Genomic DNA, 244,473 nt, shown 5'->3' with positions numbered 1-244,473 from the left:
TGAAAACGTTTGTTTTCAATTAACTAACTGTCAATACTTTTATTAACAATACTTTTAATTTCATACTTTGCCTAAAATGTTATTGGGCAAACCTTGAGTCAAGTTCAAAGTATGTATTTGCTTCATATTTTATCCTATTTAGTGTGATAATTTATCTGAAATTAATTAATCTAAGGTTAAAAAATTACCTTATTTGAAATTTAGTGTGAAAGAAAAATCTGTGTAATGAAAGTTACATAAAAAATTATTATAACAAGACAAAAAAGACAAATTTGTATCCTTTATATAAAAATATAAAAACTGAAAACAGTGACTAAAAAGTATTATTTGCAGTTGACTTGAAAAGTATTATTTTGAGTTACATTAACTTTGCTCATTTTGCAACTGCTTTTTTCCAGTTATATTTTAGGAATCCTTGGCCTCAAAAGAGAGAATTCTGTCTAATTTGTTTCAATGGTTGTCTTTGGAAAGTCATTATTTTTGAAATTCCTCTTTACAGTAATGAACCAGTAATATAATAAGCTTACAATAACTTTCTTCATTCCAATTTTATAAAAATTGTCATCTGTTATCTCCATCATTTCTAACATCTTTTTTTTGCTTCTACCAAAGCTCTAGCATCAATATATAGTTTCTTTCCTTTCTCTGCACATAGACAGCAGTTATCTTAGTAATGTAAAATGTTCTAGACATATTGTTTATCATATATCATTTGTCCTTATATGTATTTTGTAATATTTCAAAAACATTCTTTTAATGATTATTTTCTATTATTATTGTTTATTATATTTTGATTGATCCAGACAGTGATTGGTACACTTGACCTATCATAATTTTTTTTCATTCTCATATAATATAATTTTATGATGTACAAGAATGACCACTTAATCATATTATTTTCAGATTATAACTATTTGTTTAGTTACTTTCATTGACAAAATAATTATGCACCCAGATATAATTGTGGAATCATTGCAAAACTTGTCAACAAAGCTATTTCTCAGACAGGTAAAGTGAAACCTGTTTTTCAATAAATTGGGAAATTAATTCTGGGTATGTTTCTCACCCTCCAATTTTTGATTGCTGTCTTTCATAAGGAGCTTTCCATAAACGACATTCACACTGGAGGGCAGGAGGGGGTTTTAGTGGGCGTCCATTTATTTTATTATATTTACTTCAAAATTTCTTTTTATGTTTTGTTTCTACTTGTATCTTCATTCATAAACTGATAAAGGTTTATGAGGTTAAAGGCGGATTGAGTTTGTTGGACATCCGAAGAGGGGAAGGCGTTATGGAAACTTGGACAAACTGGAGCCACAGGGGGATTAAAAATTTCAAGAAAAATGTGAGTGTAATTTATGGATAACCCCTAAAGCGGCTCTTTTTCAGCTGTGAAAATATACAGATGATCATAAGAAAGGTTTCATTTTTTACTACAGGATGGACAATAAAAATTAGAAGCAGACAATTTTTAAGTGTATGAAGTTAAAAAGAATTATATGAATACGAAGTTAACTAGCTAGGACATCGCCTGACTAGGTCCGGTCAGTCACTATCATGTGGAGGCCATGGTTTTCTTATCCTTTGCGGTTAAAGTGTACCTAGGTAACCCCTATGGCAGCACTTCCGGAATCTCGATAGCATTTGCGATTATAAATGCAAATTTTTAATTTTCGTGGGTCCGAGGACGCACGTTCTAACCTAAACTATTCTAATAAATTACTAAATTATTGGCAATTTATTAGGGAATAGAATAGGTTAGAACGTGTGATGCTATGGTATTTAGTAAAATAGTAAGGATGATGATGGTTCTTTTCTCGAGAAAGTTCATACCATACGGCCTTTATATTCTTAAGTGATGAATCCTCTTTTTTACTTCTGTAGCGCTTTTCAATAATTTGGTATAGCCTAACTGTAAAAGTAACTCGTTTCCTTCCGCTGATGAGTCGGCCTTAATTGTTTTAACCACCAATATGATGGCACTAAAGTTACCAGACTTGAAGATGCAATTTATCTTATATGCCAGGCACGTGACTCTTTTTGAGTTACATGCGGCTCTTGCTGAAAGTGCTATCCTTCCCAGCCTTACCATACTATCCGCCATGACAGTACAGAACTGCGGCTCCCATGCATTTTGCAAAACCTACATTTCGGTTCCCACTGAACTCTTGCTTGCCCACCTCTGTTATATGCCATTTAAAATTATCACATTTGAGCTAAAATTCTCATACATGTATAAAAATATTAATATTGGTTCTTTTCCAATTGAGGGAATCTGAGAAACGTCGTTCTGGTTCGCTTCAGTCATTCGTAATAAAATACATACAATGTCTTCGGCGTATATATTGATATTAGACTCGTTAAATAAAGTGATTGTAATACATTAATATCAAATTTTTTAAAAACGCTGACAAAATGGAAAAGCGGTCTATCCACTGATGGAGCATATAGAACGTTGATGGTTGGCAACTACGTATCCAATCGGGCACTGGGTTCTTCAGGGTAGGGCTACCCTGAAGTATCATCGTTAGGATAGTACGTAGACCAGGGGTCAACTTAACAATTATGCCTTGGGCTCACTTGACCATCCCTGTATCAGCCCTTGGCGTCGACTTTTGTCTCTAGACTATGTGGTATATGACAACGAGCATCAGGGTCACACAGATTGCGTGTGAATAGATCGCCTGGTGTCCCGTGTACTCTAATCGATTTCCAACCAGCGCAAAACTTTTCGTAGTACCACAATATCGAAGTTCGGTTGGCCGGATGATCAGGCAGTTAAGGAGTCAGCCTACCTCTGTGGAGGGACTCAGAATCAATGTCGGATCCAGTAGTACGAAAAGGACATTAACCTTTTAGTAACATGAGCACGACAATTATATTGGGATCAGTTCAATAAACTGCTTTTGCCATCATACATGTTTTTAAAAATATTTTTTGAAGTTCGAATAAATAAACTCTAATTTTTTTTATGTCAACGGGGAGGTGCTTAAGCTCCTGTAGCCTTCCCTATGTATCTCTGCCCGTGAGATTGAATCAGGGCGGCCTAAAACACCAGGAATTTTTCTTGGGCTGTTTGTCCCGATATGTCCGGACCAGTACCTCACCTCCCGACCGTCCCGTTATGAGTCTGGTCAAAACAGGATGGACTTGATAAAAGTTTTTGAGCTAACGGCGGAAATATTGAAATAAAAAAGGGCAAAAAGGGTAAAAAAAAACTACACAAGGAGTTATGGTCGTTAGTATATGTTAATCTATATAAATTAGTGTTATCTATGTCTATATAGACCTACGTTAATCTATATATTAACTTGTATAGACTGTAAGGTAAAAAATAACTTAGATCAATGTTTCTCAACCTTTTTCTCATCGTGGACACAGGGCCGGATTTACCAATCCAGGGGCCCTGGGCACAAATTCGGTGGGGGTCCCCCTTTAAGAGTAGGCAAATTTGATGATTTAGAAAATTTACACAAAATACTGTACTTTCAATTAGATTTGAACTAGGAAGTTGTAAATTTCATTTAAAAATAAGGTTATTGTAAACATACATATATTTTATTGTGTAAAACTAATTATTTTAATTTAACTGAAAAATACCCATGTGAAATTTTTTCCCGAAATTTTCCGATGTTTCATAGGTTTTTTCCCGGGTTTGGTTTTCTCTGCCTGTTGCCCTCAAGATTAGGCCACACTAGGCTGTCGCGGTAATAGAAAAAAAATTATGTTTAAACATAATTTTTTTTTTTAGTTTTGTGGGGGCCCTGGGCACAGGCCCCAAATGCCCTTATGTAAATCCGGCCCTGCGTGGACATATACAGCGGGCCCCCGATATAACGCGCATGTCGGGCGGGAAACAACACCCGCGTTATAAGGTGAACCGCGTTATACCAAGCGGCGCGGTGTAACGCGGTTCACCTCTTTACTTTAGCAATAATGTCAAGCTTTTCTTTCACACTGTAAGCTTTTCTTTTACTCATCATGCATACAATAATTAAACACTATTCAAAATACATTCAGGAACTCAATACATATACAATTACTCAATACGCAATAACAATAAAATGCACTACTCACTAAGGCCGCACGAACCTGTATAAACGTGTTTGAGCTTATCGCCCGCGCTATAACCGAGTGCGCGGTATAGTGAGCAGCGCTATAACGAAGGTCCACTGTAATTAGTCTATACATACATACATACATACATTCTTTATTTAGGTACAAAAGTACATTTCTCGGCCCCGCGTATGCATTACCGAGAGGTTTGTAAAATATTAAATAGAGTAACATTGAGTAAATATATATATACATTAGTACAATTAAAGTAAGTAAAGAATAAATATGTACTTATTCTAAGTATATGTAAGAACAATATAGTATTTGTAATAATAATTCATAGTGTTTAAATGAATAAATTAAACGAACAAAAAACAAAACAAAACAAAAAAAAAATTATAGTTATTATAGGTAATTATAGTTGCTGAAAACTGTAGGCACATCCGTGGTAGTCATAGTTTTATTCAGCAATTAAAATGTCAAAATGTTTGCCTGTAGGAAAAGCAGAGATCCAAAATGGAGAATGCCTGATGAGTGGTCTACAGGTGATCCAGTATGTCTATAGTTTAAGACACTTTGCCTTTGACAAGGCGCAACTCTCAGACGATGTAGAGTTCACGCACTAAGGGACGACCTAAAAGCAGCACCTCTCAATGCACAACTGAAGCATACATAAACACATTGGTTTCCACAAAAAACTGAAATTTCGTACTACAGTTAAAAACACGTCGAATACATCAGGGCACGTTGATTACTTGAAACACGCTGAACACTAAGATATCGAGGCACACAGAGAAAACCCATTGCACAGATTTAGGAGCTTGCCGAAACTTATTCGAAGCACACTTGACCCATTGAAAACACCACAATGATATGTTGAGACACACTCAAGCACATTGAACTGATTTAAACATTGAAACACACTAAGCACTAAGCCTATTAGACACACTAATGCACACGAAGCACATTAAAACACTTATGAACATACTGAAGACACATTGGAGGACGTTGAGGCACTTAAGTGGTAAATTAAGAAAACTAAACTAAAACTCTAGAATTCGTTGAAAGATATTATAGACATGTTGATCGCACTAAACACGCCAAGCGCGTTGAAGGACATTGATGAACACCACTGTAAAGAAAAAAAAAGGTCGGTTTGCTCCCGACGAGACCGTCGAAGATTACAGTAGTTCACCACACCTATAAGTTCAATATCAAAGGAGCACTTCTCCATCGAAACGTTTTATTAATAACGTAGGTTGTTCGTTAAGCATCTCACCCGTAAGGGTTGACACTGACATAGTAATTTCTCTGTTCCGTCATAAGCTGTTAAAAGTACATTTCTAGCTGGTGAGTATTACACTTCTTAGAGTGTGCTTTATCAGTACACAGATTGCCGTTCTTAGTGTGTGCTCTGTTAGTACTCAAATTAATAAAACAGGCTGCGGTACAAGCTGGTAGTTAGAACTCGCCAGTACAAATGTATTCTGTCAGTACATATAATTAATACAGTACTTCTTTTCGTAGGGCAATCACTAAGTTAATGTTCAGTTGATTGGGAGAAAGCACCTGGTCATCGCTTCACTCAAAGTGTAGACACTTTTATTAGAGAGAAATTGAGCATAGAATATCAATAATGAATGTAGTATGTAAATGGAATTGAATATAAGCAATGATACACCAAGTTATTTTATACTAAGGATATACTAATTATATATGAGTTGATTTGCAATTTTAACAGTTTGTTTGGCAAGTTTTATAAAAGAATTGTAAACATTTTTGTTTATCCAAATATCTGATAAGTTACATGGCCATCTCACACCAAGCTCCTCCATCAGTACCCTTAGTTCTTGTCTTTCTCTCTCAGTCATTACACAATTATAGAAGTAGTGTTTCGAGCCATCTATGATATGGCAAGTAGGGCATTCATTCGATGTCCTATTAGTGAATCTGGCCAGATAGCTGGCGAACTTCCCATGGCCAGTAAAGAATTGAGTGGTATAATAATCCGGGGTAAACCATTTTAATTTATAAAATTGTTGTATATCCGGTATGTAATCATAAGTTATATGACTTCTGTTTTCGTTCCATCTATCTTGCCAATTGTACATTGTGTCTTCCCATAACATTCGTCGTAAGGTACGCTGACTGAGTTTATTATAGTTTATTATCAAAGAGGTATTCTCTGCAGCCTGCTTGGCCAAGGTGTCAGCTCTTTCATTTCCAGTTGTTCCCTGGTGGGCTCTAACCCAGGTAACAGTATAATTACAGTTAGATAAGCGTATTAATTGTCTAATCTCCTCAGCAATTGGGTGCAATTTAGTACTGTTTATAATATTAAGTGCTGACTAATTAGCAGTGGCGTGCCGTGACATTTGATGATAGGGAAGCTGTGTTTTTGTAAGAAACCGACTTTCAGGGGCAATCAATTAATTGCGCGTCAGGGCCCGTTCGTATTCGTTTGTTCGATAAGCCAGTAAAAACCGTATACTTCTGTAAATGTATTTTTAATATATTATCTGACGTACTTAATAAATAAAAAAGTTCAATATAATTACCTCCGTTATTAGATTCAATAAATTCCCTACGCCCTCTAAATGCCAATTCTCGCTTTGAGAAAAAACATAGCCTATAACATCTATTAATTTAGATATATCTATTAATCGTAATTATCTTGTTATAATTTTCAATATTTATTTTATATTGTCTACCAATGTTAAATTCTATTCCTCTTTGATTTCCAAATTGCTTCAATTTTACGAAAGAATCGTCATTCGTCATAAATTTTATCGTCAAAATGTCGAAATTTTTTGTTGACGTATTTATATTTAATTTAGGCATTGGTCTTTCTCTTTTAATAATGTTTTCTTTTTCGTTATATGGTCTTGAGCCAAAACTTTTTTAAAATAAATTTTTGAATCACTAGCCACGATATAAGGGCTAAAATTAAAATTATAAAAAAAACTTACTTGGTAAAACAAAATGTGTGACGAATATACATACCTAGTACAAAAAATTCTTCAATTGTATGAATATACTTTTAATGAAACTTATAATTAAATATAACTTTGTGAAGAAACGTACATAAAAATAACAAAATATTCTTTACTTTTTAAATCTTAAAACAATCCACTTAGTGAAATACTGTAGCTCCCTACGAGTGGCTAATGAATGGAATCAGAGACGGTCCAGGTAGGTGTGTCCGTGCCAAATCCCGAGGGTGCCGATACCGGTCAATGTCAAATGCCTCTTTTGTCGCGTCACTAGTATATATCAAAGGACGCGACGGAGTTGTTGTAGATTTTAAACGTTTCTCACCATAGCTGTAAAAATCTAAATATGTTAAACTTAACAGATTGTCCGTCGTTCGTTTTCTAACTAATTCGTTTTAGGACCAAGTGTTCACGGAAATTTCCAAAATTTACAACTTTTCGGTCACTCTCATTGAACTGGAGAAATTTCTGTCTTTATTACATCTAATATTACGAAGAGATCAGACCCCACTGTACTCGGCAAGAGATTGGTTCGGTTAAGCTTCTGTTTAAGTAAAATTTCGGCTCTTTCATCGGGGTTTTATTTATGTTTCTAATTCCCTAATCGCTTAATTATTTAACTACTTCTTAAATAGAAATAAGTCGAAACCGGTTACTTTGTACTCGAATATCTGTAGTCTTGGGAAAGAAGTGGAAAGAAATTTTTATGACAACGATACATAAATCGTAAATTTAAGGAAAATAAATTCTAGAGCTTTTTTTGTACCATTGTACGTCTCATTCATTAAATTTGGTTGTAAATGATGCAACCAAAGTAACAGTTAATTTTTTATCACTGTACTAGAATTGTACACGTTTTTTCTGCATCCCCTTACAGATGGGACATACTAAATCGTAATATCACCGGTTTAACATTGAAATCCGTAAGTAATATAAGATGGGAGAGCAGAATAAACGCGGAATAAATGTATCAAATATTTTAATGGATTTTTTTAAAACTCCTGTCAACTATACAGAACTATCATAAAAACATGCCAGTAAATTCCTATCGGTTGGGTTAAGTTATAAATCTAGTCTAGGGTGGGCAACCTTTTTTATAACGTGGGCCAGAATAAATTTTACGTTTTTTTTCCGCGGCCGTAGTAGTTAATTGACGCTTTCTTGTGACTCGTAATTTTTTTAGTCTGCAAATATGAAATAAATAAATAAAAAGTTAATTACTACATTTATTTCTCTTATCGTTTTCGAAAATTACAAAGAATTGGAAAAATAACTATTAATTAGTTATTTTTCCAATTTAATAATCTATTAAAGATCTCGCGGGCCAGATAGAAACTTTTCGCCAGCCGTAGCTGGCCCGCGGGCCGGGGGTTGTCCGCCGTTGATCTAGTCTGCTCATGATTCACATAATCGGGCGAGGGTGGCCGAATATCTAGCAGGCGGCTAACAGCCCACAACCGCTCCGGGATATAAAGTCGGACTCTTTACGCGTGTGTCGCTTCTACCAGCTAAACCGTGACGTTGGTGCTCTGTAAAGCGCATGCGCCAATGCCTATAATCTGGCTGCTTGGAAGTTGACAGGCAGGTGGCTAACAGCCCACAACCGCTCCGGGATATGAAGTAGGACTCTTTATGCGTGTGTCGCTTCTACCAGCTAAACCGGGTGAGGTTGGTGCTCTGTAAACCGCATGTGATAATGCCTATATAATCTGGCTGATTGGAAACTGACCCGGTTTCGACACTCCTTCCGCTACCGAATTATTCGAATATACAATAGCAATCTTATCGTTTTTTTCACATGTAGTATAGAAATTTGTAAAAGATACATAATGCAGTTATAATAAAATATTAATTTTAATTAATGCAAAGTACGTTAAATTATGAAAATTTATATTTTATAAAATACAAGGGAAGGTCATTGGAAGGTGGAATCGGCGCTTCTATCGCTTCCAATGACGGCACGCCACTGCTAATTAGTCTATATGAGACTATGAATTACGCTTACGTACTTTGTTACTGTAATTCATAGTCTCATTACTATTTAAATGTCACCCGTAATCAATTACGCCATCATCAGTACGATCAAATATTTTTCCGCGGACTGGTGAAATAATTTCGCAGACCGGCAGTTGAGAAATACTTATCTAAATTTCTGTGACATCGCGTGTATACAGCTTAGACACCTTTTTTTTTTTTAACTCTTTCCGCCCTGTGGGCACTAAGAGGGCCTCTTTTAGTAGGCCCATTATGGGTTCGGCCAGGCCCACAATGGGGCGACCGGGTGGTGAGGGACGGGGCCCGACATATCCGAACGGACCACCCCCCGAAAAATTCCTGGGGATTATTCGACCCGTTCGGATTCGATCCCGGGTCCCCCAGAGCGGTAGGCTGCCACCTTGACCGCTCGGCCATCCGGCCAGCTTAGACACCCTAGCGACACTCAGAATATCTTAGTATACGACATTAGCATAAACTTTAAAATGAAGTACGGCACGTGTGGACAGCATAAACACTACTCTGCTACAGGTGTTGGCAACTTGTACACACTGAATAGAAATATAGAAAAATTAAATTTTAATTATTAATTTTTGAAGTCCATTACAACCGGACTATACTATTTGATAGTTGATACTATATAACAAAATTGGTAAAATCATATCGGCACCCGGAATGACAGTAACTTAGGTTCGGCACAAGAGGGCTGAAAGGTTGCCCTACCCTGCTCTAAGACGTATTGTAGGTCCTACAAGTCGACACTGAATGTCTTTTTCTAGAACGGCCTTACCCAGGTGGTGTGAAGAAGACAAACTGGTAATTTTAAATCGTTTAGAAAGGAAGTTATGAAAAAGAATGTCAGTCCTTTTACAGTAAATGTGAAACAGGATTGAGAGTTGATGAATATTCTTTAAGTGGCATTCTTTCACTTTCTATAAGCTTGAAAAAACAATTGATTTTGATGGTGTGTGTTTTATAAGAATATATATTTGCCCACAGAAAAGTTTCTCTAAGTATCCATAATCCATATCTACACTTGGTACTCCGTGCGTACACACTATTTTCCATTACAGTGGTGCCTCATATAACGTACTTAATCCGTTCCAGGTGCACGTCCGTTAAGTGAAACGTCCGTTATACGAAACGCATTTTCCCATAGAAATACATGTTAAAACATCTAATTCGTTCCGCAGCATAAAATAACCGTACTGTATCATAAAAAATGAACATGGGGTGCATTCTTTTATTTTTCCGCGTAACTCTGCGCGAGCGACATCCGTTTCAAAATTCCTGCGGAACGCGTTCCTAAATTCCGGTGGGAGTGCGCGCCGTCGAACGGCAAAAACGGCTGCTTGTAGCAGTAGTTTACAGTGGAAAGCAACATGGCGTCCTCCATGACTCAGATAGTTTCGTTTCCGGGTCCATTACGTGGTTTTATGAATGAGAATTTAGAAATTGTGAAAGCGCGAGTTAGCGCACGCGGTGATGTAAGTGTCTTTATGAATTTTCTTTCGAGGCTATTTTGAATGCTCTTTCTACAAATAATCCATTTTATGGTTAAATTGGGACCCTTCTTTTGCCGTTTATAGCTCATAGTTTAGAATTATAGATTCCTCCATCACGATACTATCGATATTGCGGGCGCCGCCATCTTTCTTTCTTTCACCGTCGTTTCTAAATGCCTACAAACAGCAGCGCACTCCCGTAGTAGCGGAGACGCGATTAAAGAACGCACCCATGGAGCAGTCACCAATTATGCCGGAAAGTCCGTTGTTCGCAGCCAGTCCGTTGCTCGAGTCACGTAACGGCCAAACAGAAAGTCCGTTGTTCGCAGCGTCTGTTATTCGAGGCGTACGTTATACGAGGCACCACTGTATACTCCTACTTCTCACTTTTTACTGAACACTATACTGGTATAACATGGAGCGATAATCAATACCAACAGAAGAAAAAAAAAATAACGAGTAAATATTTATTTTAAAAAAAAAGTTTTAAAATATCCAATTCTCGATTTTTGTTGTAATGTTCAATAAAACAAAGGACTGAAATACATTTACTTGAAAATGAGTGAAAAGATTTTGACAATACTATGTATAGTTATCTCAATAAAAATCATATATGTCAACAAACAAAATTCAGGATAATGTGTTCAAGTTTATACTATAATAATCAGTAGTTCACGATGACATCGATAGATGGTAGCACTAAGCTATCGCAGATGGCCATGTGGTAAGATATTTGCTATAACACGGAGTTCAAATTTTATTCAGTATCTTATAAGTCTTTTTATGTTAACAGTTGGGCGTAATGGGTGATTAAAGCATTGGGTCCTCTTCACTGGGAGTCTTTTATATAAAAAAAAAAAACAATAGAAAACTTGGAACCATATTTCTTTTCTAAAAATAAACTTTTGTAAACTGATTTTCTTCATTAGAATCAACTTACTTCCTTAATTTACTTCTAGGTATAGAATAAAATGAAATTGGAAATAAATGAATCTTGTTTATTCTTTTTAGGCCTAACTACCAAATCATTCCTTAAAACGAAAGAAAAACTGTTTTTTTAGACCTTCGAAATTGAAGATCCTCTCTCACTTGCGAATTGTACAAACCGATCAATCTGCAACTGCGTCAATATAATGGATAATATGTTGATGTAGGGTCAGCAAATTTAACATTACATTATGTCATAACAGAGATCGATGGAGAGAATTCAAAACTGCATTTTTTTGTTTTTTTTCTGAAGTTTTAACTGTTTTCAAATGTTTTACTTACTTTATTACTTTAAAATTCATACTTACTTTAATTGTGATATCGTTACCTATTACTTAAAAGTATACCTAAGATATCACAATTAAAACTAAAACATATTGAAAACAGTTAAAACTTCAGAAAAAAACGATATCACAATTAAATTTTTCTCTTTTCTTCTTATTCCTAAAAAATTCTATTAAAAGTTACCTTAATATATTATTCTTGATATCAAATTTTATCATCAAATGATTCGATAAAAATAGCTGAAAATTTGTTTAATTTTGCCACTAATTTAATGTATTTAATAAAATTATCGATAATTGGAAAAATTGCCGATAAGTTTTCTAATGTCGACAAAAGAAGAATGAATGATTTGGATGAAAAATGAAATCGCAAACTTTAAAAGTTTTATCTAAAACTTTTCGAATATTCGATAAAGTCAATTAACGGATGTCTAAGATTTATGTTATGTTATCGCGTCACGCATTGTCATACCAGTGATTTTATTCTGATTCAATGAATAAAAAAAATGAATTCCTGATAAATAAAACACCAAATTTTCAAAACAAACATTTTTACTCTAGCTTTGTTTTTTCGTGTTTTTTTAAATAAATAATACGAAACAAAGCAATAGTACAACTTTATGAAAGATCATGTTTGGTAAGAGTATTGACATTTTTTACTTTGGAGTACCTGGCTAAAATTTGGAGTAGGCCTATACTGTAGTTAGCACAACTGATTCCCAGTGGATCATGGAAACGGACAACTATAAATCGAGATCTAAGTTTATTCTTTATGAAGTTCATCTTCGAGAATGCTGTTTCACATAAACGTATTGAGCTAAACGTTATAGTTTCATGGCTAATGCTTTTAGTTTTGAGTATTTACTATCATATACATATTTAATCCAGAATTATTCACATTGAAGATTTAAAACTCCGGTATTATTTGTCCTTTAAAATGAAGTCTTCCTTAAACCCAATCATTTCCATCTTTAGGGCAGCTCTATTACATTCGCTTCGTTATTCCATTCACTGTAAGGTTGAAGAAAACCTTGTTCTTCAAAATTTTCAAAAAATTCCCTCAATGTTTTTTTTAATCCTCAAATATTGTTTTAAATTTAGATTTAAGTTTCATCACGAAATCGGTGAACTGAGGCTTCACTACCCCTACTGCTAATGATCCCTTTATTACTTCGAGGTCTGGAGAAAATATAGCCTATTTGTGGTCTGGATGCAGACTGCGGTCCGCATTTGGTGATCCCAACCCTAGACGATCAAAAACTACTAAAAATGTCAATTCTTTTAAAAGCATATGGAAGCTAATTGCCAGGAAAGTTACTGAAAACCATGGGTTAACAATTATAAGAGATATGTGAAAAATCTTTTGTAAGATTAGGAAGGAAGGAGTTTGTGCGCTATTAAGAGTATAAAATTAAAGGCGAATAAAAGGCCAACAAAACATTATTATTATTATTATTAAATTCAAGTACTAATAATATATATAGGGTATCATGTTTGTTCTAAGCCTTACTGGGTTTTAGAGACCCATTATTAGCATTTTCTCAATGAACAAACTGGTCTCGAAGAACTGACTATTATAGCATATTCTGTTGCAATAAAATCGGGTAATACTATTAAAAAACTCCATATCAGAAAATAAAATGTAATAACTGGGGTCTAAAGATATCTGAATGAATACATCGATAATAATTATCGCTTTAGTTGTTGGATCACATCTCCATTTGTATCCAATTAATTGTCATTTCTACAAAAATATAGAAACAAGAATTATTTTTAGATTTCGAGCCATTAAGGAGTAGGTCTAATCATTAAAATTATATTAATTTTAATGATTAGATAATATGTCTATATAACGATATTTAAAAGGACTTTTCGTAAGCTGAATCCATTGAGTATTTAAGGCAAGATTTTCATAGACGAAGGATGATCTTACTATTAATGTATAAAAAAATATCATGTCAAGTTAAGATTGCTCATACAAGTAGAAAAATATATTTTTAAAATTAAATATTTTTTTTCTTCAGAAAAATACAATAATTTTGGATTTAAAAAAACCGTAATCACAAATATTACGAAAATAAAATACATAAATAAACAAAAATAATAAATAAAAAGCTTTTTCATAAGTAAAAATATATCATTATTAAGTTACTATCGTTTTATATATATTTCATCACAAGCTGAACATTATTTATAATTAATTATTGTTATTTATTTCTGTTTATTTTAAATTCCATGTGTTTCCGAATTGTCACAGTACATTCTGTGTAATTATTTACTGAAAATAAAAAAACAAGAAATTTTGGATTTTTATTGTTTCTTGACAACTAAATTATAAAAACGTATTAATTCATCGCATATATTTTTATAAGTAGTTATTAATAAAAGAAGAAAATTCTAAAATTTCTTGCTTTATTTTCAGTAAATAATAGTAAACGGATTTCATTTATTAGAAACTAGCAAGTAGGCCCGGTGTTTCTCGGGCAAAAGTAACGATAGCGAAGATTAAGATTATTACATTATAGTCACAAAAAAAGAGAGTAATTTCATCAACGAACAAAGTTTTTCTAAAGAAAGGTCGAATTTGAAAATCGAATGTTCTAATATTGTTCGATTTTCACGACGTGTTCTGATTATATCCTTCGATTTTCATCGAACGTTCTAAAGAAGAAAGGTCGAGAAAAACCGAACTAATCTGTTTAAATTTGAAAATCGAATATGTTCTAACATATTACTCTTTTTCTTTTTTCTTTTTTTTTTCCAGCGCCCGTAAATCTTGCACGTCGCTTTCTCTTGTTCTCCATTGTTACTTAACACTTCCATTGTTACTAAACACTTTGGAACTTATATCTGGTACCCTAACTGTGCACCAAATTTCAACTTTCAACCCCTAACCGCTTTAGCGAAAATTAAGATTATTACGTTATAGTCAACCTTACCCGTTTTCACAGAATGCAAGAATTGGGTCCTCCCTGTTTCCAGACTAATTACAGAATTTTTAGATAATTCTAAAAGTATGTTCGATTTCGAAAAAAAACTGCATCTGCGTCTTGCACTTCGCTTTCTCTTAACACTTCCATTGTTACGTAACACTTCCATCAACGATGGAAGTGTTAAGACTTAATCCTGTCCCTCTCCCCCGTGGGGAGGAATTTCGAAAAATCCCTTCTTAGTGTGCGTTTTCGTGACGTACCCTAACTGTGTACCAAATTTCAACTTTCAACTCCTAACCGTTTGGGCTCTGCGCTGATTATTATTATTATTATTATTAACTCGTCTCGATTATATATATAGATGATATTTTTAGCTGTAGGCCTATAACATATTCAAAATATCAGAACCTAATTTGTGCGTCATTAATCTTTTGAATGTATTAAGGGTAATGATCATGCACAGCACAATGGAATAGTGAAATAATATGAAAAACATTTAATAAATAAATATCCATATTTATAAAATGCAATAAAAGTAAATAATTTTTCTAAATGAAATATTTTGAACATGAATTTGAAACAAGATCTCTTAGTCTCTAACCAGGGCCGGATTATCGAATAGGCAAAGTAGACAAATGTCTAGGGCCCGTAATTCGGAGGGGCCCGGCTTCAGTGCAGAAGATTTCTCTGTTTCAAAACGAGTTAAAAATTATTTAAGAAATTAGATAAGACAGAAAAGGCTGTATTTAACAATTCCTACTAAGCTCCGCTCGACTCGCCATTACCTAAAAAAAAAAACAGGTCAACATCCACCCGTGTGTCAGAAGTAATGTATAGTGCGCCACGAGATCTATCGCACCATCTAGAAATATTCCTAGGGCCGCCTCTCGTGGTAGTACTGATGTATGGTTATGATTTATTTTCTAAATCTAAACTTATACGTCGCGACATCGCATATTCGATGTAGCGTTCAAGTTGCTCGAGTGCGAAGATATTACAATTCAATAGTGTTTTATAAAAGAGTTAAAAAGGGTGACACTACGGTGTGACTTGGGGTGACACCACGATATCCGCACCGGGTGTCACCCATGCTAGCTACGCTAATGTCACATTATATAAGATTTGTTTAGAAGCAACTTATTTAAATGGGACCCCAATTTAAATTTTGTCTAGGGCTCGCTAGAGGCTTAATCCGGCGCTGTCTCTAACGGATCTAATACAGTAACTGAGACATTAACTTTAAACCTTAAAATATAAAAATATTAATAATTTTCACAACACTGTTTATTTTTAAAACATAATATCAAAAAAAATGTACTCTATAATCTTGTATAAAATATTTTTTTAAATTTATCTAGATTCTAAAATATGAGTTAAAATTTTTAATTTAACAAATATTTCATTGACAATATTAGCAAGCTTTTATATTAATTTAATTTTTCTAACAAATATAAAAGTAAAAAAAAAAAGTAAACGTATACATGTGTTTAGCGCCTTGAAGTTAAAGCTGTTTGCTTTTAGATAGCCACTAACTTTGAGAAGTACTGTACTCTGAAACTGGACTTTTTTCCGAATACTTTCAAACTGTGATTTAGGATCCTTTTTTACGGTGTTAAACTTTCTATACAATTTAAATTTAACTTTAGTCATAAATAAATACTTTGAGTCTGTTAAATATTTAGGATTGACAACGATCTATCTATCTAAAGAGTTTCGAATGAAGTTAATTCAATGAAAATAAAAAATCGGTTTGTCGTGTGCAGTGGTCTACAGATAACTAACTAATGATGAAAACTTAATTAGTACTAGACCTGAAAGAGCTGGAATGAATTTCGGATCAAATGAACTTTTTTCAATCACTTTTTTATCATTTATCTGTCTCTTAGTTATAACATAAAAACAAACTAAATTTTGGGAAAGAAAAAGCCTCTTTCTTTCTAGATTTGATTAGATAATATTATTTAATGATGAACAATAATGAAAGAGATAATAATGATGAATTAAATGATTATAATAAATGATATAAAATACTATTACATTATTATAATCATCATTTAATAGTATACTTTTACAGTAGCATATGATTTTATTATAATATACGTATTATAATTACTTACATTACATGTATTTATCATATGTTACTTATTAGAAAAATCATTAGAAACGATTTCTAAAATTCTTTTTAGCTATATAATATTCCTTTTTAAAAATTTCGTAAATTAAAATCTTAAAAATCATGAAAGTAATGCATTCTATACTTATATTTTCTTTAATTTTCCTTTAAAATGTGAGAATTTCAAATTTGAATATAGGCCTAAATTAATGACTAGAAAAACATTATTATTAAAACTTTCAGTAATTGGACTTTTTTTAGAGGTTCTTCAGTATCCTGTTTAAAGAAGTTTAAATTTAATAATATTTTATGAAGAAATTTTAATCTTATGAGAAATTAACATAATCATAATCTTTCGTATTTAATTTCTGTGTATTTTCTAACAAGAATCAGATAAAAAGAGATTTTACCCCATCGTGTTATTTTTCGAATTTCAATAATTTAATCTTTACTAAATTTCTAATTTTAACTCATTTCTTACATAAACTTTCGAGAGCTATTGTTCAACATTATCTTGTGAAAATTTCTTTATAAAAAACATTTAACAACCTTTACATCATAAAACTAAAATTTAAACTATAAAATGTTTCTACAAGTTACATGAATTAAAATAAATATTTAATTTTGATTGATTTAAGTGCATTTTTTAAATAAAAATGCTTAAAATTTTTCTATTAAATATTTTGAAAATCATCTTTGGCAGTTTTATTAGATTTAGTTCTCTTACACTGTTTAAGCTTACTACACCTGTAATTTAATAAGCTTATTATTACCAGAATTTGTCTGTATTTCAGTTAAATTAATATTTAAAAATATTTTTGAAATTACTTTTCTATAATTTAAATTTTTTACTTTCAAACCGTCAAATTTTGTAATTTATAACATAAAATAAAGTCCAGTTTTACTTCAAATCGATGCATTTTCTTTTTGTGTATATGTTATTTATAAGGGGAAAAAACTAAATTATTTTATTAAAGATGAAATTCGTTCTTCAAATAACTCCGCCTAAGTCTTACACGAATCGTAATTAACATGTATTCCGCGGAACCCTCAAAGTACCAATCCCCCAATGACAAATTCTGAGAGTAAAGCTGGAAACGGTCAATTAGAAAAAAACACAAGCTGGGCGATGATTACCTTCTAAATCTTATTTGGGTTTGTCTCGAGTTTGTGGATCTGATCGTCCAATAGGAGCCGAGTACGGATGGACTCCGCCCAATAAGCACTAAGGTTGGTAGCACGTGCGTCGGTGACATCAGAGGTCCCTAGGCGGGCGTGGATGATTCGCTTGACAGACAGTTGAGTATTGGACGGACAATGCTGATCATTTGAAGGATCTTCCTCTTTATCTGTCTCGCCTGCGTTTTCAGGGTGAGTGTGGCTTCTTCGGATTTTCTGATTGCTGAAATTCTGTTAAAGTCATAATTTTTATGTTTCTTATCTAGTTCCATAATAACGGCTTGCTAAGTAATATAGCGGAAAAAAGGAAAAAAATAACGGAACGATTGCATCTGTTACGTATAAACAATTAAATATCATGTTAAATTATTTAATATATTTTCTTTTCTGTTCTTGTTTTTTACTTTCTTCACATTTTTAAATTGTAAAATTATTTTCCTAAGCTAGAATTATTCTTCATATTTCATTTTAAAGAATATGGTTTAAGTTCGAAGAAACTGGGTTTAAATTCAGTTTATTTATTAGTTTTTAAGCACCATTTTGTTACTCGCATCTTTATTCTCTTTTTATGTGCCTTGCCCATTCAGTAATGAACAATAGAGAGCACTTTATACATTATTTGTCATAATTTCCTCACCTTGCCGTGCGACACATACATTCTCTATTTCCAGTTTGAGTTTGAAAACAGAAAAAGATATCTAAATCAGACCTACAGAAGGTAGGCCTAGTCTAGTCCATAGTAAACTGCACTACCAACCTATGTGTTAACCAGATTAACACTATTGCCGGCACCATCTGTCACTCTAAGATGATGTCATCCAAGTCCAATGCGGGTCTCTTTTTCTACTGTATCCCGTGGAGTGTTAACAGATTTTTAAATTAATTATCCTTTTATTGTTTACAATGCACTTTAGTCATTCTACTTCGAGCTTATGCCCCGCTATTTTCTAAAATTTAAATGTATTATATTAACGACTACTTTTATAGGCGTATTAACAACCCATTCGAGGGTCTTTTTTTTCTCAATTCTTGTTAGGGTTGCATAACAAGTAGAATGTAATTAAATTCTGTCTCTATAGTTTAAGCAGAAGAAAAAACGGGAGTTATAGTTTCTACAGAAATAAAGCGGTTGGTTTCTTTGATTTATCCGCCGAAAAGTCATACCTTTGATGTGGAAGTGATGTCCGGCAGCAATAGCGTGATCAATTGAATTATCCGGCAGCTGCTCTCATGTATATTTCATAGAGTGGCAAAGTGTGATTCACTTCTACAACATTGCTTCCAGTTACTCATCCGCACTTGCCGGAACGGCCCATCCATGTTCGACAACGTGTCTTTCCCGAAAGTAACCTGTTGTTCCCACATTCCGGTGATTAATTCACTCCCGTCTTCGCTAAATAAACTCTAGAAAATACAATGCTGTTTACGCTATTTTGGTGATACTGTTTGAAGATTTAATTCAGAAAATATTTTTTTATTATTAAATTTATAATTCGTTATGAATTATTTCACTCGAGTGACTTAAGGTCTACATTTAAGGCTAACATTTAATTTTGAAGTCGGTATATGAAAGTTATAGACAACTTTCGCATATATTCGATTACTAATATTTAATGATATTATTCCTAATTGAATTCTTAATATCGATTGATTAATAGTTTAATAAATCAGTCACTTCAAGTTAAATGATGGTTAAAATTAATGTGTTAAACTTTATAGATTGGTTCATGCAATCATGATTATAGGACTCAATTTTTAACAGAATTGTAAAAATCCTATACAGACAATCATTCAGATACCATATAAATAAATTAAACTAATCACAAAATACATGAATAATTAAGAAAGGCCTATGTAAAAATAAAGATTTTAAAAATACGAGTTGATAGCAACGATATTTTATAAGCTATCTGACTGTACAATAACAGATATTAGCGTGTTAAAAGACAGTATTATTTTTAAAAAGTGTTTCTGTTTATATGAAGTAAACATTAAAAGTAATGGATATTGATATTTTTTGAATGTATTCATAATTTGTTTTTATAAATTATAAACATTAGTTATTAAAATTCAGTTTGATATGTTTGATCATTTTAGCGCGATAAAAGTTGATAATAAGAATACAGTAATAATATATTATTTGAAATATCAACCACTCTACTCAAAAATGTATAGATATTTTCTAAAATTTAAAATTTCAATTTTACATATTATTTGTCAGTCATTGTAGAGAAATTTACGCTGCATTACGCTTAAAATTGCGATACGATGAACACTATAACCATTGATAAGTTATAAACAAGAACGATGTTTCTCATTCCTTAATTTTTTCAATACAACCAAATATACCACGTATTTTAAGTTTTCACAAATCATATTATACTTTCCAAAAGCAAGAGTAAAAAAATCCTCAACACTAGTTCTAAATAAAAAAAAAAGTTTTGCTTCTATTTTCCAGTATATTCTAATTATAGTTGAATTTCCGTACTTTATTGTTTGAGTGTAAAACTTTCGAAAAGGAATAAACTATTCTTCACTTAACATAACAAATAAACATCAACCTCGCATTAAAAATAAAATTTTCTCTATATATCTTGCTATTTCACTTAATAATATGTAGATTAGTCAATATAGAATTGACTATATTGATCAATCTGCATATTACCTATGAAACATAGGTTTAAAATATTAAAATAAATATAAAATAAGACAAAAGTAAACATATTTTTAAAGTTATTTTTTAATTAAACTTATAAAATTTAACTAAAAATAATCGAGACTTCTCTGACAAATAATTTGAAAGTTATATTATAAATTTAAAATGTAGTTTTAATATTACTGATTTAAGCACTAAATTTGCCGTCAATTAGGCAATAAGAGCCGCTGCTAAATTAATATTATTCAGCAAACAATATAAATTAAACTTATATAGCGATATCCTATAAGTTGTCAAGATTAGATCATTAATTTACTCTTACGTACCATCATTTATTCAGCTTTGTTATATTAATGACTTGAGTTGTATTATTATTAAAAACGCTGTAGAATTATTTCATATCAAAATATTGTTTACGTCTGTACTGAAATATCAAAAATTGGTAAATTGTCAAATTATTAAAAGATGACTTGTGTAATCAATTGTATTTTCTACTTTTACATAAACAAAAATTAGGAAATTAAATATTTGTATGTAGTCTGTTTTTCTATTTCATATATGCAATTCCACTAAATGATTATCGGTTCTTCTCACTCGCTAAAATGGATATACATTTTTAATATGACAGGGTCCAATTACTATTATATTTCTTATTACATTTTAGTGTTCTGAGAGAGAAATATTACAAGAAATTTTATATGTGAATAACAATGCATACTTTAATGCACATCTTAATTTACAAACTTAAAAGTGAAATTATTTACATTTAGAAGTGCAAAATCACTTCTAAATGTAAATAATTAAATTAACTAAAAGGTATAGGAATAATTTAGAACATATTTATCATGCATAAACTATTGAAAAGGGTTATATATATATATTATTTTATTCCTCTTTGTGTTGCTATTAAATGAACATATCATAATTTTTAGTAATGAATAAACAAAGATTATTGAGTATTAAATTAATCTAAATTCTTATCATAATAAATTTAAACACCGATATATGATAGCTTCTTTAATATCATAACAAAAATTTTGTTGCAAAAAACTTCAGTTAGTATTACAGTGTTCGATTCCAATTTCATTTATGTAATATCATTATACGAATTTACATCAAAGTGTAATAATTGATAATTTTAATAGCTTAACATATAATTACTGAGTAATATTGATGTACTGCATTGAATCCTCTTAAATATTAAATACTGTATTACTATTTCGTAACAAACGAAAGTGAACCTATATGTATTCTTTGTCAACATTTTGGAGTAGGCCTACTACAAATAGTTACACAGATATATAAAAACATTTATATATGATTTTATATATCTATGTAACTGTTTGTAATAGAATAGATAATAAAATCTCTGAGTTAAATGAAGCAAATATAATATTTTTAAATAAAATTTAATCCTAAGAAAAGAGTCTTGTTTAATTTTAATCAATTATTGTAAAAACGATAAATTTGTACCGATAAACGGTAAATTTACAAGTTAGATCTAAATATGTATTATAAAATTAAATGTTTTCTAGTTATTGATCCTTATCTGAAAATTAGGACCATTTCCAAATAAAGGTAACAAGAAGTTCGAGCATAACATAATTATTCTCCCCTTGCAAATTTACTCACCAATTATAGTTCTATTTACCTATTCCAAATTTAATACTAACCAAACATGATTTAGAAACGATATAAATTAGGTGATATGAATAGCCATAAGTACTGTACAACTGTAGAAGATAGGTCGACTGAAAAGTTTTCTAAATTTCTGAAAGGTTCAAGTGCTTTGTAATAAATTTCTATTGGGTTTCTCGGATTGCTTCGCTGTCACTAAAACTGCTATAAAACTAGAATTTATAGGTGCTCTACTAGGATAAAGATTTCTACACGATAGTTTTGTTCGTTTCCTCAATTGATTGTTTTAGGCACGTCCCAAAGACGGATTATATCATTTGTTTTCTCACTTTAAAGAGATAAAATTTAAGTAATTTATTCATTCTAATTAGACAAATCCCATTAAATAAGAGAAAGCAAAATTTGACCTATTCAATTTTTCACTTTTAGTATGTAAAAAATTTTTAGTTTTTTTTTTCTTTTTTCATTTAAATTCACAATTATTCCGATTCTGAGAGTTGCAAAATAACTTGCAATTAAAATAAACAAAATTTAAAGGAAAGTTTTTATTTGGCAAAATGAAATTGATTATTATACAAACAAATTATCTATAAAAAAATTTAGTAGAAGGTTATTAATATTTATTCGTTATTGCTTTAATTTACTATTTTTGTGATTTTTTGTTTGGTTCTAAATTTATACTTTATTATATAAAACGAACACACTATTTTGTACTATATTTTTCTGTTTATTTTAAAAAGCAAAATAATTCTTAAAATTTGTTCTTCTTTAGCTTACAATACAGTCTTTAAAACTTAACATTTCTCTAAATCAAATTAATCTTTTAATAATGGCAGCAAATAATTTATAAGGGAGCAGTTCAAAACCAAAAATTAGGAGGTTAACCACGAATGGGATATAATCTCTATTGGCTTTAGGATAACAATACAAAAGGAGAGAACGTGGTATTATTTCGCAGTAAATGTAGATGTTGGACTTTCATAAGCTATACAAATATATCTACATAAAATTTAATTTGCTAAATGCAATTGTTTAAGGCTATATATCTATTATTAAATGCCAAAAAATTAATTTTAAAGAATTTTGTATTTATAAAGAAAGAGAATCAAACAAGCTAAATGGTAACATATATTTAAATAATTATAAAGACATTTAAATGGTTGTCATATTCATTTAATAATAAATTAAGGCATATAATATTGTCTATAATAAAAACGTACAGTAGTATTTTTTCTATCATGCAACTCTTATGATTTCATAAACTTGATAAACTAGATTAAACAGGAAAAAAAGTCATTTGAAATATGCAATATTTATAGCCAAATTTAAAATTTGCATCATTTCTTTGATTATAATTAACTATCAATATTTCGGATCCTCTTTTATCTTTCTTCAAATGTATGAATATATTTAAACGTCATAGGACCTTTTAAATATACAGAAAACATGAAAATTTGATTAAACACAATAGATATTTAATAAAAGTAAAATTTTAGTAACCAATCGTTTGTTATTATTAACTCCTCTTTACTTAATTTATCTTTCAATAATGTAATATCCATGTCTGCGTATTTGTAGCTCTTTGCGAAATGCTTTATATTGGTGGAAAATGCATTTCTGTGGCAAGCCCATTCTAATTCAAACTCAACCATTAAAATTTAACGAATTGTTCTGAGTAAAATCGTTGAATTCGTAATAATTTTTATATTTCAATTTACTACATTTAAAAAATGAAATGTCTTTCGATGCTATGACAACTTAAAATTTTCGGGTTTCGTTTCTTCTCCAGACACATTGACGGGATACAGCTAGGTAGAAATATTTTTGTTGTGAAAACATGATTGTACAATGGCAATTATTGTATCTTCTATTTATTTATTTAGCTGAATTAAACTTACAGTTTACAAAACTAATTTTAATTCGAATGGATCGACAAAACAATTAAAAGGAAGACTTGCTATTGGAATTTCATAAATTGTTGCTTAATTTTAATTAAATTACTCTGAAAAGTATCTTCATACAGTGTCTTACTACAGCTTATTTCAGATTATTTTTCCGTTTTAGAAATGAATAAGATAAAATTGAATTAAATTATTTATAAGTATAAATAGTTTATATACAGTATTTTATTTTATAGATTTTTAAATTTTCATCTATTCTTTCAAGTCTCATGTTTTCTTTGAATAGTATAGTCTAATAGTTACTTTTATTATTTAGACTATATTTCTGTGAGTATTAACTTAATAGAAATTTAAAGTTGCGTATATTATTATCTAGGTTTCGTATCGAGAAGTTTTATAAGTAGTCTGTATGATAAGATACAATGATTTGGATTTCTTAATTTCTTTTCCACCGGATTGAATAGATAAAAAATTTAAATGATATGTAAGAAATAATTTCGAAAAATATCTAAGACATAATTTAAAAGGACTAAATATGATAACATAAACGAAAATAAAGAGATAAACTTTATTTTGTATGAGAAGACAAATAAAAAATAAATTTTTGTTCAAAATTGAAACAAATTGTAGCCTATATACAGTATAATAATTTTCGTAAGTAGTTTATATAATAAGTCAAATTATTCCATTTCTTATCAAAACTTATTAATTTCAATCGAACATAAATGATAGAAAATTCTCAGTGGTAATCTAATACTTAGCAGTTACATGGACCGACCTACATAATAGATAATTATATTAATACAGAAATTTTGTACAAGAAGAAAATAGAATGATATAAAGTGATAAAATTCGATTATTTGTGTCACAATAGATCATCTACAAAATATTCTATTAATTCTTCAAGAATAATTCTAACCATTAATGCGTTTGATCCAAAATCAGGATTGATGATAATTTAATATAAACTTAAGATCATGCTTATTTCATCTATAATAAAAAGAAGAAATAAATAAATATGTTTATTCTAATTTTTGAAATGAAAAAGAAAGTCGAAACATTTCATTAAATCTCAAGAACTTTACTAAAATAAAAGAAAGCTTCAAGTTTTTAATCTTAGCGTATTACAAATGTAGGATTAGTTATATTTTACCACTGACTTTCAATTTAATATTAAGAAATCACCACTATTGTATTGTTGAATTAAAATTCATTTATCGTGTATCTAATTATAATTATCTGTTTAGTACGTGTAATTATAATTATCTGTTTTAATTTCCCGCTACTTGTTTATTTTCTTTTTTAAAGGAATCACTTATTAAAATGTATAGAATTAAATGAGTTATTTGATAAGTTTTATTGTTCAGTCATTAAAATAAATTATGATTATAGAATTCAAATATACTATTTAATTTATTTCCAAAATTTTTCTTATTGCCATTCCTTTTTTTATGTAAATTCTTATTTGCATGTTAACAGAGGTCAAATATATAAAATTTTATATGTGCAATATGTTTTATACTCCAGAAAAAGGAACATGTAAACAAATTTCCTATTACTCTATCGTATCTATTCTTTAGTGATAGAATCATCATACAGTAGTTATTTTATTTAGGCCTATGATGATATGTAAAACTTCACGTTTTATGTTTTATGTAAATATAAAATGTTACTTTCATTATTATTTAAAATAAAATAAATTTGTATTTGTAATTTCAATTCAAAATTATTTTCAAGCATTTGAAATTTTAAAGGAAAAATTTAAAGTGATAGAATACAGTTTCAAAAATTGTACTATTCTATGTTTTTTCCCAGTTACTTATTAATTGATCATTTGAATAATGATCTAATAATTAAGTAGTTCACGTCATAAAACAATCAAATAATTAAATATTTATATATATTAAATTATAGAACGAATAATAAATAAAATTTTATAAAAATACATAGGACTTAACAGATATAGGCCTATTTATAATTTTATAAAAGTAAATGTATTCAATTTATTTCGTTATTTCCTAATATATTAATGCCTAATATATTAGGCATTCAATTGAAGAAAATAAAATATATAAATTGAAAAAAAAGCTTATGTTAAACATAAGAAGTTATAATTATAGATAAATGAAATCAAATATATAATTATTTTATTTTGAATAATTTTAAAATATATTTAATAAATTAACATACAAGTCTCTTTTAATAAATTAATGATTTTTCAATTTTCTTATAAATTTTAATAATAGATTTTTATTGCGATAGTTAAAAATATAAACGGAATTGTAATGAAATTCTAAACTTAAATCTAATAATACTGATTTTACAGATTATTACAAAACTTTCAAGTAATAATCCGTTTGAACGATTTGTAGGCCTAATTATTTATATTGTACAGTACTTATATATTAAAATATTTTAAACTTTCTTAAAAATTATTGAATTGAATCATGAGAATCAAATTAATAGTAGCTTAGTTTATTCTATATAACTCAATTTAAAATTATTACTGGAAACATACTGGAAATCATTATTGTAAATTAGTATTGAAAAAAGGTAAGAAACAAGTTTCCAAATAAAAAGACAAAATTTTAGCGATTATAACTTTGTATATTTCAGATAGCTAGTACTAACGCGTATTTAGGCCTAATAAAAATAAAGAAAAAAGTGAATTTTAATAGAAGTGAAGAAATGATTCCTTTATTATAGTTAGGGCTGGATTTAGACTTGTTATGGCCTTAAACTATAACAAATAACAAACCTTTTCCCTTTGACCAAATAATAATATATGTAAAAATGCTAGATCCTAAGCTAAAGACCCATAACGTGAGGCCGTAAGCCGTAGCTTGTTTATCACGCGCCCTTACGTGCACAAGTAAATCAGGTCTCGATTACATTAGGTTATTCAAATAAGATGTTGCACTTAATCTAGTTTAATTTTTATTTATTTAATTATACTTTTTAGAAAAACTTAACTTTATATTAATAAATATTTTTGTTTAATTTATTAAAGATTTTAATTTTTAATATATAATTGTCAATATTTTTATTGTCAATGTGTGATATTAAAGTCTAAAAACCTAAACTATTGTTATAGGCCTTTATAAAATCCGTTTAGTAAATTCGTAACTGAATCGAAATTATAGGTGTTTGATCTATCTTAACGCACATAAGTTATTAGTTCGGTATACAACGAATGATTTACCATTCGTTTTGTTTTCGAATTCAAACCATAATTGTTGAATTTCCTAATTTAATCTGCGTTTTCTATCAAAATATTTATATTTATATTCTGTTTTTTTTAATGATTATGAGATTTAATAAACGTAACATATGTAAACTATATAAGAGTAATGTTCGCATCACAAGAGTCACATAAAATCTAGCTATAACCTTTGTAGAACTACAGAATAAAAAAGGAGAGATCAATTAGTTGGAGATATTTGCGTTGAGTAATAAAATAGTTTTGTAATAATAAATAATTAGTTGAGTAATAAGTAGTTTTTGTAAATGTTTTTGGCTTCACAACAAACAAATTAGGAAAAATGACAGACAAAATCAGAAAGAAAAGGCAAGCAATGTAGACTACAAATAAATAGCATTTATAACATTTCAGAAAACAAAAAACTACTAAAAATTACATTCAAAATAAACTGTTTAATATAATAGTAGAAATCAAGTTATTCTTAATTTTTAATTATAAAATTCAATAGTCTAAAACATTTTGCATATTTAATTTTAAAAAATCGATATAATCTAATGAACTTAGTAATAGCTTATGGACTAAGCATCAGGATTGCCGGAAATTGACCACATTGGTTAGTCCCTAAAATTAGGTCTATTAGACTAACAAGCAAGATCAATAGATAAGCGTATCGTGTAAAATTTACAGAAATTTTACATATTCTTGATACATTTAACTTTAACTTACAAATTTCCATAAAAGTTAATAGTTTGAAGAATGCTTTGCTTTCTTCAAACTATTATTATTCAACTAATTTGAGAAAATTATCATCATTGTTTTTGCGATCAGAGAATAAAATCTATCTAAATCTTCAGAACAAAAGGAGTAGATTATGCCTTCGAAAATAGAATTTCTAATATATGTATTATATCTTTAAAAAAAGTAGTTTAAAAATATATAAATATTGTTATTCATAATATGATTACAATATTTTATTTTTGAAACATTTTTATATATATTGTAGATATAAACAATACTGAAGTTTTGTTGTAATAGTGTGAATTTTTCCTTAAAACTTTCAAACTAATCAAATTATGTAGGCCTATATAAGTTTTAAAATTTTAACTTTGTAAGTTGGGGAAAACTACTCGTCATTAACCTTCGAAAATTTTACAGGATAATTATAAGACATTTAACTGTGTTTCATTGGAAAACGTCAGATCTTTACTAGTAAGGTAATAAGCAACTGAAATTTCCTGTCTTTTGAATGGAATATCAAGTAGTCAACAATAAAGGATATTTTCGAAATGTTACACGATATTCTGTACATTAATTAATACCGAGCTTGCCGACGTCATGACAATTATTATAAGCAAATTTTACAGCGTTTTATTAAACTTTCTGTCATTGTATTTACGTGCACTTTTTGCAGTAATTATTGCTAGATCCAGAAACTTCATAAACCATATTTTACATACAATGCATTCAATCTAATAGCATTTACGCCGAATATAATGTGGAATCTTACTCCAAACGTCAGAAAAAAGATATCACTGCAGCTTACTCCTGAAATTGACTCTTTAGAAACAGGTCTCATCAACCCTTTGTTAGCCAAGCCATGTAATTCCCAATAAAAATATATAAAAATTTCGGCTTACATTAAACACAGGATCAACAATGTTTACTACTAGGAAGAAAAATATTATAACATGTTTATTCACCAGCAACGACGAGCATAAATCGGAAGATTTCGCGGATAAATGACGATAAACTAAAATAAGTTTATATATCTTACAAGGCACACTTACGAGTTACGGTCACCTTTGTTAACTGATGAACAAGTTATGAGTATAGTGGCATCTTCACCAAATTACCTTATATAAACCATATGAAAGTTTATTTTGTAATAGCTTTTATTTTATATTTTTAATTGTCTAACATTGATTAATTATTTTTTGAATATATTATTTACAGTGAATTTAAATTATAATTATATGAAATCATTCAATTTAGAATAAATTTATAATTAAAATGTAAATTGTAATAAAAAATCAAAATTTGTTACGATTCATAATTTAGACTTAAATAGGCTCAGTGTACAATTTTTTACACCGATACACATGAATTAGATTGAAAAGATAAATTCAATAATCTTATGAATATTCGAATTGCAGGATATTAATCATTTATTTCACAGGTAGCATTAAGCCTATGCGAATTTTATTCTTTTAAATTTGTAAAATAAACTTTAACCTTCCCATATCAAATGAAAAATACTTTGTATTTTCTTTTGTCTGTTATTAGTTTTACCAAATAAGTATTATCTACATTCAAATTTGGGAGATATTGTGTTATTATCTGATAATTGTTTATCTTTTAATATCTCTTACCAGATTTAATCTATACCAACGAATAATATTTTTTTTTTAATATGGATTCATGAATATACCAATTTTGAGGAAGAGACAGTAAATATAGAGTTGTATTAACATATATGGCCTGTATTTTTAATAATGAGATTACATTTAAACGTATAGAATGTATCTACAGGAATGTATATACACTATCAGACAGTTTTGGTTTTTTCCTCCTCTAAATTTTAAAATGTAAAAATTCATCTTTTGTATGTTAAAAATTAAAATTTTATGATTTATATTAACTTGAATACATATATACACAGTTAATAAGTTAATTTTGAAACCATTGAATGAATGTTTACAAAAGCATTACAGGCTATGGAGAATTATAAAGCGATAAGTTGCTTCGTAATAGCGACTTTAAAAAAATTAAAAATTGTGGCTTATGATACGAAGCACATCGCAAATTATAGTTTTTAATTATCTATAAGAAATTCTTATATATTTGAGCATTTTCCCATGATCTAATTTAAATTCATTCATGTAAAATTTGGCCTAGTTAAAAAGCAATTGTTTCTGTTTCAAACATTTCATTGAGATCGAATTTGAGTCCACTTTTTGTTTTCACAAACAACATAGCATTTTATTTTAGATTATTTATTCTATTTTTCTATTGTACATCGAAACATTTTTCATTCAGTTTAATTAATTATTATTTAGTCACATCTTTTTCACTTGTTTAAAACTGATTTTCATTAGATTTTAACACAGTATTACAAGGGGTAATAAACCTTTTATGATTTCTAATGATTTTCCTAGGTATTTCGTCAGAGAATAGGCTTAAGAACGTCATCTATATTGATCGATCCTATTGTGATCAAATTCGTCTAAAATTGAAGCGATAATTTTATATTGTTTGATAGAATCTCGCGTGAAAAATTCAACTCAATTATAAAAATCAACAAATAAATTGTACGGAATTTTATATAATACGAACCTTTTTCTAATTCATAAATTTACGTCATTTTATTCTAAATTTCAGTGTTAATGACCTAATTCAGTGATAATATAGAGATTTTGATCTTTTAATAATTTAACTATTAGAAGATTAAAATCATTACACAGCAACCATTGTACGACCAGAGAAAAAACTTTCTCAACCTGTCTTTCCAAAAAGCCATTACCCATACCCTTTTTTATTCTTTATGTATATATATATAAAATTATCTATTTTTATCATTAAAAGAATAAACAGAAACAGAATTCCAAAGAAGATCTTAGATTACCATCCAGTAAAAAGAAGTTAGAAAGGACGTCAAAGAAATAGTAGTAAGAGAGCGGAACAGGCCAATTGGCCTAAGAACCTACAAAGAATGATGATTAATCCGATAAATTTAGCAATATTAGCCGGCTTAATCAGTTATTTATCTAACCACCTAAAAGGGGGTTTTTGGACTAATAAACAAATTTTTATGTCCTTCTAATCCGACTGTTTACTGAAGTTCAAGAATTTAGTAAATTTTTAGATGGTTAAGAATACTTGACGTGGTCTTATTCATAGACGGTATCTATTGTAAAATATTTGCATCATTATTATTGAGGAGGGATCGGCGATAACGTTAGATCCGAAATGCATATAAATAAAACATCTAGAAATTAAAATTTCTTCTGAGTAATTCTTGAACTCCGGTAAACAGTCGGATTAGAAGAAAGAACACAACAATTTGTTTATTAATCCAAAAACCACCCTTTAAGTGGTTAGATAAATAAATAAATAATGATGATGATAATGTTTACATATTTATTCTTTATTAATTTTGTATTTTTAAATTCGCATCAGTAAATATTTTGGTCCAAGTGTTCCATTTTATAGGGTACTATTATGCAGACGCGGGCGAGCGAGAATATGTGGCGAGAAGAGACGAGACGCGATAAATATCAAACCAGAGAACCAGAAATTCGCTCATGCCAGCGAGATTTCTCGCTTCTCGCTTGTGCATGTTTTTCTTTGGGAGAACTATATCGCTCGCAACCTCTCGCTCGCTACTAAATTCGCGTCTGCCTAGTCGCACCCTTAGGCCTATTCGACATTTTACTTTTACATATTTCTCAAATAAAATGAATGAATTCTGCACTTTTTACAGTTGGACAGTTTAATTCTTAATAACATTAAACATAAAAATATATTATAATATTAGATATAATTTGAAAAATTAACTTACTGCGTGAAATATGAGTTTACTAGCAGACGACTTCATGACTTAAGTAATTTCTTACGATGTAGCTCGTGCAGATTACCTAGTTCGTCTGTTATTATATTTCTGTATACATAAATTAATAATTAAAAAGCAACTTTCATTAAATTATTAATAATATTCTCATAAAATAATCATTGCTAATTTTTAAATAGAAAAACTTTTAACATTATCTTTGTATAAATTACATTAAATTTTAGATCACGTGATTGAATGAAATTGTTAAAATCTTCTCTCAAACTAATAAATAACTGATTATAATTATTATATATCGTTACGTAAACGATAATAAGAATTTTAGCGTAACGTTTTTCGATCATTGTGCAAAAACCGACTGCAAAAAGAAACAGTTTGATTGATACGTAGGCCTAGATCTTAAACATCGCGGAGGATCTTTGTTTTCGTTAGCGATTACTAAATCATCTGTTATCATTTTTATAGAGATCCATGTATTCTTATCCGGTAGAACATCTTCCAGCAGACAACAGCATGGACGGCCAGACAAACGGAATCCATATCCTTCAAGAAGTGGTTCCGGGACAAACGGGAGATTCAGGAGATTCGGGAAACGGCCGACGATCCAGAGAATCTCTAGGGCATCTCAGTAGAGAAGAGAGGAGGAGGAGGAGAAGAGCGACGCAAAAATATCGCCTAGCACACGCAACTAGGGAAAGGATACGAGTAGAAGCCTTTAATATAGCTTTTGCCGAACTTCGTAGGCTACTGCCTACTCTACCACCCGATAAGAAACTCTCCAAAATCGAGATTCTACGTTTAGCCATCTGTTACATCGCTTATTTGAACGATGTTCTGGACGTTTGACGCCGTAAGCTAATTATAGAAAGTATGTACTGTACATATACATGTATATATATTTATATATATACAGTATATACATACACGCACGTATATATACATATATACACAGCTCAAAAATTTACGTTTCGGGGAGGAAAAGGACTTTATTTTCTATTGTATACACGTATACATAACGCAATGCATCAAAGTGTTCTATGGCCATACGAATCACGTATAATTGTTATCTGTAAAAAACAAATTAAGGCCATAAGGTTTCTTTCTTTGAAGTTACTCCATCTTTTAAGTTAAGAAGATATAAAAAAACCAGCATCGAACGGACAGAATCCAATTTGTAAATGTAAGTACTGTATACAATTAATTAAACAGGTATTATAATGACGAGTCGGTATTTGTTTGTTATATTAATAACTATAAATCAGATTTATTCTGAAAGAATTCTGGCAAAAATGCAATTCTTAGCCGCTGTACTGCTGTTATATGTATTTTTTTTTTTTTTAAGTTTGGTGAGTCGCAGCTGGCGTTTCAACCTCTCATTGCTTAGCTTCAACAATGTTGTTATATGAACACATGCTCCTCGGTCGGAACGCCTACACTTCATTTTTTTTTTCGTTGGACTAAAGATCTGCTTCAAGTTTCTGTTAAGAATAAGTTACGTGCCGGATACTATTTTTAATACTTACGCTGTTCCTTTATTCCGGAAAGAAAATATATGTTGGAAATTAGTTTAGTACTTCTCGATTCTTTGTTTTCCGTCAGTGATGTAGTTATGAAAATAGCCAGGATTGTTTTGCTTATGATAAAGATTTTTAGGGATGTTGTAACAGCTCTTCTTTACGAGATATACATGATTGGGATGTTTATGCCATTGATATTTTATAAGTATTATAATAAAATGTGGTTTCGATTCGTTAATTGGTAACTTTCATAAATAAAAAGAGAGAGATCTAGTGTGAAGAATTGTTTAGGAAAAGCGTTTCTAGAAAAAATATTTGTTTGGAAGCTAGAATATTGATGGCCATTCAGAATAGGTTTTAAAAGAAAAACACTATTTTCAAGTCTAAAAAAGATTACCAATTATATTATTATTTCAAGAATTTTTTGAATAAAGACAAAAGAAATAATAATAATAATAAAAGGATTTTTAGCAAAATTTCTAAAAATTCAATGTTTAAAAGATAAACTTTTTAGAAATAAAACTGTTTAAAGTTTTAGGAAAGTCACTTAAGAAATAAAAATTATATCTTTATAACCCTTTTTTTAAATAACGTATTTAATTAAAATTTTACATAATTCATTTAAGTATGAATATTTAAAAATAACATTTTTAGAGAAGTTTGTAGAGAAGTTTCGAAATTGTTTAAAAGAGAATTGCGAGCAAATTATTAAACTATTAAAGGTTTATTGCAAATATTTTCATTAAATCTGAGAATGTTGGCAATTTTTAATTGACAAAATTCCAAATCTCTAAAATTCGAAATGTAATTATATCGAAACACTTTTCAAGAAACCTTTGCATAAAATCTCCAAAAATTATGCTGCTTTCAAATTAATTAGTCGTCTTACTCCATGTAACTTTTTAGTTCAAATTCTTTACAAGTTATATTGTTCAGTTGCTACAATTCGCAGCATTACGGACTATTTTTCTACACTAATATTCAAATAAATGTATATTAATTAACCCGCTAAACGTGTGGCAGAACTTATCATTAAGGAAATTTTTAGACCTAGGCAGTTTAAGTTCTCTAGGCATTATTCTCAATAAATGTATTAGTTTTGTCCTAAGCAACTTCAATAATTACCACAGCCTACTTATATATGCGTAGATTCTATCTTGTGTATTTGAACCAGGATTTTTCAAAAGATAAACCCAGTCCATCAATTTACGCGGAAGTATTCTAAAATTAAGCTTCAATTACAAGATGAATCCTGAAATTCTACTCTCAGTCGGTGAGAACATTTTTTTTTATATTTTTATTTTTCGAATCGTCAACTTAAGTGGACATTAAAGGCAAGAGCTGACATTGATCAATGGTCCGGAGGGGTATCGACCATTCTCGAGGGAGGTCCCATCTGGCCAGGCACTGCACCGGGGATCAACAGAAGATCGCCACAAATTGAATTACAGCAATATATCTCTAGAAACGAAAGGCTATCGATACGAATGGATCGACGTCTCCGAACAAGGGATTTCTACTCCAGCCACCACCTGCATACCAATGCGTTACGGCCTATTTGCTTTGACTCATTTAGCTAAATTATGTCATCGCTCATGTTGACCCGCTCCTTTCTTTATCGCTAAATTAAAACTGGATTTACAAACACTTTAGTACGAACGTCTTCAGAGGTTAGTCTGGCTGCGCTGTGTTCTATTGCTATGACATTGTATTAATATGCAAGTCCACATTATATTTCAAAATTTAATCAAAATTTGTTAATTCTTAATAATTTTAGAAAAGAGATCACTTTTAATGACTTTAAAACATGTAGAAGTAATTGGTGATGCCTTTTAATGGTACAATACAAGGCGCGGACTACTGAACAACTAATTAAATCGTTAATCAGTATATCGTAGTTTTACACTATAACAGTTCTTAAAGAGTTAAATACTGTTATAGTTTATTTCTACGTTGCTCTCGTGTTGCAAAGCATCATCAGAACAACAAATTCTTATTATTAATTAAATATACATTGAACTTATTTCGATAAAAATGAAAGGCTCGTCAATATTTATCCTTAGATGCGTACACCGAATAAGATTGGGAATTTTATTTGATATTTTTTAAAACAAATAATTTTGAGGGATACAGATATTTTTCTTCCAAATAAAAGCGCTAGCTCATTCGAATTAAATTACAAGCTAATATGAAGTGAAATAATTAAAGTATTAAATCTGTCGAAAGACAACTCATAAAATCGTATTCTACAACTCAAGTGCCTTATATTTTGCTTTAGAATCAATTATAAACGATAAGGACTATAATAGAACTCATTCATTCAAAGACTGCCCCTAACTAAATCCACTCTCACGTGATTCTGCACAATATAAAAATTTCTTAATACATTTAGGTGTTTTTTTTTTTTTGAATTTTTAATTTACTCTCCAAATTTTATGTATCATCAAAAGAATAGAATCTCTTAGAAGGATATTTTTCGTACTCATTACCACCTACGCTTAGGACTAATTTATGCACGATATGAATTTTTAGTGTAATTTCAGAATTTTTATCTTGTTTCAGTTTTAATCGATATTATATAGAAGCGTTCATTGTGTTCGGGAGTATTTCCATAGACATTTGAAAATTTAACAAGTTACTTTATTAGTTATTTTAACATATTCGAGAAGTCCGATTTTGTTTTGTACGGTACAATCCAACCGTGATGCGTGAAAGCAGTTTCGATCTAATTTTTCTCGAAAGTAGATAAAAGACGAGATCAATCTTTTGACTTGCGCGTATACAACTCAGATTTTCCCATCCGCATTACATTAGGCAACAGTTCTTTAAATTACCGAACAAATAAAATATTGCTATTATTTGATCTAACGATTTTACCTTCTAGATTTCTATTCTGAAAGAGGATTAGTGTAATAGTTATCAAATTAGATCAAATTAAATCAAATTAGTGTGTTGTATACAACAAAGTGAGAAAATTTAATTTTTAAAGTATTATTCTTGTAACATTTTACTAATAGCTTAATATCAGATGCATTAGAAAATATTCCAAATAAGATTAAGGTAAAATTTTCTAACATTCGTACCTTTCTGCATACTCGTGTTTACTCGATTTGTATAGCTTCTTGTTAATTGCGATCAATTAGACAATTACCGGTATTTAATAAAGTACTTCATTAAATTTTGTTACTTTTTACTATAAATTTTACAAAGTTTTTCTTCGTTATTTAAGACTATCAGAATGTAAATTATTAAAAGTTTCAAAATTCTCAAAGTTTTGACAGTTTAGAACCTGTTTGTTAATCTATTTTACCTTAATTTATATAACGCCCATTATAATATAGCTTTATTTTTCATTCAAAAATAATTTGATAATTTTGCTAATATTTTTGTCAAATTATCCTATATACATACAGTAGAGCATCGATTATCCGACCGCATTCTAGTCGGCAAATTCAAATGTCCGCTAGTAATGTGGCGCTACAGTATTTTGTTATGTCTTGCTACTTTAATATTATTTTTGTTAAATTTTTGCATGTTTTAGCTGGCAGCACTGGCTCGACCATGAAAGAGAGGCTAGTATTTAAACCAGGCCTAATACACTATACTAATAATGTATTTTATCATACTTTTCGGTTATCCGACCAACCCCGTCCCCAATTAAGTCGGATAATCGATGCTCTACTGTATATACATATAATTTGACAAAAATAATAAAACCAAAGCGAGATTTAACATTAAAAAAAATATATATATATATATATATATATATATATATATATATATATATATATAGTTGGTCATTTGAGCCTCTTATTCAAATAATACTGAAAGCTCACTTCTTTAATGGCACATAGGATAATTGTAAAATTCTTTAAATATAACTATTAACACCAAAGATCTATTTAACAAGGAGAAACAAACTATGCTATAATTTGTTAATGTTACAGGCCTAATGATATTCCAATAGAAATTTTTAATTTCTAAGACAAAAGCACTTTTAGGCTCGAGCCAAACATTAACATCAATAATTCAAACCTACACAAACAATATTATGGGCAAAGTGTAACGGAGATATAGAATGGTGGATATGCAGGCAATTATGATGGGCGGGAGTTTTAAGAAACATTACGCATGTTCTTGGGCAACGGAATGAACGGTTTCTGAAGTAGCAAACCACACTGTTTATGTCGTCACCTGCTTTATACATTACACATGTATAAAGCAGTACCCTGCTTTGTACATTTAGCTTTGCACTAAGGAATACTAGAGGTTGAACGGATATGCGTTACGTAATTTTGAGGAAGCGACAGCGTTACGGGGGTATAACGGTAGTTAAAAAGTAAAACAGCGTTACGTAATTTATGGACGATTCCTGCGGCTGAATGAGAGCCACCCCGCAATTTCATACGGAAGACAAGTCGAAAAAATATATATATAACTCTTAATATAGTAGTTGTTCGTTATTACAAACTTAAGTTCTGTTTCAGAAATTGAAACAATTGACTAAAAATATTTTTCTACTTCAATATCTAAAGATCAATCTTAGGTTATTTCTCATATTTCCTAACGAAATAATATATAGATTAATGATGTATTTATATTAATTTTAGTTTTAATTGAACTGTTTAAAAAGTTCATTTTTTAATTTGTAAACTATTTTTAAAAGAATATGAAAATATAGGTTGGAAAAGCCATAACTCTGAAGCAACACTGAAGTAAAGATGGCTCAAATGAAAAACGTATATTTTAATGCTAAGTTATCTTGCTTTGTGACTTATTGAATTCAGGTATATGCATATTCATAAAATCTTCAGTAAACAGAACTTCAAAATTATATAGGTAGAGAAATTCTTTACCTATATAATTTTGTTCTACATCGATAGAAACCATCGAAGCAGAACAAAATTTCTAAACTGATAGGACAAGTTATTTTTCATATATTTTGAAAAATTAATATAACGTATTAAATAATTTGTTAGGTATTTTCAATATAAATTAATTGAAAATGATATATAATTTATAGAACATGTTCAATTCTTACTTGCACCCTTAAATCGCTATCATTTGACACAGTTTAAAAAATTACATGATCTAAGTAGCCTATAGTGAAAACTAAAGTTAAGATGTTATGTTTACAAATAAAAGAAAAATGAAACTGAAATAGGTAATTATTCAGATTTATTTCATCCCATAAATTTAGTGACATCAAATCATCTGATATTTACATACAATTGAGATCTGATTTTTATTAACAAATCATTTTGCCAAAAATATTTTTATAACCAAACTTTTTTCCAAACTAAAACCATTAAAGCAAATTCACATACAAATAACTGAAATGGAAAACTTGATTGTGTCAAAATTATTGAATGGTAAAATATTAAAATATTTAATTATTTGTTAATTTATACAATATTTTTCTATTTGTTCATTTCTTTTTAGAAACAGATAAGAAAACCTACGAGATTGTCTGCTGATGAACAATGCTGTTTAACCTTGATTACTATGGTTGAAGGAGAGAGAAGAAAATCTGCAAATGAACATGTTGGTTGTCATTTTTATTAAAAACTGAAATATGTTGTTAATAATGCTGTATGTGTAACATTCAATAAATTGTTCTTAGTGATGCAAGAGTTCTTTCTGAAATTTTGCCTGCTCAAATAGAAGTAATGAGAATATAACATCACTTTTTTAAAATTTCAAAGTGCATCTTGTAAAATGCTTTAACAAGAGATCAGAAAGTGTTTTTAGGCATCACAATTTTTGAAGTTCAGAAAGACTTTGTATTTTATTTCTAAAATTTAAACAATTTTCCAAAATATGATCAGTAGTGGAGCATTTCGCGTTCTCTAAATTTCTAACATTTGAACAGTTGGCAGACAGTAATTCGGGAACTCCCACCAATTTTGTTTAAAAAGTGGCTGGTTTGTACTCAGAAAATCTGTGATATAGATAGATTTGTATATTGCTAAGAGAAAAATTGCCTGAAATATATCTTGGAATGTATTTTTTTTTTTCTTTTTTTGATTTTTCTTTTAATATATATTAATTTTCAAAAATCAAAACAGTAAAGGTTAGAAAGGGCCATAAAGTAGTAAAATCTTGTGTTAAAGTTTGGAAATTTGAAAAAAACAACAATTTCGAAAATAAAAACTCTGATTACAATGATCTTTATAATATATATATATATATATAATATGTTTATGTATGTATAATATATATATATAAATCTTACAATGCTAGAAACCAGTGATGTACTAACAAAGCAAATGATTGACAGGAACATGAAAACAATATGGAGACAACACCAGTTACAGTAAAAAAAAATTGTGTACCAGTTATTTTTAAGAATATTGTTCTGTATTGCATTCTGCACTGACTTTGAAGGGCCACAATGCATATCAAATAAGTTGTAGGCACAATATATCCCAAATTCCCATTATTTCAATAACAATACATTTAGCATTTTTTTGTTTTTTTTTTAGCAGCCTCCAGCTTACTTCAACATTCCTTTCTAAATCACACTATGGGCAGAAGTGAACATTGTAGAATTAATATTTTCGGCAATTTTGGAACACACTGCTATGAGAAACTTCCAAGATAGAGTCAAGACAAATGCAAATGTTATATAAAAACAAGAGGGAAAAAATATGGAAAGTTCATCTTAATGATATCGGATGTAAAAAATGTGAGCAGTTTAATAATATGTTTCCCTCTCAATCCATCCACCGGGATTACGACGCAAGATGAATCTTCTAACTTCATCATACACCCAGATTAGTAAGGAGAAAGGTATTGCAGGAAGCCACCAAACAAATCTGAAAAATAATTTTTAAACAATTGTTAATCTTATGTAAGAATTCAGTTACAATCAATTTTCCAAGAAGAAAATATCAGTTTAATAAATAATTTTTGTTTTATAACAGCATGATTTAAAATTAATAACAATATATATATATGAAATACTGTGAAGAAAATATAATTAAATATACAGAATAGTAAGTGCTCAAGTCAACTTTGATACAAAGCTTTTGGTCAAAGCTTTATTACTACTACTACACATCAACTAAAAAACTATTCATATAACCGTTTTTGAAATCAATCAATTTTTTATTCTGTTTTTCAGCTTTATCTTAAAATTATAATAGTTTAAAACACATATTTGAATTACAGTAGAGCGTCGTTTATCCAAATCAATTGGGGACTGGGGTTGTTCAGATAACCGATTATGTACGATACAATATATTAACCTATCTGATGTTGAAATTTTTCTCCGTTGCGTGTCACTTCGTGTTGAATTTTTGTCGATTTTAAGCCTAACAAAAATTTATAATAATAATAATAATAATCGAGGCTATTGTATCATTAAAAATTATTTCTTTATTTTGTACAAACAAAATAAATATATTGAAGAATATAAAAACATGAAAATTATACTTTAGAAGTAAATTTAGTATTATAAACGTTCAATTCAGCACGACAGTCCGACTGGAAAGCTTTCGGTTAACTGGCTTTTGGATAAATGACATTCTACTGTAATATATTTTGTAATAACATCTAATAATACTCCTTACATTTTGACCAAAAAGGGCATTTCATCACAATTTACAACCTGTACAGAGGGATATTGCAGAACATTCTAAAAGAATGTTAATATGGGCTATCTCTTAAATTTTATTTATGTTTTTTAAAGTTTGGTATTAAATACATGAATAAAATAGTGTGTGGGAAAAGTCTAAAATTTCATTCAAAATACAATTAATAAAATAGCAATCATGTATAGATATTTCAAAAAAAAAGTGTCCAAATGTCAACAAAGGTAATATACTACTCACTGGAAGCACCATCACATTTCCATACAAAAACTACCTACCTATGACAAAGCCTTAAAACACACTTTGTGAAGTTACTTTCTTTTATAGTAAATGTTTGTCTGCATTTTTTTCTCACAAATATCTTTATTACTGTATATTATTTAATGTACTGTATCTATAAATGTGCTACTTATGGTATGTAATGCAGATTATACGTATTACTGTATAGCAACAGCTAACAAGTGTATTATTTGATTCAAGAAACAATTTAGTTATTTTAGTATAAACAGAAAAAAATTTTTTTTTTTACTTTTGAAAATGTAAAAATATGTCCATTAATATCCAAAGACATAGAATGCAACCAGAAAAAAAAAATGTTGATGCAAATAAAAAAACCACCTTCATAATTCCAGCAAATTATATATCTTGTTCTTTGAGAACAAGATATATAAATTTTAAGATATGTAATTTAAAATTTTTTTAAAATTATATATCTTTAGTTCTTTTCTTTGAAGTTTCTGTAACTAAAAACAATCAGTCAAGCTGTTCAAAAACACTTTTATCTTAATGAATATGTTGAAGAAGTTAAAGGTTAATTTTTTGTTTGCATTATTCATTAATAATTAATGGAAAGATTTATGAAACTAATAACTGAAAAATGCTATATGGTTACAGAATTTATTATGGTTTACAGATGAATCCAAAACCAATAGTAGCATGGAGGATGGAATTTTTGAAGCACATTCAGGAGGCTTTCTTCTCCTGGATAAGTTCCTTAACCATGTTAAGCAAGCTACTAGCTATTACTTGTACTATTTGTAGAAGGCCTCTTAATAAAGCTCTATATTGTTTCTGATAACCACGCTGCTTTGAAAGCATTTGACTCTTGTTAGTTTATATCAACACTTGTCTGAAAGTGTTGTTTGCATCTCAAACTATCTGCCTGAAATAGTTTGCATGCAGCTAGTGCCTCAAGATAATTCCGACAATGTAGCTGCTACCCTATTAGCCAAGAAGGAAGCTTTGTACTCCTCTAAGACCTCAACAAGCTCTTAGTATTTCTTCCAATATTATTTCTAGAGCTGTCAAGGATAACTATTTTCAGTTATTTAAAATAATAGAGATTAACAGAATGAGGCATTTTTTCCAGTTTGCTCTTTATGCAAGAGCAAACTGGAAAAAATGCCTCATTCTGTTAATCTCTAAAGATTTTCTACCTTTTAGCAAAAATGTGTTCACTTCTTGATTGATCAGCATTGTGATCAGTTTTGGTCATTTTTACCATTTTTACAAAACATGTGTGCCAAATGAACCTTTTCTCATCCTTTTGCTACTTCTGCAAGATCAGCAGGATCTGCTGAGGAGACTCCTCTGCATTTCATTGTGTGCACGCAAACCTTTGCTCAGATAAACTTGTTCATCTGTCCCTACCTTTTTGATTGTTAGTGATATCTTCCAGCTTTTTCATAAAGATCTTATCTTCTTTTATAGATGATCAGATTTTTAAAGTAATTTCTTGTGGGATACACAATGGATCTTTTAGGTCAATATGCTTTTAACTCTGCCCCCACTTATACAATCTACAATCTCTTAAGATAATTTGATAGGATTTCAGTATAAATTCAGAATCACGGGCTTTATTTATTTTATTTTACATTTAATTAGAACTGTAAATAGACAATAGATTTCCACTCCCCATATAACAAAATTACTCAAGATTACAATAAAATACAATTAAAATTAACAACAAAAATAAATAGAATAAAAATTATATAACAAAAAAAATATATATATATAAAAAAAAAAAGAAAAAGGGAAGACAAAATGAGATAAGGACAAAACAAAATCACACATTATATAGAAATCATTGGCATAAATGTTTGTATTTTGTAGTCACGATGAAGGTGATGTTCAACAGGGGACATGTAATCAATGGAATAATAAAAGAAAGATCTGAGATAGTGATAATCAATAAAAAGGAGTAAGTAGCCATGATAGTGATCAAGTTTTCCTAGAAAGAACTTTCAATTTGAGCCAATAATTGGGTATTATGCCATAAAAATATTTATATAAGTTAAAATACAATCGAAGTATTTGACCCTTTCTTTGAAATCAGGTAATCCCAGACTGACTCATGTGACTTTGGCATTATTCAGTATATGGTAGATGGCAAAATTTGTTCAGAATATGCTTTGTTTATTTCATTAATAACTTTGTTTAGTATAGAGGGGACAGTCATTGCCCAGACTGATAAGCAGTAGTTAAAGACTGAAAGTTTGTAAAGAAAAATCAATCTTAGTACAGTTTTTGAAGACATTGGCCTACAAAATGCCATAAAATTCCCCAGCATATTGAAATAGATTTGGCAATTTTTTTCTATATGATCTTTAAAGGTCAATTTATTTGGTTTATAATTTTTTAACTTCCATAGCTGATTACTGTAGTTAGTTCATAATAAATAATTTTTCATTCTAAATTTCTAGGAAGAAAAAAATTCTACATTTAGGCAACAATAGCTTATAACTCGGAAATTAACTGTAGCTAAATAAATATTAACACAACTGATTATAATAAAAATTAAAATGTGACTATTATAATTTCATAGCAAAGTTAATCAACTTTTTAATAAGTGACTATGAATATCAACTTCTTCCATAATCTAACATTTACATTGGAATAATAATAATCGTCCCAGAATTATTTTATTAATTACATCTAAATAATCAGTTTGAAACAACAGTCTAAACATGAACATCCATTAACAAAAGAAAAAACTTAATAATACTTAATGTTTACATAAAAATGAAGATATAACCAGATTACATTGTTAAACTAACTTTGTTAACTAATTCTACATTGACTTAAAGTAAATAATTTTAATATCCTAAAAACTTATTAAATTTTACTCACTTTAGTGGATACATACGAAGCCCTTTGTCCATTCCTGGGCAGTATGATAAGAATGCAGCCAATACGGTCTCAAAAACAAGACCAAAATTTAAAATATGATTCCTGAAATATTTGAGAATGATATTAATATTTTAAAATAATTAAGTATTTAATAAAGTATTTGGATGTGGCATTAATTTACTTCATTCCTTGATGGAAAACAGAATTCCTCCTTGTTTTACAAATAATTAAATCAGCCCATTGCACAATAACAATGGAAACAAAAAATGCTGTATGACAAGTATATTCTAGTGTCTTACGATCTTTAAAAGTCTAAAAGGAAAAAAAAACTTTTTAAAAAAACACTATTACAATAGTATATATTTGTAAAGAAAATTATGTATGTACATTATTAAAAAATACAATAGTACATAATAAACATACCCATTCTTGATTGTATGAATCAGGAAGATCATTGATAGCCTTAGAATCCCATTCTTTCCTTAATCCTAACAGTCGGCTTGGCCAAAATCCATTCTCACTCATTATCACAAAGTAAGCAAAGAATCCAGCTGCTGCTTGCATCATGCCAATTTGTCCATAAGACATTGAAATTAACCTGTTGATACAAATTTTTAATTTGAGAACAAACATAAGACATGACAGAACAAGTGCACTTTACTTCAGGTAATTAAATAGAATGTGCAAGTTAACTGATTCATGCATTGAAAGTGCATTTTTTTTATTTATATAATTACTTTTATTAAAAGCCTCATGCTCATCTTTCATCTAAATAAACTCTCTAGTTGCTATTGTTTCAAATTAATACCGATTCTACATTTTCCAACTGGCTTATTTGGTTAGCAACAGATTAAAAAGACAAATTACCTGATCTATCCATAACTATGGAATAAAACAATTTGCTTTTATAGAACATTATTATTAGTGATATTTTATTAACATTTTCTAAAATTAAAACATTTATTATTTAATAAGACTAACAAAACTAAAATTTTTAATGTTAAATTTACTTATAAACATAAATAAATAAGACTCAATTGATTTTTAAAAATATTTTCAATTAACTTCTTAAAAACTTCATTTAGTTAAATAGTTACTATTGAATTTAATCATCTTTGCATACCAAAATCTGCAAATACTTTAGTAATTCTTATGAAATGAAATGTTTCAGTTATGTTAGACAATAATTGATTATATAAACATTGATCACCCTTAAATTACTGAGAAATGTATGGAAATATTTTAAAATTTCTTTATACAGTCTTTACTCTCTTTTTTTGGCAAACTTTTGAACTAGATTTGACATCTAGCCTTGTAAGGAAACCTGGAATATTAGACAGATTGCTGACTATGGTGAATTGTTTCATTGTGCAATCAATCAAAATATCTTCTTAATGAGAACATTCAAGTATAATTGTCTTCAGAAAACATGGATCTTCAAGTTTAAGCATGATTAGTGACAGTAGATTGATTTATTAAATCACTTTAAAAGCTGGAAAATGTGGACATTGGTATCATGGAAACACCAACAGTTACCTAATGATAGATTTTTTTTTTTTAACATGGAGAAAAGATTTATGCTAATTGACACCAGAAAACTGAGGAAATACTGTTGAGAATTACGTGACAAAAGAACAAAAAAACCATTCTTCTGCACGATAATAAGCAGCTTCACATGGTATGTTTTATAATCAGCATCCAATGGATTGAGACAAATGGCTAAGAAATTTCTTATTCCCCTAAAATTCAAATCCTAACCTAGTACACATTTGGAGCATTTAGCCCTCTCAACATGAATATTTTTTAATGTAAATTGCAGTTTCTATTTGTTAGAGTAGGGATATAAAAATAGGATAAATCACATTTTAAATTCTTTTTGATAATATATTTTTGAGAAAATGGCTGGGACAACTTGTTTGGTTTTATGAAGAATTGCTCGAGGAGAAGGCATTCTGCAAGTGACAGGAGCAGTCCAGGAAACTATCACTGCTTGAATACTGCAAAAGTACTGTACCTTTAAATTAACAAAACAATGAAAGAATGCACTGAAAAAGATGGAAATTTAATTGAAAAACCTAGAGTTTTACATTAACTTACTATTATTGAAAAATCTTTAATTATTTTCTTTAAATAAAACTTCAATTTTTTTGTAATTATTAATATAAATCACTTTAAAGAAAAATTTATATTAATAAATCACTTTCACTACAAAAGGCACACTTATGTATAACTAACAATTCTTTAATCAAATTAAAACTTAAAAAATTAAAATGGTAATTGCTACAGTAAAACTTCATTGCTAAATAACATGCCTAAAATATACCAATGTGAGCCTGAAGGTTTACAGGCCCGAATTTTTAGAGATTTGTAACTATTGAATTAGTTTTTTGAGAGCCTAATGTAAACATCTGCCAATAGAAAAACTAGTGAATAATATTGAGTTGGATGTCACCTCAGTTGTCAACATGTAGATGGGAAAGCTGATGGATTGTTGTGAAAGACTATCGGTCATCGTGCACCTGCAACTGGGAATGTAAACAACAGACTTATTTCCCACACAAACAACATAAAAGCACGGGCAACTGGAAGCTCAACACAATTCGTCTCAGGAAGTTATGTCTGAATTAGTATCCATCTTGGTCTCCCAGAATAATGGTAGAAGACATGCAGGACTTGCGCTACTTCCATAGAAAGATTGATCGTCACATACGGCTCTCCAAGTCCATTGAGAGGTATTTGCTAGCTCAAATTGGGAACTCTCTCTCCGAGAGACACAGAAATTAGATACGCGATATAGCATAGAGACTAGTTGCCAGTCTTGGTGAATACTAGATTTTGTAATCACTATTTAACTGCATGCAACCTTTGAACTTTTATCACCTGTCTGTAAATTAGCTTTAGACCTTTAATAAATTCTTTGTTTCTTGTTAAACCTGTCAACCTGTCTACATATTTTCAGAGAGACACCTGTTGACTTACCGATGCACTCTCCACTCGTTTTGCCCTCCTAGCCTTCGGAAACAATAACGTGAGCGGTCTTTGCAGACTGTTGCCAGGTAAGTGGCTCCTAGGGACAACCCCTAGAACCCACGGTTTCTCACACCTATATACCAAAAATTAGGTTTCCTTAAATTAATATTTTTTTCATGATGATGATGCAGGGAATTATCAAAACATGTAGAGGACACATGAAGCCATGTAATTATACAAGGCTTCATGTGTCCTCTGTGCATGCACAGATCATGGCATCAGATTCATTTGTTTAGCCATAATAACTCATGAATACTTCTTAAAGTGATTACTGAATATTAGAAAGATTACAGAACACAATTTGATTTTTGTGGGCAAAAGGAGACTTCATGTGAAATTCGTTGGGAGCTGGCAATTAGGTATAGAAATCTTATAATGTCTGTGCAATTTTGGTATCAAAAATTAGATTCTGTAAGGACTACCTTGTATGATCAGGATGTGGTCATTCATCAACTTCAAGTAAGATCATTTCTGGTGTTGACAAAGTTATTCAAGTGCACAGATGAGTAACCATAAATGAACTGAACAACATGTTCAATTTTTCATATGGGATCATGTTAGCATTGTCCGTGTCATAAGATTTTCCACAAAGTTTCCAGACAAATTTCTGAAGATTAAAAGCATCTGCAAATAGGTCTGTTTGGAACATCTGTGCTTTTATGTGGAAGACTTTTTTCTTGTATTACTATAGATAAAATCTGAATTATCTGAAACCAAGAAGAAACTCATGATATAAAAGCACCTAACACCCCCCATAAAAACAAATTTCATTGGTCATCAAGTAAGTACTGATTTTGGCATGTCTGTCTTTTGGAGCATTCATGGATGTCTGCACATGGGAGTTTTCACCCAAATGGGATAAAAGCAAATGCCATTGCTTATCAGGAAAAACTCATTTGAAGGAGGACATTTATCACAAGGGGCCAGATCCTATCCTGCATTGTGCTTCTCCGTGGTAATTATGATTTTGTTTGCAAGAGTAAATAGCTCACAGCTAATTCTGATCAGGCCTTTCACATGATAAGAAGTTTTGTCTGGAGGTTAGCAGGTGTAAAGAAAACCATAAAATTTAAACACAATAGGCTAATGTTGTTGTCATTAACAGGCAAATGTGGACATCAGTGAAAGCCAGTCAAATAAAATTGATTATCCAGCCTGTTATTTTGCTCAAATAATGTGCAAAATGTATGTAGTACTGGACTTATGATCATTGCCATTTTTATTTGTGTTAGAGTGTCAATGAATCCAAAGGATTTATGTAAAATTGTTTTTGGGTTACACTCTATTGGATTTTTAGTTTGTTAAATGTTTGTTCTCTGAACTGACTTTTGAAGATTTACTCTTCTATCTTCCACAGAAGTCTCTGGATAACAATATGTAATGTAATTTCAAATTAATTTTACAGGTTGTGTTGTTCTCTATAATTATATTATATGGGAAAAATCTAGAGAGATAAGACATGAAAGTTTAAATAATCACATTTTTTCTCAAAATACACCAGTGACATTATACAGTAAATATCTAGGAGAGAACAATGAATTCATTAAAATTTCCTGATCAAAGCTACCTCAGCTAATTAATAAAATTTTAGATTAAAAAATCAATTGATTCAATTTACATTATTCAAATTTAGTTATATGATGATGATAATTTATTAATATAAGATAAAACTAATACTATTATACTCTGACTATATATAAATAATGCTTAATTCAGAGCACCAAATATTTTATTTGAGGAAATATTTTCATTCTTACTGCAGATTATCTGCTTATACACACATTCAAATAAAGAACAATTGTGTAAGCTGATGATCTGCAGTGAAAATGAAAACATTTCCTCAAATAAAATATTTGGCTCTCTGAATTAAGCATTTTTTGTATACAGTATGTTTATTGTTACTCTATTTTTATTATAAAAAAATTAAACTGAAACAAATTTAAGATTAATTTTCATAATCTGGCATCAGAAGTTCTCAAACTGAATTTTGTATTTTCTTTCATATTTTGTAAGTGTTAAAAAAAAACTAAAAATAAAGTTTACTATTATAATTTAAACAAAACTTCTCAATGATAATATTTATATAAACAGTGTTCTTTTAGCTACTCTAATTTTCATTATTCTAATTTAACACAAAAATTACAGAATGCCATATATAATCTTAAAATTAACTTTAATCAGGGAGAATACATAACATGAAAGAAATTCAAAATTCTTAAATTTTGAGAACCTCTAATTTAAAAAGTAATTCTGAAATAATGCCATATACTTGAATAATTAAATCTAATTCTTTTAGTTTAAAAACTTATTTGTAACTTATTGAAATTAATAAATAAACTACAATGTAAATAAAAGAAAAGTACATCACGAATCTGACATTCAGTAAAATTCTACGATATTTGTGAATCTCGTACTTTTATTGAAATAAAAATTTATTCTTGACTCAAATTTGTTAAAAAAATGACTAATTTCTTCTAACAATCCCAAGATTGAAATTTCATACCTCTTAGTTTTATTTTCTTCATTTTAATTTAATAGCAAGTTCCATGATTAAATTATGAAATCTTCAATAATTTGAATAATCCTTTCAAATAATGATACTGTTATAAAGAGAAAATTCTTCACTGAAACGGATTTTAAACACTTTTGGTCACAGAGTTGGATATTAATTACCTGATAGGGGGTGATTTCAGGTGGAAAATATTAATACTACATACTATTATCTACTGCTATTGGAAACTAGTACTAACACTATTCTACTAATATAGAAATTTAAATTTTATACCTACCAAAGAAACATAAGTTAATTTATTTTGTCCTTAATAATATAGTCAAAGGCTGTTAACTGAAACTTACCAGTTTTGATGGTAGAAAGTTTATGCACCTTTTACAAATTATATATATTACATACCTTTCTCTCATTAGAATTTTCTTCCATATATTAAAAAAAAAATACAACCAGAATCGATTATTTTTAAATATTAAAAATTAATATAAGAAAAAACTGCATTGTCAATTTATTGTTTGTTGTCAATCAATAATTTGTTCTCAATCAAATTTAAATTAACATGCATCGTTCTGGCTGCATCAATAATCTTCATGCATGAATTAAGATTTTAAAAAAATCCTTACCTTTCATTTACAAGTTTATCTTTAACAGGATCTCTGGGCTGTCGCTTCATGATGTCACTTTCAGCTGTTTCGTAAGCAAGTGAGATAGCGGGAACCTGTTGGGATGCGGGAGGATTGATAGTGATGGTGCAAATAATAAGCGCTTAAGCTAGTGTTTGATTTCAAAGGATTTGTGACCTTCTGTATTTATATATAAATACGAGACCCACCACATGCAAATAGCTTAACAAAATTTCTAGATCAATGCATAACAAGAATTTTTTTTAAACAGCTAAATGACATTTACGTGCCAATTGAAATATTAAATAAGACTTGGCATGCTAGAAAGTTAATTAGAAAACAGAAAATGCAATGAGTTACTGAAAATATTAAACAACAACAAATACATTAAAAGTTTGTAATTATAAGAGAGAACATGGTGATTTGCAGAATTTATAAATAGAAGTTATATTAAAATATATTTTTTTAATTTTTTTGTCATTACTTACTATTTGGGATTATGTTTTGCAAATTTTTTGTAATGTTTTAGCTGTTCAGGTAAAGTATGATTGAAAATTTCTTTAAAATTTGAAAAACTATTTCAAACCCAGAAAATGGTCAATAAAATAACATTTACCTCTCATTTACTAGTTTATCATGAGCTGGATCACGGGGCCTTCGTTTCATTATATCAGATTCAGCTTGTTCATAAGCCAGAGATATTGCAGGTACCTGAAGTGTGGCAGGATACAGGAAGAAAGAAAGACAGAGAGAGAGAATAGGAAGTAAACCACAGAACAAACATTACAATCATGCAACACCAGTATAGGTGAAACACTTACAATAATCCAACAGGAAAAATTACTTGATATTAATAAATTTTCCTTCAAAACCAAACATTTCTATATACATATATATATTAATTAGATTTTAGTTTATTAGTTTTCAAAAACATTAGTTTTACTTTTAGAAAATAAACTCGTGCTTTAGTTATTTTAAAAATCAATTTAAATAATTAAGAATCTTTTAAAATTAAATTATTACATCAACAAAACTTACCAAATCTGTACCCAAATCAATGCATAGTATAGTGACAGTACCAAGTGGCAGTGGAATATCACATAAGATGAAGAATAAAAATGGAGTAATTTCTGGTATATTGCTCGTCAAAGTATATGCAATAGATTTTTTCAGATTGTCAAAAATCAAACGACCTATGTAAATAAAATTTGATATTTTAATATATAATATAGCTAAAGTTTAACTTTTTTTTTAAATTATTGATCATTACCCTAGTTCTAGTTAAAGTAATTCTTATCAAGCATTTGATAAGAAAAATTTCATGTTTGTCTTCAAACACTAAGCTATAAATAACTTAATTCTCTCCAGGCTTCTCACTATTATTATATGAACAAAATGCAATAATATGTTAGCAGTCAGCTATAATTTATTGTTTGAAAAAAGCAGACCCATACTTAAAATGATTACACATTAGAGCATTGGTTATCTGAAATAATCAGGACAGAACTATTTTGGATAATTGGCCACACTTGATGGGAAAAGAAAAATATTTATAGTTCATTTCAGGAAATTAAATTTAATCCTAGTATAATAAAAGTTATAGCATAAAAAATTAATTCCTTAGAAGCCTGTTGCTTGTTCTTGTTGATGTAGTTGAAATTATTGCTATTCTGCCTGTTAATAGAAAAGCAAGATTAATAACTAAGTTTTATTTATTACAGTCCAGACACTAGTGTTGATAACTAGATAGATCAATCCTACAGAAGATTGCAGACAATCATTATTACAAAAATTCTATTTCTGGAATTAGTAATCGCTAAAGTCAATTTCAGTTAATCAGAGAAATAGTCATAAAATATTAACCTTATCATTTTTATGATTAACTATGTTATAAATATGAAAGTCATTATTATTTTAAACTACAATCTGTATTTTCCATTAAGAGAGATTAATCTGACAATAAGAAAAGCAATTAAAAACTAAAGGTAAATAAAGTCACAAGTCACTTACAAAATCATCATCTAATTATGGTATTATAGAAATATATAGATTCACAACTTCCTAGTGATTTTTGATTCCAACTAGCTTACAACTAGCTTACTTGGTAGTTTTGTCATCATATCTACAATACTAACATTACAGCTTGCACAAAATTTAAGTTTATTTGAGACTTTGTAGTTGAAAATAGCTCAAACTATAAAATTATTTAATAATTTTCTAAAGCAGCATGCAAATGATTTTTCACAAATCCAGCAACAATGGTTGCAAAATATGTATAAACATGTTCACTTATTTATTTTATAAAAAATTAAAAGAAAAAACAGCAACACATGCCAAATAAATGAAAAATTTGTAAATTCTTCAAGGCAGTTTCAAAGTCAATAGCTTGATGACCAGATGGCTGAAATTGTTAAGACATTGGCCTAAGTAATGCAATATTTCATTAATGAATTTAAACATGCCTAAACTTTTAATTTGAATGAGAATGAAAAATATAACTACCACACATACAAATTCATTGATTTTCATTAGTTCTAGTTGTTTAAGTTCATTAAAGACCAACAGATTCCAATCTCTACCTGTTATACAATTCAAAAATAAAATTACTACGGTGAGAAACAATTCAAAAATAAAATTACTATGACAGTGATATCTGAATATACCACATCTTATGATTATGAAATTTCTAAAAAATTAAAAATAGTAATTCAGTATAAATTTTTATATGTATGTAAGATTTGGACATCCAGGATTGAATCCAGGAATTTATGGGCAGTCTGCCATGGATAAGTTGGGTCCTCTCCCTCACTAATCAGTCTCCCATAATGGGTGGCTGGGTAGTGAGAAACAGGACCTAATGTAAGTTAAGCTGGTGAAAAATGACTTTCTTAGTGCAACAGGACAAGGAGGATGGAGAGAAGAAAAAACTAAGTACTATTAATGTTATGCATATAAGGTTTCTAAATATTTAGTTTGATTTATTTCTGTTTAAGATAATGCTCATTTGATATGTTATGGTAAAGCATGTTGAAAACAATAATTTGGTTATTATAATCAAAGAGGTGTTTGCAAAACAGGATATGAATTTTAATTAGTTAACTGTATTTTCTAAATGAATAAAATCTCGATATATGGGCCTAAATAAAAACTAAAGTAAACTATACAAAAATATTTTATTTGGACTTTGAAAATTGATTTTTAACATTGTTTGAACATATCACAGATACCAAAGTTCAATAAGCTGAAACCAATATAATATTTAAACATGAACTTAGTATTTGATTTAGTTGAGTCTAGATTTTTTCAAATGACTTTTACCAATCCCCAGTAACTGCCTAATTATTAATCAATACTAGAATTCTATTCCACTAATTTCAAAATAAAAAAATTTTTTTATTCTTTATAGAAATCTAAAGAAAATCTCATACTTCACTTTTAGATTTACATGCAAAAGCATTTTCTATAACTTTGAAAATTCTTAGTCATCTACAATAGAAAATTATACAAATTAGTTTTGATATTATTAATATTCAATAACAACATTAAGAAGAAATTAACTGGAAATCTCTCTAAAGAAACACATATCAAATTTAATAAAAATGTTCAAAAGTTTGTTGTTTACTATAAGAAAATTATAAAAGGTTTTCTATCTAATAAAACAAAGTTATAAACATTTCTGGAAAAGACTAATGTGATTTGTAAGGAAGCAATATGAATAGAATCCTGCAAGTTTCATGCCAGTTGTTGACATATCTCACACATTGCCACACAGTAGCAACTCTACATTGTGGGGTTAGATTTTAAAAAATATGGAAATGGAGAAACACATTGAGGAAATAAATATTAGGAAAATGACTACATAAATTTTCCATCTGATACAAATATGGACATCTATAATTCAAAAATTCTAGTCTATAATTCAAGTTTATTAAAAGGTAGTAATTTAATGAGTAGATAAGGTATAATATGTATTTCTAATGTACAGTCCACCATGTACTTTGATACAGGCGTTCATTCTTGTATAGGAGTTTCTTGAGATCCTGAACACTTATAGGAGATTTAGCCAGATCTTCAGCTCAAACTGATCATATGGAGTAATTAATGGGTCAGACAACACAGCAGGCCATTCCTTCTCTGAAATGAAAACTGGAATTCTCTCTTTTAATCAATTCTAAATGGTTTTGGCACTGAGCTAAAGCCAAAGTTCGATTTTTGAACAGTTCAATTTAATGATTCTACCACTGCTTGGAGAATGTCTAAAGTTTCTGCCACTCACTAACCCATGTTGATCAAAAATATAAAGTGCTGTTTTTTTCTTGCCAACCGATCCCTGCTCGGACCATCATACTTCCAGGAGGGTGTTCATTTCGGACATGTAGGGGAATAGCTTTCATTGATTTGGCATAGATATGTCATTTTGCTAGTTAAAGTTTTCTTCACAGTAAACATGTCTTCATTTGAAGAAAATAATTTTCATATTTCTGTACCTCTGCAAAAGACAGCAATGTGAATCAGCCTTTAGTTCTTTTGAGCTTGCATATTTATCATACTTTAAAGCATTAAGCGTGATCACCATTTTATTTGCTAGATGAATGGCTTGGTCTTGAGATGCTCATCTGTAAAGCCAAGTTACTTTGGCATAGATGAGATTTCTTTTTATTCAGCTCTTCACAGCCTTATCCTTCACATGACCACTTCTTGGTCAGTCTTCAATACTGTTAGTTTTTTTGTGACTTAATGGTACAGCAACTTTCTTTTAAACATTTCCAGGTTTCAGCAGATGGCAAATTTCAGATTTCTTCATTTCTGAAAGAAAAGGCTGCAGAATTCTCATTTTCTTTGTTAGTTCCTTCATGGCTAACACAGAATGAAAACTGCAACTTACCTTACATAGAATTTGAAAAACATTCAAACAACAAACAGAACATGTATAAAAATTTAAAAGTTGTAAATATCACAGGTACAAAAAACAAAGGCAAATGTTGTACCAGAACTTAATATATTAGATATATGCATATTCAATCCCCTATTTTCATACAAATAAACTTTTCATTTCAAAGTGAACATTAAAATTATAACAACTTGCATACTATTATTAAAATATGTGAATTTAATCTCTTGCATCAATTCCAAAGAAAGGTAATAGATTATATGACAGTTACTGGAAACTAATCATCTTTAAATTCTTTAAGAGGAGGAATGTTCTGTAAAATATAAAGTTTTTAAATTCATTCTTAAGGAGTTTCAACATTGTTGATCTTGCTATTAAGTGCACTAAAATGATGAAACAGATTCTTCATAGATAATGGAGTTACTCAAAGAGAGGGTATTTTGTGATAATTAAACTAGGAAACTGAGGTGTAAATTTTCATTAAGGAGGAATCTCCATTTATATTAAAACTGTAGCCAAATATCCAATTACAAATATGCAAAATGCATGCATGTAGAACTTCTGTAAGTTTTACAATGCAATTTTGAAAAACAAATTTTTATGTAAAAAAATGCTTTATTACAATTTTTTTAATTTATAAGAATAACAAAAGAAAATTAAAACTTAATTTCAGAATACATATTACTAGCTTTGAATATTTGTCATCATCTGTTTTGAAAATAAGTAATTAAAAATGTAATTGTTTTTAGGATAATTACAATATAATTTAGTAACCTAAAACATAGAATGATTAAGCATTAAAACCAATTCTATTTTTCATTTTAGTTAAACTTTGTCTTCACAATTTCATTGACAGTAAATTTTTGCAAGTCAAATATTCTTATACATTATAAGAAATTATAGGTGTCATAAGAATTCAGCAAGAAATCTATATATTATGAAAAAAATCTGCCATTAGCAACTACTTGTGTAGTCTTTAGTATGGAGAAGGTCTTTGTTACTTACACAAAAATTTGCAAATAATTAAATATCTCAGAATAGTAAAATACAATGTGGCAGTTATGATGGTGATAATTTAACATACTAACCTTCTTCAACACCTGTCACAATTGATGCAAAGTTATCATCCAAGAGAATCATATCAGCAGCTTGTTTACTGACATCACTACCAGCAATTCCCATAGCAACACCTGAAAAATATTTAGAACATTTTAATTTCATTACATTAAGCTTATAGAATATCTAAAAAAATGAACTTGCCAATATCAGCTTTTTTCAAAGCAGGTGAATCATTTACACCATCTCCAGTTACAGCAACAATAGCACCCATCCTCTGACATCCTTCAACAATGATTAATTTCTGTTGAGGTGAAGTTCGAGCGAAGACAATCTCTGTATGATTTATAAGGACATCATCAAGTTGTTCTGAAGTCATCTCTCTCAATTCTCCACCATGAACAACTGCAGCTTTTGCATCCCTATAAATTCAATATAAATTAAAATGCTATTATTTTAAACTGCATATTTTTCTGTATAACTGCCAACCTTTGATTAACTTCTTCTACTGGAATGTTTAATCTTTGAGCAATATCCTCAACAGTTTCATTTCCTTCAGAGATAATGCCCACAGCTTTTGCAATAGCTTTCGCCGTAATTGGATGATCACCAGTTACCATAATAACCTTTGAGAAAAATCAATAAATTTTATGGAATTTCTTATATCTTCCATTTTATAAGAAAGAAAAAAATTTACTTTAATTCCAGCACTTCGGCATTTAGCTACAGCATCAGGTACAGCGGCACGAGGGGGATCAATCATTGAAATTAAACCTAAGAAACGAAGACCATCTAATGGAAAATTTTGTTCATCTGCATCAAAAGGATAACCAGAAGGAAATCTGTCTGATGGAAGTTTATAATCACAGAAACCTGATTTAAAAAAAGTCATTATTTTTTACAAAAACTTATTCCAAAATTAACTGTAAATCATAAATACTGATTATCTACATATCAATATATTGAAAATCTCTAACTGCAGTTGCAAATACATAAACTTAAAACATTATGATTAATCAGGTGAACTAAATAAAAAACATTATTTTTGATCTGTAAGACTAAATATCTGCATCCATAATTTCCAGTATAATAAGTCCTGTTAATATATAGAAAGTACTAGTATACAAAATAAATTTTAAAACATTATGATTTATACTTGCTTTATTGTGAAATTGTTTTGTAAATGTTAAATTAAATAGTGATGATTAATAGACACACACCCAAATTTCAAAATTGTTATTGCTGTGGCTTCATTTTCTAAGTCAAATGCCACAGTTTTGAAAATTTTATAATAATGCTAGTTCATTTTGTATAAGTAACAAATATATATATATTGGGTTGTTTGGAAACTTCATAGCAATTTTCCAATATATTTTATTTATGGAAGAACAAGTTATTTCAATATCAGAAAAAAAAACAATTTTAAAATAAAACAAGTATTTTTGTTTCTAGTAACAATTTAAATTCATAATTATTCTTAAAATTCAAATTTCTGTAAATTCAATATATTTTAATGACCTACCTATAACTCTTTCACCTAAGCCACCAAGTTCTAAATATGCATTATTAAATGCTTCTTTCATTTCTTCATCTAACACTTTTTCTTTATCATTAATGAATATTGTTGAGCATCTATCAAGCACCCTCTCTGGTGCACCTTTCATGCAGAGAAGATAACTAGGGTCAGTAGTATCTTCTGTTTCATGAACAGTTACCTACAGAGAAATTATGTGGATAGCTATTATTATTACATATTCAAAGATCATATGTAATAATATTATTGAAATAAATACTTACATGATATTTATTTGTTGAATTGAAGGGAATTTCACAAACTTTAGGATTTCGCTGGCGATAAGCCATTACATTTGTCATTGCAAGTTCCATACATTTTAAGATAGCTGATTCTGAAGCATCACCAGTGCAATCTCTGTAATAAATGAACAGTTTAAGTATGCGTTAAAATAAAACAACAACAGTAACACCTTATATTAACCTTTTTAAGATGGGAACATTTTCTTGACCAGCTTTAAATTCTGCTCTACTACATAAACATGCTACACGAGATAATGCTTTCCAGCCAGGCGAAGTTTTGTCATACTGGAGTCCTAAAGTAAAATTTCCAATTTACATTCATTAAAAATAAAAAAATAAAAAAATTTTAAATAAATAGAATTACCAGACTGATCTTCTGTTGTATCTGCTTCTATAATTTGATTATCAAACCACATATGAGCTACAGTCATACGATTCTGAGTGAGAGTACCAGTTTTATCTGAACAAATAGTTGAAGTTGAACCTAAAGTTTCTACAGCCTCTAAATTTTTTACAAGGCAGTTCTTAGATGCCATACGTTTAGCAGTCAAAGTTAAACATACCTAAAAACAATAAGTGCAATCCTTAATCCACAATTTAATTAAATTGTACTTGTTTTCTAATTTCCTATGATTCCTATAGTTGCACAATTTGTGTTTGAGAATCATAAATTATACTTGAGATTAAAATAATACTTACTGTAACTGTTGCTAATAATCCTTCAGGTACATTTGCAACAATAATACCAATTAAGAAAATAACAGCATCAAGCCAGTAATATCCCAAAATAAATGCAATGACAAAAAATGAAACACCCAAAAATACAGCAACACCCGTGATAATGTGAATAAAATGAGCAATCTCTCTGGCAATTGGTGTATCACCCATTTCTAAACCAGATGCTAAATTAGCAATTCTACCCATAACAGTCCTATCTCCAGTATTGATAACAACTCCACGTGCAGCACCTGTAATAATAAATTTTATATTCTAATTGATAAATACATATTTAATATGGCTGAAGTTATATTTTTCCACATAGAATTTAATACTACTATAAATATAATATATTTTTAAGCAAGCAGATCAAAACTTAGAAAGCATACAGCAATGTATATATAAATAGCATTGCTAGACCCAATATACTATAAGCTAGACTCCAACCAAATGCCAGATTGTATCGGGCTAGATATGGCTAAATACTAAATAATTATTTAGTATTTAGTTAGCCATATCTAGCCCGATAGGAATTCAGCATTTGGTTGGAGTCTAGCATACAGCAATGCATTAGAGTTATCAATATTCTTTGAAAGACAACTTATTATAAATTAAGAGATTATGTTAATTCATTATTACTTATAGTCTTAAGTTTTTATTTAGTAAATAAATCAAATTAACAACAAAAGTTATGTTAACAATAATTACAATTATTGCAAAAAACAGATTTGGCATTAATTTGTTCTTAAGTCGGACAATGATTTTTATTTATACTGGAAACAAAACTGAACTAAGAAATTAAGTTGATATCTATCTTGAGCAACAGAGAATGAAGTGAATTATTAAAGAAATATTGAAATCAGAAAGTTTTAAATTGACTATAGGAGCTCTTTGAATTTAACTCAAATCCACATTATGTTATTGATAATTTATATTACAACACAATAAAATATATATAATACTAAATTATAAATTTTTAAGAAGTTTTATTATATTTTACATTAAGAAAAAAATATTTCTTACTGGTCAAACTTAAAGTGAAAGTTCATCAAAAAGTAAGTAATTAGGAAAAAAGGTGGTATCCCAAAATGCTTAGTTTTCAAGAGAAAGATTAGTCAAATGCTACAAAAAAAAATTTCTTTTAATCTCTCAAAAAAAATACAAGATACTGTATTTTATTGAAATTTTTTTTGTATAGGTTTTGCTACAGAACAAGTATTTTTATAAAAGTTTGTGTGAACAAATTTCACACAAACCTTTATAAAAGACACCATCAAATTTAGCACACTGTATTTTGTTGTTTTTTTATTTATTTGCAGGACTGCAGAAAATGTAAGATTACTTAAACACAATGTGTCCTATGATAAAAAAGCAAAAGTAACTTCATTTTGATTTACATGAAATTTAGCAATCATCAAAATTAGTTTTTCACTGGTGTCACATACTGTGTTTTGTACAAAAATGTGTCACCTTCGTATGTCCATTCATGATGGGGAAAACATACACACACACAAAATACCTTTAAAATGTATGCTTCCTGTAGTAAAAACCATACACAAAAATTTCAACTAAATATCTTTTATTGTTTGAGAGATTAAAGAAATTTTTGTAGCATTCTCTATCTCTAAGCATTTCTTCATCATCATCATCATCATCATCCCTGGGCTCATTGCCCATTGGTGTCTGATGATGCCTTATCCACTATTTTCTTCCATTTCTCTCTATCCATTTGAGATATGTTAATTAGGGGGGAAAAAAAGCTAGTATTTTTTCAATGTTCTATCACCTCTCAAAGTTAGGCCAATCTTACTAATAATACCCTGTACAGCAACTAAAATCATAAAAATAAAGATTACCTTCCACACAATTGGTAGAAAAAAATGCCAAATTTCTAGTTTCCAATGGATTCTCATTAGTTAATTCAGGAGAACGAGTCTGAGGTTCTGATTCCCCAGTCAGAGAAGAATTATCTACTTTACAACTTTGGGAAGAAATAACTCTTATATCAGCAGGTATTCTATCTCCACCTTTTACTTCAACAATATCTCCTACAACAACTTCTTCAGCAGGAAAGGTAAATTTTTGGCCTTCTCTGATAACAGTTGCATACTAAGAAATAATATATAAAGATTAAAATCTAAAATAAAACAGCACTGCTTTCTTATACATATAAAATTTAAAAATCAAAATATCAAAAAGCTGAATGTAAAAAAGTTCTTTTAAATAGCTAAATTTTTACATAACATATAACATGCAGCTTAATTGCATAATCACAATATACATATTTGCTACAAAAATACCATATTTACTCGCATATACAACAAGGTGTGACTTTAAAGATCAAAATAAAGAAAATTAGATTTGTTAATACAATTCTAATTTTATATCAAATGCATGTAAATGCACACATTGTCCCACAAAAATTACTGGCATTTTGAACATTAAGGAAAAATCTTGTAAAATCGACAACATAATTTGTTCATGCAAAGCTGGACAATCCAGAACCTTTTTTGCCTATTCTTAACAGTTGAATCTACTCTCCGTTGATTACACTTATGAGTTTCTCCAAATTCTGATTTCCAAATAATCATCTGTTTTCACCTGGGAATAAATTTAAAGTTATATCGGGCTCCCGTGTGATTTTGGAATTTTAATTTGGAATTAAATTCATAAGCTTTGCTTTTCTTATTGCTATTCATTTTTAGTCTTCACAATACAAACGAATGATTCAAACGACCTGGATAAAATACTTTTGTTTTTAAACACCATAGGGTGAGTATCTGGAAATAAATGCAAATACATGGTTCACAAAAATTATTGCAAAAACGCAAAGAATCCTTTGCTCGTGCATGTAGAACAACCATGTAAATATTGTGCACATTTTGATGTTAACATTTAAATACAAATGTTGATCTGACAAAGATGAGATTTTAAACTGATTATTTCTTTTTAATTATTTAAAACATAAGATATGATTTTGCTTTAACAAAAATATTTATTGAGCAAACTATTCACAAATTTAGAATTTCCAATTTTAAATTATTATTATTATTATTATAAAAAATTGGTAATTTTTTTTAACTCTACTTACTTGAGGAACCATATTTTTGAAAGATTCCATAATTTTTGAACTTCTTGCTTCTTGGTAATAAGAAAAACATCCAGTAACAATCACAACAGTAGATAAAACTATTCCTAGATATAACTAAAGAAATCAAATATTTTTAATTATTTGTAAATATATGTTTCTCAAAAGAGAAATAGTAAAAAAAACTTTATTCAGAATTTAAATAATATACTGCAAATATAATCATCAATAAATCACTTTTATGATATGAACTTCTAAATAATATTTATCTTTACAGTACATGTTAAAATATTCAAAAAGATTTTTTGTTTACCAATTTCATATATTGCAATTTATATAATCAAATTTTATAAGAAATGATCCTTACATAATTCTCATAAAATGAAAATTTCTTCAATATTGTTCATTATTTGTACACTTAAAATCAAATCCAACAGCAAAAGTTATTTTAATAACCAAACTAATGTTTTTGACAATGTTAATCAGTTATCAAGTTTTAAATATATTCAACAGAAAAATGTAAATTAGAATACCATTTAAAAAAAAAAAAAACATTCTATTGGTTGCAGCCACATTCATCACAGTGGACACACACGTATCAAAACAAATGTCTATATAAAGTTTATGAATGTATGGCATCCATTGATATAGACGAAAAAGGACCATCAAGCCAGTGCAATTGTCTTTGTAATAAATGACTGTTGCTATTTTAATTGCTTTGTAAACTTTTATAGTTTTTCAAGACATTTCATACAAGTCAACTTCCAAGCAGCATGCAAATGCGAGCTTCCTTAAGAGCAACATGAACATTACGTGGCAAAGGGTGATAGTGCATTGGTTGTTAGACCATTTCTAATGGAAGTCATGTGTTCTTTGAGTTAAAAGCTTAATGGATGGGTAATAGTGCCTATGTACTCTCAATTTTTGTTGAATTTGTTAACTACTATAAGAACATAATTTACTCCAGGAAGATGTCTTTTTGTCAGTATGGTTCTTGGTGTTCCTGAGTAAGGTGTTATATAGAGGGGTTCCTTTTATATGTAATGCTAATTTAATTTCCTTGTGAACATCAACTTAAAAAGATCTAGAAAAAAACTCACTAAATTCAAAATAATGGTATATTTTAAAATACAGTAAAACCTGTCTATGGGCACCCACGATTCCTTCAAAAAGTGGTCTTTTAGACAGGTGGTCACCCAATACAGGTAGTGCTGTAATACCGTATTTCCGTATGTATTTTATGCACTTTTTAGCCTTTTCTACTAAACAAAACTCTAGGTGAGCATTTATAAGTGATTTTTTCAATGATAGAGCGATTCAATGATAGAGTGATTTTTTTAATGATAGTATTGGTATTTATTTTTTCTTATCAGATAACTTGATTTACAGAAGTCATCATGATTTTATGACAGATTTAATACCAATATTTAAAAAATGTGCATTATAATCGAGAAAATGCAAGTACTGTATTAATCTTTAAAGTGATCCCTTTTGGGCAGATTCGTCTTTATTTCTATTAAAAAATAATTCTCCATTGGACGAAAATTTACTGACGTAACTAGAATCCTTCAAAAAGTAGCCATTTAGGTAATTTAAGCAGTATGTCCAGTACATCCAGCACATAGCAGCTACATAACAGTTGACATCATCAAACCATCATATCTACAATTTATGCCCGTTCAGCTATAAGATAAAGCTCACTTTGCTAATCATTTTAAAATTCATACTGTCAACAAATTATCAGATTACCTGATTTTTCACAACAATTATAAACATTGTTCCACAACTGCTCAACTGTTGCATAGCTGTTGTGTGCACTGAAAGTGTTCATTGATGTTTCAAAATCAATTTGGTGTAAGCAATTTGTGTTAGTAATATGCATAAAAAAGGAAACTACTAAAATTGATCTTAGTATTTTTATTCATTTTTATTTTTGTAAAATAGAATAATAAAATACATTCTCCTCATTCTCTACACAATTTTACAAGACAAGTATAAATAAGAATAAAACTAACATACACAAACTAATTAATAACCAACTAAATGCAGATCAAAGGCAAACCAAACAAGTTAATAATAAATCTAAATTAAACAGTTTTTTCCTAAAGATTGAATTTATATAGAATTTTCTAATAATAATAATAATAATAATATAATAATAATAATAATAATAACAATTATTATTATTATTATTATTATTTTGTCTACTGATAAAATTGAATTAGATAAAACAGTTGCACAAGTTTTAATCTCAAGATTAATTGCACTTTAATCTACAGAATTAGCCTCAAATGTTTCAAGTGTAATTCTTTGGGATAAACTAATGGCTAAGTTTTCCAACCAATTTTGGGTGGTTAAAATCTATTCTGTAGGTTAGTGAAAAAACAAGATAACAGACCAACTCTGATTCCAATATGTTCTGGTTCCTTGTTTAAACAGTCTAAATAAAAGTTTATACTAATATTAATAATGTTTTTCAAAAGGATCAAATCTTATGTTAAATAAGAATTGTATATTTTAAAACTTTATTTTTAAAAAGTTAGTTTTACATTAAAAAGGTTCAATCCTCAATAAAACTGGGCAAAAATATACAGAGAGAGAGAACACAAATGCTTTTGGTCTATGTCTAAGACCTACTCAGGTTACAATTTTCCAGAGATGGAATTCCACAGGTTTTGATCATCAAAAACAGAATATGCAGAACTCCTCCAGAGAAATTCAAATTTAAAACTGAAGATTGATCAACAGGATGTGCTCAAACATAGTTGTTGTAATGTATTCAATAATGAATTTTTAAGGTAATACAAACAGGTTGGTGTCGGGATCATTTTTAAATTGTGTGTTAATCATTTGATAGTGTATTGTCTGTTATTTTAGAAGTTTTTTGCTTCAAGTCGTCTGCAGTTTCAAGGTTCCTGGTTGGAATAAAAGGATGTAAGATAAAGGACTCAAACATTGTATTACCTTAAAAATTCATTATTGAATTTAATAATCCTGGGCTAAGATGTACAATTATGTTGTAATGTAGTTTTATAATGTCTTATCAAATATGACTTGCATTGCTTGGGAAATCTACTTTTCCTCAAAATTTAAAGGCAGTGGTTTGCCACCCTTTATATGTATCTGATTTGTGCTCAGTTATGAGCACTCTGAGAAAGCTCTTGGTAGAACAAACTGAGCACAAATGAGATACAGATAAAGGGAAGAAAACCACCATCCTCTCAATATACAGGTGACAATGAAATTTGACCTAATTTACAAGCAACTTTGATTAGAACAGCAGCAAACGTGGACCACCGAAGTACTGGAAGTGCTTGAAATTTTTAAAGCAGACATCAAGAATGACATATAAACTTTAAAGAGGAAAAGCAATTTTCTAAGCAATGTAGGCCCTATTTGATAAGACATTATAAAACCACATTACAATATTACATTTGAGCACATCCCATTGGTCAAGCTTTGGTTTTAAATTTGAATTTCTCTGGAGTTCTGCAAATTCTGTTTTTGAACATCAAAGCCTGTGGCATCCCATTTCTGGAAACTTATAACCTGAAGCAAATCTTAGATGTAGACTGAAAGAGTTTGCTTTTTTCTGGACTTTTCATCAGTCTGCTGAGAGTGTTTCAAGGTTAGAGTGTTTTTATTTGTATAGTTTTACATTAGTTGTTAAGAGTAAATCTTACTTTATAAGAATCATCTCATTATAAAGTACATATATTAAAATACTGTAAATATTAATACCAAAAAACAGTAAAAACAAAATGTTTATTAACAGAACAAGATTCTTTTAAATTCTATTTTTCAAATTTTAGCTATTATCTACCAAATCGAATATATATTTTTGTCCAAATTCCAATTTATTCTATGCTTTCATACAATCTTGTTTATTATTGCCCTTGGTAACAATAAGAATTTTTCAGCTAACTGGCTGTTAGGTAACTACCAAATCAAAGTAACTTGTACAAAAAGCATAATTTATTCTTTAGATTAGTAAAATGCTAAACTGGTTCCACAGACAGTTAATTTTATTAGAAAATTCTTGGAAATTCTGTAATCTTGCATCTGCAGGCATATAGGAATGCTACTGGTAATTCAATGATCCAAAACTACAATTTATGGTTATTTTAGTTTATTACATACATAACTAGATGCATTTTGGGCCACCTTGCATTTTATGGTCCCTCATCAGTAACTAAAATTAAGAGCTATGTATGTACAAAATTAATTAAACATAAAAATAATAAAACTGAACATAATAGTAATATCTTATTTTGTATTGAAACAACAGTCTTCTTAAAAATGAAAGTAAGCAAATATGATACACAACATATTTCACCAATACATACAGCAAATGATATGGGCTGATACTGTAAATTAGGTTATGGATGTTTTCTGCAATCATAATAGGCAATTAGTCTTTAAATCATTTTTATGTTTAATTAATTTTGTACTTACACCTAGCTCTTAAGTTTAGTTACTAATGAGGGACTGTAAAATGTAAGGCAGCCCAAAATGCATCTAGTTATGTATGTAATCAACCAAAATAATACAAACTGTAGTTTTGTTTTGTTGAACTACTGGTAGCATTCCTATACACCTGCAGATGCAAGATTACAAATTTCTAATTAAATTTCCAAGAATTTCTAATTGAAATATAGCTGGTATCCCAACAAGAAAGGAGTTATTTTATTGTTTAAATGGTAACTTTCACAACCAACCCTTAACAATATTGTATTTCTAAATGACACAAATACTTTAAATTACTAAATACAAAGTAACAGTTAGACTTACATTATCATCTGGGGGTTCTTCAAATGTGCTAGCTTGAATAGAATATGCAATAAAACAAAGTATTGCGCCTATCCATAAAAGCAACGAAAATCCACCAAATAGATTTTTACAGAATTTCACCCACTCGGGTACCTTTTTTGGTGGTGTTAAAGAATTCGGACCATCCCGTTCATAGATTTCTTTGGCTTGCTGAGATGTCAAACCCTGTAATATTCACAGATAACATTTAGTATCAATATATTACATATAAAAGCAAAATTGAGAAAAAATTAAACTTTAATTTTGAAATATCTTATATATCTGGTAAATATCTATAAATTCAATTCATTTATATTAAAAAGTTTTAATTCCCCTTTTATCATCTTTAATCAAATTTTACTAGCTAGTTTATAAAAATAAGGATATTATTACATTTAATAAAAACATTGTATTGCACCATATCTCTATCTCAATTTTGCTAGCAAATTTGTATGAAATTTTTCCGTAAATAATTTAGCAACTTGCCTAATTTGTAAGAATTGCAATTTATTAAATTTGCATTTATTTATAGATTCAAATTATAATAAAGATTGCAATTTACATTATTTCATTGTTTGTGATTTTGAAATAATGCAATCTTATACTACTAGTAGTAATAAAATTATATGAAAAGGTCACTTAATGCTCTCAGAGTGGAAAGAGGCCTAAGAGTCCCTGATTACTGAACTCCTCAAATAAATAAAAATCCCATGCATAAGAATTTTAAAAAATGCACTTAATATTCATAAAAAGTTGCTAATTCAAAAAAATGTAAAAGATTGCATGATTGATATTTATAGATTGTCTATGTTTTTTGATTGTATTGTACAAATACTAAAAGTTATCCAAATAGTCTAATTCAGAAGAACTCAAGAAAACACTTCTTTCCTCAAATAATGTATACAAATTTCTGCTAAGAAAATAATTATATTGGTCAAAATATTAGTCAATTTTTTCCTAGTTTTAAAGAGGAATAAAATAAAAATGTTCTCAACCTTCCACTTATATTTCAGTCTGATTATTGAAACTGAAACAACTTTAATGTTGTAGAGTTAAACTGACATTAAAATTCAGCGTGCTAAACACCAACCACATTGATTTATTATGCTGCAGTCTGCAAACTGAGGAAGGGAATTGTTTGGCATGACTGCAAACAAATTAGTCAATTTTTCAAAAGCAATTGACTAAACTAAGTCAGCTGTTTTTATTGTATTCAACAGATTCTGCTAGTTTTGATAACTTCCAGAAATTTTATTTTGATGACTCCCATATTACTCTTAGGAGCCTTTACTAATCAAACTATCATCAAAATTTGGAAAACAGTTAATAAAAATTTATAAAAGTGGACTAATGGAAATTATCCTTTTATGACCTGCAGAGTTTGAGAATTTTGTTTGCTTTATTTACATAAATAAATTAAAATAAAATTAATTTTATTTATATTATTTTTAGATTTATAAAACCAAAGACAGTATTATTTCACAAATTGCAAAAATCTTAGAAAAACTATAGCTGACTTCTTAAGTCATTAATTAAAAAAGAAATTTGTTCTACACCTAAATAAGAACTCAACCTGCATAGTTTTAGTTTTTATTCATTAGTATAGCTAGAGGCATTTGTTAATTTGAAATTCTTAACTGAATGTTTTAAAGAAAAAGCTAGATTTAATTTTGGCTATGGTGGGGTATTTAAGTCCTTTATTTTGAACTTTTTTGACTAAAAATTTTTTTATAAAATTAATAAATAGCATCAATTATTTTCCTATTTGCAAGAGATATAACTGAAATAACAGTTTTCTTTAACATTATATAGATGCTATTATTATTATAGGGAGAAAGTATTTATAAATAAGTCTTTTTGTACACTAATTCAAACTGATTTGTTTGTAGAGATTAATCAATTTTTACATATATAATTAAATGTTCTTTTTTAATATTGACTAGTAAAGTAATTTGCTTAGCCTTTATGCATATATAGTCCTGTGTTAAATCTGAAAACATTAAAATAATGGCATTTCTACACACGTATTTATGCACAGTGAGATACAGCTCTTTCTTGCAAATATAAAAACATTTGTAAGTAATCAGGCAAAAAAAAAAAAAAAATTCAATTATCTTTATAAGATTATTTTATGCTGTATAAATGGTTTTTTAACAGCATAATTATTAAAAATAATTTTGATAGAATAATAACAGAAATGTAAAGAACCAGTACTAAAATTCTTAAAATAATATCTTTAAGATCAGACTAAAAAGGATAACTGAAAATATAATTTTATTCTTTAAAATGCAAAATTAAATTATACAATGGGATCAATTATTTATTTAAAATTAATTAAAAATATAAAACTAATTCTAAAAATTTTTAAAATATTTTTAGAAGTATAGTTATATTATAATATAAAATGTATTTTTAATCAATTTTATATAATTTTATTATTTTTGATATGAAAAATAAACCATATTAAAATAATATTTCCAAAATAAAATTTTTGCAATAGATAATTCGAGATACTAAAGCATAAGTAAATAAAAACACAGCTTTAAGTTTGATATAGCATCCTGAAATTTCCATAGGAAAAAAAAAAAATTCTATGTATATAATAATTTATGTAAATTGTAAATATATATGCATTTTTAACTGAAAAATGATAAAAGAATTCTGAAAATAATGAGATTTTTTGAAAAAAATAGTCAGGAAAGAATTCAAAAAATTTAAGATAGTTGTCACAAAACATTGTCACTATTAAAGTACACTAAAAATTTTTTAATTTACATGAAATTTACATTAAAATTTTCATATAAATTTAAAAATTTTTTTAAATAAAAAATTTAAAGTATTTCTTACATTTTCAGGATTGGTTCCTAATCGAAGGTACAGCTCTTCAATGGGAATTTTGTGTTCATCCTAGAAAAACACACATTAAGTTTTTTAATATATGAAAAAAAAATTACAATATATAATATACATCAAAATAATTAGAATATTTTAGAATTAAAATTCAATTGTTATAATTGTTCAAAAATTTATTTAAGCACTTATATCAATATTCATATATAATCATGCTTTTTAGATTAAATAAAAGTTTGAACTTCTTTTATTTCTAAATATTTCATCATAATTTCAAAATGTAAAAAATTTACTACCAATCTGCAATAAGTAAAAAATATCAATGCTTTTGGCACATTTCTATAAACTAAATATAAATTCACAGAAAAAAATTTTATGCTTACATTTACTGTTAACTTTTTAAAAATTTAAATTTCACATCTGACTAAGATTTTTGATGATTGCTTTAAGTGTATTTTCCACTTAAATAAATTTAAATAAAAGGTATTATGAAAAGGATTATATATAATACTAGATATGAGATGCATAATAGCAAGCTCTCATGATTTTCAGTGAAAACAACATCACAGAACAAGTAATCTTATTCTGAACTACTGAGTATTGAAACAGATTATTACCACCTATCTAATATTTTGAACAGTCAGCTAGATTTTTTTTAATTAATCAAAAAGTGATTTTTATATTCCATTGACTTTATATGGGTTGAGAATCCTTTTAATGAAAATTCCAAAAAGTCAAAACTTCAAAACCAAGTTTTTTATAGTACTGACATGATATTACCAATGCAAAATTCCACAAATCATTCAGAATGTTCCACTGTTGATTTTCTGTTTGACAACCAGAATGATTTTCTGGAATACCTCATTAAAAATGGCTGACGATAATTTACATAGTAAAAATACACTGAAGAATACAAAAAAAGTTTTGCCCTTACAATCAGTTGTCTAAGTTGCTATTGGCAAACATAAAACAAAATTGGTATTCTTGAAACCGTGTTTTCTTATATGTTGAGCATCAAACACAAGACCGAGGTAAAGGGAGGTCAACTAATAGAAGTGGAAAAGTGCAAAGTGTTTAATAAATAACACGGTCTTGTGTTTGATGCTCAACAATAAAACAAAATCTTCACTTACAAAGACAATCTTTTATTGCTGACTGTCCTTACCCTTGGCCATCTTTAATGAACTTTGTTTCAATTTATGGTATTGTCATCAGAAGACATTTTTAACTAATTTACAGTTTTTTTAGAGATATAAACTCAAATAAAAGGTTGTATGTAGGTGAAAGGTGAGTGCACGATGTTTTTTGGTGTATGTGTTTGTCAATGATGACTGAGACAATGGATTGTTAAGAAAATTTATTTTTTGTATTTTTCAAATCAGAAACAAATATTCTAAAATCCAAAACACTTCTGGCCAAAAACATTTCAGATGAAGGATTCTCAGCCTATATCTGAAGTCATTGCCATATTTCATTCACATCATGTATGATCTGTTAGAGTCTAGTCTAATCAAAATGTAGCTTGAAATATAGGTTTTAGATATTTGGTAACAAATGTTACAGAATTTAAAAACTTAAGCATGAAATTTCATAAATTGAAAGATTAATTTCATGCTTATTCCTTTGTTTCACACAGAATTTGATTCAAAGTTTTATTTCTAAATATAAATTTAGATAAAGCATACAATAAATTTTGAAAACTTGTATTGCTGTCTTAAGTTATCTTTTAATAATAATTCTTTTAAACAAATACTTCAAAATTTCAATTTCAAAAATAATCTAAACTATATTATCAATATCAACAATCTAAAATCTCTTCTGTAGAAGTTTACTTTTTATTTAATGTTTAAAAAATAGTCAGCATTCTGAAAAATAAAGTCATCCATATTTAATTCAATTCTAAATTTAAAAAAAAAAAATTACTACTTAAAAACTGGACTTAAAAAAAAAACTATTTTGTTTAATTATTTTAAAATAGCAATCACTTACTTCCTCTAGAATACAAATTTTTTTTACAAGATATTAAAAGGTTTATTTTGCGAATTTTAATTTTTCTAATTGTAAATTTAGAGTATTTCCAAAAACCACAGGTATTTTCCTGTCTTGTGTTTATTAATTTTGTATAACTAACATTTAAAAACAAATTTCTTTTTAACATTTTTTGCCTTATGTTTGTTTTACCCCTTTGCTTTCTAGACATAACTCCACAAATTTCTTTCACGTTTTCTAATATTTACCAAGCTATTTTGAAACTAGCAGTCTCATATTAGCCATAATTTAATTCCATCTATCTTTTATATTAACCCATTATTATACTTTACTTAATGCTTCTTCCATCTTGTCTTGAACATTTACTACAATAATTCAAGAAAAATAAATTCCAGAACAATGGCATATTTCTTTTATTGTTGCAATTCCTGAAGGAAACCCTATTGTATAGTCCTATATCTTTGCATCTAGGCTGAAAATTTTTCATCTATGATTTTATTTACTATCCAGTTGTAATCAGATTAAACTCTATTCAAAACTACATCATCTGATTTCAATCTACCATTGCTTAGTTTCTACTCAACTTAAAATAGTTAAGAATTTGAGTAAAAATTTTATCTACATTGTGTACACAGATATCAATCAAGTATTTGATTCAGTTATAATTTTCTTCTTACTCTACTAGAACATTTAAGTGACCATTTTAAATGTTACCTTTACTGTTTTAGCTTGATTACAATAATAATACTAAAATCATTTAATGTTAAACTAAAAGACTTCATTTTGCAATTTCTTGCCTACATGTGGAACCCTGTCAGGAATCTGTTTTACATAATCTTCTGTCACTTAATACCAGGAATAGCAAGATAATCTTCAATTATAGCTTATACTGACCTAAAAATCATTTATTCCAATTCTAACTTTACAAGCTGATTAATATTTTACTTACCTCCCTTAAGTGTTTCAACCTTAAAATTATTCTATCCAAAACAGTATCTGTGTGTGTTGCCATTTGCTATTATGTAATCTAAATTATCTTATATACCTTTTATATCTTATGGGCAATACATTGTTTATCCTTATAATGACCTAGTTTTTATTGAAAATTATTGTTTAGTTTCAAACACCTTATTAATAAAATAGTAAAAACTTTCAGCTATCAGAAGAGGAATATGATGATGACAATGTAACTTAATTTCACTATGTTCAGTTTTTAGTTCTTCATCACTAAAAATTTAGTCTATAATAAGTTTTATGGACTAAATTTTTCAATTCAAATGTATAAATTGAAATATCAAATGGTTTTACAAATGACATGTTTTTTCTTTTTTGGCTAAGTGCTGCTGTGGAAAATATACTTACGTGTGTTTTTCTCTTCATTACAAAAATATTTAGAAATGTAAATTCAATATAATTTTTGATTTCTACTTATTTATATTATTGTTACTGATATTTTCTAAATACATATTCTTAATTTATAAGTTAAATATTAATAAATCTAAATGAATAAATGTAATGCTAGTTTTTGATTCTATTAACTAGTAAAAAATTTTAACTTTTAAATATTTATATTGATTACTTTGTTAATCAATGCTTTTACCACAACCATTTAAAAAAATATTAGTAATATACTATATATTTTAAAAAATAGTATTATCTACTAAACTCAAATAATCCATACACTTTTTAAAAAAGTTAGGGTGTACAGTTTATTCAAAGTACAGAGTGTTTATAATTAAAGTTCCACTTTGAAATGTCCATAAAAAGAAAACTACTGGACAGAATGTTATCAAACTTGGTAATAGTGTACAGGACATCATGGGTTTTTATTTTCTGCGAAAAAAAAAAAAAGTTTAAAAACTCATCACGAACGGAAAATGGCATTGTATGCAATACTGTTAAACGAAATAAAACATGAAAAATGTTTTTTATCATTTCTAAAATGTGTTACAAAGCTTGTTCTGAAAGCAAGTTAAATTGCATTACTGTGTTCTCAACAGTAGCTCTTAGCATATCAGGAGGAATTTAACTTGCTTTCAGAAAATGGTGGATGTCACATTGAACATGCTTTGTAACATGTTTTAGAAACAATTAAAAACATTTTCAACTGATGTCTTCATGTCTTATTTCATTTAACAATATTGCTTACAGCACCATTCCCTGCTGGTGGTGAGTTTTTGAACTACTTTTGTTTTTTGTGGGAAATAAAATCCCATGACATCCTGTACACTATTACCAAGTTTGATAACATTCTGTCTAGTAGTTTTCATTTTATGGCCATTTCAAAATGGAACTTTAATTATAAACACCCTATAAATCTGATAAACTGCAAAGCTGAATAATCAGTCTACAGCAATGCTGATTCTTGATAGTTTATGGACATACATTAATGTAGAAAAAGCTCTGCAGCCCTAAAAAACTGATCAGGTAATCATTCCTGGAGCAGATACAGTCATAAGATCTTTTAAAGAATGGAAATTTAAAAACACCTGAACACCCATTTTTTATAATATAGTTTATTAATTTTTACAATATAACTGTAAGATAATAGGCCTAAGAAAGAACCAAACAGGTACAAAATTTTATTTAATTTTTCAATATTTTCCAAACAGAGGTTAAACCTCTAAAATTGCCCTTGTTACAGACTTGCATTGAAGGACTATTATTTGTAGGCTTACCATAATATTTTTTCTCAAACTGGGAAAAATTTTGAGAAAATACACAAAACAAAAAATAAATCAGTACCTTTAAAATATGACAATATATTTGAGAAAGTTCCTTCTGCTGCTACTAGGCCTGCCTTATGTTTCACACATTTTAACTGATTTTTAATGTCCAAATGCCCACCACAAGTTACTGAAAATTCTGAAAAGCACAGTTCACATTTCACTTTGTCAATATGATCACAAACTTTTTTCAAAAATGGATAATCCTTTTTAAATTCATCAGTAAACACACTGTTTCTTTTTGGCATTTTGGAGATTAAATTAATTTAATGTACAGTATAGTACAAAATAATCACAAATGCTGACTAGCAATTTGAACTCAACTAAGATAGATCATTCGCAACAATGTCATGGCCACCATAAGTTTACTTTGACAACTCTAATTGAAACAAAATATCTAAAAACTGAAATAAAAATATCTGGATCTCATAGGCTACATGCTATTGTAAATTCTGTGAAAAAATATTTGGATGAAAAAATAAAACATCTAAATTCATTAGGCCACATGCTATAAATTTTGGGGGGGAAAAAAATCTAGACAACATTAAAAATACTGTACTTATATCTAGATACAAAATATTTAGATGGGCAACAGTGAGTGTAACAAAGGGGATATTTTCGTTGCCAAATCCCCATTTTACCTGAGGCTATACTATTTTTACTTCTTGTATATTCAGCACTTAAAATTTTACCAAATAGTTGGGACAAATTGTCAAACTGGCTGGGATGCAGGTACCACACTGTCAAAGCAAGACATCTGGTAATCCTAATCATTTGTGCTGTGACCCAGTTATCTGTATTAATAAGCTGTTCAAAATTGCTTCAAAGGATCAATACACTCAGTGAATGAAAAGGAAACATTTGCATATGCCATCAGGAAAGATAAAGTAATTGGACATTGAGATGAATACTGCCTAAGCACAGATATCACCATAGTTTTCAGTGGAAAGTTTAATCGCAGCATACAGCAGAACCTCTCAAAGACCATCAGTTATCCAGACTGACCTAGCTATATTTTCAAAATGAAATTCTGTACCATTTAGCCAGAGAAAAAAAATTTTATGTATCACTTAGTCTTACATTAGGTTACCAAATATATAATGATAGACAAAACATTTTGGCATAATCTACAATAATATTTACAAGATAAGAAAACACAGTGGTCTGTGGATCAATAATTAGAGAACCATTTGTCTATGGCATTTCAAATGTGCTCAACAGCTCAGATGACGATTTTACTTTGGGGCAATGATTCAGACATTAGTTGTAATGACAACAACAAAGATAATTAGTCATTCATAGAGATACTCATAATGCTATAGCTTTCAGACTATACAATCACACAGTTTATTGTGTTAATAATACCATAAATTAGTGAAGTTTAACAAGTAATTGGTCAAGTTTTTTATTATTATAGTCAAACTATGTTTATACATTTCTCAATCACATGTTTTTCAAATTTTACACTATTTTCTGCACAGCACTTTCTCCATTATAACACTTAAAGTTATAGACTGTAAGTCAAGCACTTACAAGTGAAAAACATTACACTTCAGTTATATGTTTTTCACTTATAAGATTTTGTACTTGTGTCATTTTTTTTGTACCCTACAGCACTTTCTCACTTAAGCATTATTTATCTTGAAATTAAAAAATTTAAAACAATTATTAAAAAGTGAAGAAGTCAATTATGTACTCACTTCAGGTTTATCCACAGTGACAGCAAATTGCCAGCAAATGCAAAAAAAACAGGGCAGCTAATACATAACATGTGGTGGCATTTCTAATGAATTTTCCCATTCAGTAAATCACTCTTCTAATTCAACATTTTAAAAATTTTCACTTTTCCTGTTTTGTAGTGTGAACCAATTTCACTAGCAATTTCACTTTCCAGTTTCTCATTTGTTTTCACTATTTGCTACCTGGGTGAGCTAACCTTTGGGATGTCCTTTTTGTTCTTTCACAACTGATGTCACATACTGTACCACTTTGTAATAATCATTAAAAAAAAACTAGTAACAATAAAACAGTCAATTTTTTAAAAAGTATGATTGAATTTCACACTAAGTTTTCCTTTTATATGTTGTTCAATATATTTAGCCTACATATAGAATTTCTTTAAGTATTATACCTACAAATTCTGTTTAGAGTGTTAATTTATGCCACACCATATTTTTGTAATGATTGCTTTTGGAATGAATATAAAGTAGTTTCCCTTGTAGATTTTTCTCAGTTCTCTTGAAAAACAAACAGGATTCAACTGTATTATTTTTTCCTTACTAATATATTAAAAAAGGGTTGAATAGTTACTCAAGGACACAAATTATTTACGTAAATACATTACCTTTTTTAATATGATGAACATATTCATAAATTTTATCAATTGAAGATTGTTATGCTTTCCTATTTACTTTTTATTATAAATTTCATTTCCTATTGAATAATTTTTATTATTTCCTTAATTCAGTTAAATGTAGAATATAGACTATTATAATAATCCATTAAAACAATTTCTATATTTGAGATTAATGTTTTTAATTTGATTTTTCACTTTCTTACATTTAAAATAAAAATTGAATTGAAATAATAACTATATTTTATCTTTTAATCTAATATTAAAAACTTAAAAATTATTATTTACCATTGACACTTCCTGCTTAAGATCTTCCATGTCAGCCTTCTTTTTATTCTTTCCCACTAACTTCCTTCTCTTTGACTTAGGTCGACCATCAGGAGTTCTTCCATCATCAGGTACAGTCGGTGTGACAGCCACCCGATAACTGTCGGATCTCCCATACTGTTAAAAAAAATTCATAAATTATTAAATAATGCATACTCAGCTATACTTTTTAGAAGCTGTAATAAAATTTACAAGTACAAGCAAATTTTAAAATAATCACATAAATGAGGAAAAGGTTAGTTTGAGATTACTATCTACACATTCTACCTAACTATGAGGAAATAGTAGAGATTTCCTTTTTCCAACAATTGTTAATTATCCTAGATCCTTGTAAATGAGGATCTAGAAAATTACTTATTATTATATTAAATGTATTTTAAATTAACAGTTAAAAAAATTCTCATCCATCTATACAACTCTTGAAAATGTACAATACAACAAAAATATTAAAAACTAATATAATTAGATTATTAGATTAATTAATATAAAATGTGTGTGTTGTGATAACTTTCTTAGGTAACTTATCTAGAGAAAGAAAGAAAAATTGTACTAAGAAGAAATTATTTAAATTTTATTACAGGGAAAAAATGTAACTATCATTAAATAATTTATTGATACTATAAAACTGTTCAAATAGAAAAGCCAAAATTTTAGCCAATCCATTCTTCTAAATTTTCCATAATGGCATAAAAATGAAACAATCTAATTGCTGCTTAACAATTATTATTTTTCTATAGTTAAAACTTCATAGATTTTATTTGAAAAGATTTGAATTTTTGTCTATCCTTACTGAAATTACTTGAAAAATGAAAAGTGCCAACTATTTTTAATTACAAATTCATTTGATAAAAATTTGAGTATTAGAAGGAATTCATTCAACATTTTAAAAAACCATCACCATCTGATTAAATAATAGCTGAAAATGTTTTTGTTGCATTAAATTATCCAGTTGCTGGTTTAAACAGTAACTGGATAGTTTAATGCATTTAATATTGTATGACTGGAAGCAAAAGAAATGTTAACTAAATGTTACATAACATCTAGTATTTGGTAAATAAATTCATATTTAATTTCTATGTCAATCAAAAAATATGAGGTGATATCAAAATTATTTTGGACTGATGCCATAAAAAATTCAAATCTTATAACCTAATTCTCATCATCACTATCAAAGTAGTTCCCTTGTATATGGTTAACCAAATTTCAGAATTTCAAGTATCACCTGTGATACTTTGATATATTTAATAGTTCAAAACAATGCTCTTTTATCTCAATTTTATTTTTGGAAACAGGTTACAGATGTCTCCCACCCTCTGTCAAATTTGGCCAACAGTCATGTTGTTTTTGCCCAAAAACTGTCATGCTTTACCACTAACAAAGCAACAAGTTTTTATCTTGGCAAAGATTAGGGTGATATCTTCTCACATCTTTGCATAATCTCCATAAAACATCACAATAGAAGTTGGAATTCACAGTTTAACTAGCTGGAACAGATATATTTTATCTACAATTTCCTTGATGACAAAGAAAATTACTATGCTCTTGCACATTGCTCTTCATCTATGTAGCCTTGTTATTTCAACAAGTCTGGACATTTCCATCGGGATAGTTGTGCTTTATCTCCAGTTATAACCATTAACCAAGCTCTGACCAATGACCATAAACAAGAAAGTTTCATCCTCTGAGGAGAACTGAAGAATTCAGTGCAGACTTCAATGCATTTTTGTATTTGGTCACTCAAGCCTGGGGACAAATGTGATTATGATGCAGTGCTTGTCCCATAACCAAGTTCTACCTCCTTACAAAGATCATGAATGGTCTAACATGGATTCAGTTCTCATGAATGAGCTGCTGAATTTTTTAAACATTTCAAAGAGCTGTGCTTGTTGCAGACCTTCCTGTATGATCATCACTGTCAACCAATGTTCAACCTGTCTAGAGCTATGCATGCTACTAAATCACATGTATGACCAAGCTATTTTCATCAATTACTTATTAAGTCATTGCCAGAGTCTGTTGCATTTTAACCAAGTTTTGCACAAAATCTGATGTAAAGTTGCTGTTCCTTTTTAGATCCATCTCGAAAATTGCCAGATAATGACCACATGAAAACAATCATCACTAATCACTACTACGCCTAGATCTACACAAATAGCACACTGACTCAAACGTGCTACTAGAAATATCAAAAGGTTATCACCTATTGATACATTTTGGTACTAATTGCTTTAGACAACATGGCTCCAATCCAGAATATTTTGAACACACAAGTTCCTCATATATAATGAACATTTTATAACATCCTCAATCTCAAAGAAATGTGAATGGCTTATATTTTGATAACTATTTGGAAATTTTATCTTTAAAGAATTAGTTAAAATATGAAAAGTATGAGGACTTCCTACTTGACTAAACTAAAAGAAACCAGATGAAGAAATATTAGGATAAATAAAACTGCCTGTAGAAAAGTATTTTAGCAGAGCCTTCACGGAAAGGATCTGAGGAAGTGTGTTTGTTATTAACGCCTGTGATTTTATATTAAAATCATAAATCCAGCTTAATATTTTTCTTCTTTGGAATGAAAGAATAAATGTTAATGAATTTTGATGCATAAACAAAATACAGAAATTGTTTATTAAATAAATAATTACATTACTTACATGCACACTGTTATAACAAAATTATTAAAATAAAATTTAAACTGAAAAAATTATCAAATAAGCCTAAGAGTAGCCTAAAACTTGCCTTATGCATTACAGCAATCATTTGACATTAATATCAAATATGTATTATTCAGATAACATACTAAAATTCTATCAGATATCTGATTCCATAGTATTTTAATAATTACAAATATACTACAGATACAATATACTACAGAGTTTGTAATAAACTAGCTGGGTAGCTAGTTTATTACAAACTCAGAAATTCATCACAGTTAAAATAATGCAGTTTCAAAAAATTCTTTTGTCTTCAGTTACAACTTTTGATTGGCTATAATAATGCTCTTTGAAACAAACTTGCAGCAACATACATTATATGCAACCATTTGAGGAAACACTGATTTTTGACACATCCTGCTTCAGGAAAGTTTTCCTCTTAGTTTTTATTGAGGAAAGTATTCCTCTTAGTTTTTATTTTTATTTTGAAAGAATTCTATTTGCATTACATTCTATTTCCAAACCGTCAAAGAACCTGACGAAGATCTCTGAGGAGAATCAAAAACGTTAGTTAGTTGGTTGTTAATTTTCGTATTGGGTACCGGAAATTTAAAAGTCTTAAGAAGTTATATTGGATTTTAGATGTACCGGTATGAGGACTGTTTTCTATTGAGAGGAATGCATGTGACTATGGTTGCATGTAGAATTAATAGTGCAGAGAACTGATTAAAATCTCTTAGTTGGTCAGATTCTCTTCATTATACAACTTTTTTGAATGCTATTTTAAAATTCCAAACTATGAATATTTGAACATGTTTCCAAACACCATTTTTTCTCATCAAAATTTCAAATAAAATTTCAGATAAAAATTTCAGATAAAAATACAAAAACATTAAAATTATAAGATATTAAATAAGACAATACAAAGCATGTTTAGCATTGTTATATTTGTTCAAATTTCACAATAGCATCCATTTTTGTAAAACATGATTTCCTATATTTTGAGTTTCTTTTATTTGTACTACAGTACAAATTCATATAAAGGAAGAGTCAAATAATCTTAAAAGTGCATAAAAGTTTGAAACATCCTGTGATTGGCATGTAAGTTGGCTAAAGTGATACTCATAGTTTGAAGAGTGGCCAACATGTGGCAGCATAAAGCCAAAATGCTATATAATGGTGTGACAGTAATATAAAGATGACAGCTCTGCTTACAAAATGCATAGGAACACCATTCTGTCATTTCTTCTTGAGTAGTGAAGGACCAAATCCATCAAAGCTCAGAATAAAAGTTCAGTATGGTGATGCATGTCTATCAGCAAGTGTATAAATGGGCTAGGAAATTTTAGATGGCATTATTTCTGATAGACCATGTCAGGCACACTGAGTATTTACACCAGAGACCATTGCAGCAGTTGAGAAAGGAAAATCAGCACACAAAGTAAATGAAATAGCTGTCTGTAAGGATACGAGTCATGGATTGGCACACCATATTGTCCATGATGTTCTGCAGTTTAATAAAGTTTCTGCAAAATGAATGGAAATGGCATCCACCTTTTGCAGAAACTTTATTAAAGTGCAGAATTAAAAAAAATGAAGTGTTGATGCATGTGAGAAAATTCTGTGGTGCTTTGAAGCAATCTTTGGACTACTCAAAGAAGTAATAGGAGGCAAGTCTTAAGATTGATAAGGTGAAGCAGGCAGTTTACAAGTGGCTATGCTCACAGCCGAAGAATTTTTTCTTCAGGACGTACATGCAATTCTAAAGCACTAAAATGCTTGTATTGCATGCCTTGGAAACTACATAGAAAAACAACATAAGTTTATATTCAATAATTTGTATTTGATGTCAATTGATAAATATTTAAGATTTTAATGTGACTATCCCTTCTACAAATGAACATAGTAAAAAGTATTAATTATGCTAATGAAGAAATTAATACATCAATATAATGTACTTATTACAAGTGGCTATATATTTAGTGGCTTCCTAGATTCAGACATTTCTGAATCTAGGAAGAGGATTCTCATATATTCAAGTAAAGAATATAGCAACTTCTAATCAAATCATAAAGTTAGATTACCCATAACACTAGAATTTGGCTAATTAATTACACAGATATTACATAATTTAGACTAAAGATATGAATATAATATGGTAGCATAATTGTCTATCATATCAAATTATTATAAATATTATATATCATATCATCTTTATTAGACATAAAAGGCTTTTGCCTGTTACATAGGGCATGGCTTGTTATCACAACTTGTTAGTCCATACAATATTAGTTTTAGAAACATCATTACTAACTTATTGTAAACATCATTATTTATCGTGTAACACAAATCATTATCTGTTACACATTAGTTTTACAAATATTATATTAAATTTAATAATTAGAAATAAATTACTGTTCTGAAAGAAAAAAGTAATCCAAAGGACAAACCTGCAGATACAATTATCAATTATGCTATCCAGATTGCCTCCAATATTAGTTTCAAGACTAATTTACAAAATATACTCTCTATCCATCTTTACTTCTAGAAGAATCTAAATTAATTTATTTTTAATTATTAAATTTAATATAAAATGTAGTATAACTATCTAAGTTTAGTCCAAAGTAAGTTATATCTATATAATTAGCTATGCTCTAGCCCAATAATCAAATAACACTCATAACTTATTATATAGAAAACAAAGCCTGAATTAAAACCAACTTCAATTAAGAATAAGCTTATTCTTCATTAATGAATAAGGAATCAAAATCTAAATGAAAATTTAAACATGAATCCATTTATAAATATTCAAATAGAATAATATCAAACAGAAGCAAAATTCAATATATGGGACTATTGATCAATTATTAAGTTACAGATCCAACAAAACCAATTTTAAAATTAAAAATATCTGTACTTTTTAATCCAAATAGTTTTTACCAATATAAGTTTCACACTTACAATACAAACACACTCCAATAACCTTATACAGCAAGAAATTTAATAACTAACATTTTCGACTGTTTTTAAAAATCTTCGAGTAGAATATACAACAGAATGCTATACATCATTTAAAAAGGCCAATGTTCTAGAATGCAAATTTTAAACATTTCAATAAGACCATTAACAAATCATAAAAACTAAACTACAAACTAATTTAAAAAATAACAAAAAATAAGAAATATAATAAAGTAAGATCAATACTAAACAAATACATATCATTTTAATAAATACAAAAATAAAGAAAATAAATATATAAAAAGGTACGAAAACTAAACAGTCCATACTACATCCATCATGACTCATAGGGCTACCAGTCACAATTTAAAAGTGACTTAAAATTTTAGATTTAAAATGAATATGACTTTAGTGTTTTCTCTAAAAGTAAAAAAAAAAATTCAAAAATGAAGAAAGCATAAAATTAAGTGTTCAATAAAATTTCTTAAGATAACTATAAATGGAATACAGTAAACTTTGTCATTAAGAAAATTTTTCAAAATATTTGGGCACAACTTACCAAAATAAATTCAAATCAATTGAAGTTGGAGTTATATAAATATTGCTGCTACTATAATTCTTAAACTATGTAAAATTTTATTTGAAAAATAGTGTGTGTCATCTAAAATTACTATGAATTTTTAGAAAATATTAGAAAAATTGAAATTAATGTATAAATGTTGAAACTTAAAACAAATTTGAGTACAACAGATTAACTTGAATATACAATTAGGATGATCATGGATAAACCAATTAATAAATACTATACAGCCAAACTCAATAATTAGTCCAATTATTAAATGAACAGCTGGATATTTGAAATAATCATCATCAGGTCAGTTGTATTCATTATATACAAACAAAATCATGCTAGAATTAAAGCATAAGCTGGCTAAGGGTCATGGAGGCTATGGATGCCAATTTGCTCCCAGTTGGCATCATAAGCAGCAGATATAACTATATCTAAATTAGTTAATTATTTTGGAAGTGAAGATCAGACAGAAGACCCAATAGCATAACTAGCAATGCATCTGCACAGTAAGCAGGAGTTGTAGTTCAAGTTCCATGATCATCTTTTCTTCCAGAATTTCTCTAAAATTAAACCTTATTTATAATCATTAAATTTAATAAAAGATGGCAGCCTAACTGCCTACCTCCTAAATTACTTAGTAATTATTTAGCCTTAGTAATCCAATAAAGGAATCTGGCTGTTCATTGGATATTCAAAAGACCAAAAAGTTTGATGAATCTTGTTTAATGTTATTCGAAAGCAATTTGTTCTATTGGCAAAGACATCACTTTACATAAAAAAAGGAATTTCTGACAGATCTCAAATTCAATATAAGACAATGACAATCCAAGAAATAAACTACAATAGAACCTTGATTATCTGAAGTAATGTGGACTAATGCTACCTCATAAATGAAAACTTGGATAAAACAGATGGCCACAGCCATTTTGGAATAAAAATATAAAAATTTATATGGTATATCACTCAAGTCTCTTTTTATATCTTAATGAATTTAATCAGATAGAACAACATTTTTCATTTTTTACATCTTCATACATAAATTTTTGGGTCAATCTTGTACAGTCTTCAATTTAAACCCTACTATCTCAGATTTAATTTGTATGAAGAATGACTAATACATGATGTTCTAATAACATTGTGTATATCCAATTTTTCAAGTTTTGATGAATACAATTATCTGTTAGACAGTATTTATACATTTCTTAGCAATAAAGTTTCAAATAAAAATACAAAAATGTAAACTACAACTTGATATTGATATAGCTATTTATGTACTATTAATGAATAAATTAATAATTCAATAAATTCAAAAATTGGCCATATACACACACACACAACCTATGTACAGTACAAGTATCCCTTGTACAACATGGTACTTCTACAACACGGTTTCACTCTAACATGGTTTTAGAAATCCTTGTACAAAATTTCACAATTTTTAAGTGTAAACTTCATTATTCAATATTTTCTTTATTCAAGTAAGCATGTAAGTACATTGTCTCAAGTTTGAAATTTTTCAATATTCTAAAATCCGTGGGCAATTTGTTTTGTGCTTTTCGTCAGATTTACTGTAATGAAGACTGATAGGACAAGAAAGAAAAAAATCGCACCAACTTTCCTATCAACCAGGTGTCGTGGTTGTTGCTTTCAACTTTAGCCCTTAAGACTGTTTTCTTTTTATAGATTAATTTGTGTATTTAGTAAAGTTTATTTAAACATTTTTAGATAAGTGCTATTAAACATTTTTTTAACTATAGGTAAGCAATCACTCAAAATGACAAATGAAATGTTTGAGTCATTTTACAAATGACTCTGAATTCTAACACAAATTATGGAAAAAAGTCGCTCAGTTCTCAATTGAACAAACGTGACCCACTGGAACAAATTTATGATTAATAACATTTTTATTTCATTGTCCATAAAAATTTTTATGACAAAATAAAAAATATGAAAATGTTGCTGATATTTCGGATCAAAAACAAAAAAGCTGAGTTGACAACGATACTTTATTAAAAAAATGTCCTCATTTAACTAAAATTAATATTAACACTTAATATAGTAATTTTAATTGTGATTGTCAGTTAATTATTGATCGGAAATAAATTATTGAATGCTTTGGCAAAGGTATTTCTCTTAATTATGAAAAACAATAGTATACTTTTGCTAACTTCTGGAACATAATCCTATATTTTGCATTAGTTCTTTGCTTCATATAGCCTAAATTTGTATAACATGGCACTTTTTCGGAATATATCTACCATGTTATATAAGGGATATGTATGTGCGTGTGTGTATGTATATACACACACCCACAATATAATATATATATTTATTAGTAAAAAAAAAAAAAAAAAAGGCGTATCTCGCAAAAGTACAAGAAAATGAATATACAAGTTTCATAGAAAATGTTTATACTTATGGAATAAATATTCAATTATAACAATATTAAAATATTTCACACACTTACATTTGTATATTTTAGAAAAGGTATCAGAATTTTAGAAATTCCAATTTTACAGAAGATAAGATAAATTGTATTTCTTAATGTTGCAATTATTGAAAATATTTAAAATGAAAGCTAGACAAAATTTTTTATGAAAATATTAAATATACTAATAAAAATTTTCATAATTAATAATTTAATTTTAAAGTTTTATTTAAGATGTTATATGATATTTGTTCAAAAAAAAAAAAAAAAAAAAAAAATTAAAGTCAGTTGCAGGTGTTACAAGTAAATATGTTTTTTCCCTGACTCTCTTAGCTGCCATTTTAGTATGTATTGAGCTAGTTATTACACAGACATAGTATGAATATATCCTCAAAAACATTCAATTCTTTATGTAACATTCATTACTGTTACTCTCTCAGAAAACAATTCTTTATATAAGAAAAACCAATTTATATGTATGTATATGTATATATATATATATATATATATATATATAAAATCAAAGCATTTCCAGTCTTCAAATAAAGAATTTTAATTCTTTGCATAAGTAACATACAAGATTTACACTCTATTGTATTGTTTATATATATAAAAGTTTTATTCTTTTCCTTTATATAAAATTAACTGTGTTTTTGGTGGAAAGTATAAATATTTAAAAGTATATTAAGATCAATTTTCAATTATATAAAAAAAAATCAAATATTCAAAAATTTTAAATTAGTCAATTTAAAAATATTACAGTACACAGATAATATATCAAGAAAAAAAATCTTTTAAGTCTTGGAAAAAATCCAAAAGCAATGTACTTGTAACAGATAAAGCATATGATACAGGAAGAAAAGTTATTTAATCAATTCATTTCAGTTCTCTAATAAAAGATAGAAATAGGTCAAATTGTTTAGTTTCAAAAATTTTCAGCTAAAACATAACTGAATCTAACTGGTATGAAATATTTGATTAATGAATTCCAAAGTTATTCTAAAAGCAGTTTGTATCTGTTTATATCTGAACTGTTTTAAAAAGTAGTTTTAAAAAATATATCACATTAATACTAATTTTTATGTAACTTAATTATGTTATTATATGCTTATGTAAACTATATAATTTTATAATTTATTATTACAAAAGCTATTTAGATACACATTTTAAGAATATTGGGTATTCAAGTTTGAAATATGGTTTGAATTTAATGATAATATGCAATTTATAATGCATTTTTAAGAAAAACATTCAAAATCAAACTATTATTATTATTATTATACTTAAAAAATTTATAATTGGTTAGAAATTGTTTTTCTTTATCAAAAAAATGATTGATAAAGAATAATTTTCAACCATAATTTATGGTTATGAATAATTTTCAAGTTCATATATTTGAAACCACAGTAAACTGCTTAAATAATCCTTGAATTGTTTTAATTCTCAATCCTAACCTTGAACTTTGGAACAGCTAAAACATCTTTCCTGTTCTTAACTGGATGATGAATGACAACAGTAAATGGTTTACATTTTAAATGAAATATAAAAATTAAATATTACAGAAGTATAATTTGACTTTTTCCAAGATTTATTAGAAATTATAAATCAAAAATCAACATATGTAAATTTTTAAATTTATAAAATTGCTATGTTTAAAATTATTAATTAAATATTACCTTTCAAAAATATGATAGTTAAACATATTTTAAAAGTTAAGAATTAGACGTATATCACTTTGCCATTTCTATAATTCCAAATTATCTTTAAAATTTTGATCAAAAAGAATTTAATTGATTTTATAAATCTGTTTGGATATTTAACTTAAAAATCTATTATCTCTAATATCTTAATTAAGTTTATCTGTCAACAGTTGTTCTAATTTAGTAAACAGAATATTTATATGGTATAAAATTTTTTAAAACATTTCATTTACTCATTTATAGATTTCATTTACTCATTAATTTATAGATTTGAGTGGCCTATTTTCAAACATAGTCTGATTAACTAAAAATTATTGCTTTTCAAGTTGTTTATTACTCTTAAATAAGTAGGATGAAAGGATTCTAACTGAATACTGCATAATATTAAATGATGATAATTATTTTGGAATAGTGCACTTTTATTAGCACTTAGAGTAATTATATTTATATCATAAAATTTTTAGGATTTGATACATTATACCATAAAATTGTGTTACATTTTCATTTTATTAAATGCATTAAAAAAAAAATGAAGCCTATTTTGCCCATTTTTAATGACTTACAAGAAAAACACATTTTCTAATTTAGAAAAAAAACTAGAAATCAAAACTTGAATTACCTATTCAAATAACACTTGATTACTAAATATCTTATTAAACTAACCAAAAATTTGTATATAATTTTTTTTAAAAATATATATACAAATGATAATTATCTTCAGACCTCAGAGAAAATAATCTAATTTATTGAAATACAGTCACTAAAATTCTTCAGATTATAAATTATATTTAATCATGATTACTTGTAAAAAGTGCCAAATTAATATCTGAAAAATAAAACCATAGAACACAAAAATAATTTTAATAATGGAAATAATTTTTCAAGTTTTGTTTTCAATTCGACAGAATCAATAGATAGCAGAATTTTAAATATCTAACTTTAGTTGATATCTGAAATATAAGCAGAGACAATATACTTTACATTTTTTAAAATAATCTGTTACTTCATAACTTATAATTTTGCCTAGTAACTTTAAAAAAATAATAGACTACAGTTCAGAAAGATTAAAAAAATTGTTGTGAAAATTTTCATTTGGACCATATAAAAAGTGAGAAAACTAATAAACTAGACAAGGAATAATAGATATTAATCTCATTTGATCTGTAAGTAGTTAATAAGCAGCTTATATATGTAAACACTTATCAGTTATCTCAAAGTCAAAGTTAAATGGAAACCAAACAAAATTTCTGCATTTTTCTTAATTTTGGTTAGTTTTAAATGTGAATTTTGTATCTAAATTAATATTAGAACACTGATAAAAACAAGTTAAGTATTGTGTCATTTTGTGTAGTAGTAGAGGTAGTAATTAAAATTGTAAAACTGATGATTTAATTCACAAAAATGAAAAACTTTAATTCATGTTAGTTTTTACAATATAGTATACTTATTATTCATTCATTTTGTTTGTATTTTTATTGTAGTTAAACTCTGATAATTTATTAAACTTTCTTTAAGCCATTTTAAATTATATGCACATATTGCAATATAAATCCAGTTTGTAATATAGTTTTTCATTCATGTTTCATTATGAAACTAGTCCAAACTAATTTTCTCCAAGCATATTAATTTTAATACTACTTCTGGGTCAGATTTTATTTAAAAAACCCTTTACAAGCTTTAATAAAATGAAAATAAAAAACTATGTATTTGAAATTATGAATGAATTTTTTGTATTTATAATTATAAATTAACAAAAATACCAATCCTATTCATAAACAACATACAAAATAGTACACACCCATTTAATAACAATGATGTAAATAATTTTAAAAAGGGTCATTTTAATTCTGAATGGCATTTTCTGAAGAGTTACAAATTTAAAAAGATAATTATTTATATTTATATTATATGAAGATATATTAAATTATTCCCATATGCATTACATATTAAATCTAGAGCTATCTACATTCAACAATATAAATTGTATAGAGAACAATTAATATTTTCAGTACACCTTCTACTTTTATATTTAAATGTTCTATATTTATTGCTTTACATACTGCAACAAATTATAGTTGATAATATTCTAAAATTGTCTTAATTTCTAGATCAAGTTTTCTAAATTGGTGTTATTTGGTTTAATAATAATCTTAAAATGAGAGCCAATGAAAAGCTATTAAAAAATCACAATAAAGAAAATTTTATAGAAATTTATTAGAAATTAAAAACAGTTATAGAAAAAAGTTATCAGTGAAAAGAAAACTTTTCAATGATAAAAGTCACAAATTTATTCTATATTACTTCTATACATATATATAATTTTATTTATATGATGAGTATTTAGCCTTACTATTTTAAAATAGGAAACTTAATATAACATAAAACTGCCAAAAATGTATAAATCTCATGATTTTCAGTTAATTGCTCAAAGTCTTTATATATTTACTATAAAATTTTCAATTTATACTCAATCCTCAATAGTTTTAAATAACCTTTAACATTTTATTATATTTTATAATTAAAAGTTTGGAATCCTAAAATAATTTTTATAAATTGTTTTAAATGTTTTATAATGAAAATTTAAAATAAATTTTGGGTAGAAATTCTTCAGATTCATGTGCTGTAATTTGATTAATTTGATCAACCCTTTTATCCTTGGAATTCATTTTATAATATTAGTTTTTCATAGAGTAATTAAAATGTTGAAAGGATTCTATGTATTTAATATTGCATCAGTAACTGTAATTCTATTCCCATCATTTATAATTAAAAATCATTTAAAATTCGATTTTGAAAAATTATGAAATGTATGAATTTAAAATATTTCATTTATGATCTTGTTAATTTAAAAATTTAATGTTATAAAAATTCAACAATAAATTTATGCTTTTATTTCAAATAATTTTATACTAAGAAATTATGCACTATTGAAATTAACATATTCAAATTAGTTTTAAATTTTTGTTGCTTAAATCAAATTACTATTAACTTGTATATTGAAAGATTGATATTATTTTTCACATAACACTTTTGTAATAAGTTTTATATATATATGATTTTATTACTTTTATTAAATTTATATAAGTTTAATTTATTTTTATAAACTGCTGTAATATAAAGTAAAACATGTCTTAACTTTCCTCTTGTTAATTCTGTTATTTTGTTAGGATGTCTATTTTTGAGATAACCCTTAGGATAAATATAGTAACACAATAATATGTAAGCATTTATAAACTTCACAGTAATACTTGAAGTTGCAATGTAATTGTAATTAACCTGTATTTGTAATTCTTAACCTTATTTAAACAGCCTAAATAAAAATTTATAATTATTTTTCAGAAAAAAGCTTAGTATGAATAGTTTTATATATAAAGTTTTTAAAATACATAAAATTAGTCGCTATAAAAGCCAAAACGAATTAAACATACACAGAAATGAGTAAGAATATTTGCATTATTAACTGTTAACTCAGACCTATGCTTTTACATAGATAGTTAATAAAAAAAATACCTAACAATTCCTATCGTCTTACAACAAAACTATTGTATTACAAATTTCTATACTACTCTACAGAACATTATCAAAATAGCTACATAATGCCTAGGATCATAATTATAAGCAGTTAAAAATTTATTCTATTAAACGAAACTATGTTTCAGCAATCTGAAAACCATAAATTGCACTAAAACAATCATGCAATAACTTTATGTATTAATATAATTAATAAAAAACACCAAAACTTTTGCTTCTTCTAAAAAATTTTTTAAAAAACTCATTTTAAAATTCAAATTTATATAAATATATATATTTAAATGAAAAAATGTTCAGATTCATAAATGACTTAATTTTTAATTAAAAATTCTACTTTCAATCTTAAAAGAAAAATTGTTTTTAAGTCACAATAATTAAATATTACATCACTCATTTCTTATAATGATTCAATTCATATTCAAACTGTAAAATTTAGGTCAAATGCATCTTTCAGAATTGCCCATTTGAGAATGTGAATTATGCCCTAAATAAAAACATTTATTAGTAAAATATGTTTTGAAATTATTTCAAACGTTAAAAATTTCAAAAATTTACAGACTACCAATAGTTATAAACAGATTAGAATCTCTAAACTGTGGGTTGGTAAAAAAATATATTAAATACATTTGAAAGAAAATGATTCCATAAAACTTTCAAAATTTTATCCTAAATATTAATACTGGTTATATAATGACAAGGCATTTTTCTAATTAAATTGTGAATAATTTGATTATTTGTATGTATAATATGATTGGTTAATTTAAAATCAATCTTGCATTTTTAAAATATATTATATATAAAGTAGCAATTATAATTTCTGTAATACTTAATAATGAATAATTTGTAAACTGATAAACAATCTAAATCTGTAAAGCTACTTGAAACTATCATAATTAACAAATCATTCCATAACTTCCAAAATTAAAGATTAAAATGAATTATACCTTTTTCTAAATTTTATATAAATAAAAATAATTAGATATATGTTTCACTAAAAATTTTAAAATTCTATATAAGCTTGTAATATATCAGAGAGACAAAATTTAGATGCAAAAATAACAAAGTTAGAATTTATCACAAACTTTTCAAATGGAAAATACTTTTACATATAGGCTCTTTAACTGAGGTTACCTAGTGTACATAGTCTACCTAGTAACAACTGAAAAATTTAATCAATATTACTACAAAACTGGAAATAACTGCAATATGATATACACTTTTTTTTCTTTTTTTTTACATTAAAGAATCAAGAATTTAATAAACATAACCTGATAATTTTTCCATCACTCCTATATAAAACTATGATGACCACATTTACATATTTTTAGAATTTTAGTTCGGTTTTGCAGTTATCAATTTATGCAATTAGTGGATACAAAATTACATTTTTACAGGCTTAATTATCATCTCTTGGAATATTTATTATTATTAAAAAATTTATTAAATATTAAACAATTACCTAATTAAAATCTATCCAAACATTTTTAAGTAATTAAAAATTTATCAGTCCCAGAAGTATGCATGCTAAGAAATGACTTATGCTTTAATAAAATGTATTCTGGAAATAAAGCATTAGTTTCCTGAATAATCTTTTATTGTAATATTTTAATCATTTCAACAAATATATATGTTATTAAATTACATTAAAGGTTAATTGGTTAATTACATATTATTCTGCAAAGATCTTAATTTAAATACATTATTATTACATGAAATTTAGCTGTATTAATGAAATGTATATCACACTATTTCAAATTTACACTACTGTTAAATAATTGAATTTAGCAATTGGAAAGGCCAATTATCATTTATAAATTCTTTTATCCATTTAATTAATATACATTGGAACCAACAGGAAGTTATAATAGGAAAAAATATATATACATATATTTTTTGTAATATATCCATATCAAAGTACCTAACCCATAAATCTAATTCTATAGCTTTAACTATCTTTGAATGTAATTCTCATCCTCCTAAGTCTTATTTAGTAGAATATAAAGTGTTCTATGGTGTACTTTTTTTTCTTTACTAATCTCGTGTTAACACACCTTATACCTTTCCAACCGAAAAATAGATATTTAATGCAAATCAACCGAATTAAATCCGGCCGGATCATAAATATATTAATAAACAATATTAACGTATAATATAATTCAAATACGATATTAAAATTATAATTGAAAGTACCTGATCATCATCTTTGCCTTTCGTAGCCATTTTTTTCCTCTCTAAAGCCAAGCCAGACGAAGACTGACGTCAATACAGCAAAGCGTCTCGACACTACCGCTATGGACGGCCAAACGACACAAACCTCAAACTCTGATAGGTCGAAATTTTTCGATTTTGCAGTAATAGCGGTTTTGCAATAATTTCGTAGAAATTTATTACAATTATTATTTCCTTCTGTAATATATATAATTTGCGATTAATATTTGATTAATTATTTAATAAAATAAGTAAATATTTCTGCCGCCATTTTACATTTTTTTATTTATTTTTTAGTGAATGTAGTGGAGGGTTAACTTATCTCGTTTTTATATTATTTACTCTTCGATATCGTTCTGATAGTTAAAATATATTTCGATTTAATTTTATGAAATTTTATGGGGCAATTTGTTTTAAGTGTTGCCAGAAATTATTTAAAAATGGATTTTTTTTAAAAATCCATTTTTAAATAATTTTTATTGGATGAATTTTTATTGAAAAAATGGATTTTTTTTAAAAAAAAGCGGTTTTGTTTTATTAGGCTATTTATTCCGAAAAATTTTCCGTAATAAAGTTCTCTTTAAGATTTTATAAATAATCCGATCTTCCCGCAAACATCCTGAAAAAAAGGAAGATGAAATCTTTTATATGTTTTATGAACACATTTTTTGGAAAAATCTTGGCTACGTTACCGAAGATATTTTTCTTACACCATACATTTTAATTTTAATCAAGATTTAAAAAAAAAAAAAAAAACTTAAACGTAACGATAATGATTGCGAGTTGAAACGTTTATATGTGACTTAAATGAGGTCAACGTTATAAAACTAAACAAAAGTAAAATGTTAGCGATCTGTAATCTTTGAAACATGATTTATGTATAAAAATTTAATCAATTTTTGCCTTATATATTTAAAAACGCAATAAAATTATAATCGCAAAATATTAAACTGCGAAATTTAAATGAAAATTAAAGCATACAACTGAATTAATTTTTTTTATTATTAATTTTATGCTTAGAAAAAGTACAAGTATTGATATGAATGACAGTGTGAATTGTAATTTTTCCCCAAAGATCTCGAAGTATGACGAATCATATTCTTCAGTAATAAGTTTCTTTCTCTACCCATCCTCCCGGATTTCGTCTAAGAATATACCTTCGTGTTTCATCATAGACGAAAATCAAGAGTGAAAAGGGCAACGCTGGCAACCACCAAACAAATCTGAAAATTCAAAGTTTAGTGTAAATTAATTATAATTTAAAAATGATATATGTATATAATTATGCATCTCTAGTTAAATATTAATATAATTAATTACTGATTTATGAAAATCTTTGCACTATTTTTTCCTGTCATGAAAATTTTTTTTGAAAAAAAAACTCATCAATGTTGTCAGGGTTTTATTTTTAAATATTTCCAGTATAAAAAGTATATTTTTATGAATAAATTTTAAATAAATTATTAGTTATCATAATTTTTTAAAATCTCATGACTCTCTTGTATATTTTAATTATGATATCACGTATTAGATATTGCTATCAGTAATTTTTTTAACTCATTATAATTCTATAAACAAATCAAAATTAAGTCTTTTTTAGTATTTCGCAACTCGTCTTCCTTAACTATCTTGATAAATTTCGTTTGTTATCTTCGGAATTTTAAAATTTTACTTTGAAATAACGTATTTCATAGAGAAAAATGATGTAAATGAATATTTGAACTTTATGAAAATCGATTAAAGTAATACGAAGCTATAACATTTTGAAATGCACTGTACTTCTTATTTAACACTTAACTTTTCATAACTCCTTTGGAAATTATCTTAAGATATTTCTTTCCTTACGAAATTTAAATTCCGAAATTATAATAATATTTTTTATTAATAATTAAAATAAAATGGTTGTAAAACCTAGCAGTTAAGTTTTTTTTATCTCCAACAATTAAGATTTGTTGAACAGATAAAATATTTTTATGTATATTCTATGTACATAAGAAATTATATTGAAGAAAGCCATAAAGAAGCGTTACTCACTTTATAGGATATGTCTTCAAAGCTATATCCATTCCAGGACAGTATGAAATGAAAGCTGCTGCTGCAGTCTCAAACACAAGACCAAAATTTAACATGTGATTGCTGCATACAGAAATATTTTATTTAACTTGTTAATAAATATTGCATGGTAAAGAATTTTAAATAAACTATTTTATTCATTACATATAAAAAAATTATATTTTATTCTTTGGAAATTTAATAATTTATATTCTATAATTTACATAGCATTTAATTATAAATCAAAAAATAAATCATCATTTTCTCTCCATCATTATTAATTTTTTCGAGCTTGTGATTTAAGTTAAAAAGGTTAATTTCGAAGCTATAAATTAAATCTTGTTAATTTTCTGAAATAATAGTTTTTTTAAAATAGTTTCTTAAAACATTAATGTTTAAGAAAATTTATTGTTAGAAATTATCTATAACGTTGGAATTTTAATTCTAAAAGTTTGATAAATTTTTAAAATTAACTAAAATTTCTAGAGTTTATTAATTTTCTTAATTTCTTCTTTTTATAATTAATAAATTTCTATAAATAAAAAATATAATTCCTTTTTTTAACCAAGATATTGAGTGAAAGTAAATTATTTCTAAAATAAAAATCTTTAAGTTGAAAATATTTCGAATGTAAACTACTTTATCATTTCAAATGATGTGTTTTATAGTTATAATTATGGAACTGAACACAAATAAAATAATATTTTAAAAAAATCTTTAAAGTTATAAAATATTCTTAAACCCACAAGGAAGTTCAGTACAAAATTTAGATTTTGAAAATTATTTTCTTAAAATTAACTATTAATTTTATAAATTAATAAGATCTTCACTAAACATATAATTGTTCAGGAATATTTATAGATTTAAATTCAGCATAGTAATTAAACAAGTTACTAATTAAAACAGGAAAATCATTTTAATTAATTAAAAAAAATAATTACTTCATTCCCTGTTGAAGAATAGAATTTCTGCGAGTCTTACAAATTATGAGATCGGCCCATTGTACAACTACTATAGAGATAAAGAATGCAGTTTGGCAAGTATATTCCAATATTTTCCTAGAGTTATAAGTCTGTAAAATAATTAATTAATTTTTTAAATATTTTAATATAAACATGCAAAGTTATATAAATAATATTTATTAATAAATTTCATCTTTTTGTTTAAATTATTAATATGTAAATAAAGTTGTATGAAACTTTAGCCATGTGCTACTAAAGTTGCATTCATTAACCAAAAACAATTCATTTACCGTTACATAATATATATAAATATATACAGTAATTTTTATCTGTTTACTATTTAATGAATCATACATTAAAGAAAATAATCAAAGTTATCAATTCTGGACATTTATGTTACTAAGGTAATAAACTTTATGTAGTCATAATGTTAGAAGTAGGACTATTGCTTAATAGTAATAAATCCGATAGTCGTTTTTGCGTTATTAAATTAGCAATTAAATTTTTATATCGTTAACAAATGCATAATATTGATATAAATCTTTATAAAGTAAATTAAAGAAATCTTAAATCAATTTTATCTATTCAAAAACGTGATCTTACATATTCTATATAATAATGTATTTATTTAACAGTACAATAATGATATATGAATATATATTATACTTTTAGTATGAAACAAATATAAATAATAAAGTGTGTTTTTCTATAGCAGAAGCGTAGATGAATATGGTGTAATAAAACAAAATTATTTAAACATTTTGACTTACGACAAAATAATTTTTAGCCTTAATTGGTTTTATATTGATTACGCCAATATATAGCTAATTAAGGCTGAAAGTCGATTACATCATTTTGCCATTATTGCACATTCATAATAATAATAAGGCATAATTTAATAGGCTTTTAAATTATAGCGTCAAACTGATTTATCAGGACAAAATCCACAAATTCTGACGTCCAAAAAACATTTTAGAAATTACTGAAATTTTCTAATAATAAGCTACAAGTTAACTAGCTTATTATTAGAAAAATTGTATATTTTAGTATTTATTTTGTGCAATTTCATGAATAAATTATGCTGTTAACTTTATTTACTTTTAAATTGGTATTGTATGTACAGTATTATATTTCGGGTGTTTCCGTCTTAAATAAATAAATAAATAAATAACACAAAAACTTGTAGATAAGGCATCTGCAGGATCTGCATTTGATTTCAGAGAACAAACAATGAGAATTTTCAGTTGTAATTGAAACCACATTTTCAAGACGTTTTCTGATTAAAAACATACCCATTCTTGATTGTATGAATCTTTAAGATCATTAACTGCTTTACTATCCCACGATTTTCTCAAACCAAACAAGTGAATAGGCCAAAATCCATTTTCTCCCATTATAACAAAATAAGTGAAAAATCCAGCAGCAGCTTGCATCATTCCAATCTGTCCATAAGACATTGATATTAACCTGTATTAAACAAGTGAAAACCAGTTATTACATTCATAAAGTAATAAGCAAAAATTATAAATGTATTTAATACCTCTCGTTTACTAGTTTATCTTTAATTGGGTTACGAGGTTTTCTTTTCATAATATCACTTTCTGGTTCTTCGTATGCTAATGATATAGCTGGTAACTAAAACAGCCAATTTAATTGTTTATATATATTCAGTATATTTATTAAATTAATAACTAAGATAGTTAAATTTACCATATCAGTACCCAAATCAATGCAAAGGATCGTAACAGTTCCAAGAGGTAAAGGTATTTCGGCCAATATGAATAATAGAAAAGGGGATATCTCTGGGATGTTGCTAGTCAACGTATAGGCGATAGATTTTTTCAAATTATCGAAAATTAATCGTCCTATTTAAACACATAAAAAAATATTCAGAAGATAAATGTAACCTACATATAATTTTCAATAATTTAGAGTTATTTTTTTTATTTGGAAATTTGCCATTATTGCTCTAGTAAATTAATAGAGAGTAATTATCTATATTGAAGATGTAGAGGTTTTAATGCGTTAATTTAACTAGATTGACATTCAGAAAGTGGAAGTAGAAATAAAAATGCGATATCGATATAAGCGTAATAAAATTGCTGCTATAAAGATAAAAATATGGCATTACATATAAAAATTGTATTTTACATTCGTAAATATATAAATTTTAATGTCGTAAAGCGAAATAGTTTATGATATGATAAAATGTTTAATTAAAATATGATAAAAATTATTTCTCGATATTGAACCTTCTTCAACTCCGGTAACAATTGAAGCAAAGTTATCATCCAGTAGAATCATATCTGCAGCTTGCTTACTAACATCGCTTCCGGCGATACCCATTGCAACACCTATAAATAAAAATGAAAAACAGTTTAAATTAAATTAGTTAATTAAACTCATATGTTATATTGGTTTAATACTACCAATATCAGCTTTCTTGAGAGCTGGTGAATCGTTAACACCGTCACCAGTAACAGCCACGATGGCACCAAGCCTCTGACAGCTCTCTACAATGAGCAATTTTTGTTGAGGTGAAGTTCTAGCAAAAACGATTTCTGAATGATTTCTTAACACTTCGTCTAATTGGTCTGGATCCATTTCTCTCAGTTGTCCTCCATGAATTACAATAGATTTAGCATCTCTGAAAATACATGATCTATGAAAATGTTATAGATGTAATTAAATTCGCTTTTTGTATTTCAATAAGTGTTTTTTATTCGGTTTACATGCCTAGGATTAACAGAATCAATCGGTATATTTAATCTCTCTGCGATATCTTCAGCGGTTTCGTTTCCTTCAGAAATTATTCCCACTGCTCGAGCGATAGCTTTTGCAGTAATCGGATGATCTCCCGTCACCATTATTACCTAGTATTTTTAATTTTTAATATATAGATGGTTCACTTCAAAACAATAATATAATATAATTTAATTGATTACCTTGATTCCTGCACTTCTACATTTGGATACAGCATCTGGAACAGCAGCACGAGGTGGGTCTATCATAGCAATCAAACCGACAAATCTAAATCCTTCTAAAGGAAAATTCTCTTCTTCAGCATTAAAAGGATAACCAGGTGGGTATTTATCAGTTGGCAGGGCATAATCACAGAAACCTAAAAAGTGTTCAGCATGTTTTTTCTAATGACAAAAATATGATCACCTTCAAACTATTCCGAAGTTTCTAATGAAACATATAATCTGTTTTTTTATACGGTTATATGTATTTTATATGGTTTAAAATATTATTTTAAACCATATAAAATACAATGATTGGAACAAACGGCAAAGGATATAAAATTAAAAAGAAAAATGATCGTTATGAATACAGGCAATCATTTATAATTCTCAAATGATACGAAAATAACCGTAAAATCCAACAATTGTTTGATATCCAGATATCTTACACAGAAAGATCATTATAATGGCCGACTTAATATATAAAAATTGCTTGAAACATATTATTATTTCTACATATTTTTATATTTTTACCTGATAAAAATTGTATTCCTTTTAAGTCTTTGTTGTAAACTTTTAGAATACTTCACTGTCTTATTCGTATTGTACAATATGACACATATTTAAAGGAATTTTATAATCAATTTATTTTCTGTATTATTTTTCAAAGCTGTTTAACTACGTTGGTTTGTATTTTATATAAGAAAAAACTCAAAAAAGCTACAAAAATAACTTCGTTTCGGATCAGTTTAGATTAAAATTGGATCTCGAACAGATTCTTAGAATTTAAAATAAAATTTGTTACATTATGTGCTACATATAAACTAGTAAATATAATTATAATAATAATAATAAAATTTAACATAAATAATATATAAAATAAAATCTTTGTCATGGTATCGGTAGTTAAAACAAACTTATAGGGTTTATAGGCCATTTTAACAAATTGAAATGCTATTATCCAAATCCATTGTTGAGATTAAAACACATTTTAAAAAGTTTAATAAAAGTTTTAGAGGTTTGTTTGAAAAGTTTGTATGTAAAGTATAAATACATATGAATGAAAGAGTGAGTAAATTTTTCTGAATGAGTTGGGAATGAAATTCGTAACGACAAGTGAAAATAACAGGCAACTTTTACAGTACTAAAATTTCATCCAAGTGTTAATTACCTATCACCCGTTCTCCCATTCCTCCCAGTTCTAGATAAGCATCGTTGAAGGCCTGTTTCATTTCGTTATCTAAAATCTTGCACTTTCCATTTATGAAAATGGTACTACATTTATCTAAAATACGTTCTGGTGCTCCTTTCATACATATCAAATAGCTGTTATCCGGTAATTTATGTATAGTAAGCTGTTAAGATAAATATATAATTTTTTTTGTAACAAAAAATATTCTTTTTTTTGAAGAATTTTAAATAAACTTACGTGATATTTATTGGTAGAATTGAAAGGAATTTCGCATACTTTTGGATGCTGATTTCTATATTCTTCGACATTTCCGCAGGCAAGTTCCATACATTTTAATATAGCAGATTCTGATGCGTCTCCTGTACATTCGCTGTTAGAACAATAACACATTTTACATTATTTATTTTATGTATATTTTTAAAATAAAACAATAGCATATAATTTATATCTAAGTTATATGAAAACTTAAAATTATATACTTTATTTTAGATGTATTATTTTAATTATTAATCTCATACGCTTCATGTATTTCTTACCGCATCATCACTGGAAGATTCTTCTCTCCTAGTTTAAATTCAGCTCGACTGCATAGACAGGCTACACGAGCCAAATCTTTCCAGCCTTCTGAAGTCTTTACGTAATTAATACCTTTAATATCGGGAATTAAATTTAAAAATTTATTAAAATAAACTTACGGAAATTTAAAATTAATTTACCAGATTGATCTTCTGTAGTATCTGCTTCAATTATTTGGTTGTCAAACCATAAATGTGCCACAGTCATTCGATTTTGTGTGAGTGTTCCAGTTTTATCTGAACATATGGTCGACGTTGATCCTAACGTCTCCACAGCTTCTAAATTTTTTACCAAGCAATTTTTCTTAGCCATTCGTTTAGCAGTTAAAGTGAGGCATACCTAAAATGAATCATTTATTCTTTATTATGTTAAAAATTATTTAAAATTTACGTATTTTACTTACGGTTACTGTAGCAAGAAGGCCTTCTGGAACGTTAGCTACTATTATTCCAATTAAGAATATAACAGCATCCAACCAGTTATAACCAAGAATAAAGGCTACAATAAAGAAAGAAACTCCCAAAAACACAGCAACACCAGTGATAATATGGATAAAATGTGAAATTTCTCTAGCAATTGGAGTATCACCCATCTGTAATCCAGATGCTAAATTAGCGATTCTTCCCATAACAGTTCGATCTCCTGTATATATGACAATACCCTTTCCAGTGCCTAAATTAGAATAACGATAATAATAATTAAAAAATTGAAAAATTGTATTAAACATTAAATTTCAACTCGAAAGTAAAGTATACTTTCGAGTTTAAACTTTTATAGTGATTTAAAACATTGATATCATTTATTTTTATGTTTGTATTCAATAACTTTTTCAAAGCTTTTAAATATTTAGAATCGTTTGAAGTTAACATCAAATTGGCAGAGATTATCCTATAAAATTTTGAAGAAATTAAGAAAATTCAAATGCATATTCTCATATTTCCTCAAAACTTCTCATTTAACTCGGCTTTCAAATTGTTTACATTTTATAACTGCATAGTTTTAAAATTATTTCCAAATAATTAGATGCGTTATTTAACAGATAAAGATACCTTCGACACAATTTGTTGAAAAGAATGCGATGTTCTTCGTTTCAAGTGGATTTTCATGAGTACACTCTGAATTTCTCGTTTGCGGCTCAGACTCTCCAGTCAGTGATGAATTATCTACTTTAAATGTTTGTGCACAGACAATTCTAATGTCTGCAGGAATTCTATCGCCACCTTTTACCTCAACGAGATCTCCAACAACCACTTCTTCTGCTGGCAAAGTTAATTTTTTCCCATCTCGGATTACTAGAGCATACTAAAATTCATATAAAGTTAATAATAATTATAGATTTATAAAAATTTCTTAGGAATATTTCTTACTTGAGGCACCATATTCTTGAAACTTTCCATAATTTTAGAACTTTTAGATTCTTGATAATAGGAGAAAACTGACGTTACAATAACCACAATGGCTAAAACTAGACCTAAATAAAGCTTAAAATACAAAATAAAGAATGTTAATAGTTATTTAGAAATTAAATTAATAAAATTTTGTACGTTAAAATATCACTCACATTATCCATTTCGGGGTCTTCGCTATATAAAGCCTGAATAGAATAAGCTATAAAGCATAGAATAGCGCCTATCCACAACAACATAGAAAAACCACCGAAGAGAGTTTTGCAAAATTTGATCCATTCTGGAGTCTGTTTTGGTGGAGTTAAAGCATTGGGACCATCTCGTAAAAATATTTGTTTGGCTTTTTCTTCAGTCAAACCCTAAAAATTATAATTTATTATAAAATTAAATAATAACAGATTTATTTTAAAAATGCTTAAGGAAAGGTTAGAAACCTGATCTTAAGGAACTGATTTTGTCACAAATTTGTTTACTTAATTAAATATTTATATTGTAAAAAAATATGTTTATTTTAAATTTTGCAATATCCATCGTAAGATTTCTGCATATCAGTGCCACTAAGGAATGAATTAAAGGAAGTAAATTTTAATTGAACGCAATTAAATATCCTTTGTCATCAGTTATGGATATAATTAAAGTTTGTGCAATTTTTCAATGAAAAACACTGCAAAGAGAAATTTACATATATATGTTTGTATATATACATATATATATATACATATATATATATTCTTTTCCATTAAAAATTTTAATGAGATAATATTTAAGCTTGCGGAAAATTTAAATTGGAAAATATATTAAACCGATATACTGTATTTAGAATTATTTACCATAACGTGCTTGAAAATTTTTACGGATTTAAATTTTATATTTTACTTTCTGAATTTTTATGTATTACAAATTTTTATGTTTTTTTTTTAAGTAAAATTTCCGTTTTTTCCCCATTTGCATAATTTATTTTCGTATAACTTTTTCTCGTATAAATGGCCAAGTAAACTTTTTATTGCAAAACCTTCTGAGAGTTTCTCAATTTTTTTTTTTTTTTTTTTTTTATTTATTAAAAGTAATTGATTCCGAAGTAACGTGGTACACACAAGTACTGTACATACAAAGAACTGGTTTTCTGAATTGACACTTTTGGATTTCATTAAATAACTTTTTGGCATTTTAATATAGTGTTATGTCAGATTAAAATAAATTATAACATATAGTTAAAAAATTACTATGGAAAAGGTTTTAGAAAACTTGAACGTTTCCTTAAGATAATTAATAAATAAAACTCGAGAGAAATATTCTATATGGGTTAATTTATAATATTATATAAGAATTCTCTTTAAACACTTACAAACTCCACATCGGTGTTGAGTTGGAGACAAAGTTCTTCGAGACTGATCTTATGTTCTTCCTGAAGAATATTCACAAACACAGTTTTAAATATTAACAAAAGAAAAAAAAAAGAAAAAATATATATATATCCAAGAAAATTTACCATTTCAACTTCTTGCTTAAGATCATCCAAATCTTTCTTTCCATGTTTACTGTTATTCGCCTTTCTTTTAATCAAATTCTTTGCACCCATTATTTAAATATTATTTAAAATACAATTTCAGCTACTGGTAGGCAACAATATCATAACATAACTCCTGTTCGAATGACAAAACGATAACTCCACAAGTTATTTTGTTTACCTGCACTTGCATAATATTCCCATACCAAATATTTCCGAAACCACTGATAAACACGTGACTACTGTAAAAGCACCATTTACAAACTGATAAAGCAGTTTTATCCCTCTTGAATCAACCATGGGTATCGTTCCAATCTATACATACAACCTCGTCATGCTGATTATAATAACAAATATACATTTCTCTCTTAAAGTTACCGGATTTCTAAAATAATTTAAATAATTCAGAAGATTAATGTATTAAATTTCATTCAGAACTTATTTCAATAAATTTTATTTATTCTGTGCAAAATTTGTCATAAAATGTTTAAATATCTCTTTTAATAGAACAGTTTTCGAAATAATAAATTTCTGTAGACAAAACAATACTCTGTTTTATAGTCTTTATATTTATATTTATTTATTTATTTATTTAAATTTTTACAAAATATCTGAAATATAAAAATAAACAAATATTGATTTAATTTACTTTAAAATTGTTTCTTAAATTTCAATAGAAAAAAAAACAAAACTTTTTAATTAATAATTTAGAAAAGTCAAGCCTAATATTTTGGAATAAAAAAAAATCAAATTTTAAAATATTTTACACAATATTATAATGCAAATTAAATGAATACGTTCTCCTTCAACATGACAAAACAATTTTCTTAAAACGTATTAATTTTCTTATCTTAGAAATTCTCTTCAAAGAATATATAAGTAAATACAGCAAATGATGTTTCGTAAAATCTGTTTTGAAAGTCATTTCATTTCCAATAAAAAATATATATAAATCTATATTGTATACTTTAAAATTTTACATCGTTCACAGATCAAAGTTTTAAAAAAGTTTAGCAAGTTAAATCTATGACTTTTTTATTTCTAAATATATAAAAATAGGTATTTAAAATGGTTTTTAATTTTTATTTTGGAGCTTCTCGTGCAATTTTATAAAATAAATTTTTTTAAAAAATCATAAAATAAAGTTATTGTCAATTACATGAAACTTTTTAATTAAAAAAAAATTAATGCAAAAAAAACTGAGAAATTTATTTCTACGTAACCCGTTATATTTGTTTTAATTTAATTTTTCTATTATTTTAAATTAACAAAATTGAAGAAAGTTATTTTTAGAAAAATGAAAAATTAAAAAATCATTTTAAAATATTTATTTAAAAAAATTCAGAGAAAAATTTTTTTATGAATATTTTTGGCTTAAATGTGTGATTAAAGACTGATGAAAGTTATTAATTGCTATCATAAAATCGCACACTGTGAGAATATAAAATAAACAATTATCACGAATTAATTAACACAAATTAATCTCTCTAATTAAAGAAAAAAGTAGTATTTTTTAATTATTAAAACGTTATCGTTCAATATCAAATAATAATAATAATAATAAGTTTTAGCATAATACATAAGCAGTTTTATAAAATATTTTTTAAAATCAGTGCCAATTTTCCTCTAAAAATTACTTATCTATTTTAAATTTGAAAAAATTTCAGAAATTATTTTATTAAAAATTTTATTTACAGAATGTTTAAACTTTTCAATGATTTTTAAATTAATAAATGAGCCTGTAAAATATTTTTATTTTCGATTCATTTATTACTTGTACGAAGAAGAAATTAATACAGTTTTATTGGCAAATCTGATATAAAAATCGCATTTTATTCTCGAAATTATAAATGTATTATAAATAAATATCCATACATCATCATTAGAACTTTTCGTCTTCACAAAAGTTAACCTTGTAAAGACGAACGGGCAATAAAAACTTATTTAAAACGAAAAATTCTCACAACCTCAAAATTGTTTTATGAACAGCGATGAGAAGCCGGTTTCGAAACGCATGCTGGGTGATACTGCCGAGCACGTGACAGATGGGCGAGGTCGCTGGAATAGACGTAACTTGCATGCTATGAAGCAATCTCCTACCCTACAAAACGAATTTGTAATCTTTTATTCTTGAAAATTAGCGTAGAATATTATGACGACACATTTGCGCAACTTGAAAAGATACGTCTGAAGTATTATTACACTGTTGAATTTATAAAACCGACGATTAACCTCCCTCCAGATTCTCTCCCATTGAGTTTTATAGGACATTTCCTGTATATAAAAAGTGGTCCTACGCGGAAATTGGGCTTGATCTCAATTAAGAATTATGCATAGGATAAAGTTTAATATTTTAATATACATTTTTTTTTTTTTTAAATATATATTTCAAAGCTTTATTTATTTTTATGTACAGGAAAGATTTTTCCTTATACAGATCTAAAATTTATTTTCATTTACATAATGATTTGTAATTTAAGGATAATTTTTTTTCCTTTTCTTTTATACAAGATTTTATCGTAAGCTCGAGTTTCGTTTCTGTGATTTTTTATTCTGCATTTTTTCTAAATAACATAAGAATTAAAATGATTTTCTAACATATTGCACTGAAAAACTGTTTTAAAAAATAGACTGCTTTCGACAAAGCCTTATGGATTCGGATCAATGAAACCAGAGTTTATGAATATGTATGATGTGGCGATGGCAGTTACAATTATGAATATGTATGACTCGTTGATAGCAGTCTGTTCATGAAGAAATCGTTAAAAGAGTATTAATAGCCGAAATTGATTTAAGATTAGATTAAAAATATTATTTTATAAATTCATCAAATCGCTCAGGTGTTTATTTATTTTCTGATTTTTGTTCTTTCTTTAATTATACGATTTAAAAATAGAAAAATTTATAATATATTCTTTCTTAAATAAGGCATTGTTTATATATATTTTATTGCAGTTACGAGAAAACCGTAATGATTATAGAGAAAGATCCTTGACTTTAAAATTACAGGTTCTATCTTGCGTGGCGAGATTTAGTACGTTAAACGTACAATAGGTGGTGTTGAGATTTAGGGAAAAATCGTTTCGACAAAATTGTACTTCCTTCTTTTTAGGGAATTTAGAATGTAAAGCATCAATATCCGTTCCCCCCCATTTTCGAATTTATATTTACTAGTTAAAATTAAAGAATTGTTTCGATGAAAAGTTTACAGATGAAAAAATAATTGTATTATAAGGAATTAATCCAGGTTTAGGGATATTTTTAAGGAAATATTGTAACAGTAAAATGCCCAGCATTATAATTTTATAAGGAAAATTGAAAAATATTTTACTATTATATTTATATATTTATGAGTAACATTATCATATGTCATATAGATATATAAGGAAAACGAAAATTAAAAAAAAATAACATAGTATATAGGCTATACAGTCTTTTCATATTTAGTAAACCAATGACGATTCTTAAAATTATTAATACAGAATTTTTCCTGAAAAAATAATTAAAATTTTAAAAATTATTTTAATAAAAAAAAATAATAATAATAATTTTCGAATTTGTCTCATTTATATGTTAATTAATGTATATGTGTTAAAATATATTAATTCCAGATATTTTGACCGGACGAAAGGGAAAAATCTGGAAATTGTACTGATAATTCCCTAACTATATATCTTTTTTTTAAAAACTTTGCAAGTAAATTAAAAGGTAAAATAGTCTACAAATAATTTCTCTGCACGAACGATAATAGTTTTGAAATGATATAATTATCCTCATTCCGAACGATTATCATCAAGTGAGTGGTCATTGGGTTCATTATCTTCCGGTACAGCCTAATCTTTGGGCATTGCGTAACTGTCTGCAAGCAGTCGTAAACAAGGCTGACTGCTTTTCCTTTTTTTAGTCCGTAAAATGATACAAGGATCAAAGATTATTTTCACAGACAAAATATACGAAAGAAAAACTAAAAGCACAAACATATTTTAATTTATCATCATGTTTTCTTTTTCTTTTTTTATTATTTAAATCTATTTGTGAAGACAAATTATTTAAATTACAATATACAAAAAATTCTTCTGTTTCTTGATAATTTATCCTGCATAAAATCCTGAAAAGAGACCATTTATTTTATGTATATAACACTATGAGAAAATGTACTTTACATAATATACAATACATTTAACATGACTCATAAACCTGTTTTAAGTACTTAGTATAACTACAGTATGTAGGACATGCAATCCTTCTATGCATGCAAACTAATAAACAATGTTAAGAGGAAAATATTTGAACATAATTTGAAAATAGGTTCAATTGCTGTTATAAGTGTTTTTTTTTAATAGATATAATTGCACACATATTCATATGTGTAATTCAAATATAATGAACTTAGCATTCTATTCTCTTATACTATAAATAACATAACATGTAATTAATCTAGGTGTCAAGTCTAACAATTTTTAAGCTTAACATTAAATAGATAATCGAGTAATGGCTATTGACTAATGTAAACTAATATAATCTAATTAAATATGGCTGTTATTAATTTAAATAATTTTTCGTGTCATTCTTTATGTATATCTACTATAGAAATTAGATTACTATAAATATTACTGTACATTTAGTAATTTAATACTAGTAATGGTATATTTAAAGATTTTTATACTTTATTTTTTTATTATATAGATGTTTAATCTGTAATTTGATTCACTTCTAATATTTTTAGTTGAAGAAATCATTGGATGAGATTGAAATGATTAATTAGTACTATACTTGTTTGTTGATTCAAAATAGCTTATTTTTCCTGAGTAAAAATTACATTTACTTTCAAATTTTGAATTGAGATTCCACTGTTCTTTTATATTATAATTTATCACCTGAATAGTTAAATAGGTGGTTAACATTTTATAAATTAATATATTCTTTCTAAACTTCATAAGTTTATATGTAAGAATATATCAAGTATTTACATTGGAATCTATTTTTTTTTATTTTTCCTTAAATATTTGAATGTTATGTATAAAATGTATTAGTAATTGAATTATATGTATTGATGATAATCATTTAAATCACAATATAACTGACAAAAACACTTTTTATAAATATAATATTATTTTAGTATTATTATTACCTAATAACAACACCTCTTAAAATTTCCATCCTTAAAAAGAATTATCAGTTGATGGAGCTAACTCTTCCATTTACAAAACAACATATCCTGAAATGTAAAAAAAAAGAAAACTGTAAGAATTCGATTATAACTGTATTTACATATTTTCACTTATGATATATTACAAAAAATTAAAATATATTAATAGTCAGTTCTTTAAATATATATATTTGCTTAATATAGATAAGAATTTATAAAAGAAAAAGCAAACTTTTTAATGAACAAAATTCAAATATTTTTAAATTTGACATAATAATTTATTAAGAATAAAAATTGCATTTAGAGATTTAACTATTGAATGTAAAATCAGTATTTATAAAAAGAAAAGTGCATGGTCAAGACCTATGTTAAATGTACAGATTAAATTTAATGCAATTTTCAAGTTAAGAGGCAGTTTTTGATGAGAAGCATCGTGTTTACTTTATTAGAATTTATGTCAAATATAACCGATAACATTCAGTCTACAAGATAAATTGTATAACTACAACTTCATAATCTCTATCCTTTGAAAGTTAATATATAATCAAACTAAGAAAATAGGACAGTTATTTCTTATTTTAGAATTAAACAATAAAATATCTTTTGTAGAAAATTTTATTTGTCCTATTTTGCTTATAAAAGTTTTTCCAAGCTAAATTAATTTTATAGCTATTAAATTTATACAAGTATTACTGTTTCGAAGAGAAACATCCTTCACAATCAAAACAAAATTCAATAATTTGGTATCAAGCCAAATTTTTGCATTATATTCTAATTACACTATTTAATATAATTTTAATAAGATTTATATTTAATGATTAAAATGAATTTTGTCAAAAACTGTTTTTAAGTACTAAAAACTTTATTAACATTTTGAGGCACAGTTGCATCTATTTTCAGGAATGGTGTTTTAGTTGTTAATAATATAAGAAACAGTAAAAATAGACTCACATATCACAGTAAGCTTAACTTCTTTCGTGCGATAATGACCAGTAATTGTGCTGATTGCATCACATCTGAACATGGAATTGTTGTCACTTGAGATTACAGTAAATGTATAAACATTAGTAGTCTCTTTAGGATTGGCAGTAAAGGTATCGTCAACCTGAACATCATTACGATACCATAAAAGATTGGCTGGTGGATTACCTCCACGACAGATGCATGCCAATGTCAACGTATCACCTTCTTGTATAACATCACCATCATGGTAACCTTCAATTTCTGGCATTCCTGGTGGATCTAAAATATTGGAGTTGTTTTCACATTAATATAATAATTAATTATTTCTAAATACAACATTAGTTTTAGTTTAAGAACAATAACTAAAAAATTCATTATATTTTTTTTATCATGCAAAATTATTGAGATATTTTTAGAATGTTGAATAATAGGAATAAGAAACAATTTACAAAAAAATATAGCTAATGATAAAGAAATGAAAACTTACACAAAACATTTATAGTCAGGTCTGATCTGATAGGAGATGACAGAGCAGGATGGCTAGCTTCACAAGTATAAACAGCTCCATGATCATTTAAAATGGCATACAATTGTAAAGCACTAATTGTTGTATAAAGTTTATCATCTACTATCTTTTGTTCATTTGGAATAAGATCTATAATGAAAAATCTTTAGCATAATTGAAATGAAAATAATTATTGTTATGGTTAGCACTAGAAATTTTTATTTGCTCTTTAGAAAATAATTTTTTTTGACATGTTAAAATAAAAAAATAATAATTTATTTTCTTTGAAAATTATTTTAGAGTTTTGAAAAATTACAACACACAAATATCTAAACAGATAATTTGCTTATTATTATTTAACTGAATACCTAATTCTTTGAATAAGTCTTAAAAAGACTTAAGAGTTATAAGTTTGAGATTTATGTACTGTAATGGTAGATTATTTTGCATTCATCTACAATGTATTCAAATTGGATATTTTAGAAATTATTATACATATATATATATATTCTAAAATATATAAATAATTTATTTTAGGAATAACAATGATAATTAATGGAGATTTATTGTGGGTCTAGAACCACAAGCAGCTAACTTTAAATTCTGAAGTTTTTCAATAATTATTATTATATTCAACTTGTTCTATTTGAGACCAAAAACATATTTAGAATTCAAAATAGTTACATAAAAATCACAAATTTTTGGTGGGCAATCAAATATTGCCACAATTTTTAAATCTCATTTTCTGAAAATTGTGGTTTCATAATTAGCTATGTATGATGGCCCATGATATATATATAATTAATTAATAAATACTAGTATTTTCAGATCGTTACTAATTTAAAAAAAATTCCAACTTTACATTAGAATTCATTTTGATATCAAGTTATAAGCCACTGCTGACCATCAGAATTAAATTATAAGTTCAAATTACATGTTATTTAATAAAACAATTTAAATTAGGCTTTGTAACTTTAATAAAGCATAATGAGCATAATTACTAAAAAAGATGTTTTTATACATCATTAGATTAAATGAATTTTAGTAACTTATGCTCATATTTAATTATAATAAATAATTTTCTTTTATTATACACTAAATAAATTGTAGAATTGCAAATATGGATTATATAGATGTCTGTTCTGCATTAAAAAATAGTTCCTGCAGAGAAGATATGTCAGTAATGAAATCAGCTATAGATTGATTGCAAATTTGAAAATTTATCTGTATGATCATATAATGTCCTGGGTAAAAATTTATGTATAATAAAAACAAACTTAGAAATTCAGCTAAATAATACCTATATAATTTGAAAACTATACAGTTCAGAACTGCTATATGTACAGTATCAAAAGAATTTATTTATAACAATGTTTATCAATCTATCTTGCAATAAGTTATATTATAATGATATAAGCTTTATATATGTTATCATTTTAAAACAGATGATGTACTGTACATACAAACATTATCAGATTGATGGGTCATCATTCACACAGAATGTTAAATTAAAAATTATAAAATAACAGCTGTTCTACATACTTGTAGGTCTCTTGATATTGAATATCAAGATAATTAAAATAATGTCAAAATTTGATTATATAGAAATTTATTAACATATTTGTAATCTGTTTTAAAATTAACATATTTGTAATCTCCTTAAGTCCATAAGGATCAGCTCATAAATAAAATATTTACCTTCTCTGATTGGTATATCATTTCTATACCATTTCAACTGTGAAGCTGGTTTACTATTGTTAGCAAAACAAGCAATAGAATATCTTTCTGCTTCAACCACTCTCACCTCTTTTCTTTTATCACGATGATATAAAAGCAATTGTTGAGGAGGTACTACATTAAAATAAAAATAATAATATAGTTATTATTTTAAAGAAATATAAAATTAGTTTGTATTAAAATGAACATTTATGAATTTAAAAGAGAAGCATTGCATTTGCAGTATTACCAGAATATACGGGAATATTTGTATTAAAATTTTGTGATACTTTTTAGTAAAAATAATGATAGATTTTCTTGATATATTTTAGGTATTGTATTCTTAAAAGTTTATGAAAATATATTATTTAAAAATGACCACAATCATGATGACGTCAAAAGTCTTTCTGCAAAGCTGTTTCATCATTGAATTCTTGAACTTCCTTCCTCTTCTGTTATCAAGGAATTGAAAGATGAAGTCATCATGATTAAGTAAATCAGAATGATGACATTCATTTTTCTTCCATATAAAAAATGTGCATCATCAATCTATTGAAACTACTTACTCAAAACAGTCAGTCGAGCTTGGGCCCTTATAGGGTGGTTGAAAGGAGCAGGACCAACCTGAAAATACTCTGTTTAAAAATTTAACCTAACTTCTTAGAAAATGTTACTTTTTCTTTTTAAAAGAATCCAATTTACTTGGCATTGATACTCTCCTTCATCTTCTAGACGTGTCTCTCTTATCCTTAAATTATAAACACCTCTCCTCTCATCTACAATCATGCTGTATCTGGGATAACCTGGAATATCGGGATCAAATCCTGAAAAATGTAAAGATTTTTATAAATAGACATTGCCTACAGGATTCACAGATAATTTCATTTCAAGTTGATCACCTAAAACAAATCCATTTTTGCTCCACTGCACAGCCCCCATTAAATTTCCAATGTGACACTGAAGATCTACAGTTTGTCCTTGAATCACTTCTGTTTTTCTAGGCCTGACTCTAAAATATTGTTGTTGACCACTGACTGTGATAAATAAATAACATGTTTTTCTCAAAAGTTTAATATATGCTAATTCATTAGTGTCAAATGAACTTGAAAAATTTAATAAGAAATCAATTTTTATTCCTTAAATGTAAAAAATATATTTCTTTTTTCTGACAGACAGTTCTATTTAAAGCTTTGTTTGCAAAAAAGACTTTATGGTTAAAATTGAATATTATAAATATATTCACAGTGAAGCCACCTTTACAGGCAACTATAGAACAACTGTCTCCCTCCACGTAAAAAAATTTGTGAAAGTCCAGAAATGATAAAAATCGAAATGCATCTTCATCCTTTATCAACAATTTAGTCACTACTTACCTGTCAGAATCAAATTAAATAAGAGTAAGATTTGTTTTTGATGATAGAAGACAGTAAACATTAATATGAACATTATTACAGATGCTGATTTATGTACAATGGACGGAGTTGCTGGATCACGGAACTTCTACCATCATGTCTTCCAACATGGATCAATAAATAATTCCGTATAGAAGACTGACAGTTCAGTGCATTGCGTATTTTCACGCATTTAAAAAAATATATAATTTTTTTTAAAACCTGATTCACTTCGTATAATACTGTACAGATTTACAAATTTACAGTATTATGTGTTGCTAGAATTTTATCGATTGTTTAGAATAGTTGTTAATATCGATAGTTTATCGGTTATCGGTTTACTTTTTAGCGTTTTTTTTTTGACGTCATGAATGATGTCTGTTTATCTTCAGAATGACGAATTTTATACGTCATTATAGGTTTAGATTTCCTGTTGATTTAAATATTTTCCACTTGCTATCATTAGTTTAGTTTTAAGCAATCTTATCACAAATATTAAATGAAATATCTCTCACGAAACAATGCCATTTTCTGAATGATGTTTAAAAATTTTAATTAAAGCAATTTGTTAAAAATTAGACACATCATTACCATTATATATCGGTATTTTATAGCGTACAATATCAAAGTATTCAAGAATAAAAACTGATTATACACGAGCAATCTACTGCATACTTACTACATTATGTTTAGTTATTAGTTACTTTTAGTTTTAGGACAATATTCTAACAATTGAGGAAAATGATAATGGATCATGTAACGAAATGTTACTACTATTAGACTTGTAACTACAAAACTTATTCTGGATTCAAAGTAATTTGCAATAGTAATATATGAAAATTTGATTTTTAAAGAAAATATTAGCATTGAATGTGTTTAAATTGATAAGCACAACAATATATGCAAGACTGATTGCTTGAATGCTAGCTATAGATGTGATATACAATTGAAAAGCAAGCTTATCTGCATTAAAAACATATAAAATTGATTATAAATATCTTGAGGAGATAGGATCCTTTCATGTAAATGGTAGGGTTTGGTTCAAGAGAGGAAGTGAAATAAAAGAGACTTAGTTTTAAAATAGATTCTATATATATCCGCTTCTTAGAAAGGTCAGAGCGAATAATTTTAATGCAAGTATCTTCTTTATCCGCAACGCAAACATGCTTTCTTCAATTTTAAATGTTATTTTGATTTTATCGGGAATATTTATTTCTGTCTTTTGTTGTAAACTCTAAACACATTTAGAATATAAAGATTCTCATACATCGTTTAATGAGAATTTAGTTTTACATTTTGCTCTATAGCAAAACGAAAAATTTAATTAATGATGAAGTTTTATGACTAAACAATGTTTGAGAAAACTTCTCGTCAAAACCTAAAAAAACGAACTTGTGATTGATGAAATACTGACAAATTTGAGACTTGTAAGAGTTAAATTGCAGAATATATTAAAGAATAAGCACATTAAACTATTTAAAACAAATTCCTAAAAAATTTCAGTGTATTAAATTTACAGATTAAATATTTTATTCAAATAAAACTTTTATGGCAACAAAAATGTATTTTTTAAGAGTTATAAACAACTGCTGTATGAACATTTTGATGCTAATAAAACTTGAGAAAATACACTTTAATTAAAAAAAACATTTTTGTTATTTTTAAAACAAAACTTTAAAAAAATCCAGTCTTAAAATTTATAATAAAAGTTCAATGATGAAAAATGATAAATGATTGTAATATCAATCAATAACATACTCCAAGCTGATATTTTTCTGCCAGAATAATTTTAAAATCAATTAATATGTGAAAAATATTGATATAAAAAAATTTCAATCTTAGTTGAGTAAAGTTTTAGACATTTTATCGTTTTAAATGAACTTTTTTGTTACATTTAAAAAGAAATACTAAAAATATTTTAAACATTTCTTTAAAATTTTCAACTTTATTTAGTCTAAAATACAAACTGTAATCTGATATTTCTGTTATTTACTTTAAAAAAATTTTTTTTCTTTATTACATTAATGTTTTAAAAAATAGGCCTATATAGGCTACTGTACTAACTTGTATCAACATGGCTTTAACGCAAACTCTAAAAACTATTAGATTATAAATTTAAATATAATCTCTAATAATTTCTGTTTTATAAAGTAATTATACGTTGGAATATTAATATATGTATAATAATGTAATAATAAGCAAACATATATATATATATATATATATATATTTAAATTAGCGTCAACAAAGTAAAAATCGTTACGTTATTATTTTATGAGAAATTTGATATTCAAACGATTTGTTATTGCACAATTTTAATGTATTTTCTGTAATTCTTAATTTGATATAACAGTTAACATTATTTGGTATTTATTCTTGTGTTCTTTTCACGGCTAAAGTATAGCTGATTCAGAACATTTCGAGTCTTTTTATTTCAAACAACAGAAAATTAAATAAACAAACAAATTTATTTATTTTCTGTAATTCTAGAAGTGTTTCTTGATTATTATTTCACATTTCAATCTGAATAATAAAAATTTCTTCATGCTTCCTTAATCAGAAGTATTTTATCACGTATTTATTTTTTAAATATTGAATGTATTTTAAGTACACAAAATGTTATCTGTTGATTGCATTAAATAATCATTACCTGCTTTAGCATAAGAAAAATAATAAGATTAATATGAGTGTAATTAGTTTTCATTATTATTTACAGTAGATTAAATTATTATTGTTATTTAAACATATCCAAAACGCTATTCAAATAAAGGAATCAAGAAACGATTCCTTTACAGTCGGAAATGACTAACAATTATTACTTATCATGCATAAGAATGAATAGATTGAGGGTACACTTGCCCTATGTTATCACTACACTAAGTTGGTGAAATTATTGAGTTCATCTTTTCTTATAATCATTAGTTATGAAATCGACTAAAAGCGTGATTCGAATAACATTAATATGCTGAAACCTCAAAATGAGAACACTCCCGACCAACTCGGTACTCAGAGTTGAGCATGAAGTCCTGAAAAAATTTTCTAATGGGAGTTAGAAAACTTCACTTTCGTAGGCCCTATGACTTATGAATTATATTAAGCTATTTTGTTTTAAAACGCGGTTTGGTACGTTAACAAATTGCCTAGCTGTAGAGAATATGAAAAATAACGTGACTTACAGAAAGCGAAGGTCATCCATACTTTTTAATTACTGTTGAACCCGTATTTGTCCTTAGAGTTAATTTTTTTAAAAGCAATTCAGTATTGTGCATCAAGTAAGCAAACTGTTTCGATGCATTTAGACTATCAGAAACAATAGAGAACACAAAAACGATTCGAAAGCAAAGCTAGCTGCTAATGAAGATCGGAAATGCAAACCGAGAAACGACGCTAAAAATGTAATATGGGAAGTGGAAACACTACTCAATTGTAATTGATTCGGTCACTTCTGAATTATAAATTTAACACCTCGCTGTTATCAACAGAGAAAAACTCTCATTTTTACATAGGGTATCGCCAGAATGAAGAAAAAAATCCCATTACTGGGAATGTAGACAAAACAAGGAATTTACAGAAATGTATTTGGGGAATATCCTGCGTGCTTATGATAACATCAGTATTTTCTATCTGAGAAGCAGTCATGATAGTTTATTAATTAAAAAAAAAAAAAAAATTAGTAATACTATAAGACTTTCCCGGACACGGATCCACAGATAATTATCTACGATAATTTACTATAATATTTTCACAACAGACAAAAATTGGATGAGATTAGATTGAGACGAATTCCGGAAAGGAATTCAAATTAGCAAAAATATTTGTTATTAATCTGTAGTTTTATTTTTATTAAAGAATTTTAAGACTACTGATCATAGATGAATAAGAAACAATTATAAATATTATTGGCTTGTTAATAATACGATTGATACGAACTAATATTCTAATTGACTGATGTATTCTAATGGAAGTTAGGAATTTGCTTTGCATTTATGTAGTGCTCAGTCAGATTTTAACAATGAACGAGCAGTTATTTATTGTGACATCGTCACAATGCCGGGTTGTAATTTTTAATCATATTTTTAATTAATTTATTTTTTAAAATATATTCTCTTCACCTCAAATTAATAGTGACTTGCCCCTGTACATCATACTTTTCCTTTAACTGTAGAGTCATGCTTGTTATCTATCTAACACCTTTCAGGGGAATTTTTTAAATTGAAACAACATAACTTCCAGTTTACATTAGAAATTCTTATATAGTTAATCGGGGCCTCCTGCCCCCAAGGTTTCAATATCTGGTCTCGTCTTTCATTTATCTAATTCCGTTCTCGAGATTAAAGAAGGACGGACGGGACAACAGTAGGTCTACAATTTTTTTTTTTCAAATTGTAGCCCAATGAGTTAAAATAGGAAAAAATATAGTAAAATATAAATGGTGTTCTTAAACAGATTATTTTTACAGTAAGCATAGACGAAAGCTGGAGACAATTACATCAATTTTTTGGGTTCTTTTTTAAGATAGACAAAGCGTTGCGTGGTTCAGGGTGTAAGTATACATCTCAATCACTTTTACGATTATAATTTATGCAATTTTTTAACTTAATCCCAGGGGAGGACAGTACTCCGTTTGCTTTCCTCTGCGTGCGCCCACGACAATAAGTAATTCATTTTTACAGTTAATGTAACGTATGCTGATAGAGCTGTCTTTGCGTTTTACTATATAATTTTGTATATTTATGTGATAGACTAAGCAAAACTAGAATTTAAAAAAAACATTTATGAGAAAAAATTTATTTTTATTGATTTTTCAATATGTATATTTTTTACAATTTAGCTTATAATAAGGATAGGTTTTCTCCTAGAATATTTATTGAAAATTTTAATGTTCATATAAATAAAACTCATACAATAACATACCTTTTAAATTGTTTACTTCCAATTCTGCCTCAATTTGTCTAATTTATAAATTTATATTGAAACTATTCCATAATATGAATGTATTTTTATATTATTATTATTATGCTTATAACGAAGAATAGAACTTATCCGTGAACATGCTTTATATTTTATTCATTCACACAGATTTCGACTGTTGTATATAGCTATCCTCTTAGATTTTTTTACTTATCAGAAATGTTAGCTAATATAGAGTAGGCCTACTGTAATTAAGATTTTGAATGTGTTATCAAAGTTATCATGTACTGATATGTCTATTATTCTTCATTTTATCGATTTTATATTTCAAATATTTGAAGTAATTTGTATTTCGTTTTCATTCATGATATAAAATGTAACTATACGGTATAGGTTTATTCTACTTGCAATTAGTTCGTTACAGTAAAACATTATAATAAACAAACACACGCTGAAAATAATAAAATACTATAAGTAATAGAAATAATGCCTTATGCAGCATATAATCAGTGTTTTTGTTTGTATATCTGCTACAAAATTTTAAATGTTACATAATTGAACTAAAGGATTTGACAAATATAAAATAGTCTAGTCTCTATACTTTAAATACTCTATACTAATAGTTATTATAATTTACAAAGTATTAAAAATCGTAATGAAAAGTAAACATGATATTTAATGAAATAGCGTGAATTTTGGCGTTACTTCTTTTGGAAAAATTGATCGTTTTATTCTAGAGTTATTCCTAAAGAGAATTTGAATCGTACATTTCATGGCTGAATTAAAGATGCAGAGGATATGCATCATTATAAAATTTAATGTTCATTCTTTAATAGGTCAGTCTACTACCATTAATAAATAATCTCTTTCCTTTTTTCAATGTTAACATTCAAATCATGATTTCATTTATACATATACTTCTTTGAAAAAGCACAAACTCTCAAACACCACATTTTTATTCAATATTTCCGAAAGTGAAAATTACATTTCGAATCAGATTAAAGCTATAAAACATTTAAATGTTACGTTTGTTAATAATCTGTCATTAATTTAATGGGACTATTATTATGAACTTAATACTAATTTATCAACTTTAACAACGATTTAAATCGCTTTCATTATTTTATGTTAGGAGTTTTATCATTAGTATATACAGTTTTAGTTGTAAGGGGTTGTTCATAAAATGTTGTCCATACAGGAAGGGAAGGGAGGGGTTAATAGAGAATTTTATATTCAAAAACTATATTAATAAGTAATTTCGATAAAGCCAAATTGATATTTAGTGGAGAAAATATCTGTTAAAAAAACACACACACAAATGAAAATAAAAGGAAATAAGAAATATAAGAAAAAATAATTCTCGAAAGTCGACCACAATCTGATGAAATCCTCTTCTGTATTCAGTAACGGTCGGTTGATTCGGAATAAAGACAAGTAAGGGAATAACAGTCGTTGGACCACTAATTATAGAAATAGAGGATAGTAGTTTCGCACTATGCAATCAAAACGTTATCTCGACGATCTTAGTCAATTTCATAGAAAAAAACATCCATCAGAATGCATTGTATATAAATCTAACATTTGAGAAAAGTATACAGGTTCATGTTAACAGCTGAAAAGTTCTATTACGTAGAAATAATTTGCAAGTTTTATATATTTATATACAGTATATAGCCCATATTTTTTATATATCTGACTGCATTTTTATTTTTATCCGACTATACTACTATATTCTAGTGTTTGCAATAATAACTTATCGACTGTATACATAGTGTAAATTTATTCTGAAGTAAGTTTTCAAAAAATAACATATTTGGATTACTAAGGGCTTAAAATTTGTCAATTAAGTTACATACTAACGTGATATATAATACGAAACCTTTATTACCCTTTATTTTAATTTATAGGTTGAAAACCTTACGGATATTCAATCCTTAAGTTAAATTTTAGATATAATGCCGTAACGTTTAATTATTTGTTCTATAAAAACATTTGTAAACTTTCTTAACACATATCTTTTATTTTATCTCGCAGAATAAAGTTTCAATGATTAGTTTTATTAAAATAAAAATATCGAGGCGTGATTATAAAATGTAATCACTAATCAGTATATTTATACTTACCAAACTTGTTCTCATACTATTATTAAAGTTACGGCTATGTTAAATTACATTCGCTACTTCCTGATTTATTTGATTATTAGGAAATACAAGTAATGCAACTAATCTACTACAGAATATATTCAGGAAAGCGTACAAGGATAAAGATACTGTTTGTTTTGTATTCACCGCTTGCAATTTGCATTTTTAAATACCTAAAAAATTCCACTTTACGTTACACTCTCGAGAGAAATTCAAATCTAACGAGACTAAAAAATGAAAAAATAAATAAAAAGAAGCATGTATATTCATAAATAAGTACATTCTAACTGTTAAAGTACGAGTTAAAAATTTAAAGTGGAGCGTCAATAAACTCAGGAATTTAAATATTAAATGGAAAGAATGTAATGACAAATACATTAAGATATTTACTACATTAATTCTTTCGTTACACTCATCTGATGCCTCTCCAAATTTATCTATGAATTTATTTCAGCTTTTAGTATCCATTATAATTGTTAAGCTAACATTTCTCTGTTTATATTTAATTTAATAAAATATTTTGTTTACTACCTCTGCTATAAATATATCAAATATTTTTCCGGAGTAGATTATATAAAGAAATATCAAAAGCTGTAAGAATATAAATTCTTTAATACTTTAGCTTTTATTTTTCCTTTCATAGTAAATACACTCGAAATATATTTAAACAAAATAGAATAATTTATCTGTAGATCTATTTACAATGAAATAAATCATTAGAGTTTGTATTGGCCAAATACCTCATGCGTGACATCCCTACAAATAAAAGGAGAGTTAAATATTTTGTTTGATAATAGTAACTGTTTCAATATTTTATAATGGCCTAAATATAAAAGCTTCGAGTATTTTATCAGAATATTTTCTACGAAACATTTACTTTAATTACAGAAACTCCTTATTAGAATTGCATCATTTTTTTTTCTTTCACTTTATGTAAATATTAAAGTATCAAAATAACAATAAACTTTCTTAGTATATACTAAAGTAGATTAACTAAGAAAGTATTTGTATGAAGTCTTTAAACAGTATGAACTACCCACAAGAAATAGTTAAGGACTAGAAAAATACTTTTAATAGAATAAAGTGACTATTTTCTATAATTCAGCAATCTAAAATCATAAATTAAATAACTTTATCTATATTTTAAACGTGTCATAACGAAGCCTATTGTTTCGTTAATATTTTTGTATCTAAATATTCTGCTGTTTTAACTAAATTATAAAATATTCCGCTCTCAAAGTTTTCGTGGAAAGTTGAAATCAATACATAGCTAAATTGTTTTCTGTTACGCTTCGTACTAAGCACAATACAGCTAACGGAAATCTATATACAATGACACGAAAAAGGGTTTACCTGCGTGACTATTTTCGTCACGTAAGCAGAGAATTTAATCCGAGCTTATTACATTTATATATTAATATTAACAAAATTTTTTATATAAAAAATCAATAACTATAGACTTATTATTTACTAAATCTCATAAAAATTTCTATGAGTGATTATGAAAAATTTGTATGAATGATACAAATTTTTATGCAATCAATAGCAGTCGAAACATTTTCATCGAATTTCCAAAACATGCTTACGAAGGTTTAGTCAATATTTATTTGTACATATTCTGATTTATGCATTTTTATTCAATGAAATTTGATCAATTAATAGGGTTTGTAAGCTCTTGTAAAAAAAAGGGGTTCTCACCAATCGCAATTTTTAAATATTGCACGTGTAAATTTTAAAAATATCCAAGCAGCACGAGTCCTCCACGTTGCGAGGGGGTTCTTCGGAGCCTAGTAACATCGCCGTGTAAAATTATACTATGTAGACGTATTCCTCAATGACGAGGATGGAGGAAACGTCATATTTATCAAACAGCAACGTTAAAAAAAAAAAAAACACACGTAAAATTTTCCATTGGGAAACTTTCGTAATTCATATACAAAAAATAAAAATAACTTATTAAAATATTTAAAATTAAATATTTATCATTCGATTAATTAGCACGCATTAAACATTTTTAATATAGATTTAATGCACGAAGATGAAAATGCTTACAAATTTAATCGTTAATTAAAATGAGTTTTTTCATTTGATGACCTTGGTTTAAAATGTATCGAAAGACCTTGACTCTACTCCGGAATACGGTTCACGACCAACGGTTAAGAAATGTTGATCGAAATTATTAACGACAATTTTTATCATTACTTCTCAACCATTTTATTCCGTAATCAACGATTTTATTTTTATCGATTCATACTTCTTAGGAGAATTTTGTAAAATAGTATATTCATTTAGTGAATGAACAAGAACTTTTTTTAATACTATACGGCAAGTCAGGACGTCGTTGTAACGAAACAAGTACTGTACATTTGTAATCATTTACCGGAGGTTGCAAACACGATCCAATTAGAATGTTAACCGAATTATATCTTGTTTGTCATATAGCCTATGGTAAAATTGGTTTCGCTTAACGTCGCAGTTCCAAGAACCTATCGACGACATGTATAAAACATTGAAACTGTTCCTATAAAATCCTAATTTTGTACAAAAGTTTAAAATTATGCTTCAGAGAATATTTACTTATGATTAAAAAATACATTCGTTATTAGCAATTTATAATATATACATTGTACCGGGCTGTCTCGCTTTTGCCACGAAATAGCTAAATGTAATTTGCTCTGTACAGTAGGTATTCGGTAGTCATTGGTTGGACGCCTTGCACCCCTAACCCCCTTCACACGGGAGCAAATCCTATCTCAGATCCTACGAAAGATAACGGCATAGTTTAAAGTGCACGACCTTGAGTGATAAGCCATGCAGAGAAACCTCGTACGGTTTCACCAATTATTGTTTTGACGCTGTCCAGCCGCTTCCGCTTTGAATATTTTAACTGGCCAAAAAAGTTTTGCGCAGATTGTAATTTAAACTTGCCGTCGCGTGGCCTCCAACCAACAAATAACTCACGATTACCTGCGCTATAACTAAATTGCATTTAGCTATTACGTCGCAGAAGCGAAACACACTGTAGCTTGGTACAATAATTGTGCATCCCGTATAGACAATTAAAATGAACTAAAATTAAAGTAAATAAAAAAATTAAATAGACTAATAAACAATTTATAGCTTGTTATAATAATAATTCACAATAGTAGCTTTCATTAATTTTTGTTAATTCTAGTATTTGATGGTATACAGATATAGGGGAAAAAACAAAAATAGAATATTGATTGTGCAAGTAAAGACAGATTGTGAAAATCAAGAAATTTACCATCTTATTTTAATTTTAAATAATTATCAGAAGGTTGGGATTTATTTAGTCTTCAATGCAGTGGCGAGGACCAGGCAAATCTGAATTAGGGGCCCCAGGTACAATGTTGACTTCAGATATTTTTCTTCGAAGGAATTTTTTGGGGAAAATATTATCTTAAAAGATTAGATTGGGGCCCCAGGCAATTGTCCTTTTAGCCAATAGGAAACGCGCCACTGCTTCAATATACTGTATTTGAACAGCGACTTTCGCGGATTTGCCATCAAAAGTTAAATGGAAATTATTTTGAAGCTTTGTGGCCTGCTGCAAAAGTCGCTACCACGATTTTATATGGCCACTATACCATATTAATAATCTTATAGGAAAATGCATTTATGTAAGTTATATTGGTCTAGAAACGATAATTAGGTAAAATGAAGGATTACGGGTTATAAAAAAGTATTAGAAATACAAATAAAAGGTAGTGTGAACTAAGGGATCATCTATTAATTAGGTGCAGAGTTTAAGAGGGAGGATGGTCGCGAAAAGTACATCATTTACACGAGGTGAGATAGGGAGTCGAGTGGAGTCGTCGAGAGGGAGAAGAGCGGGAATTCTTCCTCAGGCCCAGAGAAAATTTTGGGGCCGATAGTGGCTCCTAATCATATGAAATTAATGTTATTTTTACAAACAGAAAATATTGCAGAACTTTTTGATCGTTTCTTCGATGTCAACATATTTATGGACTATTGGCATGTAATAAAAGGGGAGGGAGTTTGCTAAAAGTATATCGTTACAGGAAGGGAGGGAGTCAGAAGTGGCTCAAAAACTAACAATTTAATATAATACACAAAAATTAACATAATTAATAAACAGTTTCTTATTTTTCAGTCATTTCTTTATGCCTGATTTTGATACGTAGAGGAAGAGACCCGAAAATCGGATGGTTTTTTGATTAACTCAATCAAAAATTAACAAAAGCCGTAGGAGATAAGTAAAATTTGATTTAAATTCGGGTTAGTTAACACACTTTTAAGATTTTAGAACGAATTTAGTAACTAAACGTTAACAACATTAAACGATGCAACTACTGGCCTTAAAAAAAACCGGGAAATTTGATACCCGATCAGAGGCTCTTAAAATATCGAATATCCGATGTGTTTAGAATCATACCCCACCTTTGCACATTGTCAGAAAACCTTATCCAAATACATGACACTTTCTCTAGTAAAACCATTTGCTTGCGTAGCTGTGGGGAGCTTCGGGTATCCGGAATGACAGTTATGGGTCTCTTAAAAAGCTGACAGCCATTTTTTCCGCTTGGCCTTTACAAGAAAACTGGTGTGAAATATGATTTTTAATAGCTAGTTGAAACACCATGATTAATTAATGTAAGTTGCTGTTCTACATTTCTAAACAATACTTACAAGCTCATCTTCAACTTCGGAATTAACGGCATCTTATCTATCCATTTTGGGTTCATTATTTATTTATTGTTATAAATAGACCTACACGGTAATGCCATGTTAAGCAAGACATATAACCGCTCCCAAAGAAACTATTAACAAAAGGAACAACCCCAAAATAAAAACTAATGTTCATAAAAAAATAATATGGACAACCGGAAAAGTTAAAAGTTCTTTGGTTTTTTAATGCACTTTTAGGGACACCGAATGTCTTCGAAAGCTTTCAGAAAACTCATCTTATTTTTCACAGTCAAATATGCTTTTTCATTGCTTCTGGACGCTGTATCTTTACTAGAAGCCATAATAAAATTTAACAGTGTGTTTCTATAACGCCATTTTCGCAACTGTTCGATGTAAATCGCTGCAGTAGTGCTTTAATGATTTTTAGAAAGCCGTAAACGGCTGTACTTACGAGATAAGACTATCCGATAATAAGCGACTACACGATAAGGTAGGTTCCCTTTCACCTACTATAAGTACGCATAAGTAATAATTTATTCATTAATTGAAATTTTAATAAAATTATTCTCTATTTCCCTTTATCTTTTGTATTTTTAACACTTCTAATATTGTATCCCTCCGTTTACTCAATCGATATAATTTCCAGAATATAACCTATATTAATAGGTTACTAATACGACTATAGTAACCAAACAAAATCGAGGTGGAGACAACTTGTCAACAGTTTCGTGATACACCTGATAGACTTTCAAGCAACGTATAATAATCTGGAACATGTTTGAATCACTACTAACCGTTTGCTTGTCAGTGTGAGGTGTAGCTTACCTCGCAACTTTTATCGTTAGTTTACTAAACGTACTATAAACTTTAATTTTGCTGCTCTCTAAATTCTCTACACACACAGTATGTGATGCAATACATGTATTGTCTCTCTCGTGTTATTAGTCTACATTGTTGATACTGTAATTTAATATTTATAAAACCTATTGATGTAGTACAGTGTATTGTTTTACTTCTTTTTATGTTCAATAGAATTAAGGTTCACTAGCCTAGATATTTGCGATTTTTCTACTTTTGCGGAGAACTTGCGCCTCTAATCCCACGAATGTGGAGGGCAGACTATACTGTCAATTATAACTATCATCAAAATATGGTCCTTAGTCAAATTAACAAATTGTATATTTTAAATCTGACATGCGCAGTAAATATATACAGATATATGATAATATTATATATATATAGACTTAAATATATATTCCATTTATTCCTAAAGGATCTATATATATGTATATATTTTAAATTTGAATGCTGCTTAAATTTCCAGGTTTGAAAATTGAAAAGAGACCTTACAATTGTGTTCCCGCAACTCTTGATGCCACTTTTAGACACAAAACTGAAGTCAAGTAACAAAATATGTTACAGAGTTCGTGTGTGATAAACGTCGTTTTCAGCACAAAAACCTTTTGTCACCCGAAATAAGAACTCTTCTGCAATAAACTTGTAATTCGAAAGAAAAAATGAGACACAGATATGTTGCATTGTTTCTAAACGTCCTCTCAACAATGCTGAAGTTTCTAATTTTATGCAAAATGAAAACTAATTCTCTAAACACTCTTTTAACATGTAGATTTGACCTCTCGCTAAAAACCGTTTTTCTATAATAGAGCTTCAATCAAAATAAAAATTAGCCTAGTATATAATAACGTTAAAGTAATTTGGATCTGTATTCACATGAAAACCTCGATAAAGCACTTTTCATTACAAGAACGGCAGTCATAATTTCCGTAACCCTCTTCAAACTTTAACCTTTTGAATGAAAAATTCTTATCTATATTCGCTATCAACTATAAGTATTGCAAGGTCAATGACACATCGTTTATTCATCTATTCATGGCTGCTTCTTTTCACTACATATCCATTATGTTTGATCAAACATTGTCACATCATTCTAAAATCGATTACATTTCAATATAAAACATCACACAATTGATCTTTTTTAATATAAAAACAGAAATATCACTATAGGAAAAATAATAGAAAAAAGATGAATGGAAGCCAAACTAATATAGAAATCTTTTGCTTTTGCAAACGATGGTGAAACCGAAGATACCGATCTGCATTTATAAATCTACTTTTTAAACTGCCTTCTGTATTGTTTTGTCCCGAGATATGTTAGATTATGCATTATCTATATACAAGGTGAATCAATAAATAACCAGTCCAGGCAACCAGCCATGCTGTTGCTTTTGGCCGGTTATTTATTGATTCACTCTTATACACTTATTAAATTATATCTATTTCTATTATAAATATTACTATTAACATTAATTTCATATTACACTTTTTATTAATAACTTGTATGAAATATTTTACAAATGGAAACTATATTGGTTCATCAGATTAATTTAAATTTGATTTAATATATCTTCAATATCTAATTCAAGGAATTTGTATGTAAAGTTAAAAAATTATACAAAGAAATCAAAAATTTTATAAGTACAGTACTTTACATTCGCTTTCATTACATGTGAACCAAAGAGCCATTACCTATAAATCTCAATAATTCTTTAATGCTTTTTGATTTCTAATGCAATATATAATGAATGAAATCTTTTTCAAGCATTTTTGCTCCAATTAATAAAGAAAATTGCAGATGTTTAGAAACGATTATTTTAAGTATTTAATTAATGCTCTAATTAGTTAGATTAATGAATGTTTTTCATTAAAATTAATAGAAAATAAATTTTTACTTAGCTATTATTATAATTAATAATTAAAATTAAAACATAGCATTAAATTAATGCGTAAAAAATTTGTTGATCAAAACAGGTTTTTATTTCATGAAGTATTATAATTTGTTTAAATGCAGCGTTTAAAATCCTAAATTTAACTGATCTGACTTTAATAACAATTATCAATTTATTGAACTGTCAGTCTAATGAAACAGATGCATGTAAAATAAATGTTTAAAAATAAAAATATATTTTATGTGTAACAGAAGTATCAGATATTGAAATTTAAAAAAAATATTGATACTTGCTACACCTGTCTGGCTATAAAATTAGGAATTACAAAAATTTATGCAATTGACTGAAAAGCATGGCATGTGGCCAATTTGGAACTTGCTGTAAATTTTTCTGCTATTTACGTTGCTCTATTAATTGCTGTAGGATAATATTGAAAGTAGTTTAAATTATAGCTAAATGTAAACATTTAAATTTTACTTCTCTGAAAAACTAATGTTAATATTTCAGTAAAATTTACCACATTTAAAAAAAAAATTAATAAGTTTTTCTCTGTTTTATGGCTAGTATTATTAGTTTTTACAGTAATTCTATAAAAATATATATATGTATAGAATGAAAGTTCAATATATTTAAATGTAATAAGTTGGCAAATTTTCAATAACTGCATTATACTTAATTAGCATAGCAGGAACTATAATTTCTGTAGATGTATAATGATTATAATCAATAAATAAAATTGATCTTAATTATAATAATTAAATCTCTGAAATAAAAAATACATATTACATTTATACGATAATCCTAATCAATTAAAGTTTATTAAGCACTCACATTCCATTTTTATTGGAAATAAAATTATTTGTTGTGCCACAATTTAGAGCAGGAGGTCCCAAACTTTTTTGACCGTTGACTCCTTAAAGGATTCAGATATTTTATTGACCCTTCTTCTTTTTCTTTTTTAAATACAATTAATAATAATACAAATAAAATAAATCTGGTGAGCTAGTATTAAAGCTCACACTGTTTTTATTGAAAAGGTCTACTCAGTATGCATATCCTGAAATATTAAAGCATATTTGAAAACAGAATAGGATCATTAATGATAACTATCTTCTACCTACAATCATTAATGTGTAGTTTTTTTTTTTTTAAAATAAGCGGCATAAAAAATCTTATAAAACAAATATATGAAGAAAGCTGTACTATTTATAATATTTCACATGTGATTATGAATTATAAATGCCCAACAAACATTTTTAAAAATATTTTATTACAACATTTATATCAAAAACAGAAATAAAAACAAAAATTAACAATTTATTGCAACCTTCCATTGATGACTATTAACAAATTGTTGTGTGTTATAATCTTTTTTACATTATCAAATTTCGTTTATTAACAGTACTTTTAAATGATAAAAAGAATTATTTATACCATCTTTCTACACCAACTTGTTCTAATTCAGCTTTCAACTTATTAATTTGTTGGGTCGTTAGACTAAGTAATGGAAGACGTGGTTCACCAACATTAAATGGGCCAAATAGATTCATAACTGTCTTTAGAGCAGCCATCATTGAACCTAAAATTTTACATTATAAATTTTCAGTGTATTATTAAAAATGAAAATTTGAATAATCTAATTTAGAAAATAAAATTTTTAGTAATTTAACGTACCGTATTTAGAAATGATGTCGAGTACCTGACGAACGTACATCTGTTCAAAAAGAAATTGTATAAATTTGATTCAAAACAAATATCAGTCTGTTAATCAAATAGATTAATTATTCTACAATCACTGGAAAAAGTTTTCAAACAGCAACAGCTGTTCAAAAATTGTTGATTGCAAGAATTTTTTATTTGTTAACAAATAATCCTAGTTATAAAACCCTTGGAGTTTATTTCTTATGATAAGAGTTTTTATTATGGAAAATATCACACTGAAAAAATAACTCAGAATATAAAAAAAATCTTGTCCAATCCCAGCCTGGAAAAAGTTTTCGAACATTCCCATCTCGAGAAAAAGTTCTCCAACGTAATAGAAAAAATGAAAATGCTTTAGTGTTTTGTTGGATCTCCTTTAGCCTGAACACATTTAGTGCAGGTTGGCACTGATTTATCAAGTTCTGAGCAATAGTCATCATTAATATCCTTCCAACTGTAACAAAACAGCTTTCGATTCATCCTTTGTGGTAGGTTGTTTTCATCCACTAAAAATTTTCAATAACATTTAAATCCAGAATGTTTGATGACGAAAGTAAAGATTTAATACAGTAACACAAAACAACCTTTCACACTTTGTTTCTAGCAATTAAATCACTAAGTACAAATGTACTTAGTGATTTAATTGTGAAAGGTTTTTTTGTGTTACTGTTTTAAGTAATTCTAGCTTTGTGTGCAGAGAATATAAAGATTTAATGTTTCTCTTTTTCAAAAATTCTTTTACATTTTTTCATATCTTTTACATTTTTCATATGATGACAACTTGCATTATCATCCTGGAAAACAACTTCATCCCTAAATTGATTTTCCACAACAGGAATCAGAAAAGTGTCCAGATTTTCTTTGTACATTTTACCATTTACAGGTTTTTTTCAAATACACAATTCTTCCTTGCCTTTTGCTGACATGCAGCTCCATATAGAAAGACGAATTGGAAATTTCTTCTTATGCAAAAGATATTCTTATCAAAAGTTTTCATCTGCTCTGCACCACACAAATTGTCCAGCATTGTCTCCAAACCCAACACAGAGTCTGCTTTCATCTGAAAAAATAATCTTCTTATAATCATTAATGGTCCACTTTTGGTAATGCCTTACCCATTCCATTTATTTTTTTGTATGTTGTTTCATCATAAATGGCTTTGTTTTAGCCTTACAAAACTTGTAGCTCATTTCATTTAATCAGTTTTGAACCATACCATTGCAAATGTTGACATGGTGAACTTTCCACTTAACATTTAGAAGACAGTGGAGTAAAAGTGCACAGTGGGATATAATTAGTTGTATAAATGTCAGGTTGGGATTACTGAGTTAGTTTATAAGTTCTCTTGCATAATAATAACCAACTTGGCATGAATAGTTTTGAAATCATAAAGTAAGATTCATTTTTTATCTTTCTGATATAGTATTTTGATTGTTTACATACTATATTTCATAATTATGTTTAAATTTAAGTAAATCATTCCTTAGATAATTTAATAAACTCTTTTCTCATGGGCATTATGGAGGACTAAACATTTAGAAGTGTTCTCGGTGTAGATGGCAGTATCTGTTTTCGAAAAAAATGATGTCGCGGGGCAAATGTGTTCATGTCAGTGTGAAGCAAAAATGTACTTGCAAACTTGTTTACAGCTGAGAATTTTGCATCTTGTGCAGTAACAGATATGCATGTTGATAAAGAAACACAAATATCTGCAGTAGCAAATAGAGAGATCAATAAAGAAATCCCATCATCTGGAGAAAAGGATGCAGTTTCATCTACTTCTGAACCCGGCAATTTTCACCCGGTGTTTTCTGCAGAAATCAGAGCATTCCCAAAAAGGAAGGTTACACAACAAAAAAGGAAGGGGAGAAAATCCGAAATTATAACAAGCTAATCTTTTAAAAATAATTTAGATTCAAAAGCAGACGATATGAAGAGAAAGTTATCAAAGACAGAAACAACAAAACTGGGAAAAATTACTCATAAATCACTTTACACAGATAATGGCATTCATGATCCGAAAAAGAAGAGTTCAGACCAAAGAAAGAGTTCTCTGCCAAGGATGTGAGGAAGAGTACAAAGAGCCTTTGTGTGAGGATTGGAGATTGTGCAAAAATTCTTTAATTGAAAAAATTAAACAATTTAATTTAATGAAAAATTGTTATTTTTTAAATTCTGTTCATCAATACACACTTTGTATGGCTTTTCAAAAAAACACTGTCCTGCAAATGTCACCCTACCACGTATGCACTTTTGCATAACTGGTGGGGCAAAAGTGCTCTTTTGTAACCTTTTGAAAAAAGTTTACTAAATGACAATATATTCAAAATTCAATAAAAATCATAAGGAATCTTAAAGAAAACAGTTTGAGAATTATTATGCATAAATTTTAAGATTCTCATTTTCTAACAATAAATTTATACTGTATAAAAATCTAAGTGCATACTCTTGCCCCACTCTCCTCTTTTCCAATTCTTTTGATGTGACTTTTCAATTCTGTAGGCAGATGCATCTTAAAGTACCATCTTGATTCTTGCTTTTTGCTCTTGGTTGCCAGTTCTCTTCAATGTTTTTACACTTTCAGATTTTTCATATTTCTTCCATGTGTAATTTATAGTTGAAAGAGCACAACCAAGTTGTTGAGAAACTTCTCTCAGAGTTTTTCCTCCCAGAATCAAAGTCACAATTTGGTTTTGAAAATCCTTATTGTATTCTTTAACAGGATCCATTTTATAGCAATGAAATACAGCAACAATAATAGAATAGATGTAAGTAATTGAGATGACTAACTTTCAGAAACTAATTGATTATTGTTACAGAGAGAACTTTAACATACTTTTTTCTACTGTGTTTGAAAACTTTTTTCCAGACTAGTATTGGACAAGATTTTCTTTTTAATATTCTGAATTAGTTTTTTCAGTGTGATATTTTGCATAATAAAAGTTCTTATCATTACAAATAAACTCCAGAGTTTTTATTACTCTAGGATTATTTGTTAACAAATAAAAGAATTCCTGCAATCAATAATTTTTGTATAGCTGTTGCTGTTAGAAAACTTTTTTCTGTGGTTGTAGTTGTTCATTAAATGTACGATATTGAACTATATTTAGCTTACACACAAGAATGAAATGCATAGTGGTTTAGAAAAAAATTCAAAAAGTATATCAAGAATAATGGTAATCAAACAGTTTTGAAAGAAAAATCAACGAAACTTTGATGAAAAATATTTTTGACTTTCATACTTGCCTGACAAAGGCTTCTTAAAACTAATTAAAATGAAGAACCAAGACTTGAATGGAGTGCTTCAAATCTTACAAAATTAAGCAAGTTATGGAGTTCTCTGATTGGTGATTTCAAGTTAGCAGCAGGAGACAATAAAATACAAATAAACATTGTCAATATGTATTATTATTAGAAGAATTTCAGGTACAAAAGTTTGTTAAAAAAAGAAAGAAAAATATACATGTTTATTTAACTACTACAGATACTGGAACATTTCTACATTTTATTTAAACTAAAGATTTAAGTTGAATATAAGTGAAATAACATTTTTCCATCAATTATTTTTAGCACATCACTAAGCTTACGTCAGAAACTTGTAGTGAAGGTTATGTTTCTTGACTGATAATATGATAAAATTCATCTTCCTCTTTCTCAAAAAGATGCTTATATAATGAAGAATATTTTTCTACATCTAACAAAATGAGAAGAGCTAATTTGGTCAGTAACCTGTATAAGAGCTTACTTTATGTGGCATTTTCTCACGATCAAGATTTTTGCTCAGAATTTCCAGCAGTTTTTGCAAATCCTTCCAAGTTGTTCTTACATTGACAAGATTCTATTGCTTTTCTTTTTCTAGGTGTTGTTCTTCAATGAGAAAATTGTAGATATGAACTGATGAGTGAGAATAATTCATTCTAGAGGTCACTGTAGCTTTCTTTACATTTGAAATGGCTTAGGACAATATAAAGACAATAGATCTAGCACAGTATAAATTCACTTATAATTTATTTGACTTTTATGGCTGTTGACTTTTAGTATAAAGTGGATTGATATAGATTTTCTTTCATAAAATATGATGTGCCCAATTCTCTTTGTTCTATACAGCCAACTAAGCTTCCTGATTCTCATGCGATTCTTTTCCTCCGACTGCAGATTAGCACTACTGGAGATTTGGGAAACAGTTTTAGCAATAGCAGAACTTCCAGATGTAAACTATGCAACTGCATAGGTATCAAAGTCAACTGGGAGTCCATTTTGTCAAAAAGGGGACAAAAGGCTATGAAACAAAGTATAAATCATACATTAAAGTAAAAAATATTGGAAATGAATAATAACAGTATTCAGAAAGATTCTGAAGAGGTCAATGGTTCACAGGAAGGCCTTTAATGCCACATTTGCATGAGGGCCCAAAATTTAAAGCTCTACTGCTGAGTTGTAGACAAAACAAGTAACTAAACAGTACAAACTGCTAGAAAAACCCCCTGCTAAGTTTAAAAATTGGTGTTGTATCTGAAATTCCTCTCCCTAGTTATTTCATTAAAGGACATGTAATACAAAATACAGTTAAAATATTCCAAGTGTCCTGGACAGGTTCACTTGCTTTCAAGAGTATAGGGTAACACACAGTACAATTTCCAGGAGTTTGAAATAGTTCCTTGATCTTTAAAGTTGATAGACTAACCCTTTCTAGCAAATTTATAAATTTCCAGTTTCTCCATTTTAACATGGATATGTAATGGGTATATGAGATCCTAGAGACCCCTCTCTTTCCTTTGGGAAAGTTTACTTGATAAATCATAACAACTAACTGTTGATGTGTGTGAACGTCATCACCTACACAATTACACAATAAGGAGAGTCAAATAACAAAGGGAGAAGTACATTTTCTGCTCAAACTGTCAAATTCCCATGGCTCTAGTTGGCCCACCGATGACACATACTAGAGTGACATCACAGTAAAAACATAGAGTCACCTGATTAAATTCCCACACCTGATGGGGATATAACAGGCTTGCATCTGAGGGTCGGGGCTGACTCCACCCTCAAAGCTGGATTGAAGCTCTTGTCTCACAAACTCCCATCTCCTCCACCGAAAGGATCCCCGACTGTTTCCAGATGATCAAATAACTAAGATCAGCAGACATCAGCCCATTTAAGAGGTATTATAGATGGATGTAAACTCTCTCTCTCGGTATGTTAGTTGTTAAGTAGCTTGCTTGTCAATTGTAACCTCCTTACATGTATTTACCCAAGGCTTTATTATACTCATTAAATTTGTTGTTTTGTTTAACTGGTGTCAATATCAGTCATTGTGAAGACTGGTCACTGTTGACTCACTTGCTACCCCTCCTTCCACTTGAATCCAGGCCATCCAGTGACAATGCGAGTGGGCTTCACAAGCCCGATGCAGAAAAAAAGGGGTTAATAGTAACGAACTGTAAATCTTGGATTCTCACAGGTACATTTGAAGATTCTAGCTTATTCTAGCCCAACTTGATTAAGGACAACTATTTCAAATGAAGTGGAAACTGTAGTATGAAACTGGAAGTTGTACTATGAGTTACACTAAGCACATGAACACAACTGAGCCTATCACTAGACACACAGTTTGATAGTTTTTTTGTCTTATTTTGTCACAGTTTTTTGTTTTATTATCTCTTCTCTCCTGTTCTGTGATTGGAAACACAATCATAGAGCTCCATGACATAATTTAATTTTGTATGATTTGAAGAACTTCATTTGAATATTGGTTCTTTGTTTCTAATTAGTTATATTTGCACGATGAAGGCCTTTTAAGATTGAAAACATATGATCACTAAATTTTTGCTGATTTTGGAAGGTTTTGGTGCTGTATTATGTTTACATTACCAAGGAATATGGATTTAATTAATAATTTAATTAATTATTAATGCCAAATTTATACAAATTAAACAAAATACATATCTATTTTTATCATTATTTAAATGTAAAGTTTTGGTATTTACTTGTTCTTCCCATGCTATCGTTTCATCACCAGCAGCAAATGACTCTAAAATTCTGTTTGAAGGTAAAGGCATAAAATTATATGTTGCTCCAACAGCTGCAGTCACACCCATTGGCAAACCAGTTAAAAGAATCTAAAGATTGAATATTAAAATTTAAAATTAAATATAAAGAAAATTTATGTTTTTAAACAATGTTACTTACATCATCAAATCCTGATAAAATTTTGAATTTTCCAAGCTGCAAAGTTTTCATTAATTCTTTACAGTCACCGCTTGTGTATTTTGCCCCACAGAATGTTGGAATCTGTTGCTTTCCATCATGAAGAAGCTTGCTTATACTCACTTAAAGTAAATGAAATTAACAGTTATTAATAAAGTTATGATAAGAAAAAATAGAAAATTAAATTCTCACCTTCTACTCCATTAAATGAAGGTATATGATAATATAAAAATGGTAATAGTGGAGCTGATGATGCTATTTCTTTCAGATACTGAATTAATTCATCTAGATAAAAAATAAAGTAAATTTTACAATAAATTCTCAAATTAATAAATTTAATACAAATCAAATCTTCAAAAATCTATAAACAATCTTAATTTAGACTCCTGATTTAACAAACTTTGGATTTAATGGGCAAAAAATTTTGGTCCTAAAGGAAAAATATAGAACTTTTATCATGAATAGAGCATGCTAAAAGGTTGGATCAATGAGTATAAAGTACTCAATGAGAAAAAAAATAATACATTATAATAATTTTATTCATATTTATACATTAAAATAACATTTTAATACATCCTGTAGATTATAAGTTTGTTATTAATATACTTTTTAAAATACATTAAATTTAAGTGAAAGTTTGTTCTTTCTGGGCTGTGATCGATGACTAAGAGACTTATAATGGTTAAAATATGTTCATTATTTGATTGAAAGAGGTTGGAACAGTGAAATTTTTCTTAATGGAATGTGGAGTCCAGCACCTTATTTATTGTCTAATTTGAGTTATAAAATAAAGTCATTTGCTGCACAATTTAGATTAAATAAACTTTCGATAAACCTAAATGGTAAAATAATTAATGTCTTAGGTGACCCTGAATGTTCTTTTTGTGGAACAACAGTGATGGATATGAGAAAACACCTTCTTGATTCTTACAACATTCTTTTGGATGTTCAAGTTGCTACACTGCCATCTGATTTTTGTTGCCAAATTTTATTTGGTGATAGTTTTGCCATGCTAACTTTGTATAAATTATATAATTTCTTCGTTCATGTATCAAACTTAAAATAACAATGTTCTTTAACCCCTTTGTAATAACACCCATTATATCAAATAATAAAGATTGATTGATTGTCCACTATTACTGAAAGATCATTAAATTTAATGATCTTTCAGTAATAGTGGACATTACCTCTCCTGATTAACTCATTAACAATGAGTCCATTTATAATAAGAACCTACTACATATCCCAAATTCATGATGTAATAATGTTCCTGACAGAAATTTCAATGGACAACACAAAAAGAACATATTATAGGTTATAAAAATAAATAATGATTTTTTTCATAACCCACAGTGTGACTCCCCATTTACAAGTGTATCCAATCCTTAAAAATCTTGTAAATAAGAATTAATTTTCTATTATTTTACATGACTGAAATTTGTATTTCAAATATAATGCTTCATAAATGTTTTTCTATGAAACATTATTTTATATCAAAATATTTTAATATTGTACTCTGTGATAAGCATTTTAAAATAAATTATTATGAAGACTTTTCAAGTACTTTCAGTATAAGTGCAACTTAATTTATTGCAAGATTCAAACCAATTCTAAATATAGGCAACCATATAGATTCCAATAAAATATACAGTTGAAAAAGGTGCAATACAGGAGACTAAGTAAAAATAGGAGAAGGGGTTATGTTCAAAACTTAACAAAAACCTTCAGATTTGAAGAAATAGATCCTTCAGCAATACTAATTCTAATTTTCTTTATATTTATCTTTATGGTCTGGATCAGTGGTGCACAATCTTTGTTCTCAAGCCAAATTCAATCCAATTGTGATAATATTTGACACATCATTTATAAATGATATAAATAGGCTTACTCTTAATATATATGGAATATGCAAAATATTTGTGGCCACCTAAAATTAATAAGCTAAGATTATGCACTACATGTCAAGGGAAAGTACCTCCCAGGAGAACTTTTGTAAGACAGCCCTGCTAAATTAAATTGTAGCAAGGTCCAAATATGGAAGTGGCAGGCATATTGCTGGTTTGAATCATATACTCAACTATTAAACTGATAGAGAGAGAAGATGGAGTCATGGAGTTCTGCTGCTGTTTCTACAGATATACAAAATACCATATGCTATGCTATTTATTTATTAAGTCAAACTATTCTTTACAATTAATGAGAGAAATTACACTTCTTTTCTCTAAATACAGCTGTAAAATCAGGTGTATATGACATCTTTGTAATTTGGACACATTGTTCTAAATGACATTAATTGTGTATTGATCTTCTACTTGTATTTGATATAATTTGTGTGGGAGGAAAAAAAAAAAAAAAAATGGAATGGCTTGAAAACTTTCAATTGGCAAGCAATCCAGACAAAACCATCCTGTGGTCTGGATTTGGACTATAATCTGCCAGTTGAGTGCAGTTCTATGGGGAAACTGGTCTCTAGGTGCTAGACATGAAGAAAACCTATGTGGGTAAGACATGAATTCATAACCAATTACCAGTATTCATTGGTTTTATTTAGACTCATCTGCTCTCATGATGATTGTCATGAGAGCAGACAGGTTCAAAACAGTGTGTTGATTAAATGCTCTATCTATAAGGAGAGATTGCAGATACATATATTATTTGTTATTGGTTACTTTTAATAGAATCAAATCATAAAATATGAATAAACTATATATATATATAATTACATAGAGAGCACTGAAATCACTATATCAATCAAAGTTTAATATTTCAACCATATGACCCTCTATGAAAAACAGTATGGTACTCATACTGTCTTATTTATATGACTCACATAGCTCATCAGTAAAAAAGTGAACAATCAAATACATATCTCGTGTCATGGTGTTTTTAATTACCTTATTAATGTCTAAAGAAATACAAACTTGTGTTTCATCACAAGTTTGTATTTCTTTAGACATTAATATATATTATTATAATTCAAAATAAGATTAATATGAGTATACTTCATTTCTTCAGATTCTTCATTTATAATTAACTTAGTAACAACTCAATTATTAATTAAATAAATTTTTAATATTTCACCAAACTGGCTAATTAGCTATTAATTTATCAGACTATTCTAATGATTAATTATTATTTAGATTGGTTACATCACCATCTAATGATACATATGATGATCAAATAATTTAGATAAATCTGGAAAAATAAGTGTGCTTTATAAAATTCCAACCTACAACTTTTAATCCATATATGAAAATACTATCAATTACATTATCCAAATATTCCATTCTAGAATTTTTTGGAAAGATTTTAATTTTAGGTAAGTACATAATCTAAATCAAATAAATAACTAATATACTTCATTTCTTCATATACTACAGATTAAACTTTTATTTAAATAATAATAAATATGAACTCAAAAAAAAAAATAAATAAATATATGGTATTTTTAATAAACATTTTGATATTTCAAAATAGCAACGTCAGGAAAACGACAAACAAACCCATGTTTATCATTTTCCTGATAACATCTTTCAAATGTTGAGAAATGTTTAAAAATAATATTTTTTAAATTCTTATTTAAACTATTATTTATTTAGTTTATTTAAAATATAAACCAAAAGTAAAATTTTGTTTTACCTTGCTAAAATTAAAAGTTATATTAATTGTTGTTATATATTATTTTTATTTTATTTTTAAATAGAATAAAAATAAATGTCTACTGATCCTCAAACAATTCCTAATAATTTATTGACCTCAAATAAATCAACTGATCTCTCAAGAGACACTAGTTTTCCTACTGGGAATTCTCAATCTAGATGATTTGTTGACTCTTAAAGTAGAATTTTGTTTGCTCGTTCTAAAAACATTTGGTTTTTCCTTGAATGTGTACTCATTGTTTTTCTTAAGAGATTTAAAACTTTAATTCTCTCTTTAAGACGCAATATTTTCTTCAATAACATTTTTATTTATTTTTCAACAAATATGAAAATAAGTGTATTAAGGTTAAATTTAGAAAATAAATGTTTATTGTATGTATATTAGTGATATGTAGTTGCATATGGTATGTTGCACATGTAGTTGCATACTGGTATATACCAGTAAATTAGTAAGAAATCAATATTAATCATCGTTATAATAAAACTAAAAATTTTTATGAAACAATTGGAATGTATAAATATTTCTATAATTTAAATTCAATTTCAGTCATTTTAATTACATCATTATTTAAAAATTAAACAAAAAAAAAAATTATAAAATTACTATCAATACATTGTCAAATAAAAACTAAACTGAATAATGTTTATAAAGGTCATGACCTTTATAAACATTATTCAGTTTAGTTTTCATGTATAATTATATAAAATCAAGTCTAAAAGAACTAACTAACCTTCAGTTTGTGGTTTATAATACAATGGTGGTAAAGATGCTATTGCTGTGGCACCAATCTTTTCTGCATGCCTTGCCTTAAAGGAAATAATATTATGTAAAGAAACATAATTTATTCTAATAAAAAAAATGCTATTGATTTCAAGGTAATAATTAGGACCAATTTTACATTAATAATAATAAAAAGTATACAATAATATGCAAGTGAAAAATTTTAAATAAATACTAACAACATATACATTATAAAGCTAAAAGATTTCATATTCAGCAAATTTACTGTATACAGCAAAATTCTTTAAAAAATTCTGAATAGTCTATATTTTTTGGCAAGGATAAAATTTGCTAATAATGAAATTTAATTATATTTTCATAATGGAAATATCAATAATGTTTGTTAAATAATATTTGCATTCACACACTTTTCAATTCATAATAATCAATATCTCAATTAAGTATCTCAAATATGATACTTCAAAACACATTTTTAATATATTTGTTTTTCTAGTTTTATTCAGAATCATTATAAAACTTGTACCATATATGATAAGCATAAGCAAAATGTTTAAGCTGTAGAGATTGTAAAAATTTCTCATGAGAACTTTTCATTTCTTATAGGCTATTTTCATTGTATTTAGTTATATTAATTTGCTTGATTTTTTCTGAAGAATAATCTGAAGTTTATTGAATGCAATTTACACTGCAATTTTCAATTCTTAGATTAAAATCAAATCTCAGAATTGTCTACAAAAGAGTATTACCAATAAACATCTCCAAATGTTTTTGCTTTCTGATAATTCTGCTGTCTTCCATATCTAATCTATACATTATAAACAACAGAGAAAAAAAGCTTGAATCTGATTTAACTGACATTTTTCAGATTTTCCATTTTTCACTCAAATTGTTTTCAATCTATATTGTTACATACATTTAAAAAGTTTAGATAAATTACCGTATATTTCCACAGATAAGATGACCTTCAGATAAGACGAGGTATAAATTTTCAGCAAAGTTTTATAGTTTTAGCATATATCTGTCCTATAAGACGACCCTCAAACTATCAATGGCCTATGAATTTAGTTTAGATCAACGGTCATCATCTGGATAATAATACTGTATAGCTTATACGGAATTATGTCCTATTTGTAATTTTTCTAATGAACAAATTTTATTTTCTGCCTTGCTATTGTTGCAAACGTTTGCACTGATTTCGGCATTCGGGTAATGATCTTGACTATTCACAAAAACGTCATACGGGCTATTCTATTTTGTGGACATGCCTTACTCTCTACTAGTAAATAATTACGGCTTGTCCGTTTTTTTATAATGGTTTTAATTTATATAAATTTCAATCTAATTTTTTTGTATCTGTCCTATAAGACAACCCCGGATTTTGGGGCCTTCTTTTATGATTCAACTATCGTCTTATCCGCGGAAATATACGATAAATTAAGTTAATCTAGGATAATAGCCTATAGTCACAAATGGCAACAATATTTTTGCATCATTCACATTTACCAGTCATGTAGTTTGGCTTATTATCTTGGTTAATTATATTAATTACACTTATCTTTTTTCATAACAACATAAGGGTGGTAACAAAAGTTTTTCCCTGGCCAATTATTTCTAAAATTAATAGGGCAATTACTGTAGACCTTTTGTTGATGTAAACTATGTCAAGCATGCACTAAATGAATAAATTTTCATTCCTAGCCCTTCTATTGGAGAAAGACTGTTGTAATTTCAAAGTTATATCACACAAAAAAATACATACTACTATTTTTGAATACATTCTGAAATATCAAATAGGATCCCTAAACACAGCTGTCAAATATGACAAGAAAATGCTTCATTGGAGTTCCAGTGCATCACTTCATAACACAAATACAATGCAGGAGTTGTTGAAAATGTAGTTAGGTTTATGTTAGCAGTGATATGGTTATTAGGTTAGTGCTATTTTATTTAACAGTGTGTGGTATTTCCTATTAAAATGGATCATTTACATATCCATATCACCATTATTAAATGTTATCCTGCATTGGTTTGCGATATGCAGTAATGAACTGCTACTCCCTTGTGTGTTTTGTAGTGAAGCATTTACCTGTTATATTTGACAGCCTGTTCTGAGATTCCACTTGATATTTTCTGCAGAATGAAATATTCTGCTGAAAAAGTAAGAAAATAAATGATTCTCCTAGTAACAAATAAAGAAACTAAAGCCACAGTCGTCCCAAATTAGAAGATCTTATTTTTTCAATCATATTTATGATTGAAAAAATCCAGCAACAAGTTGCTTAACTTTCCTGATTGTTGAGAGATTTTATTTAAAAAGTAACTTTTATATTATTAATCATATTAATAAATAGTGTGTGGTGCTATCTGTTATGAGATTTTAATGTAAAAATTTTTATATTATTATTATAAAATGTCAAAACAATTAATTTTGAAGGTAGAGATGAGTTTTATAAAAAATTGTAAAGTCTAATAATGAGTAAAATCTTCATTAAGTCCGACCCTTTGCAAGATATGATATGTGACTCACCTCTATCTACCCATCCCCTCAACCTTTAACCATCAAAATTTAATAGCATCAATGCCCCTTATATACAAGCAACCATTGTTTTGTAAATTTTGTTTCTTAATCTTTATCCCATCCTGATATATTAAATGAAATAGATGCCAACACACACACACAATTTTTTTCTGCCAGTTTTTTTTTTTTTTTTTGACTTTTTGGAGGATCAAATTTGACATCATTCTAATACTTTCCCTTGTTATGTACTACACACAACAACCAGAAAAGTATAACACAATAAACCAATGTTTATTGTGATATATATTAAAAATAATAATTACATAGTAAATAATAAATTTTATATTGCTGTGATAAATAATTTTGATACTTTTTTATATATGTGATTTTAGATTTTATAAAAATAAAATCATAAGTATCAAAATTATTTATAAAATTTATTATTATATTATTAGTATATATATATATATATATATATATTATTATAATATTTAAAATTATTAAAAAGATGCTTTAATTTCTTACCAATTCTTGAGAATCTCTAATATTACTTGTACCAATCTGAATAATGATAACATCAAATCTAGAATCAAAAAATATAAAAGTTCAATTACATAATTACCTAAGTTTATAACTTTTCATTTCAGTTTTCATTATTCATGTATTATTCTGAAAGCCAAATTTCACTTAGGCCTATTAGAAAATTCAAAAATACAGTATTACTTACACATCTTTACCAACTGCCACCCATTTTTCTGCTATTTGTTTGCGTTCAGACACTGTTAACGACACGCCCTCACCTGTTGTGCCATTGACTAAGAATAAAAAAACATTCTGTAAGTTATGGATGAATTTTTTTAATTACACGATTAAGATATCATAGTTTAAAGAAAATAGTAATAGAATAATACAAATGCTTTTGACTTACCAAAAACACCTCGTACATTATTTTTTGTAAGAAATTCTACATAATGAGGAATCAACTCTAAGTTAACATTACTGAAAATTAAACAAAATGATTTATTAGAACTAGTATAAAATGGATAATATATTCTAATTTGAAACACATGTTCAAAAATTAAAGATAATTTTGTGACACAAAATATTTATTTTTTTCAGTTACTTTAATCATTTATAGTTATATCAAAAACAAAATATTTAAATGAATTTGATGTAAGACTTAAAAATTTTAGGAAAATATAATGTAAAATAATATTTTACACATTTTCTTGACATCTTGTTATTTTAAATCATTAGGAATATGTCTTTATTAAGTTGAACTTTTGCATATTCCAAGAATATTCTGTTTTTTTTTTTTTTCCACTAACATATTTTCAAAAATTATGTTTAACAAAGGTATCTGTTAAGGATTACTACAAAAGTATTTGTCTTATTACTACAAAACTTGACATACATCTAAGACAAGTTTGTAAATGATTACAGTTGTGGTCTAATTGCATGCGAAGTAATGCTACCAGACTGCCCCAGTATCCTAAGGCTTAATGTACTGTCTTCAGAATTTTCAGGGTACCTGTTGTTTGATTATCTTCAAATGCAAATCATATCTAAATGATGCAATCAAAGACATTATGCATAAGAAATGAAGTGTGAAAAAAGCTGCATCATCAGGCCAAGAAAAGTAGGATAACCATATTACCAAATTGCCCATCATCTGGATTGTTCTGACCCAACTGTGAAATGATGTTGGAGGCAGTGGATAAATTGGTCATACATACACAGCAGGAAAACTCTGTATGTCTCAGTGTCTATCTGGGACTGTCTTGTCAGGAGACAAGTGCATCTTTGCTCACCATCCAGAGACAGATAAAGTCTTACTACAGAACCCTGTCACTTCCCATAACACTGGCAGGCCACTAGGAAAGGAAAATTTGCATGTCCTATCTGATCTCCAGATTTGTTGCCCATCAAGCATTTTAGGACCAAATGGTATTCCAGCTTCAATATCTGTAGAAAAGTCTGTAGCAAGAAAACACACAGTACTTGTATTCATCCATGTACTGTACAACTGTATTGTGATTGTATACAAGCAAGAAGTCTTACAAACTAAAGACTTCTTTAAACTGTACCATTGTTGCACAGGAAATTGTTCCTTTGCTATGGTATTGTAACCATATATTAGCATTGTCATTATGTTTATACTAATAAAATGTCATTTGATTTCGACATCATCTTCGTGCATACATTTTTTGTCAAAGTGTGTATTATTCAAAGTACAATAACAGTTCAACTTATGTCCTAAATTTCAGCAACTTCAATGAACTGTGTGTGTTACATGGCCCCAATTTATGTTTCTTTCTTTAGGTATTCCCCTCTACATGCCATCACTTCTCCCATCATTTTGGCAATGACACTGTGCCTACAGAATAGAAATCTTTTGGCTGCCACTGCTACTGCATGATGAACTCTGACTTCAGTGTTCTGGGTGAATCTTCTATTTCTCAAAGCTTCCTTCAAAGGTCCAAACATATGACAATCACATGATGACAGATCTGGACTGTAGATTGAGTGATCCAGAATTTCACAATAGTTTAATAATAATGAAAGAAGGTTTTCTTTTGATGTTAAATTGATAAATTTTGAAATAACAATTTTAAAATTTACAATAACATGCAAGAACTTTCGACAGAATCATTTCTGTCATCTTCAGTCTTAAATATTCAAATTATGTTTGAACTGAACTATTTGACCTTTGAAAAAGCCATTCAACATTCAAATGTTTATGCCTGATGATGATAAAAATGATTCCTGTCAAAAGTTCTTACATGTTTTTGTAAATTTAAAAATTGTCATATCAAACTATATCAGTTTAAATTGAAAGACAAAAGTTTTCTCTCATTATTATTGTTTTTGATGTGAAGTCAAATTAGCTGACCCTAAAGCCCAACTTTAGGGCTGTCTATTTTTGTACATATATTTTATGTAAAAAAAATATTATATATTACTATTAATTATATAATAAATATATTATATATTTATTTTTATCCATTGTTTTTATCGTTCTTGAGGCTAACATTTATTTATATGTTATTGTATTTTTATTATTTATTTATTTTATGTATCTATTATTTGTATTTATGGTATTTATTTATGTTCTTATTTCTATTTCTGTTTAAATTTAAAAACTGTTTAGTTTTCTCAAAATTTATGTTGCATTTTCTTACATTCTGAAAGTTTGTAAACTTGAAAATGGTCATTAAATATAAAAAAAGCTTAAACTGTTAAAAGTTTTTGCAGCTCTAAAAGGTTGTGAATAACTTAGTATCTACTTAGGCAGTTATTTTTATATTATCACTTTATGTTTATTTTTTAAACTTTGATGTTTATGTTTTCTTTGCTCTAAAGGCTTCTTTCTTGATGTTTTTTAAATTCTCTAATGGAATTACTTTGTTTACTGAGACTGTATGAAATTGATGAATAACTTAAAGAACTTGATTCTATGGATAATGATAAATGTTTTTCATTTCTTACAATTTTTTTTATTAGGCAATTTCTTGTGATTTTACTTTCCCTAATGTCATGTACACAGCATTGAAATTGTGTCAAATTTGATACTCTTAATGAAAATTTTACTTTTTATTGGCTTTTAAATAATATTTTAAAAAATTCAACTCTAAACTCAAAATCAAGTCTTTTTATAATAATTAATAATATAAAAATTATTTTTTAAAAACATCTCATAACAGATGGCACCATACACAATTTTAACTTTGTGCTGATGTGTCTTAGTGTTTCTTAAATGAATATTTTTTGCCAGGAAAGTTATGCAACTCATTGCTGATTAAATGTTTTTAACAGACAACTTTTCTCTAACTTTATGACTTATAGGTGAAGTTGATGATGATGACAACAAATATGAAGATAAAGGACACAACTCAATTTTCTCTCTTTTTAAAATTTTGTGATTTAATTTATTCATTTTCTCATCTAAAGACATTTCACCATGTAATATCTCTTTCCCTACTGTTTGTTTTGTGATGATTTTGAATGCTTATCAGTTATAGATTTTCATCTATTTTCTACACCTCTCCAATCAATTTGTCTTTTCTTCCTACTATATTATTTTCATCTTTTGTTCATTCTGATAATGATAAATGCTCTCTTTTTCCCCCTATTTCTCTGTAAAGATTCATGTTGGTATCTTCTTGATCTTGTTACATGCAAATCTGTATTAGAATCACTTTGTTGTGATATTTTACTTAATTTTAAAGACTTTTTAAAATGATTCTTCTTTTCTGTAGTCTTATCATATTGTTTGTTTCCAGGAAAGAATCATTTGAACTTTGTTTACTGTTAACATTAGAAGCAGAATCACTTTCACTAGCAGATGAATCATTGGAACTGCAATCAGTAAAAGGTGAATATTCTGTATGTTTTTTTCAGTACTAATCTTTTAGATATAAATGAGTTCTATATTTATATTTTTCTTTTTTTTTTATAATGGGATTGTGATCACTTCCTTCTATGTTTCTTTAAAATATTTTTCTTTTTCTTTTTATACAGACAGAATTTTCAGATCTTTATATACATTATACTACTACTACTACTTGACTTGGCTGGTGTATCATGTTTACAACTTTGGTGAAAAACGATTCTCTTCAGGAGGAAAATAAGCCAATGGACATTCTTTAATTTTATGTCAACTTGTCTCATCAATTGACTTATCACAATAGCATTCAAGAGATTCATATTGTATCAGTTCCATTAATAAAAAATAAAATTCCTCCTCATTAATTTGTATTTTATAGTTTTTTTTCCAAAACAAACAAATCCAGGAATTTAAGTTTAGCTTTATGCATAGATTAAAGGGTATTATATTTACTTTTGATAGTGATAAAATATCTGTTTTCATGGTTTCCTAATTACTCTCATTATCTGAGGTTGCTCTTTCCTTGTCTTATTCATGTTATGGAGTGAGTTGATGAAGAAAATATAAAGAAACAATTTTGCTTCATCAACTCACTCCATAACATGAATAAGACAAGGAAAGAGCAACCTCAGATAATGAGAGTAATTAGGAAACCATGAAAACAGATATTTTATCATTATCAAAAGTAAATATAATACTAAATATATATATATATATATATAGAACAAAATCATTAAAACAACACAACTAATATAATACATATCATTTGCATAATATTTTTGTAAGTTTGCTGACTATTATGTAGTGTGATATGGATTGTAACGTGCAACTCACAACTTTGACAAGGAACCAAAACCTAAGGATACATTTGTAAAGTTGAAGGAGTTAAACAAATGTTTACCTAGCCAGTCAAAGTACCATTAAAGTAAAGTGATATTTACTATAGAACAATGATAAGTACGGTATTTTAATTTGTGTATGATACAAAATACTTTTCCAATAGACAATGCAGCTCTCACGTATTTCTGTTAAGCGATATGTGGCTCCTATCAAGAAAAAGTTTGGCCACTCTTCATATAGTCTAGTTATAAAATTTTCAACTAATTTGCCATGATTTGTTCTATAATGGTTGTATGTTAAATCATAACTTCAATGTAAACTAAATTCAATTAGAATTCTCAAGCTACAGTCATAGTATTTAAATAAATTAATGTTATAATTTAGTCTAAAAATAAGCAATATCTCTATCCTGTATATTAATAACTATAAAGTTTCAGTTTAATATGAATTTTATGTTCATTGAAAATCATTTAAAGACAATTTATTTCTTCTAGAGTTAATAACTATAATTAGAAATTAATGAATATTTAACTAATATTTACACACAATGATGATACTGTCTATGATTTTAGTCAAATTACATTAATAATTCAACTAAATAACATCATATTTATAACCTAAAAAAATGCAATTGAATTTGGATTGTATTTTAAATCATAAATATCATATCAGTTTGATATTATAAGTGTTCAATAAAAAAATGTTTCTCTAATTTATCATAAGTACCATACATTAAAATTTTTAAAAGTTTTCATTATAATTAAAGTTTAAATAAAATTGAACAAATATATATTAAATACGAAGGCTCTTTCTTTTTCAACCTCCGATGGTCCATAAAACAAAGACAGGTGTAAATAACAAAATGAATTTATTATCAAAAGTTAGATACAAACATGGTTACTTTTTGACATAATCACCATGAAGATTGAGGCATTTGTCTATCTGTGGATGAGCTTTTTCATCCCCTCTTCGTAGAATGTTGCCACCAATAACTCGAGATGGGCCCTAACATTGTTTTGAAGATTGTAAAAGCCTTTATTAAAAAATCAAAAGATAATTACAGGTGCAACATAGGCAAAAAGTGGCAATTTTAGCCAGTAAAAGTAAAAAATACAATTTGTACAAGTCGGTTTGCGACATGGGCATGTGTTAGCCAACCAGGTATCCAACAGTGGTGGGAATAGAGTCGTGTGACCATGGGCACTTGTATGCCTGCCAGAGAAAGTAGGATATGTTACCTTAAAAAGAAGAGTAACAAGACTGTAGAACAGATGATGACGAGGAAAAGAGTGTCCTTTTATGACTATTGTTGTTGGGCTGGAACAGTAGCTGGTCTTCGGTTGCAGTCTCCTAGGTGTTGTCTGTATATGTTGTTGCTCCAGCGGATAGCATCACTCACCATCAGTTTTTTCATCAGAGTGGAGTACTTTCAGCTGATGCCTAGGCGTTAAAGTGTGGCCTCGTTAAGGTGGTCATACCCACCCAGGGCACCAACAATGAAGGCACTGAGGTGCGTGTTATATCCTTTGCTGCAGAAGTGCTCCTTTTCTTCTCTGGCTGCTGCAAAGGCCTCCTGTCCATTCTCAAATGGAGTTGTCACATCCACAATCGTTGCCATCTTCAATGGTTTGTGGATTACCACCAGGTCTGGGTGTTTTCAGAAAATCCCAGCACACGTCAGTTAACAAGTACTGTGGCATCGTTAAAATGGAAGGCGGCAACAATCCTGTTGAGGATGGCATCATGTCGGATGTCAGCGGGTGATGAGCCTGTAATTTGGCGGGCAGTGGCAGATAACGTGTAAAAGGGTTTCTCTAGCAAAGCTGCAGCGATGACAAATTTTAGAATTGGATCCAAACAGCTTGTGGCCACGCAGAGCTACCACACTCAGTCTGGCGCGATGGATGAAGCGCCAGTCTGGGAAGTGGGTGAAACGGCCATTGTTGACGAAGTGGTTGCTTACCTCGCTTGTGGCTGTGACTTTAAATGCTTTCCCCAGGTCTGGTTTCAGTAGAAGATTTCTTAGGTGGTGTTCCTTCAGTAGGCCACATAGTGTCCTTTGGCATCCCTTGATGTTGATGATGCTGTCACCCACTGCAATAGCTGGGAGGTTGCCAGGTCCTCTGACCCAGTTGATGTTGAGGCGCGTCTTCAGGCGTCTGGTCGCCATCCTGAGGCAAGTCCACATGGAGGTGTCATTAGTCTTGAACCTCTGCCCTCCTAGCCACTTTTTCTATTCAGAAAAGTTCATGGAAGTTGCTCGAGGCTATATGCTGGGTGTTTAAAGGTGGTGAAGACTTCAACTCAGCTTGGAACTTTTTAATGTGTGAAGACTTCCACCTATTTCCTGAAGTGAAAACATGGCTGGCAGGGCAGAGGTTTGAGATTAATGACAATTTTCAAACAATGTTAAGGCCATCTCAAGTCACTGGTGGCAACATTCTACGAAGAGGGGATTTCAAAGCTCATCCACAGATAGACAAATGCCTCAATCTTCACAGAGATTATGTCAAAAAGTAACTATGTTTGTACCTAACTTTCAGTAATAAATTCATTTTGTTATTTACACTTGTCTTTGTTTTATGGACCATCAGAGGTTGAAAAAGAAACAGCCCTCACATTTTTCAATATGTATAAAATTTAAATTTAATAATTTAAAAAAATTGAATTGTAATTATACTTTATATAAAAACCAGTTTGTTACTTTATACCAGTTTGAAAAAATGCATACCAATTGAAATTTTACTTAAATAATTTGCATCATCTGTTTGTGAAATTACATATGAAATAATAAAATATGATGTCTCTTATTATCAAAAAAACATCTATGTATTGTTTCATGAAATATTTTTTAACAGTAAAATCTTTCACAAAAAACATTTGATTCTAAAAATTCTAGTTTCATCATTATCTAAAAGTATTAAAATTAAATGTAATATACTTTTGGATATTTTGTAAAATAACAGCACAAAAAATGTTACCCTCATAATATCTGCATATAAGTTACATAAAACAATACTTATTATTATTTAATGCAGCACAATAACATATAAAAATAATAAACTGCACATTAAAGATTAATTAATTAAAATAGTGCAGAAAAAAATAAATAAAATTGCATATATAAAATAATTCTATTCTTCAATAGTTCTCTTTTTAATTGTAAAAATTTTTTTCAGTAATTATAATATTAATGCTAATTAAAATACTTACCCATCTGATCTGAATGGAGTAAATGGTGCAGCTATTAAACCTTTGGCTGAATTGATCTGATAAAAAAATAATTAATTTTTATTATTTTTCTAGACATATACAAATCCATTGTAATACTAGTACAGTAGAGCATCGATTATCCGAATGTCGATCAACTGAAAGCTTTCCAGTCGTCAAATTTAAATTTCCGCTAGTGCTGTGGCACTGCAATCTTTGGCTATGTCTTGGGCTACTCCAATATTATTTATGTTGGTGTGTGTGTTTTAGCTGGCAGCGACCATGAGAGGGTACTTAAGGACGCACAGGGATTTGAACGAATTTCAACATTGGATAGGTTAATAGGATAGATATATTTTATAGATATATATATATAATATATATAATAGGATAGATATTTTTTCATAAATAATTGGTTATCCAAAAAATCGATTTTCCAAACAACCCCAGTCCCCAATTGATTCGGATAACTGATGCTCTACTTTAGTTACAAAATGCTGAGTTTTTAGAAATCAGAAACTTTTTATACTGGATTAAACATCTTTGAAGATATTTCATCTCATCTTCAGATCCTCACCACAATTATTTATTCAAATTGTATTTGCAAGAATCTGAAGGAGATGAAATATTTCAAAAAGCATTCAATACAGTGTAGAAATCTCTGAATTCATAAAAATTTAACATTGTGTTATTAATTGTATTAAGGTATAAATTTTTATTTTTTATATACAGAGAAAATATATTTTTATTGAACATTTTTTATGTTCAGGTATCCCATGTATAACATGATTTCACTCTAACACAGTTCGAGAACATCCCCAGACAAAATGTAACAATTTTTAAGTGCATATCCTATCATTCTATATTTTTTTCATTCAAGCAAGCATGCATGTTGCCTCATATTTGTCCATTAATTTTAAAATATTGAAATTTTCAATGTTATTTTATGCCTTTCTCCCAGGTTTCTTTAATGAGAACTGACTTTACAATTTTTTTTTCTTCCATCTCCTAGCTTTCCTATAAACCAGGTATCACTGTTGTTGATGATAGTGCTCTAAATGAACTCAAAAGACTGTTGCCATGTTTTGTTTTTATAGATTAAATTAAAAGTTACTACATAAAAATAATTTTTTACAGATCTATTAGGCAAATGCAAACAAATGAAAATATCAGATTTTATGAAAAATCAAAATGTTACTAGTAATTCAGATTAAGATCAATAGAAAAGCTCAGATAACGATGATATTTTGCCAAAAAGAAAACATCCTTGTTTAATGGTGTTTAGCAGTGAAGAAAAATATTATTATTATATTAATGTGACCATTCGAATCTACCGGCCAAATATAAATTTAAATTAGTCTTTATTTCGACATCAATAACCAAATTCCAAACCAAAAGCCGACCCGTCTTAGGGGAATGACTGTATTTCCCCTCCCCTCGAAACTCGAAACTGAGTCACTACGGAACTAAAGACAAAATTCGCTTATTGGTGAGAAAATTAACGAGGGGACGAAATAAAAAGGAGGGGAGCAAGGACAGAGGGGTCATCGTTCGTAGCACCCGCCTCTAGTCAGACTCAAAGCCTCTACGCTCGAAGTCTCTACGCCACTACGATTGGATTCTGTATTGACTCAGTCCTCCGACTCCAATACTTGTTGAAGTATGACGACCACTTATTTGTAAACTCTCTCTCGGGTTCGTACTTTCCTAATTTAGTACGTAATATCTCTGTCAATGTTATCTGGTGTAACTGTTCTTTATTGTCTTGTAATAAATTCTGTTTGTTATTTTAACTGGTGTCATCTATTCGAATCTTGCCTCTGTCTTATCAATGAGCCCCCTCTCCTCCTCCACTCGACCTAACAAGTAATTAGTTCCAGACTGGACAGCCATCCTCGACAGTGAGCAGGTTAACCACTGTTAACAGTGGTTAACCTGCTCACTCGGTTAACAGGTTAATCCTGTTAACCGAGAGAAAGGAGGTCCGACGCTGTCCGACCTCCCGGTGAACCCACATTAATGTGCAATACTTTTCATTACAATTGTTAGTTTGGAAAGAAAATTAGAAAGTGATGTTGAGAACCAAAAACAGTTTTGTGCAATAGCACCTAGTGTTTCCAGATTAGGATTTTTTATTGGCTGTTAGAAATTTTGGAGTGAATTTTTTTTCAGTAGACTAAAACAAAATTTTGACATGACAGAACTAGTGAAATACTGTTTAAACATTGTGATCAAATGTGTTATTTGGAATTATTCATTAAAAAATTATTCAAAAATGATTCCTATTCCAAGGGGGATGGCCAGACTTTCAGGTCTCCGATTTGAACAAAACTTGGTGAGCACTAGGGTTTCTCCAACAGGATCCCAGCTGTTTTTTAACCTGGGAAATATCCCAAGAAATCTCACAAATTTCTTAAAAATTCACTTTTTTATTATTTTGTGTTAAAGTTGAAGAAATTTTGCAAATAGAAAGTATAATTAACTCATAAACTGTCAGAATACATTTGTATTTATTAATTTTAAGCCTGCTTATTAGTTTTTTAAATTTTTGCTTATTATGGCATGTCACAAATGGTCAATAATCAATATATAGCTTATTTGTGGCAGGACTCTGAAAATGCTTTACTTGTCAGAACTTGTGATATATGAAATAATTCTGCTTATGCTGTCTTAATTTTTAACCATGTCCAGTAGCTTCAATAACTGTGTAACACCAGGTTGTGCAAATTGGGCAAGGATACAAACAAGTTTGAAGTCTGCAAGTACGAAGTTTTTTCATAAACCTAATTATTAAAGCCAAACGAATTGCCGAATTATTGGGATATAAGTTTGATACCGCTATTAAAGCAGCCGAGGCAGACAAATCAAGAATACTAGAGAATAAAGAAGTACTACAATCTCGAAAACGAACTAGAAATCTGCCAGGCTATACAGGTGAAAAAACACATCATCTGTCTTCTCTTAAATGCATTAAACCCGATTCCACTCTCATCAATTGAATTGGAAGACATTCTCGGTTGCAGGACTTTTCATTACTAAAATAAGAATCAGATTGGGTGATCGGAGTATTGAACATCTTTGCTTTTTAAAATTTTATTATAAAAATTTACAATATTTTGTTCAGTATCATGTTTTATTTAAAAAATGAAAATTACCTTCTAAGTTAGAAGTTTGATCTAAGTTCATTTTTTTCTTTAAATTTTCAACTCAATTCAAAGGAATTTTTGTTGTAAACAGTTTCTAATAAACTTTAATAAATTTTTCTATTTGTGAAAATTTCGACATAATTCAAAACAATTTTTTATACATATTTTACACAGCATTATTACAGTAGTGAACCAAAAATCGGAATCAATTGGGGACTGGGGTTGTTCAGATTAGGGATTTGTTCCGATTACCCATTATGTACAAATAAATATATTGACCTGTCCGATGTTCAAATTTTTCTCCGTTGCGTGTCGCTTTGTGTTGAATTTTTCTCTGTGCGTGTCGCTTTGTGTCGAATTTTCGTTGATTTTAAGCCTAACGAAAATTTTTATAATAATAATCGAGGCTATCGTATCGTTAAAAATTATTTCTGCATTTTGTACAAACAAAATAAATATATTGAAGAATATAAAAACATGAAAATTATACTTTAGAAGTAAATTTAGTATCAAAAACGTTCGATTCAGCATGACACAGTCCGACTGAAAATCGTGCCAATTACCGGCGATTCCGATTACCAGGTTTCCGATTTACAAGTGTCTACTGTATTATTATTATTTTGGAGGTTGCAGTTTGGAGTTACTTAAAAATAAAAAATAATTAATTATATCCTGGGATCCCTGGAAATGAGAAACCCTAATGAGCATGCAGCCCTAAACACAAACAGCTTGTCATCCAAATAATAGAACCCACTTCTCAAACATTTCCAAAAATTGGACCTCTGAAAATTTAGTGTTCAGCCTCTAAGTCTTTGAAAGTTTTAAGTCCAGAATGGCAATAGCCGAATGAATAAGACACTAGGTACTGGAACTAGATGATGTAGGTTCAAACCTTCTGACTTTTGGTTTGGTTTAGCATAGTTAATTTTATGTGTAACTTTATTACTTTACTGCATCATCAGCATTATTATTCCTCTCATTTAAACCTTATAAAGAAATTAAAAACTGTGACGTTGTTTTCTGTTTAACAAAAACAATCCTCTGTACATTGAACTCTTTTATGTGGTTAAATAAAACTTTTATTTCTTCACATTTATTTTCATTCACATATTTTATATGCTATGTCCTCACAAGCGAATAAGCTTCAGACGTTACTGCACATGGATGAAAAAGGCAAGTGTGAGCCACGGAAGAGGTTGGAGGAAGTCAGACTGCTCATTGTCAAGGATGGCGGTTACGTTTTGTTCGCGTTATGCGAGTGAAGGAGGTCAGTGGAGCCGACGATAAGGTGTGGCTGACAGTCGAGTGAAGACACCATTTATAACAAAACAAAGGTTTATTAAAGTCAAAAAATTATTACTACAATCCTAACTCTCAATTTTGCGTAAGGGGGAGCTTGAGAGAGAGAAAGTTTACAATACTGATTGCAATACTTTGCAAGTTCCGTAGAAGACTGAATATCCAATAAAAAATTGGCACCACGTCAAATGTATAATCCTGACTGTGGAGGCAAGATTGATTTATCCAAAAATGGCACTCGGAAAACTTCGGGACTTGGAAGGTTGGCACTGTACACATTGTTGGAAAGAAGACCAGAGACTCTCCTGAGAGGGGGAAAGAAGCAGGTTTTATAGTTTTGTGATGGGAAATCATGTCACAAGACCAATTGTTTAGAGGTTAAAGTTGTCATCAGAATTAAAACAATTGACAGAATTGGACGGTAAGTGTAAACTTTACGTCTTTACCGTGTGAGAATGTTTTCTTTTAATAGGAAGGGTTATAAAATTCCCACAAACTCAGAGGTTCGTTTTATGAGTCATTAGGGGAAATAATTTAGAAAGAATCCGATAAATTCCGGATTTCACACAAGTAATATGAAAATAGGGTAACAAGTTGCAGCATTTTATTTTTTTTAATTGTTAATATTATGGACAATTTCCTCATGTTCTCATGTTTGTCACACTTCAAATGTCACAATACCACCATATCTAAAAACAAATATAAAGAAAATTTTATTTAATAACATAAGAGTTAAATCTATAGAGGCTTGTTTTCCATAAACAAGAAATGATGTCCCAATTTTTAATCTCTTGTTTTATAAGCTTTAAATGTAAGGAATAATAATAGTAGTAATAATGCTAATAAGCAATAACAATGTGGTAAAATAATAAAATAATAATGTTACACATGAAAAAAAAGTAAACTAAAATTTCAAAGGATCAAACCTATATCAGTTAGCCCTAGTGTTTAAGTGTCTTATTCGCTTGGCTATTGCCACACTTGGACATGAAATTTCCAAAGACTTATGAGCTAAACACTAAATTTTCAGTGGCCCATTTTTTGGAAATGCTTGAAAAGTGGATCCTATTATTTGGACAAGAAGCTGTTTGTGTTTAAGGCTATGTGCTCACTAAGTTTCATTTGAATTGAAGACCTGAATGTCTGGCCCTCTCTTTGTAAGTGACAGTTTAACATGTTACTTTTGCTTTCCAGTTGTCAAACTGATAAGACTATCAGTGCCTGCATTAATTAGTCAGTAAAACTAATGGCAATAAATAATTTGAAGTGAAAAAAAATTTAAAACTGATGAAATGGTGGCAATATTTTTACAATTTCCAGAGTATAACCTATTTATAAATGGTATAACCTATATAAAAATTATTAAGGCTGAAAAAATTTCATTCAATTTTTATATAACAAGAAGAAGTATATTATATATTTATATCAGGAAATAACAGTTTCATTCAATATTTATTTTATTAAATTATTATTTTTCAGTTTTAAGAAATTCTTGTTTTAAAATATTTTTCCATAATATTTTGAGACAATAGCATTTCAAAAAAGAAAAACTCAGTTAATATTGTGACATATGTCTTGCCTGTTCTATTTTTTTACAAAGATAATAGTATATTATAATTAATCTGTTATCTCATACAAAAGTAAATTGTTGTGAACATTAAACATATCATTTGAGATAATATAACACTTTGTAAATTTTAATTTAACAAATTAAAACTCTATGGTAAAAAAATGCATTTAAAAGAAGCTAAGAATGTTAAATTGCAATACAACAGATTAATTATAGATGATAAGATAGCTGCCTATAATTACATGGTGCGTCTAGAAAATAATGAGACTGACTGATAACCTGTATGCAACAATCGCAAGTGAGCCGAAGTGAGCGGGTGGAAAAACAACCTAAAAAAAAATCACATTTTAAAAAATAAATTATTATTGTGTATTTTATATTGTATTATCCTGTACTAAGCTATTATATTAATTTGTTAAACTGTACTAACTTCAGTTTTATGTTATACTTTAATCTCCTTGTAATGAAGTAAGTTTCATGTAATAAAGGATTAACTGAAAAAAATTGAAATTATAATTTCATTTCCTATAAAACTAACTATTGTAGGATTAATTTAATTTTAAACTGTACACATAAAACTATAATTTCATGTGTAGTTTAAAATTAAATTAATCCTATAATACTTAATTTTACCTTGAACAAGTATCGAAAAATTATAATTTCTTATAAATCTCTAGTTCTATTTCCAATATGAAAAATTATTTTTGCATTAACAATATTTCTTAAAACAGAAATAATTATTTTTATCTCTTATAATGGATATTTAAATTTAGTTTTAAATAAGAGAGAAGAAAAAGATCTTACTTTGGCAGACCGTTCTTCCATTGCTGATTTTGCTTGAAACAATGTTCTATGCCCCTAGAAAATAAATGTCAATTGTTTTTAGATAGCACACCTTTATATCTATTACTTTATACTTTAATCACATCTATAACCTATGAGAAAAGAACAAGCAAGCTAGTATCTCTTGATGATTACTTTTAGTTTTAAGATAATTGTTGTTAATGCTTGAAAATTTTTAAAATATTTAATTACAATTTAATTTTCAATTATGTTTGCTTACTAGACAAATAAAAGTAATAATAATTTAAAAATTTTAATGAAAGTAAAGAAAAGTTTTAGAAATAACTAATATACTATTTCAGGATAACTTGTTATTTATAAAAACTCAGAATAATTTCAACTAGTTTCTGGATAATTTATCCTTATACATATTTATAATTAAAAACCGATTTATTCTGTTACATTTAAATGGAATATTTGTTTTTATAAAAATCCCCAAAGGAAAAAAACTTAAAGAAAATTAACAGTATTGCTCAAATTTCCCTATGGGAATTTACTTACATGACCTTGTAAGTTTTCAACTATAATCTCATTGCATTAGATAAATTTGATCAGATTTAAAATCTTTTGTCTGCATTTCAACTTTTAAGACTAACATGATAAGTTTTACTGATAATTATGATTTACTGACTACTTTTTAGTATTCTGATACTCTTCTATGATTTCACCTTTAAAACAGACAAAAACCAGACAATATAAACAGAGATTAAATTTATCGCAAGTTAAATATCCTTCAAAATTAAATAATAATTTTGAAATTAATTTGTCATTTGATAACTAATATTTACCATTCTTCTACAATAATTTCAAGCATTTTTTAGGGAAAATCTTTAACTCATTATATTTAAGAATTTTTTTAATAAAATTTAACTTCATAGCTCCTTCATTAATAAACAGAAAGAATAAGCTGATCCGAAAGAATGTATAATACTAAGAACAAAACTGATAAATTGCACAATAAAAAGTAATTTACTACCATCAACATACAAAATAACGATATATTATATATTATATATTATTGAATAACTACTTTTTCAACATCATTTTTATTCTCATTATTAACAAATACAATTATTGTATCTAACTAGATCTATCATCGATTAAATGGTTATGATTAAAATTATAAATTCAAGGTTATTAAATTCTTATTTAATTTTTATGTTTTACAAGCATATGTTTATAAAGTTACAGAATTTCTAAGAAAAACAAACTTGTTTTTAATCCTGTTTTAAGGATATGTTAATTGCAATTTACAACTGACTTTTAACAGATAATAAATCACATTTTATTAAACCAGTTAAAGATTTTAATAACTAATGTTACAGCTAGTTATTAAATTTTAATAAGAAATGCATTATTATTAAGTTATAAAAATTTTAGACTTAAGTTTCTTTAAATATTTTTCTGTCAGTAAATAACTCATTGAAAGCTGATTACTTTTACAGTGGTTCTTTTTTTACTTTATCAGTGATAATATTCAATTCAAAGTTCAAACTTAATATATTTCAAATTATTATTTTTTTAAGGCATGTGACAGCCATCTGTATTTTATTAGTCATATAAGGATGAAATCTGTCTTTCATAAATTACATTTAAAATTTGATTTTGTTTTAAAGTATTAAAGGACATTCAAAAAATTAATTATTTAATTAAATGTCAATCAAATAAAAAAATATTAATTTGAATTCTTAAGATAAATACGGTATTAGGAGCTTTTATTGTAGTACAGTCAACTTGGATTAATACAAATCACTAGGAAAACAGTAGTTAACAGTAGTGCTTTATCAAAAATTTATATTAATGATTTAGGGAGTTAAGGCTTAATGGGCGAGTGAAATCTCTAAGTTATATTATTTTCAATTAATTCACTAAATGAAGTTGAATAAAATTAAGTTTTTTACAAAGACAAATTAATATTCTAAATGATTTTGAAATAAAACAAAATGAGAAGATGGTGATATTTGCCATTTAAATGTGAAGCAGCATACCAGATTGTTTAAACAAAACAAAGCTAAAAGAAATCTGTGATTTTTTTTCTGTTGAAGATTGTTTGAAAAAGTAAAAGTATTTTTTGGCACCAAAAGAATAAAAAGCAAAAGAGCCAAATTTGGCACAAAGTAGCAAAATCTGACATCACTGTATATACTCTCTCAAACTGGCATGTGTTTGCATAGGACCACATTCATGTAAAGGGATAGGCATTCTTAAACTTTGACTCTTATTTTCTGAGTACAGTAGAGTGGTCCACTAAAACCAGATGTTTGAATTGCTTTACAATCAAAGGTCAAACCCATTTCTGCTTACTTCAGAGAAGAAAAATCTATTCTACTCAAAATAAAACATTTATTACAGTAGTACTTTTTTATTATTCACTTCAAAAAGTGTAAAAAGGTGACCATCATTGAAAATAGGGTTATTTTTTGAGAACTGTGGGAGTAATTTACAGTTCAGTTTAACAAATTCTAGTAAAATTTTTGTTCACTTTATTACATAAAAATTAATGTTGTGACAATAGCATTTTGTCAGAGCAACGGTAAAATTCATCTTAATGCAATAATTTGCTTTATCTATGTTTGTTTTAAGATGAGTCAGCTTTAATATAGTTCTACATCAAGATTTTGCTAGTTTTTTCTTATTGTTTAAAAACTGACTATAAAAATAATAAAAGAAAATCTAGATGAAAATATTAAAATAAACTGATCTAAGTTTGTAAAACAAGAAGAAAATATAAATAATTTCTTCTAAAATATATTTTCAATTGAAAAACAATAACAAAATAAAATTTTAATTTATAAAATACACATTATAGCTGAATAAAACTACATTCAACAGTGTTTAATTTTATGGAATTTTAATTCTTACAATAATAATTTATATTACTGTTGTAAAAAAAAGAACTTAATTTAGAAATTAAAAATACAGGACGTTTGTAAATAATGTGATTCTCAACTTTGTTAACTTTAAAATTTTCATGTGAAAATACATGTAAAAACAATTTTTTCATTAGTTTCAGATTCTTTTTATTCTAAAAAGTTATTTGCTATAAACTTCCTTCTAAATAATTAAAAACAATACTATATTTACATAGTTTTCTTTACTAGCGGGTCATACTTGATCATGCATAATGATCTTTATTTTGGCATTCAAAATAACATTTAAACTATTTTGTTTCTTTTTGTTTTTTCAAAAGAATAATTTTGTTTGGAATATGTTTAGAAAGGAAGCTTGTTATGACTAATGTCATACAATTACAATTACAATTACATGTAATTTTTTCTTATGTTGACATATTCTATACTTTGTAGAAAACCAAATCTTTTGAAGAGACAATAAAAATAATACAAGTACAAGTAATGTAGACAATTTAGCATATGAACATAGATGTGTAATAGCAGTTAACAGAAACAGATGATTTATTTAATCCTTCTGTGAATAATAATTAAGTTCAGTAAAGTATAAATGAGGAAATTAATCAATAAAAAATAATATTCATATAGGAACTATCGTGCATCTCTGGTTAGAATCATGTAGAAATTTTAAAATTATATTTTTTACCATATGTTTGATAATATTTTTAAAATTTTAATTTTAAATTAGGGTTTTAACTTATGAAATGTTGGAATATATATTCTAGATGAAAATTTTCATCATAAACTTATTGCTCAGACCATCAAAAGAAAGAAAGAAGAGAAAGAGGAAACATGTAAAAAAGGAAGGTTTCTTAGAAGGGAGAAATTTTAAACTACTTAAAATGGCTGTTTATGGATAACAATTATAATACTTTGTTCATGCAAATAAATAACAAACATACCAAATCTGAAGAGGAGTCAGATAAGTGTTTGGTCAAAATGCATAAATAATAAAAATAGTTTTTAAGAACTGTCTTCTTAGTGATAAGTCTTGTGTTAAACTCAGTCTGAAGAAAACTGTGCCCTCATGTTTCTTCTCATATAAGATTATTTTATGGTGAAGTAGTTATTAGAGAGGTTGCAACTGAAGTTTACATCTCTAAAATGTGAACGTCAAACGTCGCCATCTTGTAAGCCTAGAAGTTTGACAATGGCATTTGGAACGTCATTGGAATCATGATTGACATTCCTTAAAATATATATCTAAAGAAAACAGAATTGCTACGTTACATTATAATTCTTCAAGAAACATGACTCCTGTTCATTGAAAAATGACAAAACATTTAAACTTCTATTATAGGAGTTTAATTGTTTTGTCAATATGAATATTACATATAGTATTATCAAAAAAATCAAAACTGCTATCATTAAAACACGAATTATTGGATATAGATTACAATTAGATTCCAGATGTAAAGGTTCTTTAATGGTTGCAATTAGATTCCTTCATATAGATACACTTTAAGGCAGGCTTTTGCATGTTTATTTGAAAACACCAAGCAAAGAATTCATAAACATTCTATTGTAATAATTTTTAATAATTTTAATTAAAAATATATTACTTAGCAACATTTTTGATTATTTTATTAAATAAAACAGACTTTGTTTATATGTTGATATCATATTAAATATATTTATAACATTTAAGTAGTAAATGTAACAAATTCAACTGGAGAGGTATAAACAAACACCTAAAATATTTTGGCAATTTTTAAATTAAATTAAATTTCAAAAATTGCTGGAATATTTACAGGTTTTAGTTCTCTTACATTACAGTTTTATTATATACTTAATTATAACAAAAAAAAAAAAAAAAAAATGAAATGATATGCATCAAAAATTATGTAATATAAATAAATAAATACTTTTATTTTTATTCCAACAAAATCACCTGTTAATATTAATGGAGAATATCATATTTCTTTCCATCAAACAATTGGACTATTTTCATTTTGACCATGTTACTTATTTTAATTATAATGTCACTTTTCAAAAATGTACTTACTTGAGCAGTTAGAGAAAAAAGTGAATCTTGTGATAAATCACAAATGAATTTCATAAGACACTGCATGCATTCAATCAAGAAAAGATTTCCTCAAACCAATACATTACAACAATAGTCAAATACTAAAGCTTAGTTCATTGAAATTCAAGTATTGATACTTCCTAAATTATGATTATGGGCGTAGCCAGGAAGGGGCATGGGTCGGCACAGCCCCCCAGTTAGCCTAGTGCCCCCCAGAAAATTACAGCCGGGCCCCCCAGTTAACCTGGTGCCCCTCCCCAGAAAATTACAGCGCGCCCCCAGTTAACCTGGTGCCCCTTCCCAGAAAATTACAGCTTCTACTAGGCCACCCCCATAACAAAATCCTGGCTATGCCAATGATTATGATATATCAATATCTTAATGACTGCACAAATTTCAGTTATTTTTTTAAATTTATTCTCTACTGTAGTATCTTCTATTTGATTTTATAAATTTTAACATTCCCTTACATATATAAATGATAGGATTATGTTTTGTAATCTGTAGGCAAAAAATTGAAATTGGAATGAAACCAAGAATTGAAAGCATAATCCGCTTAGAGACTTTTTTATTTCCAGTATTGTTTAACTATAAATTGACGTTTAAAGATGAACGTTTTTAATCAAGGTAAGATCTTCTTTGGATCTGCTTAAAAAATGGAATGCTTTATGGAATGTTAATGAAATTTTGAAATTAATGAATCTTTCAAACCCATAAAATACAAAAAATAGAGAAGTATCAATGTAACTACAGGAAAAGTGTATCTTCAATAGTAAGCTATTACTTTCAAGTCTATGTGAAGATATTTCTCCAGAAATCAAGAATGACAACCTCAGCTGTCAAAAGCTTGGGGTTAAGCTGGTTTCATTTGACTTCTTTTGAATGAAATGTATAGAATGTTTCTTTGTTAATAAATATCAGTGTTAGAGATTTAATTTTTTGTTAGTAAAAATAACATTAATTTATTTGGGTAGGAATCACTGTGGGCCCAAGTTTTCTCCAGGCCTGGAAAGAAATATCCAGTTTTTCCCTCTTGATGGCCCTGATGACAACTTTCAAATTTCTAGTAATTACAATTTAGTTCACATACAGATCAATCTAAATAGAAAATCATATCACAATTATCTTTGTCATAAACAGATCTACAGAAACCAATTTCTGTAATAAAAAAAAAAGGTCCTCTCTATTAGTACAAGTCAGTAAATTTTAATATGTGATGCATTTTAATAGGGGCAAACTTAAATACATATTTTACAGAGAATTAAATCTAATAATATTTTCATTTTTTGCAAAATATTATTATTAGATTGAATGTAGCTAAACTCATTTTTAACCTATATCAAATATTTGAAGAAAATACAGTAATATCCAAAAATACAAATTGTAGCTAAAAAACCAATTTACATTGCAAAGTTATAACACATCAGATAAAGCAAATCTACATTTGCTGTATTTACTCGCTTATAAGATGATTTCGCATATAGGACAAGGTATGACTTTAAAGATCAAAATAAAGAAAATTAGATTTATTAATACAATTCTAATTTTATTTTGTTTAATCACAAATAAAATGTCAAATGTGTGTAAATGCACACATTGTCCTGCAAAAATTACTGGCATTTTAAATTTTAAGAAAATTCTTGTAAAATCGACAACATAATTTGTTCACGTAAAGCTGGACAATCGGAAACCTTTTTTTTGCCACCTCTTAACAGTCAATCCACTCTCCATCAATTACACTTCGAAGTTTCTCCGAATTCTGATTTCTGAATAATCATGTTTTCACACATGAATTAAAACTTATATCGGGCTCCTGTGTGATTTTGGAATTTCAAATTGGAATTCAATTCAAAAGCTTTGCTTTTCCTATTGCTATTCATCTTTACTCCTGACAATATACAAGAATGATTGAAACAACCCAGATAAAATATTTTTGTTTTTAAACACCAGAGGGTGAGCATCCAGAAAAAAAAATGCAAACACATGGTTTGCAAAAATTATAGCAAAAATGCAAAGAATCCTTCACTCGTGCATATAGGACAACCTAGGTTTTTGAAGCAATGAAAAATGAATAAAAACCTCATCTTATATGTGAGTAAATATGGTAATTAAATACTAATGTTTTTCCAATTATCCAATTATTATTTCTTAACCTGTCTGAAACACAATGTAAGATCTAATATCACTAATATCAAATCTAACATTTTGTTTGTATCACATCATTGATATGTGTATCAATCAGAAAGACAAACTATTTCTATCTGCAGCTTGGCAGGCCCTGTACAAACCTAAGCTGTAGTTTGTTAGTTGAAGGACCTTTTGCACATGCCCATACTGAAGAGCATGGCATTTTATTCTGTTTTATTTTATTTTATTTTTTTTGTTACTGACAGAGCAGGTGTTCCAACGTATTCTGTTTTTAAATTGATTCAGTTTCTAATAGGCATTCAAATTTTTATTTTTTTGTAATTATGTTCTAACAAAGAAACAACGTGATTCACCTGAAGCAGGACTCAGGAGGAGCCCGAAAACATTTGTGCAGTGTATATATTACCAACACTGGACAATAGATTTACAGTGCAATTTATTTGTCATCCGGTGTAAATGCTCTTTTTCGTCAAGTTTTTCAATTAGATAATATCTGATGCCATGATTTATATCCAAAAATTAATTCTGAATTATAAAAAAAAAAAATTGTTGTTTGATAGATAATTAGATTAAATGATTAAAAATAGCAAATTCAAGTTCATCTGTGCAAATTCAAGTCAACAAGTTATGGAGACTTCAAATATCTTTCTACAGCTGAGAGAATTATATTATGATATATTACTTATTTATTGCTACTGAGGATGCACAAATTATCAGTTATTAGAATACAAATATCAGATATAAAAAAAAATCTTGTCCCATATCAACATTTTTGCAAAATTATAACTACAGTTATAAAGTGTTACTGTAATCTCAATCATGATGTACTAATTATTAGGTTGTTGCAAATGAAATGGATGTTTTTCAAAATTTAAAGTTTCTGGCCTTGTATTGAGTTGTTCAGAAAGTAATTTCGTTTTTTTCCATGGAAAAAAAAACCAATTTTTTTCATAACATATTAATATTTTATTGAATTATATATTAACCATTTTAGTCCAATACTTTTTGCCATCTTTCTGGTAGTAGCATGATTCCACGCTCATGAAAGTTCTGATCTTTGCATACAAAAAAATATGTTTACTACCGACATATTCAAAAACAACTGCAATAACAAGCTACATTCATTATAGGTTTTTAAAATATTAAAATGTTATTTGTAAGGTATTAATTTCACTGCTAGTATAGAAGTTTGTCTAAGTGAATTCCAATGTATTGAATTTTTAAACTAATTACAACTGTCATTATAAATTACAGTATACAGGGTGGGCCAGTGAAAACGAAACGGCAGAGTGTTCGTGTTCGTCCAAGCAAATCGCTCGGACAGGTCAATTTTACTCTCGAGGGGACATCTTATGCAATAAAGTTTTTGCGAATCTGAATATTAACTAAACAAACATTTTTTTCGAAATAAATGTTTGTTTAGTTAATACAAAATAAATGAGTTTTTAAAATTTTTTGTTGTCTGTTGTATTCAGAATCGCAAAAACTTTACTGCAAAAGATGTCCCCTCGAGAATAAAATCGACCTGTTCAAGCGATTTGCTTGGACGAACACGAACACTCTGCCGTTTCATTTTCGCTGGCCCACCCTGTATTAAAACTACAGTATTTTGAAACAAAGTATGAAGTCTTAATTTTTGCAGTCTGCAGAAATTCTAAAATATTTTAAATTTATTTTTTAAATTTTATCATAATCTATTTAGTTAATGAAAATAATTTGAACAAGTGAACTATTAAAAAAATTGATATAAATATGTTTTATTGAACTGAGTTATATCTGAAAATGCTATATATTTATGAATTGCAAATGATACATCAATCACTAAGTAAAATGCAATAAAGATCAATTCAGATATTATATTATTGCATTTCTGAACTAACAGAAAATAATATGAAATAATCCTTAAAATGTTCTCTAGTCGACTTACTTTTTACTACTTTAATACATAATTATATTCACCTCTGTTTTGCTCCTTTCGAAGTATTTTTCAACTACTCCACTTATTTTTTCATCACTATTGTTGACAACCTGGATAAAGTGGACTTAGATCAATAACTCAAAATAAAAAAGTATTTAAAGTAAAAATAGTTTATTTTGTAGAAAAATGCAAAGTAACTGAAATTGCTAATAACTTTCCAGAATCTTATATTCTGTAATTAATTATTATACTCAAAAAACTTTTTGTAAGATACAAAAATTAGTCATTTGGCATTTTACTAATATATCAGGTTTCGTCAGGTTTCATCATGTTTGTTTACATATAAAAATTATTCTATTCCTAAACTATAAAATAAATATAGCTTTTTCAGTATAACAAATTACTATTTCGAGAAATTCATGCAATTTCAATCTATAAAACTGAATAAAATTTTAAAGATAATAGCAAATTGTTAACAAGAAATGTTTGTAAAGTTTGAGATTACAAATTTCTAAAAATCTGGAGGAATATGTAATTAAATATTTTTTTTTAATATATACTATAAATGAGCTTTTAGTCTTTTCAAAATTTGCTCTGTATTTTCAAAAGCTTTTTAACATTTATTAAGTTATACTGAATACAATAATAAGGCACATAATTCATTAATAAGTAAAAATTTTTTCATTGCAATCACATGATGAAAATATCAAATAATTGCCTCAAATCCAAAATGATCCCAACCAGAAAGAAAAAAAAAACTGAAAACACACACATATATACATACATACATACAATATAAATACATATTGAACTGAAAATATTGTATTGATTAAAACATGCCTTCTATGGAACTTAGTACTTAGAGAAAGTACAGCATAAGGAATTCTTTAAATACACAAAACTATCATATTGTAACACTGTAGGGCAAAACTACATTACAATCAAAGGTTACAATAGATAAATTTCAAAAGTTACTCGTATTTATGATTATAACAAATGCAAGATGCTAACAGGTTTTTAGAGTTTTCTATTTGTATAATTTTTTCTATTTTACACTAGTATGGATTATCATACTGGTAATTTTTTATTTTCTTTTAAAAAAGTTAAAATAAATAGTTTTAAAATGCTAATATGAATAAATATGGATCCATTTTACATAAAAATTTTGCAACTTGTTTTTCATTTTCTTTTTAATATTAATAATGCTTACATTGTCATTTTAAATAGAAAATAATGCTATCTTTATAATGATAAAGCAATTGCACTGTCCTAAAAAACTACACTTTTTAATTCATTCAAAAGAATGAACTGGAATATTTCAATAGTTGTTATTTTTGCACTGAAATTTATCCAAAATTTTAACAGTAGAAAATGCATTTAACTTTAAGATCTAATAAATGATGCATTTATGTTTACAACATTCTGTACCACAGATGACACATTTGTGTCTTTCATATTAACCTCTGTGCTCATCATCACAGTAAAATTTGCTATTACTTAACTCGTGCATTTCTACATTAGGAGTTTAGCTTTGGTTTATGGCCACAAATAAATCAGCTCTACCATTGTATACTGTATTTGGAACACAAGCACTTCTTTTAATGATACAAATTATATACAAACTGAACTGTATAAGATGCATTTATGTTGGTAAAAATAAACAGAATTTATCATTATTTTGTAGTATAGTATTACATTTATACTACCTATGTATCCAATTTTTAATAAAAAAATTATTTAAAAATAAAAATCATACATAAATGATAATGTAATCCATAAATATAACAATCATCATAAAGCCCGATGAGTATATATAATAACATCCAACAATCGCCTAAATGATCAGGCTATAATTCAGCTATTATAATAGCCAAATTATAGCCTGATCATTTAGGTGATTGTTGGATGTTATTATAGATAATGTAATCAACCACTAAATCTAATTTTCCCACCATAATTTTTGGCTGAAAGTTGAAGGCCTAATCAGAAAACTTTATTAAAAACTGGCCTGAAAAATCCAGCAATTTCTTTTTGATTTTTATTATAAATAATAAAAATGTTAGAACAATGACGAGGCAGTCCTTTAACTTAGAATTAAACTTTATTCTAATCTAATATATTATTCTAATCTAAGACTATACTTGCACTTGTTCACATATCCATAACTTGGCATGCAACTGAAAACAGGTTTCTTCTTGTTTTGAGCGGTCTTGCATGGTTGTTGCCAGTTCATACACAGTTTGTGATATTGACACTTGCTTTAGTTTAGTATTCCCTAACAATCCCCCCTCTAGAAGAGATTCTATCTTTACTTAGCAATCTCTTCGCTAGTTATGCGTTTACAGTGGATCAGAAGTGTTGCTCTTAGTATCCATGTACTCTATTTGTATTGTTTTGTCAGTGATGTTTTCCTTAACTTTGTAGACCCACTTACATTTGATAGTTGTTGCCCCTTCTAGCAGTTCTGTTAAGTTCCATACTTTATGTTTTCTCAGGGACTCCATTTCTTTTTCCATGGCAGCCTGCCATCTGGCTGAGTCGTTCAATTCCATAGCTTCTTTATATGTCAAAGGCTCTACATTGTTCTTGACTATCTTTTCACTAACTGTGCCAAATTCTTTCTTCTGTGGTTTTCATTCTATATTCTTTTCTGGGTCTCCCCCTGTCCTGTTTGATCTATTCATGTCCTATCACTTGCTCATACCAGTTCATTATTCTGCTCGTTTTCACTTTCATTCATTTTGCTTTCATCTGTAACACTAGTTTGGCTTTACTGGCTCTGGCTTCTATGAATTTTTAAACTGTTCATCTTTGGCCTGTACATCTCTCTTGAACTGTGTTTTCAGTGCTTGCATATTAACTTCTAATCTTAATTTTGCATCTTTGGTCAACTGTAACTCACTTTCTAATTCTTCTATCTGCATTTTTTGACTTTCTAATGTTTGTTTTGCATTTTCTAATTCAGATACTTTCAACCTTTGGCTCTCCAATTCTATTGTGACATCTTGTACCTCGGACTGCAGCTTCTTCCTTGATTTTTCCAATTTGATGTTAACTACTTGTAATTCTTCCAACTGTCTCTGAAGTGTTTTGATGTCTTTTGTCTGTTTCTTTCTGTGTTCCTCTAAAACTGCTGCCAATTCTGTTTCTTCTTCCAGTCGTTGTTCCAACTCTTGAATCTGCAAGTTAAATTGGGTGGCCTGTTTTTCTAAACTTTTGTTTTGTTCTTGTTTGTTTCATCTCAGAAATGGTAATCTGGTTCGTTTCCATCTTATGTAGATCTCACAGGGGTTAAGTTCTTCTTTTCATCCTATATTTAGTCCTTTGACCTTTAGGTTGTTGGCCATGTGCCATATGCTCCTTTTGTTTAAGTAACCTAAATGTTGGTGCCACCTTTTCATTTCATTAACATTTGTTTGAGAGAGTTTAGATCCTCCCACCTTTCTTTCACATAGTATAGCCCTCTTTCTTTAAATCCTTGCATGTGTATGCTTTTAGTTTTCAGATCCATAATGGCTGTCTGGTTCTTCTGGAATGGTACACTGAATCCATGATCGGTTATCATCCCTACTGACAGTAGGTTGGTCCTAGTTCTGGTGCAAGGAGCGTGTTCTCTAATTTAACTTGAAATCCTCCCTTTGTTTCAATTATTACATCATCACTTCCTTTGATTTCCGTTGTAGATGAGTTGGCCAAGTTTAATTCACTTATGTGGGATGTTTCAACATTAGAAAATCTTGCTTCATCATTGCACCTGTGTGATGAAGCACCTGAGTCTAGGCACCATTTATGATTTTCACTCCCTTCATTTGCCATAATATTAGGATTATATGACTCCTATTTTTGTGTTGTTAGGCTTGTAGTCTCTATGTGGTAGGCTTGTTAGCCTCTATGCGGTTTTGCTTGTTTCTGTCCTAGCATTCTCTTGCCTTATGGCCCATTTTGCCAAAGTTATGGCATTTGAATTGAATGGCCCCTTATTTTCAGATCGTTTTGTCCATTGTTTGCTTATATACAGCACATCTGAATTCTTCAAGTCATTGATATTGTCATTTTGTTTTCGCACCTCATACTCTTTTATTAGTTTTATTTTGAAAGAAGTTCCTTGTGTTTCGATAGTGATCTGAAATTGTTCAAATAAGTACGGTATATCATATAGCAGTAGTACTGTTAATAGTTCTTCATTCATGGAGATTTCTATTTCTTTTAACTTATCTACTATATCGAAATAGTCTCTTACGTGATCTGCCATGTTGTCTCCTTCCCTCAATTTCTTGAGAATTAATTTCTTTAGTAGCATATCCTTTCTCGCAGGACCTTTTGATTCGAAAATTTCATGCAGTTTATTCCACATTTCATGTGCGGTTTCACATCCTTTTGTCTGTTTTAATTCTGCTGGGCTTATGGCGAGGATTATATCACACATTGCTTTAAAGTCTACTGCGTCCCATTGTTCTGCCATCTTCATTGTACTTTCATCTCCAAGTATAATTTCTAGTTTCTTTCTTTTTCCACTGACATATTCCCAGGAATCATTTTTGGTCAGGAGTGCCTTCATCTGTATCTCTCATGTGTCAAAATTTTCTTTACATAGTGGTTCTATTCATATAGCTAGTTAGTTAGTTGACTTGCCATTTTTCTTTTGTAGGCTTCGTAATTTTATTTCCTTTTAATTCCTGTAATTCTAGCCTTCAATACTTAATTTTCTGTTCCTGGGCCCATAACTGTTGTTAGAACAGTTATGGGCCCAGGAATGGAATGATGAGGCAGTCCTTTGACTTATAATTAAACTGTATTCTAATCTAAGACTATACATGCACTTGTTCACATATTCATAACTTGGCACACAACTGAAAACAGATCTCTTCTTGTTTTGAGCAGGTGTTGTCAGTTCATACATAGTTTGCAATATTGACACTTGCTTTAGTTTAGTATTCCCTAACAAAAAATATATCCAATTTAGTGAGAGAGACAATTGGTACATGATAGATAAAATTTAAAGTCTAGATTGGATGGAAAGTAAAAATGGATGAAATAAACTGTAATGTACCACAGGTGGACACCCAAAAACAAAATGACATTATAATCAAACTCATTATAAAGATAATCTTTGTACTCTAAAACCAATTTTAAATGAACAACATCTGACAAATAGCATATGAAAACATTTGACAATAACTGTTCAGCCACAGAATCCATTGGTGTTTCACTTCACTAGCTTTAAAAGACAAGTAATTGTTGATATTTCATTCTATTTTTGATTTATATTTTATCCATTAATGAAACAGTAAACATTCAAAGTGGAAGGGACAGACAAACATTTAAATGAAAAAATTTTCAGTTACAAAAACTAACACTAGTTTAATGATCTCATTAAGATCATGCATATCACAATACAGTTAGACTTAAATATATCATATTTCGTTATTTTCTAGAAACTGGATCTAAATAAAGTACTGACAAGACGTGAAAAAAGTCTTTTACACTTATCTACTATGATTCATTGCTTCTAACTCAACAATATTTTTGATGAGTGATGCACCATCAAATGCATCTTATTTTATGAATGATGTAGTTTCTGGAAACTCCCTTGAAAACATGTGAACTTTTCTAGCTTCCCTAGATGTAAGAAAGTAGTGTTTGTCATTGACAAGATTTATTACCACATCTACTTGACTTAAATACCGGTTAACTTAATACACACTCACTTCGTTTAACCTTAATATCCGGTACTTCTTGATCGTCCCAACGAACGTTTTGTTCGAATAACCTGAGGCAGTCCTCGGAGAGGACGAAAACGTTCGTTGGGACAATCAAGAAGTACCGGATATTAAGGTTAAACAAAGTGAGTGTGTGACAAGATTTATTTCATCCTCATCTAATCTGCTTAGTCTTTTACTTCAGCAACACTGAAAACACCATAAAAGTGAGCAAAACTTTATTTCAGTAATGAGGTCATCTTCAGATGTGTCCATAGTTCATTGTTGTATAGGCTAAATGGCCAACAACAATCCCTGAATGATAGATAACCTTTCTGCAATTTCCCTGGTGATGTAATGCAGATTTTTTTGGATTAGCACAGTAGTGAGTGCATCATTAACAACAGAAACTTCCAGATTATGGTGCATCTTCTAAACAAAAATTCCACTAACATCCCATGATCCATTTGCTTACAAGAGAGCAGTGTTCAGAGTACTTATAAAAAGGACTTAAACTCATTGTTGTGATCCACACTAGGTATAAAGAGTTCCAATGTATTAAGTGTATTTCCACTGCCCTAAGCTACTCAACAAATCTCATCAAGAGCCTCATCCAACATTATCTTAACCCAAGTCAATTGTACTGAGAGCAATGACCTGCCATAAAGACTGTTACTTTTAACAGGGTTCTCTATTCTCTACAGTACCTATGGAGAAATATCCCAACTAGCCAACATTAATATTGCATTTTAATATTAGTCTAATGGTTTTTTCCTTGCTGAGGAATGATAGATACAGGTGAACAATCTTCACTTCTTGGAATTTACATGTTTTATAACAGGATAAATTGGCACTATGAGTACATCGGAGCTACTCACAAACCACTGAATAAATTGACTAAAAGAACATCACTACACAGTTAAAAAGGTTTGTGCACAATAAGCCCTTGTGGTTTTGCTTATGACAATAACATCCATGTGGACTTGAATAATGCCCATCTCTTACATAGCACATTTGTTCCTGCACAAGTCAACTATGTTCAAAACTTTGAAATTTATAAAGCAACTAAAAAAGGTTTCACTGTTAATTTTAAGGACAGTATATATGGGATGTTCCATTGTAACAGATGTAATATACACAGTCCAGATTTTTCAATAATCTCATTTAATGTGAAAAAGTTACTACTCTTAAAAATAAGAGACTATTATAGCATTGTTGTGTGAACTAGGACAAATAATATAACAGTGAGTTGCATTTGCTGTCTTAATAAACTTTGGTGAAAATTGATTATAAAATTTTGTAACAGATGTAACATGAAAAGGACACTACATTTTTGGTAATTAATGAAATGCCAAACTTCTCTGAAACTTTACATTTTTTTATTACACAATTCGTAGGAAACATATAACACAGTATCAGAAAGAAAGTAAAACCATTGGAACTTTTATAAAATTATTCATTTATTGATAGTCATGTGATAATTACATGTAACGGATGTAACCTGCAACTCCAATGTACTATACAAATTCAGATAAAAACCATAACCCCTCTAGAGTTAACAGGAACAGGAGGATAAACTTTTTTTAATACATTTTCTGATTCATACCATATCTCATCCTTTCTAGTTGGCCATATCCAACCTCCCCTAGTAGACTGCATAGCATTGACCAGCATATCTCCATTTGCAGCTTACACTTTTATGGCACTTACAGTCCCATAAAATTCAACGTTTTCATACAAAACTGCTACATAGTCTCCAACACAGATGTCTGTAAACTGTTGTTTCTTTACCTTGATTTTTACCAACAGTAGAGTTTGGATGTGCAAACACATTTTTCATTGGCCACACAAATTCCCTCGGGTAAATTTCACAGCACTGAAAATCAGATGTGCTTCCTAATTGAAAATAGTGCAAACCTTTTAGCCCAGGAATTGCTGGAACATTTTTACTTGTCCACTCAGGTCCCTTCTCTTCTCTCCAGGCTTGTATCTTTGTTTTTGAGAGAAACAGTACTTTATCTTTGTCAGATACATTTTTAGCTACTTCAAAGAACTCCTCTGCACTGTTGATGACATTTTTCCTCTGAAGAATACTTCTCCATACAGCTCTCTTAATTGTGCCACCAACACCATCAACTGGACTCTTTCCATGAGCTGTCCCCAAAAAAGTCATAGTGATGGAACTCAAACTGGGATGAACAGTCTTTGGCTCACAGACAAGAGAAACAATATACTTGTTCTTACACTGGCTGGGAGCTCCATCTGAGCATATATGGAGGATGGAAATATGTGCATTGTTCTTCAAATGTTCTAAAATAAGCTGGTTACAACAAAACACTGAAAACTTGTCATGTTGCAAGTCATCACTCACTACAACATAATTTGTGCTAGAACCATTCTGTGTTATAACACAAGTGTATAGTGTAACCCCCTTCAGATACCCAGTGAGCAGCCATTATTTCATTCTGCTGTCAAATCGCACAGTTCTCTGAATAGTCTACGTGCATCACTGCTTCTGTGCTCAGATTATTTTTTAGGAACTTCATTGCTCTTAGCTGAGTCTTTGCAATAAAGCAGTGATACCTCATCATTGTCAGCTGTTCAGTAAGAACTTCAACTGCATATTTTGCAGTAGACTTTATGGCTTCTTTCTTGTTCTCTGAATCCCACTGATAGTATGTAATTTCATCATCAGATGCAACATTTCCCACCAACTGGTCAATAAAGGCAGACACCTTATAACATTTTGTGCATTTGTTCAGGCAACAACTTGGTATCCACATGCAAACAGAGTTTCTCACAATCTTGTCAAGTGTAGGTAAGCTGAAACCAGCATTTTTAAATCCATCTAAAAGTAACTGGAAGTTCTCGTGATACTTGCAACAGCAAATATTGTGGTCTTTGTCTGATGATGATTTCACATGTGCAGGTCTTAACTTTGTAAATAATGATTTTCATACTTTAACTCCAGGATGCTCTTGCTTAAAAAGTCTATGTGCGTCCATCATAGTCATATTCATCGTTTTTTTTTTGTATTGTTTTCTTGGCACCACCCTTACGAACTGTTACATAATCCTTCATTCCTGGACATTGTCATGATATAATGTCACTCCCATAACATGCTACAACCAAACGTTTAGTCTCATTATCACTGTCCTCTTGTGTCTTTGGCTGTTTTTTATTTTCAATTTCATACTGAACAGCTAGTTTTTTTCACAATTGCTCTCTGCTTTCTTGATGATACTGGTAAAGCTCTCTTTACTCTCTGGACTGTTTTCCCATATGACTGTGGGGTGATGAAAGACTTTGAAGGGCTCTCATTTAAGGACAAGTCTGGATTAGGATCAAGTTCTTTCTTGCGTTTTCTCATAGCTCAAATCTCATCCTCTCTCTTGATTTTGCTGCCTCTGAATGTTTTTTACTAGCTGTCCAGGATTGTCTACGAGCTTTCTGGTCTTCTACATTTTTTCTTTTTGTTTCAACTATCTTTTCTGCATTCATCTTGGCCCTATACTTTCTCATCCTCTCTGCAGCTGTCATTGCTACTTTTTTGCCAGGTGGTTCTGATAAATCTGCCATCTAAATAAAAGAGAAAATTAATGAAACATAATATAACTGATGTAACAACCTATCCTGTTACATCTGTTACAATGCACTTGTTACATCAGTTACATGCATAATGTTTCTTAAGCATTACTTCAATTATCTTTGCATGAGGTTATGTTTAAATGTGATGAAAATCATTAGAAGAATGTGTAATTACAAAGGTTTCAGTGACTTAATGACCAAGATATAGAGAAGTTTGTAATAAAATGTAACAGATCAATAGCTGATCCATTTCATTTCCATTATATCCACAAGGATTCTAAATTATTATATTTTCTACATGGATTTATAATCTAAAGATACTTACTTTTTACTATTATCAACAAGTCATCCAGACTCTCAAAGTAACAGAAGAAAATAGTTTCCTTTATATGCTCAAATGTTCAGTCACCATGTACTACAAAACAACTTCTGGAAAAATCCAAGATGGCACCTGATCACGTGACTAACTGTTGCCAAAAATATGATTTTTTTACATTTAGATAGCCTATATGATAATATCATAGGAACAAAAAAAAGTATTATTTAGTGAAAAAAATTTTCACCCTAGAATGTCCACTTTTCCATGGAATTATCCATATGTACTTTATTTAACCCCTGTATTTTATTTTGATTTCATTTTAAGTTTCTCCAACTTTCTTTTACACATACAACCACCAGCACATGTAACTTTTTTAGTGCTCCATTAAACTTGTTATTAGATGTGAATGTGTTTATAAAAATGTATATGATTGATTGTTAAATCCATAGATCATCCCTCTAGCCCACCTACTTTCCAAATTATCACTCAGACTGCCAAAGGTTCACTTTTCTTTACACAAGTGCTCTTTTTCTGGAAAAATGACATATTATAACTTGTACAGCATAAGTACTTGCATGTGTAGCAAAATTATCACAGAACTATCCCATCCTGTCATCCTGTTTTCCCTAAAATATACACAGTTAGTATTGTCTAAGTGCAATCTCTCATCATGCCAACTAAACCATAGACTGAGGTTTATTACATGGACATAAAGTCCATGTAATAAAAAGTTTTTTCCCTATACCCAGTCTCCTTGAATTCACATTCTCAAGCCAAATACTTAAGCCAGCATGCATATACACCTGTTTACATGCATCAACCCACACAGCATTCTTCTTCAAAGCACATTCATCATGGTTTTACTTGTTTCATTATGTAACATCAACCTCTGCTATGTTGTTTTGATGACATGTTTTGAAATTAAATTTTTTTCCCTCAAGGATCACTTACATACACTAGATATCTTTATTTGTCTCTAAATAAGAATACTTTAATTATAATCTCTCCCTATACATTAATTGACACTTAAAATAAGAAAATATTATAACAAAAAATATTTCAGATTTATTATTCAGGACTATTATTTATTTAAAACACTTAAGTTGAAAACAATATTGATAAAAACTAAGTTACCTTTAAAGGTACATGAATCTCAGATGTCTTTCATAATCAATGACAATAACATTACAAGAAAGAAAGTAAACTCTTAGAAACAAAATATGTGATATCTGATATTTCATTCTCAATTACTTCAATCTGTATTGACAAAGAAAAGTCAAATTGTTTAAGTAGATATTCATAAAAAGTAAAATATTTGCTGTAAATTGATTTATTGCCATAATATAAATTAAAGTTATAGTACAATACTGAATGTAGAAATTTATTGTATATCATAAATTTATTCATTAAATAATAAATTCAACACATTTAGCATTACATTAAAAAAAAAATTAAGTATTAAAATGAATTCTGAATACTTTATTTCCAAGATTCTGATTATTCAAAAATCTTCATAGACTTAATCAGAACTATTTAAGTGTCTCAAGTGAAACCAACAAGATTCTTCAGAACTAATTTTACAAATGTATTTAATTACAATATAATATATCAAATTTAATAAAAAATTAGCTCAATAAAATGATATCAGAGAGAGACCAGTCCTATACAAACAAAATTATCTGAGATGTAAAAAAAACTGTATCAAGTAAAAACTTATGTCAATTTAGACAACAGTCAAATTTTTTCTTAAGAGTTTTTCTTTGGTAAAGATAAGCTTGGAGCTTGGAAGTGATTTGTAAAAACAATAATGCAGATAAAAATCTTGTGGTACTGCTTCCAAGCACCAAACTTATCCTTAGTAAAAAAAAACTGCTAAGAAAAAATTTGACTGTCATCTAAATTGTCATAAATTTTTACTTGATACAATATTTCTACCTTTCAGGTGATTTCATTTGGATATCAATTGTTTTTTAGTTAATAATTATATTATTAGATCAAGATATAAGACAATGATATATTATGACAATGATGAAATATTACAATTTGGTTGACGCTTGGCAACCACTGACCGAATGCACCATTGACCGAATGCTTTCGATACACCGTTTAGAAAAATTGTTATAAAAAGTTTCAATTTGCCCAAATTTGAGCATTTTATTATTCTGGATAACATTTTGAAAGAAAATCAATTGTTTCAGTACAATTTTATCCTTATAAGCATAAAATTAAGCTCTACAGGAAACTGCCACAAACTGTGACATACCAATCCAGAAGTTTTGCCAGCATCTCACTGATAATGAGAAAAGCTCAAGTTTTAAAATTTGAGCTTTCTATACCCAGTAGGTTTTTCTCTAAAAGAATTTGCAGTGCAGGACAAAGAAAAGAAGAAAATACTGCTTTTTTTGGCTATTTTTGCACTTTCAATTGCTTACATTTAGCAACCCCTTTACAGATAATCTTGAAATTTTGTACACTCCCTAAGAAAACAATTATCTTTCAAATGAGATATTTAAATTACTTCAGGTGTTTGGGGGACAGCGAAATCTATCCCAAAAAATTAGCAACTCTCATTCCTGTATATGGTCAGTCAGTGACTTTTTTACTTGGCACGAAGTCACTGCTGCGACTTTCAATTTCAATTTTAAAAAAATCTTTAGAATTATTTTACGTACTTCAAATATTCTAAATTTAGAGCTATAACTTTTAAAGTTTAACATTTAGTTATAAAACTTTTAAATATATATTTTTATTTTAAAGCTATAATCATGACTATCAAGAGGGAAGGAGCTGAAGATTTTTCTCAGAGTCTAGAGACAAGTTAGAGATCTACAGTGATCCCTATAGTAAAAATAACATTAATTAATAGTTAACAAAAAATAAAATTTTCAAGCTGCTTTTTATTAATAAAGAAAACATTGTGTTCAAAAATAAATAAAAATAGCAACAGGGATTCACTCTATCCCAGGGCTCCATACAAGCTCTTGGCAGCCATGACTAAAATGAATTATTAAGACCTGTTAAACTGTGGCCTACAATAACTATCAGCTATATCACTTTCACAAGTGGCCATGTGGTGACATTCAGTCTAATTCTCAATACTAAATTTAATAACGTAAGTTTTAAAAATCTTGTGAGAAATAGGCTTTAATTTTAAGGAACTACACTGCATACACAGTGCAGGAATTTCATATCTCATATTAAAAAAATAAATATTTTTCTTATTATTATTTAAAAATGACATTATTAGCTCCGACTGTATTCTCCACTTAAATAAACATAATACATTTAAATACAGAAATTCAATTAATAAAAATTAAGTTTTATAAAAATTTTATAAATCTGCAAACTTTAAAAATAGATTATCTGCAATATACATAGTCTGAAAATGATGTACTTTTGATTTTAAACTTTTACTGATGTTATTAATTAAATGACTTTATGCTGGTTATAACAGATGTGCTTTTATAATTTAAATGTAAATAATAAAAATCTTTCATTTAATACATTTAAATAAAAAATAAAATGCAGAGATTCTTGGTTATAGTTTGACTTTTTGACAATTTAAAATTTATTTGGAAGCTATTTGGAATTTGCTGTATGTAATCTAGCAATAAAAGGTTATTGATAATAAGAGCACTTAAAGAAATAATAATAAAAAAAAAACATTTATTTAATCAGTGAAATTTCTTTATCATTTAAGGTTTAATTTTTGTGATTTTTGAGGGTTTTTTTTGTTTGCTTTCTTATTTGCTGTCATTAATATTAATCACCGAAATATAACTGTTGAATACGGAGAGTTAAATTTCCACAAAATAATTTTACTCAATATTTAAGCTCTATTTTGTCACATCCAATTTGTGCATTTTTCATTACGTATGGCCGGAACACATTGCAAAAAATCTACATAGCTTTGCTTTTTTGTAAAATATGAAGCAAAGCAAAATTAATTGCATTTTCTAGTTTTTGTAAAATAAGCACAAACAATGGCTTCGGACACTTAAGTCATTAAAAAATCCATTTCTTTTATGAAAAAACCATGCTATCTCGATTATCGATTGTTATGACAAACGATTATTAATTAATAAAGCTTCAGATGTCTCCATTTTTACTTGTCATAGTATTCGGTTTATTTTCTGTAGTTATTAATGGATACTTCTGTATAGTTTATCTAGGACACGACTACTTGATTTTCTTACACGGAGGATACTCGTCAAAAACGGTACCAAATAGAGAACCATTAATGGTTAAATCCAGCGTAAACTTAAATAACAATTATTTTTGTCAAAATTTTGTGTCCAATTGCCTTAAACAGTACACTGCATTGCCAAGTTGTCTTGTTGATAAAAAAAACTGATAACTATTTAAATTCATTTTGAATTTAAGCAATTAAATAAATTATTTTAATCATAACATTAACTCCAGTTATAAAATAACTTTTCTAATCAACTTATAAGTTGGAATATTTTAAAATTCCTTCAGGGACAACCAGTGGTTACATTCTAGGAAATCCCATATTACATAATTAGGGGAAAAATTCTTATTATTATAAATATAAAACAGGTAAATTCCAATAAACGCAATTAAACATTCGTGCCAAAATTTATACAATTCACATAAAATATCCTGCCGTTAATTAACGTTATTAATAAAATATGAAAGAGTAGAAAACGTCCACTTACGATATTAATTAATTACAACGCCATTGGCAACGTAACATTGATTAAATACGCGGTGTTTACTTGAAAGAAAAAAAAAACAGTTGCAAGAAGTTTCCCCATAACTCCCTATACTTACCTTGACTATGCTGGAAACTGTACAGATGGATTGCTGTAGATGGTCGGTAACCGTGTAAGGTATATTTTGTTCGTCGATGTAACAGACAAGGTTTAGTTCGCCACCAATTTCGTTTCCTTCGTTTTCTACTTGAACTTCGTAACTTTGATTATGTATCTTCAGGCATCTGTCCTGATGTTTTTTACCCTTCGCATGTCTGAGTAATTCGGATTTTCCTGCCATCAAATCGCGATCGCAAAGTCTACAATAACCGTATCCTTCTCCTTTCGAACTCTTTGTTAACCATCCTCTAAAAGGCGCTAAATTTTCCCATTCGATTAAGTACCTTTGAAAATATTTTCTTTTCTTCTTTTTCGGTGGCGATTCACATGTTTCAGTTTCTATCACTTTATCGTCGATGTTTTCGGGACAATTTTCCCTACGTTCTGTTTCTTCCATGCTGGCTTTTTTCCCTCGGGTAAAACGTAAAATGATTTTTATAAAACTCTAATGATTAAAATATTTATGAATATGAGTTAATTTTTCCAAGTTCTACTTATAGGTAACCACTTGGCTTATTTAATTGAAAGGAAATGAAGTGTAAGTTAAATAATGTTTCCCTGTATATTCCTTTTTCATCCTGTAATTTCCCTGCGGTTGAATAATAATGGTTAAGTGTTGCCGGATGTACTCTCCGCGACCTGGCAACAATGAAGGATAACATTTTAGGAGACTGGATTTCTTTTTTTTACGAAGTCTTAGTAACTATATATTTATTGATTTTAATTATTATTTATTTTTCAGAACTATTTCGTTCATCCGAATTTTAGTCTTATGCGTCCATCAAAAATATGCGGTTTTTACATTCTTTCGCTATGTTGTCACTAAGAGTGCCTTTATTTTTAGCAAGCCCATTATGGTTCTAGTAGTTTTACAATGGAGTGGCCTGGTGGTGAGGGACAGGCCCGACACATCCATACCTGCAAAATTCTGGGGTTTTTCGACCCGTCCGGATTCGATCCCGTGTCCCGTAGAATGATATTCTACCGCCTTATATCTCGCCGTCTATCATAAATATTACATAAAAATTTAGCGCACTAATTTATCGCGTATTTAAAAAAGATAATATATAATCGTAGAAAAAAATGAAACTGATAACTCCTTTTTGACAGCAAGTTTATCTTTGGTTGCAACCAATGAGCTAGAATATATTACGTAGAGCAGCTGTAGCGACGCCATGTTTAAAGAAAATTTAATACACGACCGCCATTTTCCTTTTAGTTAAGGTGGTGTACCATTTGTGTTGTGTAAAGGCAACGAGTAAGAATGTTCAACTCGTGTTAAAGTGTGCAAGTGAAAGGAAAAGTTCCCACCCCTTGAAGTGGATAGCAAATCGCCTTCGTAACTCGACATTCGAACGAGATTCAATTAAAACGATATTTTTACAGCTGGAAAAAAATAAATAAAATATACAGTATATATGATATATTATGTATGTAGTATATTGTATATATATTGTATACGTATCATATGTATACGACTTATACAATATATACACCGAGCAGTCAAGGTGGCAGCCTACCGCTCTGGGGGACCCGGGATCGAATCCGACGGGTCGAAAAATTCCTGGGGGGTGGTCCGTCCGGATATGTCGAAACCCTTGTTTCACCATTCAGCCGCCCCATTGTGGGCCTGGCCGAACCCACATTGGGCTTGCTAAAAAGAGGCTCTCTTAGTGCCCACAGGGCGGAAAGGGTTAATAATTGTTTTTCCTTTAATTATCATTACGTTATGATAATGTGTCAATCCGATCTTTTCATACACTGTTATTAAAATAATAAATAAGACTATTAAACCAAACAAAATCGTAAAACAATACAGAACCAACGCCTATAAAAACTTTGTTGCAATTTCCTTTTACAATTACAAGCATAGCCTATTATTTATAGTAAATGATTCCATTTATAATAATATATTAATAACAATTTTATCCTAGTCTCTGCTTTTGCTAATTAAACAATTTTAATATCACTATTAATTTACAATAGTTGTTATTATTATAAACATTTGAAGAGTGGTTTTTAAATAGTTGAGTTACTGAAGTAATGCAGTCGATAACAAATGCTTTTTCTCTTTCTTTCCATTTACCACCGATACTTAAGTAAATGAGAATTTTTACATCAGGAAAGACGTTTATTATCCGTTGATTTAACGTTATAAAACATCTTTCCTAAAGTAAAAATTCTTGTTTACTTAGGTCTCAATGGTCAGTGACAAAAAAGAAAAAAAGAGATGAGTGTTTGTTATCTCAGCTATATCACTTCAGTGACTCAATTTTAATTCGAAAGTAATTTACTTTCACAGTAAATCATTCAAATTAACGAATGACAAGTTATCTGATACCTATGTTTCCCCATTTCTTAATAAATCTTTCTTTTTTTCGTCTTAGTTTTTCTTCTTGTATTTTTTTTTCTTCCGCTCTTTGCTTTTCTTTTTGTCTATTTCGGAACACCTTTCGTACAAGTTTTGGTGAAAAAGAAGCTAGATCATCTAATAAATCGTACAAATATATCTCAATATCTGTCAACATTTTTATCCAATCAGTTTCATCGAAAAATGTTCCGCAAGTACGATGCACTTCTATTATTTTATCCTGCAAACGTTTATCTTCCATATTTTCCACAGAGTTTTGAGTCATAGCAATTAGTTCTTCATATTTTTTCGATTTTTGATTTTCGTTTTTCAGACTGTCTTCTAAACAATTCTTTGTATCATTCAAAGCATCTAGTTTTTTCTTATAAATTTCTTCAGTTTTTTTAAAATTTTCACATTTATCTTTCAACATCTCTTCAAGCTCTGAATTATGTGTAATTCGTGACAAACATTCACTTTCGTATCTAATTAAAATGTTCTTCATCTTATCTGGGTTTTTAAAGCATTCTAAATCCTCATTTCCTTCTCGAGATGCTAAACAAAGCAATAAATTTCTGTACTTCTCTAATTTCCTTAATTCTCGTTCACGTTTTAGGATCTTGAATTCCATCATTTTCTTACGATTTGATAAGTTTTGAATTTCATCCAGTAATTCTAATGAGTTTTCTTTAACACTAGTTACTAAACTCATAGCTTCTTCACATTCTTTTTTGCCTTCTTCCACTTTGTCTTCTAGATTTTGCAAATTTTCTTCATAGTTTCTTTCTAAGTTATCCATGATTTCTTCTTTGTCTGCAATTGATTTTCTCAATTTTCTAATTTCTTCACATTGTATTTGTGAAATAAATCCAAGCTTTAGCGATTTCTTGTTTCTTTCGATATAATCTTGATAATTTAAAGTCTTTTTTTCACTTACTGCAGCTTTTGATCGTAATACTTTAAATGACTTATTAGCTTTGTTCGTAGCCATACTTCCACTTTCTGGCTTCCTATCTCATCAAACAGTTATCAATAACCCTATCTTGTTTACTTTCAACATAGCAACTACTACTATGGCAACAATTGATTTTTGTTTTATAGTAGTTGTTGAATCATAAAATTTATTAACTTTCCTGAATGTTTGAAACTTTTAAGTTAATTAAACTAAATTTAAATACTCAAAAATATTGATATTGTGTAAGTCTATTTGCTTATTAATAAATAATGCACAAAGAAAAAATTGAATTTAATTATTCAGTAAATATATAATGTCCATAAAGTACGTGTGCAATTTGAAAAAAAATTATAATTTTATTAGTATTTGCGATAGAAAAAAAAATCTGTAAAAAGTAATAAAAAGCTTAATTTACGTAGTTTTAAGTAAAATTATTTAGTAACATGTTTTCAGAGATTGGAAGAGGCGAACGTGGAGCAAGGTCCTAGAATATATTCTAGGACCTTGAACGTGGAGACCATTTTCTTGGCCTCCACGTTTGCCAGATTTGACTCCATTAGATTTTTTTTTTTTTTTTTTTTTTTTATGGGGACATGTGAAAGCAATAGTGTATGCAACCAAACCTCAATCGTCAGAAGACTTGAAAACTAAGATAAGTAATGTGATTTCAGGCATTACTGTAAATCAGTTGTTCCGCCTTGTGACGGCACCGGTGTGCCGTCACAAGGTGGAAGGTGTGACGTGAACTTTTACATATTCTATTAATTTCAAGTTTTATTTATATATTTTTATCACAGTTGCTGTGTTTCTTATGCTTGTATTTCATTCTCTGCCACAGCACTGATGAAATAAGATGATGTTTTGTTTATTCTTTATTACAAGCCACGCATTTTTATGTATTCTAAGAAATTAAATGTAAAATAAATTTGCTCACAGGTGTTGATATCTGTTTATTAATAATAATAATAGGTTAGTGGCATTACGTAATTCTATTTATAGGATCATATCATACTTTTTGAGGAGAATAACATTTTGGTGTGCCGTGTTGAATCATGTCGAGTCATGGGTGTGCCGCAAGTAGAAAAGGGTCGCGGAACACTGCCAGTGTAAATCAATTGACAAATGTTTTTAGAAAACTAAAAAATTGTATTACTAATGATGGTGGACATGTGGAAACTTAAACATATAAAATACAATACAATACAATTATATAAAATACAATACAATACAATACAATTACATATAAAATACAATAAAATAATACAGATTTTCTTATTTCAAATACATTCTACATAATTTCTCTATCGCAAATACTAATAAAGTTATAAATTTTTTAAATTGCACACGGACTTTATGGAGACCCTGTATTTGCTGTTCAATCATTAAAACACCTGTTAAAAAATTTAAATCTGTAAGAGAACACAAATTTGATAAAATAAGTGTAATCTATTATACTTCTATATGTAATTATGTATTTTAAAAAGTACAGGCATATTAAAATAAATTTGAAAAACCCGAAAGTGTGAATAATTCTTTCGATATACAATTCTCGAAGTAAATTTGAGGATAATTTTTTTAATTTCAATTTTGACTAAATTCTGTTTAAAAATAAGTGATTTAAATAATAATAATAAGTGGCAAAGGTTCTTGCTCTACTTTCCCGGCATATGGATAGAAGGTTACCAGAACCTGAAAGTCCGATAATTTTAATTATACTGCGATATAATGTCTAAAAATTAAAAAAAAAGCTTAAAAGAGATTATTTTGTTAAATTACGATAAAAATCTCTAATTTAAAAATATATATACTTAAGTTTAAAAAAATACTAATCTCAAAGTTAAACTTGTGTGTGACGTTATCTGTTATGAGATTTTATTTCAAAATAATTTTTATATTAATTATTATAAAAAGCTAAAAGGGCTTAATTTTTGATGGTAGAGATGAATTTTAAAAAATTGTAAATGCAAATAACGAGTAAAAATTTTTAAGTACGATCCCACTCGAAACATGACCCCTTTTATCTGTCCACCTTCTTGACTTTTAACTACCAAAATTTAATAGCACCAATTTTCCATATATAGAATCTTGCCAAGTTCAAAGTTTTGGTTTGTCCAGTCTTGAGATATAATGCAAAATAGACGCCGACACATGTGTACGCACGCGCACAGAATTTTGTAAGGTATTTTTTTACATTTTAGACACTTAAGTGTCAAAACGTTAAGAAATGCAAAAATCTGGGAAGTAAAAATTTAACCGATTTTCATACTTTCCCTATGTTAAGTTCTATAACAGTCCGGAAAGTAACAATTGATTAGTTTTAGATTTATGTCGATATAAAAGTAAATTTTTTATTATTATAAAATGACTAATAAATTCTTACATTATTGATAATTGTTTACGTTACAGAACTTATAAATGATTTAATAGATCTTCATGCTAACAAGTAAGAGTAGTAAGAAATGTCTACTAATATAATATGATCTTTATATTTATTCGTTAAATCCGATCCCATCAATGGTTGTGTGGTTAAAATCACTATAAACAAATAGTTTTTGGAACAAAGCAATTATTTGTACTGTACATTACTTATTTAAAAAAGTCTTGATTGCATTCTTGCAAAGAACAATAAAATTGTAAGTGTAACAATTGATATGTAAGTCTGGTGTAAAAACTGACAATTTAGTTCGCGTTCACAAATGGATTGTCTATGTAAACTTTTCTGTGTTTCTTTAACGTAACTGACATCTAAATAGGGTCTAGGTTCCCATCAAAAGTTCTTTCAGAGGCTTTTCATTTGCATATCGCCAACATATTGTAATGCTATATCTCACCCATTCTTTGAGATATCCTTATAAATGTACGGGAAGGTGGCCGAATGGTTAAGATGGCAGTCTACTACTCTGCGGGACACGGAATAGAATCCGACAAGTAAAAAAATTTTCAGGAATTTTTCGAGAGATGGTCCGACAAATACGTCGGTCCTCGTCCCTCGCCATCCGGCCGCTTTTCTTTTTCTTTTTTTCATTGAAAAACAAATCTTGTTTGGAAAGGCATACATGTATAACCTACTATTCTCCTAATCGTGTTAAAATTATAAACAAAATTGTTATAACTAACTAAATAGAAATTTTACTAGCCTTTTTTTTCTTTGAAACGCTTTTGTAATTCTTCTTCATTTACGCCGAATTTCATTTATGGCTCTATGCTTCTGCATAATTACTAACACTATTCTCTTCGTCCAAATTAATCTCCAACGATTACCTTTTACGAGAGATAATAGTTTCATCTATCCTCCCTTCTAATACTGTTTTCTATTTTCAACTCCACCTATCAATGCATCTATTTTGAAAAAGTAAAATAATGCCTTCTTTTTTCACTCTTCCATTTTATCACCGAAACTCATGTCGGAGACAACTTGTGCCATTTGAAAGTTCCCATACAATATTCCTATTGGACGAAACACTACACTGTCGAAATCGGATCATTGAATATTTTGTCGTAAATAGTAAATCTATTACTATGAGCTTCGTGAATTGCAGATACAATTTGTCGGATTTAACGATATCGCAAGAATACGACGTTGTAGCTTTTTTTTTAAACTTTTTCCGCCCTATGGGCACTAAGAGGGCCTCTTTTAGAAGGCCCATTATGAGTTCGGCCAGGCTCACAATGGGGCGACCAGGTGGTGAGGGACGGGGCTCGACATATCTAAACGGACTACCCCCCGAAAAATTCCTGGGGATTATTCGATCCGTTCGGATTCGATCCCGGGCCCCCAGAGCGGTAGGCTGCCACCTTGACCGCTCGGCCATCCGGCCCGATGACGTTGTAGCTAGACCGATTTAGTCGGCCATAGTGTGAAATCGCTTTTACTATAAAAATAACCCTGTAATATCATAAAATTTTGCTTAAAATCCTTACTAAAGGAGAGTGATAATGTTTTTAATAAATTGGTTAATATATAATAAGTTATAAATTACACAATTTTATTGTTTCAAAATACGATGTAAGAGTGGTAAGAGACGAGGCCCGGCATATATATATATATATATATATTTAATTCTTAGCTAATTTTATTTTGGACTCTTTATTTAGCTAAATATTAAAACAAATGTATAAAATAAATAAATTGAGTAAAATTAAAACTAATATTCACATAAAGATAAATTCGTTTGTCAGTCAAATAGCTCCAGATGGATTTTTTAAAACCAAAATATGTATATTTATTCATTTATTAAAAAGATATGATATAAAACATAAAATTTATAAAACTAATTCGTTTACATTAGTAAAAAAAAAATTTGATATTATTACTTTGAAACTGGCAACACTTGCACGGCATTACTTGCAAAAATATCAAACAAAATGGCTGGTGATCGAGCATACAAGAGCGGATTTGTTTTCGATAATTGTAGACGAAATGAAATGCTTAAAGAAGCTGGATACCCAGTTCCTAAATTTAGAAAGACGGGAACGACTATCGCAGGCATAGTTTTTAAGGATGGAGTCATTTTGGGAGCAGATACAAGAGCTACCGAAGGACCTATCATTGCCGATAAAAATTGCTGTAAAATCCATTATTTGAATCCAAATATATATTGCGGTGGAGCTGGAACGGCAGCAGATTTAGTAATGACTACAAAATTGATTTCTTCTCAGCTCGAATTACTACGCTTGGAAATGGGTAGAACTGTACCAGTCGTGTGTGCAAATACATTGTTGACACGAATGTTGTTTAGATACCAAGGATACCTCGGCGTGGCTTTGATACTTGGAGGAGTGGATTCGACCGGAGGTAGCATCTACTGCATATATCCACATGGATCTTCTCAGAGCCTGCCTTACGCTACCATGGGATCGGGTTCTCTTGCCGCCATGACCGTGTTCGAGAGCAGATGGAAGCCAAACATGGAATTAGAAGAAGGAAAGAAACTAGTGAAAGATGCCATAGCTGCCGGCATCTTGAATGACTTGGGCTCGGGTGGAATTGTCGACCTGTGCGTCGTAACTAAAGAAGGAGCTACGCACCTCCGTCCCTACGAAGTCATCTCGAAGAAGGGAGAAAGGGGAGGAGTGTATAAATATGAACGAGGAGCCACGGCTATTCTCTCCAAGCAAGAAATTCCATTGGAAGTGGAAGAAACTATTGTTGATCTTAGTTAAATTCAGTTTAATTACAATTATTTAGATTTCTTTGGTAAATTTCTGTTAAAATGGTTATTTTACAGATATTACTTCACAAAAATTAATTTTTAATACTTGTATTTTAAAAGTGTTTAAAGGTTAATAAATTGATCTTTAACTCATCATGCTTATGTAATTTTGTGTAATGCAATATTATAATTATTTACAAAATATTTGCTGGGGATTTGTTAATTTGATTCTCTTACGTATTAAATGATATGTTTTTATGTAAAGATAACTTTACATTGACTTAATGGAAGTATATTGTTTTAAATATACATTCTAGTTACCAATTCATTCAGTACTGCTGGTTTTGAATTAAATGTATTATATTGATATATAAGTAACTATTGATTCACAGTATGATAAGTTGAATATATCTAGAATTACATAAACATTAAGTTTTAAATTATGATTTTACATTTTCATTTTACCATTTAATTAACTTGAAACAGACTGCATTTGTTAATAATAGAAGGCAAATTCTATACATTAATAGTGAAAAAACTTTTCAACCTGCTTATTGAACTCAATATTTATAATGCATTTTAAATCTAATTTAAAATTGTAGCCTGAAGATGATCCATTAAGCAGACTGAAAACGTTTAAATATGAGGTTTTTCACAGCTATGTAGCTAACATATGAGACCAAATAAATCTTATTGTAAATGGTGAACTGTGAACATTTGGAAAATTAAGTAACCAGCAGTGCTCTACTAGGAAGGTGCATAGATAGCTCAGGTAGGTGGCCTCAAAATGAAACTGATGAAAAGTTACACAATATACTGTAACAAAGTTTATATTTCTTGAGTACACAAAAAATATAAACAATTTTTATTTCCTCTATTAAAATTAAGAAGCCCAAAAGTACCTGTACAGAAAAATTGAAAAGCCAGTTACAATACTGTTAACCATTATTATAAAATCGTTAAGTTTGTTTTATTAAACAAAATAACTTTTTAAATTCATTTAAATTAGTGTTTACTGCAATTTTATATATAAAAGTATTCAGTAACAAAGATCCTAGTTAAACTATCCAAAATGTAAATGTCATCTTTGACAATGGATTTATATTTATTGTTTCAAGTCTAAATTTTACTGACTTTTACAATAGATTAACAAATCTGCAATGTATGATTATTTGACATTTATATAATAGTTCAAAAATTATATGGGAAAACAAATTTTGAAAATAAACTCCCATTTATTTTGACATTTGTTAGAATTGACATTAACATCACAAGGAGTCACACTATATTAATAAACTTCATAAATCATATATTAAGGTAAAATGTTCCTTAATTCTCTCATTTTCCATTAAGAGTATTCAGAATCTTAAATTATTTAGACAATTAGATGAAAATATTGTTAAAATTTAACTGATCAATATTCCTTCTATTAAGTATCTATCATAGCCAAAAATATTCAATTTACATAATCAGAATATCAAATAAAACAATTGTATTTTGTTACATTAACAAATAGATTAGGATTATAAAAATTAACTAATATAGTTTAAAAATTATTTATTTTTAGAACATAACTACTGCTACTTGTTTTAAAATAAAAAGTGCTTCTTTATATTTTCAGCAGTTTCCTCATATACCTATCAAGAACATATTTAATTCTTAAGGATGAAAGTGAAAACAACGACCCCAAAACCTTATTCCATAAACATGTGTTGTTCAAAATAAATAAAAATACATGTAATCTAACTTTCATCTCTAGTCCAGTTTGCAGGACTCTACTGTTTTAATGTCTTACAAATAATTTTTTTTTTAAATAATTGGTTAAATATAGGCTTGAATGTAATAGAAAACAAAACTGTAGATTTTTTTGGTACGTCTTAAATTGAATCTGTATATTTTGCATACTATAAATTTTAATTATTATAAATGAAAACTATTTTTACAATTATATTTCTATTAAATTCTTCATAATGAGGTATGTTACCATCTATTTTGAAAAAAAATTGATATCGAATTTCATAATTTTTATAGTAACTTTGTCCATCTTACTTTTTCAAGCAAATGAAAACATTTCAGTGCAATATTTATGATTTTAACAATCTTCAGAAAAACTTGTTAAATAATGAAAAAAAAAAAAAGAGTTAAAATGTAATTTACAACAGAAAAGAAGTTGAATTTATTCATAAAGATGTTTTTAAATGACTTGTTATAAATATGCAGTTATTTAATAATTTCAGAGAATCAATATTTTTTAAAGAAAAAAAAACCATCAATAATACACATGTATAACTTAAATCATTTATAGTTTATTTAAAAAATGGTTACAAGAAATTTTAATTTATATTTAGAAAAAATATCCAATCAAATCAAGCATGCAGGGAGGCAATCTGATCATACTGAGTCTGTACAATAGTTTGTAAACTATTTTCAATTTGTCCTAGATTGTTATGCCATCTCATAAGTATCTCTCTCAATAACTGCCATTGTGGTTTTCCAAAAGTTCTGTGCATTGTTGAATTTACAATGACTTGCTTGTGAACTTGATCCATTTTTGCTTGCACCATTTTTGTTCGGAGTACTGAAAATAAAGAATTATGACATTATACGTTTTAATTTAACTTAACTTAGAGATAATAATAAAACCTACCATCAATTATGAAACTTTCAACTTCTTCTGATTTTAACTGCAATTCTGTCTTAATAATTTCAAATGGAATTTCTCTTCTTGTTTCAGCCATTTGCATAAAAGTTAAAAGCCTCATTTTATGCAGACTTTGTTGATGAGACAGACCTAATAAAATTATAATTACAGTATTATATTATATTATAAAATGAAATAAAATATTAAAATGCAAAACTTACCTAAAGAATGAATGAAATCAGTATTTGCTTCATAAAATTGTAAATATGAAGATAATTTTTCGGAAACAAATATTGTAAGCAGGTCGTGAATTAATTCTCCTTCTAAAAATCGTACGGGTTTTAATGTAAGCAAATGATCCATTAAAAATGTGCTGGGATCACAAAGGCAGGCAACTATACATCTATAAAATATTTTTGTTATTAGAATAAAATTAAAATATTTATTAAGAAAATTTGGTATTAAAATTTTTTACTTATGTGCATCTTCTCTTGCTTGTGAAGCATTATCTTCAGTATATGTACCCAGCAACTCAATCATTACTTTAGAAGCTAATTCACTGAAACAACAGAAAAGTATTAAATTTAAATTGAAAATTTACAATTGTGATAAATTTTAAGTTACCTGTGATTGCTTTCAGCAAGAGCACTATGCAGGAGTCTCAGTAATTTCTGAAGCTTTTCAGTGCTGATATTTTTTGCCCTAGTCCAAGATTTCAACTAGAAAAAATTTTTACTTTTAAAAAATATTTTAAACTATGAGCATGTTAAACAATAACATCAAGTCATGTGTGTTCATATGTAGTGGGTGAAAATAAAGCTAAAAACTTTAGCTATTTTTCTGAAATCTGCCTTTTCTCCAATTCATTAAGCCATATGTTTTAGGAGGACAGAGAAAATGGAAGAAACAGACAATCAGTTTCTATCAACAAATATGTACTTTTTACATAAGTACTTGCTAACAGAGACCTGAAATTTAATGTGTATGTTTAAAACAAGAAACACGTAACTTACACAGCTGAACATTTGAAAAACAGATTTTTTCCCTCTATATTTTTGAAATTCTTAAAAATCAGATGCTGTAATGATAAAACCACAGGAAGAAACTTTTTGTACTATTATACTGTTATATTTTCTTTACAAACAAGGTTTTGTCCAACATAAAAAATCATTTTTTAAACAGTTTTTTCACCTCAATGTTTCTAAATTATTATTAAAAGATTTTAAACACAGAAAAACAGTAATGTGGTAAAAAATTCTATTATTATTTTTTGAAGGAAATTTGTATACAGTTTTTTTTATGTATTATTAATTTTCAATAACCATAACAAAATATAATTAGAATGTTAGCTCCTCATCTATATATATATATAATCAAGTTGATGGGTTTATAATCAAAATTTGATGGGTTGATGATGATAATAATAATAATGATAATAATAAGCACAAAGCCCAAATGGTTAGGAGTTGAAATTTGGTACACAAGGTACATCATGAGAATGTACACTAAGAAGTGATTTTTCAAAACTCCTCCCACAGGGAGAGATTGTTATGCTATCGTTACTTTTTGCCCTAGCAATGCTGGGCTTATCTGCAAATATGCAAATATATATATATATATATATATATATATATATATATATATACATACATACATACATACATACATACATACAGTAGTATAAACTTGATTTAATGTCCTTTGTATTATTACTGATTCCATATTATTGTTTTGTTAATTTAATGTATTTTTTTACCAGCCATTCAAATCTTCGAAACCACAATCTTAATGTTATCAAATCTGGCATTTTTCAATTCTGCATATTTTCAGGATTTAACACACTTAATCGTTAGATGAATTTTCAACTCAAAGTAACAATTTTAAAAGAAAAGAAAAAAAAAAAAACTATATTTATTGTTTGTATAGTCAGTTGAGTTATAAAAGTTCAATAAATTATTATTGAGATCATTTTGTCATCTTGCAATAGTGAGAGAATGCCATATTTTAGAGTTCTGGAGCTTTGGCAACCTACTGGACTTACAGATTGGCACAGCAAACAGAGTAAAGAGATAGCACATCCGTTTTTAAAGTTCACTATAGATTCTGCAGTCTAGATAAAGATGAAGACACACCAAAATCTCAACAGAAAACAAACAAAAATCCTTAATTACTTTCAAAAGACAGTATAACAGTTTATTATCTTTGTTTAAAATGTCTGCAAGAACTGTATCAATCATTGTAATTATATTGTAAAAAATAAAGGCTTTCATAGCTTTTATACTGGTAATGTGTGTATTTTATTTCACCTTAACTATCAACTTTCAAAAATATATTCAACCTTTATATTCAAATCAAATATTTGCAATTTAATATAGAAATATAACAATATTCTCATCTTTAAAATAATAATTTAAATTTCTACCTTATCTATATCTGTAAAAACTTGATGTATAGTGTCTGTCTGTTTGGCAATTTTGATAATATTATAATAGACATCATAGCGCAGTGATGACTGCTCCGGTAAACCTTCATACAGATTTTGTAACCTGAAAAAAATATATTTATTTATATTTAAAAAATTTCAATGAAAATAGAAATATATAATTATATTAGAAAAAAAAGCCTTATATTATTTTTATAATACTCCTGTATTAGAGTGGTCAGTTATACATACTTTGAGCTCTAATTATCCATGATGATAAAATTATACATATAAGTATTAAAACATAAAAGAAAGTTAATGTCATGAGAGTATTGTTTCTTGGATTTTATCAGTCAGATTAACTGACTAATAAACAATCAATTTATTTATTGAATAGATGCTGATTCTATCATTCTTTATCTAAGAATTTTATTTTTAAATCTTTGAACAGTCAGATATCTTGCCTAAATCACATCATTCATGTTTGAGATCTCTTGGCTCACAAGTCAAACTTTGGCTACTAGTGCATTAATCACTATTATACAGTGCACAAAAAAGGTACAGTGCATTAATTATACAGTGCACAAAAAAGGATGCCTTGGCCATTTGGAATTAAATTCAGTTAATCACCACCCAATTGAATTTGGCACCTTTCACAAAACTTTTTGAACATTAAAATATTATTAATTTAATACTAGCACATTGTGTCATTTAATAACTTTTTTGTATTTATAATATTCTTATGTTTTTATTAAATAATCCATCGACTTTTACATTGTTATTGATTAATGCCTGTGTAGTTTTTTAGTAATTTTTTTTTTATTTGCTTAAAAAAAAAGTCAGATCTGTCCTTCTCACAAACCCTGCAGAATTTGGTCTCTGGGGTGTTTCATAATAGAACTAAACTTTACATACTTTCTCTGGTGTGACATATTATGCTGGGCAGTCTACTACACATAAGACATTGTTTTAATTTTGCTCTGTAGTGGAGTGGTGTGGTGTGCTCTGTAGTGGTGTTTATTAATTTCATTTTTATTGATATTGACAAAGAAAGAAAAAGACAAGTTACAAATTGTCACTCATGATATAGGTATCCAATTCATATACAGTATTTCTTTATATAAAATAAACCCTTTGAGTACAGTTTTCTGATTAACTTAGATATGATTTAAATGTAATTTGCAAAAATCACTAAAAAAAGTAATCAAAAATTTTTTATGCTGACTGATTCCCAGATATTTGTCACTACAAATTTTAAAAAATTTCTAACTGAAGTAATTTTAAAAAGAATGAAAAATGTAATTGAATGTAACTAATTTTCATAATCACATAAATAGTTATAAAAATTCCACATACAGGTATACCTCACCTTATGTTGGTAATTGGTTCAGGAGAGGCAACTGAAGTCGATAAATGAATTAAGTCAAATTTACTTGTCTCCGAATTTACTTGTCACTAGGCTAAACCACTACCAACCATTCCCAGTTCTGTATTTTATTTATAAATGCATTTTTAATAATATACGGTTAATAAGAATCTATTTTAAGCTTACAAACAAATTACTTTTTTCTGTACTATATTAAAAACTAAAATTTATCTAAATTTACAAATACATGTACTACAGTACATACATATTTGTAAATGTACATGTTTACAATTTGGCAATGTTTACAGTACATCACAGACTCTATTTGTTAATGTGGTTTGCTCTAAGACATTATAAAATAAAATTATTTTGTAAGGTTAAATAACAAATAGTTATTAAAATTATTTTGCAATAGTAAAAAATAAACTAATTTACGGTAAATTTACCAATAAAAACTGCTAAATAGGATAACAACACAGAGTCACAGATGTTTTCATATGCAACTTTACACTACTTGATTACTGGAATCTTGTAACTAACCCTTTCAAAACCTTTGTATTTCCAGCAAGTTACATTGTCTACTTGAGTGAACAAACATTTTCGAATCTCCACCGAGATCTGTTTCAGGTTCGATGGTGTTCAACCTTGTAATGCCAGGAATTTGAATTTTTAAAAGAACTGATTAAATTCAAGTGTTCGAATTTTACTACACAATATTTCAAATATTTGTGTCATACTGTAATACAGCCACAGTCCTCATACTACTGTTATGAGTAGAAATTATGTAAATAAAATGCCATTAATGTTGGGGATCTTTCTCATATGCATACTGCCATGCATATGATATTGTGTCATCATCCTTGTAGTTTATGCAGTTTCCTGTTCTATTAGCACCATCAAACCTGAAGCAGATCTCGGTAGATATTCAAAAACTCACCTTATCTGTTTGTGTTTTAAAAATGCTTAACCGTACAAGGGTAAATTATGTTAAAATAACAAAATAAATTTTACAAATATGGATAATAATATCTATTTGTTACAAAACACTAACTTACACTCTTTGACAGACCATAGCCATTTTTGTTGTAGGTGCCTTTGTTAGTTTTTCACAAAAGTAAGGAACTAATGCAGTCAAAAGGTCTCCACTATCATAAGGAATGACAAAGAGCAATGAAACAATGCCATTTAACACTCTTTCAGTATCACCTTAAAATAGACAAAAATTAATTATTATTTAATTTTCATTTGTTATTTATCACAATATTTATCTGTGAATTGATTTCTTTAAAAAAAAAATTATCAATACAATAAGGTCCTATTTTACACGAAATTAATATATATAGATTCATGCTTTCACGAATGGCAAATGATTAGGTCAATTTCAAATGCTATGGATAATTTTGATCACTAACACACACTATTATTATTATAAAATTCAGTACAGTAGAGCGTCGATAAGTGGAACCAATTGGGGACTGGGGTCCTTCCAGTTAATGATTTGTTCCAGTTTCCAACTTTGTATGAAAAAATACATTAACCTGTCCGATGTTCAAATTTTTCTCCGTTGCGTATCGCTTCCTGTTGAATTTTTCTCTGTTGCGTGTCGCTTCGTGTTGAATTTTCGTCGATTTTAAGCCAAACGAAAATTTTTATAATAATCATCGAGGCTATCGTATTGTTAAAAATTATTTCTGCATTTTGTACAAACAAAATAAATATATTAAAGAATATAAAAAACATGAAAATTATACTTTAGAAATAAATTTAGTATCAAAAACATTCGATTCAGCACGACACAGTCCGACTGAAAATCGTTCCACTTTCTGGCCATTCCACTTACCGACGTTCCACTTATCGACGCTCTACTGTATATGTAGTAAAAACATACATAAAACATTTTAAACCTATTTTAACATTTTTTTTTGTTAGTTGTAAATGGTTGCATAAGTGTCAAGGCAATCATCTGGGATTATTTGAGATGCAGCACAAATTCATACAGAATTTCACCTTATACAGTACCTGCTGACACACATGACCATACTGCATTTAAAATCATGTTTGCATCAAGCACTTACTTATTATAGAACTAAACTAATTGATTAATCTAAATCAGTTGGTCTCAAAAATTTTAAGCTAGCAACACACACTGACAATTTTTAATGAGCCATTGTCAAATCAAAGATATCCTTACATGTGCAACTGAAAGATGCATCAAAAACAATCTTTTACATAAAAATTATACTAAAAGTACACAAAAAATTAGCATTTTTAATTGCCTGCAACCAAAAAATTTTACAGCATTTAGATTGAGAACAAGATTGAGAACTACTGATTTAGACTACCATAAGCAATCTTCCAGATACAAATTTAGGGTGTACTATAGATTACCACCTATGGAATTTCGGGACTTTGAGTATATATTTGAACTCAAAAGACCGAGACGAGTTCAACAGTACCCTACTTTTGGGCCAGAGGCAAAAAATAAGAAAGTTATCATACTTTTTTCAGCGATCGTGCGATGATCGAGAGTCGTGTCGCTGTCTCCGCTAAGCCTATCGCGTGTTTAACAGGCAGTCTGGCAAGTCAGCCATATATACCTTCAACAAAGGCAGATGTTGATCCACAAGCACACTGATCGTTTACAGTTTGAGTTAAGTCCTTTTTGTACACTCTCGTGCTTGTCGACCTCGAGGGCTATGGCTCCTCAGTCTCATTATCGCTTGCAATCAGCTAGTACTACGAGCCGCCCATGCTATCGCGATCGAGAGTCGCAATGCTTGAATAAGAGGGAAAAAAGGAACTGGCATTCGACTGTTCATGCTGTTGATGGACTCCCCCCGGGAGGGGAGCCGCCGGCAGGGCATTGATTGTTTAACATCACTAGTTATTGATTCGTGGTAGTTCTTGAACAAAAGAGAAAAAAGGAAGTGGCATTCGACTGTTCGTGCAATTTCTTGCCGTTCAGAGTGCTTTTTTTAAATTTGTTTGCAGACTTTACCGCGAGATGGCAGCACTAGCAACTACGATGCCGTCTACAAGAAAACATTAAAAAAGTATGACAACTTAAAAACTATGATAATTTTCTTATTTTTTGTCTCCGGTCCAAAAGTAGAGTATCGTTGAACTTGTCTCGGTCCCCTCAGTTCAGGTATATACTCAAAGTCCCGAAATTCCATAGGTGGTAATCTATAGTATCCCCCAAATTTATTACAGATAAAATATACAAAAAAATTGTTATTAAAATATTTGAAATTTACCTGCTTCATGTATAGGTTGCAAACACTTATCACATTCTCCAATAATATCTGGTAAATCTACAGATAAACCTTCTGGAGAGCACTGCTCAGGAAAATCATTATTAAGTTCATGGAAAAAAGATCTTAATTCTTGACACTGCAAAATATTTTTTTAAAATATTAAAACTCTTTAAAATATCAGATAATTATTTTTTTTCAATTAAAAATTGTAAAATTATGAAAATTTTATGCATTAATCATGTGCATCATAATAAAAATATTCTATATTATACAACAGTAAAATACAATGTGAAAGTGTTTAATATATACATTTTTATGTGTTTAATACAGTGAATTTTATTCATCAAATATGAAAATATGTTCAAATAAAAAATGAGCAAAAAATACTTATACAATTTAATTAAAAAAAAAATATTTAATTGAATTTATTGAAATCAACAATAATAAAAAACTTTTTCTTTAACTCTTTCCACCCTGTGGGCACTAAGAGGGCCTCTTTTAGCAAGCCCATAATGGGTTCGGCCATGTCCACAGTGGGACGGCCAGGTGTTGAGGGATGGGGCCGACACATCTGGATGGACCAACCCCTGAAAAATTCCTGGGGTTTTATTTTGACCCATCTGGATTCGATCCCGGGTCTCCCAGAGTGGTAGGCTGCCACCTTGATTGCTTGGCCATCTGGCCTAAACAAAACAATTAGATCAAAACACTCAAAAATATTGTAGATCAAATATTACAGAATGATAGTTATTTATCATCAATTGAAAATATTAGAATTATTAAATACCACATATGATTAAAATTTATGTAATGTGAAGACCTACAGTGGGTTCACAACTTACGAGGTTGCCATTCTAAATAAGTCACATGTATTTTAAATTATGTAAATTTCACATAATTTAAAGAAAATTTTGCCATATAAACTAACAGTAAATATCATAGTTGCATTCTGCACATACAGATCTAACACTTCTAATATACTCTTCATATTTTTCACTGAATACTTGCCTTCTGGTATTGTAAAACACACTTTTACCAGGGCCACTCAGATAAATGTCAATATATATTTATTTGGATCTTTATTTAAGGATCCAAATAAATATACAGAAAAAAATTTACAGGAACTTTACAGAAAAAACACTGAACACTATTTAATGTTTTTAAACCAAACAAAAAAAAAAGGATACAAAATATACAACAAAAAAAGCCTAAGTTCTTCCAGTAATAACATTTCAACAAAATATGAATGTTTTCAATCCCCTCCTGAGGTCTGATGCAGACCACAGGAGCATACATAAAAATACATAAGTTTGAAGCTCCTGAGGTCATAGATTTGAAATATTCTATCTCTAATTTTTTCTTATTTTTTAATTCTTTTTACCCTATGAGCACTAAGGGAATCTTTGCCCATTGTGGGTTCAACCAGGCCCATAATGGGAGAAGCCAGACGGTGGACAAGGGTTGACATGGTCTTAGACCACCATAAGGAAATTTCTGTGGAAGTTGCCCAACTAAATTTAATCCCAGATCATCCAGAGTGACCCTTAACCCACCTTAGCCATCCAGCCTCTTTCTCTCCCTCTTTTTAGATTATGACAGTATAATTAGTTTATAATACAAGACAATAGATTTTATTTTAATTATATTCAGAATATAACACAATAGTATTAAAAATTAAACTTAGTAAGTTTTGATATTGAATGATTTTGTTCATTTCTTTTGGTAATTCCACATTAAATAATACATCCTGTAATAATTTTACCCTTTTCATAAAATCTGTTCATAAACATCATTATAGTTATGATAATAAAACACAACTACTTCTAAGTTTAATATAAATGTAGCCAGTATCCACTTTGCAAAGATGTAGCATTCTATATAGATCATAAAAAATGCAAATAGATATGAATGACAGGAAACACTTTACTAATACATAGTTTCAATACATAACATTTAACATGAATAAATTCTTTGGAATAGGTCCATGTCAACTTGTCAGTGGTCATGTATCCTCTGGATGATTCACAAATCCAAATTCTTCAACTGTTATCATCAATGGAGAAGAATCCTCTCCAAAGCCAGTACATTAACAGAATAGTTGAATAATTTAACTATTTTTCTATGTACATTATAACAAATTTCCAGATTATTGGTATTACCCAATGTATTTTATATAAACTACAGTGAACAGTCAAAGAACATAACTGTACTACGTACAAAATTTTGAATAATATATACTGATTTTTCTATCATGTTATCTATCATATTATGTATTTTAAACATGCATAATGTGAAAACTCTTTGTATATGAAAAGATGTTTACAAAATAGAATTAGTACCTTGTATAAACAAAAACACAAGATTTATAAGAGAATAAGTAATTAGAAAATATTTTAGTTAGAATGAGAGTTAAAAATAAATTAGAACACTGTCAAAATATAAAATCAAATGAGTTACTTTTATCATCCATTTTCATCTATTCAATATTAACTAACTTCAATTAAATTGTATTTTATAAGCAAGATTATCTCACTTCCTACAGAGCACCATTGTCACTCTGTTAGGATTCTAGGTCATACCTAATTGAACAAAAACCAAAGGGAAGCTTAGATCCAGGAACACACTCTATAAAATATCATGCTTCAAAGCTTAAAACAAGCTCCAGCATTAAAAGATTTGCAAAAATTGATAAAAATTTTAAAAAGTTGAAACAGTATCCTAAAACAATATTTAAATTAATATTTTTTTCTAAAGAGGAGACTAAAAGTACATATATGATGGAAAGTGTATTGCCAACATAATTTTATTTGTTGACATATATTCAGTAGCTTGTACACTGAGCTGATACTCCATGATATACAACAGTAAAATTTTATTAAATTCACATATGTGACATAATCAAAAGAAACTGTGTACAATATACAGTTTAAAAATTAAAGCCCTATTGATGTATGTAATGTCAATGTTGGTAATTAGTAATGATCCAGACTGGCAATATCAAACAGAACGACACAATTATGGAATAGTAGTATTTCCAAATGACAACAGTTAGAAACATAGTTTCATGAAGAAGTCTCAACTGTTATTTGGTTTTTTGTGCCAAATAACAGTTCAGACTGGTTTATCAATTTCATATGCTAAACCTTGAAAGACCCCATCAGGAAAAATTTGCTGGATTTCTTAGTCAGAGTATTAATCACATAAAGCAGTGGAATGTGGACTTGCTACAGATGTCTTGATAGATGGCTCATTATCATCTTCCCATACCACCTACGTTGACTTCAATTTTCTCACATTTGAAGGTATTCTACTGCACTCTTAGAACTGGTGTGATATAAAAAACAAAGTGGTGGTGTTTGTGGTGATCTGCATTCTTTGTTTTTTATATCACACCGGTTATAGGTTCTAAGATTGCAGTATTTTACACATCCCAATATTTTGCAGTGTAATGTAGTATATTTGAAGGTATACATTTGCATTTGCTACCAATGAAGAAACGAGAGCTATCACAAGATAACTGCAGCAACAAAACTGGAAATTTTTTAAGTACGAGTTGAATAAGTTTATTATACTGTACATTATAAGAAACGCCTAAACAGACAATGATTCTGTTGAGAAATAATATGGTATTTGTAGATAAATTCTGTATGTTATCATTTCTGGAATAAAAGTATTGGCTTTGTATAAAGTTATTTTTTGGACACAGATTACAGAATTCTTCCCAATGAAAATTTGATAAAAACTTAATTTCCTCCTAAATTCATGATTCTTTTTGGTTTTTACTTCATACTAAGATAGCCTATGGAGAACTAACAGTGCCTGAAAGAAATAAAAGGTTAATGTAACCCCTGGTGCCAAGATGGTGGTTCGTCTCTGATTCCAGCAAGGAACACAGTGAGACGCACGTTCTAATCTAACCTAACCTATTCTAATAATTTGGTTGCTAATAATTATGGTAATTTATTAGAATAGGTTAGAACGTGCGTTCCACTGTTTCCTTGCTGGAATTGGAGACGAGCCGCCATCTTGGCACCAAGGGCTACATTAACCAAATAAAATTTTACCTGTTTGAAACAAAAACTGTGTCCTAAATCTAATTTGGAACATTCTAGAAAGAGAAAGACTGAACATATGATCAAACTGCAGAGAAATAACAGCACAAATTTATATTTATTACGTTAAATATAACTTTGCCTCTTAATGTTTGTAGGATGTAGTTTAAAATCTTTATATATTATAAAATTTTATATATTTTCATTTAAAAAGAAAAGTTGTTACACCACTTTCATTCGGAATATGTTTACTTTCTCCATGACAGCTTTAATCTATATTTCTCAAATAATGAATAATAAATACTCTATTAAGGAGTTGTATTTGAAGCAAATAAGAAAAGTTCGGTAAAAGTTCATTGTTTACTTTCCGTTATATTTTTATTTTTTCTTTAACTTTTAAGTCCAATGCTATCATATTGTTTCATAAACTACATTATGTACAGTAACAAATTAGGCTTTATAGTAACAGCAAAATCGTCATATTAGTAGTATTTATAAATAATAACAATGTAAGCAATTATTAAATCAAATGTTATAAACGCACCTGCTCTTCGCCAGTTAAGTCAATAAACGTCGGAACACTCATATTTATCAAAAATCAAGTTAAATAATCAGACATTAACAAGCTTGCAAAAAACTAACATCCACGTGGATACTTGCAATGACAAATGCGCATAAAAGCTATTTAAAGATATAGCCAAATAATAGCCAAAACTTTTTTAAAATAAAATATAATTTCATGCAATTTTTATTACAAATTTTAATTACAATATTTGAAACTTCTTACATAGAATAAAGAACTTTTTTAAAAAATTACTTATAAATTATTCCATATTGTATTTTAATTTGCAGCGTGTTTGGCCTTATCCTGAGTGCTAAGTATGAACCTAGTATTGAAACAGTATTCTAAAATTCGGTAAAAGTAAAAATTTTCAAGGCACTAGAATACTAGTGCCTTGAAAATTTGGATGCAAACCAGATCTAGACGCCTATAATTTAGGGGCTGTCCATAAATGACGTTCACACTGAAAGAGAGAGGGTTATCCCAGTCGGTGCGCAAACTTATCACTTTACAAGTCGTTGAAGATGTTAACACAGCTTTTGTTGAACAGTAAATGAATAATGTTCCAGTTACAGTGTGGAAGGTACTAAAAAACTGGTGCATAGTTATCTGTATAAGATACCAGTACAATCAACAGTTGCTGCAGACAGGAAAAACCATTGTATTGACCTGCCTTGCCAGAATAAAAGTAAATGTGTTGTGGCCTTTCGGCCACGAAAAACACTCATGTTTTTCAGGAGATTCCATTGCACTCTTCTAAAATTGATCTGGTGTGTTTTACAGCCACATTTATCTTTGGGCAATTCTTCTATGCTTCAAGGAAACTAGTCCAAATGGACCTGTGACATGCTTTAGGATAGACCAGATATAACAAGAGATGTTCGAGACTGTTATCGTATCCCAACAGTGCGATGCTTTAAATCAACCATTTTCACGAAAGATGGAGTGCCTACACATATCGTCGCTCCATACTGAAGTTTCTGGGCAACATTATCAATGATAACAGAGTGATTAGTCGTGCGTTTCCTACTGCCTGGCCACTTCGTTCTCCGAATATTAATTAATGTAATTTTTGTGAAGACTTAAGTGTGGCTTTTTAAAAAATCTTTCCGTTCTGTGAGCATTAAGAGGACCTCTCTTAGCACGCCCATTCAGGGCCGTGCGGTAGATTTTCTCAGCATGATGCAAGTCTTTAAAATTCTGCCCTTAAATGTTTTATATGCCGCTCCCTTACGGTGCCGCCTGATGCGGCCGCCTCTCTGCATCATAGCACGGCACGGCCCTGAGCCTATTATAGGTTCGGCTAGGCCTACAGGACGGAGAGAGTTTCAACGAAAAATTGTTTCCCTTGACATTCGTTAGTATCGGATTAATTCCGCTAAAAAATATCTTCGATCGAGAGACGAGGTAAACGATAAATTTTCTGTGAACTGTGTGATTTTTCGACCTAGAAAGTTAAATATTTATCGGCCAACTTGAAATATACGACAACCCACTATATGTCGTATGTAACGACGCCTATTTACGACTAGTTTTGTGAATACCAAATTTTGTCGTATCGCAACTTACGACAATTGTTCGTCCTCTTTTGTGAATCTGATTCTAATGTAAATTCGCGGTTATATCTTACTTCGTTTATCAATGATTCCGAAAAGTATATTTTGCCATCTCATTACGTAGGTTTTCATAAATCCAAAGTCTGATTGGCTGTAGCTCACCGAGTGACAGTGGCGTAGCGTAGTAGGGGCGGCAGGGGCGGCCCGCCCCTGGCGGCACTTTTAGGGGGCGGCAAAATTTCACAATAAATAATAATATCATGTAAAAATACCTAAATAAGGGGGCGGCGAAATTTTCCTACGCCCCGGGCGGCTGACACCCACGCTACGCCACTGCCGAGTGATACGACTCGTCTACAAAAATTTAACTTATTAAATCTACCCGAATAGTACTACTAATCGGACGATCTACTGCTGTTGTCATGATAACATGACTTGGAATCGGTCCAGTCGGTTCGTAAATGTTAGTATGAAATTGCCCTAATTCGGTAAGTTTTCTTTAATACAGTGGTATCGATTATTATTACAATGTTATTAGTTTTTACAGTCATAATGGAAAACTTGGAAAGTAATTTTTTTGAAAACATTTGGATATATATAATTTGCATAAAAACATTTGGATATATTTATATATCCAAATGTTTTTATGCAGATTACTGTTATACAATACATATTACTTTCATACAATACACAGACACATACACAAAGTGTTTCATAAATGTTTGGCCAAAATTTTAAACTTTTTACATCATATTTCGTTTGAATAAAATCAAGTTGAAATGTCTTCAGATAAAAAGGATATCGGGCATATTACGCTTAATAAGTTTTGGAAAGAGTATAACGTCGTACAAACAGAAAAATCGTAATTTGTATGGGGAAATGCTCCTACACTTCGAATATGTGAAATCTGGTTTTGAAAGTACAGTTCAAGAAACTTTTAACTAGACGGCCGGATGGCCGAGCGGTAAAGGTGGCAGCCTACCGCTCTGGGGGACCCGGGATCGAATCCGAACGGGTCGAATAATCCCCAAGAATTTTTCGGGGGGTGGTCCGTTCGGATATGTCGGGCCCCGTCCCTCACCACCCGGTCGCCCCATTGTGGGCCTGGCCGAACCCATAATGGGCCTACTAAAAGAGGCCCTCTTAGTGCCCACAGGGCGGAAAGAGTTAAAAAAAAAAAAAATTTTTAACTAAAGGATACAAAACCCAAAAGTTTGTTTTTAACTTTTTCCGTCCTGTGGGCACTAAGAGGGCTTTTTTTTAGCAAGCCCATTATGGGTTTGGCCAGGCACACAATGGGGCGGCCGGATGGTGAAGGATGGAGAGCCCGACGAACCACTTCCGACAAATCTCTATTCGATTCCGGGTCCCCCAGACCGGCCGACTGGCTCGCAAAAGCTGTCGACGAACAAAAATTACTGGAAGAAATTGTTAAAAATCATCGAAAGGCACACATGTTTAACCAAGCGCACAAAAAATAAAACGAAAAAACAAGGACTGAAAACACAAGCGATAGGCGAGAGCGAGAAACAACTTGGACGCATGACAGTTTGCATTTATGCTTCGATCTAGTATACGACGTATCTCTGTATACTAAATAGCAAAAGAGGGATACGCGCCAGAAAGTCAGCAGGAGAGAAATTCAAGGCACGTTTAATACAAACCAGGGAGAAGTGTTAAAAGTCGGGAAGATGAGCAATAGCTTTGAAATTTTGATGCTTATGTTCTAGCTGGCACCCCTGTTGATGAGTTAGAACATAAAACCATAGATCAATAAAATGATGGCGCCTCTCCAGTGCACGGAACAAGAATAGTGTAGTGCTGTCCGATTTTTGACAAAAACCAATCGCCATCCATTGGTACATGCAAGTATGATTTGGAAACGACGACACGAGTTGCATACAAGTGTACGAGTAAAGTTCTAGGTTTCAAAAACAGCTACAATTCTGTGGAACATTTTCCACGGCATTCACTGCGCTCCGGCTGTAAAGAATCTTCTACAAAACTGTGGCTGTCTTTTGGAACCTTAGAACTCTACTCGTACACTTGTATGCAACTCGTGTCGTCGTTTCCATACCGTACTTGCATGTACAGTACTAACGGATGTCGATTGGTTTTTGTCAAAAATCGAGAAACACGATACTGTTCTTGTTACATGCACTGCTAAAGAGGCGCCACCATTTTATGTCTTTGTTTTTATGTAATCACATTGCAAGTGTTGTCAACAGTATTGCCAGTGGCAGTTACTGTAGCCTCTGATTGGAAGCACTGTGCCAAAATTACTACGCTATTACTCATTCCCCCGACTTTTAATGAGACTTTTCCGGTTTTCTATGGAATGTACAGCACAGTACTGTACCTTGTAGATTGACTGACTTGTGAGTTGATGTCGCTCGAGTCGAATCGTAGTTAGCGCTATGTTTGCCAGCCGCCGCAATTTAGTTTTTACTTAACGTAAAGTATTTCAGTTTTACAGTTTACTTCAACTATTAAAATTTGAATGCCATGTTTTATTTAATATTTAAAAATTTATTTATTTAGCTCTAAAAGTTTTCCAACAAATTATTTATAATCACAATTCAGAACTTTTAATTATAAAAATGTAATAGGCGATATTTAAGTTTTATTAGCGAATTTTCGCCAACAGGGGGAGTCGTTGTTTGAAATAACGAATTTTTTCGAGTAACGTCGTTTCGTCGTAGGAAGGAATTATTAGTGTTCTAGAATCCAGGTGACGTCGATTTTAAGCAATTATATTTTAAAATGCCGAAACAGCGAAAGAATGCATTTTATTTCTTTATGAAGGAACTGCAGGAACGTTATAAAGTAGAATATAGGAATGTTACAATGAAGAATATGTCTGTAATTGCTGAACCTTTTTGGAAAAACTTACCTGATAGTGAGAAAATGAAATATGAAACTATGGCAAGAGGATATAAGAAGAAAGAAAACATAACCGAAAAAATATATTCTGGTATAACGTTTTCCGATAACATTGTACGTGATGATGATGAAGAAGAAAAGGCAGAGGAAGCGATGAAATTTGTCGAAAGATACATTTTCCAAATGAAATCAGTAGATGAAGTTAAAAAGAGTCATTTCTTCATTATAGATTTTAACCTTTTATGCTGCACTGATGATGAATATATTCCATTAGAAGTTGGAATTACAAAATATTCAATAAAAGAGGGAATTGAAGATTATTTTCATGTATTTATTGATGCTGGACCTATACCTATTGGATATAGTCGAACCGCAATGCAGCATAGTGATGACACTCATAAAATTCCGGTATCAAAGTTTAGATTGTCAGAGAGTAACTATTCCAAAATTTGCAAAAGTATTGAAAACTTCGTCAATTCAGGACGAAATGAAATTGCACCAGTATTTTGTTTGGAGGAAAATATAAAACAGAATCAAGGTTGTCTGGATTGGCTTTGTAAGAAAGCAAGCTATTACAATATACAAAACATACAATGTTATAGCTTGGTTTATCTTTTAATGGAACTTAGGGCTTACGTTCACCACGCATTTCCATGTAAAATTGCTGCAGCTGATATGTTAATTTCTTATGCCTATGATTACACAACTAAAACACGTTGTGATTATCATGAAGATCTTGATAATGTATACTGTGCACTTGGATCTGCCAAACGTTTGTGCTTTTTGCTTTCTGATGCTGTTTGTCTATTCTATGGAGTTGACTGCACTTCAAAGCATTTACCACCAAGAATTTATGATGGCACAAAATTTAAAATTTACAAACCCAAGTTTCCTCCACCATTACCAGTTAAAAATGATGTTGATATTCGAAAGAAACCTCCCAAACCTCATGCTATCACTACAATTATCAAAAAAGATAGAACTAACAACAATGATTTTCAATCCCATTCAAATACGCCTAGTTACGATGCTAATAAGCCAGATAAAGTATTTTCAATTAATGACTTTCCACCTTTAAACGAATCAAAACCAGGAAGTGACACCACTGAAGTGAGACAGCCAAATACTTTGAATGAAATAAAAGTGTTTGCTTTATTCAAAGAACTTAGCCTGAATCAAGACAAGAGATTTGCAGGTTCGAGTTCAGAACGTGGTATTGGACGTGGGAAAAAAATCCCATAAAATTCGTTTTAATTTCACAATATGGTATTAATGTTTTTTTACTTTCACATATAAATTTATAACTGAATTTATTGCATAAAATTGTTTTTATAATCGTAAAAGATAATTTAAAAATATATTTCAATTAGATAAAAAACGTTTTCTATTTATTAGAAGTAATAAATAGTAGAATTTAAAATGAAAATGTGGTATACGATAAAATATCTAAATTCATTTTTAACACTGATTTGTTATACAGTGGTTTGGTTTTAAAGTATAGAATCAATTTTTCAAGTTGAAAAATGAATGAAATTGTTTTCTTATATCTAATTGAGTTTGCAATTATAAGTTTAAAAATATTGGTATTGTTCTCAGAAGAAAAATAGAATCACATTTTTTACTAATATAAGTTTTGTTACAATTTAAAACTTTTTTAATGATATGATGTATTGTTTAAACTAAATTTCCAGAAATAAAATCTCATTATAAAACTCAACCTATAGAAAATCAGTTCCTTTTACATTCATTTTAATGAAAGTAATAGTCTATGATAAATAAAACAGCTCTTAATTTTTCATGATCTATGTTAATATAATAATAATAAAAAAAAGCATGCAATGAACTATATTTGCAGATTGGGAGAAAATTTGTACCATTTTCTAAATTTATGCATTTGATTTATCAAATATGTAATTTTTTAAGCATGATGTATTTTAGTTTTGATATAAATGTTCCTGTTGCTATTTGAATTTGATACTTTTATATAAAATTTACATGCTATTTTTAGAATAGCTTTTGAAAAGGCAAAAATAGATTTTAAAAAAATATAAAAATTAAATTTTTAAACTAGCAACAGTTCTTATTTCAAGCTAGGAAATAATAAACAATATTGTCACAAAAGATAGTAGTCAAAGAATTGGAATATTTGGCTAATAATCTTTTAAACATTTACAGAGAAGCTGGACAATATATAGTTTCTTGCTGTGACAATGAAATTCTGACAAATTTTGTGTGATATAAAGATAATGTATTGCTGATGCATGTCATCAATAGTAAATTATTTGAAAATAGGTTTTGATAAATATTATATTTTTATCTGTTTTATGTAATTAACACTATTGATCATTTGAAAAAGAATTCCATTTTAAATTAGAAACAATGAAAATTCAGTCGTTTATTGTATATATACGATGATATAGGCTATCTCTAGTAATTATTTATCTGCAGTTTAAAAAATATTAAATAATGCATGAGTAAATATCAATAATAATTTATTATAGATCTATAATAGTGTGATAGAAGTTATATTTTAGTAAAGTTCAGATTTCTGTGTAGAAATGACAAAATTACAAACTTATTTTAAAATAATATCTATTTGTCTAAAAGAATTGAGACTTACAAAATTTTATGACGTACACAGTAATTGAATTGACATATTTAGACATGACATGTATCTTTCTATTTTAGTTTTAAAATATTTCCTTAGAATATGTCAAAACATCATTATGACAGCAATGAAAAAATGCTACTATGGCTGCTATAACATGGGAAAGCATTGCAATCGGGTCAAATTTGACCGTCCTGGTTTTTTGCAAATTCCGACGTTTTGAAACCCTGAACTCAAAAATTTTAAAAATTGGGAAGAGAAAATTTCCGGAGAATGTGTGTTAAGGTGTTGGCATCTAATTCAGTTAATATTTCAGGATGAAGTAAAGATTAAGAAACGAAATTTGCCTGATAGCTTGTATATAAGAAGTATTAATATTGATTTTCGAGTACGGAACTCAAGAGGATGGGAGATCGAAGGGTCGCGTCATATCTCGAGTATGGTCGAATTTAATGAAAATTTTATTGGTTATTGACATTTACAATGTTTTTAAAAATTTATCGCTACCCTCCAAATTAAGCTTTCTTTCCTAAAACATTAGTTAATAATATAAAAGTTATTTTTTAATTGCATTTAACAGATGGCGCCAAACACAATTTTATCTTCCAAGGTCTGTATAAGAAGGTCAGGACAGGTTCCCGTGATTCTATGCAGCAGCGACCATGTTGGGGCATATCGATAGAGATCACTATACGTGGTTCCTGCGTGAGTCGACTATTATTACGTATATACGTACTCAAAACGTTAAACAATGGGTTACCTAATTGTGGCACGTAATTGTAAAAGTAAGTCTACCGACCTTCGACTGTAGATTTCCTGCAGGTAAGCAGAGGAAAGCGAAATGGGTGCAAAACTGCAGACGGGATAAGTGGCAGCCAACTGAACATTCTAAACTATGTGAGGGTAGTGTATATTATGTATTTTTTTGCAGGTATTGTCTTTGAGATGTATACGTAAGCTCACATTAAATTATTTGTCGTTCAGCCTCATTTCGAAGAATCTCGGTTAGAACTGTTAATCTCAACTTTTCTGTCAGTGAGATTACATATTTTTGCCAGAGATATGAACAGTACTTTGAATGTAAAAAAACTGTATGAAAGCAAAAGCTCATTTTTGCGTACTTCTGCTAACTTCCGAAAATGGTGTTTTATTATATTTGTATCTTGTGTGTTTACAGAGAAAGAAGTTATGTCTCAGATAAGCTCTGTTAAAAATATCATCAAATTGTGTTTAATATTATCCTTTTTGATTAAATTTTATGTAATTTGGAAAATATGACGTTTAAGCCTTTGTAAAGTAAAAAAATGTTCACTAATTAAACGTTAGTCCAGTATTTATTTTTTAATGCATTAATATTGTATTGGTAAATGCTTTAAAATAAAATTTTGGATAACTTATGTTATTGCATTACTTTACGAAGTGCTTATATACGTAATTGCATCAGTTTTAGCACCTATTTAACTAGTTTCATTCACGACAGCAAATAATGTGGATGATTGTTTCTTTTAAACTATTTCACCGAAAAGTTACATAAAATTGGGGTTGCATAATCATCCGAAATTATTATTATAATTTTGACTGGAAATCACTGGATTTATGCAATTTTAGTTTAATTAATGTCGTATAAACTGACTGCTCGTACAAGTTTGCTTAAAACATGCGACTCAAAATACCCCAAAATGGCGGCTTAAGAAGTAGGTCACGCGTGTCCTTATACAGACCTTGCTAGAACGCGCCAGGGGGTGCTCATTTTGCGTGCGCAGTAGGTTTCTCTTTTAATCGTTGTGCACATGACGTCACCATCGAGAAACACGCTCCGAGAAACACGTTAGCTTTCGACATATCGTGGTGATCTTTGTTCGTTTATATTTGAAATTAAGTTTTGATGGGTGTTCGGAATACAAGTATAAGGTGAAATTTAATATTTTTAAAGTATCTGTTAAATAGTAGTGTGTTGACGTGTGAATTTTTTAGTTATTGTTCATTGATCAAGTTGAATAATGCCAAACTGTTGCGTGGCAGTGTGTGAAAATTACAATCAAAAGACTAAAGGAAGTAATGTAATTTATCATTCTTTCCCAAAGCATCCTACTCTTAGAAGTAAGTGGATTCATGCCTGCAAACGAGAAGACAAAGTCAATGTTGAAAATGCAACAGTTTGCAGTGCACACTTCCTTAAAGACGATTATGAGAGAGATCTAAAGGCAGAACTATTAAATATACCTTCCAAGAGACGCTTAAAACCTGATGCTGTGCCATCTTTAAATCTAGCTCCTGTTAGATCTTCGGATGTCCCATGTACATCAGAGATAGTAGAGAAAATGCATGACAGAACAATAAGATATACACAGCGAGAAAATCGGAAACGTGCACTGAACAGACTGTCCCATCTTTCACCAAAAAAGAATAAAATTGACATAGGTACTGAAACTGAACTTATAAGTGAGCCTTCTCTGGAAGTGAAATTAGCAAAAAAACTGGATTTAGCAAATGCTAAAATTGATCACTTGAAGAGGGAAATATTTACTCTGAAAAGAAAAAATAAATTATTACATTTGGCTCTTACTGAGAAAAATCAAAAATTAAAATTATTAGAAAGTAAAAAACATGAAGAAGTGAATGAGAAAATAAATAATATTTTGAAAAAAATATTTACCAAAACACAAATAGATTGTCTTATAACACAAAAAATGAAGCCACATTGGACAAAAGAAGATATAGCAAAAGCACTGACCCTGCGTTCTTTGTCTAAGAAGTGTTATATGTATATGAGAAAAAGCCTTGGAATCCCTTTACCTGCACTTTCTACTTTAAGGAGATGGGTTTCTTCATCTTTTCATTGCTATCCAGGAGTACTGCATGATGTTTTGCAAATAATGAAGATGAAATCTGAAAGTCTCACAGTTATAGAATCTCTCTGCATTCTAAGCTTTGATGAAATGAATGTTGACTCCAGACTCTGTTATGACCAAGAGATGGACAAAGTTTTTGGACCTCACAGTCAGGTACAGGTAGTAATGGCTCGTGCTCTGTGTGGGAATTGGAAACAGCCTGTTTATTATGACTTAGATACCACTATGACAGGTGAATTATTGAAAGAAATAATAACTGAAGTTCAGAGTGCAGGATTTATAGTTGTTGCTGTTGTGTGTGATCGGGGAGGAAAAAATTCAAAGGTATGGAACTAGCTACACATCCACAAGAGCCGAATTATCGGGCTAGAGTTGGCTATAATAAATAAATAATTAATAAGACAATTTGACACTAGAGCTCGGCGTTAGGCGCCATCTCTTACTAAACTTAATAATTATAATTAAATTAAATAAATAATTTTAATAATTTGGAACTGGAGGAAAAGAAATCGGCCCGAAGCGGGACTCGAACCCGCAACTTCTGCTATCCGTGCAGACACGTTACCAGTTACGTTACCCGGACCTTCGGTCCGATCGCCTCCTCCGTATATATAAGCTAACACGACGACCATCGACGGTCATTAGCAAGTTGCGGGTTCGAGTCCCGCTTCGGGCCGATTTCTTTTCCTCCAGTTCCAAATTATTAAAATTATTTATTTAATTTAATTATAATTATTAAGTTTAGTAAGAGATGGCGCCTAACGCCGAGCTCTAGTGTCAAATTGTCTTATTAATTATTTATTTATTATAGCCAACTCTAGCCCGATAATTCGGCTCTTGTGGATGTGTAGCTAGTTCCATACCTTTGAATTTTTTCCTCCCCGATCACACACAACAGCAACAACTATAAATCCTGCACTCTGAACTTCAGTTATTATTTCTTTCAATAATTCACCTGTCATAGTGGTATCTAAGTCATAATAAACAGGCTGTTTCCAATTCCCACACAGAGCACGAGCCATTACTACCTGTACCTGACTGTGAGGTCCAAAAACTTTGTCCATCTCTTGGTCATAACAGAGTCTGGAGTCAACATTCATTTCATCAAAGCTTAGAATGCAGAGAGATTCTATAACTGTGAGACTTTCAGATTTCATCTTCATTATTTGCAAAACATCATGCAGTACTCCTGGATAGCAATGAAAAGATGAAGAAACCCATCTCCTTAAAGTAGAAAGTGCAGGTAAAGGGATTCCAAGGCTTTTTCTCATATACATATAACACTTCTTAGACAAAGAACGCAAGGTCAGTGCTTTTGCTATATCTTCTTTTGTCCAATGTGGCTTCATTTTTTGTGTTATAAGACAATCTATTTGTGTTTTGGTAAATATTTTTTTCAAAATATTATTTATTTTCTCATTCACTTCTTCATGTTTTTTACTTTCTAATAATTTTAATTTTTGATTTTTCTCAGTAAGAGCCAAATGTAATAATTTATTTTTTCTTTTCAGAGTAAATATTTCCCTCTTCAAGTGATCAATTTTAGCATTTGCTAAATCCAGTTTTTTTGCTAATTTCACTTCCAGAGAAGGCTCACTTATAAGTTCAGTTTCAGTACCTATGTCAATTTTATTCTTTTTTGGTGAAAGATGGGACAGTCTGTTCAGTGCACGTTTCCGATTTTCTCGCTGTGTATATCTTATTGTTCTGTCATGCATTTTCTCTACTATCTCTGATGTACATGGGACATCCGAAGATCTAACAGGAGCTAGATTTAAAGATGGCACAGCATCAGGTTTTAAGCGTCTCTTGGAAGGTATATTTAATAGTTCTGCCTTTAGATCTCTCTCATAATCGTCTTTAAGGAAGTGTGCACTGCAAACTGTTGCATTTTCAACATTGACTTTGTCTTCTCGTTTGCAGGCATGAATCCACTTACTTCTAAGAGTAGGATGCTTTGGGAAAGAATGATAAATTACATTACTTCCTTTAGTCTTTTGATTGTAATTTTCACACACTGCCACGCAACAGTTTGGCATTATTCAACTTGATCAATGAACAATAACTAAAAAATTCACACGTCAACACACTACTATTTAACAGATACTTTAAAAATATTAAATTTCACCTTATACTTGTATTCCGAACACCCATCAAAACTTAATTTCAAATATAAACGAACAAAGATCACCACGATATGTCGAAAGCTAACGTGTTTCTCGGAGCGTGTTTCTCGATGGTGACGTCATGTGCACAACGATTAAAAGAGAAACCTACTGCGCACGCAAAATGAGCACCCCCTGGCGCGTTCTAGCAAGGTCTGTATAAGGACACGCGTGACCTACTTCTTAAGCCGCCATTTTGGGGTATTTTGAGTCGCATGTTTTAAGCAAACTTGTACGAGCAGTCAGTTTATACGACATTAATTAAACTAAAATTGCATAAATCCAGTGATTTCCAGTCAAAATTATAATAATAATTTCGGATGATTATGCAACCCCAATTTTATGTAACTTTTCGGTGAAATAGTTTAAAAGAAACAATCATCCACATTATTTGCTGTCGTGAATGAAACTAGTTAAATAGGTGCTAAAACTGATGCAATTACGTATATAAGCACTTCGTAAAGTAATGCAATAACATAAGTTATCCAAAATTTTATTTTAAAGCATTTACCAATACAATATTAATGCATTAAAAAATAAATACTGGACTAACGTTTAATTAGTGAACATTTTTTTACTTTACAAAGGCTTAAACGTCATATTTTCCAAATTACATAAAATTTAATCAAAAAGGATAATATTAAACACAATTTGATGATATTTTTAACAGAGCTTATCTGAGACATAACTTCTTTCTCTGTAAACACACAAGATACAAATATAATAAAACACCATTTTCGGAAGTTAGCAGAAGTACGCAAAAATGAGCTTTTGCTTTCATACAGTTTTTTTACATTCAAAGTACTGTTCATATCTCTGGCAAAAATATGTAATCTCACTGACAGAAAAGTTGAGATTAACAGTTCTAACCGAGATTCTTCGAAATGAGGCTGAACGACAAATAATTTAATGTGAGCTTACGTATACATCTCAAAGACAATACCTGCAAAAAAATACATAATATACACTACCCTCACATAGTTTAGAATGTTCAGTTGGCTGCCACTTATCCCGTCTGCAGTTTTGCACCCATTTCGCTTTCCTCTGCTTACCTGCAGGAAATCTACAGTCGAAGGTCGGTAGACTTACTTTTACAATTACGTGCCACAATTAGGTAACCCATTGTTTAACGTTTTGAGTACGTATATACGTAATAATAGTCGACTCACGCAGGAACCACGTATAGTGATCTCTATCGATATGCCCCAACATGGTCGCTGCTGCATAGAATCACGGGAACCTGTCCTGACCTTCTTATACAGACCTTGGAAGATAAAATTGTGTTTGGCGCCATCTGTTAAATGCAATTAAAAAATAACTTTTATATTATTAACTAATGTTTTAGGAAAGAAAGCTTAATTTGGAGGGTAGCGATAAATTTTTAAAAACATTGTAAATGTCAATAACCAATAAAATTTTCATTAAATTCGACCATACTCGAGATATGACGCGACCCTTCGATCTCCCATCCTCTTGAGTTCCGTACTCGAAAATCAATATTAATACTTCTTATATACAAGCTATCAGGCAAATTTCGTTTCTTAATCTTTACTTCATCCTGAAATATTAACTGAATTAGATGCCAACACCTTAACACACATTCTCCGGAAATTTTCTCTTCCCAATTTTTAAAATTTTTGAGTTCAGGGTTTCAAAACGTCGGAATTTGCAAAAAACCAGGACGGTCAAATTTGACCCGATTGCAATGCTTTCCCATGTTATAGCAGCCATAGTAGCATTTTTTCATTGCTGTCATAATGATGTTTTGACATATTCTAAGGAAATATTTTAAAACTAAAATAGAAAGATACATGTCATGTCTAAATATGTCAATTCAATTACTGTGTACGTCATAAAATTTTGTAAGTCTCAATTCTTTTAGACAAATAGATATTATTTTAAAATAAGTTTGTAATTTTGTCATTTCTACACAGAAATCTGAACTTTACTAAAATATAACTTCTATCACACTATTATAGATCTATAATAAATTATTATTGATATTTACTCATGCATTATTTAATATTTTTTAAACTGCAGATAAATAATTACTAGAGATAGCCTATATCATCGTATATATACAATAAACGACTGAATTTTCATTGTTTCTAATTTAAAATGGAATTCTTTTTCAAATGATCAATAGTGTTAATTACATAAAACAGATAAAAATATAATATTTATCAAAACCTATTTTCAAATAATTTACTATTGATGACATGCATCAGCAATACATTATCTTTATATCACACAAAATTTGTCAGAATTTCATTGTCACAGCAAGAAACTATATATTGTCCAGCTTCTCTGTAAATGTTTAAAAGATTATTAGCCAAATATTCCAATTCTTTGACTACTATCTTTTGTGACAATATTGTTTATTATTTCCTAGCTTGAAATAAGAACTGTTGCTAGTTTAAAAATTTAATTTTTATATTTTTTTAAAATCTATTTTTGCCTTTTCAAAAGCTATTCTAAAAATAGCATGTAAATTTTATATAAAAGTATCAAATTCAAATAGCAACAGGAACATTTATATCAAAACTAAAATACATCATGCTTAAAAAATTACATATTTGATAAATCAAATGCATAAATTTAGAAAATGGTACAAATTTTCTCCCAATCTGCAAATATAGTTCATTGCATGCTTTTTTTTATTATTATTATATTAACATAGATCATGAAAAATTAAGAGCTGTTTTATTTATCATAGACTATTACTTTCATTAAAATGAATGTAAAAGGAACTGATTTTCTATAGGTTGAGTTTTATAATGAGATTTTATTTCTGGAAATTTAGTTTAAACAATACATCATATCATTAAAAAAGTTTTAAATTGTAACAAAACTTATATTAGTAAAAAATGTGATTCTATTTTTCTTCTGAGAACAATACCAATATTTTTAAACTTATAATTGCAAACTCAATTAGATATAAGAAAACAATTTCATTCATTTTTCAACTTGAAAAATTGATTCTATACTTTAAAACCAAACCACTGTATAACAAATCAGTGTTAAAAATGAATTTAGATATTTTATCGTATACCACATTTTCATTTTAAATTCTACTATTTATTACTTCTAATAAATAGAAAACGTTTTTTATCTAATTGAAATATATTTTTAAATTATCTTTTACGATTATAAAAACAATTTTATGCAATAAATTCAGTTATAAATTTATATGTGAAAGTAAAAAAACATTAATACCATATTGTGAAATTAAAACGAATTTTATGGGATTTTTTTCCCACGTCCAATACCACGTTCTGAACTCGAACCTGCAAATCTCTTGTCTTGATTCAGGCTAAGTTCTTTGAATAAAGCAAACACTTTTATTTCATTCAAAGTATTTGGCTGTCTCACTTCAGTGGTGTCACTTCCTGGTTTTGATTCGTTTAAAGGTGGAAAGTCATTAATTGAAAATACTTTATCTGGCTTATTAGCATCGTAACTAGGCGTATTTGAATGGGATTGAAAATCATTGTTGTTAGTTCTATCTTTTTTGATAATTGTAGTGATAGCATGAGGTTTGGGAGGTTTCTTTCGAATATCAACATCATTTTTAACTGGTAATGGTGGAGGAAACTTGGGTTTGTAAATTTTAAATTTTGTGCCATCATAAATTCTTGGTGGTAAATGCTTTGAAGTGCAGTCAACTCCATAGAATAGACAAACAGCATCAGAAAGCAAAAAGCACAAACGTTTGGCAGATCCAAGTGCACAGTATACATTATCAAGATCTTCATGATAATCACAACGTGTTTTAGTTGTGTAATCATAGGCATAAGAAATTAACATATCAGCTGCAGCAATTTTACATGGAAATGCGTGGTGAACGTAAGCCCTAAGTTCCATTAAAAGATAAACCAAGCTATAACATTGTATGTTTTGTATATTGTAATAGCTTGCTTTCTTACAAAGCCAATCCAGACAACCTTGATTCTGTTTTATATTTTCCTCCAAACAAAATACTGGTGCAATTTCATTTCGTCCTGAATTGACGAAGTTTTCAATACTTTTGCAAATTTTGGAATAGTTACTCTCTGACAATCTAAACTTTGATACCGGAATTTTATGAGTGTCATCACTATGCTGCATTGCGGTTCGACTATATCCAATAGGTATAGGTCCAGCATCAATAAATACATGAAAATAATCTTCAATTCCCTCTTTTATTGAATATTTTGTAATTCCAACTTCTAATGGAATATATTCATCATCAGTGCAGCATAAAAGGTTAAAATCTATAATGAAGAAATGACTCTTTTTAACTTCATCTACTGATTTCATTTGGAAAATGTATCTTTCGACAAATTTCATCGCTTCCTCTGCCTTTTCTTCTTCATCATCATCACGTACAATGTTATCGGAAAACGTTATACCAGAATATATTTTTTCGGTTATGTTTTCTTTCTTCTTATATCCTCTTGCCATAGTTTCATATTTCATTTTCTCACTATCAGGTAAGTTTTTCCAAAAAGGTTCAGCAATTACAGACATATTCTTCATTGTAACATTCCTATATTCTACTTTATAACGTTCCTGCAGTTCCTTCATAAAGAAATAAAATGCATTCTTTCGCTGTTTCGGCATTTTAAAATATAATTGCTTAAAATCGACGTCACCTGGATTCTAGAACACTAATAATTCCTTCCTACGACGAAACGACGTTACTCGAAAAAATTCGTTATTTCAAACAACGACTCCCCCTGTTGGCGAAAATTCGCTAATAAAACTTAAATATCGCCTATTACATTTTTATAATTAAAAGTTCTGAATTGTGATTATAAATAATTTGTTGGAAAACTTTTAGAGCTAAATAAATAAATTTTTAAATATTAAATAAAACATGGCATTCAAATTTTAATAGTTGAAGTAAACTGTAAAACTGAAATACTTTACGTTAAGTAAAAACTAAATTGCGGCGGCTGGCAAACATAGCGCTAACTACGATTCGACTCGAGCGACATCAACTCACAAGTCAGTCAATCTACAAGGTACAGTACTGTGCTGTACATTCCATAGAAAACCGGAAAAGTCTCATTAAAAGTCGGGGGAATGAGTAATAGCGTAGTAATTTTGGCACAGTGCTTCCAATCAGAGGCTACAGTAACTGCCACTGGCAATACTGTTGACAACACTTGCAATGTGATTACATAAAAACAAAGACATAAAATGGTGGCGCCTCTTTAGCAGTGCATGTAACAAGAACAGTATCGTGTTTCTCGATTTTTGACAAAAACCAATCGACATCCGTTAGTACTGTACATGCAAGTACGGTATGGAAACGACGACACGAGTTGCATACAAGTGTACGAGTAGAGTTCTAAGGTTCCAAAAGACAGCCACAGTTTTGTAGAAGATTCTTTACAGCCGGAGCGCAGTGAATGCCGTGGAAAATGTTCCACAGAATTGTAGCTGTTTTTGAAACCTAGAACTTTACTCGTACACTTGTATGCAACTCGTGTCGTCGTTTCCAAATCATACTTGCATGTACCAATGGATGGCGATTGGTTTTTGTCAAAAATCGGACAGCACTACACTATTCTTGTTCCGTGCACTGGAGAGGCGCCATCATTTTATTGATCTATGGTTTTATGTTCTAACTCATCAACAGGGGTGCCAGCTAGAACATAAGCATCAAAATTTCAAAGCTATTGCTCATCTTCCCGACTTTTAACACTTCTCCCTGGTTTGTATTAAACGTGCCTTGAATTTCTCTCCTGCTGACTTTCTGGCGCGTATCCCTCTTTTGCTATTTAGTATACAGAGATACGTCGTATACTAGATCGAAGCATAAATGCAAACTGTCATGCGTCCAAGTTGTTTCTCGCTCTCGCCTATCGCTTGTGTTTTCAGTCCTTGTTTTTTCGTTTTATTTTTTGTGCGCTTGGTTAAACATGTGTGCCTTTCGATGATTTTTAACAATTTCTTCCAGTAATTTTTGTTCGTCGACAGCTTTTGCGAGCCAGTCGGCCGGTCTGGGGGACCCGGAATCGAATAGAGATTTGTCGGAAGTGGTTCGTCGGGCTCTCCATCCTTCACCATCCGGCCGCCCCATTGTGTGCCTGGCCAAACCCATAATGGGCTTGCTAAAAAAAAGCCCTCTTAGTGCCCACAGGACGGAAAAAGTTAAAAACAAACTTTTGGGTTTTGTATCCTTTAGTTAAAAATTTTTTTTTTTTTTTTAACTCTTTCCGCCCTGTGGGCACTAAGAGGGCCTCTTTTAGTAGGCCCATTATGGGTTCGGCCAGGCCCACAATGGGGCGACCGGGTGGTGAGGGACGGGGCCCGACATATCCGAACGGACCACCCCCCGAAAAATTCTTGGGGATTATTCGACCCGTTCGGATTCGATCCCAGGTCCCCCAGAGCGGTAGGCTGCCACCTTTACCGCTCGGCCATCCGGCCGTCATCAGCACAGTTTCTTACACAGTGATATTCTTATCCTTTTAATTTTGTGGTTTTGTCCCAGAACAAAATCACAAAAACACACGAATTAAAAAAAACACGATCTAAACAAAATTTTAAAAAAACTCACTTAAATTAGCCTAAGTTTATTAGCCTAAGTTTATTTTTGAAACTTAGGCTAATACACTTAGGCTAATTTAAGTGAGTTTTTTAAAATTTTGTTTAGATCGTGTTTTTTTTAATTCGTGTGTTTTTGTGATTTTGTTCTGGGACATAACCACAAAATTAAAAAGATAAAAATATCACTTTTCAAGAAATTGCAATTTAAATTTTACAAACAGTAATTTAATCAAATAATTTTTTTTGAAGTTTAATGACAATACAAAAATATTACATTTTTGAGAATGAATGGCTGACGTCAGATATCGTTTTAACTTTGTAATTTTTTTTTTGCTATTAATTGCCTTTTTAATGAAGTGTTCTTCAAGCTATTATGACTGTTACTTCTGTGGTTGGTGTGAAATTGGATTAAAGGATGGACTCAAAAATGTAATATTTTTGTATTATCATTAATCTTCAAAACAGAAGACATCCAAGAGTTATTGTGTAATCTTATGTAATTAATTAAATAAATCGTAAAATACAAATATTTAGCTCAGTTTTATTAAAAATTATGTTTGCATTTTTTAACAATATTTTGAGTGAAAAATAAATTTTTTAATAAAGTGAAGCAGCGAGGGGCTTTGGATCTTAGCCAAGGTGCCATTTTGGTTCGGGACAATTTGCACTCTCCTACGACAATGGACAAACTGCAAAGGATGCGCTTGGAGGTTTTTCAATATCTAAATAGTCCATATTTTTTGTCATGCAGCCATGTGAGCAAAGAATCAACAGTGTTTTTCTTTGAAGAAAATTTCCAACGTCGGGTATTGATTCTATATTGACAATGAAGTACTGTATTGAGTCTGCTTCCTCCACTGTACTGCGCCAAATCTGGGCCGTACAGTGGATGAAGCAAACTCTTCCACCTTCTCTAGGATGGTTTTTGCCGTATATGCTGGCACATTTTCGTGTCAGTATGGGTTTTATCAATTTTTAGACGAAGCGATTTGATCTTTATGTTCGAGAACCATCCAGTTGTTCACGGTCGAGTGTTTTCCTAATGATGATTTTGTGGAAACGGCTGCATCACGACGTCAGCAAACAAACGCCAATCGTAGCCTTCTTCCGCACTATCGGGCCTTTGACATTTAACACAAATGCTCAAATTTGTTCACCCTGCAACGTTTTTACAAACGCTTTGAAGATGAGATGGTAAGCCTTCGTTGGGTGAAGTGATAAAGCAATAGCACGCTTTCGACAGTTTCGTGTTGTCAGACATTGTCGATGCAATTTCCAATGCAATACGTGATGAAATGCTCCATGGTTACTTTAATTATAACTAAATACCCACATGTTAAAGAACATTCTTTGTTTCAGTCACATCTAGGAAAAAATTTGAAATGTCTAAATTTCATTTTTACAACCTGATAAAAGCATTAGAGATTTTAGAAAATACTTTTGAAATTATATTATCTTTCTAAGACGAAGGAAGCATGGATGGACCACATACGCAGCGGCTTCCTCATCTTTCCTTGCCTGAAACATGAGTTATGAAGTGGTTCCATCATATGCCTCTTGGGCATGTAGAGAAAAAGTGAACATTTGCCGCCGAAGACCTAGAGTCGAATCCCGACTCAGCAAATTGACGTAATATTAATAAAATTTTATAATAGAGTCACCATCTATCGGTGACTCTAAAAGATGCGAATGGAAGAGAAAGGACATAGTAGCGATGTTGAAGGAGGAAATGCCGACAGTAGCAAGAGAAGAGGGACGCGCGAACGCGAAAAATTAAAAAGCCAAGCTCGCACGGTTTTTGGCCTTAAAGCTTTTCCTCACACTCAGAGACCGAGCCTGTAAAAATATAGCGTCCCTTGAGAGTATGAGGTCAGATAACTGGAAACGACGTCGTGGAACCTTTGAAGGCGAATATCTGGCGAAGTGTGGCATGTACTGTACAGGTACGGTTCCGACGACATTTTTGCTAATACAGAGAGTATACGATTCCGGGCTGGGGAAAAATTTCTCATTCAGAGTTCACATCTTACAGCCCGTGTTTCCGTCCTCAGTTCTATCAGACTTTCAGCTGCGCGAAAATTCAAAATTTGATTAATTAATTAAATAAATGGATTATATTCCCCTTGACCTGTCTGCATTTTTAAAATCCATTTCATTTTTCACTTGTATTTTGCGGATAGGTTTCGTGCTTTCTTCAAATGCTTGTTTGCTTGCTTTAGAGTCGATATGTTCTATACGAACAGAATACAGTGGTGCCTCGTATAACGTACGCCTCGAATAACGGACGCTGCGAACAACGGACTTTCTGTTTGGCCGTTACGTGACTCGAGCAACAGACTGGCTGCGAACAACGGACTTTCCGGCATAATTGGCGACTGCTCCATGGGTGCGTTAGTGTTTTCCTAACATACTAAACAAACGTAACCGGAGACGTAGTAGCGGAGCTCTGCGTCTCCGCTACTACGGGAGTGCGCTGCTGTTTGTAGGCATTTAGGAACGACGGTGAAAGAAAGATGGCAGCGCTCGCACTATCGATAGTATCGTGATGGAGGAATCTATAATTCTAAAATATGAGTTTTTAAAGGCAAAAGAAGAGTCCCAATTGTAAAATTTAACCATAAAATGGATTATTTGTTGAAAGAGCATTCAAAATAGCAACGAAAAAAATTAGAATGCCGGCTACCATTCGAAAAAAATTCGTAAAGACACTTACATCACCGCGTGCACTAACTTGTGCTTTCACAATTTTTAAATTTTCATTCATAAAACTACATAATGGACCCGGAAACGAAACTATCTGAGCCACGGAAGACGCCATGTTGCTTTTTACCGTAAACTACTGCTACAAGCGGCCGTTTTTGTCGTTCGACGGCGCGCACTCCCCACCAGAATTTAGGAACGCGTTCCGCAGGAATTTTTAAACGGATGTCGCTCGCGCAGAGTTACGCGGAGAAATAAAAGAACGCACCCCGTCTTCATTTTTTAATGATACAGTACGGTTATTTTATGCTGCGGAACGAATTAGATGTTTTAACATGTATTTCTGTGGAAAAATGCGTTTCGTATAACGGACGTGCACCTGGAACGGATTAAATACGTTATATGAGGCACCACTGTATATCGATCCTAAAGCAAGCAAACAGAAGGGCCGCCGCATTTAAAGAAATCTTAGCGCGGAACCTACAAGAGAAAAATGGATTATAGTCACAATAGATTTTTTTTTTTAACTCTTTCCGCCCTGTGGGCACTAAGAGGGGCTCTTTTAGTAGGCCCATTATGGGTTCGGCCAGGCCCATTATGGGTTCGGCCAGGCCCACAATGGGGCGACCGGGTGGTGAGGGACGGGGCCCGACATATCCGAACGGACCACCCCCCGAAAAATTCCTGGGGATTATTCGACCCGTTCGGATTCGATCCCGGGTCCCACAGAGCGGTAGGCTGCCACCTTTGCCGCTCGGCCATCCGGCCGTCAGTCACAATAGATTAATATTGGTAAAATAATATTTAAAAAGTTAGAAACATTAATTATACGATCGGAGCATTTTAGATCCAGGCAAGAGACTCGGACGATATCGGAGTGGGGAAACTCCATCTCGGCACGTAGACGAATTAACGAGACGAATCCGTATTAGATTCTAAAGCACTTATTTACAGTAAATTTTTATTACGATTTAATTCATCGTAATCCGTATTCGAGTAAAATACAGGTATCATTCGAAGTTTTACTCTCAAACATTTCGTTTTCGAAAATAATAGTAAAAAACTGAAGTTTTGTATTTTAAATTGAAGACGGCGCCACGCGATTCATTCGAATTTCAAAAATGTCCCGTTGCAACTGCGATTCCAGAAGTCGTTCGAGTTAACGGCCGGGAGGAAGTTAAAGTATATTTGTGTAATTAGAATTGAAGGTGTTAAAGGAAAAAGAAGCCCGATTATTGTCGACAATAGCGAGGTTGAAGCCGAAGTTTAAAACGCGAAAACGTGTACGTCGGACGTTGAGCGCCGCTTTCCTATAAGCCTAGAAGTTTGACAATGGCGTTTGACAATGGCAAGTGGAATGTCGAGCATGATTCCACTGACTTTCCAAACGCCATCGTCAAACTTCTAGGCTTATAGGAAAGCGGCGCTCAACGTCCGACGTACACGTTTTCGCGTTTAAAACTTCGGCCTCAACCTCGCTAATACTCGCTTGAAAAGAACTTATGATATCTGGTGAAAGACGAAAATGTTTCATGTGTTTGAATAATGATGTGAACGGAGTTCAGATCATTTTACGTGTACGTAACATATATGAAACGAGAGAGGAAAATGGCATCCTTCTCTTATTTAAAATTCTCGCGCCATTTGAATGTCAAGCGAATTCATCTACATATTATTTTAAATTTTACTCAATTGATTTATTTTATACATTAACTGTATTGTAATCTTTAACTAAATAAAATTCTGCCAATATATAAAATAAATCTTAAAGTAATATTTTAAAACAATACTCATGTGAAGATATTTTGAATTATTTTGAATATTTAAAGTAGAAATATTTTTTAAAAATCTTTACTAGTTTATCTTTATTAAATGCCATTAGAAATTTTTTTGGGCTTGTTTTTGATCGTTTCAAAATGGCAATTTTCGAGTAAACAACGTGGAGATAATCACATGTCAAAGAGGGTGTTTAATATTAAAGGATTTCAAAATGGCTAGCAGAAGTAAGTAGCTGTATATATAAATGTATATAAAATCTGAGATGGTGTATGAAGCAATAGTAATGAAATTTCGAAATATCTCAATGCTTTTAGACATCAGCGCATGATGTAAATAGATGCTCTAGTACTGTATGCAGCTTACTTAAACACAGCAGCATCATTACTCATAAAAGTTTAGGGTAAAAGTTTAATATTTCTATTTATCTGCATTAAGAGAACGTACGTTTATTATAAATAGTCGATGACAATCGCTGTAAAAAATGAAAAAGCAGTATGACTATACAACATGCAACCATACTTAGACAGGTCAGGGGTAAACCATACTTACAGATTAGACAGTTTATGGGGGTTTGTGTTGTTATTCTCCTAATACCCAATCAACAATAGGCTAAAGCCACCACCAAAAACATAATAATATTTTTTCTCCCAGAATTAAGTGTGAAATATAGAAATATGGCCTTCAGACTGACACTTTGTACAAACTGTTAATGTCAGTTGTAGACATTAGTCGGCAGAATCGGTCTCCACACTATTGACGATAGATGTCTAAATACGGCACTGCGTATAGAGATACTCCGTCCGGGGCCATCCGAAAGAGGTTTATTTTGGATCTTATATAATACTAGGGATTGTAAACATTTTCTCTTTATAAAATGAAGGTTCACGAAGTTGAACTCTTGAGATATCTTACATTTTTAGAAACCAAAATGAGAAAGCAGATATTTTCCTGCAGTGTATACTGCTTTTTTTCTACATTATTGTTTTTAAACACTATGATAATAAAGTATTGTTTTTCTGTTTAGAACTATCCATTGCACTTATTCAAATGGCTGTTACGGCTTCTAAAGAAGCAAATCTTGAAAAAGCTTCGGAGTTAATAGCAAAAGCTGCTGGTGAAGGTGCCAAATTGGTGTGTTTGCCCGTGAGTAAATAAATTTATATATAATTTTTGCTATTATATTATATGTTTAAAACTTAATGAAATAGATTCTGTTTAGGAATTTTTCAATAGTCCTTACGATTTGCGTCAACTTGATGTTTATGCTGAAAAGATACCGGGTCAGACAAGTACTGTTTTATCAAATGCTGCAAAAAACAATAACATATATTTGATTGGAGGTATGTTTTGCAATTTATACATAAAAAATTTTATTACACAATTTTGTACTTATCAATGTTTTATTATAGAGATAATTTTTTTTTTCAGTTCATGTTTGGTAAGCATTTAAAAGAAATTGAATTAAAGTATAGAGAAATTGTATTTCTCTGTTTTAGTAAGATAGAATTATCACATGGAAAAACATCTATTGATAATTAAAAATAAAAAAGATTAAGTATATGTTTAAAAACAATTTGAAATTATTGATATTTAAGTGTTTTAAATTGTCATTTGTGTAAATTATCACAAAAACTTACTTTCAAAATGTTGCCAAACATACTTTTGTTAAATTTAAAAGCTAGTATTTCTGAGGGATATATTATTGCCATGCTGCACCTGATATATTTAAATGTAGACTTTATCTTTGTACTTAATAAATATATAATACAAAATTTTCTTACTTAATGCCAGATTTATGCATATATAAAAAAATATACTGTATCAGATGAAAATTTTATAAATTTGAAGATGGCCTATAGCGAGGTGCCCAGACTTTTTGCTGTAAGAGCCCTAGTTATCTACCTGAAAATATTGGGAGCCACACCTAAAGTTCTTGGTATAAAAATAAAAAAGAAATTTCAGAATCATAATGTATTTATTTTGACAATTAAAGTAAACTGTTTTTACATATTTATTACATTTTTTTTTTTTTGTTTACTCTTTGCTAGTTGAAGGTTTCTGAATTTGTAATGTTGAAATTAATTTTTGATAATCAGATTGATAATTAAAAATTGAACTATTGAACTTTTTATTAATTCTTTTAGATGTTGATTGATTAACTGTGAACGGAACTTCAATTTTATCAATTTTATCATTGAGTACAATGATTCAATAGCATATGTCAATCCAAAAATTGACAGTAAATGATATGCTGCATTTTTTAAATTGTTGTACTTAATTATTGGTACACTTTTCCAAGATTCATTGATTGATTTTGCCTATTTATGTAACATTTGGAGACCTTGATCTTCTTGCATCTCAATTTTAATTCCAATGTATTTACAAGATACAGAAATTTTAAAAAATAACAAATATTTTTTATTTATTAGTTGAGCCACAATTAAGCTCTTGAAGAGTCACATATGGCTCGTGAGCCACAGTTTGGGCATTATTGGCCTATAGAATAGGTTTAAAACATTATTTTGTATCAAAATAGTCTTAGCGAATTAAGGTGCTTGCTTTGTGATGATTGTTTAATAATTAATTCTCTGCTGAGTGTGGTGTTGATGTTACTATATCAGATATTCTAATTTAAGAAAAATCCACTAATTCATTAAATATATCAAAAATACTAAGTCATCTAATAATTTTTGATTAATCATTTGCTGGAACAAATTGATTACTTCATATTTTGAAATTTCCATTTTGAGCAGTTTATTTTTTGATATACAGAAATGTAAAATTAATTAAAATTAAATTGTAATTTTTCTATAAAGTGACCTTTTGAATCCATAAATAGTTTTTCAATTAGTAATTGGTAGTTCAAAATTTTAATAATTAATTAGTTTTTATTTCCAGGCATTCCAAAACTATGCCTCATTTATTAACTACATTTTAGAGAAGACTAATTTTATTTTGCCATTTAATAACTTGTATTTGAGTTACTTATTTTTGAAATGCTGATATCAGTGTTTTTATTATAACTGATCTTATGATGGTAATGCTGGATTAAGGTGTTTAGTGTTAAGATGTAAATCTCTCTAGAATTAGAAGTTAGAAGACTATCAGAAGTCTATCAGAAGTTAGAAAGACAAGAAATTTTTGCAATATCATATATTAAAGTAATAATTGTGTTGTTAATGAGAAAATTTATTTTAGTGAAAAATCCATTTCTAGGAGTATTTACTGGACAGTTTACAAATATTTTTTTAAAATAATAACTACAGAATATAAAAATTCCCGCAATAAATACAATACACTTTAAAAGTAATTATATGTGAATAAACTATATTCAATATTCTACTTTTTTAATTGTTTTACAGTTTTACAAAGCTTCTTTCAAATATTTATGCATTTCTAAGAATTTAGTTTTTATTTATGCAAAACATTTAAATAATTTAATTAATTTTGTCACTTTTCATGTCACTAATTAGAAAAACAACTGAAAATTGTTTGCAATTGATATGACAAAATTAATGAATATAATGAAAATATAGTCCATTAAAATTTATTTATTTATTTTTATTTAGTGTGTTATTGTGATTTGTAGATTGTAAAATGACATACACTAATGCCACTTTAATGCTGTAATTTTTCATATATTTCTTACTAATTTTTTATAATTATATTATATTATAATTTAATGATAATGTTTTATTACAAATAATCCTTCGAAAAAACCTTTTAACTGGCGTGAGGTATGATTAATTGTCCACGCTAACGTTTTCAGCTTCCTCAATGACGTGGACCGGCGCGGACAATTAATCATACCTCACGCCAGTTAAAAGGTTTTTTCAAAGGATTATTTGTATATTACTCTGGTGTGCGTGAATTCTTTATTAATGTTTTATTATTTACAAATAATCATAATTGATACCAATTATTGATTTTTACTATGGAATTTTTGGATTTAAAATGATAAATGCATTAGATCAGCAGTAGAATATACATGTTTTGCTTGGATCTTACTTGGATCAAAGTATTTTGTTTTGATGAGTCTCTTAAACTCTTAAATCTCTTACAAGTCAATACTTTTTGCTTAATCATAGTAGTATTTTGCTGTATAAAATCATTTCATGCAGTTATCATTTTTCTGCAGTTGTAGTATATAGATATTACTGTGACTGTAGCGTCAGCACCTCTTTGATGCCTTGTCAGGACTGACACCACCATGTCTTGGTTGATACAGAAGCCACGATGGCAAGTTTAGTTTGGGTTAAAAAGAAGATCATGTGAGTGGTTGCATGAGTAAGTGATTGGATTCCGGATGGAGACAGAGAGACAGTTGGATGGAAGTAAAGTACTCAGACACTAAAAGTTAACAACTAAATTACCATTTAATTTCAACAAAAAGGAATACATGATACAATATATTGATTTAACCTATCTATATACAATGCGAGAGAGAGAGTTTACAATTGTTAGCGAGTCGGGAAATACCTGCATTGATGGTGAGGATTTTTGATTTGAGGTAAGATTAGGATCTTGAGGGTTTGGATTTGGATTGTTTGGGTCTGGTCTGGATCAAGAAAGTTCTTCTCTAGGCACAGTTGAGGGTAAAGTGAAAATCGGACAGAGTACAATTGGCACTAACACAGGAAAATTTTGATGACTTTAATTCAAGAGGGACTGGCGACAACTGCCTAAACTTGCAGTTTCTTGCTATATTGAACTGATGAAATGGAGACAGTATGTCAGAAGGTTATGAGGAAGTGTAGCTTTTACTACTGAAACTTAACAAATGATTTACTCCCAGGTGTGAAAGTTGACAGTTATCTGACAAAGTTTTGTTGTCAAGCAAGATGTTATGTTATGATTTAGTTATGTAATAAATTACATAGTGCAGAGTCTTACATTACAGTTGTGTGAATATGTAATGAAGACTTTTCTCTAACTTACAATATAATTTTTATTTTATTTTAATTTTTTTGATTTATAAAATGAGGAAATATATTATAATACATTTTTGAATGTTCTAAAAATTATTGTATTTTTTATTTCAATATTTATTAAACAATATTTATTAAATGATAATAATCAGAGATCATATTTATAATTAGGTCTACATCAATTATTGTCTTTTTATAGGTACCTATCCTGAGGTAGATGATGATAAATTTTATAATACCTGCTTAGCCTTTGGTCCAAATGGAGAAACATTAGCCAAGTTTAGAAAGGTTATTTTTACAATTCTATTTAATAGAGTAGTTTTTGTGTTTTATTGTTTATTATAATATTCTGTATTTAGATAGACGTATTGATAAACTATTGTCAGACTCTAGATTAATTTATTCAATTATGCTGCTGACCCATCATTTATATAAATGATGAATAATGCAAGATACAACTAGTAAAGAATTGCAGGGGATCCTTATTATATGTTATTGTTATGTTTCAAAAAAGCACAACTTGTTTTGAAATGATGTTTATTAGACATCAATTTCTTATTGAACTAATGTATTGTGTGGAAGATATGTTCCATATCAACTAAAAATTGAGAATTTAATTGGAAGTGTATAGGCATCTTCTCTTCTCTTCTCAATCCACAGGGTAACATCAGGTCTACCATTCACTTCTATTTAGTGTTAGTTGTTTAATCTTGCTGTAATGCATTCTTACCTTTTACCATATCCAGTATTCCATTCTTGATTGTCTTCTTACCATTTTTCTCTCTATCATTCCCTCAAATAATACCTTCATCCATTCTGGATGTCTTAATAGATGTCTAATCATATTGTTTCTGAGTGTTAACCTTTCAACAGTGGAACAGTCAGATGTGGTGCTATCACTTAGTTGTGGAGAGGAAATGTGGGAAATTTTTAAAGTATTTTTTCACGTGTTTTTTTCTCATTACCATTTCGGAAAAAGATTTTGTAAACAGTTATGTCTAGTAAAGAAAAGTATCTTTTTATTGTTACATAATTCATTTTTTATGTGAATTTTTTTTTCGTGGTAGTTTTTGGCTAGTTTTTGGTGATACCCCGAAAAGAATTTAGCAAATATATACGTCCCTCACCACTGCCACACAATCGCCCTTGACGAATATATTCATTGCTCACTGCTGAGTGGTTAAGAGTGCTTCTGATTTCCGCTCTTTCTAAAACCTGTCTATTTAGTCCAAACTACCTTCAGTATTCTCCTCTAGCACCACATTTCAAAGATTCTAAATTTCATTATTTGAAATAAAATTTAATTTTGTGTACTATAGCAGTTGAATGCCTGAAATTGTTAATAACAAGAAATATCTTAATTATAAATCCAGGATTAATGTATATGTTGATTGCAAGATAAGATGAAGTTAAGACTCGGAAAATGTGGACATGTGTCCTTTAGGCTTTGTCAAATGCCTAATGATGAATGTAAAATAGGATATAGGTTTAGAGACCAAAACATTTTTTATCTTGGTTATCATTACTTCACATGGATATGATTTTATAAATTTGAATTTATATTTTTAATTTTCTTGTTCTTTGAACTGGACTTTATTTTTAAGAATGTATGAGTATTGCAAGCCTTTTGACATAATTTTTGTTTATTCATTTAATTTAGGGGTTGAAAAATGTATTTAAAATTTTTTATTATTGTTTTACATTAAATATAACTTACATATTTTTATGTAAGCTGTATTATTATATTGAATATAATTGGATAAAAATATATATTTACAACCTTACCCAGATCCATCTTTTTGATATTGATGTACCAGGTAAAATCACATTTAAAGAGTCTAATTCACTTTCACCAGGAAATTCTTTAGTAACTTTTGATGCTGGTGAGTTTTTATTCTCTTGACTTTTAAAGTTAATTCAGAATTATAAATTATTATTTTTTTTGCTTTCCAGCATTTGTGAAAGTTGGACTTGGAATATGTTATGATGTGAGATTTCCACATCTTGCCAGTTTATATGCTGATAAAGGTATTTATAACATTTGTTGAGTATCTAAAGTTAGTAGTTTATGCACAATAAATATAATGTGCTCACATGTGTTATTAATTGATCATTATTAATAATTTATTTAAATTGTATTAAATTTTATTTCATTATTTAATACTATAATTAACATATTGAACATAAAGATTAATTGTTATTTTTTTTTTCTGAATTTTGTTACTCATTACATATTTTAAATCAAACATATCATTAATACTGTTTTTCACTTAATGTCTGTACAGTAATAAATGTATAAAAATTAAAGATATTGTATTTATAAAAGAAAATATTGCATTAAAAATATGTTTTTGTACATATCCACTCAGTAATTTTTATAAAAATAAATAAAAGTTTGTTTATGTTAAAATATCTACTAAAAATGAATAATATATTAACACATTTTAGACATTATACCCATAGATAATAAATTGTAATAAAGTCATATAGACATGTATTAAAATGCAAGATAAAGAACAAATCTGGTGTAGAGAAAAGGTATATGTCCACAGTAAAATATCAGTACCAAATCATGATGCAAATTATCATCACATTTTCCATGTAGCATTTGTCATAAACATTATTTTGTTCTATTGTACAGTACACAATACATTGATACAATTCAATCATTGTCAATAGTACTTGTCATTTACAGTGCAAGCAGTGAAACACATTTTGGAAAATGACAGCTGTCAATTTGAATATGCTACTGATTTTGGTAGATACATCTCTTTGTTACTCTAAATTAATTCTAAAAGGAAGATTATTAGAAGCAAGTTGTCCTGAACATATTGAAAACAAAATTGATTCTTGATTCAATTCACACATTAAGGAAGCTAATCCAATCTTAAGCATAGAAGAAGCTTTTGAACAAGCTGCAAAGTTGACTAGCAAACAGCCTTTGTGGCAAAGAAGCAACAATTTCTGGCTAAGAGTGTCAAAATCATACAATTAAAACAAAATAAAATTCTTACAAATTAAATTAAACAATAAATAATGAAAACACTAAGGTAAAAGGTAACAGATTTGGATAGTCAGTTCTATCAGGCTGACCTGCTGTACAAAAACAAAAATAATTTGACTGAATGAGCAGATTTTGTGGGAGAATGATACACATGTGAGCAATGCAGCTCTGTTCTTTATTTTGCAGGAAGGTTGTTATAGATGAATGTAAAGTTTGGTATTCATGCTGTTTAATTTTTACAAAAATTAAAATTACTATAACCCACACAAAATTAGATTATAAAAAGTATTGAATATAATTATTGCTACTTATTGATATATTTGTATTGTAATATCAAAACAAAAGTATCAAAGGCTGAGTGGTTTGATTTAAACACAGGTTTATTAAAATTAAATATTTAAAAATGTTCAAAAATCAATTATTTTTAAATTATGATTCTTTTAGTAGGAAGTCTATTTTAATGATTTTTAGCTTCAGAATTACTAATTCAGTTTTCAAAAAGCAAGTAAAAACTCATATATTGTTTTAGAAATTTATACAGGAAATTCTCGTTAGTTGAAATTCAAGGGGTGAAATAATTGCGACTTCAAACTATCAAGTTTTGAATTATCCAAGATTTACATATTTCTATACAAAATGCCAAATGTCATGTAACTGATGTAATTTATTAAGCAAACAAAATATGGCTATATATACAGAATGATATTTTTGTTAATTAATAATAATATTATAAATAAACTGCAGATAAACAGTACTTGTCCAGTGAGAACCTCACAGGTTGCCATATACGTTTTATAAAAAGTAAAACAGAATTCCTGTAGCCCAAATTATTTTTAAAGTGGCTCAAAAGATAGTAAATCACCCAAATGTTGTAGTGTAGAGCCCAACAAATCTCTCACTTCGTTACTTATAGTCCAATCTTGCAATCCCAAAACCCAGCTGTATTTTATGAGATAAGACAAAAAAAGGATAAGGTGATACCTGAAAATGCTACTGTAAAAGCAAATCCACATTGACTACAGTTATTCTTGATATATTTGTCGATTTATCTGATTGATCTATTATTGATTAATCTTGATATATTGTTATCGTGTAGCCTGGAGAGACTTCAATCTAAACAAACAAGTTAACACATGCATATCACAGTTCAGTCAGAATTTTTATGTTGAATTTTGAAGTGGTTGTATTTTGAACTAACCGAATTCCTTAACATGTACATTTCTGTATTTCTGGCTGGGATAAAAGTGGAGTTACAAACTAACATGATTTCGAATTATCGAAGTTTGAATTAACAAGGATTTCCTGTATAGAGAGATCCAACATTGTCCCACAATGCTGGATCTCTCTACATAAACTTGTAAAATAGTATATTATGCCAATCCCAATAAAAAAGTATTTCAATTTTTATATTTTATATGCTTATGTCTTTAGTTACTGTGTTACAATCCTGTATAAACCCAGGTTTAGTTTTTAAGTGAAATAAATTTAATTAAAATAATTATTGAAATATGATATGCCAATATTAATATTGGCATAATACTGTACTCTTTATAATAATTTAGAAACAATATTGAAATAATCTACATATGAATAATATGAAAACATTTTGAATCTGGTGTAATATTGAAAGCTTTGAACCAGCTTATAAACTGGATGAATTCATTTCATAAGCTGGCTTCTAACTTCAAGTAACTCATTGTTGAAAAATTCTAAAATTTATAAACAATGTTACCAATAATTTCTGTAACTAAACAGTCTTCTTGCTCAGAACAAAGCAAAAAAAAAAGATACATTTTTTGATAGCGATAAAATTGTTTTAATGGCAGTCAATATTTAATCATAGTTAATAAATCTCTTAACTATTATTGTAACTAACTTTATTATAAGTATGAAACCTCAAGTAATTTTTAAAAATTCAGAACCATTTCAGAATTATTTAAAATGGTAAGAAAATTTCTTTTTATTAAAGCCATTGATTTAAAAATGTTGACATAATGTAGCTATAATTCCATTCTCTTTCTTTATTGATTGGCTTAAGAAAATTAATGATTTAGCCAAGAGTCTTCAAATTCAAGAATTTGAATTTGACACAGCTTCTTTAAGTTTCTTTGGTTATGCATGAGATCTCCAGCAAATGGTGCTAAAAATATAATGCTTTTTCTGTGGGGAAAATCATTTTTCAAAAATTCTCAAAAATGGAAATGGATAGAACCAAACAGTTGTGTTAGAATCCTGTTTAATTAATTCGTCTAATTAATGCATGGTTCAGAATCCTTAAATTCAAAGTCATTTATCTTTTGTAATTTTAAAAATTCATAGAAAATTAACCACTTTAAGTTTCAAAATTCTGAACCACACGCTAACAGAATAATCAAATAGAAATCTAATGCTAAAAACAGTTTTGTTCTGTTTTTGAGATATTTTGGAAAATGATTTTCCCGTAGAAAAAGCATTGGGTGTACTATAGATTACCACCTATGGAATTTCATGACTTTGAATATATATTTGAACTCAGGGGACCGAGACGAGTTCAACAGTACCCTATTTTTGGACCGAAGACGAAAAATAAAAAAGTTATCACATTTTTTAAGCTGCCATACTTTTTTAATGCTCTCATGCAGACGGCACCGTAGTTGCTAGTATTGCCATCTTGCGGTAAAGTCTGCAAACCATGACGTCGGACTACGGTCATCTCCCGGAGGGTTAAACACGCGATACGAGAGCGGAGAGAGCGACGCGACTTCCGATCATCGCGCGATCGCCATTTCGGTTAATGTTACTTATGGCAGCGAACATGGCGGCCGTTCCCACTGTTCGTGCTCCCGACTGACCTCTCGTATGGGAGCCACCACACACCGCCATGTGCTAAACTAGTGATCGATTCACGGTAGTTCTTGAACAAAGTAAAAAAAAAAAAGGGGGAAACGTCTACTAAAGGCAATTTTAATGGCAAGCGACGCGACTCCCGATCGCGATAGCGAGGCCGACTTAGCGGAGAGAGCGACGCGACTCCCTATCATCGCGCGATCGCCGAAAAAAGTATGATAACTTTTTTATTTTTCGTCTCCGGTCCAAAAGTAGAGTATCGTTGAACTCGTCTCGGTCCCCTGAGTTCAGATATATACCCAAACACACGAAATTCCATAGGTGGTAATCTGTAGTATCCCCAAAGCATTATACTTTCTAATATCATCTGTCGGAGAAAGCGTGCATAACCAAAGAAGTTACAATACTAAATAAATACCAATAAATACTCCACAAATAATCATACTGCCATTACTGTAAATAGTGTATTTTCTAATGATATGTATTTGATATGTAACTAACATTATTTTAATAGGATGCCATTTATTGGTATATCCTGCTGCATTTAATATGACCACGGGTCCTGCTCACTGGGAAATACTTCATAAAGGTCGAGCATTGGATAATCAAATGTATGTTGCCATGATATCACCAGCCAGAGATGAAAATGCTCCCTATGTTGCTTGGGGACATAGTTCATTTACAGATCCATGGTAATTATTTCTTTTTTAAAAGGAAATTTTGTGAATAATTTATAAATGCATAAAAATTATGATTTATCTTTTATTGTAGGGGAAGAGTTATTACCAAAGCAGAAGAGAAAGAAACCATTTTGAAAGCTGAAATTGGTAAGATAAATTTTTTTTTTGATAGTTTGTTAGTTTTATTTAATATTTTAATACTGAATTCTATTTCTGTACAGATCTAGATTTACTAGAAGAAGTACGACAACAGATTCCTTTAAGAAAACAACAACGGAAGGATCTATATCAGCTTTCTGAGAAAAAATAAATAGTAAATTAATTAGATGAGAATTTTGATATATTTTTGTAGTACAATAGAGAGTCGTTTATCCGAATCAATTGGGGACTGGGGTTATTCGGATAACCGATTATGTACGAAAAAATATACTAACCTGTCCGATGTTGAAATTTTTCTCCGTTGCGTGTCGCTTCGTGTTGAATTTTCGTCGATTTTACGCCTAACGAAAATTTTTATAATAATAATCGAGGCTATTGTATTGTTAAAAATGATTTCTTTATTTTGTACAAAATAAATTTATTTAAAATATAAAAACATAAAAATTATACTTTAGAAGTAAATCTAGTATCAAAAAAGTTCTATTCAGCACGACACAGTCCGACTGGAAAGCGTTCGGATAACCGGCGTTCGGATAAACGACTCTCTACTGTATAATACGATGATTGTAAATTAGAAATAAGAAAATATATTTTATTAATTAAAATAAACACTGATGAAAAGTTATAAGATAAAACTTGTTTTATTCAGATTTTTATCAAAATCATGTTGAGAAATAATATAAATAAAATAAAAATTTCTTATAAGACTTCTCAAATTTCTTTTGTTTTGACTATTTTTCGATTGGATATTTTTTGCCAATTTAACTTTTATTAAAACTAAAAAAATCGATATTAAATAATCCAGTAATATAAAACAGATTCAATTGTTAATATTCCTGAATTCCTGTCCTTTAATTTGATGAGTTGTTAGTTATGATTATCCTGTATTATGCATGTAGCCAGATACTCTCTTTAAACCTGAAAAAATCCTAAAATTTTGAATAGAAAACCCAGATGATGATGATGGCATTTATGGCGAAGGGATGTTTTCTTTAACCGATATTGTTTAGCACTTTACTACATTCCTATTGTACAGTACTGTACATATATACTTGAGATAGAAAAACATTAAGTGAATTTCCCAGCGGTGTACTTTAATGCATAGGTTTCCGCTACGTCGTCAAAACCGATGATATTAATGAGTCCACTGTATATAGTTAAGGAACTTCTAAAACTGTGTGGTTCAGCTTTTAGCCTAAAGGGAGTAAACACGATACGATTTCATTCATAAATCGTAGCAATTTACATCGGAGCCAACGTTTGTACACGAAAACATCGCAAATATCTTACTAAATCGGACCGAAAAATTATTTTCTATTTTCAAAATTGACCAATCAGAATTAGTAGGCCTATACATAAGATATTTGCATACTTGCATACCATACAGCTAGTAAGCTACGTGTAAGAGAAATGGCAAACAAAGGAATTTGAAATTTTTCCTTGAAAAGAACTTTGAGTTTTACAGGTTAGTTTATATGGAGATAAACTTTGTGTTGACTTTAAATATAAACATACGACATCTTCAATAGGATATCTTATTCAGTATGTCTAAATGTTTTTAAAGTTATTGAGAATTGCTATATTAATACAAAATAAGTATCATTAGGAGCTTAGAATTGGTATTTACAAATAGCTGTTTTCGCACGGAAAAAAAATGCATCACAAACGATAAAAATCAAAGTAATTGATACGAAATTGTATCATGTTCTCTAGGTTTAAGAACCAATCATTATAACACAAGCCTGGCCAACTTATGATGGGGTATGATTGACCTATAATTATGCCCCATTTTTGTTTTATGAAAGCTTAATAATACATTTAACGAAACTATTTTGAAAAAAAAATAGTTGTATTTACATATTATACAGTAATTAATGTTCCAGGTTATCTCTTTTTGGTAAAGACACTAAGTATAAATCAAAAAACAATATTTATTTTTCACAATAAAAAAAGAAAATTGTATTTTGTTTTGTCACACAAATTATAAGTTTTGCTTCTCTTCGGTGCACTCATTTTGCACTGAAATGAATTGTTTACGGTACAATAAAACAATTTATAAAACATCGACTCATCTGGCTAGCAACGACCATCGACATGACAAAAAGGACAATGCTTCCTTTTATCTCATAGAGCACAGCGTTACAAACCCATAAAGAATAGTTTAAAGATTTCTCTGTGAAAAATATTAATTTAACATTCGTATTAAAATTACAAATGATTCAGCGATCGACCGGCATCATTTTTGGTCGATTTGTTGGCCATGCCTGGTATATTATTATGATTTGCTAAGTAAAATTTCAATAAAAATTCACATGATGTGTAAAATTTGATTTTTATTGTAAATGTAAAATATTTGTATCAAGTATACTAAATTGTAATAATTTATTTAAATATTAATTAGCTCTTAGAAACAAGGGGAGATCACGACGTTTCCAGTTTCCAATGTATTGTTTGTATGGCCTTTGAACGAACCTTTATTGAGCAAAAGGAAAAAGGGTGCTTCTCAAACCTTTTTTAAAACTAATCAAAGTTAAAAAGTCCCTAGCGACTTACTAGTCTAAGTATGCTTTGCGAGATCGTTAGATCGCATCTCTACGAGTGAAATTTTTTCCAAATCAATGCAATCTTTACATTAAAAATTTGTCAATTAAATGAGTTAACCTACAGCTCTGGGAACTCAGGATAGAATCTGTGCAAACAAAAAACCTCAGGAATCTAAAACTGTAACTTATAATAGTTTACGTAGCCTATAAACATTGTATTAATTAACAAATATGAAAGCCATATGTTAGTACAGTAATTCAATTGTTTTTCTTTTAACAATGAGAATATTTTACATTGTATAGGCGATTTGTATCTAGAAAATCATAAACAATGAAAATTTAACCTGAAAATTTAGTATTACAAGTTACAGAACTATATGAATTTATATTTTATTAGTTTATCTATTGGAAAAATATTGATAAAGTACTAATGTTACGTGTTCATCCAAGTTGCACAAGGCTGTACTAGGACTTATAATGTCTTCCGGCAAGAATTTTGTGTAGTAAATAATCTCCGTAAGCAACGCTTCATTAACAATCATCATTGCTTACACCACATTTGTTTCCTTAAATGTTTTCTAATCATCTCTCCTCGTTTCTAATTCATTCATTTTCCTGGTTTCTTATTTGGAAAAATGAATGAATTGTGTAAAAATACGTAAATGTTATCATTAGCCGCGTGAGATTTTTCGTAAATTAGTATTTTATATTTTAATTGTGGTTTGTATTTCGCTTGTGCTAATGTTATTTTAACATTTTTTTTTACAATTTAAAATATCCTTTGTTTGTTATATACAAATAAACTTTTATTTTATTGTAGAGAATCTATTTTAATTCGGCTAAATATTTCGAATAGATAATATCAATTGCAGTTATGAAATATACCATTATAAAGCTCATATATGAACGTTATATTATAATAATTAGTAGAAATAAAAAGTATTTTTTCTGCAATTCTATTTTCTATTCATTTCTTCCATTGTAACAATGAAATGCAGCGCAGAAGTCAATTCCAATCTCACTTAAATTTTCAATGTTACGTTACGTGTCTTTTTTCTACTAAAATTTCAGGAAAACTTCATTTTTCTCCAAGTTTTAACTATTTCGTAGTCATCTTTTACATTGCTTGTAGAGTTACATACATTTTAATACATTAATTACGTGACACAAAAGGATACTCTACATACTACGCTACTGTATTTGTATGCACGCCAAATTGTGATCAAGTGGATAAAACTGAAAACTGTTAGTTGGTAGCGGGTTTACGTGTGGTCACGTGGGTTTTTTCGGGTTTTCTTCACGTGCCGAACACATACTCAGGGGCTAGTTTTCCACGGAAAGTCCTCGCAAGAAGCGCCTTTCCATAACAGATCGCCAAAGTGTCGTGCTTCCTTCTTGTATTAATACGATCCAACTCACTGTATATGCTATTTTTCTATACTTAATATAATTTTTAGAATTAATTTATATTTACTTCTAGAATTTTATATTTATATTTTCCTTACATTTCTTGCTGAAAAATCTGTTTTGAAGCGTATTGAGTCTTTACTATCAAGCATTCCTGTAGCCATTCATTCGTAAAAATATCTATTTGATGTATTGCTCTTGTTTCTTTTTTATATAACATTTCAACCCCTTAGCAACTCGATCTCTTTTTACTTACATTAAATTAAACATACAAGACTTTATGCAATTTTTATTTATAACAATTTTATAGTTATATTACATACAATAAAAACTTATACAAGCCTATATTAAGCTATATAATTTACATATTAAATTCATTTTATTATAGACTAATAAAATAAATTTAAAAAGTTTTTAAAAAAAATTATCTGGTCCCTATATAATAAAAATCACATTTCTAATAATAATATTTATGTCAGTGACAGATAAAATGATCTTTTTTAAAGGAGTTTTTGTGGTTTTAGATGAAGATGATTGTTTGATAACAATGCAAAACCATTGTTTATATATAAAATTTTATTTTGATTAAATAATTTTAGTAAGTTGGAATATGAACCCTATAATCAAGAAAGTAGAACAATATCAATTTTTATACGTTTATTTGGCTTTTTTGGAAAAAAAAACTGCTATAAATTAACAGAAATTTTAGTATGAAATGTTCTATTGAAGACGACTTTAATAAAAATTAACAAGTTTTGCTAGTTTTTAAAGTATAAAACTCGAGTGAAAATAATATAAAAAATTGATATAGAGGAAGTGTTAGATGTCTTTCAAGAAAAATTTAAAATTCTAGGACGTTGCGGTAGAGAAGATATGAAGGCTTTTGATAATTGTAGACATTTAAAAAGGCACCGCAGGGAATATATTAGTTGCGACACATTTATACTATTGTCTGCATTGAAAACGAAAAAATTAAGAAGAAAAAAATAATATTTGATCACGTAATTAAATAATAATGAATATTCAGTATAACTACAATAGCTCTAAATCTATACTTTCGTTCAATATACTTGATAATACTGATTAATCACAATTAACTGTTATACAACTTCTAATGACCATAAAAAAATGCTTTCACGGATTATTGTTAAAGGTAACAATGTAAAGCAATTGAAATGAGATAAAAATCTCTACTGCTTAGTTACTACCTTTGTTTAATTTTAATTCGAGCAGCAATTCCATTCAGAAAATCACGTTTATGAAGCAATATCCTGTATAATTTACATATAATACGGCATATTTTATGTAATATACACATTTTTTAAAATAATTATCTAAGAAACTTTAATTTTTTTTCATAATTACTCATTTAATGTTTGAAATATGAAGATATTAGATAAATAGAACACCTAACATAACTACTTAATTATGATTTCGACATTAACAATGATGGGAAAAACTAGCAGTAGGTCTGTTACGAACGTTATAATTCAGTTGCTCTTAGATTAAAATTTTAATAAAATATAGATAATATTATTTAATTTCCATATAGAGATTACTGACGATAAATTACTAATAAA

General features: G+C 28.9%; 12 protein-coding genes across 18 annotated transcripts; 5 read left to right on the top strand and 7 right to left on the bottom strand.

The window, feature by feature from the left end:
- The first annotated feature begins 32,480 nt into the window (after window positions 1-32,480).
- LOC136972336 (helix-loop-helix protein 15-like) lies at window positions 32,481-32,855 on the top strand. Its single transcript, XM_067266891.1, has one exon. It carries the CDS (start codon window positions 32,481-32,483, stop codon window positions 32,853-32,855), a length of 375 nt encoding a protein of 124 aa, XP_067122992.1.
- A 5,832-nt stretch (window positions 32,856-38,687) lies between these two features.
- LOC136972377 (sodium/potassium-transporting ATPase subunit alpha-like) lies at window positions 38,688-93,213 on the bottom strand. 2 transcript variants are annotated; one of them, XM_067266947.1, is made up of 21 exons: window positions 93,072-93,213; window positions 76,995-77,150; window positions 69,636-69,695; window positions 66,771-66,974; window positions 61,983-62,096; window positions 60,748-61,000; window positions 58,874-59,142; window positions 58,539-58,737; window positions 58,356-58,467; window positions 58,157-58,289; window positions 57,882-58,074; window positions 57,057-57,232; window positions 56,849-56,985; window positions 56,564-56,781; window positions 56,392-56,493; window positions 51,451-51,605; window positions 51,029-51,123; window positions 44,674-44,848; window positions 44,432-44,562; window positions 44,251-44,352; window positions 38,688-40,344 (listed from the first exon to the last, which is right to left on the bottom strand). In XM_067266947.1, exons 1-21 carry the CDS (start codon window positions 93,099-93,101, stop codon window positions 40,224-40,226), a joined length of 3,135 nt encoding a protein of 1,044 aa, XP_067123048.1. In that variant the 5' UTR covers window positions 93,102-93,213; the 3' UTR covers window positions 38,688-40,223. The 2 variants fall into 2 exon arrangements, with proteins under 2 accessions (XP_067123048.1, XP_067123047.1); XM_067266946.1 differs by lacking the exon at window positions 51,029-51,123 and adding an exon at window positions 50,413-50,507.
- An 858-nt stretch (window positions 93,214-94,071) lies between these two features.
- LOC136972378 (sodium/potassium-transporting ATPase subunit alpha-like) lies at window positions 94,072-104,068 on the bottom strand. Of its 2 annotated transcripts, none has more exons than XM_067266949.1 (20): window positions 103,730-104,068; window positions 103,586-103,645; window positions 102,396-102,599; window positions 102,202-102,315; window positions 101,884-102,136; window positions 101,238-101,506; window positions 100,975-101,173; window positions 100,795-100,906; window positions 100,535-100,628; window positions 100,238-100,421; window positions 99,049-99,224; window positions 98,840-98,976; window positions 98,533-98,750; window positions 98,356-98,457; window positions 97,814-97,968; window positions 97,644-97,738; window positions 97,396-97,570; window positions 96,083-96,213; window positions 95,124-95,225; window positions 94,072-94,312 (listed from the first exon to the last, which is right to left on the bottom strand). In XM_067266949.1, the coding sequence occupies exons 1-20, from the start codon at window positions 103,817-103,819 to the stop codon at window positions 94,192-94,194; spliced, it is 2,991 nt and encodes a 996-aa protein (XP_067123050.1). In that variant the 5' UTR covers window positions 103,820-104,068; the 3' UTR covers window positions 94,072-94,191. The 2 variants fall into 2 exon arrangements, with proteins under 2 accessions (XP_067123050.1, XP_067123049.1); XM_067266948.1 differs by having other exon boundaries at window positions 100,496-100,628; window positions 103,730-104,062.
- Window positions 104,069-107,726: 3,658 nt separating this feature from the next.
- Window positions 107,727-120,680, bottom strand: LOC136972376 (nephrin-like). 3 transcript variants are annotated; one of them, XM_067266945.1, is made up of 9 exons: window positions 120,506-120,680; window positions 112,980-113,114; window positions 112,783-112,904; window positions 112,647-112,704; window positions 112,063-112,215; window positions 110,347-110,514; window positions 109,848-110,138; window positions 108,879-108,965; window positions 107,727-107,855 (listed from the first exon to the last, which is right to left on the bottom strand). In XM_067266945.1, coding segments are annotated over exons 2-8 (834 nt in total). In that variant the 5' UTR covers window positions 113,020-113,114; window positions 120,506-120,680; the 3' UTR covers window positions 107,727-107,855; window positions 108,879-108,963. The 3 variants fall into 3 exon arrangements, with proteins under 3 accessions (XP_067123046.1, XP_067123045.1, XP_067123044.1); XM_067266944.1 differs by lacking the exon at window positions 120,506-120,680 and adding an exon at window positions 114,154-114,779; XM_067266943.1 differs by lacking the exon at window positions 120,506-120,680 and adding an exon at window positions 113,454-114,041.
- An 8,510-nt stretch (window positions 120,681-129,190) lies between these two features.
- On the bottom strand, window positions 129,191-182,113 carry l(2)05714 (lethal (2) 05714). 3 transcript variants are annotated; one of them, XM_067266950.1, is made up of 13 exons: window positions 181,465-182,113; window positions 167,106-167,174; window positions 158,025-158,078; window positions 151,209-151,264; window positions 143,697-143,767; window positions 143,496-143,583; window positions 143,294-143,351; window positions 140,240-140,315; window positions 136,042-136,134; window positions 135,832-135,971; window positions 135,630-135,761; window positions 129,616-129,655; window positions 129,191-129,520 (listed from the first exon to the last, which is right to left on the bottom strand). In XM_067266950.1, exons 1-13 carry the CDS (start codon window positions 181,900-181,902, stop codon window positions 129,366-129,368), a joined length of 1,470 nt encoding a protein of 489 aa, XP_067123051.1. In that variant the 5' UTR covers window positions 181,903-182,113; the 3' UTR covers window positions 129,191-129,365. The 3 variants fall into 3 exon arrangements, with proteins under 3 accessions (XP_067123051.1, XP_067123053.1, XP_067123052.1); XM_067266952.1 differs by lacking the exon at window positions 181,465-182,113 and adding an exon at window positions 177,805-177,823; XM_067266951.1 differs by lacking the exon at window positions 167,106-167,174 and having other exon boundaries at window positions 181,465-182,112.
- A 1,690-nt stretch (window positions 182,114-183,803) lies between these two features.
- LOC136972432 (tropomyosin alpha-3 chain-like) lies at window positions 183,804-184,977 on the bottom strand. Its single transcript, XM_067267031.1, has 2 exons — window positions 184,008-184,977; window positions 183,804-183,933 (listed from the first exon to the last, which is right to left on the bottom strand). Exons 1-2 carry the CDS (start codon window positions 184,844-184,846, stop codon window positions 183,864-183,866), a joined length of 909 nt encoding a protein of 302 aa, XP_067123132.1. The 5' UTR covers window positions 184,847-184,977; the 3' UTR covers window positions 183,804-183,863.
- Window positions 184,978-189,138: 4,161 nt separating this feature from the next.
- Window positions 189,139-190,119, top strand: Prosbeta2 (Proteasome beta2 subunit). The gene has a single exon (XM_067266941.1). It carries the CDS (start codon window positions 189,176-189,178, stop codon window positions 189,971-189,973), a length of 798 nt encoding a protein of 265 aa, XP_067123042.1. The 5' UTR covers window positions 189,139-189,175; the 3' UTR covers window positions 189,974-190,119.
- A 2,128-nt stretch (window positions 190,120-192,247) lies between these two features.
- Window positions 192,248-204,375, bottom strand: eIF3m (eukaryotic translation initiation factor 3 subunit m). Its single transcript, XM_067266953.1, has 9 exons — window positions 204,246-204,375; window positions 199,650-199,785; window positions 197,448-197,598; window positions 195,027-195,150; window positions 193,229-193,323; window positions 193,080-193,163; window positions 192,826-193,007; window positions 192,611-192,754; window positions 192,248-192,541 (listed from the first exon to the last, which is right to left on the bottom strand). The coding sequence occupies exons 1-9, from the start codon at window positions 204,285-204,287 to the stop codon at window positions 192,330-192,332; spliced, it is 1,170 nt and encodes a 389-aa protein (XP_067123054.1). The 5' UTR covers window positions 204,288-204,375; the 3' UTR covers window positions 192,248-192,329.
- A 4,207-nt stretch (window positions 204,376-208,582) lies between these two features.
- LOC136972335 (protein maelstrom homolog) lies at window positions 208,583-209,944 on the top strand. The gene has a single exon (XM_067266890.1). It carries the CDS (start codon window positions 208,583-208,585, stop codon window positions 209,942-209,944), a length of 1,362 nt encoding a protein of 453 aa, XP_067122991.1.
- Window positions 209,945-213,310: 3,366 nt separating this feature from the next.
- On the top strand, window positions 213,311-213,992 carry LOC136972334 (THAP domain-containing protein 2-like). The gene is made up of 2 exons (XM_067266889.1): window positions 213,311-213,925; window positions 213,981-213,992. Exons 1-2 carry the CDS (start codon window positions 213,311-213,313, stop codon window positions 213,990-213,992), a joined length of 627 nt encoding a protein of 208 aa, XP_067122990.1.
- Window positions 213,993-219,252: 5,260 nt separating this feature from the next.
- LOC136972374 (protein maelstrom homolog) lies at window positions 219,253-221,056 on the bottom strand. Its single transcript, XM_067266940.1, has one exon. It carries the CDS (start codon window positions 220,927-220,929, stop codon window positions 219,568-219,570), a length of 1,362 nt encoding a protein of 453 aa, XP_067123041.1. The 5' UTR covers window positions 220,930-221,056; the 3' UTR covers window positions 219,253-219,567.
- A 6,392-nt stretch (window positions 221,057-227,448) lies between these two features.
- Window positions 227,449-239,171, top strand: LOC136972373 (omega-amidase NIT2). The gene is made up of 9 exons (XM_067266939.1): window positions 227,449-227,570; window positions 228,371-228,489; window positions 228,566-228,686; window positions 232,474-232,562; window positions 234,064-234,157; window positions 234,228-234,302; window positions 238,619-238,796; window positions 238,876-238,931; window positions 239,006-239,171. The coding sequence occupies exons 1-9, from the start codon at window positions 227,558-227,560 to the stop codon at window positions 239,092-239,094; spliced, it is 834 nt and encodes a 277-aa protein (XP_067123040.1). The 5' UTR covers window positions 227,449-227,557; the 3' UTR covers window positions 239,095-239,171.
- Window positions 239,172-244,473: the final 5,302 nt, after the last annotated feature.

Source organism: Centruroides vittatus, unplaced genomic scaffold (assembly GCF_030686945.1).
Source record: "Centruroides vittatus isolate TY-2023 unplaced genomic scaffold, ASM3068694v2 contig_290, whole genome shotgun sequence".
NCBI lineage: Eukaryota > Metazoa > Arthropoda > Arachnida > Scorpiones > Buthidae > Centruroides > Centruroides vittatus.
The sequence above is the reverse complement of the archived record's forward strand: the minus strand, read 5'-3'. Positions and strand labels throughout refer to the sequence as shown.

Coding starts and splice junctions, on each gene's coding strand:
- eIF3m (XM_067266953.1), bottom strand. CDS start 204,287: ATGAGTGTTCCGACGTTTATTGACTTAACTGGCGAAGAGCAG. Junction 199,786..204,245: donor ACTTAACTGGCGAAGAGCAG/GTGCGTTTATAA, acceptor AATATTTTGCAG/TGTCAAGAATTAAGATCTTT. Junction 193,164..193,228: donor CTTGCTGAAAGCAATCACAG/GTAACTTAAAAT, acceptor CTGTTGTTTCAG/TGAATTAGCTTCTAAAGTAA.
- LOC136972378 (XM_067266948.1), bottom strand. CDS start 103,819: ATGGGTGCAAAGAATTTGATTAAAAGAAAGGCGAATAACAGTAAACAT. Junction 103,646..103,729: donor TTAAGCAAGAAGTTGAAATG/GTAAATTTTCTT, acceptor AATATTCTTCAG/GAAGAACATAAGATCAGTCT. Junction 97,969..98,355: donor TGTTACCGGAGTTGAAGAAG/GTTCAATATCGA, acceptor GTGTTTAAATAG/GACGATTAATTTTCGATAAT.
- LOC136972336 (XM_067266891.1), top strand. CDS start 32,481: ATGTATTCTTATCCGGTAGAACATCTTCCAGCAGACAACAGCATGGAC.
- Prosbeta2 (XM_067266941.1), top strand. CDS start 189,176: ATGGCTGGTGATCGAGCATACAAGAGCGGATTTGTTTTCGATAATTGT.
- LOC136972334 (XM_067266889.1), top strand. CDS start 213,311: ATGCCAAACTGTTGCGTGGCAGTGTGTGAAAATTACAATCAAAAGACT.
- LOC136972335 (XM_067266890.1), top strand. CDS start 208,583: ATGCCGAAACAGCGAAAGAATGCATTTTATTTCTTTATGAAGGAACTG.
- LOC136972376 (XM_067266943.1), bottom strand. CDS start 113,526: ATGTTCATATTAATGTTTACTGTCTTCTATCATCAAAAACAAATCTTA. Junction 112,705..112,782: donor AAGGAGAGTATCAATGCCAA/GTAAATTGGATT, acceptor GAGTATTTTCAG/GTTGGTCCTGCTCCTTTCAA. Junction 110,515..112,062: donor TGATATACCAATCAGAGAAG/GTAAATATTTTA, acceptor TTTTCATTATAG/ATCTTATTCCAAATGAACAA.
- LOC136972377 (XM_067266947.1), bottom strand. CDS start 93,101: ATGGCTACGAAAGGCAAAGATGATGATCAG. Junction 77,151..93,071: donor AAGGCAAAGATGATGATCAG/GTACTTTCAATT, acceptor TTTTTTTAACAG/TATGGGAGATCCGACAGTTA. Junction 51,606..56,391: donor TGTGACAGGTGTTGAAGAAG/GTTAGTATGTTA, acceptor TTATTTACATAG/GTCGTTTGATTTTTGACAAT.
- LOC136972373 (XM_067266939.1), top strand. Junction 228,490..228,565: donor CCAAATTGGTGTGTTTGCCC/GTGAGTAAATAA, acceptor GATTCTGTTTAG/GAATTTTTCAATAGTCCTTA. Junction 234,303..238,618: donor CAGTTTATATGCTGATAAAG/GTATTTATAACA, acceptor TTATTTTAATAG/GATGCCATTTATTGGTATAT.
- LOC136972432 (XM_067267031.1), bottom strand. CDS start 184,846: ATGGCTACGAACAAAGCTAATAAGTCATTTAAAGTATTACGATCAAAA. Junction 183,934..184,007: donor ACAGATATTGAGATATATTT/GTACGATTTATT, acceptor ATAGACAAAAAG/AAAAGCAAAGAGCGGAAGAA.
- LOC136972374 (XM_067266940.1), bottom strand. CDS start 220,929: ATGCCGAAACAGCGAAAGAATGCATTTTATTTCTTTATGAAGGAACTG.